Source organism: Typopeltis vanoorti, chromosome 9 (genome assembly GCF_054136105.1).
Source record: "Typopeltis vanoorti isolate ZY-2024b chromosome 9, IOZ_Tvanoo_1.0, whole genome shotgun sequence".
Classification (NCBI taxonomy): domain Eukaryota; kingdom Metazoa; phylum Arthropoda; class Arachnida; order Uropygi; family Thelyphonidae; genus Typopeltis; species Typopeltis vanoorti.
Window position 1 is genome coordinate 126,671,009 of NC_143557.1, and position 288,358 is coordinate 126,959,366.

General features: G+C 36.0%; 1 protein-coding gene across 1 annotated transcript; it reads left to right on the forward strand.

Annotated features, from left to right (window-relative positions):
- Positions 1–26,572: 26,572 nt before the first annotated feature.
- LOC150103516 (carbonic anhydrase 7-like) lies at positions 26,573–150,973 on the forward strand. Its single transcript, XM_090398239.1, has 7 exons — positions 26,573–26,646; positions 70,907–71,104; positions 93,238–93,356; positions 112,497–112,592; positions 122,405–122,519; positions 142,510–142,616; positions 150,391–150,973. Exons 1-7 carry the CDS (start codon positions 26,613–26,615, stop codon positions 150,526–150,528), a joined length of 807 nt encoding a protein of 268 aa, XP_090254365.1. The 5' UTR covers positions 26,573–26,612; the 3' UTR covers positions 150,529–150,973.
- The last annotated feature ends 137,385 nt before the right edge of the window (positions 150,974–288,358 follow it).

A 288,358-nucleotide genomic window follows, 5' to 3' on the forward strand; every position in this document is an offset into this window, starting at 1 on the left:
TGTTAGGGTCCCTGAAACATTTGAGGATGAAGAAATCATATTTAAGGAATTTTAAGCCCTGACGTTCCACTCAGGAGTGGAACGCCAGGGCTACCCTGGATGCTATACCGGCACTGCACCAGGTCTAGGATTCCCGACCCCGGATCATGTGGTGAGAGACTTACAATACTGTTGACCCTTGCAGGCAAGCCCACTAGCCGATTGAGCCTGGCTGGGCCATCCAGGAACACCCATCTTGCCGAATGAGGGGCCAAAGTAGTGCAAGACTACAAGGATCCCCCTTTCCGGATGTCCACGGGTCGCACCGCATGGCAAACACAGCGGCAGGGCATTGGATCCCAGTGATGGTGGTCTGGAAAAAGGATAGTGAAAAAGACTCAGGAGAAGTGGAGCAAAGAATATGGAAGAAAAGCAAAGAAAAAGAGAAAGAATGAAAAGAGCTAGTACCATCACTGGGAGGTCCCCTCCACCACAAACAGGTGCTCCATATGGAGGGGTGAAACCAAGGAGTAGTAGTAGTAGTTTAGAGCTCATACTGTTGTTGAATAGTTTAGAGGTCATACATGTTGTTCAATAACCAAGTATTGTTGTTCAATACTTGGTTATTGAGCAACACACTACCAAACAGAGATAAGGGGATTATCATTCCTCTTTATAAAGTTTCGATATGACTACATCTTATATGTTAAGATCTTTTTTGGTAATCTTTCTCTCTGCATTCTTGCTATATGGTCTAGCCAGTTTTTCTTATATTTAATCACCGACTCAGTTATAGAATTAATTTTAAGATTTTTAATTATTTCACTGTATTGATTTTCTCATTTTGTTTATTTTTAACCCAACTTTCATATTCATAAGTTAAAATTGATTTGAAGAATGTCTTGTATATTTCTAGTTTGGGCTTTTGGCTTTTTTTCCATATAAAGTTTAGTTAGCTGTCCACCATAACAGTTGTGGTTATTCTGTTAACTGTTTCTGTATTCAATTTTTCCCCCCTTCTTTACTAAAAAGGGTGCCTAAGTAGCTAAAATATTTTACTTGTTCTATAGGTTCTTGGAGATTTTATCATGATAATCATACACTTGTCTCTCCTTTTATTCTTTGTAATAAACCAGATTGGCACTCTTAAAATATGCTCACTAAATAATTTTTATAAAGTGTTTTATATAATGTGATTAGTAGTATTGCATAAGAGTGGGATATTAGCATTTTGACTTGATCATTTCACAAAACTCCCTAATTCATAATATGCTTCTTTCCATACATACAAATATATATGTATGTATGTTAAAGATACCAAGCAATTTTATAAGCTAGGTTTTAATCCTATTTCCCAAGTAAGCAAGCCAACAAATAAGTCAAGTTTGCACCTGAACATAGTTCAGGTATGAGTTGCCTCAGACCTGAACATAGTTCAGGTGCAAACTTGAAATAGGATTAAAACCTGGTTTATAAAATTGCTTGGTATCTTTAACATAGTATATACCCAAGGTTAAAAACTTTCTACATATATATATATATATTGGTATCTGGCCTTGAATTGCTTCAATCTCTGACCTTTAATATAACTGTTAAGGCATCTCTCTACATATCTATCAAGTTTAAATATATAAATAAGTCAGATTTACCCTATTAATTTTCAGCTGTTGACCTGGCTTTCCTTACAGTCTAAGACAGTACTTCCCAAACTTATGGATGTAAAGGCCCCCTTGCAAAAATTAAAATATTTCGTGTCTCCATCGGAAAAAAAAATCGTAATGCAGATATTATTATAATATTTATTGTATTTATATTCAATACAAAACATACACAGGGAATATTACAAAAATCAAATGCAAATATTACATTTTTAGCATCTTACATACACATTTGACATGGCACACTTAGTCTTAAAGCATTTTAAATTTGTTTTCATTATTTCACAGCCCCCTCAACAAAACTAACAGCCCCAAGGGGGCTGCGGCCCATTTGGTAAGTGCTGGTCTAAGATATACTTCAGATTTTTCAACATGCATATGAATCAAGTTGCTATCCACAAAAAGTTCTGTCATTTCTCTGGGTAAAAAAATTAAATGAAATTTACTTTGAATCTTGAAGTCATCTAAATTTTTAATGAAAAATTAGGCATAGCAATGTTTTAATAATTATATCTGTGAAAGGTGGTCATTCTATAACACATTAGTACCATGGGTATGGGAGATGTTTGATAATCTGGAAATTGCTCCAGAGACCAAACATGATACTTTTTTCTAGCTACTTCATACCACCATTAAGTAGGATCATGGTTTCACATTAACTAATGAAAATCCTCTACTTAGTTATGTCAGATTCACAAGTATTCATATCACAAGGGATTTCAAACTCAGCATATTGGACAATAGAGAGATCTACTTAGCCAACTATTTTGACCATGAATGTCACTAGAAAAATGCTGGCATCGGAAGCGTCATTTCAGAAAACTGCAACCATCTGTTAGATCTATTTGTTTTTCCATACTAAAGTTATGTTAGATTCTAGCTAGATTTCTTTTATTGAAATTTGATATTTTGCATACCAAAAATTTTTGTGAGGATGAAAAAGTTCACTGAAATTTTGATGATTGATTAAAATTTTAGGGTTCGTTTGGAACATTTATCGGGCAGAATTAGCTGAAACAAAATTATATTTATAGAGTAGTGGTTCCGAACGTTCTTGTTACCTCCCCTAGAATCCTAGTAACCTTTTAAATATATGTTCAAAAAATAAAAATAATTGTTAAAACTTTTATCAAAATGAATATATAATTATAAACTAATATACATATATTATAACTAAATGCATGTTTAGGCAAAACCTGAACCTTTTTTGCTATATTGCAAACAAAAAAATATTTTTAATAATAACTGTTATGTATATACAAAATATGACACTTCTGCTTGATGCTTCTTTATCAGGTTATTAATTGTGGTCGAGCTGTGGATAGGTCAGCATACTTTAAATTCTTCGTCTATAGAGCAATCTTTCTCTCGTCTTGCTTTTAATATTTGTTGGTGCTTAAACCCCCCCCCCCGCTCCGATATTAGGAAATTATTTGTAAACAGTCATGGTATTTTATTTGTAAACTTCGATCATTTCTTAAATGAGCAAACTCTTCATCTTGCAGATCGAAATTACGTTATGCATAGACTTTACGCAAATCCAATCATAAATATTTGGATTGAATTTTGAAAAATGATGTTCTATTTGCTCTTCTAAGGTTCCCAAGTGTAAAATCGCAAGAAGCAAGCAGTGGGTTATGCAGAGAATCATGACTGGTGGAACAGTGATGTAGTGGTATAGTGCCAGGTATATCAGTGGCATAAATTCACTTTTTTATCTTTTACACTTATTTCTTACAAATTGTTCATCAATATTCGTTATTTAGAAAAAATCTCGCGTCTCTCTGGTTGGAAACGACTGGTTGATAGTATAAGCCAAAAACGGCATGCTAAACGTCTTTTTTACACACTTGTTAGTTTTTAAATAAGTAGCGTCCCCCGGATAGAATAATGTTGTCACAAACAAGACAATTCTGACGAAAATAAATATCGACAATCGAAAATTCAGCTCTGATCAGTGTTAGTCGTTTAACAGTTGTAAGAGAGTCAGCTTGTGTATATAGTCGTTATGCTGTTTTTTTTTTTTTTTTAAAAAAAAGTGATATATCACTTGAACACAATCATAAGAGAAAGTTGCGTTAGTTCTTTGTGCTCGTTATATACCGGTTATTGCCGAAGTGATCAGGAATTATTTGTAAATATACGGATGTGCTGTTTCTATACGTTATTTCATAACATCCTCATTAAATAAACCACTTTAAATGCAAAATAGTGTAGACGTTTATTGGCCAAAATGGAATTTTTTGCTATATTAAAATATAAGGAAAAATTAATTAAAAACTTTGTTAGCAGAAAACATTAAAATTACTTGTTTTTACTTCTTATTACTTGTTTTGTAGTTTATTCTTGTAATTATCCTGATGAAGTGGAAAGAATTTTCCCGAAATTAGTGGAAAAAATAAAAAATCGTTTGCGTGTGTGTGTGGGGGGGGACAGAAAACATGTTATTCCTAGAATAAAATTGCTGTTATTATTATAATTAACCGGGCATTTCCACTGAGTTCAAGGACACATCGCTAGAGAAATCAATTGTGCTCTTAAATTTATTACCAATGTAATACTTGTTAATATACAATATATTACAAAAGTGATAAATATTGCAATATTATTACTGTAATAATGTTTATAATGCATATTATAGTATTACGAATCTTTTCTTTTTTTTTTTTTTTTTTTTCGTGTTGTTCCATGATTGGGACCATCCAGATACTTGATTGTGCACAGACTCCGAAGTGCCAAGCTTAATAATAATAATCATTGTTTAATAATATATTTTTCTTTGATTTCTCTCTTCTTTATGTATGCTTCCCATTCACGAAAAGTTGTAAACTTTCAAACATGGAATTTTGAAATATTTGGAATTTTAAGCCATTTCAGGCCTCCAGTAAACTGGGTGGTAGTCTCTCGCGATGAAATTCATCTCTCATCGACAATACAACCACAAACTCTCATTCGAACCGCAGGTTTTTTGCGGTTCGAATGAGGGTTTGTGGTTGTATTTGGTTGGAGAGTAAGTGCATTAACCACTCTGCCGAAATATCTTTACGGCAATTATTCCTGTTGGGAACTTCTTTATAATGTAATCTGCGCTACTTAAAAGCCTGTAAGTAGCGCGTATACATGATAGATACAAGCCTTAAAGACCTGTAGGTAGTGAGACCTTCGTGGAATTCGTAACCCGGACTTCCTTACATGCTTATAAAAGGGTTGATAACTTTGATGAGGTTATAGCTGAAGAAGGTTGTTTGTATTATTTCTAAAAGTTTTCATGCTTAATTCATTCCGACTTTCTTTTAAAAACTACTTTTCTCTGATTATATCTCTTTCCAGTTTTTACATTGTCTTGTAAAAACATTTCCAGTTTTTACGTTGTCGGTAGACACTTTATTGTATTTATCTGGAGTAGTGCCAGGAGTACTTCTCCAGATAAATACAATAAAGTGTCAGTTTTGTAGCCTTATTAACACACCCATAGGTGTGATCACAGATCAATGTTATTTTAGACCACTAAATACTTAGAGTGATAATATCAAACCCATAGGTTTGATATTATCACTCCCAACTATATTTGCATTATAACAAGGCATTTTCCCTTCTTTCCCCACAAGCTTTCTTCTTGTAGTAGTAATAATATCATTTCTGTCTATATTCTTCCATGTTAATTGGCTGCGGTTTCATTCTAAGTGTCTCATCATTATCAGACAGTTGAAAATAAAATAAATTATCCTCATACATTAGCTGTCTTAGTTGTTCTTTAAAACGATTTGGACTTGAAAGATCTGTACTGAAACTTTAGCTTCCATTGAGAGCACTATTAATATAATGCAGGGGCGAATTCTCCATGCTTGCTATGCTTGCTGCGCAAGCTCATTAATTGAGAAAGCAGTAATATTTATTTGTTAACAAATGCATGCATTCATAAGCATTCCATTTAGGCTTTTATTTTTGTAGACAGAAGACGTCTTAAGCTTGCGCGGTAATAATTGAGCTTTGCGTTGTGTATCGAAGGCCGATGCTTGCTCGTCTAGTCAAAGCTACCTTGGCTTGCTCGGTTGTAGGAGCTTCCAGGTCTTCGCTGCAGCGCTGTGATTTCATGCACGTGCATAGCCATTTCCGCTCCCTTCACGTCGTCTCACTCTGTTGCTTAAACACAGGTCATACGCACTCAAAGTAGCTCTAGCTGCTGAGCTTCAGCCAGCTTTTACAAGTGTGCGTGTTGTTTGGGAAAATTAAGTTACAACCAACTTTTTATGACGATGTTATTGACCAGTTCATAAAGAAGAACCGTAGGGTAGAATTTGTATTCAAGTAGCTAAATTGAAAAAAATAGAATATCATTTGTAAAATAAATGTTTTATTTGTATGATTAAAGGTACATACATTTCTAAATATATAGTTTTAAATGGTCAGTAATTCATTATTCCGCTAATCAGACTTCAATTACACCTCTCACTCTCTGAATGATAACAAGAGCAAGCGTGAATTTCAAGACCAGCATTCGCCCCTGATGCCCCTAAATCTTTAAGTGAAATCTTAAAGATTTAAGCATTTTTTTTGGGGGGGGGGAATCCCTGTTGCCATGAGTTGCAAACACTTTATCGGTTAATGCTTATTTTTGCTCAGCATAAACTGTTAAATATACCATTTTGTCCAGTTCTTCATATTTAGGCAAAAATATTTCCCTTCTATATAAATAAATGCATCCAATTATAATTTGCTGGTGTTCATATTGCAGTTTATAAGTTTTTGGTGGCATATTTAACATCATACTTTTTATTTTATTTTTAAAAATTTTTTTTTATGGGTTTCTTGTTTCCGTAATTAATTTCCATTGTTGGACATTTTGTAAAATATATCAGTTAGAAGGGCCCTTAATTAGTTATGACCATGTATATATATAGTAAGCACATTAGTCATAGTCAAATAAAAAATATATATCTGTAAGAATATAGTTTCATATTTTTGTATTCACTATTTGTACATTTTGGAGTTTGACCTTGCCATCAAAATATGTCAGAAAAGAGACTGCGCTCTGTCAGGAGGAGATAAGAAACTTGCGGTATCTCAGTGGAGCGACCTAAACAGATGCATTTGGGGAGAGATAGAAGAGGAGTATGTTGAAAACCGAATGTCCGATTTAAAAGCATTTTGTGGCTAGAAGTAAACAGCCGGAAAAGACTTCGATATCCGGTTTTCTTGATTCCTACAGGTTGTCGTCCAGATATTTGAAAAATGCTTGTATTTACGAATGGTTTTTGGAGGGGAATATGTTTGCCAATTTTCATTTTCACCTTGACGTGAAAATACATAGCATTATATGCGACGTCATCAGCTTGAACGTAAGAAGTTATTGCACAACCAGGAATTTTTATTTTGAGGTGCAAAAGCTTATAAACTTCAGTTTCTTATAAAGTTTTTCTGCACTGTTGTTTACATGTTTCTTACAAATATGTTTTAAATTCGTTCCATCTCCAGCCAGTAGGCCATGGGATCGAATCCAGTGCAGCAACTTGTGATAATATCTTTAGGTAGTACATGGATTCATGTATCACCATCATGCTTGATCGGAGGTTATAATGCTTGATAGATTTACAACAAAGGAATGAGTCAAAAAAAAAAAAAAAAATCCCAAAGGGGTTAACTTCATAAGTCCAGTAACTGACAGACGACAGATTTCTTGCAAAAGTACAGTCACTCGAATTTTTGTATGAAGTGAATTTGTAACCCACAAAGTTTATTTGATCAGTTGCCTCTGAAACCTATCCAAGTGACCTTTCTGTAAGTCTATTAAATCAGTGATTCTTAACCTTTTGGTAGTCGCGGCCCCGTGTGCATTTGTAGTAACATAGTAATAATAAACTTAAAAAAAAAATAGTGGTTTTGCTTACTGATTATAATGAAAACAAAATCAACTTTACTTAAATGTATTTTAATGAGACTTCTGTTGTTGAACAATCTCTACTAATTTGTCTATTCTTGCTTTATTTGTGTTAATGCGATTCGCATGCAGGAGTCTATTCGGAGTCGATTTCGTTGTTTTTAATATTTACCATTGTGGAAAATCCCTTTTCACACATATACTGTATGTAGAAACAAAACGCAACGCATTTTGAATGCCAATGGTAAACAGGTGCGGATATTCCCTCCGGATATGTATCCAACATTGGACCAAACTTTTCTTCTTGAAAACGGAGATCAGACTTGAATCCTTTGTCAATTCTAGTAGTGTGTCATCGTCCGTTGGCGATAAATTGGTATTTTCGCAGTTATTATATGGATCTTTAATCCACAATTTTCTACAATCAAGTTCACTATTTGGAAAATATTTGTCGAACGTTTCAGTTAATCTCTGGATATGACATATAATTCACTCATTTACGTGTAGTTTATCAAATTTAAAACTGTAGGCTGAAATCATTTGCGAATAGTTCGGAAACATTTCAGAAACATCTGAATATACTCTTTGAATCCATCTATGCAGTTTTATTTTCATTGCATCTATTTTACCTAGCATAGTAAAAATGTTAGACTGGTTTCCTTGTAAAGATAAATTTAGTTGATTTAGAATAGAGAAAATATCTGTGAAATATGAAATTTTTGCAATCCAATTTTTGTCATCGAAATAAATGGCCAGGCTGGATTTTTTATCATTTAAAAATATTTCGACTTCCGTTTTTAATTCTAATAAACGAGCAAGAATTTTCCCTCTCGACAGCCATCTAGTTTCCGTATGAAGTAGAAGAGATGTATGATCGGCACCAACTTCTTCACAAAGAGCAGAAAACAGTCTTGAATTAAGAGCATTTGCTTGTATAAAATGTATAACTTTTATAGCAACCATCATTACTTCGTGCAATTCCAGGGACATTTCTTTAGAAGCTAGTTGTTCTCTGTGTATGAAACAATGAGTGACCATTATATCAGAATTTGCAATTTGTTTTACGAGAGATAACACTAGTATGACGACCTGCACCATCTACAGATTTCAACACAGTTTTGCCACTGTAAGTCATTAGATGTGAAAAATGAATTTATTTTGTTAAATATACTTTCACTTTCTGTATCAGTTCCTAATTCTAAACAAAACAACATTTCTTCAAATATATTTTCTTTATTATGGTCAATATATCGCACATATCCCAAACAAATCTCTTGTTGGAAACGTCAGTTGGTTCATCTATTTGTAGTGAAAACCACTTTTTTTTTTTTTTTTTTTTTTTTTTTTTTTAATGAATTGCTCTTGGAAATCGTCCTGACATATATAAAACATGATTTTTAATTATTAATTTTATTCCAAACAGTTCCTCGCAAATATTAATCATCCATGGCTTCAATAAACTTTCGCCTATGGTAAACAGTTTCTTTGATTTCGCAATATTCAAAGCTGTTATAAACGCTGCATTAACTAATGATTTCTTATCAATTATTGCATTAATTTAGAGTTCGGATTTTTCAGTTCATATATAAAGAGCAAAAAAAAAAATTATTTTAAGAAATTTCAAAATTTTAAAAACTAGAAACGTTCTATAAATTTTCCGCGGCCCCCCGATTAAGAATCACAGTGTTAATCATTTTGTAGTATCTTTTACATCACCATGTCACATTTAGTAACTGTTGTCCTTCGTTAAAAGATTAAAAATGGAAATAAAAATTACCAAAAAAAAATTCACTATTTATCGTGAAGTTGTTTGTTATTCAGAATAGAATTAACATCATATTTATAATTTTCAACTCTAAGCTAAACAAATAACGAAAATCTACCGTTAGTTACGTGTGCATTTTTATTTTTGATTTCTTCATGTAGCTGTTATGTTTCTTTCCGTATGGCGTAATTTTTTTTTTTTTTAAGTTATACTGCTTGTCGCTCTTGTTTAGTATAAAGAAACGCTAGTGGCGGAAGGTAAAGGCGAACGATTACGTAAGAGATGTGGATAATTTATATCTTAGAATTTATTTGAAAATTTCTTTCCCATAAAAGAGAATAAAAGGAAGAAAATAATAAAATGCTGGTATTGCGTTTCCCATTTTTACGCTGGTGACTTCCTGTCGTGACTACATCGATAAGTAGCCAAAAGATCGTTTGCACAAGTCACTGCTTTGAACAGATAACGAAAAATCTCAAAGCTTGTTTTGATGTATTTTATCTGTTCTGAATTATAGCAGTTAGCAGTGGAACCGATTGTTCAAGTATTAATCAGAACATGTATTCATCTAGTAACTTGAATTGTTATACGTAGTTTTATGGTAGATAAAAAAAAAATCTTAATTTTTCTCTTTTAATATTATTTGTTATGATATCGCTTGCTGATGTCAAGGGAATAAAAATGATTCCAGTGTTGATAAAAAAAAGGATTGGAAATTCTTTGTCACTGTTAGATATCGCACATAAATGTAAGCGATGATTAGTCTCGCTTCGCGGAACTTGTTCGACCTTCAAGGTGGTAACCTAAATTGCCCTGAGTCAGTAGCATCTCAACTGCTTCCTCCATAGCCTGTTTGCGATTGACCCCCCCCCCCCCAAGTAATTGGACGTTTTCGCTGTACGGTAGTTATGCTATTCCTTTCCCGTTTCTGTTTATCTGTCTGTTATTTATCTCAGTTTACGTTAGCCCTGTACTTTTTTTCTTCTATTTATTAATTTGATCTCTTGCCAAAATTATATTATATCTGCGAAAATGTTAGAGGTAACTGGAGGCCTAGTTACATAATCAGTGAAATTTTCCTTGTTTACGTTATCTTAAGAATTTTTACTCTTCTTTCGTTCAAGGCTGAACTGACTTTTTTATGTATTCCGCGTGTCGTGATGACCCAGATAAAGTTGCTTTCTTTGGTGTGTATCTACAATAATATATATATATATATATATACATCAGAGGTGGCCGGTTGAAAATTTAAGTGGGGATGCTGCATATATACAAAATAAGAAAAAAAAATCATTTTTTCATAATCAGTAACCAATTTATGAATAAGTAAATTTACACATTCAAAAATTTGCTTTATTAAAAATATTATTTTAAAATAATATTTTTAATATTAATAAAATTTTTAATAATATTTTTGCGCCTAAGCATACAATTTATATGTCGGATTCTGCAAACGAATATCTGCCAGTCTAGTCAGAACTAACCAGACGAGATAATTCCGACACTGTGTTAGATCGCAGTGTATTTGTTTCGTGTAACGATAATCGAGAAAATATAATTCTTTTCATATTTTCAACGGTGACACCGTCGCAATTCAGCCTTGTATCTATAATAAATAAATACTTATGATTTACCAAAAATATTTCACCCTCACTACGAACACACACCAATAATAAAAGTTTTGTATCTCACAGAAATAACGCGCGCAAGCATACAATTTATCTGTAGCGACACTGCTCAACGAGCACTATCGGATTCACTTGTTACGTGCAGCGACAAGTGCAAACGAATATCGGTGAGTCTAGCCGCAACTGACCGAACGTTATAATTCCGACACTGCGTACCGCAGTGCATTTGTTTCGTAATCTAAAGCGTTAATCGAACAATTCCAATTATTAAGTATTCAGGCAATGTCGAATCATAAGCTGTAACCTTTAACAGGTTGTATTGCATTTATATAATGTTGTAAGCATTGTTATTATTTATAAACACAAACAAAATTTAATTTTTTTCGTTTTTTCCTTGGGGATGCTGCAGTGTCGCAGTGCTTATGTACAAGCCGCCACTGATATATGTTACAGTTAGTGATATTTCAGTAAATTATTATTATTTTTTATGTTGCTCCACATACGAAAAGTTATTTGCACACCTAGAGTACATTTTGTACCGTGGATGGACTAAGGGTTTTTTTTTCCTTTCTATTTTTATCAGTTATATATATTCAATTCAATTACATAGTCCGTCAACCATATTCTAGAGACTAAACGTGGAACTTTTTCAAGCCACTTCAAACTTCCAATAAACAGGGAAAAGTGGTATCACCCCAGGAGATGAAATTCATCTTCCATCTAAAGATATTATTGTTTGTAGGCATCCGTGGATCGCCGATTAATCACTGCCAACCAGGCTGGGGGTAATCTGCTGTGCTGATACTTGTGGAAAATGCACTCGCACACTTTAATTATCGCTCAAAGATCACAATTACGAATATCTTTGTCCTTCGTTTGAAAAGACCTAGGTACGAAGGACGCTTGGAACTATTTTTGGAGTTTTAAGCTCAAGGTAGTTTAACTGGATCATGCGGAAGGTAACAGTGTTTAATATCCGCAACACAGACAAGCCGGTCAGGAAAAACACGCGGTCAACGCAAATACACCGACCTCTTAACCTTAGTTCTATTGACCGTATTTCTAATCAAACCAAAGTATCCATCATTATGGATATGATGCGGTGACAACAGCAGCACATTTCTTAAAGGTGACACGAAGTAAACTTTTCATACAAATTTTATTTCTTACATTAATAAATAATATAGGAAATAAAATTTTAAATGGATTTTTACGAAATAGTCTTCGTGTTTATTTTGTAAGATATTTCTTGTTCAGACAACTAAAGCAGCCTATATTGTTGACATGTACTGTTTGATAGGAAAACTAGATAATCTTAAAATAGTTGAGCATTTTGTTTTCAAATGGCATCGTATATTTATTATTATTATTATCTGAAATCTTAAGGGAATCAGGGACTCATCGAGGGAGGCTAAAAATCACCCAAACCAGCTGTCATTCTTTTCCTTAAATTTATTCACACTAGATGCACTTCCTACTCCCTAAAGGCAAACTATTCCATTCACTCACTGCTCTGTGGGAGAAAAACCTAGCTCTTACCCCTTTCTTGACTGTGAACAAACTTAATCTCCATTGTTGCCCCCATGTTCTTTCTCCACCTTATATATAGCGAAAAATTTCATCAGATGATATCCTATAACACCCATTTAAAAGTTTGTAAACCTCTATCATATCATCTCTATTTCTTTTGTTAACCAGTGTCTGCAATCAACATAGTCGCAATCTGTCCTCATAATCTAAATCCCATAATCCGGATATAATCTTCGTAACACTTCTTTGCACTCTTTCCACAGCTTCTTTATCCCCTTGGAAACAGGGAGACCAAATCTGCTCACAGTAATCCAGGTATGATCTTATCAAAGCCTTATAAAGAGGCAAAGTTACTTATCTTCTTACATGTCAAGGTTCGCTTCAACATCAATTATCCTCTGAGTTGTATTTGCAACTTTTGCTATGTGACCGTTGAACTTCAAATTCCAATCCACCAGTACGCCAAGATCCCTTGCCTCCTCACTTTCTTGTAGCATAACTCCCGCTAATATAATATGCCACTGGACCCTTAATCACGCCAAAGTGCACAATTTACACTTACTAATATTAAATTGATAGCCATTTTCGTTTGCCCAAATTTCCTGTCTTTTCAAATCATTTTGTAATTGATGAATATCAGTATCATCCCTGATTGCCCTGCCTATCTTCGCATCATCGGCAAACAATTACACATCTGATGTTAGATCCTGCCTGATGTTATTAATGTATAGATTGAATAATGATGGCCCAAGGAATGAACCCTGAGGTACACCACTGGTCAACTTAAATCTGGCAGATCCACACCCACTGTATGCCACTTTTTCATATCTGTCAGCTGACTATCCCCTGATACAAGTCAGGAGTTATATGGAATTATATTCCAATTCCATATTCTACAGTTTATGCAACAGCCTTTCGTGTGGTATCCTATCAGATGCCTTAGAAAAATCCAACAATATCTTAGTTTATCCAACTCGGCCGTAACATTGTTATAAAATATGAGCAAATTGCTAAAACATGACTTTTCTTTAGTAAACCCATGCTGCTCCTTGCAAAGTATTTGTCAACATATTTGTCTATCAATTACTGTATGTGAGTTCTTACCAATTTCTCTAAAATCTTCACTACCACGCCAGAGATACTAATTGGTCAGTAGTTCGACATATCAGTTTTTGCACCACCCTTGTGCAATGGAACCATCATATATTCCTTCCATTCCTGTGGTATCATTCCTGAGCTGAGACTCAAGTTATACAAACATGTGAAAGGCCTAGCCAATTCGGCTGAACATTCCTTCACGGGTTGATATTCCATCTGTCCCTATTGACAGAATTCTTATCCAGGTTATGCAACAGTAGTAGTATCGCTGTGCACCACGTTACATATACATGGTTGAAATATCTTAGCAAAGTGAGCACTCATTAATTGTACAATCTCATTAGCTTCCGACACTCCTCATAATCTGCATTTTATTGAATTCTGCATTCCATCTGCTTTATTGAATGCAGAATACCATCTGCATTCAATACGGTTATTCTTTCACATTCATTCTTTTGCTTGCGGCATAACGATAAAATTCTTTTGATTGCCTTTAGCTTGCATGGCCCCTTTGTTTTCATACTGCGATTTAGCTTTCTCACAATACTCGTTACTTTTCTGGCCTGCTTTATATATTTCATAACTCCCCTCATTCTTATTCTCACCACATCATCTTCTTGTGGATCTCTTGTTTAATAAGGTTGCACACCCATTTCACTCTCAACCTATTTATTCTTCGAACACTAGGGATACATTCAGATAACGCCTCATTTAAGCATGCAAAGATTCCCATACATTGCTGGCATTTTTCCCATTCAGTAACTAATACCATGGGACCAAAGATAGTATTCTCCTAAGTTGATCATAATTTCCAACTTTGTAGTTCAGCATGTAACCTGTTTTAATCGGAACTTCAATACAAGCAAATACTTCCCAAGAAAGCACAGCATGATCATTGTCACTAGCTGGTGGTAAAATAGCCGTATTCTTAACAGAGACTCCTTCTGAAGCTATTAACAAATCCAACACTCTTTTAACCTCGAGATCCTTCTTTCACATGCTGCTTGAGAAAGTTGTCTCGCAACAATTCAATAAATTCCTCTTCTTTCTTTTCGTGAGATTTCTCTTCTACCAAATCGATGTTTGGAAAATTAGTCACCCATAATGTTTGATACTCATAAGGCTAAATTGGCGATGCATTTCTTCGTCCCATGCAACTGAGCCGCCAGATCTATAGCAACACCCCACCATATATTCTATTTTGTTAACCTCCACTCCACACAGATAGACTCAATTCACCGCTACACGGGCCATTGTTACCATCATTGTTTTCTTATGTTTTTACCCTAACGACTTAAGTCATCTGATATCATTAGTAGTACTCCTCCTCTGTCCGCGCGGTTAGCCTAGTGGCTGTGCGCTTCGCAACCATATGCCTGGGGAAGGAGTGTTCGATTTCCGTCTTCGACGTGAGGGTCTCAAGGATCCTCCTCAGCCATAGCCAAGTTAGCCGGTCTTGGGCGCGTGCAGTAGGGTTTCCCCTCTAGTTTAGCTGGAGTTTTTTTCATCCCGCATGTAGGCAAACTGGTCCCGTGAACACAAACGGACTACAGTTATGAATACCTCCGTTAAGGATGCAGCTGAGGAGTGGCGTGCCGGCTGCATTATTTCGCCGTGACTCCTTATTAGGAGGAGACCCAACTCGTATGAATCAGATAGAAGGGAGAGAGAGAGAGAGATAGGAGAGGAGGAGTCTATCTATCTCTTCTGTCAATTTTAAAAATAGTATACCCATTACACTTGATCCTAGTTACCATATCTGATTCTGATTCAGGTTTCACTAATGCCAATAATCTTAGGCCACATCGTGTTTAATAAAGCAACGAACTCAACCCCTTTGTTTTTATGCTCCTGGCCTCAGAAACAAAGGGGTTGCGTTCGTTGGGATCGCATCCATTTCATTTATTATGTGTATAGACATAATGAATTACCACCTAGCCTATTCTTATCATTAGATATGCAACCTATTTGGTCTTGTTATAGAATTTCTTCTTTTCCATTCCCAGACATACTTAAAAGGTCCGAACCCAAAGCATATTTTCCCACCCCTTCGCCACATTACATAACGATATTCGAAGACATATCTTTATCACGTTTGCGTACCATAGCTGACCTTTCACACACATTTTCCCCTTGATGATCTAGTTTCCCTGACTTTCTGTATTAGGTCTCATACCAGAAAAGTAATTCCTCCAGTCTCATGATGCCAAATGAATTCAAGTGCAGGCCATCCCTCTTATACAAGTCTTTTCTGCCATCAAACACACTCCACACATCTGAAAACTCGCATCCATTTCTTCTACACAGCCTGCGCGTGAAATCATTTGCTATCATCGCCCTCCTTAACTCATTACTGTCACTGTCACATCTGGGGTAACATTCCTACAATTTTTACTCTCTCTCACGTTGCTTTTTCGTTTCTTCCAACAGACCTTGCATATCTTTTCTCATACTATATTTGTCACTACTTAAATTATTAGAACCTACCAGAACTACCATCTCTGACTCCCTCGGTAAGCGCAAATTTTAAGATTGATATCACCTCTTTTTTCTTAGATTTTGACTGACTTACCTTGTTATTAATATTATGATTCCCAAGTTCAGTACTTCTTGTACTGATCCTTTTTCTTATCTTGTCTAAGTTTAGTCAAGCGTTTTTCCATTTTTCTTGTCGATTTCCTAATAATTTCTTTTAATCGAGATATTTGTAATGTCAACTTATCCTCAGATAAATTATCATCATCACTGCAGCTGTACTTTTGTTCATCAGGACAAACGTGTTCTCCTCAGTAGTAACAACTTGGGCTTTAGACACTGCCTTGTTGTGATGAGTTTTAGGTGCCATTCTTAATAGTAGAAAGTAATAATATTTCTGCAATTATGTTATAAAATGCTGTAGTACAATAATTACACTAAAATTGCAATAATGTACTAAAATATACAATTAAATCTAAGAAAACACTTAATAAATCAACAGAAATCACAGATCTTTCAGGAACTTTTTTGCAGCACGTCTTTTCACCAGATAGCCTCGACACCAAAAATATTGGAAACTTCGCAGAAAACTACCAATATATTAATAAGTTATAATACGTGCATCAATAATATCATACCAGATGTTACATTTGTGTATTTATGAATTGTACTTAGTGTAGTATGTGACCTCCCTCGATGAGTCTCTGACTCCCTGGCGGTCTCTCTTAATAATAATAATAATAATAATAATAATAATAAAAGCAATTGAATGGCTTCAAGAAGAACTTGCTCCTCTAACAGTTTACTGGATAATTCATGAGTAAAGTTCAAAGGGAAACAGTGATTAGCTTTCGTAATTCAAATACAAGACCATATAAACTTTGTTTTGGCAATTCCCCAAACTTTCAGGCTGACATGCAATCGAACTTAAGATTCAGGCAATATTTCAAGAAACAGACAGTCAAACTTAAATCAGCTGGAATAGAGAATCTGATTCCAGAGAATTGTGTCAGTGGTATGGTAAGCAAGGCCAAACTTCTCCGATTCTAAGTATTTGATGTATTCCTGATGTTCTTAGATGTCTTCGTGTATTGGTAACAGTTAATCTTAGCAGAATGTCTCGTCTGCCCCAAATAATAAAGCCGACGAGAGAGAGTAGGGGGGGGGGGCACTTGATAGACACAGGCAAGGACAGAGATGGTAGTTTATAATTGCTTAGAACCCATGCTGTTTGTTCCGATGCCTCTTTAAGATAGGATAAATTAATCCTATAAATTACGTCATATTGTAGTCTAGTTGAGCTATGATATTTATCGGTAATTTTCTAGATGGTAGCTTCGTTATATCCATTAGTACTCTACGTGATTTTTTAAATTTAATTCTTCCAACAAATCGGAATCATAAAAATAGATTGCGTGAGCTGTGTGTATAAATGTTTTGATAATACATGTCTTCTCTGATTGATGATGATGTGAAGGATGGATGCATCTGCCAGTGAAAGAAGATTTCTATAAGTGGAAAATTCAGTACTGCCTGTAGAAGTAACGTAACCTTATTTGAATTACAAAAGCTACCTTTGTTTCCCTTGGAAGTCGAATAGGGCATTCTCCTGTTAACTGAGCTGTGACCGAGACTCCAGCAACGTGACTCATGTTTACTGATTCATATAAATATTATTAACCTAGGTTCTTTTCCTTTTCTAATAAAGTCCTTATAGCATCGGATGAAACATATTGGAGTTTAGTAAAGTCTTGTTTGTGATCCATATGTGCCGTCATAAAAATATGTTCTGCATGCATGTTCGTTGTAGTTTGTATATTAATTCATTTATAAATATATAAGGGAAATAAGATAGTTAAGAATGATATGAGGATCATATCATTCTTGATATGATCCTCATATCATTCTTAACTAAAATTCCCCTGGATTATAATCATAATCCAGCGGAATTTTCAGTTGGGGAGTAGCAAGCTAATTTTAAAAGCTTCATGGACTTCTAATCTGGAATACTAGTATGCAAATAAGATGATTCAAACTATGACGCCATTGCCGAAGTTTATCTTACTAGGGATTGCACTGGTGTGCTCAAGCAAGGATAGCAAACGGACTCGATCGACTCCTTCTCTCATTAATGTTTTATTTTATTATAAAATTAAATCTATAAAATCGCATAATCTAAAAAAAAAATCAAATTGGAACAACTATTAATCAATTTAATGGTTACACTAATTAATGATGTTTAATAAATAAATGAGAACTATGATTGCCTTCGCAGTGTTTAACTGTCTTAGGAATTAAGTCAGGGATCTGTTATTTCAGTGTTACCTTGAAAACGTCTAAATTGTGATTGATAATTTGTCATGCGGTGTTGAATCTTCAGTACATCTCTGGGGGGGGGGGGGATAAATATTATAAGAGCTATTTTCACATTATGGAAGCAGATTCAAAAATACCTATTAAGTTTTTTTAACAGGTATTTCTGACTTTCATGGTTTATTAATATATATTTTAGTTCAGTATTTCAGCCCATTAAAATAATGAGCTAAAGAGAAATTAATCTCTGTCACTCCAGCGCTTACTTAACGCATTTACGATCGCGACATTTGCTGTTCGTTTAGAGATTCAGGATTTGAATCGTGTAGAACCATTCATACCATTTCAGCTGAAGTTGGGTAAGTTGATCTTTTACCGAAACCGGAATGGTTCCCCTTCCTAGAAACTCGGATTTTTCATTCCGCCAAATAGACGACACCCGGGGCCCGGATTTAAAGCTGTGTTAGCTCTAATTTATAACTTTTAAGAGACTTCCCCTCTAGTGGGTAAATTTTAGATTATTTTAGGTTATCAGATAACGAATACAGATAGGCGTTTGTAATGTGAAATCCTAGCTTATGCATAAATCCGTCTTCGAAGGTACCGGAGAATACGTGCGTTATCAAATGTTGCTTACTTTTGGCAGGAATGTAAATCTTCAGTCCAAAATACCTAGCACTTAGAATCAGTCTGTTCAAGTCAACCTGCAAGGATATACTTTATCAGGTATTTCCCTATCATCGACCTAACTATGCATCATATACATATGTTGCCTTCCACACCGTCCCCAGATTCATTAATATACAAGATGAGAATCACATAATCCAGAGCTAATTTTAAAAACTTCATGGACTTCTAATCTGGAATGCTAGCATGCAAATAAGGTGATTCAAACTATGACGTCATTCCCATTATCTTAGATTCAGCTTCTCCACACATTATTCTGATCAAATATCTGTTAGATAGCCACTCTACAATCCAAACACATCCCATTAAGTTTGTATAAAAACCACTGTGTGGAATTCTGTCAGATGCTTTGAAGTTTTATAGAAGACAGCGTGACTCATGCTGTCCTCTATAAATGAGACAAACTAAACAACTAGGTTAAGGGCATAGCTAATCCTCCAGCACATTCCTTATGCATCAAATTCTTTCAATATTTTCTATATCCTTACCTCTTCCACCTCTTTGTTTCATCTAGATCCAGCTCAGCTTTCGGAAACCTAATGGATCTTGTCAAGAATGCATACCTTACCAAAGTGAGTACTTAATAACTGCTATTTCCAGTGCATTTGACTTTCCTACCGTCCCTATTTACTAAGGTTTACTAGAGCGTAACACTCTATATCGATTCTCTTACCCATAAATTATTCTACTATAATCATTCATTTTTCTCGACGCATTTCAACACATTGGAAAGCATTTCAGATTTTCAATCTACAAGATTCAAATTTCGAGCGCACTTACAAGTCCACAGGGATGAGAAATTTGTCGGACTAACGATAGATAAATAGAGAAATGTACGTTTTTTAAAAGTGTTTCCATTAATATAATTTTATATACTTTAGACTAATTCTGCTGAAGTTCGAAGCACAGTTTAAGAAACAAACTTTCCAAATCACTTAATATCGTCTATTTACTCAATGTCTATAACTGGCAGTAGATGGCGCCATCAACAAAGCATATAAACAACATGGTTCTTAATGTCAATATACTATTTGGGATTTTAAAAAATGTAAAGAAATGTTTTAAGATATTTCTTCCTTGCCAGAAGGAGAGATCTTTTCTCACCAAGTTTGAACCCCCTACCCTCACTTAATGCCAACAATATTAGGCCACATCGTATTTAATAAAGCAACGAACTCAACCCCTTTGTTTCTGATGCCAGGAGCATCAGAAACAAAGGGGTTGAGTTCGTTTTTTTTCTTTTTTGAGAAAAAAAGAAAAAAAAAGTATTTGAATATAGCTTCTTTAGTTTGAACAATGATTTAATAAATATATGAAATAATATCACTGTCAGCCAACCATCGATAAAAATCATACACGTTTCAGATGATTTTTTATTCGCTTCATAAAATTCAGTAAAGTACTGTATTTATCTTTTTTGAACTTGAATTTCTTAAGAATCATGGTGTTTTCTTCCCCGGTGGATTAAATAATATATTATACTTGACAGGAAAGTACATTCTTGTTGCCATTCATATTTTTCCGTATCATAAACAAACAAACGTTTGCTTGCACATAAAGTAACCCCGCGACCTCTAGTAAACATGCTTTCTGGTGCACGTATTTAGGGAAACATGGAACGAAGTCTGTGCTATACCTCTGTTTGTATATGATATAGAAGTTACTTGAGTGACTGGGCAGCTGCTCATTGTTATTTGCGAGCTCTAGGCGCTAGTGCAACTTGAAAGCTACTTATATTAATGAAATTTAATAATATTGTTATTAAATATAAAACAAAACAATCAAAGTTGGATTTTAATTTAGTGTAAATTAATTCAGAATTTTACTTTATTGGCAGCAATTTTTAATGAATCAAGAACTGTTTTCAGTCAGAAAAGAACTAAAGTTTTGAGCTACTAAATATTTACACATAAAATACATTGTGTGTGTGTGTGTGTGTGTGTGTGTGTGTGTGTGTGTGTGTGTGTGTGTGTGTGTGTGTGTGTGTGTGTGTGTGTGTAATTTCTATAGAATAGAACTGAAGATGTTCTTTAGAGTATTTATAGATAGTAAAATCCAGAAATTGGCTCAAAATAAGTATTTATTAATATATTTTCAAATATTCGATAACATCAAAAATGTTACGATAGATGGCGCTAATTTAGAAACCAAATTACAAATAATCCAGTACTGTAATTTGTTTCTTTAAACGCTGGTTGAAGCGAATTGTCATAGAAACTAACTTCGTCTTCTACGTCATTTTTATTATCCGAAATGAGCATTGTGGTTCATACGTATAAAATGGGTCAAATGTGCGACTGCGTGAACCGTTTCCATAGAAATTAATCCGTGATCACGTGTAAGCACGCCAGATCAACAAATTGTTTTGAAACTGAGGCAATGTCTGGCGCTTATTTCGTTCTTATAATCTCTATGCCGTAATGCCGGATAAAGGGATTTCATACTGAAATGGAGAATCTTTGCAGACGAATTTCATCACAAAAGTAAAAAGAAACCTCGTCAATGGTAGTCAAGTGAAAAACGCTTTACTATCATTGACGAGGTTTCTGCTGAAGTGACCCGACTTATCAAAAAGATCAACAAAAAATGCTGCTGACAGGAATACGAGACTTACCCAAACGTTGGGTAGTAGTGATAAAGAACAGCAGATTATATTGCAGGCCATAAATGTATTTTGTTAAATAAATGTTTGGTTTAACGACAGGAGTGCAGCGTGCCGAACTTTTGAAGTGACTCTCGTATACTTTTAAACTGTCATAAGAATTAACAAATTTGGCGTGTAATTCTGCGATGACAGTTTTCCCCTCGCGGTAATTGGGATTTTATTATTCCACAAACAGGCAATACCCGCAGTTAGCAGACATAACACATTGGCCTCAGAGCCTTAGCTGCTCCAGTTGTAAATAAAAAAATAATAATAAGAAGAAGAAATTAATGTTTTTTTTTTTTTTAAAGTCGAATATCGAGTACAGGCTGCAAAATGAACTGCATGAGAGGGTATGATGCAATGTTAGTCGAGTCCTAACTGCAAAGATGGCTACTTTATACATAATTATGTACTTCAAACATTGTGATTTGTGCTTTATATATTATAAACTACAAAGCACGTTAAGTAAATCATCTTCAGAATGCAGTATGAAATTTACGGGCACACTTTTCTGCATTATTTGATGTTGAAGAACTTAATGGATAAATAGTGTTTGCATAAGCATAATTTAAAACTTAAGCACATATACATACACAGATGTTAGAGTTAAACGTACACACCTCCGTTTGCATATTAAAATCTAACATCTCTAATCAGTGGATGAAAATGCCACGCATATGTGGTCAATGAAGTAACTTTATCCTCATGCTTTGATGTTCGAACCTTAGACGGAGGACAAAGTAATGCTGTATTATGTTACTGCACACAACTACAAAGTGAGAAGATATGTGGCTAATATTCTGTCACAGTAAATGCTTGATATTCCGGTATCAACAATACTGTTCATGATTTTAGCACTTCATGATTATTTTAAATTGTATCAACACGAGACCATTTCTGATATCAGTTAAAATTTTTAATCAAATCATTTATTATCAAATAGGGAAAAAAAAAATAAATTGAAGCAACCTTTTGTGGATGGAATGAATTTCCAATTGAGCGCATCGCCAATGAAGGAAAGTGTAGGTATAATAACTGGCGCTTGCGTTAAGTGGTCCTTGCAATATGAGTCTTGGACTCCTTGGACGTAACAGTAATAAATTGTTGTGTGTGTGTGTGCGCGCGCGCATTTTATTTTTAGTAAGCTTAAGTTATCCGATTGCCTCAGACAAGAATGGATAGCTTTAGTCTTGAACCTTTAATCCCATAAAGACATTTTTTAAGGGCTTTTCAGTAGTTTGAATATAAAGAATTTCTCTCACCTCAGATCGTCAAGCGTTAGCTTCTACACTATCTGGAGGTCAGTCAGTTACTCCGTCAACAAAGTAGATTTCTGACCATCTCAACAACACATTTTTGGATACGCTTAATGGAAAGGTTTGGAGAAAGTCAAGAGCAATCACAGACATTTTTTTCAGAACATTTCGTGAGAGCTTTGAATATAGGCCTACTTTCCAAACTTCTATCTGGCTGCTGCCTTTTGCAGTTTACCTCACCAGTTTCTTTAATCGTTCACTGTATCATTTTGGATAGTTCCTCTTCTTGGATTTGTCCCCCAGTACAGGAATACCCATTGACAGTATACTCCGTTCATTTCTTCATCTGAAAAATCTTTGTAGCACTCCAACGAACTAAGCTTCATACTTTTCTAAAGCAATATTTTAAACGCTGATCGCCATTTCCCAGCAGGTTGAGGATTTCTTAGTGACCTTCACTGCTACCGAAATACACCATCTTATTTCCATTGCCAATGTCTTTCACAATAAGAGCAAGTCGGTCGGTCGGTCTTATGTATATGGAGATGGCAGTGTTTTTACTCCAGAAAAGGTTCAGGAGGAGAGAGGTCTCCCCCACCTGTAAAAGCATATGAACTGGACAGACTGCTTGCAATTGAAAAACATACACTCACGTATGCTTGTGCATGCTGCTACGAACTTTTACATACTCATGTGTTTGTTTCACTCTTTGAATAGTTTAACCACCAGGGTGAACTCTTTTAAAGTGCTTTTTAATAATAAAATATATAACTTTCTTTGTACTCAACAAAACTTAAGTCTCACTTTGAAAGATCGCTTATTTTTCATCGATTAAAGAAGTGGAGGCTGTTGCAACCGTTCCATGCGAGAGATGGCAAAAATTGATCTTTCGAATTGTTTAACATTTCGCATTGTTGGAGGGGAAAAATTGTTTGCTGAAAGGAGGAATTTCAAAGATCACTAAGTCGGCTTGTATACGACAACTGATTTTATTTTTCTCAAAAAATCCGTCTAAAACCTCTTTCATAGAAATGGCCGCAAATTTCTTTCGGTTAGATTTTCTTCATAAAATCATTACGATAAGATTTGTAAACGTATGGTTACGCCGAGACTGTTTTCACTGCTAAAGATGTTACCTTTCTGGCATGGTTGCCTGTAGGGCGTGCAATACAGAGGACGGAATTGTATCAGCGTGTTATGGGCGTTATTCAACTTCACGCAAAGCTAATCTCCACACACAACGAGCGAGAATAAAAGGATGCCACTCTAGGAGTGGGATTCTCTGCTTTTGCGCTCCGTGTTCTTTCGCCGCTGCTTCTGTGGCTTGATCAATAAATCGGTATTCATCTCAAGGTCACCTTCATGTGTGACCCAGTCAACTGGTGACCTAGATGAAGACGGAAGCGGAACTTTGCATTCCTCGTGTGATATGGAAAGATGAAAGATGTCCACTTTTTTATTCTTAGTCTTGCAAATTCGACTTCTTTCTCTCTCCCTGTAAGTAGTCTAATTAGTTTTTGCCATCAGTATCGGTTATCATAATGAAGTACCTTCAAACAGAATATCTCGCAATTTAATCATTAATATAATAGACACCTGACATATCGTTCTTAGAGGGTGTACCGGAGCGATATCTTGCCTTTCATTTAATTTTCGAGGTTTATAAATTTTTCTTTGGTGAGATAACAAGGCAATCCTCTCTTCTTCGGTGTGCATGTGTGCAATATTGATAAGGAGCTATAATGTTAGAGCACGCAAAAGTTCTTATAGCTATATGGGAGAGAGAGAGAGAGGATGGATCCTACGATTTTAGAAGTGATACTATTTGAATCTGTCAAATGTTTTTATCAGTTTCGCCTGTAGTAGACTAAGATAAATAAGTAATCTCTCGCTCTGGATACCGAACATGGAATTTTTGAAGCCACTTTAGGCATCCTCTAAGCAAGATGGTATCACATTAGTTGACAGTGACGTTTGTTCATAATGTTTGTAAGCACGTGACACGGATTGGTTTGCTTATTTTGTGGAGTAAAAACCCAGAATTTTTTATTGGATGGAGAGGGGAAAAAAATCAACTCAGTTCGTTCATGTAAGACTTGATTTACGTAGCTTCGCTTAAAAAAAGATTTTGGGTATTCCTTCCCTCGTATGTTGCCACCTTTTCAAACTTCCCAACACTAGTTAACCATGAACTGTTTACATGTTAACGGCTAAGATTGTCATGTATGACCCAGTCAACAAATTTACAACCAAAAAAAAAAAAAAAATGTCCTTACATTGGAATTAACATTTATTCCAGTATTTTCAGCTCTCTGCTATATTGTTATTATAACATGAGAAAAAATCAAATTATGATCGACCGCAGTTGTATAATAACAATAAAGTGTTATTATTGAATTTTCATACAGTGATCCGATTTTTGAAAAAATATTTCTGTTGAAACGATGCTATTTTTAGCGAAATTACTTAAACATGGTAACGTAAATAGTTATTTATAGGCCGAAGAAAATGTCACTCTTTTAAGTGTGCTTTATTTCTGTTCCAGATTTAATGACGTTCGTAGAATCCATAACTACTTTTTTTACCCTCAGGCCAAGATAATGATTATGTTATCTAAATTTCTAAACAGAAATTTCCTCAAAGATAAGAAGAGAACACCAAGATTGCCATAGATAACATAATGATTATTAACATGGCCTGAAGCAACAGGCATTGCAAATTTCAGTAAAGATTACAAATACCAAATTTTATCACTCCCTATTCTGCTGGAACGATATTATCTATTACACAGATAGATGAACAACGTGACTTAAGCATTCTGTGAAGTCCACTAACAGTATCTTTTATCCTATTTTTTTGCCATATTCCGAGAAGATAACTTCAATTTAATACAAATATGTAAGACCGCATTTTAGAAAATTAAACAAACACCACTCACGCTTTTTAATATTTAATGTAAAAAATGATATTCTGTAACTTATAATTTTTAGGCCTCGTTTCACGATTGGTCTTAGAGAAGGGGGAAAAGAACTTCATTTGAAATTTAAATTAATTTCTTAGGGGTTAATGCTAACTTGCCTGTCTTTCAGTACAGAAAATCGTCATAAAAAGTTTCAGCTACATACGTTTCAAAAGTCGTATGAAGCGGTTGGCAAATACTAAAATCTCCCACTGCCAGACGACTTTTTTTTTTTCGTATTTCTAGTTGGCACAGTGACAGGGAGATTTCTATTTAGTGCCAAACCTGTTGAAGTTAACAGTGCTTCGATTTAATGAGAGTCGCGAAAGCACAATAGAACTAGATATTATGGCTTCCTGTTGACCTCACTTCCTCATTCTGTGTGGCTGTGATCTGGCTGACGATATGAACACAAACACATCTTGGAAAACTTATGAAACAGGTTTCATTTCACATTTAACACGTATAGTGCTGTGTTGTGACTCGGTACGTGTATTTACAAGCAAGCAGTTCTTATTGGATATCCCATTCCAGCTTACCAGAGTTACATTATGAATGATACAAGAGGTGGGGGAAAAAGCATCAACTTTCTCCGAATATATTACGTTTGTTACGACGCATGCGCACATCATTATGGCTTTAGAGCAGCTCCTCTGAATCGGGAAATAGCGATTAGGAGTTTGCATCTTCGTCAGACCACAGCCGTATCCCCCTCGAAACAACTCCGTGGATAGCATCAATGGCAACCGACTGGGGCTATGAAGATCACAACGGTAGGCTCCCTTTGTCCTTTTTTAACCTCAGCGCGCGCGCGCGTTTCCACCGTTCACCTTTTCAGAGTTGCGCTGCCGTGCAGAGCATGGATGGTGCAGAGAAAATCGAAGTGATGCGGGAGAGAAGAGAGAATGATAAATCGAATTGGCATGTGGGCAATATTTTGTGTTAGTTTGTTTTACTGATTTCTCTCATTAAAAGCCAAATAATGTTGGTCATAATCTAATTTTTTAGCATATAAGAGGGTTTTACAAATTTGGTGCTAATTTTCCTCAAAGTAAATGATAGCGTATTATTAATATTATATTACCTGTTTTATTTCTTTTACATTTCTAGTAACAGTATAGGGAAATTTGGTATAATATTAGGAGGATATAATACGAGGAAATAGATAATAGTATCAAGTATACCTTTTTACCAAAGTATTCATTTTAAAATCGACGATTTATATTGCTTTTTTTCATTGTTTTACTTGCTATTAGCCACCTACATACTTAGCAGCTTTGTATAAATGGATTTCAAGAACTTAAAAGGTTTTCTTTATCTCGGTTTGCATCTCGCGTTTTATTAATAGAAATAGCAAGAATTTGTCCATGTTTTAAGCTTTCATCCCAGTCATAATGTATTTTAGGTTTTGTACTCATCTACATAATCAGAAAGTGTTGCCACCTTAAATGTAATCTAAGTTTCGATACAACTTGATAAACTCCAAAATAGCAAACAATGTATTAGAAACTGCTGGGACTAGATTTGACTCTAATAATCTTCGCATCAGAATGCCATTAGCACACTAATTCAAAATACGAACCCTATCCAGTGGTTTGTAAATCGACTTATATATATTAATGCTTTTAAATAGGTTCTAGACCTTCATTTGGAGGCCAGAATAAAGTCTGGATCTTAATTAAAACTTTAAATAACATGAATTCCTGGCTTTAGGACACAGTCCGTTTCACGTGATACAACAGTATTCTTATGGCCGAGGGTTTTGTCATCAGCTGTCATTTTTTTTAAAATTCTTTTCCTCTAAGGTGAGGAATTTTTTAAAACAAATTTTACATTAAATGGTGCAGTGTTTCAGAGTTTGTGCTGATATTTTTTAAAAATGTAATTTTTTTTTATTCAAAACATTTCATGTTTAACATACCTTGTACTCCATAGGAAATTATTTCAAATGCTGTTATATGAAAGTGTTCTTCTTGTTAATACATTTGAATAAGGCTGGTTAGAGAGTAAGCTGATCATGAGCGACAGAAACACTACTACACAATCGTAAATGCACAATATATCAGTGTCAACTGGCCAACAAAATTTAAAGTACAATTATAGGGGTAAAAATGCATTAGAATTTATACGAAATAAAAGTTAAATTGACAGTCCTTGACCCACCTCTCGCTTTTCTTGCTTTTTTTTTTTTTTTTCTTTCAGACTCATGTTTTTAATCCGTTTTCACCAGCAGAACAGATTTAGCTTATGCAAAGACTGAAAAACTGCTGGCAATAGTATTCATAATGCTTACTTTATGTTTCTGAGCTGTTTATCTCCAGGGAAAACAAGAAGAGATTGCCTTGAGATAAAGTTTGGAAGTACTAAGTGTAGACTTACCTCAGTGATAATAAAATTTCTTACATTGAATCTGCTTATTTCCTTGAAGCAAGTTGAAGCTCCAATAACAGCGACTGCCTTCCGCAAGAGATGTCTTTGGCGTAGTAGGCATTGCTTTTCTGACTTTTAGTTCTAAACAGTGGCGGCTCGTGGCTTGAAATCGTGGGGGTGCTGCAACTTTCGAAATATACATACACATTAAGTTCAGTGTATACGTGTTTGGATAAAATATCAAAATTATGATAAAAATTAAAAAAAAAAATTAAACATGAAAAATATTGTTTCTGATCAATAAAATTATACAGTTTGGTATAATTCAAAATTACTTAAAAATAAAATTAATAAAAAATAAAATAAAAATATTCTTGTTTTGTTTCATGAGAAAATATTGTTTATTATCAATAAAATTATACATTTGGTATAATTCAAAATTACTTAAAAATAAAATCCATTATCATAACCCCAATAATGTTCTAAAATAAAAACTATAACAAATGTTATGTCTTTAATTGTAATGTCCAAATATTTAAAGAGACGGAGTAAACACGATAAGCACTATGAACATTCTACTACTCTCGCAAACTGCATATAAACAACAGTGGAACTGCGCGACGGACAGTGCCGTATTACGCTAATAGCTCGCATCTCACTATGACGTCCATATGCTTGCGCGCGTAGCAAATACTACAAATACTGCAATATGATAAAATATGTGTGCTGCTAGCGTCCTTCACCCTCCTAAGTGCTACAAGATGGATTTTTATTATTTTTATACAAAATAAAAGAATTGTATAGGATTGTTGATGATAAAATTAAATATTACAAGCAAATATAAATAAATTAAGAAATATATTTATATATCGAGAAAAAAATGGGGGTTCTGCAGTTTCGCAGTGCCTATGCACGAGCCACCCCTGGTTCTAAACAACATGAATAAGCTATTTTTTTCTCCATTGTAAGCAAGCAGATTAGAAAATGCCTGTCTAGTTTATCTCAAAAATTCCAGGTACATACTGTCCTACTGTACAGAAAGGCATAGAAAAAGTCTCCAGTTTTTGGCTCAAGGAGCCAAAAACTGGAGAATTTTTCTATGCCTTTTCAACATAAACTGACTGTAGGGATCACACGCAGAGGCTGCAGCAATTTTTTTTACCCTAACAAAATTGGCTGATGAACATTTCCGCCGACATATATTAATGCTTGTCTCATGGCTACTCTGTCATTAATGTGTCACAGTAAATGGATATCATATTTGTGATTAGATCATAAAGATTTTTAATCAATTTGAGTATCTGTAAATGAAAAATTATCTTTAATCGCGGTGATGACCTTCAAGCAGTGTTGTTCTTCAGGTTATTAAATTCTCTGGGCCTTTACCAACTTTTGGAACAATTACAGAATATCATTTCTGCAGATGTTTTAAAAGTTGACATATATATATATATATATATATATATATATATATATATATATATATATATATATTGGGAGAAAAGAAATTTGCCAATATGTTATCTATTTATTTATTTTGGATTAATTTGCATGAAATAAATTTTATGGTCTCTATGTTGATATTTATTTATTTTCTTTGTTATCACAGTAAGAGTTAAACTGCTTCTCATTTTGTACAAAGCTTCTCAGATTTTTTTTCTCTTCAACTATTTTGACTTTAGATTGACAAATATTGGTTAATAAACATTGACATAAAAGGCTTATTTCAGGTTTTCAACTTTTGTTTTCTGAGTTTCACTCAAATGATACGCTATTCACGTGTCTGTCTTCATGTTTACGACAGATCCATCAAGTACCATCTAAACAAAAAAAAAAAAAAAAAAAAAAAAATGCCATACTAACTCTATCCTAAATAGCTTGAGTAGGGAAACAGAAATTCAAGCATACATATATCCGAAACACCATTACTTCAGCCTCGTTGACCAAGTGGCTAGCACGTCTCAGTTGGAATTCCACTGCTGGCATGGATGTTTTTGAACGTTTCTAGGCAGCAGAGCAATGAATTTCACGGTGTGAGACTAGCATCCTGCTTACCGCAAGCCTTAAGAAATGGCTTGGGAAAAAAAAAAGAAGTTCTGGGCCACTTATGAAGATTGGTTGGTTGTTTGGATTTACGGCCGAAGCATCTCAGGCTATGATTCCAGTATGTCTGTTAATTGTATATGTTCTTGTGGCCAATTTGTCTGCTTTGCGGGATGAAAAATTCGTGCAACAGAACAGCAGAGTTCGAGTACGATATTAATGTACGATAGATTCCCAACTTTTTGGCTGGGATTCACATACAAAACCCTTTCTGGGTTGCTCCGTAAGAAAATCAGTCCTGTGCTGATGGAAGATTATTTATGGTAACTTCAGCCTCAACGAAACGTATGCGCCACTAGTTTTAGCAGACTCTCGAAACTCATAGACTTGAATGACTGAAATTCGCAATGGGTGGAGGTAATTAAAAAATTGAAAAATCCATATTTTATAATCATCTCCACATATTGCGAGCTTCACTACAGATAACTGACAAGAATTTGATACCTTTCAAGAATTATCTTGAAAGGTATCAAGATAATGATACGAACCTAACACGAAGTTATAATTAAGGTGTATTATTTGCTTGCCCAAGATCTTTTCGTATATGTAGGAATACCACGGGAAAGCACGAACTTGCGTTCCACGGATCTTTCCTGTTTCTCTGTTCTGTACATCATTGTAAATGTTCCTCTAGAACTGAACACTTTTAGAAATGTTTTCAGATGAAAGCTCGCGGTGAAACCGAATATCTCTCCAACCGTACCTATCAAACGTTTCCCAGTCGCGGACCCTATTTAAATAATTTTTTTAATCGTCTCTTACAAAGCCCTGTGTGTGTGTGTGTGTGTGTGTGTGTGTGTGTGTGTGTGTGTGTTAAACTTAAAGCTCACATATTTTCTTTATGTTATATAGGTCGCAATGGTGTACAGAATGAGCCTCTCTCGTATCACATTTATAGTATTCATCAGAAGGCGTTTTTGACATCTGTTTAAATACAGAATTTTCTACTCCTCTATCTCTCGCTCGGTGTCTTCTCTCTTCCATCGAATAAAATAACCAGCATCAGAGTTAATGCTGTGATTAGGGGTTTATTTACAGGCATTTTAAACAACCGTTTTACCTTCTTCTATATCACCTGTATAAATCAGCATCAGCAACACAAATTTATATATTCACCGTATTCTCGAGGATGAAATGACATTTGACCTTTTGTTAAAAAGATCCGAGTTTGAATCTACGGGAACGACTTTTCAACTGTAGGTGGCAGATTTCTTTCCGATTTTTTTTTCTTTTTAATCCCGAAACAAACAAACCAATCAACCAGAGAACACACCGAATTAACAGAGAGCCTTAGTTGCTACATCTGTAATTTAATCAAACTTTAAATAAAAAAAAAAAAAACATGCACATTCATAATTCAAAGAGAGTTTGTAGCTTCATGTCATGGGAATGTAAATGAAACTAAATAAAATAAGCCACACTCACTTTTGAAAGTATTGAAGTAGAAGTTTGCAGTCTTTTTCCACAGCCAATGCGAGTTGGCGGTACGAAGCTAATGTTGCCTGAGATTCCAGCTGTCAGCTACAGTTTCAGGTGTGACAGTTATTCATCGTGTATTTAGTTTTTGCTTTTGTTCAAGTCACTATCACAATCTATTCTTAACTAGGGCTCTTTCAGTAACGTCACAGTTGTAAGTCCAAATACAACATAAAAATAATAGCATTTATGAAAAATGACATGAAGGTGGCTACTGGGTTGAGCAATGCGTCTACAGCTGTATACACTTCTGATGAACTGTTCAGCCCTTGGTTGCAACTGGCGACAAAAAAACTACAGTCATATTTCCCCTACTGTTAATTTACAATAATAACAATCGAACAGCTTACCAGTATTGTGCTGATGCTGTTTACACCCAGCGGGGTCCTTTGATGTATGTTGAGTCAGCAGTTTCACATTGTTTACATTACTTTCCACACACCCTTTGAAATTTATAATAGTAAAATAGATTTTAAAAATTCTCATATGAATCGCGTAGCTTCGTTATAAGTTTTAAGACTTTGCTTTTTTCCCATCCCTTAACGGTTATTGTTTTTGAACAAGTGAATGAAAACAAGAATCTTTTAACGAAAGCAAGTAGATCCTGTCTTTTCATATAAAATAACACCATTAAGAATTTTATACCATCTTTATAAGGATAATTTTCTTACATCAAGGAGGAGGAGGACATTCTCTTAGTGGAAAACAAAATGAGACTAGCTGCATGTTTTAAATTTCAATTCATTCAGTATCGCTTGCACGATAATATTCGCACATATTGAAAACGGAAATTAAGATTTAACAAAGGAACAAAAACGTCTTGATATGTGAAATTTTTGTTTGTTTTACGACCTAAGCAACTAGGTTTATCCAATCAAAATGCATTGTCGATACTGGCCGAGCTACGGAGTCTGAAGTTTTTTTTTTTTTTTAAGCAATGATAGCTCAGTAACATGGTCAGACTTTCTACTTAATGTTATCATAAGTAATTCTATTTTTTTATTGTTTTAATCCTTCAAAAACTGACTTTTAGAACACCGGTTTCGAACAAGACCATCACATCCTGGCGGGGCCGGATTTAGACTTGCTGGGGCCCTAAGCTATACAAAACTCAGAGGCCCCCTACTGTTTTAAATTACATCATTTGGTCTCAGAAAAATTTAAAATATATACGCCTTCTTAATATATGACAATATATTGTCTTTTAATTTTTATTTAAAAAATAATAAAGTATGCGTTTATAAAATCACAGAAATAATTACACCACAAATAAGGCTCATAGAACAGAAAGTTTTAAATTAAAATAGGAAAATAAAAAGTAAAAATTAAATTAATATAACAACATAATTGGTGGTATATTAAAAAATTAATCGTTTATTCAGGTGAAAATTTGACAGTAGACATCACATATTAATAAATTAATAATTCAATAAATTAATATTGAAAATATGGAGTGGATAAATTGTTATAATACAACAATATTTAATAGAAATAATTATATTATATAATCCTCTAAAAGGCTCTAAGATATAACTTAAAACATTTTCTTTCTTGATTTCCCCAAAGCAAAATCATTAATTATGTCATCAAAAGATATGCTACGTAACTTATCGCTTTCTATACATATAATGCTAAGTGCAGACAATATTTCTTGAGACACAGTTGCTCTCAGTTCATTTTTTATTCTCTTTAGCTGTGATATGTCTGACTTCATTTGAGTGATTTTTCTACGAATATTTTTTTTATCAAGTTTTATATTTTTTTGTTTTTTTATTTGAGGCTCCGGCAGATTGCGAGGGCCTAAGCTGTAGATTTTTTAGCTTATACGTAAATCCGGCACTGCTGCATCCTGGATTTGCATTCACTGTAAACTTCTGTGTATTAATTTTGTGTGAGAGATCTTACTTTTCTTCCCATCTACACATTCATCTGGGATGTGGGGAAGCAGACAACCGAACGTATTATTTTTTCCTTGTAATTTTTTTTTTCTTTCTATTTTTGGATTTGGGATAATATGTATCTCAAAAATCGCGTGTGTAAAAAAAGAAAAAAAAAAAAAAAAGTGAACCAAGTACAGAGGAAGTAAAAGGTTGGTTGAAATCTAGAATCAGCTACTTGCTGAAAGAGACAATGATCGATTCAGTTTTTTCGAAAAGAGTTTTTTTCATCTCTTGTAAAAGACAAATAGGCCAGAAACACATTCTCAATGAACGTACACTGTTTGGATGGAAAGAAGTCAACGGATACCATAGTGTGATGAACAAATAGCCATGGTGCCCATTGTTGTCGCTGGTAATGGTATTGCGTTTGTCGCTTCTTCTGTAGGATATATTTCCTATCCTACAGAAGAAGTCTGTAAATATTCTTAAGGAATATTTCCATACAATTCTCCTCCTCGTTAATTTTAGGCCCGGTTTAGTAAAATATTTCAGACACCTTAAGCCATGTTACAGACAGCTATATTCTAAATATAGTTCGAAATCGATTGACTGATGTGACCCGTAGAGATGTTTGCGAAGGAGAAGAAAGGTAAATAGAAACAAAATGATGCTCTCTCTGGGGGGAGTTTTTCGCTATTTTTAAAGTGCTCTAGTTTTATTATTATTATTAATAATTGCATTGAAAGTTTTTGATGGAGCAGGCTATGGAATAGGTGATTCTCGTACTTGCCAAATGTCGCTATAACCACATAGCATGACTCTCGATGGGGAATAAGAAAATTTAGGGGGGGGGGAACGCAGACTAAACTGCTGTGTTATTCTGCTTTAAAGCTTCATAAATTCTCCTTTTTTTTTCTTTTTTTTTGGTAAAAAAAATGAGTAATGACCAGACCAGCTTCTATCAGTAGATGAAATTTATGTGGAAATATACCATAAAGCACAGTAGTTATTCTTGTTGTGTCTTCATGCGAAACAAATATAATGTTCTTTTCACCGTCTATAGTCATTCTCCTATATACTTAAAGTAATTACTTTACCCCCCTAGGTTTCTGAGACAGTTTAAACATGAATTGGTTCTCCACCCTCACCGCCCCAGATCCTCGTATGTTTACGTTACTGTCAATTTCACTTCAGCATTTCCATCATCCCGTCTGCACAAACAGACAAAATCTTTGATGTAAAACTAGCCCCATTTCTAAAACACGCTTCAGTGTTTCCGATGTGTCTTGCGGTTCTCATGAATCACGCGAAAAAGGGCGTGCTGCCAAGTTTGTGTACTTTGATATTCGCCGTTTGGATATCAAGAAGTACGAAACTTTGTGACGTCCTTCTTCAACAGTTTAACTGTTCTTCTGAAGTTGGAGATCACTGATCCGCCCTCCTTACAAGGACATACTTGTAGGTTATGTATTATGCAAACTTTACTTGGATGAATGGTTTCCCTTATATTGGCTAACAGGAAGGCATATTAGCTTGAAATAAGGAACAATCGGAAATACTAAACTTTATTTGAGAATATTGTGCGCTATTTAAATATTCAGTGAGTGATGTTATAAGCCTACCGATAGTGAAAAGCCATCTGCCAATAAATAAATATATATTTTTAAATATAATATATTGACACATCCTATGAAACGAAGTTTAGATGGGCTTAGCAAAGATTATATGAATTTTAATTTTTTTTCTTAAATTGATTTCTGTATTTCAGTTCATTAAATTGATTACTGTACTTCAGGATTGATCAGACGTTGAAATGTTTGTCGGTATCTTCTAGGGAACTTTTTCTATGTTACATGCGACTTCATGTAATAAGTGGATTTCGATGTCTTACCTTCAAGATTTGAAACTATAGGGAGTTGTGTGTGTGCGCGCGCGCGCGTGCGGAGATATTTAATTATTAGTCACGTCATTCATTTCTCAGCTGTAGCTAAGAGGATATTTATTACAATTTATTCTGATTTCCCTGAATGCAGTTGCAATATTTATGTCATGAATGTCGCAATCCTGGTTAGAGCAAGCTTTCATTTTTATTATTATTATCCGGAAGTCTCTCACGCTATATAGTATTTCCATAATAGAACCCCACTGTAATTCCATCTGACCATGATTCATGCAAAACAAAAAGCCCTTGCAAGGCTGTTCGAAGTTTCTGTGAAAAACGCATGTCAGGAATCCCTTTTATTGTTTAAGGTACACACCAAGGAAATTGCGTAGGATTTTGACGGGTTAATTTGATGTTATAACTTCTTTTGAGATTACTATCATAACCGGTATCATAATATAATAAGATCCGTCTCGTATGTTTTATTTGAGTGAATTTAGTGGTAATAAAACGACTCAGATGCCAGGAATCAGTGCTAATATAGCACTGCTTCAGTGGACAAAAACCAACATAAAGAGTGACATTCTTCAAGGTCTACCCAGAAGTACGATACTATTACTAGTGAAGGGCGTATCTTCTATCCGATATCTACTTCATTTCTTTCTTTGCTCGTTTTCAATGGGATTTCTCGATGAATACAGCGAAACTTCCCAATGTCGGAAAAGCTAGAGGTCTGCGGAACACATTAGCCAAATGGTTACTGTTCAACCGGATTAATTAAATAATAATTCTCGAAGATGAATATGGCAGGAGGATCCAACTTTTTCACACGGATATGTATGCTTTATTAAATCATGGCTCTTCTAAACAGTTACAAAACTGTACTAGCAACTCCTTACAACTACTATAAATTTAGTCCGCACACTAAGTTGTCTCTTAGATCTCTTTATCCTTTCATTTTTTGCTTTTACGGAATTCTCAGAATTTATAAGGAGCATATTCCTTTACGTCCAGTTGTTAAAGGTATAGATCTCCGACATCTTGCTAGACTATTAAATGTTCTGACAGGTCAGTCATCGTTTTTTTTATAAAAAGAAAGCAAAATTAAAACTTTGAACACTTAGCTTTTACTATTAGCAACACCCATCTCGATGAAGTAGGACATCATAGCCAGCTTTGATGTAATCTCAGTTTATTTATTAACGTTCCGATTGAAGAACTGTTTATATTATAGAAGATAAGTTATCCAAACATCTCATGACTACTTAACCATTGCCTGACATCGGGTTACTTCAAATATAATGATTACCATGTTCAGAGCTAGTCATGAGTAGCCCTCTTTAGCTAGTTCTAGCCATTTATCTATATGGCGTTATTTGAAGAAAACGCCTTGGAAGAATGTTATCTCCTCAATCCTTAAGGTATAGAAAAGACATTTTCTTGGAGCCACCATCAACAATATCTTTCAATTTTTTGAATCCTCCATTTCTTAGATTTAAAACTGACTGAATCATCTCGAAAATAAAATCGAAAATATCTCCATATACAGAAAATATCATATGCTAATAGATACCCAATGCTTGTGTACATGATTATAAACGTCAAAAATTAGACATTATCTCAGCCCCGAGAGTGCGAACTCACTGTCTAAAGATGAAGTCGGGTTTACCAAAGAACTGCAATTCTTGCAAAACTGTCCCGACAAACATATGGTCTCTAGACTTCTTTCCAGCCAAAAAGAATATTCAACTTCCCTCTGACAATGGGGAAGCTAAAAGTTTTACTTCTCTACATTGGCTCTATTTCAGTCAAGTTAACCAGAACAAAACATTTTCACTCCTCTCATTAGAATGCAATCCTTATTTCGATCCTTCCTACAACATTCCTCCGAAATACCGTCAAGTTCATGTCTGACCGCAGAAACACTAACAGACGGAAAACTTTATTGAGTAACGCATCGAAGAACATGTCAGAGCTCATAGAATAGCAAAGATATGAGGTTACAGCAATATCAACACCTGTTATCTTAAGCCAATCCGCATGGTGTCCCAAAAGAAATGTAGTACAATCATCCCTCGACTTACGTCCGTTCGAAGATACGTCCGTGATCCCATAATGGAATAAATACTATTTTCGACTATACAGCAATCCGTCGATTAATGTGCCTAATGCGATTTTTAAAACAGGCGCATTAACCGAATATAATAACTATGGGAAAATGTATAATTCGTTCCTCAGATTTCTTTTTTTGACCCTTAAGTTTTTTTGTTTTTTTTTAATATAAGAATTAGGGTATGTCTCAGGGCTAGTTAAAGGAAAACCATGAAGCTGAAAGACAATAAAACATATTCAGAATGTAAATTTATTATTCTGCTTCTTAACAGACAAATGAGCTAACGTACTTTGGCGGGCATTCTGTTTCTTTTTTTTTTTTTTCCATACAACTAACGATATGGCCCTATTGCCTCTTCTACAAATTTTACTGATTCTCTCTTCACCAGGGTAAGTCTCTAAGCATCACTGCTTAAAAACTATTTTCAAATTGTTTCTGTGAAACCTCTTTGGGCTTGTCAGTGATTAAATTTTCTTCATATTCTTCAGGATCTTCCCGCTGTGCATCTAAATTTAGTAGGTCGGAATCACTCAACTTCTCAGAATGAGATTTAATTAACTTAAATTCATTTGAAAAGCCTCTAAAATCATTTGCACAATGTGGAAGAATGTGCCTTCAAACGGCTCGCATATTGCTAGCAGTAATTTCATTCGACTTTGCTACTTTATAACCAGTCTGAGATTTCTCTGATTTGGCTAGAAAAGTCTTGGAAGGCATTCGCTTCAAAAAAAAAAAAAAAAAAAAAAGGCTGGTTTCATCGACATTAAATATTTGTTGATCATAATAGTCCCCTTCTTACACAATTTTCTTCAAATTCTCTGGATATCTCCTTATCTGCACTTGCAGCTTCGCCTGTGATTAGAATATTATGTAGGCTATTTCTCTTTTTGAAACGCTCAAATCAACCAGCACTAACGTGGAATTCTTCTTCTTCTTTGCCATCATGGATAGCCCTTTCTTTCCAGGTTACAAAGAGAATGCTTTTTGATTTAATAAGGCCAGCGTTTAGCGGGATCCGTTTTTGGTTACAATCTTCGATCCATGTAAAAAGAAGTCTCTCTAATTCAATCATTATAATACTTTGATTTTCAGTGCATGCACGATAAACTTGAAGCAGCCTTACCTTTCTCTTTGTATTCGGCAGTTGATTCACCCATTTTTGTGTTCATTTTTTCGCCTTGTTCATTTTTCTTTATTATTTCAAATTTTTCTTCCAATCAGATTACTTTTCGAATCATTTTCACACTTCTATTTTTGCTCTCTAATTCTTTTACTCATGATTAAAGGTTAGCAAAATAATTTTAAAATAAAAAGTAAGATAAACAATCGCACGAGATATGATCAGCAAAATGCTATGTAAAGCAGACGACATAAATTTTGGCGGTTAATTTGGAACATAGCGTACATGGAAATAGTGTAGTATGCCATTAATAAATAACTTTGTAAGATGTTTCAAATCGGTAACTAAATTATTTCATCCTGGTGAGTGATTTTTTAAAATAGTTAGCCATAAAAAATGTATAGATCGAAAATTTGTAAAATCTGTAACATTTATTTTTAAGATGTATATAGGCGCACTAATCGAATTTGGGTATCGAAAAAAAAATGACGCACTAATCGGGGACGCATGATTCGAGGGATTGCTGTACTTTCAAACAAGACGCAAGCGAGCGTAAAGTATTTTAAAAGATTTTTATTTAGCAACAATGCAGTAGCAACAGCGCATTCAGCGGCAACCTCCCTCGGCGGTCGGCACGTGGCTTTAACAGTTCCTCTGTTGATTTTTTGTTTAAAAAATAGGTTATTTGTGTATTTATCGTTTCGCTATATTTTGTGCAACATGGCTCCTACACGCCCAATTAAAAAAAAAACCTAGTGAAGAATCACAGAAAAAGAGACGAGCAATTGATTTTGGAAGTTGCAAGTTATAAAGCAACATGAAGCTGGTAAACTCGTCAGTGTGATCGCACATGACTTCAGATGGTCTCATTCTACAGTAATGACCATTTTCAAAAATAAGGATAAAATCGTAGAGGCTGTGAAAGGATCTGCTTCCATTAAAACGACGATAGGGACGAAGCAATGATAAGCTCTATCGATGCTATGGAAAAGCTACTTGCATCATGGATAGAAGACCTGAACCAAAGCTCATACCCCTTAGCACTGTGACCATAACCGCTAAGACACAGTCTCTTCAACATGTTGAAGGAGAAAGCAGGATCCGATTACGACTGCCAATTCAACGCTTCTTCCGGTTGGTTCATGAGATTCAAGCAGCGTTTTGCACTGCATAATGCGAAAATGTATGGTGAATCTGCACGTTCCGATGAGAAGGTTGCCAAGGAGTTTGTGGAGAAATTGGATAAAATTATTACGGAAGAAAATTATTTGCCACAGCAAATATTTAATGTGGATGAGATCTCTTTGTTTCGGGGGAAAAAAAAAAAAAATTCCCGCGCGGACAATTCTTCCACAAAAAGCTAAAATCTATTCCTGGTTTCAAAGCTCTTAAAGACCACATTACGATTCTCTTAAGGGGTAATGTGGCTGGATATAAACTGAAACCATTTGTGATATGGCACAGTGAGCATCCACGAGCCTACAAAAACATTAGGAAGCATACTCTTCCAGTTTATTAGCGGAGATATAGGAAGCCGTGGATGACTCAAAAATTGTTTGCGGATGACTTAACTGTAATGCGAGTGAAATGTGGAAAGCTATTGTGTGAAAGAAAATGTAGAATTTAAAATTTTATTAATTCTAGATAATGCTCGGTCATCCGCCTTATATCGGTGATCTTCACCAAGTTCAAGTCATGTTTCTCCCTCCAAACATTGATCCAACCGATGGATCAGGGAGTTTGTAGTGGCTTATTATCTACGGAGAACTTTTTTCAAAGGCCATTTCTGCTACCGAAGGAAACGACCAGACTCTCATGCAATTCTGGAAAGCATTCAATAATTATCATGTTAAAAATTGTTGTAGTTTTGGGACCAAGTGGTCTCTCTCTCAACTCTCTCAATATATGAGTGGCATGTGGAGAAAGACAAAAAAAAAAAAGTTTTACGCACGATTTTGGAAGTTTTGAACAAAATGAAGACCTTTAAATTGAGTGAAGAAATAGTGGGCCTAGCAAACAGTCTGAATCTCGAAGTGAATGCTGACGACATGACGATGCGTTTGCTTGCTATAAACAAATTTATGATGAAAAGAAGAGGAATAAGCAAAGCACGTTGGACATTTTCATCAAAAAAACATAGGTTACACCAGAAGAGCCGCAGCCTTGTCGTTCACCTTGTCGTAGGCGATGAAGATGTGATGGTGGAGGAAGATTTGGGTGATTATTCTCCTGTTTTATAGCGGCAGTAACGCACAGTACAGTTTTATAATCAGGTTTAAAAATTAAAATGACAGTATACTTATTATGTTAAGTCCCTACCCCTATAACTCTGTTGATTTAGCGATGTAACGAAAACCCGACGTAAGTCGTGTGATGATTATACTTTCTGTAAAATGCATTTGCAATCTTACGCGGCTTTAAAAAAAAAAAAAAAAAAAAAAAAAAAAAAAGGAATTTACTGAGACTATTCTCGATCCTGTGTACTTGAATGTGAATCTGTCTGCTTCCAAGTCATGATGATTCATCCACTGAACACGCAAGTGAGCAATAGGTACATGTTCAGAACTATTCTGAATTTGTTGGCACCATGTTAACACTTTACTGTTTGTAACCATTTTATATATTTTTGTGTTTCTTATACACGTGAACAGTGGCGACTCGTAGCTTGAAATCGAGGGGGTGCTGCAACTTTCTAAATATACATACACACTGTAGTTCAGTGTATACGTGTTTGGATAAAATATCAAAATTATGGTAAAAATTAAAAAAAAAATTAAACATGAAAAATATTGTTTATTATCGATAAAATTATACAGTTTGATATAATTTAAAATTACTTAAAAAACCCATTCCTTTAATTGTAATTAAAGGAATGACTTTACAATTTTTGGACTACAATTAAACCCTTTAATTGTAATGTCCAAATATTTAAAGAGACGGAGTAAACACAATAAGCACTACGAACACTCTACTGCTGACGCAAACTGCATGTAAACAACAGTGGAACTGCGCGACGGACAGTGCCGCATTACGCTAATAGCTCGTATCTCACTGACGTGCATATGCTTGTGCGCGTAGCAAATACTAGCAATATGACACTGTGGTAAACACAGTGGTGTTAGCGTCCTCCGCCCTCCTAAGTGCTACAAGATGGATTTTTATTATTTTTTATATACAAAATAAGATAATTATATAGGATTGTTGATGATAAAAGGAAATATAAATAAATTAATAAATATGTATATTTGTATATCGAGAAAAATTGGGGGTGCTGCAGTTTCTCAGTGCCTATGCACGTGAAGTCGCTTGCAAATAACGACAAAACCGGTTGTGTTTATATTAAAACTATACAGATAACCCTCGTATAACGCGGTACTTATACAACACGGTTTCGATATAACACCGTCTCCAAATTGTAGTAACTCTTTATCTCTTTATATATTTTTCACGTCCGTGCGGTTAGCCTAGTGGCTATGCGCTTTGTAACCATGTGCCTGGGTTCGATTCCCGTCGACGACGAGAGGAACTTATGGATGAATCTTCCTCAGCCATAGCCAAATTAGCCGGTCTTGGGCGTGGACAGTAGGGTTCCCCCCCCCCCAGTTTATCTGGGGTTTTTTCATCCCGCAAACAAGCAAACCGGCCCTGTGAACACACACGGATACATTCATGGATATCGCCCTTAAGGGTTGCAGTGGCTAACTGGCTGCATTAATACGCCACTAACCCCTCAGTTGGAGGGGACTCAACCCTTCCTAGACGGATGAGAAGGATAGGATTGGATATTTTTCACAGTACGACTTACAAATCAAATTTTATCTTCGTTAAATTTGCGTTCTACCCGTATCGCGCATGTAGTTATAAGACGCGAATTTATATTAGGGAAAATACCCTATAGCACGCATGTACGTCAATTGTTTACCATATAAAGTGTTTATTGTTGAAATTTGCCTTCGTTTTCTCAAGCTGAGCACTTTATTTTCTGGTGAGTTATATACAATATGTGATGCTTTTTTACATAAACATTTATTTTTATAGTAATGGCCACTTAGAGGGCTTTTGCAATATGGTTGAAAATGAAATTAGTGAATTAATTAATGGGAAAACAGATTTAAATGAGAAGAAACTGGTACAATTAATAGATGACGTCGAACCAAATGGCGGAGAAAGTTCTGCCGAAGATTCTGATTGTGATGAATCTTGAAGATTTCAGTTTACAGAAATTAACAGAATGATTGAACTTGGCAAGAAAGTTAGGAAATTATTTTACGCATAATATGAGTGCTCCGGAAAATTCACGAGGCAATTGGATATTTGTTTAGATCCATATTATGAACTTAATAAAAAAAATTGCAGCATAGTGATTAGCAAGGTCTTATTACTGACTCCTTCATAACTAAACCAGCCGAAGTCAAATGTGATGACGTCATAAATAAAGAATATCTACGAAAGGTTAGTTTTGAAGACAGTGATGGCGATTAAAATATGCACTTTATTTTATTTTGCCTAAAACATTTATGCATTATGTGCAATGAAGTTTACGTATGATTTTTTGTAATTTTTATAAATTTATACTGCACTATGTATTTGTTTCATAGTTTGTTTTCTTAACTTACATGAATTACCTGAATTAAATAAAAATATTTTTTGTTGGATATGTCATTGTTGTTTATATAATTAAAAAAAAACGATTTCGGAAGATAACTTTACTTTTCTATGAGATCTGAGTTTCGCATAACGCGATTTATATAACACGGCATTTCTATGAAACCTCGTATAGTATTTTATGTTGGTTTCCTGTCGGCTTTAGTCACATGATATTTCATACACGTTTCCAGAGTTGGCTTAGGATCATAAAGTAATAATAAAACGAACAGCAGGCAATAAAACAGGGGCAAGAAAGAGATCTCTTCCTAACTTATTTACCTAAATGTCTTATTTTATTACTTTTTTTTTTAAATTATTCCCTGATCCTTATTTCACGATTGTTTTGCTTGCTTCACGTAGTTCTGTTTTTTTTTTTTTTTCTTTCTTGTATGATCATTTCAATCTGAAAAACGCCTTTAAAATGTTGAGGAGCTACTTCTGGTTTCCATATTCTCTTAATTTAGTATTTCGTAAGCCTTCATTTTAAATATTTCTTTAAGCAATTCTTCAAATATTCTGTATTGCTATGTATCAAAAAGTTCATCGTGCAGGATATTTTTTTTTTCAATTGGGTTAACATTATTTTACTTCTGTGCTATAAAACCTTTATTAAAGGTTTTCGTGGTAATTGAGAGCTTGCAAAATGACAATTTTTCGATGAGTGGTGTTAGTACTGCATGCGTAAATGGAAGAATGATAATATTCATTATTTCTTATCAGATATGTATACGTAGCATGACGTCTGTGATAGTAGAAGGAAAGACCTTGTATGCTCGATTATAGTCACCAGCTAGAGGGGGGGATCCCCCTCATGCTTTTTTTTTTTTTTTCTCCAGCAGGTGTTCGTTGGAATAAATATGGTTTTCGTACCTGAAAAAATCTGTTTTTTAACTTGCGACCCCAGCAAAATGGTCCTTAGAGCATTTATAAAGTTAATCAAAGTTAGTGCTAAAGAGTGACACCTATTCTCTCTAGGGAATAAAAAAGCTGTAGAAGATCTCGGGAACTAAGTAGATAGTGTGTCCACATTGAATCTTTAAAATCTTCGAAGGTTAAAATTGCAAACCTTTGGCATTCGTTGTGTAGGTATCGGACAACTTGAAAGATGCAAATTGCCCAAGGCACTGGTGGTTTCTTTCTTCATTAATGTTTTTGATTAGGATTTTCATTTTATTTATTTGGCTGTCAGCGATTTTGAACGATTTTGGAGACTAGACAGAATCATATGCTTCTTGCATTCTGTTCTGTTCTGAAACTCGAAGATACCTCAAACTCATAAGTTCACTATTCAGTGCTTCCCAATTATTTCTATCTTTTTTTATACCTTGGGATTGTTGCAGATATTAATATTGCAAATATTAACTTTTTTTGTTTGTTTTATTCGAATTTTCCTAAAATCATAAATTGACTCTTGTGACATTCATTTCTTTAAATCAGCAACCTGATCTGCCTCGAATCTATTCTCCAAAACTTTCTACTTGTAAATTCGAATTACGGAACCAAAGTATCCCGGATAATCAGCTTCTGTTAAACGTAAAACGAGTTCAAACTCATGTAGTGCTATTTGTGCCACCTCTTGTATATGCATAAAGGAAGCGCAATTTATTACTTTTTTTTTTTTTTTTTGCATTAAACATAAAATGCTTAAATATCATCGGGAATTTACCTGGTTTCATTTGCATCCCCATTATCATTGTCACCAGTGAAAAAGGGATTTTTCATTTTGTTCAAAAAATATTAACAGAACTTGATATTCTATATATTGTAGTGAATGGTAGTTTGCTTTTGCTTGTGCTTTGTTTGCCTTACACGAGTCTGCCAGCCAAGCGGGAACTATTCATGGCCATTTCTTTCCTGGAAAAGAATTTTTCCGTGTAAAGTAGGGGGGAAAAAAGTAATAAATAAATCACATACCTGGAAGTGCTCGTCTTTATCTCCCAATGGTTTCTTGTCCTGAAAGCAGAATGTTGCTGAATAAATATTGGCTTTCCGCTTGAGTTGGTTTCCTTTCTGCCTTAAACAAGTATAGAGATGAAGATAGTATTTGTTTCAGTATTCCTTTATTCTATATTTCTCTGCCAGGCATTCAGTATTCGTGTTTTGTAGTCAAAGGATGAATATGGGATCCGTTTTTCGCGGTATTGAAAACCTGAGAGTTCCTAAGGCAGTTGTTGTTATTAAAATGCTAAACATATCATAAATGAACCAAGAGTTAGATATATTTGATCCTCTCTGCTCCGTAGACAACACTTTTTTTTTTTTTTTTTTTGTATATCCCTGTAGAATTCGAATCGACGATCTTTTCTGTAGCAAAGAGAAAGTCGCACTCATTTTGCAGAAGTTGGATCATATGGTCATATTATTACTACTACTGCTGTTGCCCGGACGATATGTTTGACTCTCTCTCTCTCATAGACCAAATACTAACTGAGGCAAAACTGAAACTAGTAAAAATAAATATAAAAAACATCGAAGTAGTGTTTTTATTACAATTCGATCTGTAAAAAATGAGCAGCGAAGCCTTTAGTTGGAAAGACCTGGATTCAAATCCCATCCAGGACATGAAGAACCATTATAAAGGCTTTCAAATTCGGGTGAGTTCGCCGATCATACTAGGCAGCAGGGTTTTTCATCTCTCAAGACAGACACAGCAAACTGTGCAGATAGGATGAATTGCCCTGCCCTATCAGTGCATTGTTATATTTATATGACCTGATCCTAATTCATACAGGGCTGAGATATACAGGATAATATGCTTAATGGGGAGTGGGAGAAATTGGTTAATACCTGCTAATTGTTTATATGATTTTTGCGTCGTTACTTCCTATGTATTTACACACTTCGCTGCTGGTTCAGTAATTAACTTATATCAATGTTGAGTATATAAGCACTTTTTTTTTTTTTTTTTTTTTTTTTTTTTTTTTTTTTTTTTTTTTACGACAGTAAAAGTATATTTAGTATCGCGGACGTGAACAGACTGGGAAAAGTCGAGAACCCTGCTCTTGAGAGGTGGAAGATGTTATTATTATTAAACATCGCTTATGCAGCGTATATGCAAAATACTTGGTCGTGTCACCACGTGTTCTGGGCACTTATTTTAAGAATTCTTGAGGAAATTTTCGTGCCACTTAAGTTTTTAGAAATCAGTATGGTTCACACTGGAAAATGCAAATTATTTACCATCTGAAGACTGACATTTATGCTGCAGTGAGGGGATTGTATTGGAACTCATAGTCTGTTGGTAAAAGTGTAGATGCTGTCCATTCGATTAACCGAGCCGTCAAAACGTGTACTCTGCTAACGACGATACTTCTATACTTTCTAAAACTTTTGTAATTTTGTAACATATGATGATATTAAACAAAAGTTGACAGGGTTGAAATACTGCCTCACAGAACTATCCTTAAAAGCAGCTTTTCATTTCGTGTTCCAAAAAGTCTAAAGTTAAATATGTTGAATAGATTCGAATGAAGTCAAATATTTTCACCATAATTATTTTAACATTTCCACTTCTCATGACCATATACATTTTATAAAATTATCAAACTTTCTTAAATATTTTAGGAACAAGAAATTTGAATGTAAATACAAAGATGCGATAAAGATATAGAAGGCATAAACTTTAAACACGATACAAGTCAGCGAATCTTGCTTCATTTTTGGGAATTGTTCAAAGTTCATTGTTCTTCGGCACAATGTCACATTAAGAAAAAAAAAAAATGTAATCAAGAGAAACTGTCCGTCTCTAAGTGGGTAACCAGAAAATTTAAGTCAGTGCCAGTCCTACATACCTGTCTCATACATTATCTTCTTAAATAGTAATTATTTTATAGCCTGCGGTTATGCTACAACTGTAGTTTCGAACTTGTCAATCTCATCTGTTTACAATAACAGTACTAATAGCTTAGAAAATTCCGTGTAACAACAACAAAAAACAAACAAAAAAAAACTGTTATTTCATCTTCGATTCACAGTTTTAGGTAGTTTTTGGCTAAACGAAACTTGCAAAAAACTAAGTTGTTTCTCTGTCCGATACACTGGCTCGTTAGGGTTTATTGAAATTTAAAGAGTTTGTTATTCCTTTCAAAAAACCTTTTCGACTTTGGTGTCAACTGTTTTAGTATGTAGACCGAAGAAGCGGAACTTTTTATTTTTTCCAGCCTACCTTGGTTCATTAGTTTTGTTGCCTATCAAAATGACATCAAAGTATTTTTTTATAAATTTGGACATGGATGAATCACTACTTTGGTCGTGGTGTGTGTAAAGGGGGGGGGGGGGAATTTTGTCACGAAAAGCTACATAATCTGCGAGAGTAGATATTTCGAATTTTGATTTGTGCGATAAGCACAATTCCAGTTTGATTTTGTCAGATAAGAACAATATCGCAGTAGTTACTATTTTGTGGTATAATTTATATACAAGAAAAGCTATGGTAATTTCTTAGAATTTTTTTTTTATTAGAGGAAAAAAAAAACATATTTGAACAGGGCTCTACTAGTTCGAACTGAAACGTTTCGGCTTTTAGCATGTATAATCTGTAGCGGGCAGTTTTTTTAATGTCAACTTTCTTCATCCACCTACGTTGCAGTTTTTTTTTTTTTTTAATTACTTAGCTTAGACTGTTTTATACATGGTGCTTCTGTATATGCTTAACCTTATGTGGATAAACCGGAAAAAATCACGTTTTGATTCAATTTAATATGTACCAGTTCTCAATAATGCGTGTCTGCAAAACATGTCTGTGCCTAATATTACCAAGGTATGGATACGCACGTTTTCAAAGAAATTTAATATTTCTAGTCACTTGCGTGAAATCATTACACAACAGTGTATAATACTACACCCTTCTAATTTAAGCTGTATTACGTGTAATTCTCGTAAATATGGAATTTTAATGCTATAGCTTTATACTGCTAATTACTAACGATCGAATCCCCGCCCTGTTTAATTATATACATGCTTGTGTGTGTGTGTGTGTGTGTGTGGTGTGTGTGTACAGTTAAAACCGAACGTGCTTTATGTATCTTAATATGAAATTTTATTTAAAAATTATGTTAGAATAGATGATTAGAATCATGACTTTGTACATTGTCAAATTATTTAATTATACAAGCTCGTTTGCTTCTTATCCTGTCCAGATTTGCAGGTTTGAATTACCTAGTGGTACTATTTACAAATCACTATTTAGAACTATATGAAAACACTGTGGCTGTTGTCGAGTTCCTTGGGAGTGGTTATTGCTGGGCACTCTTAAAGGCCCGTTATATCGTTGGAGTTATTTAATAACGGATGATAAGCGGAACGTTCAATCAACGCTAATCAAGTTTACGTGTTTTCCCTTGGGGGAATAGCTAACTTGACATTTTCAAGCGACTGCGCTACCCCATTCATCTTGTAACAGTCATGAAAGCTGACGATTTCGTAACACATACAGACATGATTGCATCAGGAAAACTGAAGCAATTATAATACACTCTTGCGGACACCGGCTGAAAAAAGGCTGGGTTAACATTTTTCTTTAAAGTTTATTTTATTTTTTTTTTATTTTTGAAGCTGTAAGTAATTATAAGTATTCATTGTTGTATGCTGGGAATATCTGCCATTCTCCTCGTGAGAACTAACAGTTCGAAACAGCTGAGGACAATGAAACTCATTAAAAAAAAAAAAAGCACCAGTAAGAGATGTAAACGCCAAGAATTTAACTTATTTGGTAAAGATAGCAAAAGTATGAGCAGAAATTAGGCCAAGAAAAATCTTTTGATATATGGCAAGTAGAAGAAAGAATTATTATAGTAATATGATGTTACTATATGAAAATGTAGATTGGTAACTACTGCAAAGGATGCAGTTGGTGTTCAGTGAGCAGTTCATCAGGATGTTTGATTTTGATAGTTGTGATACCATGAGAAGCTTGAGTATAGGGAAATGGAAGAGGATGAGCTGATGGTGAGCATACAAAAGGTATATGAGGAATTAAGTTTGATTTGGATTTACAACTGAAACAACTAAGTCTATGAGATCAGTAAATTATGTCTGTAAATTGTGTGTTCTTTTGGTCAGTTTACCTGTTTTGCAGGATGAAAAACTCTGCCACCTCCATTTAAAACCAGCTAATTTACCTTCAGTTGAAAACCCCTGATAAAGGTTCTTCACATCCCTTGATTGGTTTTGAACCCAGTTCCTTCCAACCAGATACCAGCTGAGCTACGTAGGCTCCAGAATTAAGTAAACCTGATAGTCAGTAAGGCAATAGGACTTGATGACATATCACTGTGTCTCATGGGAATGTTCCAGGGAGTTAACGGCAATCTTGATGTACCTGTTTAACAAGAATCTTGCAAACAGGGCAAGTTCCAAAGACTTGAAAAGAGGACAGAATTGTTCCACTTTATAAAGGCAGTGATAAGGCCTAGATTTCATATTATTGTTCGATTTTTGTATGTCTGGAGTTGTGATTAAGGTGTTGAAAAGGTTGGTGAGAGCTTCAATACAGAATTGGAATGATAACAGCAGTGTTCTCTGTGATGGACAGCATGGGTTTCTTAAAAGGAAGTCATGTTTTACCAATTTACTTAAATACTACAACAAGGTGAGGAATGCATATTCAATGATATGCTTAGATTTTGCAAAAGACTTTGATAGATTGCCACATGACATGTTGATGACTGAATTGGAACAGATGTGGTTAGATACTAGATTAGTGAGTTGGTGATTGGCTTTCAGATAGGTATCAGTAAGTTGTGTATGGAAGCAGTATATTCCAAAAGAGGAAATTCATTTGTGGTGTGCCTCAAGATCTATTTTGGGACCATTGTCATTTAATCTGTATATTAATGACATTGGGATGGATTTTACTAGAGGTATGCAACTGTTTGCAGATGATCCAGAGTTGGGGGGAACAGTAAGAAATCGAGCAGATATTGTGACTCTACAAGGAGAATCTGAATTACTGTATTGTGCAAATGTGTGGAACTTCTAGTTCAGAGTGGCAATGGGTAAAGTTTTGAAATTTGTTAGACATGGATGGAATGAAAGTATAAAATTAATGAGGAAATTTTGAAGTAGATGGTGAACAGGGACCTAAAGTTTAGGCATCACATTGCTCAGGTTGTGAAATCATCATATCGAATTGTGGCAGTGATGAGAGGAGGACCTGGATATACAAAACTAAGGAGGTTATGATTCCATTTTATAAGGCTTCAATTGGATCTCATATGGATTATTGTGCACAGATTTGGTCACCTGATTTTCATGAAAATGAGGATGTATTAGAAAGGATCCAGAAAAGATTAACTATGGCAGAATGGGGGTATGAAGGCACAGAGGGAATGCAATCTGCTGAACCTTGTGAATAGGAGGGGCGGGGTATGATTGAGATGATGTGAGTTGGTAAGGGGTGTTGTGGTTAATGTGGAAGAGATTTTTCATACAATGGAAGGAGATAGGAGTAAAACAACTATAAAGAAACTATAATCAGTTTCTTTGCATGGGATGAGTGGGATGCATTGCCTGTGAGTGCTGAAACACTGACTAGATTTATGGCATGGTTTCATGAATTTGTGTGACATTTGGAGTCTTTTCATTCCATGGAGATCTGGTGCTAATTAATAATATTGGTGGAAAGAGTGTTGAAGTTCAAAGGATGTAGTGCACAGGTGATTAAAACAGCATAGAGAAATCTTACTATAGTAAGAAAAACTGACAAGTAAAAATAAGGTGGTGGTCATTCCACTCGGCAGAACTTTGATTAGACCACATATGGATCTGACATATTGAGCACAGATTTGGTTGTAAGGCTCTGAAAAATGTTTAGAGGACTTAATACGCAGTATAGTTTGACCAAAGACCCTCAGAAGGCAAATCCATTCTGATAATAAAGTAATCACTCTGTTTTGTGGGATGAGTTTGTCTATTATTATTATTACGTAACACCTCCAGGGAGTCCAAAGACTAATCGAGGGAGCGCACCCACTCCACAACTCTCCGTCTGCACCATTCCACCAAACGCAACTACTTCCATTTACACCAATGCCAACCACCACTAGTATTTTCACAGAAAAATCAGAAAAATCCATGCCCTTGGTGAGATTCAAACCTGCAGCCTTTTGGCTGGAGAGTAGATACGCTAACCTCTCGGCCAACCAGGCCAGCAACATTCTAGTTTTTAAAGTGACAACTATTTTGTTTGTATAACAGTTGGAGAACACGTGATTTCGCTTGTTGGTGATAAATCATTTATCCTTTCTCCCCTCAACACAAATTGACTCTTCTTGACACTCTGCCAGCTATGGTCCTTTCAACTGTGGGCAGACTATATCAGTTTTGTGGAATATTGGCTATAATGACAGGTTGAGGAAATGTAAATTGCATAGTTTGGTAAATAGATGCAGTAGAGCTGATATGATTGAGATATGTAAATCGTTAAGAGAAGCTTATCAGATGTACAGTCTGCGCAGTTAGCCTAGTGGCTATGCACTTCACAACCATATGCCTGGGGAAGGAGTGTCCTGGGTTCGATTCCTGTTGACAACATGAGCTTAAGGATCTTTCTCAGCCATAGCCAAGTTAGCCAGTCTTGGACATGGACAGCAGGCAAACCGGCCCCATGAACACACAGGCTACAGTCATAGGATGTAGCACCCCTTAGGACTGGTTGAGCCCTCCTAATGAGGGATCAACCAGTCCTAAGGGGTGGCTGAAGAATGGGAGAAACCCCACATGAATAAAATAAAATAAATCAGATGTATAAATTGCATAAATATTCCATGTATCTATCTAATAAGCTCCTCTTAACAATTTATATATCTTCATCATATCACCTCTCCTACACCTATTTACCAAATTCTATTCAATTACCATCATTCTTGGAAATTGTATAAAAGTGTGGTGCATGAGTGTGGCATGACTTTTTTTTTTTGCATGGAGAGTAATTGGTGAGTGGAATGCATTGGCTAATGAGGTAGTTAGTGCACAGACATTAAACAAATTTAAGATAAGGTATGACAGATGTTAGCTTGTTAGATTGCTTTGTATTGTTACCTTTCTCAATGAGTCTTAACTCTTGGAGGTGTTTGTTAATAATAATAAACACCTCCAATAATAATATGAAATTTAAAAGGAATATATCTAATTCCTTTTTTTTTTTTTGAACAAGAATGTGCTGAGAAAAGGAAATATGAAATCATGATTCTTATTGTCCTTAGAAATCACTTGTGATGATAATACACCATAATTCTAGTTATAGTATGCCCATAGATACGAGACCCTTCAACACTTCAGTGCATGTCAAAAGAAGGAGAATCCATACCGATAATAGGTTAATCAATCTGTCTTGTTGGATGAGTTGTTTATTATTACATGTCGGAAAATTAACTTCTCTTTTATGATCATTGTAGTTTTTAAAGTGGTAACCATTTTGTTTGTATAACAGTTAGAAAATTTTACGTATAAAGCATGTGATTTTGCGTGTTGGTGACCAATTCCTACATCGCCTTATTTCTTTCTCCCCTTCAACATGAATTGACTCTTCTTGGCAGCATGCCAACGACAGCTCTCGCTTCTGTGGTTGGACTATACCTCTCCAAATATAGTATGCGGTGTTTGGATAATTAATTAATGTACATAATGTGTTTTCATATGCAGTGGTGGAGCTATAGCTTTTGCCGCCCCTCCCAATACACACCAAAAATACTACAAAAAGTCAAAACGACGTATAGAGAAATAAATTAAAACACTATATTTATTTTTGAAGGAAAACTTTAATTTCAATATTCTAAAATGTTATTTTTCTTGCTTTTCTGTTAGCAAAATCGTTGATGACATTGGCCAAGTCTATTTCATAGTAATGTAGGTAATTCTTAATCAGTGTTATTTAGAAAAACTCCTCTCACAACTAGCAACAGTTAGAGCAATTGCGAGGAAAATTCGCAGTAGTGTTACAATATTTGGAAATCAGTTCTCGACAGTGATGCACACAGGGAGGAGGCCAAGGGGCCCTGCATCCCCCAAAAGAAAAAGTTAAGAAACACTAGAAAATTTTCCAAAATACTTTTCCTAATTTAAAATTCATTTTTTATTTATGTTGTGTCATGTCTTCTATTTCTATACTACTTATGAATTAGGGGTCACATAAGGTGAGAGAACCCTATAGCAGTGTTTCTCAACCTATGGTCCGCGACGATGGGACAGGTGGTCCACAGGCCTAAATTAACCAAATAAATGTATATATTTTAATTATCCAAACAAAACAAATTAAAATTGAATAAGTAAGTAAAAATTATTAAAATAAAATGAATACTTAAAATGAAAAAAAAAATAGCGGCAGAATGACGAGTAATAAAAGCGGGGTAAAGTGAAAAACAATATGGTTTTATTGCTTATATATATATATATATATATATATATATATATATATCTTAGTTTTAAGACGTTTACGAATTTTAACACTTTCGGTTGAATTTTATTGCTGCCGAGCGAACTCACACAATCTAATTAATAACAATACTTTTTAGTTAGATACTGTGTTTGCCTCTGCAACATATGGTTTTGCTTGAGTCTATATATACAGCTTAGTTTCCATATGAGGAGACATGTAATTTATTAATTAGTCTCGTTTTTATCCCAGTTGTTTCTAATTTCACTATTTGTTGAGAAATATATTACACAGACTGCTTATACCTTATTCACTGACATAACAAAAGTACTTGTTTTTCTTGCCTCTGCAATATAGTGGCTATTGGGGGAGGACGTGTTTTTAACCGTGGGATCAAGTTACTATCGCCCTGCTCTGAACGTGTCAGCTTTTTTCATTTGCGAGGTATATGCGAAACTTTTTAATTTCTTTTTTTCGAAAAGTAAAATCAGGGGTGAGAGTTATATACAGTAAGTGCGGTATTTCAATTATGGATAAGTACAGTGGTACTTTCTTTAAACGGAAAAATATCTCGGATGACAGTGATAATACAAAACGAGTTTGTAATGACAGTTTGTGTGTAGTTTCTGAAGAGAAAGAGGTCTGTAACGAATTCACAGAAACACAGAATTCCCATCAGTTGCAATGCGATAATATTAATACTCTTAACGAAAGGAAAGATTTGCTGACTTGCTGGACACTCGACCAGTGGATCGCATTCAAAGATAAATACAATTGATTAGTTTGTAGGAACATTTTTTTTTCTGTTTTGTGACTTTTCTCCCTTTACGGTAATTATGTGCATTATTGTGTTATTATTCAACAATTGTTTACAGTTTTGAATGTGTATATAAAGTCAATATCAACAGTCGTCTGATTACGAACGCGTGATGAAAGGGACAGGGAGGTTTGGAGCTTCCCCTGATAGTATTCAAAATGTAAATACATTTGGTTATTTTGTATAGGGCCCCCGAAACTTATTAGTTTAGAATTGAACCACTGGGAAAGGATTTGTGTCCACCTCAAAACTCTGAAACAGAATTTGGAAACATTTTCCGAATAACTTTTTATAAGAAATTTCTGTGATTTCAGGCTGGCAGTCATGAGAACGACCTTTCGTTATCGAAAAAAGAGCAGCTAATTGAGCTTTCAAGTGACTGGGCTTAAAATGCAATTCCGTGATCATAGTTTGGCTCGATTCTGGATCTCGCCTTCAGTGAGAAGTGAATTTTCCGAATTATTTGAAGAAGTCGAAAATCGTCATGCAGCTTTCTACAACCTATCTTTCGAGAAACGATTTTCATCGCTCCTTCAAATAAAAACAAAATACAGAATTTGTCTTAGTGTGTGTGTGTGTGTGTGTGTGTGCCGATCTTCGACTGAAATTGAACAATATTGAGCCAGATATCCAGCAACTCTGCAAGGTCGAGAAGCTCATCCATCTCATTAAAAGTAAATAGTATAATTATATCATTTTATTTATTTGTTTAATAAAAATTAAAACTTTGTTTTAATTTTTATCCACAAAATTTAATTTTTTATCTATATATCTGGCCTGGTTGGCCGACTCTCCAGCCAAAAGGCTGCGAGTTCGAATCCACCGTGGGCATGGATGTTTGTGATTGTCTGTGAAAATACTAGTGGTAGTGGTCGGCGGTAGACAGCGTTGGTGTAGATGATGATTGTAGTTGTGGTTGTTGAAGACAGTTGTAGAGTAGGTGCCCTTCCTCGATATGTCTTTAGATTACCTGGAGATGTTATGTAATAATAATATCAACAAGCTTTATATGTTCATTGTGCATCACATAGTTTGAATTTGGCACTTGGAAATGCTATATCTGTGACAAATAAGAAATTGCATTGGCATAATTGAAAAGGTACACAATTTCTTCAATACCCCTAAAAGACAGGACGTCCTTGTTGTTTATAATATTATAATATTAATATCTTTTAAGATTTATAATATCTTTATTGAGCTTGCAAAAAATATTTGCATGCACCTTACCATTGTCTAAAATAATGCAAAAATCTGACAATGACCTCTTAATTTCCCTAAATTTTGTTGATGATGTTGTGGCTCAATTAAATACCGTTCGTGAAACACCAGCTTCTTCATTTAAAGATATTTATGATGAAGCATGTATAAAAGCCAATAATTTTAATATTGACATTAAAAAGCCAAGGACTTCATCAAAACAAACATTAAGGTCCAATGTTCCAGCCGATTCTGTAGAAGAGTATTTCAGGAGAACTATTTCATTCCATTTATTGACCAAATATTGACTCAACTTCATGAACGTTTCACTCGGCACCACAACATTTTGAAATATATTTTTTTCTCTTCTACCAAATGGAAAAGATGCTCCAACAGCAAGTGCAATGGAAAATTTTCGTCAATTGTGTGAATTTTATGCCGGTGATTTGCCTTATACAAATCCATCAATTTTGAACGCCGAATTCAAGTTGTGGTATAAGAAATGTGGTATTCTGCATCAACATGCAAAAATGCCGTTAATGCAGTTTCAAAGTGTGACAAAATGATGTATTCTAACATCTATAACTTATTAAAAATATTTGCAGCGCTTCCGGTATCAACATGCGTCAGTGAAAGGTCATTTTCTAACTTACGCCTTTTAAAAACCCATTTAAGATCTACCATGACACAATCATGATTGAACGGACTGGCTTTGCTATATATATACACACAGAGAGAGATTAATGTAACCGCGAGTGAAATAATTCAAGGGCTTTGTAAAAAGAAAAGAAAACTGGGTTTTATTCTTTAAATAAACTTTTTATAATTACCTAATGAATTTTATTGAATGAATGAAATTTAACGAATTTTAGTTGAACGGATAAAAATATTTTTAATGCAAATTTAATTGTATTAAAAATATTTTTATCACAAAAAAATTCTTAGAATGATCAATATTAAAATAAATAAGGCCGGATACACCGAATAAAAATTAAAAAATATATATATATATATATTGCCGCCTCTTTGATCAGCCGACTGCTTACAATTTTGCAGTGAGCGCAGGCTAAATGCTTGCCTGCAGAATGTTGTGTCTAAAGTGAAACGGTGAACGGTTTATATGCGCAAAAACGAATTTTCGTACAAAATATTTGTTGCTAATTAACCAGTCATATGATACGTATCTCAGTAGCCTACTGAGATACGTATCATATGACGTATCAAGCGTCGTTCTGTGAAAGAAGCAGATATTAAGAAACAAATTGGGGCTGTTAATAAATTTGTTAAAATATTCTGATGCAGATTGCAACCCACTTGATACATCAGAAATCAGAGTTAAAGAACTGTGCACATCCTCCAGTTTGCATTAAAGTACTATTGTAACTATTGAACAAGATAACAAGACGCATGATTTAAGTGAAAAACAGTTAGGAGAAGATTTAGTTGTAGTTGACCACGAAACTAACACGTTGTTAATCTCTGTAAATTTAGAAGATCCAGGTGAATGGGGAAATATTGATGAAAAATTACGAGTTGTTTTAATTGAAATGGGGCCTGTTCAAAAGAAAAATATAATACATCCCATAGATACATATGGTCGTAAATTTGGCGACACGTATTATAATAGAAAAATGGAAAACAGGGAGCTCGTGCCAAGAACATGGCTCATTTATTCCAAAACTTTAAATTCTGTTTTTTGCTTTTGTTGCAAACTTTTCGCACCTACTGAATCAAGTAGTCTGTAGAAGGTTATAACGATTGGAGAAATGTAAGTACAACTTTGCATAGACATGAGACTAGTTTAACTCACATGAAAAATTTCGTAAAATGGAAGGAACTTGATAAAAATTTAAAAAGCAAACCTACCATTGATTGCTAGACTCAAAGCATGTATGAAATGGAAAAGAAACATCGGACGAGTGTTTCAGAACGCTTGATTGAAATTATAAAATTCCTTGGTAGCCAAAATTTAGCTTTTCGCGGATCATCTGATAAATTATAAGAAAGGAATAAAGGCAATTTTTTAAAATTAGTCGAACCGTTTGCGAAGTTTGATCACGTTATGGAAAATCATGTTGAAAGGGCCCTGCAACGAAACAATAGAGTACACTATTTGAGTAAACACAGTCAAAATGAAATATTGGAAACTTTAAGTAACGCAATCAGGAATACAGTTTTATTATCAATTCGAAAATCTAAATATTCCATAATTTTAGACTGCACACCTGATGCAAGTAAAACAACAAATGATCGTTATTATTCGCTTTGTTTCCTGTGACAATGGAATTGTCAAGATCAGGGAAAACTTTTTAGGTTTTGCAGATATATCAGATTCTAGAGGACGTGATTTATGTGCAACAATAATGGAACAACTGGAAAAATGAGACATTCCCATTGAAGATATGCGAGGTCAAGGGTATGACAATGGGGCAAATATGAAAGGGAAAAAATATAGGCTCCAAAATTTGCTTTTGAACAAAAATCCTCAAGCTTTTTACGTGCCATGTGCTGCTTATACTCTAAATTTAATCATTAACGATGCAGCCAAAGTGAATGCAGATACAATTAGTTTCTTTGCAATTATTCAAGAAATATACAATTTCTTTTCATTCTCTTACAAACGTTGGGCAATCCTTTTGAAGGTCGTAAAAAATTTAACATTGAAACAGCTGTCAGAAACGCGATGAGAAAGTAAAATTAATGCAATCCGCCTTCTACGATATCAGTTAGGAGAAATTTACGATGCACTTTTTGAAATTTTAATAAATAAACTCAGCATGAAGCACAAACATTATGTGCTAAAATAAAGGACTACAAATTTATTTGCTCTCTTATAACTTGGATGATTTACTTAACAGAATAAACCCTGTGAGTAAAATGCTTCAAGACAAAAATATGAACATTACACTTGCTTTAGAATCTATCGAAAACTTAAAAAAATATTCTTACAAGAGTATCGATCAGATACGAATTTTAAAGAAATTCTAAAAACGGCAAAAGAACTGAGCGAAGAGGTGGATGGAGAACAAGAATTTAAAACTTGTACGGAAGTTCGACGACGAAAGAAGACACAATTTGACTACGAGCATCATGACGAATCGCCAGAAGTTAAATTTAGAGCGAATGTATTTTATACACTTCTAGATGTTGCAATGTGTTTGTTAATAGAACGTTTTGAACAACTAAAAACATTATGATAATTTCAATTTCTTGCATGGATTACTACAAATTAATAACCAAGATTTATGAAAAAATTGTGACATTTTAGAGATTCGCTTGAAAGACGGCGACAATAAAGACGTAAATGCAATAGAACTATATGACGAGTTATGTGCTTTCCTGGATACTTTTCGGAAGGATAATTTAAATATTCAAAACTCTTTCGATATTCTTAATTTTATTGTCCAATAATTTATCTTTCCCTAACTTTTCAGTTGCTTTAAGAATACTATTAACCTTACCTGTTAGTGTAGCGAGCGTTGAACGTTCCTTTTCCAAGTTGAAATTGATTAAAACCTACTTAAGAACAAGTATGCCACAAAAAAGGCTTGTTAATTTTGCGTTAATAGCTATTGAAAATGATATATGTGCGGAATTAGACGTTAAGACCATTATTTCTAATTTTATGAATATGAAATCAAAAACCCTAAAATTTTAATTAAAAAAAATTTAAGTATATTTATGTAATTTAATTATTTTCTGTTTTTCTGTAAAGATGTTATTTTTTGAATACTTATATTAAATGTTCTAATTATTTCTGAATTCTTTTCTTATTTTCTCATCTATCTTGAGTTTCTTTTATTTTCCTAAAAGATAGTTCCACTTATAAAAATCATTAAAAAAAAATTACAAGTTACTAAGAATTTAGTAACTTTTTACATTCTAAATTTAGTAATTTAGAATGCAAAAATTTTTTAAACTTTAGTTCAAATAAATTTTAACTTTAATTAAAATTCATTTTAATTTTGTTAGTGATTCAGGTCAGTGAGAAGGCTATAATCCCTGTATCATTATATTCAACATTAAAGTGAAGTGGATTTATCAAATTGTGTTTTAACTTTTGAGAATTGTTTGAATATTTGGGTTTTTAACGATTATCTTGCCTAGCCAACACCCCTGGTTCGTTACATTTAGTGAACCAAAGTGTGGCTGTTCTGTCAAAATTTATTTAAGAAATTTCAAATAATTTAAATTTTTATTATCGTAAAAGAACCACACACGCCTGTATCGTTACATGGGCGCTTAGATAGAAATTGCATGCGGGCAGCAAAGACCCTAGCGCCGGTTCTGTTCTCTACATTCAGAAGTTATTTTAATCCTATGCTTCCCCCCAACCCCCTTCTCTTTCCCAAAGCAGTCATTGAGAAGGATACTTCCAGCATCCTTTTGTCAACTATAGAAACCAGAATTTCTGGCATAAATGATGCTTGGATTTTTTTTTTTTTTTTTTTGAAAAGGAGTATTTAAATATTATTAAAAAAATATGGTTGTAGTTAGTCCAGTAGGTGAGTTTTCTAGGTTTAAAAATATGGTATAACAATGAACTGGACAGACATCCAATGATGATTTGAAACACAAGGACATTGTGTTTCAAATCATCATTGGACTTTGTTTTCCCAATTGTTAAAAGAGAGAGAGAGATGACAGTTATTCTTATTTCTTAAACAGTTTTTAGAAAAGAGAATTCTAGTTATTTTACAGTATCTTTCCATGATTTCCTCTCTATTTCCTTTTTGTTTACATGGAAATCTGGTGGCAGTGATAATAGATTTCTGGATAAGTTAAGCTTGGTAACTGTTTTAAATGTTTGGCATTAATATGATCTTCAATTTCTTAATTAAACAAAGTGTCTTCTGGCATTGTTTAATAAAATATTAGAGACAAGGAAGATCATTTGAATTTTAAAACTCTAAAAAACCATAAAATATACAGAATATGCAAAAATATGTTTGTATATTCTTCAATAACAATTGTTAATATTTGAATGGATACTAGATTTATATCCAGGACTAACTCTGACTTGTGGCACATAAAGTGTATTCCATTTAACTTAACACAAGAAAAATAACCATGATTCTAATTTTTTTTTCTTGAATTAATCATTGATTTGTATTATTCTTTCATATGGTAATTGTGATAGTTTTTTTTATAAAATTAAAAAAAAAGTTATTAGATTGTTATTGTGAAAAGGAATACAATCTTGTCATTCTTAAAAATGATGTTGTTTAGCATCTACCAAACAATTGTATTAAGAATAAGTATTGTCATTAAAATTCTGCTGTTGTCATGCAGAACCCACAAAGTAATTTTCCTGTATAATTATTGTTATTATAATTTTCCTCATAAGAGTGAGGTTGTGTATTCACAGTGGCTTATCATGAAACGCTTCAGTCTGTGTTTCAAGTGGAACTGATTAACATACAATGTTATCACATAGATGTTCCGGTATAAACTGCTGAACCATCTGAATTACATACTGCATGAATTTCTATTTGTTGACTACAAATGGTTGAGTTTCATTCAAATGATATTAAATTGGTAGTGGTACAGGAGTTTGGGTTCCATTCGAGCAATATTATAAAATTAATCAAAGTCTCACAGTTATTACAAAAAATAAAAAAACCTCCTATTATTATGTACAACTTGTAATGTTAGTTAAACTGAGCACTACACATTTCAAAAGGGGGGGGGTCTTTTGCACATCATGTTGTGTATTTGCATTTTTATATTTAATAAATTTATTTAAAAAAAGGTGATGTTGATGAGACTAGGGATTTTGGGTGTTGATGTTTGGATTTATGGTATATAATATAGCTGTGATAACAGAAACAAAAAAAAAAAAAAAGAAATTAAAAGGAACAAAAGAGAAAGATGGTTTTACCGTGCTATATAGTGGAGTGGACTAACACATCACATCTTCTAATGGAGTGGCCATTTTAATCGCTAATAAATGGAAAAATAGAATACAGAATCCATTCTGTATTCTATTTTTAAATTATCAGATCTTTGTTATTAATTATAACAGTTAAATGAAATACAAATAGAAACTACTTTAATATAATAGGAGTATATATGCCCCTGAAGAAGATAGAAAAGTGGATTCTAAACAGTTTTATGAGGATCTACAAACACAGCTAAATAAATGTAATAAAAATGACTATATATTAATAGCTTGATCTTAATGCTGGAGTTGGTGATAATCCAATCCAAAATGTTGGAAGTTTTTCCACTTGGTTATGCTACAAATTAAAGATATCAAGAAATCATATACTTGGTTTAATCCTTTATCCAAGTGTAAGCAAACACGTTTGCACCTGAACTATTTTCAGGACTGGGGTAACTCGTATAAAGAAGCTAAGACTTCACATCACTTGCCTTAGTATCCTGTAATGCAAAGCACATATCCTTACAAGTATGTATAATGCTATGCATTATGGGAAGGGTCACTACTCACCCAGGCCTTTATTGAGGTCTTATTGATTTCGACCTTTATTGAAGTCTCTTCAGTGAGAGCCAGACCCAGATGTGATACCAAGGTTGAAGTAATGCAGAAGTTATATTTTCATATGAGTTGCCAAAAGGTTTCACACCTTATTATTAAAATATCAATGCATCCTGCACTTCTCAACTAGACGTGCTCTCTCCTTCCTGCGCATACACTTTTGCATATAAGTGCAGGTACAATAGTTGCCATGTGTGATTTTTTTTTTTTTTTTTGAGCTGCATGAAAGCTCATTCTCTTCAAATTTGGAAAAGTGAGGATTTTCAAAATGATGCTTTCTTGAATGCACATTGATATATATAATAACAATGGTCAATAACTATGAGACTTTTATACTTTCAATAATTTTAAAATAACTAATACGGAGGCTGTTCAATAAGTTATAAGACTATATTTATACAGCAAACAGATTACCTTTAATTGTCATCATTTACATGGTCTTTTTCAAAGTAACTACCGTGAGACGCGATGCATTTGTCCCAACGTTGCGTCCACTTCTTAAACACATGTGAAAGTCTGTTTTTTGAGAGTTCTTTCAAAACCACCTCTGCAGCTTTTACACATGCTTTGTTGCTTTCGAAATGGCGGCCTCTTAGTGGTTTCTTGAGCTGAGGAAACAGCCAGAAATCACACGGTGTGAGATCAGGACTGTATGGAGGGTGTGGTAGGATATCTATGTTGTTCTTCTGCAAAACGTCCACTACACCACCAGCAATATGTGGCCTTGCATTATTGTGGTGGAATAAGAAACCATTCTTCGGCAATGGATGCTTCCTTTTGACGTGCTGTACCATTGTCCGTATAATATCCGCATAGTATGAGCTGTTTACAGTATTCCCGGGTTCTACAGTGTGTTGGTAAACAATGCCTTCGTAGTCAAAAAAACATTATGGTCATAACTTTACCAACCGATTTTACAGTTTTTGCTTTCTTGGGGGTAGGCAAAGACGGATGGTTCCATTCACTGCGTTGTTGTTTCATTGTAGGGTCATCGTGATACAACCAAGCTTCATCTGCTGTAATGATGCATTTTAAGAAGTTGTCTGCTTCTTGTTCCAGTCTTTCTTTCCATTCTGTGCACACATCCACTTGATGCTGCATTTGCTCCGGTGTCAAGAGTTTGGGAATCCATGAGGCGCAAACACGTTTCAGTCCCAAATGTTCAGCCATGATTGAGTGAACACTTCTCACAGAAATATTCAGGACAACATGCAGCTGGCGTACTGTAATTCTGTGATCCTCCTTGTAATCGCCGCTATGTTGATCATTGTCTCTGTGAGACGTTGAAGGTCTTCCCTCACGTTCAAGATCTTCCACATTTTGCCTTCCTTCCTTAAAAGTTTCATGCCAGCGAAAAGCACTTGCCCTTGACATTGCTTCATCGGGGAAAGCTTTGCGTATCATGTTAAAAGTGTCCGATGCCGATTTTTGCAAATGCACACAAAATTTAATCGCATAATGCTGTTCCAAGGATGCTTCCATTTCGACGACTGGTCGCGTCTTGTAGGCGCGCCAAAACAAGCTTGCGTTTAGTCACGTGACACTGTCACACATCAGCCCGTATATGCCATCTATCAACCTCTTTTGTTAATGCAGACAGCAACATTTCTTTATTCCACAGAAATTAATATTGTGATGAGTGGTTTCGCGACAGTAAAATTAGTCTTATTACTTATTGAGCAGCCCTCGTAAAAATATAAATAAATATACTCGAAATGGCAGAGGAACAATATCTATAATTGATTATGTCATTACTAACCAGAAACTAGCTCCAGGTGTAAGAGATGTACATGTTTACAAAGGAAATGAAATTTTTTTCCAGATCATTACTTAATAGTTTCTGAAATAGAAATCAGGAGTTGTCAACGAAGACCTCTTGGACAACATGCATCGTGACATGTAAATTAGTCACATGTTTGTATAAATTGGAGCAATATGATGCTTCCAAGTCAGTGCAACTGTGCCCCAGTGAAATGGCTGTGAGAAGGGAACTAACAAAGTTTGAAAGAGCCATTGTAGAGCCAGGTAATACCATACCAAAATGGAAGTGCACACTCACCGAACGTGACCGTAGAGTGCTACGAAGGATTATGTAAAATAAAAACCACCATTCATTGCCTGACATGATGAATGCAGAGGTATGGGCTTGACTGGAACACAAATCTGTACGAAAACATTCAGGACTATGGCTCACAACATGGATTTTCATGGTAGGATTACCCCAACCAACATGCACCATCGTGTTCAGTGGTGCAAAGAGCATGCATAGTGGGATGTGAAAGCTTGGAATGCTGTGTTACAGAGCAACGAATCATGCTACACCCCTCTACAGAGCAGATGCCCAGATAAAGATATAGATGAAGAAATTAAAGAAATTTCAGAAAATCTGTGGAACAGTTAAAAGTACACTGAGTAAAAAAAAAAAGACAAAAAAGTCAACTAGAGAGCTAGATATTTATTATTATTATTATTATTAAACCTCATGGAGTCAAAAGACTCATTGCAGTAGGTCTTACTGTTACACACAGTGTATTATACCTCACCTTAAATATGTTCACTCTCTACAATCTCGGGCAGTACATTCCAATCACGCACCACTCTCCATGCAAAAAAACCTGCTTCTCACTCCCTTGCTCTCACTTTCCTTATACAGCTTCCAGGGATGACCTCTTGTTCTCTCCCTCTCTTCACCCATTCTTCCCTCCCCTACATTAATCTGGTAATAATCCCTTAACAGCCTATGTGTCTCGATCATAACACCTGTCTTCTTTTTATCTACCAATTTCTGCAAATTGCATTTTCTCAATCTGTCTTCATATGCAACTTTCCAGAGACCAGAAACCACCTTAGTCAGTTGTCTCTGGACCTTTACCAATATATCTTCATCTTTTTGAAAACCAGATGACCAAATCTGTGCATGGTAATCCATGTGAGGCCTGATCAAAGCCTTATACAAAGGAACCATAACATCCTTACTACTTACAAGTCACCCTCAATATTATGCCCATTATCCACTTTTCTCAAAATTTTAGGTCCTTGTTGACAATCACTCCCAGATCTTTCATCTCCTCTACCTCTTCCAAGATATTTCCACTAATTTTGTATTCTACATCTTTGTTATCCAAATTTCAAAACCTTGCACTGTGCAACATTGAATTTACAATCTACTCATTTACCTATTCAGCCCATGCATTCTTGTCCTCTTTCAAAGCCACAGCATCCGCTCTACTACTGATAGTTCTCCCCAACTTTGCATTACCATTCATACCTCTCCCAATATGATTTACATACAAATTAAACAGCAGTGAAACAAAAACTGACTCTTGGCATACACCACTAGTAATTTTCCTCTTCTGGTATATCGCTCCTTCAGAGACAACTCTCTGATACCTATCAGATAACCAATCTCCAGTCCAGTGCACTAATCAACTGTTTAGTCTCATTTGTTCCAATTTAATTACGAGCTTGTCATGTGGCAATTTATCAAAGGCCTTTGCAAAATCTAAATATACCACTGTGTATATATTACCCTCCAGTGCATTTGTTACCGTATTATCATAAGTAAACCATATTATCATGTTAACTGATTGCTAACACACGATCTTCCTTTAACAAAGCCATGCTGGCCACCAAAGAGTATTTTTCTGTTGTCAACCCAATTCTGAATCTTGATCCTAACTAACCTCTCTACCACTTACACCACAACTCCAGACTCACAGACTGACCTATAATTCAAAGCCTTAGTCTTATCACCTCCCTATAGAACTGGAACAATTTTGCCCTCTTTCCACTTCTTTGGAACTTGGGCCAATGCAAGACTCAGAATTAAAAAGATTGCAAAAGCTGTTGTTAACTCCCTGGAACTTGTTGAAAGTTTATTTTTCACTTGGTTAGAGTACCTTACCCCAGTCCTGAAGATACTTTCAGGTGCAAACTTTGTTTGCTCACACTTGGATAAAGGATTAAACTTAATTTATTAAACTCCCTGGAACGTTCCCTCAAAACATATGGTGAAATAGCATCAGGCTCTACAGCCTTATTAAAATCAATTTTATTCAATTCCTCATACACCTCCTGTTTACTAACAGTTCCTCCTCCTTTCCCACTCCATTCAAGTTCTGCCTGATGTCACATTCACAAGAATGATCAAGGAATATAGACAGAAATGGAAAGAACATAAATTTATGATGGAAAAATATCATCTACCAAAAGAGGCAAATAGATATAGACCAAAGAGAGAGAGAGAGACCAGCTGTAATATAAAAAGACCTGTGAAACTTGAACAGGCACATGCCTAATCCTTGAAGAGGAGAAGAAGAAACATCAGCTAAAGCTATGAGGCTAGTGGATTATGTTTGTTTTTCTGGGACTGGTTTGCCAGTTTTGTGGAATGAAAAACCTATCCTGCCTTCTCTGTGGGATTTTGGGATGATAGTATATAGGGAGTTGAAGTTCAGAAGGATATATTGCAAAAAATTGACAAAATGATGCAAAGGATTATTGCTTAATTGTTGAAAAATACATCAGTAGGTATAAAGAAGTTATCTCTTTTCATAAGGCTTTGATATGATCACATTTGGATTGCTGCACGCAGATTTGTCAGATCTCTGCACAATAGTCAAGATGGGGACCGTATCAAGGCCTTATAACCTTCTTATGATGATCTTCTTATTTTTGCATGTTAGTGTATTCTTCAATAACTATATAATACATCATCATCATCATCATCAAATTCCTGACATGTACCCTCAAGGGGTGTACAGGATATGATAGTACTACATGAAAAATTTACATCATTACTAACTTCCCATCTATAATTTTCCTTCAAATCAGTCTGTTACTTGTCAAGACTCCGACATTATCAGATCTTATATTTCTATCATCTAAGGCACTTTGTACTGTGTCAATCCACTTATATCTTGGTCTTCCTGGGTAGTTTTCCTGCCAACCTGGCAGAGAACACTTGTTTTGCTTAAGGGTCAAAGCTGTATAACAGAGGAAACCTCCACACAGCCTTTAAAGGAATGCAAAGAACTGACCAGGACTTCTGACCTAATGTCCAATCCTCACCTTCTCGTGGTGCAGCCTGTTGGGTATATACCTGGATACTGAATGAACAAGGATGGGCTGGCAATTTGGGATTTAGCCGACCAAATTGTATTCTTATTGGCTTAAATCAAAATACAAAATTATGGTAAAACTACATAATCCTATGAATTATTTTAGTCACTTTTGCAATATGACCTTTAACCTGGAGTCCACTAGCACCCACAAATCCCTAGCCTCTGTAATTTCTTGCACTTCATTTCTATCAATGTAGTACATAGTTGATAGTCTTTTTATTCCATAATGTATAACCTTGCACTCTGCTACATTAAACTGATGGTCATTCTTCTTTGCCATAATGTTAGTCTCTATAACTCGCGAAATGTATGCGAAATGTACGCTTTGTGGAGTGCGGTTGGTGTATGATGATAATAAAGGAGTGAATGTGTATAGAAAATGTAAGGAAAATGACGAATTAAAGTGTATTTCAGGTCGTGAGTGTGATATTTTTGTCAAACTTCAGAATGAAGAAAATAGTGATATGACAAGAAATGGTGAGGTTGTACCAGAGAACTGTGAGGGCATGAACATAGAAAGTGTAAATGATGGTATTAATACAGAGCAAATTAATGGTTTAACAGAAAATAAAAAAGATGCTATGAGTGAGATCATGTTGTTGAGCAGAGCGATAGAAAGAGCAAAGCAGCAGCTAGAGTGTATGAACAAAAGCCTACTTAGTGTACCAGCCAATAATAAAAAGTATGATAGGAAAAATAAGAGTATGAGTGTGAACTTAAACAAAATGAAGGAGAGAGTGCTGTATGGAGATTTGTTAGTACGAGGTGTGTTAGTAGAGGATTTGACAAAATCGTACCAACCTGGTGCGACCATCAAGGATGTAACTGAGTCTATTAGAGAGCAAAAGGAAAGGGTGAAAGAAATGTTTGTTGTGGCAAGTATGAATGATTTGAAAGGAGATAAAATGGAAATGATAGAGGATCTATATAAGAGGATCTGTATAAGATGGATGGCTTGCATTTGAATGGATTCGGTGTAAGGAGACTTGAAAAAGTGTTGTTGAATGAAGTGGATGTGCAGAATCAGGGAAACTAGATTTATTAAGGGGGGGGGAGTAGATATGCAGACCTTAGGGAGGCAGTTGAGTGTATGAATGAGTATAATATGCCTGAGTGAATAAGGACAACAAATCAGAATGGGATAGTTAGTATAAGGCATCAAGGTAGGGATGGAGCTAATGGGGGTCTGAAATTCATGTATACACTAATGCTAGGAGTATTAGGAGCAAGAAGGAAGAATTTTTGGCCATGATTGACACTTCCAGATCACAGGTTATTGGCATTAGTGAAACATGGCTGACTGTAGATGATATAGCTAGTGGGGTTGAATGTGATGGGTATAGTGTGTTCAGGAATGACAGGGAGAATAAAATGGGGGGAGGAGTATTGTTGATGAGCTGCAGCCAAGGAGAACAGAAGTTAAATTGCAGGATAGAGAAAAGAGCACATTCGAGGCCATTTGGTGTGAGATTGTGGCTAGCAGAACAAAATATGCAATTGGGTGCTGCTATAGACCAGGTGATGGAAAAGATGGTGGAGATAGTATGCACAAGCAAATAGAAGAAATGAGTGGAAGGAGGGTAATTATTATGGGAGATTTCAACTATGGTCGCATTGATTGGGGCGAGGAGAGGACACACGGGAGGAAGGAATTGGATTTTATGCAGTTATTAAGGGATAACTATCTGCGACAACATGTAATGGAAAATAGTAGGGGTCAGAGAGTGCTTGACCTAGTAATTGCATCTGAGGATTTGGCTGTAACAAATATGACCACATTGCCACCAATTGGTGAGAGTGATTATAGGATCTTGACTTGGGAGGTGGCTAAAGGTGTGGAATTTACAATTAAGACAGGGTACATGTGGAATTATCGGGCTGGTAAGTATGACAAGCTTAGGAGTTTGATTAGTTCAGTGCCATGGCATGTACAACTGCAAGGGCTAGAAGTTGATAGTGCATGGGAGGCAGTTAAGAAGTGTTTACATGAAGCAATGGCTGACTGTATACCTAGAGGCCGAATAATAAATCAAGTAGGGGTTAAATGGAGATGAATAACACCATTAAGCTTGAAAAGCTTAATGCTATGCATTAAGGGAAGGGCCCTTAATGCATAACATTATACATATCCGCAAGGAGATGTGTTTTGCATTATGGGAGATACTGAGATAGGAGTGATGTTAGCTTGGTCCACCTTGCTACGAGTTACCCGGTGTTGTACTACCTTACCCCAGTCCTGAAGATATTTTCAGGCGCAAACTTTGTTTGCTCACACTTGGATAAAGGATTAAACTAAATTTATTATAGTCTAACCAAGTGAAAAAATAAACTTTCAAGAAGTGTTCACTTGTTTGCTGATGATGCAAAGTTGGGTAGAGCAATTGTGAGTGCACAGGATGTCAAAATTTTACAGGATGATTTGGATCATTTGGAGGACTGGGCTAGGGAAAATGGATGTCAATTTAATCTGGCAGAGTGTAAGGCTATGCATTTTGGGGTGAAAAGAATAGCAGCAGTATATCACATTGGTGGAGCTGTACTCCAGGAGATTGATGAGGCCAGGGATTTGGGAGTGTTGGTGGATAGGGATTTGAAGTTTAGTGGGCACATTGCAAAAGTGGCTAAATTCAGCTTATCAAATCACTTGGCTTCTGAAAAATACTTTAACAAGCAGAGATAAACAAGTTATCGTTCCTCTGTATCGAGCCTCGATAAGACCCCATCTAGACTACTGTACCCAGATATTGGCACCAGGGTTTCTTCTTGATGGGGAGGTGGAGAGGATCCAGAGACGAGTGACCAAGATGATAGCAGGTCTGTGGAATGAACCTTATGAGAACAGGTTGAAGATTTGTGGGTTGCAAAAATTGGTCGATAGGCGGAAAAGGGATGATATGATTGAGACATTCAAATTACTGAAGGGTTTCTATAAGATTAATCCAGAAGATATTTTTGAGAATAGGACTGGTGGTGGGATGACAAGGGGCCATACATTGAAGGTGGGCAGGAATGTGGTTAGCAGGGGTGTTAGAGCTAGGTTTTTACTTGGAGAGTGGTGAATGAGTGGAATAAGCTGCCAGAGTCTGTTGTGGGTGCTACGACCGTGAATGAGTTCAAGGCGAGGTATGATAGATACTGTGTGAATGTCGAATAGTTGTTCTTGACATGATGTTAGGGCCTCCCTTGATGAGTCTGTAGACTCCTTGGAGTTGCCCGGAATAATAATAATAATAATAACTCATGGTTTCAATTACTTTATCATCACAGATGTCTATAGAATCAGAAGATTCATTGTTGGAAGTCTTTGCATTGCAATACAGTATTTAAACCTTGCTGTAAAGTGCTGATATTTTCCATGTCTCCCAACATATAATAAAAGAAATATTATACTAAACTATCTGGAGATCTAATATTAATTATTATTGTTCTAGGACCTACCTTTTGGCACCAGTACTACAGGAGAGCTTCTGGAACCCGACAGTCTCCTATTGACATCATAACATCACTGGTGGAAGAAGATCCAGATTTGCAGCAGCAGCCTTTATCATGGAATTTTGTTCCTGAAAACTGCATCTCAGTAACAAATACTGGTGCTGGTTGGAGGGTAAATGTTGATGGCAAAGGATCCCGTGAGTGATAATTAATATCTCTTTATTAATATATTTTTTACATTTATTCATGTAATAGGCTTCTTGTAATTTCATCCATTTGAAGTCAAAAAGGTTTTAAATTAAACCTCTTATTGCATAGATGTGTCAAAACATAGATGTTGAAAAATCAAATCATTAAGCTCGATATTGTATTCTGAACTTGTGAGCAGTCTGATCTACTCACGAATTTAGACCTTTCATGGACAGCTCAACATGGTTAAGCTACTCATTAAAATGTGAGACTATGATTTTATCTCATTGTCTCTTCATAACATCTTTTTATAAAAATTAAGTTATAAGTTTAGCGTTTATTCAATGTTTAATTGGGTTTTAGTACTTTTTATTTATCTCTCACGTGCATTAGTTATCAGCTGTTTTGCTCATAAGAGGAATTATAGTTCATGGCTGTATAAAATTCCTTAATGTTTAAATGAATGTTTCGTTATCTTTAATAAATCTTATTCAAGATGCAGACTTGATTAGATCAGTGAGAATAATAATTTTGAATTTAAGCATATACCATTGTATTTGATGCTTGTTGTATGTATGCACATAATAGATTGCTGAAAGATATTATTATCTCTCTATATATTAGTATCTCCATGTAGTCATGAAGACTCATCATGGGAGTCTTCAAGATGAGTGGGACAGGTGGTCCCATGACGATGGGATAGGTGGTCCGCAGACAGACTTAAATTAATTAAATAAATATTTTTTAAAATTATCTAAACAAATTAAAATTGCACTGTGTAGCTCAGTGGATGTGGCGTTTGCATACCACGGCGCTTGGCCGCACGAAGGAAGACTTGGTTTCGAGTCTAGTCGGTGACTAGAGGAAATTTTTCTAAGACTTTTTTTCGACCGGTTCCCGAGTTAGTCGATCTCTAGCACAGGCAAGCGGGTTTTTCCTCCTGGAAACTCGGGTTTTTCGTCCCGTAAACTCAAGAAAATCGACCGTAGAACCCACATTATTTCAGACATTAAATATATTGTGTTAGGGTTAGGGACCACGAGATGGCGGCACATTTGAGCCGTCTCTCTTCACTGTGTACCGTTTAATTAGTGATAGCCTTGGACCATCTATCTCTGATTGGTACCAGTGGAGAGTGAACTGCCCACTCAGTCTCCAAAAGTTAGATAGTGCTAAATGGCCTCGCTTACTCCCTGTATACGGGAATAAAATGGCGTTAGCTGATTTTTTTTTTTTTTGATTAAAATTGCATTTTGAGATTAAAAGATTACCAGCTGTGTACTGCATTGATGAAACAGTATTCCAAGAGATTGATGAGGCTAGGGACTTAGAAGTGTTGGTAGATAGGGAGATTAAGTTCAGGGGACACATTGCTAAGGTGTCCAAGATTGCACATAGGACTACTTGGTTGTTGAGGAACACACTGACATCCAGAGATAAAGAGGTTATTATTCCCCTTTATAAAGCGTTGATACTTCCACATTTGGATTACTGTGCTCAGTTCTGGTCACCTGGATTCCTTGGAGATGAGGAGGCTGTGGCGAGGGTTCAGATAAAAGTGACTAAGTTGGTGAGTGATGTAAAAAAAATTGCTCCCTACATTGATAGATTGAGAGCTTGTGGATTGCAGAGGTTGGTTGATAGGCAGAGAAGAGGGGATATGATAGAAACATTTAAATAACTGAAAGGTTTTTATAGGATTGATGCAGGGGAAATGTTTCAGCTGTGTGATAGTGATGAAAGAACAAGAGGTCATCCCTGGAAATTAAAGAAGAGTATGGTTAACAAGAGTGTCAGAACAAGGTTTTTTGCCTGAAGGGATATGACAGATATTATTGTTTTGCTAGTTGGGGTCTCCCGCGATGAGTCTATTGACTCCATGGAGATACCGTAATAATAAGTAAGTAAAAATTATTGAAATCAATTGGAGACTTAAAAAAAACAACAACAAATATCGTCAGAATGTTCAAAGGCTAAATTTGTAGTGACAGAATGATAATTATAAAAGAGGAGTGAAGTGCACAATAATATAGTTTTATTGCTTCCGCCTTCCCTTGCTGTTTGGTCAGATTTGAAGTGAACATGTGTTATCCACATTTCAACCAATGGCTTGTTTATTGATTTTTATTATTGAAGGTTTCCCTTCTTCAACCAAGTCTCAGTATATCTTGAGAAGTGCTAAGTGATACTTGGACTATGTGTGTCCTGAGTTAACCCCCAGTATTATATATTTATATATTTTTCGAAACATTTTTTAATAATGGAAAAGTGGCTTAGGACTAGGACTTTGAAAAGAAGGGCAAACGAAACAGGTGATGCTAATCCTAATTGTGATACTAGTGTTGTAACAGCGAGTAAATCTGATATTATTAAAGAAGAAGAAACAAGCAGGTCAATGAAAAAATACAGTAGGAAATATAACAGTTCATATTTGGAATTCGGGTTTACTTGGTGTGGAGATGAAAGTGAACAGAAATCTCACTGTGTTTTGTGTTATGAAGTGTTGTTGAACGAGTGCATGAAACCTGCAAAGCTCTGACGACATTTAGAAACTAAACATTGTGATGTGAAAAATTAGCCAATTGAATTTTTTCAGCAACACTTAAGGACATTAAATCATGAGAAAGATATAGTTTCGGCCATGGATTCCATTAATAGCATTAATAGATGTGGTAAAAACAATGTTTGGCAAACAAGTTACTAAAAGATGTTGATTTGATTCCTCTGTCAAATGACATGTCAGTCACAGAATGAATGATATAGCCGGTGACGTAGAATCTCAGTTAATCGAAAGACTTAAGAAGAGCCCTTATTATGCGTTACAAATAGACGAGACTACTGATGTTACAGTTAATATGCTACATAAGATATGCGCATGATAACAACATTCATGATGATATTGTGTTTTGTAGAACTTTGCCATCCCGAACCACTGGAGAAGAAATATTTCACACTCTCAATAATTACATAATACACAAAGGGATCCAGTGAGAAAAATGTATAGGCTTCTGTTCGGATGGAGCTCACACCCATACGGGCAGGTATAATGGGGTTGTTTCTATGGTCAAGAAAGTAGCTCCAGATATGAATTGGGCGGGGAAGCGTTAGCCTCCAAAGGAATGCCACCAGAATTTAAAACTGTGCAATATAATGCTGTCAAGCTAGTTAATTTTATTAAAGCTCAACCGTTAAATAACAGGTTATTTTCAGTACTCAGTGATGAAATAGGCAGTGAATATATACAACTTTTGCTTCATTCTGAAATTCGCTGACTTTCCAGGGGCAAAGTATTAACAAGTTTATTTCATTTAAGGCACGAAGTTTTGTCATTTGTAAATGAACGTCATTCTGATTTTGCATCACTCCTTTTTGACGAAGCATGGTTATCAGCACTATCCTATCTTTCAGACATTTTTTCGAAATTAAATGAACTAAAACTCTCCCTTCAGGACAATTCTTTAACTGTTTGCCTATGACAAAATAAAGGCATTCGAGAAAAAACTGGTTTTATGGATTAATTATGTAAAAGACAGACAATTTACATCTTTTCCAACATTGGAATCCTTTTTAGCGGAAAATGATATTTTTGTTGATTTTGAGTTTCTGGAAAGGGTTTGTGACCACCTCAAAACTCTGAAATGGAATTTTGAAACATATTTTCCAAATAACTTTTATAAGAAATTTTTGTAGGCTTGCGATCTATTTTTGGCTTGCTGTCACAAGAACGACCTTTCATTATCGAAAAAAAGAACAGTTAATTGAGCTTTCAAGTGACAGTGGACTTAAAATGCAATTCTGTGATCTTGGTTTGGCTCGATTTTGGATCTATCCTTCAGTGAGAATTGAATTTCCTGAATTATCTGAAAAAGCAATGAAAATCGTCATTCAGTTCTCTGTAACCTATCTTTGTGAGAAAGGATTTTCATTGCTCCTTCAAATAAAAACAAAATACAGAAATCGTCTTTGTGTGTGTGTGTGTGTGCTGGTCTTCGACTGAATTTGAACAATATTGAGCCAGATATCCAGCAACTCTGCGAGGGCCGAGAAGCTCAACCATCTCATTAAAAGTAAGTAGTAACATAATTAGATTGTATTATTTATTTGTTTAATAAAAATTAAAACTTTTCAATGATGATACACTTTTAATCGTTTACTTCCAATTTAATTAATTATGTTTCCATATGTATTAAAAACATGCTTTTAGATTTATTATGTTATAAATGGCACAGTTTTCTGAGATGTTGGTAATTCCTACTTAGGTTTTTAAAAAAATTACCAAAAGTCAAAATTGACATATAGGGAAATAAATTAAAAACACTATGTTTATTTTTGAAGTAAAACTTTAATTTCAACATTCTAAAATGTTATTTTTCTTGCTAATCTGTTCACAAAATCGTTGAAGTCTATTTCATCACTCAGTTGCTGTTTTGTAGACAGTAATCGTCCCACCTACACCTCTGTAACTTAGTGGACCGTATCATTGTTTTCAGCATTTTACTTGTCCTTGGCTTTAGAAAGGTTGAGAAATGCTGTTTTAGCAGATATAATATCTGATAACTTTGTTTAGAATCAGCCATTCAGATGCTCCATCTTTTAGATCTTTTTCTCATTACTTATTCTAAGCCTTTTAATGAAGTAATATTACTTATTCTAAGCCAGGTGATGAAGTAATATCTGCAGCTGAGTACTGGTTTGTGTATCAAGGGAAAGACTTTTTTTCTCAGAGTATTGCAAATGATGTAGCAGCGTTGTAACACACATATAAGACTTTGTGGGGAATATGTAGAATAATGTGTAATTTACATGGGTATAATTCATTCCTTCATGGCGATTATTATCACAACTTTTCAGCACATCCTGGTAGATTCCTTTTACATAGGAATACTAATTAACTGGAACCTAACTGTGGTCTAGATTTATTGCTGGCTGGCATAGATGGACCTAAACAATTTGTATAGAATCCTGCTTTTTGAACAAAATTACTAGAGTCATTTGAAGGTGTGATGGTATGATGATATTTATAGTGATCAAGAAGCTACACTCATAAACTCGGTCATGAATTTATTTTTCATTGCTCATCAGTACAGCCATCTTTGTTGTGTGATTCTGACATCTTGAATTTCCTGTTGAATCATACTGAATGGCTGAACACTAAGCTACTACATACCAACTTAGTGTCCAGCTATTCATTTCATCTCAAATCTTGTCACAAAGAAACCAAATTTGTCACATTTTAGGTATTTCATTTGTCTTTGGTGCTATTCTCATCTGATTAAAATAATTCTTTCTGTTTCACTCACACTTGAAATGCAAGTACAGTTGCTTTTTTTAGGATCCTGGCTAGTCTGGGCTCATATCATGGGGTGGGGATATGATTCTTTGCAGAACTGAAGAATTTTGAAAGTTTAGAGAGGGTTTCTGAAAAAGATCCTATCTCCTGCCTCAAAACACACACATACAAAAAATAAAGACTGTAATCAGACAAGGGGAGCTTAATGGTCAAAGCTGGAGACTTCCACATAGCCTTTAAAGGAATGCAGAGAACCAACCAATCCTCACCTTCTCGTGTTGCACCCTGTTGGGTATCTACCTTGGATACTGTACAAACGAGGATGGGCTGGCAATTTGGGATTTAGCTGACCAAATTGTATTCTTATTTGTTTAAACCAAAATACAAAATGATGGTGCAAAATGACAAAATTTCATGCCGGCCAAGGCATCACCCAGTTAAACAGGGCTCCCGTTGTTTTTGTCAGAGAACCAGGGTGAATAGCAAAAAGTCAGCTACTGGAACAAATCTGAAAACACACACCAACTCAACATCACCAAAGATCGGTACTATCAACATAAGAAGCCTGAATGGCAAAGAAATGGAGCTAGCTGAGGAATTAGATAAGTACCAGATACCTGGTGAGATCTTTCTGAGCAATAAATACAAAATGTTATATTCAGGAAATGACAATCAAGGAAAAGAAGGAGTAGCCATACTATTCGACACTAAATACGAGGCTAATCTTCTTGAATGGCAGGCAGTCTCAAGTAGAGTGATGTGGGCAAATATCAGAATGGAGAATTGGACAATGAGACTTATTTGTGCCTATGGTCCCACAGAAGGTTCTACTAAGGTAGAAGTGGAGGAATTTTTTGATGCTTTAGAAAAAGCAACTGACACAATGAAAAAGAAAAAGTTGATCCTTGTTGGGGATCTAAATAGCAGAGTAGGAAATGATTGTCAGACATACAAAAATATTTTGGGAAAATTTGGAGAAAAGAGCAAAGTGTTGTGTCGGAAAAAGTGCTGATTCACTATTGGTGAGTCATCTTGTTTGCGACCCAACACACAGTAACGATTAGATCTAAGGATAAGGACATACTTATGCCTCCAGAAGAAGAGCTAAAAGGATAGTCTACATATGTTCACTCAGAAGTATGTCTAACCATCTGAGGTTGTAGATATTAAGTAATTTTGAGAAATCTATATTTAAAGTTGATAATGTCTGTGTAAAAATTAATAAGGGAAAGTTATATCTCAGTACTGAAATGTTATTATTAGATGTATATAAGATGATCTATGTATTAGAACCATGTCAAAACAGTTCGGAGTTGCGGTGACCAATTGGCCACAGCTATGAGCATGACGTAGTCATCGAGAGAGGGCACTCACATTTTGCAATATAAGGCCCGGCGCGAGATTCAGATTGCTCTCTTGTTTTCTGTTAATGTCTCAAGTAGAGTAATGTGGGCAAATATGAGAATGGGAAAGTGGACCATGTACTTATTTGTGCCTATGGTCCCACAGAAGGTTCTACTAAGATAGAAACGGAGGAATTTTTGAGGCTTTAGAGAAAGCAACTGACCCAATGAAAAAGGAAAAGTTGGTCCTTTTTGGGGATCTAAATAGCAGAGTAGAAAATGATTGTGAGACATACAAAAATATTTTGGGAAAATTTGGAGAAAAGTGCAAAGCTAATAATAACGGCAAATACCTGTTGGATTTCTGCTCAGGACCGGACTGGTTATTACTAACACCATGTTCCAACATAAAAATGTGCACAAATTCACATGGAGAGAAGAGGCAAGGAATAAGAAAAGTCTCATTGACTATGTTATTGTTGATTGAAATGAAGTTATTGAAATGATTGTGAGACATACAAAAATATTTTGGGAAAATTTGGAGAAAAGTGCAAAGCTAATAATAATGGCAAATATTATTATTATTATGATTATTATTATTAGAATGGGCAACTCCAAGGAGTCCCTAGACTCATCAAGGGAGGCCCCAACATCATGTCTAGAACAACCATTCAGCATTCATTCACCAGTATCTATCATACACTCGCCCTGAACTCATCCACAGTCATGGCACCCACAATAGACTCTGGCAGCTTATTCCACTCATTCACCACTCTCCAAGTAAAAAACCCAGCTCCAACACCCCTGCCAACCACACTCTTGCCCAGCTTCCATGGATGGCCCCTAGTCCTTCCACCACCAGTCCCATTCTGAAAAATATCTTCTGAACCAATCTTATAGAAACCCTTCAGTAATTTGAATGTCTCAATCATATCGTCCCTTTTCTGCCTATCAGCCAATTTCTGCAACCCACAAATCTTCAACCTCCTCTCACAAGGTTCATTCCATAGACCTGCCATCATCTTGGTCACTCATCTCTGGATCCTCCACCTCCTCCCCATCAAGAAGAAACCCTGGCACCCAAATCTGGGCACAGTAGGCTAGATAGGATCTTATCAAAGCTCGATGTGTGTGTGTGTGTGTGTGTGTGTGTGTGTGTGTGTGTGTGTGTGTGTGTGTGTGTGTGTGTGTGTGTGATATATATCATAAGTGTGTACTCTTATGATATATATCATCATCATCATAATGTTAAATACGGATACAGACCTTATGTTCTGTTGCAAGTGATATATATATATATATATATATATATTTTAAATTAAGGGGATATAAAATCCACATCGTTTTAAAACCGAATAAGAAACTCAAAGATTGGAATCAGAGAGTTTCATGCCGAATATAGTAAACTATAAAGTATCGGCGACACTAGCGTGAGCTAATGCAAGTGACCCTAGTACGTAGTACAATATCGGACAACTCGTTGCAAAGGTGGGGAAAGTTCAGATCGGTATTCTTAGGTATTTTCCATAATGTAAAAACATTTCCTAGGAAATGTATGCTGTTATTACATTTTGGAGGAGGGTCACTACCCAGACCGGTTTCAGCCTTTTTTGAGGCTTCATCAGTGAGTAGCTAGACCATAATACCAAAATGTATAGCAAAAAGAACTTATATATCTGCTATACGAGTTCTTTTCACTATACACTTTGGTATTATGGTCTAGCTACTCACTGATGAAGCCTCAAAAAAGGCTGAAACCTGTCTGGGTAGTGACCCTCCTCCATAATGTAATAACAGCATACATTTCCTAGGAAATGTGTTTTTACATTATGGAAAATACCTAAGAATAGCGATCTGAACTTTCCCCACCTTTGCAACGAGTTGTCCGATATTGTACTACGTACTAGGGTCACTCGCATTAGTTCACGCTAGTGTCACCGATACTTTATAGTTTACTATATTCGGCATGAAACTCTCCGATTCCAATCTTTGAGTTTCTTATTCAGTTTTAAAACAATGTGGATTTTATATCCCCTTAATTTAAAATATTGTTTATATCGCCGAAATGAAGCTTATTAGCTCTTTATATTTAAGTATATATATATATATATATATATATATATATATATATAAAACAATCTTTATGGATAAATAAGTTCAGAATCACTGCTCGGTTTAAATCAGATTTATGGGCAAAAATAATAATAATAACAAACTGAAGCTGTATGGTTATTTAAATGGTTTAATGAAACTGCAACTCTTCAGTGTATCTATAATACAGTTATTTAAAAAAAAACAAATAAAAACATTTGTTCTGTAGTGTAGCTCTGTATCAAATATTTTCTCTATTCCCTCTGAAGTAATCAATAAAATGCAATAAAAAAAAGTTTTCATGCAACACATCACTTTTTACACTATTCCAAATATAAAAGGAAAGGCAAACCAATTATATGGTCTATATTTTGCAGTCCAACAAGTGAATGTTCAGATATTTACTTTGCCAATCATTGGACTCAAAATGGTACAATACAGTAAACCATAATAAAAAAATATTAACAAATATCTGTGAAAATATTAATAATAAAGACTACAATGCATACAAAATATACAGGACAAAAGATTAATGTTTTCTTAATTTCACATTTGTCTAAAAAGTGGTTTCTTTTATGTTGTACACATTCAAACCAGATTACCATTAAATGAAATATTAGTCTAATAAGGATTTATTCCTACATGCAACAAAATTCACAGCAGTACTCTGGTGAGAGCTCTAATAGTATGAAGGTGCTAAAATAATTAAATCTTCTATTTCAATTCCCAAATTAACTGAGAATTAAAAAAGCTTTTGAAATAAGTGTTTATATTGAACATAATCAAATGAATACTCTATTTATGAATACTTATTTTCAAAAGTGAAAGTGCAACAAAAATAGACAAACTTTCAAGTTTCAAGAATATTTAAAAAAAAAAAAAAATGCATAAACAGAAATACTGGCAATACAACTTATTTATCCTAACTATGACGGCACTAAAAAGGAAAGAAGAAAAAAAAAGAAAATATTATGCACACAGAGCTTGTTGACCAGAAATTAGATTTCATGAGTACAACACAGTACAGGTAAATACACAATTAATTCATATGACAAAATGTAATCTTGATTTGATAAACAATAAAGAAATGTTTTATCAGAATGATATATGCAGATTAAATTTTAATAAATAAGAACTATCAAATTACAGTAAACTTTACATCAAAACCATTACATCTCTTATGAAACTGCAAGTTTGCTATTGACAAGCTGTTGACTAGAAGTTTATCTAGAACTTTGGAAATAAAACAAAACACTATACCATATATCACTAAGAACAAAAAAAAAAAAAAAAGAAAGAAAGAAAGAATACATAGTAAAAAAATTTGACATCACTTTTGATTTGTTCATTAAAGTAAATGGTTCTAATATATGTAGATACCAGAACAAAAATTTTAAAAGGTAAACGATATATTTATTTTCAAAGCCAAACATGAAAATCACTTTTGTTCATTATAAATATGATTGAAGTTTGAACAAATGACTTTTTACAATTGAAGTCAATATACATAACTTGATGCACTCCCTGTTTTACACTCATTTAAATGAACACATGCATTGTATCAAGTATGGATCTTCTACAAATAGGGCATACACAGTGTGTTCTTATGAGTCTTAAGGAGCAACTTTCACATAAGCATACGTGTCGACATGGTAACAATGTTACACTTTTGGGTCGATCTTGGCACACAACACATAAATAATGGTCTCTCTCCTTTTCCAGCTGCCTTTGCAATCCTCTCATTTGTGGATTAATATCATCATCACTGCTTTCATCTGTTAATTCTAATTTTAATGTTCTTGATGGCATTTTCTTAGCATCTCTATGAGCCAGAATTATATTATTGTCCATTACCTCTCTAATATTAGCATTATTACCATCTTCATTAGCGTTTGGATTATCACTATCTTCATTAGCATTTGGATTATCACTATCTTCATTAATGGAGTTATCTGGCACATCTTCAGGCTCTCTTAAAACCAATGCTCCAACTATGACAAGATTCACTAAACCATGCAACTGTTTAAAGAGAATTCTTAATCCACTAAGTAATTTAGCTTGAATATACAGTACAGCCAGAAAAGTATACCAGACTATAGGAATGCTGTTATAGTTGCTAGAAATCCTGGGTCTGCCAAGAAAGCTACATCCTATGCTGAAAGATTAAGGCTTGGTAATTATCACAGATGCTCTGTTATTGCTGGATTATTTCACATACCTGAGTGTATTCAGATGTTATGAAAATTTTTCTCATTCCTAGACTATGAATTTACTTTTATGTATGGTTAATATATGGTACATTCACTTCTGATATCTAAATTTTTTGCATATCTATGGAAGCTTCTACTGGATTGTGGCTTCTAGCGCCACCTTGACTCTGTGCCGGCATCATGCTTATACACATACCAGTCACTGAATTAGAAACTTTTTATTTAAAACAGTGATTTCCATATAGGCATGTGACTGCCAACATTCTTCCATTCCGTGCACATAGTTTTGTGGGATATGGGTCAGGAACAACCTTCATTAAATGTTTTGGTCAGTTACTGCATGCAGGAAGTTCTGTTTGTCCATATAATCCTTCTTAGATGATAGCGATTGACAGACTGTTCTAGGACCACAGTTATGCCTCTTAGACCAGCAAAGCAGGTTATTTTTCCAGTGATTAAACACCCAGGATATCTTACCTTTTAAGAAACCAGTCAACTGCTGGTTTCTTAAAAGCTGTTTTGCTTTTAAGAAACCAGCTGTTTTCTTAAAAGTTTTTAAGAAAACAGCTGGTTTTCTTAAAAACTGTTTTCAAAATCGTAGCTCCAGCCACACACCCATGATAAGCACTTTATTGAACTCTGAAAGATCCTTTGTTTTTCCCATTGTCATCATCACTATTGAATTACTGACCAGCAGCATTCTTAAATATTTGCCTAGAACACGTGACCAAGCATTTTTCATATATGCTGCGTAAGTGACGTTTATGTACATCTTCATAAAGGTGTCTAATTCAGTAGCTGGTATGTGTACATCATGTGAAATAGAATATGGATGATTAGCTTACCATAGAGAACTTTTGATGCCAGTTAACATAGTGATTCACATTTGTGATGCCTTGAATGAAGGCACTAGATGAATGCAGTGCTAAAGAAACTGTAGCTTGATGGTCTAAATATTGCAAATAGTGTCATAGAATGATGTAAACAGCACAAAGAATATCATTATTCACTATACTCCAATAGAATGGCAGAATTTAATGAAGTTAATCTCACCAGGAAGAACTAAGCAGTGGGAATTTTCTGGCTCTGGATAAGAGTAGGAGAAGAATTGAAGTTAAACATAAAAGTCTATGATAACACTAAGTCCACTTTGAGTCTCTGTGATTACACTCTTACTGGACATTATGTCAGACTTTTATATTCAACAACAGTACCACTGCTCTCTTTGATTAGCATAATTTGGACTTGATAAAGGGAAGCTTGATGAACTTCACTAGATGAAGTTCAACTTGGGTATCATTATTATTAAGAGAGACCTCCAGAAAGCCGGGACTCATCAAGGGAGGCCACATATCACCTGTGCCAGCTGTCATACCTTTCTTGAATTCATTGAAATTAACTGCGCACACAACCTCCAAAGACAGTCCATAGTCCACCCCAATCATGCACCACTATGAGAGAAAAAATCTAGCTCTCACCCCTTCTTCACTTAATTCATTCTCAACTTCTGCAGATGCCCTTTTGTCCTCTCCCCACCCTCCATAAAGTGAAAAATTCCATGTATTGGTATTCTGTCCCTTTAAGACGTTTGTTAGTCTCACTCATATCACACCTTTTTCTTCTGTTTGCTAGTCCATAAATTTTCAGTCTGTCTTCATAATCTGTATTCCACCTCTCCTTTGCATGCTTTCCACTGTATCATCATCACTGTGGAAACCAGGAGACCAGACATGTGTTCAATAGTCCAAGTTAGGTCATATCAAGGCCTTGTAAAGAGGCAAAACAACTTCCATTCTTGCATGTCAAGGTTTATTTTGGCATTGCATTAGTATTCCCTGAGTTGTATTCCCAGTCTTTGCTATGTGAATCCTTGAACTTCAGCTTCCTCTCTAATAAATCTCCAAGATCTCTAGCCTGGTCAGTTCCTTCTAGCATTATATAATCCCACCAATATAATATGACAGTGAATAACTATTTATATCAAAGTGCATTGAACTGATAGCCATTTTCACATGCCACAATTCCAGCCTATTCAAATCATTCTGCAAGTATTGCATATCAACAAAAAGTTGCATGCCACCTGTCAAATCCTGTCAAATCCTTCCAAATGTTATTAACGTAAAGATTTAATAGCAGTAGACCAAGGACTGGTCCATAATACACCACTGATCACCTTAAATCTTGTAGACTCACATTCCCCATAACCACATTTTAGTGTCGGTTAGTCATCCTCTTACCCATGCTAATATTTTATAATACAGCCTTGTATTCTTCAATTTATGCAACACTCTTCCATGTTTTAACCTGTCAAAAGCAAAGTCCAAAGTATCAGTGTATCAAATTCCCTTGTCTTACTCACAGTAACATTGCTATAAAATATGCGCATGTTTGCTCTAATATGACCCTTCCTTTCCATGTTTTTCATTGCAAAGTATAGATTCCCTGTTAAAGCCGTTTCTGTATACAAACTCTGACTAACTTCTCAAAATCTTTGCCACTACTTCAGAGATACTGATAGATCAACAGTTGGACACATCAGTCCTTGCACCTTCGTGCAATGGAATTATCATACATTCCTTCCACTCTTGAATAATTTTTCCCATTGAGAAGTTATACAAAAGTGATAACGATTTTATATTTGTTAGTACAGTACATGTATATGTTCACATCAGTGGCGTCATGTGGCCATTTCAGTTTGGTGTGCTGTCATGGCTTATGCAACCTGCACTACCAAATTCACATCAATTTGACCATATGATTGCATTTTTATTGGTGTATGAAAGTTTTAAAGGTGTATAGCACATCAGTGCTCATCTTAATTGGTCCAATATAATTAATTGGGGGTGCATAAGGGTCAAAGCTGTATAACAGAGGAGACCTCCACATAACCTTTAAAGGAATGTGGAGAACTGACCAGGGCTTCTGACCTAATGTCCAATCCTCACCTTCTCATGGTGCACCCTTTTAGGTATCTACCTGGATACCAAACGAACGAGGATGGACTGGCAATTTGGGATTTAGCCAACCAAATTGTATTCTTATTGGCTTAAACCAATATACAAAATGATGGTACAACATGACAAAATTTCATGCTGGCTGGGGCGTTGCCCGGTTAAACAAGGCCCCCGTTGTTTTCACCAGGGAACAAGGGCGAACAGCGAAAAGTCAGCTACTGGAACAAATCTGAAAATACACCCTAACTCAATATCACCAGAGTTAAAGATCGGTACTATCAACATAAGAAGCCTGAATGGCAAAGAAATGGAGCTAGCTGAGGAATTAGATAAGTACGGATCAACATAATAGGGGTGACTGAAACAAAAAAGACAAAAACTGGTGAGATCTTTCTGAGCAATAAATACAAAATGTTATATTCAAGCAATGACAATTAAGGAAAAGAAGGAGTAGCCATAGTATTCAACACAAAATACGAGGCTAATCTTCTTGAATGGCAGGCAGTCTCAAGTAGAGTGATGTGAGCAAATATGAGAATGGGGAACTGGACAATGAGACTTATTTGTGCCTATGGTCCCACAGAAGGTTCTCCTAAGGTAGAAGTGGAGGAATTTTTTGAAGCTTTAGAGAAAGCAGCTGACACAATGAAAAATGAAAAGTTACTGGGGGATCTAAATAGCAGAGTAGGAAATGATTGTCAGGCATACAAAAATATTTTGGGAAAATTTGGAGAAAAGAGCAAAGCTAATAATAATGGCAAATACTTCTTGGATTTCTGCTCAGGACATGAACTGGTTATTACTAACACCATGTTCCAACATAAAAATGTGCACAAATTCACATGGAGAGAAGAGGCAAGGAATAAGAAAAGTCTCATCATCATCATTATCATCTTCCTTATACCCTCTTTTACCTTGCGGTGTTGAGGGTCCATTGATCATCGGACATCACTCCGTTTACAGGATAAGGTGGTCAGCCTTATGCCCCGGTGTATCCTTTGGCCTGTAGTGTTGAGTTTTCAAGGCCAGTTTGCCTGCTTTATGGGATGAAAAACCCCAGAATAAACTGGGGAAAAAACCCTGCTGTCCACGCCCAAGACTGGCTAACTTGGCTATGGCCGAGGAAGATCCTTCAGCTCCTCACGTCACCGACGGGAATCGAACCTAGGACACTCCTTCCCCAGGCATATGGTTGCGAAGCGCATAGCCACTAGGCTAACCGCGCAGACAGAAAAGTCTCATTGACTATATTATTGTTGTTAGTGATGTTTTCTCTCTGGTGCAAGACACTAGAGTGTTCAGAGGATTTGAAATTGGAAGTGATCACCATTTAGTCTTAAGCAGGATAATACTGAATTTCATATCGAAAAGAATAACATGTAAGAAAGTTTTAAAACGAATAAAAGTTGAGCAGCTCTCAGATGTGAACTGTAGACCAAAATATACAAACATAATTCAAGAAAAAAAAAAATGAAAGAGTTTGAGAACAGGAATCGAACCTTGGAGATTCAGTTGCAAGCTCTGAAGAAAACATTGATTGATTCTGCCAGAAAGGCATGTACTGAGGTTGTCGGCAAGGATAGATAAATCAGAACTCCTTGGTGGACACAGGAAGTTAAAGGGATGGTGAAGGAAAAGAAGAAAGCATATCAAAAAAAGTTCCAGGCAAATAAGTCAGCTTGTGCTCTTAGAGAATACAGAGACAAATGTAAGAAAGCTAAACACTGTGTAAAACTTGCTAAACATAAGTCATGAGAAGACTTTGGTAAGAATATAGAAAATAAATATCATGAAGGTGGCAAGATTTTCTGGAGGTTGTTGAAAAAGCTTAGGAATGGAGGAAAGAGCTCTAAAAGGAGGTAACATGAAAACGGGAGAAAAAGATATCCTTGAAGTATGGAGTGATTACTTTGAAAATTTGCTTAATGAAACAAACAGTGATGACAGCACAGTGATAAAAAAAAAAAAAAAAAAACAGTGACTAGTAGTCAGGAATACATATCCATACTTGAAGTAGAAAAAGCCGTCAAAGGCTTGAAATGTGGAAAGGCAGCAGAAATAGATGATATTCGCCAGAAATGCTGAAGTTTGGTGGTATAAAAGTCTTACAGTGGCTGCACTGCATAGTTCAGAATGCCTGGACGGAGGGACGAATTCCCAATGATTGAAGTAGAGCTCTCATAGTACCCATATATAAAAAGGGAAATAAAACTGAATGTGAGAATTACAGAGGCATATCCCTTCTGAGTGTTCCTGGTAAGATATATGCAAGTATACTTGAGAAACGGTTGAGAAGAATTGTGGAAGAAAAGTTGGTGAAGAACAAGCCGGATTCAGGTCAAATAGAGGTTGTTAGGATCAGATCTTCACTTTACGACAAATAGTGGAGAAATCATGGGAATATAACAAAGATCTGTATTTAAGTTTTGTCGATTTGGAAAAGGCATATGACAAGGTGCCAAGAGATATTCAATACGCTAAGTTATATGTGTCAATGGGGCATTATATCAAGCAATACTTAGTCTGTATTTGAGTTGTAAGTCAGCAGTAAGAATTGAAGGAACTACAGGAAGATGGTTTAATGTTAAATCTGGTTTGAGACAAGGATGTACATTATCTCCTCTGTTATTCATTATCTATATGGATCACATTATGAAGGAAAGTGGTATTAAACCTGATATCAAAATTGGAGATGTTAATGTCAGCTCTTTACTTTATGCGGTAGATGTTATACTTCTAAATAAATCCACTACAAGTCTGCAAGATTCTCTGACTAAATTGAATAACTGTTGTAATAGATATGGTATGAAAGTCAGCAATAAAAAAAAGACAAAGACAATGAAAATAGGCAGAATCATTGAATATGTCAAATGTGTTGTGAATGAAGAACATGTAGAACAAGTAAAACATTTCAGCTACTTAGGCATGATTTTTAGTGAAGATGGTAAATTAAATATGGAAATAGACAGTAGAATCAACAAAGCTGGTATGGTAGGAAGTCAATTGAATAAATTCATATGGAATAATAGAGAAATTAGTCGGAACACTAAATTAGCTGTATACAAGACAGTGTTCAAACCAGTTTTAACTTATGGAACTGAGAGCTGGGTCAGAAGTAAAACACTTGACCAAAGACTAGAGACCGCAGATATGAAAGGCCTGAGAAAGGTTAGAGGCGTGAACAGATGGCATCAATGGCAATATCTTATTAAAAACGAGGATATTAGGAAAGAACTTGACATTGTCAGCATCCAGGAATGTGTTAGCAGAGCTAATCTCAGGTGGTATGGTCATTTAAACAGAATGGGCGAGGAAAGATTAGTAAAACAAGTGTTCTCTGCCAAGTTGGCAGGAAATTGACCCAGAAGAAGACCAAGATATAGGTGGATCGATACGGTACAAAGTGTCTTAGACGATAGAAATATAAGATCTGGTAATGTTATACATAATAAATAACGGAAAAACTCACGTAGAAATATTATTTAATAGTATAATTTTCGCCTGTGTGTCACAGGCATCTTCAGTACAATAATTGGCACAAAAATGAAACACTAACTGACAATTCCAAAAAGCGCCACCTAAGTAGCTGGTGTAAGATAACTAAAAAGGTCAATAACTTTCCTAAAAAAAAAAAAAAAAAAAAAAAAAAAAAAAAATTTAATACAATAAAAAGTTAGGAAAGATTAGCTGATTTGTAAAGTACTATCTCCCATAAAGGGGATAGACGTAAGCCGTCTTTACAAATCAGCTAATCTTTCCTAACTTTTTTTTTTTTTTTTTTAGGAAAGTTATTGACCTTTTTAGTTATCTTACACCAGCTACTTAGGTGGTGCTTTTTGGAATTGTCAGTTAGTGTTTCATTTTTGTGCCAATTATTGTACTGAAGATGCCTGTGACACACAGGCGAAAATTATACTATTAAATAATATTTCTACGTGAGTTTTTCCGTTATTTATTATGTATAGTTATGTCTACTCACGGTTTACCTCTTTTAAAACTTATCTGGTAATGTTGAAGTCTTGACAAGTAACTGACTGATTTGGAGGAAAATTGTAGATACGAAGTTAGTAATGATGTAAATTTTTCGTGTAGTGCTAATCATATCCTGTACACCCCTTGAGAGTACATGGCAGGAATTTGATGATGAATGATGATGATGAATATAAATCAAACTTTTTCTTAAAATGTTGAATGCTGGCTTATAGATATAATACAAAACAAAAAGTAGTAAAAGTCCCAAATATGCATTAAGAGGAATGGCTGCGAAGAATTCCTTGCTTTTAATGAAGTTAGCCAGTAATATTGTTTTCACATTCTGTAATCCATGTTCAGTACTTTTTTTAAGAAAAGATGCTAAATTCACACTGCCAGTAACTACTCCAATAAAAAGAAAAGTTAATGTATTAGGAAGGCACTGCAGTATAAGCAATGTAGCACACCCCAAAAGAACTATAACATGCCGTAAGATCTCCAGTATCATCCATATCCAGTTTGTAAATATGTTAAACACTGAGAGAACAAGAGTATATATTCGAAAAATTAGGTGTAGCAAAATATGCAATACACTGTAAGTCCATGCAATACATCCGTATGCCAATCCAAGACAAACGTGAGTTACAGTGCAAACTCCGCTTATTAGTTCACCAACAAAGCAGCTAAAATCTTCAAATACATACCATAAAGCTATTGCTACATTACTTCCAACATCAAAAACAATGCACCATATATCACTCAAAACACCAAAAACTTCTGTCATTAGAAAATGATTTATTCCAAGTACGGCTTTAATAATGAGAGCAGACAGATAAAACAGCAAATTTGCTGTTGTGGCTAAGACACTCATTACTCCCATATTATATGTTTATACAGTTGAAGTAACATAGAAGATACACGGGTTTCCACAGTCTTTGGAAAAAATTAAACTACATCGGTGGAGATGGAGATATCAATGTATAAATTTGCATCTTCAGCAATAAACTTCTGGGAGACTTCCGATATCCTATTACAGCAAATATCATAAAAGTATTAGTCATTAACTACAATAAACTGAAAGAAGTCATCGTCTTACTTTTCACTATATTATGCAACAAAAGTTTCAAACAAAAAAAAAAATAATAATAAATAATAAAATAAACAAATCAAGTGGAATCTAAACACGATGAGTATAACGGCCGAAACACCCATTGTATACTTGTTAGATTTCTACTCAGGATATGGACTGGTTATTACTAACACCATGTTCCAACATAAAAATGTGCACAAATTGACATTGAGAGAAGAGGCAAGGAATAAGAAAAGTCTCATTGACTATGTTATTGTTGATAGTGATGTTTTCTCCCTGGTGCAGGACACTAGAGTGTACAGAGGATTTGAAATTGGAAGTGATCACTATTTAGTCTTGAGCAGGATAAAATTGAATTTCATATTGAAAAGAATAACATCTATGAAACTTTTAAAGCAAATAAAAGTTAAGCAGCTCTCAGATGTGAACTGTAGACTAAAATACACAAAGATTATTGAAGAAAAAATTAAATAGTTTGAGAAACAGGAGCTAAACATTGGAGATTCAGTGGCAAGCCTTGAAGAAAATCCTGATTGATTCAGTCAGAGAGGCATGTGGTGTGGTTGTCTGCAAGGATAGCAACATCAGAACTCCATGGTGGACACAGGAAGTTAAAGAGGCAGTGAAGGAAAAGAAGAAAGTATATCAAAAGTTCCTGGCAAATAAGGCAGCTTGTGCTCTTGGAGAATACACAGACAAATGTAAGAAAGCTAAACACTGTGTAAAACTAGCTAAACAAAAGTCATGGGTGGACTTTAGCAAGAACATAGAAAATAAATATCAAGAAGGTAGCAAAATATTCTGGAGGTTGTTGAAGAAGCTTAGAAATGGAGAAAAGAGTACTGTAAAAGAAGTTAGAGATGATAAAGGTGACATGAAAATGGGAGAAAAAGATATCCTTGAAGTATGGAGTAATTACTTCGAAAAATTGCTAAATGAAACAAGCGGTGATAGAACAGTGGTCAAAAATACTCAACAGGCATACAGTCAGGAATACATATTCATACTTGAAGTAGAAAAAGCCATCAAAGGCTTGAAATGTAGAAAATCAGCAGGGAATAGATGATATTCAACCAAAAATGCAGAAGTATGGCTGTATAAAAGTCTTATAGTGACTGCACTGCATAATTCAGAAGTCCTGGACAGAGGGATGATTTCCCAATGATTGGATTAGAGTTCTTATAGTACCCATATATAAAAAGGGAAATGAAACTGAATGTGAGAATTATAGAGGTATTTCCCTACTGAGTGTTCCTGCTAAAATTTATGCAAGAATGCTCGAGAAACGTTTCAGAAGAATTGTGGAAGAAAAGTTTGGTGGAGAACAAACTGGATTCAGGCCAAATTGAGGCTGTAAGGATCAGATCTTCACTTTACAACAAATAGTTGAGAAAGCATGGGAATATAACAAAGATCTGTATTTGAGTTTTGTCGATCTGGAAAAGGCATATGACAAGGTGCCAAGAGAGAAGCTATACAATATGCTACAGTTATATGGTGTAAATGGGGCATTATATCAAGCACTTCTTAGTTTTTATTTGAGTTGTAAATCAGCAGTTAGAATTGAAGGAGGTACAGGAAGATGGTTTAATGTTAAATCTGATGTGAGGCAAGGATGTACATTATCCCCTCTGTTATTCATTATCTATATGGATCACATTATGAAGGAAAGTGGTATTAAACATGATATCAAAATTGGAGATGTTAATGTCAGCTCTTTGCTTTATGCGGTAGATGTTATACTTCTAAATAAATCCACTACAAGTCTGCAAGATTTCCTGACTAAATTGAATAAGTGTTGTAATAGATATGGTATTAAGGTCAGCAATAAAAAGAAAAAAACGATGAAAATAGGCAGAATCATTGAAAATGTCAACTGTGTTGTGAATGGAGAACCTGTGGAACAAGTAAAACATTTCGGCTACTTAGGCATGAGTTTTAGTGAACATGGTAAATTAAATATGGAAATCAACAACAGAATCAACAAAGTTGGTATGGTAGGAAATTAATTGAATAAATTCTTATGGAATAAGAGAGAAATTAGTCAGAACACTAAATTAACTGTATACAAGACAGTGTTCAAACTTGTTTTAACTTATGGATCTGAGAGCTGGGTCAGCAGTAAAACACTTGACCAAAGACTAGCGACTGCAGATATCAGAGTCCTGAGAAAGATTAGAGGCTTGATCAGATGGCATCAATTGCAATATCATATTAAAAACTAGGATATTAGGAAAGAACTTGACATTGTCAGCATCCAGGAATGCATTAGCAGAGCTAATCTCAGGTGGTATGGTCGCCTAAACAGAATGGGAAAGGGAAGATTAGGAAAACATGCATTCTCTGCCACATTAGCAGGAAAATGACCCAGAGGACATTTTCTAACGGGCATCGTCTAAGGCACTTAGACGATATAAATATAAGATCTGATAATGTTGGAGTCTTGACAAGTAACAGACTGATTTGGAAGAAAATTGTAGATAGGAAGTTAATAATGGTAAATTTTTCATGTAGCAGTATCATATCCTGTGCACTCCTTGAGGGTACATGGCGGAAATTTGATGATGATGTAACAAAAATAATTTTTTTATAAAAAAAAAAACGTTTTTAATGAGGTATTCAGCCAGTTTTTTTTTAATAAAAATTCTTTTTATTTCACTAGTCTTTATTTTTATTTTTTTGATTAAGTATGAGCTAAACTTCTTTGATTTTATTATGAGCTAAACTTCTCAGTTTAGCTCATAGTGTAGTGTTGGATCTAATCAGTATTCCATTAATTTGAATTGACTGTGTGACTTTTTTTTCTTTCTTTTTTTTTGCCAATGTAAGAAATCTGGAAACACGAGACTTCTTGATCATGTTAACACAGTTAAATAAACGAGTGAGAAAAAACTTGCAGCAGTATAAAAACTTCATTTGAAAATTGCTTTCATATGTATTAGGAACACTAAAACATATTAATGCAGAAGGAACCTGCTTTTGAAAGGGATTAATTCTCATGTATTGTAAACTCGTTTCGGGCACCGTTCTTATTGTGTGCTAACTTCATAGAATTATAAACTCATCTAGAGTGTGAAGAGGATATTATACTAATTCTAAAATAAAGCAGTATGATTGGTTTATTGAGGGCAACTTGAATTCTCCTACTACTTAATAATTACTTTCTTATTCATCCTTTCTTATTATTTCAGAACTTGATGGAGGGCCTCTTCAGCATGATTATGAACTTGCCCAGTTCCACTGCCACTGGGGAAGAGATAATGATACTGGTTCAGAACATACAGTTGATGGAAAAAGTTTTTCTGCTGAGGTATGTACTAAGGTATAATTATAAATATGTACTGAGGTATAAATTTAATACAAGTAGTGTATCATTCATAATGGTGCTTCATAGTATAACTAACACCAGAGGAGCATAATAAATGTATTAAGTTGAAAAATCCAGAGCATGGTCTGCCAGTCCTGATTACCATAATAATCCCGCCAGTTAAAGAGAGTGACCATATGGTTTTGACTTGGAAAATGAATAGCCATGCAGGAGTATCAAAGAGATGAGAACATATGTGGAATTATAATAGTCTTAGACGTCAACTTGGAGGGAGGAATTGGAAGGCCAGGATATCACTAGTGCTTGTGAAGGAATATTTGTCAGCAGCAATGGTAAGCTGGATTCCACAAGTGAAGAAGAGGACACAATTTGGAGTAAAGTGGATGACAAACATTATTAAACAGGAACTGCATGCAAAAAAGAGGCTATGGAAGAGATATAAGGAGACAGGTGAACAGAAGATGCATGAAGAATATAAGACAGGCCAGGAGAGTGACTAGTATGGTAAGGAAGGCGAAACCAGAATATGAGAAAAGATTGGCCCTTAGATCCAAGGAAAATCCTAGGGAATTTTTTTAGCTATGTGGCCAGTAGGAGGAGAAATGACTGTGGAAGAATGACATTGTGGTATAAAAATGGGAATAGAGCACCTGATGCAGAGGACATAGTGGAATTGTTCAATGAACACTTTATTGGAGTATTTCATCCTGGAGGAGCCAATTTGAATACTAGAGGGATAGGGCAGATTTGAGGTTTAGAGGTGCAGGAGGAGAATGTGTGTTCCAAATACTGAGTACTCTGGATGTCAGTAAAGCTGTGGGAGTGGATGGTATTTCACCACGAGTTTTGTGAGAATGTGCTAGGGAACTGACAGTGCCTTTGACCTGGCTTTTCAATGAAAGTCTGGCTGCTGGAAAGGTGCCCATGGAATGGAAGGAAGGTAAGTATAGTGCCATTGCATAAGGGCAATAACAGATTGGAAGTCTAATTATAGGGCAGTTTGTGTGTCATCAGTAGTTAGTAAGATTTTGGAGAAAGTAGTGAAGGACCGTATACAGCATTGGGCAGATGAGGGTAATCTTATCTGTGAGAGTCAACATGGATTTGTGAAGGGGTGCTCTTGTTTTAGCAATATGCTAGCCTTTTATAATAAAGTTACAAGAGCCTTGTAACTTTATTATAAAATGATAAAGATGAGGGAAAGGCATATACTGCCATTTTCCTAGACTTGGCGAAGGCATTTGACAAGGTGCCACATGATACGCTGATATTCAAGTTGCAGCACGTGGGTCTGGATGTCAGATCGGTCAACTGGATTCAGGATTGGCTGTCTGATAGGTATCAGAGAGTTGTGTATGATGGAGCAATATCAAAGAGGTAGAAGGTTACAAATGGGGTTCCACAGGGCTCAGTACTGGGACCTATATTGTTTAACCTTTATATCAGTGACATTGTCCGTGGATTGCAAGGGGATATTCAGTTGTTTGCAGATGATGTGAAGCTGGGGAGGGTTATTAGTAATAGTGCAGATGTGGTAACCCTGCAAGAGGATTTGAATAAGCTAGATAAATTGACAAATGAATGGGGGTGTCAGTTTAATGCAGCAAAATGTAAGAATCTTGAGGTTTGGGACACATCGATGGGACTCTACATACTCTATGGGAGGAGTTAAACTGGAGGAATAGGGGAAACAAGAGATCTGGGGTTGATGATTGATAGAAACCTGAAATTCAGGGGACATATTGCAAAGGTAGTGAAGGTAACACAGAGGATCGCTGTGTTACCTTCACTTCACTATGTCAGTGAGAAGGACACTGACCTGCAGAGATAAAAGGGTTATCATTCTATTGTATAAGACTCTGATCAGACCACACTTAGACTATAGTTCTTAGATCTGGTCCCCATGATTTGAAGGGATAAATTAACTGTGGAAAGGGTACAAAAGCAGATAACAATGATGGTGTCATGACTGTACAGTGTTAGTTATGAGGATTGGCTGAGGGAGTGTGGACTGCAGAGTTTGGTGGATAGAAGGAGAGGTGATAGGATTGAAACTTTTAAACTGTTGAGAGGTGGTTACAGAGTTGACACTGGGGAGTTCTTTTGCTTGGTTGAACAGCAGGAAGGAATCATGACAAGGGGCCATCCCTGGAAGTTACGAAAGGAAACTGTTTCTTTGCATGGAGGGTGGTTGAACCATGGAATGCATTGCCCGATAGAGTGGTGACAGCGAGAACGGTCAATGCATTTAAGGAGTGGTATGATAGACTTTGTGTTTCCTAGGAGGGACCTCCCTCGATGAGTTTGATAGACTTGTGTTTCTTATAAAGGACCTTCCATGATGAGTCTTTTGACTCCATGGAGGCCTGAATAATAATAATTGTAGCAGATGTTATTTTTATGTTCTTCAAGGCAGAGAGTGTCTGTGTGGTTGCTGTCCAAGTTGGCAAAGTTGATAGAATACCTGCTCTCCAACCAATGAACTGAAAGTATGAATTCCATTGTGGGAATGGATATTTATGAATGTGGGAGATGCACATCTGTTCTGCCTTGAAGAACATTAAAAATACAGCATTCGCTATCATTATTATAGCAAGTGAGAAGGTTGCAGATGATTAAATGGAAGAAGACTACTGTGCTACATAGAAGTTGCCAAAATGTGAGAGACTATTTTTAGAATCAGCATTACCTATGAAACAGTCCCCAAACCTCATTAAGTATACTTTAATTTAGCAAAGAGAGACATTTTAAAATCACATCCAGCTAATTTCTCTTATTTTTTTGTGTGATCTTAGAGGGTGCTGTGATGGGGCATTACTTCGTTCTTTTAGTTACAGTTTGAATTATTTCTGCAACTACTTGAGTTACAGAAATAATTGTGTTCTGTAATATTTGTTTGTGCTCATACAGTTGGCTTGAAATTCAGCAAAATATTAGCAAATTCATATATTTATGTTTTCCTTTAGTGTTTATACTGTGAGTAATCACCAAACACTTAGCTTTTTTGTTACCTTTACAGTCAAAAAGCATCTATTATTGAAGAACTATTTTATTTTTGAGCTGGAATGAAAATGATATTTGCATACTAATGTATACATCATGGAGTTCTCTTACTGATGTAAATTGTGTTCAGAATGTTTTCCACATCTTTCTGTAAGTCTTCAAATTCCAAGCATTTCAGAAGATGCACTAGCATTTCACACTCTTTCAATATTTTGGCTATCACTTATTTTTGGATGACCACTTTTCTTTTAGTTTTCCACTGTTTTGTTTTTTTCAGATTTGCTTCTGACAGACTTCTTTAACAGACTTCTTGATTGAGCAAATGGTATTCCTTCATGTCAGTTGATGATTTTGTTTCCAAAATCTTAACCATAAATGTTCACTTTCTCAGATCATTGTCACTCAATAAATTGGTTTGTCATTTGGCCAGTTTTACTCATCATTAATTCTTTATATGTAAGCTATTAAGTATACGTAAGTATATCTATATGTTCCTCTCAAACAGACTTCTAAATTAATCTGTTATTTATCAGATCTCTATTATTGTTCGATCTTACATTTTGGTTCCTTAGATCATAGATCTTAGTCTTCTGAATCTTTTTCCTGCTATCCTGGCATTCAACATCTGTTTTGCTAACCCATTTTCTTGAGCTCTATTTAAGTGACTATGCTATCTTAACTCTACTTATGCATTCATGAATCTTAATGTCAGTTTCGTTTCTTTTAGTATTATTTCAAGGCCTCTGTGAATGCGTTAGGCTTTTCTCAGGAAATTCTTTCTTCTCCATACAACAATGACTGCTATACTCACATATTCTCAATGTCAGAGCACTCGTTACTCATGCTTGCAATGAATTTCACTTGCCCACCATACTCTGTGCAAAGAATCCACTTCTTGCTTACTACTCCATATACAGCTTTTAAAAATGACCTCTTACTCTCCCATTAGTATCCTATGCAATAACTCTTGATGTTATTGCACAGGACAAACTGTCATCTCTGTCTTTATCTGGTGTTACCAGATCCTTGTGAATATAATTTGATATACTTTGGGCTGATTGGCTGTTCTGTGGAAAGAAGAATTAATAAATGTCATTACTACATTGAATAACTGAAATCTCAGAAGTCTGGTCTGGCATAGCACAGTATCCATACTAAACACGGTATCCCTGTGGGATGAAGCTCCTTTTCTCCATAGATGGTTTTAAATACAAACACCTTATCACAATAAGTTGTGGAACCCTTTTACACTAGCCTAACCTTAATCAGAATGATTCCCCCCCACCAAAAGTGTCCTTTTTTATATATATATGTATATATTATTTTATGTAGCATGCGGCAGTTGGTAAAACAGTTGTTTATTTACCTTGCATTCTTGTTCTTTGAATTGCTTGTTGTTTCCACACACTGATGATGTGCTTCTCATTAAAGTTTATTGTTGTGGTTATTATCCACAGGTACCTTTGAAAGATTAATTCCCATGGAAGTCATAATAAAAATCAAAGACAAGTACATAATGTGTGTGTCGTATAAGAACAGAATGTAACCAGGGGCATGCCAAGGATATTTGCCGCCTGGGTGTAAACTTTTATCGGCTGCCCCTGATATGATTATACTGCATTGTATAATCCAAATTAGATATTAGATACATAAAATGCCGCCCGGGTGCAGTGCACCCCTTGCACCCTCGGGTTGACAGTGCCCTGGATGTAACTGTCCTGTCTGAAACTATAATAAGGTATGCAATTGCATATCTTTATTATAGTTTCAGCAGCTGTATACACGGTTATTTTTCATATTTGGGTAGTAAGTAATCTGGTGCATCTGAAAGCATATGACATGTTATTCAGAGCATGAAGTATACAAGAATTTTATTGTAATGAAATAAATGTGGAGTTTGTAATTGTTTACCCTATTAGTTCATTTTGTTTTCTTTGCCCTCATATTGACTTGTGAAAATTTGATAATTTTTAATGATTCCTGTTTTTTATACTTTATTTTTTCGTGTTTTTTTTATACACTATATTATGTATACATTATATTATCATATAGCATTACGTATAGCAATATGTTATATTATCACATGAGATGGAGATAAGCTATTTTACTTTTACAAATATTACCAGACAGTAATTTTTGTATCCACAGAATATATTTCATTTCCTGGAAACATGATAGCATTTACTTATTTGATTAAGCTAAAAAATTAACATAAAATAACAAAACTGATTACTATAAGGAGAAGTTGCCCACAATCATTCATAACCCTTAATTCAGAAAATTGCTAATGTCTCCTTAGAATGATTAGATTTTTCTAGATCAGCCTTATGCACCATATGACCAGTAGCCAGAATCTAACCTAATAGTTTTATATATTTCAGAACTCTTTAGTAACTTGCCTAATAAAATCATTATTCCCAAATAAAACTAAACGAAATGTATGAGGGTGGTCTGAAAAGTTCTCGGCCTTGACCATAGATGGCAACGCTATCGGCAAGGCTTTTTTTCCCCTAAGTTGGTACATCTGTCATAAGCATCCATGTGAAATTGCAAGTCATTCTATCAAGTAGTTTTTTATACAGCTATCTGAAGCAAAAGTGTTGTCTGTATCCCTTGAAATGGATAAAATTGAGTATCGTGTGGGTTATAAAATTCTTTGTAAAAGAAGATTTAATGCCAAAAGAAATTCATTTGACGTTCATAAAAGTTTATGGGCCCTCTTCTCCTTCATCTTCGACAATTAAGAAATGGGCTGTTGAGTTTAAATGTGGCCGTACCAGCCTTGAAGATGATTCACGTGAAGGATGTCCAAAAAGTGTAACAACACCAGAAATCATTGTTCAAGTACACAATATGGTATTGGATGACTGGCGAGTCAAAGTTCGTGAAATTGCTGAGACTATAGGCATTTCAAAAGAACGTGTAAGATATATTTTGCTTGAAGAATTGCACATGAAAAAGCTTTGCGCAAGATAAGATCGGTGCCGTGCTTGCTCACAGCAGATCAAACATGCACTCGCATGAAAATCTCTGTACAGTGCTTGCAGCGTTTTAACAAGAATAAAACTGATTTTGTGTGTCGATTTATTACTGTGGATGAGACTTGGATTCGCCATTACACACCAGAATCAAAACAGCAGAGAGAGAAGCTGGTTGTTCAGCACCAAAGAAGACAAAGGCAGTTCCATCAGCAGGAAAGGTCATGACATCAGTTTTTGGGATGCTAAAGGCATTTTGTTTATTAATTATCTTGAAAAGGGTAAAACAATAACTGGGGAATATTATTCCGATCTTTTAACCAGACTAGATGAAAAAATTTGTGAGAAAAGACCCGGTTTACAGAAGGAAAAAATCATCTTTCATCAGGACAATGCACCTACCCACAAAAGTGTTTTGGCAATGGTAAAATTAAGAGATCTGCACTATGAATTGTTGGTACATCCACCCTGGTCTCCAGATTTCGCTCCCTCTGACTTATCTAAATATTACTGAGATCTTACTGAGAACCACTACAGGGACGGGATAATGGCTCTGGAGCATCACTGGAATAAATGTATTAGTCTTAAGGGAGATTATGTTGAAAAATAAAAATAATTTTGAAATTATAAATTCGTTTTTTCATTGGTAGGCCGAGAACTTTTCAGACCACCCTTGTAAACTACAGTGATGAATAATGTTTTCACCATAGGTCACAACTTTTTTATTTGATTATGTATTGATAAAAAACCCCCAAAAAATGTAAAATAGGTGATATCAACTCAAGAAATGAGTTGATATCAAGTACTTTCAGGACTGGGGCAACTCGTGGTAAAGATGGTATAAGTTCTCATCACTTGCCTTGGTATCTTCCATAATGCAAAGCACATCTCCTTGCAGACATGTATAATGCTATGCATTATACATTGCCCTTCCCTTAATGCATAGCATTATACATGTCTGCAAGGAGATGTGCTTTGCATTATGGGAGATACTAAGGCAAGTGATGAGAAATTATACCACCTTTACCACGAGTTGCCCCAGTCCTGAAAGTACTTCGGGCACAAACTTTGTTTGCTAACACTTGGATAAAGGATAAAACCCAGTATATAATTAGTAGCATAGCCAAGTGAAAAAACTTCCATAAATCTGGTGCCTTGTATGATGGCACTAAAAGTGCCTTTTTAGTGCCTAGTACAAGGCACTAAAAAGTATGTAATCCATGGAGATTACATACTTTTCCTGGAGCAGACTGTGGTACAGACTATCAGCTAGTAAGAGCCAAAGTAAGACTAAGATTCCGAAACTTTCCAAGTCAGGTACATTCAGGGCTGCGCCAACCCGAGGGTGCAAGGGGTGCACCGCACTTGGGCGGTAACATTGATAGGGTGGCATTTTATGTAGCTAATATCCAATTTGAATTATACAATGCAGTATTAGGGGCAGCCGATAAAAGTTTGCACCTGGGTGGCATATACCCTTGGCATGCCCCTGGGTACATTCCACTAGACTGGATGTCAGAGTAATTCCTATTGGACTCACAAAGAAAAATTTTGGATCATCTTTTGGAGAGTAGTAAGGAGAACTCGCTGGAAATGCTTTGGAAAAGAGTCAAGGTTATAATACAGGCAGCCAAGAAGTATTTTTGACCAATTACGTGACCAAGAGACTCATGGATATTAAATGCAACATGGGATCTAATTGAAAGAAGGAGGTTGATAGAGTTCCAGATGAGGAGGCACAATCATAAAAGGATGTTTCATTTAGTTTGTGACATAGAGCACAAGTTTAAGCCCAAATTGAATTTCATCAAAGACCGGAATGGAGCACTACTAACAGAAGAACTGGAAATCAAAGACAGATGGAAAGAATACTGTGAGGAACTGTACAGCAGAGAGGATAAAGAATATTTGAAGGAGTCCTCTCACCACTCATGCATGAGATTGAATGAGCAGTTAAAACAGCTTAAGAGCAATAAGACTTTGGGGTGCACATGACAACCCAGCAGAGTTAATTAAGGCCGCAGGGGGTGGCGGGATAAGAGTGTTTTATTGATTGACTGACTAGAAGATGTTGGTTTTCATACCATTACATAAGAAAGGAGGTTATGAAGGATTGCAAGAACTATAAAACTATTTGTTTTATCTCTCATGCAAGCAGGATTTTATTAAAGATCATTCTAAATAGGATTCTTTAAGGCCAAAGTTGAGGCTGAGATTCCTGAGGAACAAGAAGGTTTTAGGAAAGGTAAGGGTACCAGAGCTCATATACTTTGTCTTAGGCAGATCACAGAAAAGTATAAAGAATTTAACTTCCTATGGTAATATGTTTCATAGGCCACTCTAAAGCTTTTTGATGTTCAGCATGTGAAACTGTGGGAAGTTATGAAAATAATGGGTTTTCCTCAACACACTATCAGGTTGATAGCTAACTTGTATAGTGATAAGAAGCCACAGTAAGAACAGGTGTTAGATTAACTGATTGGCTTGAAGTTGGGCAAGGATATCTACTTTCTCTTCACCTGTTTGCTATCTATGCTGAGGATATCATGCATGTAGCTTTGGATGAGCTTAAGACAGGAATTAAGGTAGGTAATAAATTGGTCAGTAATGTGAGGTATGCTATGCTAATGATACAGTACTCCTTGTAATGACAAGGAAGAATTAGGACAAATTCTTGACAAAGTTGATGAGATCAGCAAGAACAGAGAACTACAGCCCAATCTTAGCAAGACAAAGATTATGGTTCTCAAAGGAAATGCAGACTGGGAAGCTCCTGAGAAACAAATGTACATAAATGGAGAAAGAATTGAGGAAATCAGGAAGTTTGAGTATCCGAGAACCATTATTGTGAAGAATCACTGTTAAGAAGATGTCAGGAAGGAGATTAGGAATTGCTAAAACAACAGTCAGAGACTTGCCTAAAATCTGGAAGGATGAATCTATCTTCACAGGGACAAAGTTGAGGATTTTGGATGCAGCTGTTTTTCCAACAGCAACTTTTGGATGCGAGTCTTGGAACCTAAAGAAGTCTGATAGAAAAAGGATATGGTATACAAAAGGCTGTTGAGGATATCATATACTTAAAGGTGCACAAATGGATGGGTGCGAGAAAGGATCGGCAGAACATTAATGCTCCTTAAGAATATTGAAAGAAGAAAATTTAAATACTTTGGACGCGTTGAAAGGATTATTATTATTACGAGTATCTCCATGGAGTCAGTAGACTCATCATGAGAGACCCAAGCTATCAAAACAATATCTATCATATCTCTTTTTGAATTCATTTACAGACGAAGAACTCACAACTGAGTAGGCAATGCATTCCACTCATTCACCACCCTCCAGGCAAAAGACCTTGTTCTCACAACCTTGTTAACATCACTTTTCCTTAACTTCCAGGGATGACTTCTTGTTCTTCCATCACTATCACACAGCTGAAACATTTCCCCTGCATTAATCTTAGAAACATTTAAGTTACTAAAAGGTTTTTATATCATATCCCCTCTTCTCTGCCTATCAACCAACCTCTGCAATCCACAAGTTCTCAATCTGTCAATGTAGGAAGTATTTCTTTATATCACTCACCAACTTAGTCACTTTCCTCTGAAACCTGTCCACAACCTCCTCATCTCCATGGAATCCAGCTGACCAGACCTGAGCACAGTAATCCAAATGTGGAAGTATCAACGCTTTATAAAGGGGAATAAATAACCTCTTTATCTCTGGATGTTAGTGTGTTTCTCGTTTCTCAATAACCAAGTAATTGCTATGTGCAATCTTGGACACCTTAGCAACGTGTTCCTCTGAACTTCATCTCCCTGAAAGTATCTTCAGTACTGAAGATACTTTCAGGCACAAACTTTGTTTGCACACACTTGGATAAAGAATTAAACTAAATTTATCATTTCCTATATCATTTATGTACAAATTAAACAACAATGGCCCAAGCACAGAGCCCTGAGTCACACCACTGGTCACCTGCCTCATCCTGGACTCTGCTCCTCCATACACCACCTTCTGGTATCTCTCCTTGAGCCATTCTATCACCAGTTTAGTATCCATCCCCATCTGCTCCAATTTGTGCAACAGTATTCCATGGGGTATCCTGTCAAAAGCCTTAGCAAAATCCAGAAGTACCTCTGTGTAACCATTTCCTTTGTCCAATTCAGATATCATTCTATTATAAAAAGCTAATAAATTGCTAAAGCAGGATTGACCTGTAACAAAACCATGTTGTCCCCTATAGAGTATCATATCCTGATCCACTCATTCTTGAATTTTATCTTTAACCAACTTTTCCAGTACTCTTACCACCCACTCCCGAGATAGTGATTGGTCTGTAATTAACTGCCGCAGTTTTAGAGCCACCTTTACTCAAAGGAACTACTTTGCCTTCCTTCCACCCCCCTAAGGACCATACCAGAGTTCAGACTTAAGTTAAATAACCAAGTAAGAGGCGTTGACAAGTCCTTTGCACATTCATGCAACACCTGAGCTGATATTCCATCTAATCCCACAGCAGTGTTTGCATTTAAATTTGGCAATATACTAAGTACCTCTGATTTCTTAACTTAAATTCTCAATTAGTTATTGCTACAGGTATAGAGATATTCTCACTTGGGTGATAGACTTTTGAAAAGTGATCACTCAGTAATTCTACTATTACATCTGAATTGGTCACCTCGATACCATCAGCACCCACTAAGGTTATCATTCCGAAGTCTTTCTTCCTTTTACTTGCCACATAGCGGAAGAACTCTTTGGGATTATCCTTGATCTCTATAGCTAAGGTCTTCTCATAATCTGATTTAGCTTTCCTTGCTATGCTGGTAACCTTCCTAGCTTGAACCTTGTACTGCTCATGGGTGTACTGATTGCCTTTCTCCTTGTAAATTCTCCATAACATTTTCTTTTTTTTGCAGGTCAAGCGTGATACTACTACTACTCATCCATCTAACACCCACCTTGTTTGTCTTCCTGACCATGGGGACACAATCTGATATTGTCTTCCTCAGATACCCGCTGATTTTATCCCATGCACTGCAAACATCTTTCCCCTGCAATATGTTCTGCCATGGGACTGCTGCAAGCTCACTCCATAGCTTGTTATAATTGCCTAACCTGTAGTTCCATATATACCCCTTCTTAAAAGAGAAATAAGCAAATTTTGCAGCTTCCCAAGTCAGTACCACATGATCGCTCTCACCAATTGGAGGTAACAAGGACACCTTATTTATGCATATATCCTCTGAACCAATGACCTGGTCCAACACTCTCTCACACCACATGTCCCTTCAGTTATGTGCTGTATGAATGATGAATGAATTCCATTTCCTTTTTGCCACGTGATATTTCCTCCTTCCAATTGATATCACCATAATTAAAATCCCCCATAATAATCACTAACCTGCACTCATTGCACTAATTTGCTGATGTATGAATTCAATATCACCCCTATACACCCTGACCTATAGCAGCAACCAACTGTATATTGGGTTACAGTTTTTGCAAGCTCACCGCCTCGAATGCGGTGAGCTTGCAAATGATAGAATAGATGGATGGATTGTACTATCATTCACATGTCTATCATCTTGATATACTACGTTCTTTGTCTGCAACTCATCGGCTATCATCAAAAGTACTCCTTCCTCCGGTCTATCTTCTCTATCCTTCCTGAAAATACTGTACCCATCACATTCAATTCCAGTGACCACGTCTTCTGCTGACAGCCCAGTTTCACTAATGCCTACAACTTTTGGTGAGATTGCACTGACTAATGCCAAATATTCTTCTCTCTCAAACAGTAATAGAAGTCCTCCTCCTATGCCAGACACACCATCCATCCAGCTAAGCTCCTGTGGGAAAAAAAAAAAAAAGGGAGGAGGAGGAGTAGACTATCATTGAGCTGGGTGGATAGTGTGTCTGGAGTGACTGGTCTTCAGAGAGTTGAAGCCTCCAGAAAAGCATACAGCAGGACTACCTGGCAAGGACTGGTGTGGCACATCACCGAGCATATGAGTGATCAAATGGCATCTGTTAAACACCAATGAATAGATGGATGGATTGTGTTTGCAACTTTTAGATTGGGCAGTTGGACACTGAGACATTTGTTCTTTATAGTCCCACAGAAAGGGAGAAATTTGTGCCTGAGGTCTCACTTCTCTGCTTCTTGCTTAGTAAGAAAGAGAAGAAGTTTTTCAAGATACAGAAGAGGAAAAGCCATTTTTTTTGTTGGAAACTAAGTGGTAGAGTGGGAAATAAATCTGAACATAAAGAGAACACACAAGAAATGTCAAGTCTTGACTGTGTTAATTATTATAACAGTATTGTCAGGCAGATTCTGGATACAAGGATATTCTAATATTTTGAAATGGGAAAGCATATAATCAATGAAAATATCTTTAATGGATTTATATGTGAATGAAATATATCGATCATTTTGAACTGTTATATATGTTATATTCAATGGAATATCAATGGTAGTGCAATTTTAATAGTCACTTTGCATCAATGGAAACCTTGATGTGTATATGTCAAGGTTTCCATTAACATGTCAAGGTTAAACAGACATGTTTGCATTTTTCACTGTCAGATATTCGATAGCATTATAAATTATCAGAATTAAAGCTCTAGGTAATAGATAAAGTTAATTCTAAGTCTTCAGAAGTTTTATTTTACAGTTATTGTTTAAAAAAAATTATAGTTGAGAACAAAGTCTCACACATGATGTTAGCACATTTGCTGTCAGGTCATTATTATTATTATAACGATGTCTGCATGGAGTCAAAAGACTCATCGCCAGAGACCCTGCATTGACACACTAACTATTATTTACACAATATCTATCTTCTCCTTAAATTCATTCACAGATGAAGCATTCGCAACCACCTCTGGCAACGCATTCCATCCCTTCACAACCCTCCAAGTAAAAAATCTAGTCCTAACACCCTTGTTAACCACACTCTTACATAATCTCCAGGGATGGCCCCTCATTCTCTCCCTTCCTGCACTGGTCTTAAAAATGTCATCATGATTTAAATCCTGTAAAATCCCTTTAATAATTTATATGCTTCTATCATATCTCCTCTCCTACATCTATCAGCTAGTTTTTGGAGCTCACAGATCTCCAATCTATCCTTATAGGGAACATCCCACAGACCTGCAACAATCTTTGTAACTTGACTCTGAATCCTCTCCAATATTTCTTCATCACCAAGAAATCCAGATGACCAGATCTGTGCACAATAGTCCAAATGCGGTCTTATTAATGCGTTATAAAGTGGAACAATAACTTCCTTATCCCTGCTTGTTAGTGTGTTCTTCAACAGCCATATAATTTGATGTGATGTTTTGGCAATCCACAGTGTGCCCTTTAAACTTAAGTTCTCTGTCCACGATAACTCCCAAGTCTCTTACCTCGTCAACTTCTTGCAGTTCAGTTCTGTTAATATAGTAAACAGCATGTGATCTCATCCTCCCGAAGTTCATCACCTTACACTGCCACATTAAACTGACAGCCCTTAGTCCATACCGTCAGCCTATTTAAGTCATCCTGCAAGATATCTACATCATCTGAATTGACTATAATATGTATGATGTTTGCATACATATTATACTCAATTCAGATGCTAATTCCTAATTTTGCATCATCAGCAAAGAAGTGGATATTTCATTTCAAAGTATTCCCAATAAACAATAACAATGTATTGTTTAATTTGATGTACAAATTAAACAATACAATCACTTGCCTTCTCCTGGATTCAGCTCTTCCATAAACCACTCTTTGGTATATATCCACCAGCCATCCTCTAATCCAAATCACCAGCTTCAGATCCATACCCATTTGCTCTAATTTATGCAACAGAGATTCCGTGTGGAATCTTGTCAAATGCCTTTGCAAAGTCCAGCAGTATCACTGAGTAAGGATTTCCTTTATCCAACTCTACTGTTACTTTATTATAGAAAGTAAGCAAGTTACTGATTCAAGACCTACCTTTCATAAAACCATGTTGCCCCTTATAAAGTATAAGGTCATCCCAACAGTAATGTCGTTTTTTATGCTATACTTGTTCAAATGTGTCTCAGCTTGTCTAAACATGAATTTTTGAATCTTTTTAACTATGCTAAGCTGAGGCAGCCTCATTCTAAGGAATTCCACCTTGCAAAAACATCATACATAAGTTATTGTTTAAATAACCCTTTATTACTATGGAAGTCACTGAAGAGTACATTAGGTGCTCATGAGTTCAAAAAAAGGCAACAATGCTGCTAACACTGTAAAAAAAATGTGCAAGTAGAGTATAGCGATAATGTTTGAATGTGCAGAAGTACCGGTGATGGTTCCAAAAATTTCGACATGGGGACTTTAGATTGAAAGACTTCCCTTGTTCTGGAGAGCCCTGTCTCTCTTAATAATGATATGCTGGAAGTTGCTGTTGCAAGAAATGCCAATGCAACTGTTGAAGATTTAGCAAAAGATCTTAATTCATCGTCATCAACCATCCATCGCCATTTGCAAGAACTTGGAAAACTTGGAAGATCTGTATTTAAATTTTGTCGATTTGGAAAAGGCATATGACAAGGTGCCAAGAGAGAAGCTATTCAATACGCTACAGCTATATGGTGTCAATGGGGCATTATATCAAGCAATACTTAGTCTTTATTTGAGTTGTAAGTCAGCAGTTAGAATTGAAGGAAGTATAGGAAGATGGTTTAATGTTAAATCTGGTGTGAGACAAGGATGTACATTATCCCCTCTGTTATTCATTATCTATATGGATCACATTATGAAGGAAAGTGGTATTAAACCTGATATCAAAATTGGAGATGTTAATGTCAGCTCTTTACTTTATGCGGATGATGTTATACTTCTAAATAAATCTGCTACAAGTCTGCAAGATTCTCTGACTAAATTGAATAGCTGTTGTAATAGATATGGTATGAAGGTCAGCAATAAAAAGACAAAGACAATGAAAATAGGCGGAATCATTGAAAATGTCAACTGTGTTGTGAATGGAGAACCTGTGGAACAAGTAAAACATTTCAGCTACTTAGGCACGATTTTTACTGAAGATGGTAAATTAAATATAGAAATAGACAACAGAATCAGCAAAGCTGGTATGGTGGGAAGTCAATTGAATAAATTCATATGGAATAAGAGAGAAATTAGTCAGAACACTAAATGAGCTGTATACAAGACAGTGTTCAAACCAGTTTTAACTTATGGATCTGAGAGCTGGGTCAGAAGTAAAACACTTGACCAAAGACTAGAGACCGCAGATATGAGAGGCCGGAGAAAGATTAGAGGCATGAACAGATGGCATCAATGGCAATATCATATTAAAAATGAGGATATTAGGAAAGAACTTGACATTGTCAGCATCCAGGAATGCGTTAGCAGAGCTAATCTCAGGTGGTATGGTAACTTAAATAGAATGGGAAAGGAAAGATTAGCAAAACAAGTGTTCTCTGCCAGGTTGGCTGGAAAACGACCCAGAGGAAGACCAAGATATAGGTGGATTGATACGGTACAAAGTGCCTTAGAGGATAGAAATATAAGATCTGATAATGTTGGAGTCTTGACAAGTAACAGACTGATTTGGAGAAAAATTGTAGATAGGAAGTTAGTAATGATGTAATTTTTTCATGTGGTATCATCATATCCTGTACACCTCTTGAGGGTACATGGCAGAAATTTGATGATGATGGAAAACTTGGAATAGTGTCTAAGCTCGGCAATTGGGTTCCTCATCGAACTGATGAACAACAATTGAAGAGAGAGGTTCAATCTCAGTTTTTGAGTTGTATAGTCACTGGTGATGAAAAGTGGATACTTTATAAGCATGTTAAGTGCTGAAGGCAGTGGGTTCATTTGGGGTGGGGGCAGACTAAACCTCAGCTAAAACAAGACTCAGAAGTTTTTGTTTAGTATTTAGTGGGATATGGCTGGTATATACACTTTGAACTCTTGCCACAAAACCAAACAATCACAGCTGACGTATACTGTTGATTGATTGAATTTCAAATGGAAAGTTCTCTGGTCAATCGAAAGGGTGTCGTTTTTCATCATGATGTCCTGCCCTCATAGTGCAGAATCACCTGTACTAAGATTGGGGAATTTGGCTGGGAAAAGCTTCCACATCCTCTGTATTTTCCTGATCTTGCACCTTCAGATTATCACTTATTTCAAATTAGCAACATTTCATTAATGAAAAACAGTGTGATACATTCGAGGCACTGAAATTGATCCTATATGACTTTTTTGCCTCCAAACTTCCTGAATTCTATAGAAATGGCATTATGAAACTTTCACAACATTGGAAGAGTGTTATTGATTTAAATGGAGAATATATGTACTTGATTAAAGTAGCAAGTGATTTATCTTTTATGTCCTTTCAAAACTTAATGTTAAAAACGATATTGACTGTTGGCATTAGAAGACTTGTCTGGAATTGTAGAAACATTAGAAATGGCATTATGGAGCCATTTCTATAGAATTCAGGAGGTTTGGAGAAAAAAAAAGTCATATGCTCAATTTCAGTGCCTCTGATGTATTGTATTGTTTTTCATTAATGAAATGTTGCTAATTTGAAATCTTTATCAGTTCATGTACTACATCAGATCTTTTCTATACCAACAATCACATCCAAGCCTGAGATTTTGGGAGAAAATTTAGCTTGAATATTTGGACACAGGCATTTCTTAAGTGAAATAGTGTGAACAAAGGCAGCAATGTTTTTTGTCCTCCCAGAAATTCAGGTTTTTCATCCTGCATACAGATAAATTGGCCTTGTGGTGTGGGCAGTTGATGGTGTTTAGTGTCAAAACTGATCATTACTGTGAGTCAGGTTAAGGTTTTCTGTACTGGACATACAGAGTTCCTTATGTGTGAGGAGGTGTTGCCAGAATTCTGTGAGAGTACTTTGGCTGAGTGTTTGGTTAATTTGTAGATGAGTGAATAAGTGGCTTCTGTGGTTGGGTGCAGTGGCACATTTTGTTTGTGGATTTTTGGCAGACCTGGGAGATGTGAATTATATTATTTAAATTTATAAGTAACTTCTACAGGCTTAGAGTGTGATTTTTGAGAAGCCTGTGAATGGTTAATAGTTAGTAGTCAATGTCCAATAGACCTGTCCTTAAGTGGAATGTTTAGCTTATGAGTATAATCAGAGTGGTTTATGATTACATTTCATTAACTAGTATTTTCTTGTTATTCATTAATTCTAGTAGTTTCATAAACTCTATTGGAGAAGATGTATTTCTAGAGGTTTTGCCTATGTTAAGATGTTGGCTACAGCAAGTCTAATATTATTAGCAGCATGAATGGCAATGCTCCAAATCCCTCCCCATCTATGACTGTGACTCAGGGTACTCATGGATTCTATTTTGAGGATAGTTGAGGAATGGATTTACAGTGTTCAATGGTCATTGAGGCTGGGAAACATCATCTGTTTTAAGACATTGGCAAGCTCCCAGATCGCTCCACTCTATTTTTTGAAATTCCTTGACTGAAGATGTCTGGTGACCACTTTCAGACCACACACACACACACACACACACACACAAAAAGGCATCCCTCACTAGTTCTCCTAAAGACTAACTATAATGCCCAATTCCTATATTATTTGCCTGATGTCGACCAAATTCTTTTTACCTTAACTGGCCAGATTCCAGCTGTAGATAGGACAGCTAATGCTAAAATCTATGAATGCCCATCCACAGTACTAGTGGTGTACTATGGGTCAGTGGCACACCCAGAGGGGGAACAGGGGGTCCTTCCCCCTCTTCCCCAAAGAAAAAGGAAAAAAAACACTAGAAAATTTTCCAAAAATCTTTTCTTAATTAAAATTCTTTTTTTTTTTTTTTTTAATTTATGTTTTATGTTGTGTCATGTCTTCTATTTCTATACTACTTATGAATTAGCAATCATTGCAGATGCTCAATCATAGGTCGTATGCAGTGCGTAGTGTGTATTCTCAAATCACTACTCAACCATCCCCCAAGATTAAATCCTTAGTGCGCTATTGCTATGGGTTGACCAACCTCTTATTATGGATGAGTTCCCCACTAAAAAAAAAACAACTCGGGATTTAATACCTGATGTAAAATCTGCTATATAAAGATAAACTTTCTTCACAGAAGCAAATAGAAGGAAGTACCAAAGACTTCCTTAAAAAATTATCCTAACCCCCACCCCCATCCTAATCTGTGTATATAGAACTGTATCCTCAGTTATCCTCAAACAGCAAGTGCACTTAGTGAAGCCTACAGAGTGGTATAATTTAGGACTTTAGGTCTAAATTTGCTCTGAAAGCATATTATAACATGTTGGAGGAGAGGAGGATAAGGGTCCAATAGACATCCTCATTGTAGTTCTGAACCAAGGACAAAGAGCCTGTCCATCCAGATGACCCTCAAACTAGGTCATCTCATTAGATGCTTCTCTGTTATGCCATTATCCGTTATTTTTATTTTAATTTATAAATTATTTCTTATGTTATTTATAAACATTATTTATGTAAAATAATTAAAAATAACATTGATTCCTTGTAAAACTTGCTAAATTATTAACTTTTAGAGTCAGTTTTCATACTAAAGGAACAAATCTCATTTAAATATATTATCATTTTACATCAGTTTACAAACAGTTCACTTATGAACAGTGGGCTGGGAACCTAATTCCTTCGTAAAGTTAGCCTTCCTGTACAAATAATCAATGAATACCTATATACAGCTTTACATATATATCGGTAATGTGCAAGTCTTTAAAAAAAAACATTACATAAATTCAACAAAAATCCACAGTTAATTGTCACTGGTCTGTATTTTTGTATACTTAGCCCTGATTTTAAATATATATATGATAGAAATTGAAGTATTGCATGAAATATGCTGGTGGTATGCATAATGCCAACAAGAAGATGCTTTATAGATGATATAGTCACCTATCTAAATTCTGTTTTGTAGACTAAAAATATTTTTATGAAAGTTTCATTAAAATATTTGTGTTTTTCATTAAAATCAGTGTTGTTTTGTCCAAACTGCAGAGTATTAGGCTTATTTGAATTGCCTTTGAAATACTTGATGGTTGCCCATGCTTAAACACATTTTTTATTGTTATTATTTTATTTTATTATAATAGCTCCATTTGGTTTTTTGGAACAAATCATTGTATGGCCAGTTCAGTGAAGCTGCAGCAAATGTCTTCGGGTTAGCTGTCTTAGGAGTATTTTTGGAGGTATTATCTTTTTTTTCTTTTTTTTTTTTTTAGCATTAAATAATAATGACATAAAATGTTCTGCTGAAAATCTTGTTCTGCTGTTATAACTTTATTTCATAACATATTAAGTTCATTCACAATAGAGACTTTTAGATTATAACAATGCACATTTAGCACCCTTAATAAAATCTCTTGTAGTAAACTTACTGAAGCCATAAGGAGATAATATCATTTATATGTATTATGAAATATTTTCTCAACTTCAGATGACTCCTAAAATGTTGATAATGTATTTAATTTAATATACATTTAGAAGAACAGCCATGTTTTTAAATTGGATGACATATTTGTTTTGAATCATGTATAAATAATGAATAAATAAGTATATAATAACAACTATAAAAAAGAGGAAAATTCACGTAACAACTTATTTATTACAAAATTTTTGCCCAAGTGTCATAGGCATCTTCATTCCAGGATTAGAGAATGACAATTAAATAACAGAAAATTCTTAAAAAAAAAAAGCATCACCTTAGGGTAATGTAAAATAACTAAACCACTCAATAATTTCTTAACTTAAAAAATGTATGTATGCATGCACTTAAAACAAAAAATGTATACATACATACATACATTTTTTGTTTTAAGTCCAAGAGGCATCCAAAAGCTAAGGACGAACTACATTTTTACCTGTATATAAAAATATTTTCATGGCTCCCATCACATGTGAGCATAAATTTATTGCCAGCATACTAATAAATTATATTACACAAAAAATGCAGTATAAAGTGTGTACACATTAAATTTCAAATACCTTTTCCAGCACTTGTAGCTCAGTGCATCCATTAAGCATAATGCCTCCCCATACCATGACCCCCAGTACTTCTGTATCTATAAATTATAAATTTCCTCAAGATGTAGTTAAGGAATTAATGTGCAGTACTTACAGAAAATTATGTGAAGAAACATAATATATGTCCACCCTAAATTGGAATGCAGCTCTCATAATGTCGTACCATGCTCAGCACCAAGTGATTCGAGAATTCTTGAGGCAATCTGGCTCATTCCTCCTTCAGAGCAAGGATAAGGCCTTGTTTGTTTTCTAGAGGGGAATTTCAATCTGCAATGATTCAATTAATATCCTTGATCTCCAGAAGTATCTCCACTGCTCATGTACAATGTGGTGTGGCATTGTCATCCATAAAAATGAATTCTTTGTCTACAGCACCATGGAACAATCGAACATGACGTTGAAGAATACATTGCAGTATCATTCACCAGTCATAGCCCATTTTTCCAGCACTTGTAGCTCAGTGCATCCATTAAACATAATGCCTTCCCACACCATGACCCCAGCACCACTGTATAAATCCCTTCAAGAACATTCTCACGATGGTAAGCAGTACTACTTTCACATCAGATCAGGTGTCATCTAGAATCAGGGGAAAGACAGAAACTAGTTTCATCTGTAAAGAGTATATTAGTCTGTTACTGTCTTATACAAATTTTTATGGATACAACACCATGTAAAACATGCTCTACAATGAGCTGTAGATAAAGGGCTGCAGAATACAGGCATAAAGGCCTACTTATCTAATACGTCTTGCCACAGTTTGTTGAGATATCCATGTACCTGTGCTTGAATGAAGCCAACTTGCAAGCTGACCTGCCATGGTTTGTCAATTACATTTTGCTGTTATAACCAAATATCTGCCTTCATACTCCATGGTAGAGTGAGGACAATGTCTTTGCAAACATCTGGAACACATTCTATTGGTTTGAAATGCTGCCCAAAGCTTTGATATAGTGCTGTGTGAGATTCCAAACTCTCTGGCAATATCAGTAATTCTGTAGCCTCCTTCAATCTTCCCAATAATACTTCCCCATGTGAAATCATCTATTTGATGTCTTTGAGTCATTAGAAGACATCCAGGTTTGCAACTTTATTCCTTCACAAAAAGAGCTTCTTCTTTCAAACAAAATTTGCCTAGCTAGCTCTTTAATTTAAGTCTCGGCTCTTGTACATTTCCAAGGGAGTGGACAGAGGGCAAAAGAATTCTCTTGCATAATGGAGGTTCTAAGACTGCAGTAGTAAATTATAGATCAATCAGTATCTCAGGCATGGTGGTAAAAGTACTGGAAAAATTGGTCGAAAAGAGAATTCAAGAATGGAAGAATAAAAATATGATACTGTATGAAGGGCAACATTGCTTTGTGAAGGATCAGTCATGCCTTAGTAAATCACTAAGTTTTTATAGAGTAACAACTGAGTTGAATAAAGGAAATGGCTACATGATAATTCTGCTGGAATTTGCAATGGTATTTGACAGAATACCACATGGAACTCTGTTACACAGATTAGAATGAATGGGGATGGATATGATGCTGGTTATGTGGATAAGAGAGCAGCTGCTGGACAGATATCAAAAAGTGGTATATGAAGAGACAGAATCAAGGCAAAAACAGGTGATTATTGGTGTGCTGCAGAGTTCAATTCTGAGACCACTACTGTTTCATTTGTGCATAAATGATATCAGAAATGACCTGAAAGGAAATATTCAGTTGTTTGCTGATGATGCAAAATTAGGTAGGGTAATAGTTAATCAATGTGATGTGGAGAGGACAACTTAAATAGACTCTCAGTATGGGCAAAAGATTTTCATCCTGCGGTGTTCAGCAAGATGAAAAACCCAAATTGGGTTTTTCATCCTGGGAAAAATGTTCATATGTTGGTATGAGATCATCATATGAGATCATCTAATCACCTTCAATTGAAAAAGCCCATATAAAGATTCCTCTTATCACAACGAGAATCGAACTCGGTCTTTAAATGCACATGTAATTATATATGGTATGTGTGTCTATGTTATATACGGAGGATGTTATATCTATACATTGGTATAGGTATGTGGATTTTCTTGTATAATGACACCTGTGGAGTATCCATTACTGAAGAATAACATGTATGCCATAGTAAAATAAATTTACATATTTTTATTTAAATCATCAACATCCTCAAATTCCTAAATGTACATTCAAGGGGTGTACAGGATATGATAGTACTACATGAAAAATTTACACCATTACTAACTTCCTATCTACAATTTTCTTCCAAATCAGTCTGTTACTTGTCAAGACTCCAACATTATCAGATCTTATATTTCTATCGTCTAAGGCACTTTCGACCGTATTAATCCACCTATATCTTGTTCTTCCTCTAGGTCATTTTCCTGCCAACCTGGCAGAGAATGCTTGTTTTGCTAGCCTTTCCTCACCCATTCTGTTTAAGTGACCATATCACCTGAGATTAGCTCTGCTAACGCATTCCTAGATGCTGGCAATATCAAATTCTTTCCTAATATCCTAGTTTTTAATATGATATTGCAATTGATGCCATCTGATCAAGCCTCTAATCTTTCTCAGGACTCTGATGTCTGCAGTCACTAGTCTTTGGTCAAGTGTTTTACTGCTGACCCATCTCTCAGATCCATAAGTTAAAACTGGTTAATTGAACACTGCCTTGTATACAGTTAATTTAGTGTTCCGACTAATTTCTCTCTTATTCCATAAAAATTTATTCAATCGATTTCCTACCATACTAACTTTGTTGATTCTGTTGTCAATTTCCATATTTAATTTACTATCTTCAGTAAAAATCGTGCCTAAGTAGCTGAAATGTTTTACTTGTTCCACAGCTTCCCCGTTCACAACACAATTGACATTTTCAACAATTCTATCTATTTTCATTGTCATTGTCTTTTTAATGCTGACCTTCATACCATATCGATTACAACAGTTATTCACTTTAGTTAGGGACTCTTGCAAATTTGTAGCGGATTTATTTAGAAGTATAACATCGTCTGCATAAAGCAAAGAGCATATATTAACATCTCCAATTCTGATATCATGTTTAATACCTTTCCTTCATAATGTGATCCATATAGATAATGAATAACATAGGGGATAATGTACATCCTTGTCTCATCTCACACCAGATTTAACATTAAACCATCTTCCTGTACTTCCTTCAATTCTAACTGCCGACTTACAACTCAAATACAGACTAAGTATTGCTTGATATAATACCCCATTAACACCATATAATTGTAGCGTATTGAATAGCTTCTCTCTTGGAACCTTGTCATATGCCTTTTCCAGATCGACAACACTTAAATACAGATCTTTGTTATATTCCCATGCTTTCTCAACTATTTGTCATGTAAAGTGAAGATCTGATCCTGACAGCCTCTATTTGGCTGAATGCAGCTTGTTCTTCACCAAGCTTTTCTTAAACAATTCTTCTCAACCGTTTCTCCAGTATACTTGCATAGATCTTGCCATGAACACTCAGTAGGGAAATACCTCTGTAATTCTCAGATTCAGTTTTATTTCCCTTTTTATATATGGGTACTATGAGAGCTCTTTTCCAATCATCGGGAATTCATCCCTTTGTCCAGGCTTTCTGAACTATGCAGTAAAGCCACTGTAAGACTTTTATACCACCATATTTCAGCATTTCGGGTCGAATATCATCTACTCCTGCTGCCTTTCCACATTTCAAGCCTTTGATGGCTTTTTCTACTTCAAGTATGGATATGTATTCCTGACTGTATGCCTGTTGAATGTTTTTGACCACTGTGCTATCACTGCATGTGTCATTTACCAATTTTGAGAAGTAATGCACAAAACCGCATTAAAGGAATGCGGAGAACCTACCAGGGCTTCTGGCCTAATGTCGAATCCTCACCTTCTTGTGGTGTACCCTGTTGGGTATCTATCTGGATACCGAACGAACGAGGATGGGCTGGCAATTTGAAATTTAGCCGACCAAATTGTATTCTTATTGGCTTAAACCAATATAGAAAATGCTGGTACAACGTGACAAAATTTCACGCTGGCTGGATCGTCGCCTGGTTAAACGAGGCCCCCCCTTTGTTTATGCCAGGGAACTAGGGCAAACAGTGAAAAGCCAGCTACTGGAACAAATCTGAAAGCACACCCACCAACTCAACATCACCAGAGTTAAAGATCGGTACTATCAACATAAGAAGCCATGGCAAAGATGTGGAGCTAGCCGAGGAATTAGATAAGTATACCAGATACCTGATGAGATCTTTCTGAGCAATAAATGCAAAATGTTATATTCAGGAAATGACAATCAAGGAAAAGAAGGAGTAGCCATACTATTCGACACTAAATACAAGGCTAATCTTCTTGAATGGCAGGCAGTCTCAAGTAGAGTGATGTTGGCAAATATCAGAATGGAGAATTGGACAATGAGACTTATTTGTGCCTATGATCCCACAGAAGGTTCTACTAAGGTAGAAGTGGAGGAATTTTTTGATGCTTTAGATAAAGCAAGTGACACAATGAAAAAGGAAAAGTTGATCCTTGTTGGGGATCTAAATAGCAGAGTAGGAAATGATTGTCAGACATACAAAAATATTTTGGGAAAATTTGGAGAAAAGAGCAAAGTGTTGTGTTGGAAAAAGTGCTGATTCACTATTGGTGAGTCATCTTGTTTGCGACCCAACACACAGTAACGATTAGATCTAAGGATAAGGACATACTTATGCCTCCAGAAGAAGAGCTAAAAGGATAGTGTACCTATGTTCACTCAGAAGTATGTCTAACCATCTGAGGTTGTAGATATTAAGTAATTTTGAGAAATCTATATTTAAAGTTGATAATGTCTGTGTAAAAATTAATAAGGGAAAGTTATATCTCAGTACTGAAATGTTATTATTAGATGTATGTAAGATGATCTATGTATTAGAACCATGTCAAAACAATTCGGAGTTGCGGTGACCAATTGGCCACAGCTATGAGCATGACGTAGTCATCGAGAGAGAGTGCCATTTTGCAATATAAGGTTCGGCACGAGATTCAAATCGCTCTCTTGTTTTCTGTTCCTGCGTTCCCATCCAAGTCCTGGATAACTGTGGAAGCTTGCCGCCAACCGGGAGACCGGGTTGGCAGCAAGACACGGCACAACAGCAACCGAGAGCCCAGCAACAATCTCCCAGTTGCTGTTGTGCCGTGTCGAGTATAGCCACCAAAGGAATTAGGTCAGAATTCCAATAAAGAGCCATTACTTAGTTATGCTAACGTGTAGTCAGCGAGAGGGCAACCTTTCGAAGATAATAGAAGTAAGTCACTGATGCCATGAGAAAACGTGGTGAGAAAACATGGAAGTGTAATTGCAAGGAAGCCCTGATAACTCCGTGAAAAGACAAAGATGGTAATGTACAAGTTTTCATACTCATTTTAGAATAGGAACCGAGGAATTTAGGAGCTCCACACATTTAACTTTCATGTGATGCCTAAAGGACTGATTTTGGACTAGTCTGTCTATGTCAAATAAGCTGGTGCCACTCTAAGCTTATGCTGAGGAAGGAACCAAACCTTTGAACTGTTTATTAGGAAGAAACTTTATAATATTATGTTAAATATTAGCTTGAATATTAACTAAGTTGCGGGAGGATAAAGCTTGAACACAAATAAGAATATTATCCCATGTTAAAATACAAGACTGATTGCATCTGATATGCTCTATATAAGGATTGTATATAACTATGTGCATGTGTTTTTTTTTTTTTTATGTGAGCACTGAGTAACTCTGTGTGGAATAATCGAGTCTGAATATAATAATACAAAAAGGGTGTGGGATTGTTAGATTAAAATTAGGAGTAGAAATTTTGGATATCTTAAACTAAAGGGGGTAAGTTCAGACGCTTTAGTATTGAAGTTACTACTTAAAGTGTATATATGCAAGTGTTTAAAATAAATGTATTTCTTTAACCCAAAGTTCATGAGTCTGTTGTTTTCTGAGATTTGAATTGCCACTTATTAAACCTTCGGACCTGTATAAGTAAAGGGGGAATCCATTTTCATAAGAAAGAAAGAAAGAGGGGAGTCACGACTGCAAATCACGTGATCCCTTTGTTATTTTAGAGTTGTCTGTGTATCAGAATTTAATTGCTGGCTGGCGCAGTCGTTTTAAACAATTAAAAATATTTCGGCAACGGAATAGCTGATATCCTAAAGTGATAAATAATAGTAACTTAGAATATAAATTTACGAGGGACTGACAACATAACAAAAGCTAATAATAATCGCAAATACCCGTTGGATTTCTGCTCAGGACATGGACTGGTTATTACTAACACCATGTTCCAACATAAAAATGTGCACAAATTCACATGGAGAGAAGAGGCAAGGAATAAGAAAAGTCTCGTTGACTATGTTATTGCTGATAGTGATGTTTTCTCCCTGGTGCAGGACACCAGTGTGTACAGAGGATTTGAAATTGGAAGGCATCACTATTTAGTATTGAGCAGGATAAAATTGAATTTCGAATTGAAAAGAATAACATGTAAGAAAGTTTTAAAGCAAATAAAAGTTGAGCATCTCTCAGATGTGAACTGTAGACTAAAATACACAAAGATTATTGAAGAAAAAATGAGTTTGAGAACAGGAACCAAACCTTGGAGATTTAGTGGCAAGCCTTGAAGAAAACCCTGATTGATTCAGCTAGAGAGGCAAGTGGTGAGGTTGTTTGCAAGGATAGAATATTCTCTAAGAGCTTGTGCTATTAGAGAATACAGAGACAAATGTAAGAAAGCTAAACACTGTGTAAAACTAGCTAAACAAAAGTCATGGCAAGACTTTGACAAGAACATAGAAAATAAATATCAAGAAGGTGGTAATATATTCTGGAGGTTGTTGAAGAAGGCTTAGAAATGGAGGAAAGAGTGCTGTAGAAGGAGTTAGAGATGATAAACGTTACATGAAAACAGGAGAAAAAGTTATCCTTGAAGTATTGAGTAATTACTTCGAAAAATTGCTAAATGAAACATGCAGTGATAGCACAGTGGTAAAAAACACTCATCAGGAATACATATCCATACTTGAAGTAGAAAAAGCCATCAAAGGCTTGAAATGTGGAAAGGCAGCAGGAGTAGATGATATTCGACCAGAAATGCTGAAATATGGTGGTATAAAATTCTTACAGTTGCTGCACTGCATAGTTCAGAAGTCCTGAACAGAGGGATGAATTCCTGATGATTGGAGTAGAGCTCCAATAGTACCCATATATAAAAAGGGAAATAAAACTGAATGTGAGAATTATAGATTTATTTCCCTACTGAGTGTTCATGGCAAGATCTATGCAAGCATACTAGAGAAACGGTTGAGAAGAATTGTGGAAGAAAAGCTTGGTGAAGAACAAGCTGGATTCAGGTCAAATAGAGGCTGTCAGGATCAGATCTTCACTTTACATGACAAATAGTTGAGAAAGCATGGGAATATAACAAAGATCTGTATTTAAGTGTTGTTGATCTGGAAAAGGCATATGACAAGGTTCCAAGAGAGAAGCTATTCAATACGCTACAGTTATATGGGGTATTATATCAAGCAATACTTAGCCTGTATTTGAGTTGTAAGTCGGCAGTTAGAATTGAAGGAAGTACAGGAAGATGGTTTAATGTTAAATCTAGTGTGAGATGAGACAAGGATGTACATTATCCCCTATGTTATTTATTATCTATATGGATCACATTATGAAGGAAAGTGGTATTAAACATGATATCAGAATTGAAGATGTTAATATATGCTCTTCGCTTTATGCAGACGATGTTATACTTCTAAATAAATCCGCTACAAATTTGCAAGAGTCCTCCCTGACTAAATTGAATAACTGTTGTAATCGATATGGTATGAAGGTCAGCATTAAAAAGACCATGACAATGAAAATATGTAGAATTGTTGAAAATGTCAATTGTGTTGTGAACGGGGAAGCTGTGGAACAAGTAAAACATTTCAGCTACTTAGGCACGATTTTTACTGAAGATGGTAAATTAAATATGGAAATAGACAAAAGAATCAACAAAGTTAGTATGGTAGGAAGTCAATTGAATAAATTCATATGGAATGAGAGAGAAATTATTCGGAACACTAAATTAGCTGTATACAAGACAGTGTTCAAACCAGTTTTAACTTATGCAACTGAGAGATGGGTCAGAAGTAAAACACTTGACCAAAAACTAGAGACTGCAGATATGAGAGTCCTGAGAAAGGTTAGAGGCATGAGCAGATGGCATCAATTGCAATATCATATTAAAAACAAGGATATTAGGAAAGAACTTGACATTGTTGGCATCCAGGAATGCATTAGCATAGCTAATCTCAGGTTTCCTCGTCCATACTTAAACAGAATGGTCGAGGAAAGGCTAGCAAAACAAGTATTCTCTGCCAGGTTGGCAGGAAAATGACCCCGATGAAACCAAGATATAGGTGGATTGATACGGTGCAGTGTGCCTTAGACGATAGAAATATAAGATCTGATAATGATAATATTGGAGTATTGACGAGTAACAGACTGATTTGGAGGAAAAGTGTAGATAGGAGGCTAGTAATGATGTAAATTTTTCATGTAGTACTGTCATATCCTGTACACCCATTGAGGATACATGTTTAGAATTTGATGATGATGATCTTCTGTATCATAATTATCAGCCATTGTCGATCCACTTCTGAATGAAGGCCTTTCCAAGATTACTCCAAAACTGTCTGGCCATGGCTTCACCGTGATTTAGGTCGCCGTCATGGTGGTTTTTCCTCTCGCGGAATCCTATCCTGTACTTCATTTGTCCATCGTTGATCTTTTCTTCGAGCAATATGCCCAGCCCATTATCACTTCAGATGTTTCTCACACACACATATACAAACATTGTAGATATTGCTATTATTTTGTAACATTTATGCTCTTTATGAGGAAAATTAAAGATACCTATATTTAACTAACAATTGTTTGTTTTCCATAATTTTAGCTAGGAGAGGAAAATCCTGAAATGAATAAACTTTGTGACTTGATGAGTAGCATTCAATACAAAGAACAAACAGTTGACATTCCAGATGGTGTAGATCCATCCAACTTTCTTCCTTGTAAGTATTTAACTTTATTTACAATAAAAATTTTGAAATTGCATTAAGTGAAGAAAAATATTAATTACTTAAAAACAGACTTATCTGTTTGTTTTTCTTTTTTAAAAAAATTAATTATTAAAGACTCAGCAACATTAGGTAATCTGCAAATAAAATGTCTAATAAATCTGCTCTACTTAAGGTTGGCCAATAGTCTCACAGCCCCAAGATATATTTGTCATTTGGAAGTATTTTTAGGTCAGTTGCTTTACTGACCTAAACAGTTGGGTCGGTAGATATAAAGAAAATCTAGAAAGACAAGATGGGGAACTGAGATGCTTCTCACATGAAGTGAGAAGCATCTCAATTCTCCTAATTTTTGGTCCTGACTGGGTCTGTAAAGCTGCTTTGTAACATATTTTTAAATTTTGTGATTAGTGCTTGTTGAAATGCTTGCTAATTCTATGAGAATTAGAATATACATGACATACAAAATGTTTCAAAATTAGACAGCTCAAGTGATATTCACATTAGACATGTCATCCCACCTATGAAATGTTGGAAAGCTATAACATATAGATGTTAGATGATTTGGGAATTTTGCTCTAGAGAGCAAACATGTTTTTTCAAGCTTCAAGCATTCAATAAAGGGGGTAGTGGTGGCTTTACATTAGGCAAAAGAGATCATATACCAAGATTTTCATCAACATTCATGCTATCTGAATTTGAACACATTGACTGTTGGCTGGGGTTTCTTCATATTTATATTACATTTAATTAATCAGTGATTTTGTTATTTAGATACTTATATCATCTGTTATTTGATACTGCAATCATTTTCGTGCAGTCTTAGTATGAACCTGTAGTACTGAGCAAAATATAATATGCTGACAGATAATGTACTGGACTAAACTGAATGGAATAGACACAGCAAAATTGATTTCTGTTGTTTCTCCTATAATGCAAATATTTGTAATTCATTAATTTGTTCATATGTGATAGATAAATAGGGAAATAAAATCACTAAAATGCAATTCTCTCATATGCAATTTTTCATGACTATAGCTTTCACTGCCAAGTAACACCAAGTGAATAGATATAGTGACCTGCAGAGGAATAAACAAAATGCATGCATCCCAACTCCTTTCTTCTCCCCCCCCCCCAGTATATATACCCACTTATGCCTACAAATGTGTATTGTGCTGTTCTTTCAAGATTGTATATACTTTTCTTGATAAGTGATAAGTGTTTAATATAGCATCCCAAACATGAATAAGCATCATGGCTATAAGAATCCAAGTAATGAATTAAAAAGGGAAAGTCTCAGGCATTGAGGAGAAGCTTGAAATAATAAAATGTTTTGAAAGAAAAAGAACTTGATATTGTAAGAACAACAGGCTTAAAGGAATTCACATCACATATCAAAGACAATACTAAAAAAATAAAAGAAATTTGTTTAGTAGAAACTACTGCAATTAGTAGAAACTACTGCAAGTGCTGCGAAGTTGACTAGAATAAGGCCTAAAGAAATAATACTGTATTTATTGTAGTATTGTATTTCTTTATTTATTAGGAATTGAAGAAATTTAAAACTGTTGTAGCATTTTTTTTCCTTTTAGTACATTATAACTTACGAGACTGTACAGGTTTTCTGTGTTCTGCCCCAAACCCATTTTTCTCATAAGACCTGCTGTTTTTATTGTACAAAATTCTATAATGCAGTGATTTTTAGAAATACATATGCAACATTATAAGAGAAACAACAAATTGCAAAGCCTTGTGAATATGAAGAGATAATAAGATTGAGACATAAGCTTGTCATGGATTCTTTTCAGGTTGACATTGAGGACAGTTTTCATAGAATGGGAGAGGGGGTGTAGAACAAGAGGCCATTGCTGAAAATTGTATAAGGAGGATCTGAGTAGAGAAGTGAGGAGAAGATTCTTTGCATAGAGTGGTTGATGAGGAATGCATTCCTAGTGATAGACACATTGAATCAGTGTAAGGCATGGTTGGATGAGCATTGTGTGTGATAGTTTGTACCTCCCATGATGAGTCTCTGACTTCAGGGGGGTCATATATTAATAATAATAATAATAACTGTATACCTAACATTTCTCTAGTATTATATTATTATATTAGAGAGAGAGAGAGAGGGTCCTGGCAATTCTGAAATTATCTCAGGAAGATAGATACTTTGTTTATAGGTTTATAAACTGGTCTCTATTTTCTTTTTTGAAAATAGAGACCAGAGAAGATGCCAAGAAATTATTCTAATATTATATTAGCATTGTCAGAGCATACCATATTGGAGAAGGTAAACGATTAATGCAATAGTTTTCAAACCATATGAAAATTTTGTTTGGCATGAAGAAAATATGAATTACATCAGCCCTCATCAACTTGGTTCCCAGTTTTTAATCTGCTGTAAATTTGCTATTAAGAATCTCTTCATTTCCATTGCTATATTTCTCTTTTGGTTCTTGCCAAGCATTTGTTTGCTAAAGAGCGCATACACATTTCTGTTCTCATTATGCAAAAATAATAATAACCGTTATGGCTTTGTACACACACATACAGTATATGATATGAGGAACATCACAGACAGCAAATGTTATTCTACATTATAAATTAAATCCATATATATATAAATGAACACATGTAATTTACAGACAAAAAATATTAGTGGTGGTGATAGCATGGTATGTACATATTTGTTGAGGGTTTTTCCACTTGACTATACTATTAATTAAAGATGCCAAGAAATTATATTCTTGGTTTAATTCTTTATCCATGTGTAAACAAACAATGTTTGCACGTTAAATAACTTCACAACTAGGCAACTCATATATAGAGGCTAATGATTTCACATCACATCACATGCTTTAGTATCCCATAATGCAATGCACATATCCTGATAGACATGTATAATACTATGCACTATGGGAAGGATCACTACCAAGACCGATTTTGACCTTTATTGGGGCATAATCAGTGGGAGCCAGACCCAGAAGTGATAACAAGGTTGAAGTAAAGCCATAAAGGTCAAAACTAGTCTGGGTAGTGACCCTTCCCATAATGCATAGCATTATGCATGTTCCATAAGGATATGTTCTTTGCATTATAGAATACTAAGGCAAGTGATGTGAAGTTATTAGCCTCTATATACGAGTTTCCCAGTCTGAAGTTACTTCAGGCACAAACTTTGTTTGCTTACATTTGGACATTTGGATGGATGATAAGAGGGCGCTAGTGGGTCAAGCGCTACGAACGTGCTTTGAAGAACTCCTGATTCAGATAAGTTTTACTAGGAATAATTAAGTATATATGCGTAATTGTTTAAGTAAGAGCGGCTGTAAACGTTGTACGCTACCGATATTATTAGTGTGGGGTTTTTTTTCTTGCTTAAACTAAATACGAAAACGTTAATATTAGACCTAGTAACCTGCAGAGAAAAAAAAATGGCGGCTGCATTGTCATTCCATGATTTTAATTTGGATTTCAGTAGGTTCGTTAAGTGTGAGGTCTGTTATTTGTATTCCTTCGATTACATAAATGATTTGTGGATGTTTAGTGCGGATGGAAGAAGGGTGTGTGCAAAATGTGACCTGAACGAGGAATTGATGAATGCGAATATGAAGTTGATGACAGAAAGTGCTAGTACCGATTGTGTCGTGAGTGCACGTTTGAAAGAGGATGGCGGGAAAGACAGGCGAAAAAATGTTAAAAAATCAGGAAAAAAGAAAAAGAGCGATTTGACAACCGTAACGGATGTTAAAAGGGACGAAAGTGAGGCGGAAAGAAACGAAATTGAGAGAACGAATGAAAGTAGAAATGGCGTGGTGCAGAAATCGCAAGTAAAAAAAATCGAAAGAATGAATGATAGCGAAAAAAGAATGACTGATGGCGAAAGTTGGATGCATGTTGGAACGAAAGTACTGAACCAAAGAAAGATGAATGACAGTAAAGGTGAGAAGAATGATAGCGAAAGTTGGACGCATGTTAGTCCGAAAGTATGGAAACAAAGAAAGATATGTGAGAGTGAAAGTGAGAAGAATGACAGTGAAAGTTGGACGTATGTTGGGCCGAAAGTACGGAAACAAAGAAGGATGAATGAGAGGGAAAGTGAGAAGAGAGGGTCGAGAGTCAGAAAGTTAGAAAGATTTAATGATAGAGTGAATGTGTCGCGAGGTTCAGAAGGTGAATTGGATTGGATGAAGCAAGAAATGAAATGGATGCGGAATGAAATTAAGAGAATGCAGGTCAAAACTATTAAAATAAATCATGATGGCATGAAAGAGTTAACAAAAGATGAGCGAGTGGCGTTGTATGGCGACTCCATTATTAAAGGTGTGCTAGAGGATAAAATGCACAAGGTATGTTTTCCAGGCGGTAAAATGAGTAGAGTGATTGAGGCATTGAACATGAGGCGGGAACGAGCAAAAGAGTTAATTGTATTAATTGGTACAAATGATTTGAGAGAGAACAAAGAGCATGTCAAAATGAATGTCAGGAGACTGCTTGGAAAGATAAAGGAGAATAGTGTGACAGGAAGGGTGGTCAGTGTGTTGCCTAGGTATGATTGTGGTGAAATGAGGCGGAGAGCAAGGATTATGAATGATATTCTGGCTGAAATGTGTGAGGAGATGGGAGTACAGTTTGTTAATGTGTGGAATGAGTTTGAGGGACGAAGTGAGCTGTATGGCAGCGATGGACTGCATTTGAGTGGTTATGGTGTGAGTCGCTTGGAGAGACTGCTGCTGGAAGGTAGAGAAGTGAATAGAGAGAATGAATCAGATCGAGAGGGGAGTGATGTGGAAGAGCAGGAGAGTAAGACAGGAGAGATTGAAGGAGTGGAAATGAATGTGGAAGTGAGTGGTATGAGTATAGATAATGAGAGAATGGGTGTGCAAGAGGAGCAGGGAAACGGGGAGGCTCAGGGTGGACAGGGATACACAGCGTGAGAAAGGTGGATGCTCCAAGAGGAGGTGAGAGAATGTGTAGGCAGGAAAGTAATGGGATGATCAGGGATCAAAAGGAAACAGATGGAATTGCAAAGGGTTCTAAAATGAAGAAGCAGAAAGGGAAATGGCCCCAGTCCAGCATGGAGAGATCACATCGAGTGAGTGGTATCAGTGGAACTAGCTGTAGATCCAGAAATGAGTTGTTGTGTTTGTATACCAATGCTAGAAGTATAAGAAACAAGGCGGATGAAATGGTTGCACTAATTGCGTCTGTGCACCCAGAGATTGTCGGAATAAGTGAGACATGGTTAGATGAGGATGACATCCTGACAGGAATAGAGATGGAAAGGTATGATGTGTTTCGTGAGGATAGAAGGGGTAAAAAGGGAGGGGGAGTGCTATTGATGATAGAGAAAGAGTTATGTCCATACAAGGTAGAGATGCAAGGGGGAAATGGGGCCAGTGGTTTTGAGGTAGTATGGTGTGAGATAGAGGTGAATAGAATCAAATACTTGGTGGGATGTTGTTATAGACCTGGTAATGTGGATGGTGGTGATAGTGAAATGTATAGTCAAATAAGCCAAGCAAATAAGAAAAGGGTGATCATTATGGGTGATTTTAATTATGGCAATATAGACTGGAATGAAGAGATAGCAACTGGAAGTAAAGAAAATTAGTTTCTTGAGTTTTTGAGGGATAACTACCTCAGACAGTATGTAACAGAGGGCACAAGAGGATTAAGGGTCTTGGATTTGGTCATCTCATCGGAGGATGTAATTATCAGTGAGGTATCAAATCATCCACCAATCGGCGAAAGTGACCATGAGGTGATTACTTGGGTGGTTGCCAGCAGTGCAAGGACCCCTGTGAAAAAAGGGTATATGTGGAACTACAAGGGGGGTGATTATGAAGAGCTCAGGAGACAGCTTGCAGGTGTAGCATGGAATGAGGAGTTAGCTGGAAAAGAGATCAATGCAGCTTGGGGGATTTTCAAAAAATATTTAGTGGATGCAATGTCTAAATGTATACCACGGGTGAGAAGGTTAAATAAGTTAGGTGTGAGATGGATGAATAAAGAGATTAAGCATGCAATACAGAGAAAAAGGGCATTGTGGAGGCAGCATAAGAGAAGTGGAAGTAACCAATTTCATGAGTTCTACAAAGACCAGGCAAGGAGAGTGACTTGGTTGGTGAGAGTAGCTAAAGAGAGGTATGAACAGCAGTTAGCTAATGAAGCTAAAAAGAATCCTAGGGAGTTCTTTCGATATGTAGCCAGCAAAAGAAAGAATGATTATGGAAGGATGACATTGATTGGAGGAAATGGTATAAAGACAGCTGTTGCAGAATGTGTGGTGGAGATACTTAATGAGCAGTTCATAAAGATCTTTCAATCTTGTGAATGTGACTTCATGGAGAGATTAAGAGCAGTTGATGATGGGGAGGAGAGACTGACTGTAAGTGAGCAAGAGGTGTTTGGGGAGTTGAGTAAACTAGATGTAAATAAGGCTGTGGGACTTGATAATATATCACCGCGTATTCTGAAGGAATGTGCCAGAGAGTTGACACCTGCCTTGACATAATTTTTTAATACGAGTCTTGCACTTGGTCAAGTCCCTAAAGAGTGCAAGGAGGGCAAGATTGTGCCACTTCATAAAGGAGGTGATCGAACTCAAGCATCAAACTATAGGCCTATCTGTGTGTCAGGTGTTGTGGTTAAGTTGTTGGAGAAGCTTGTGAGAACTAGGATCCAGAGTTGGGTTGACAACAATGGTATAATCTTTGATGGACAGCATGGATTTGCTAAAGGCAGGTCGTGTTTTAGTAATCTACTTACTTATTACAATAAAGTGACTGCTTCCTTGGACAGAGGAGAAGGATACACAGTAATATACTTGGATTTCGCAAAAGCTTTTGATAGAGTGCCTCATGATAAGTTGACAGTCAAACTAGAGCAGATGGGGTTGGATATTAGATTAGTGCATTGGATTGGAGACTGGCTATCTGATAGGTATCAACAAGTTGTGTATGGGGGTGCAATATCCAGGAAAAGGAAAGTCACTAGTGGAGTGCCTCAGGGATCTGTTTTAGGGCCATTACTATTTAACTTGTATATTAATGATATTGGCGAAGATTTGGATGGAGATATTCAGTTGTTTGCAGATGATGCAAAGTTGGGACGAACCATAAAGAGTAGTGAAGATGTTGTGGCCTTGCAAGAAGACTTGAATAAATTGAGTGATTGGGCAAGCAAATGGGGATGTGAGTTCAATGTTGCAAAATGTAAGGTTTTAAAATTTGGAAAACAAAGATGGGATGCAGAATTTATGCTTGGTGAAAATATATTGTTGGAAGTAGAGGAAATAAGAGATCTGGGAGTGATAGTGGATAAGGATCTAAAATTTAGGGGTCACATCGCCAAAATTGTGAAGACAACACAAAGACTTCTGGGAATGATGAGGAGGACACTGACGTGTAGAAGTAGGGAGATTCTTGTTCCATTGTATAAGGCTTTGATTAGGCCACACATGGACTATTGTGCCCAGATTTGGTCACCTGGTTTTCAGAAGGATGAAGAGATGTTGGAAAGTGTCCAAAGGCGACTGACTAAGGTAGTTTCTGACCTCTGGAATGTCGAGTATGAGGAAAGATTGAAAAGATGTAATTTGCAGAGACTAGTGGAGAGAAGGAAGAGGGGAGATATGATAGAGACCTACAAGTTGGTAAGGGGTTGCTATAGGATCAATGGTGGAGAAGTTCTACAGCGAATAGTGGGAGATCAGGGGAGAACCAGAGGTCATCCCTGGAAACTGTATAAAGAGGGTGTGAGTAAGGGAGTGAGAGGCAGGTTTTTTTCGTGCAGAGTTGTGAATGATTGGAATGCCTTGCCTGAGAGTGTGGTGTCTGCAAGGAGTTTGAATGTGTTTAAGACCCGGTATGATGAGATGTGTGTGAGATAAAAGGACCTCCTAGATGAGTCTTTGACTCCATGAGGTCTTGTTTAATAATAATAATAATAATAATAATAATAATAAAGGATTAAACCAAGAATATAATTTCTTGGCATCTTTAATTTATAGTTATCCACATACTACCTTTTTTTAATGCATTTATTATTATTATTATGTGACACCTTGAAGGTGTCCAAGGACTCATTCAGGGAGGACACTATACAATTCTCCATCTCCACCACTTAATCTGCCAATTACACAGAATGCCACTGCCATCATCATCTACAAAGAAAGCCATCTACTGCCCACCACCATTAATATCCTTTGTCTGTAAATTGCATGTATTTTCATTTATATATGGATTCAGTTTGATTTTATGTTATTTTCGACCATAAGAACTATGGAAAAAATTGACATCAATTGGGTTTATATTGGTCGAAGTAATTTATTTGATACTAAGTAAAAAATACCGAACAAGTTTCACTAACTTAACTGTTTGGCTTCTTCAGGGTGAATAAAATAGATACAAAACAACTTAAACACTAAAACTGTTCATGAAGGAATAAACCGAATACAATTGTATTTTTACAAATACAGAAGAACACGTACATCACATGCATGGAGCGTGTATGATGTTAACTGTTGTTATGTAGGAACGTTCTGTAATTAGTAGCGAGATTTAACTCTGGCATGCTTGAAGATCTTATGAGGGTCTTCCAAATATCAGCCAGAATTAATCTTTGGTTTCTGTTGAGATTGCGTTTAGAACGGATTACTGTTATGGATCTTTTGTCCCATTCTATGGTATGGTTTGTCCTGAAGAAATGAAGTGCTAACCCCAAATTGTCTTCTCTGTTGTTGTTTACATCTCCTACATGTTCTTTTTTTCTGATTTCCAAACTTCTAGAGGTCTGACCAATATAGTTTAATCCGCATGAATAGGGGATGTTATAGACTGGCATATTTGAAAATGGCATGGCTGTCTTTCGGAGATCTTAAAAATTGGGATAGTCTTTAAAGGTTTAAAAGTCACTCGTATTTCATGTGGCTTGAGAAGTGTAGCAATCTTTTTGGAGACTGTCCCAGCATAAGGAATGACGATGGTGGATTTATAACGTATTTCTTCAGATTGTTGTGTGGGAGGGAGAAGGGGGAGGCACAAAAAGTATCTTTTCTGTGACCCCCCCCCCCTTCAATGACCATTTTCCAATTCTTAAGATCTCCAAAAGACAGTCATCCTTTTTTCAAATATGCCAGTCTACAACATTTCCTGTTCGTATGGCTTAAACTATATTGGTCAGACTTCTAGAAGTTTTCAAATCAGAAGAAAGGAGATGTAAACAATAATAGAGAAGACAAATCGGGGTTAGCTTTTCATTTCTCCAGGACAAACCAAATCATAGAATGGGCCAGAAACTCCATACACTAAAACTGTTCATGAATTCCTTCATGAACAATTTTAATGTTTAAGTTGTTTTGTATCTATTTTATTCACCCTGAAGAAGCCAAACAGCTAAGATGGCGAAACTTCTCAGTATTTAGAGGAAGATTTCCACTCCCAAATCATAAAAGAAGCCACCATAACAGTAATTCGTTTTAAACACAACCTCGGCAGAAACCACAGATTAATTCTGGCTGATAAATCTTTAAACACGATACAGTTAAATCTTATTGCTAATTACAGAACGTTCCTACATAACAACAATTGACATCATACATGTTCCATGCGTGTGATGTACGCGTTCTTCTGTATTTGTAAAAATACAATTGTATTCAGTTCATTCCTTCACGAACAGTTTTAGTGTTTAAATTGTTTTGCATCTATTTTATTCACCCTGAAGAAGCCAAACAGCTAAGATGGCGAAACTTCTCGGTATTTTTTACTTAATATCAAATAAATTACTTCGACCAATATAAACACAGTTGATGTCAATCTTTTCCATGGATTCAGTTTATAGTGTAGAATAATATTTGCTGTCTGTAATGTTCCTCAAATGTGTGCTACCTCATACACTGTACATACTGTATGTGTGTACAGTGCCATTATGGTTATTATTATTATTATTATTTTTTTTTTTTTTCATATCACTTAGAACAGAAATGGTGCATGCACTCTTTAGCAAACAAATATGCTTATAGAAGTAATGGCAATGAAGAGATTCTGTACAGTGAAGTTTAAAACAGATTAAAAAAAAATATATATATATATATGTATATTGGGAATTTTGTGGATGCACAAATAAAAACACTGAAAGTGCTTAGATCTAGAAGAAACTTATGATTTTTAAGTTTTTATATCATCCCCCCCCCCCTATTTTATATATATATATATCGCCTATAACATGACAGTGTTTTGTGTAGGTATGTGGGTACAAAGAAGAAAGGAATCTGTTAATGTTTCATAGCAAAGTTTCTAGAGCAAAAAACTATGCAGTCACTGGAATGCAAATAAATTACAGAGTAAAATTAATTATTTATAAACCAATGTTTCATTTGCTCAAAATAGCATTATCAGAGGTGCTTTACACACTCAGCGAAGATACCAAACAAAATGACTTGGATAACAAAGTCACATGCATATAGAGCAGTGGTCTTTGTGGTGATTTCTCTTATTAATGATGACAGGTAGATAGGATGTTGTGCCAAAATCTATGCAAGATCATACTGTCAGTTCCTGTTACGTTTGCCCAGGTTCTATAGAACTTGCACTAGTACAGAGAACAATCTCTCCAATTTAAACTGGGATTTGTGAAATAGCCTGTCTTTCTTCCATCTGATGAAGTGGTCTTTCTCCAAGATGAAGTAGATTCTTACAATGTTGTAAGAATAGTTTTTAGTTGTCTGCTCTGGATGTATTTTTTATTTTTATTTTTTTTCTGCCCAAGATACTCTGTCAGAAATACTAAGTTCCACATTGTCATGGATGCTGTAGCCTCCCAGGAAGGAAGGAGAGAGAGAGAGAGAGAGAGAGAGAGAGAGAGAGAGAGAGAGAGAGAGGATCCTGGCAATCTTAAATTTGTCTCAGAAAAATAGATACTTTATTTATAGGTTTATATATTGTTCTGTGTTTAAAAAAAAAAATCCCATGTGAAGATATAGCGGCTAATGATTTTACATCCATTACCTTAGTATCCCATAATGCAAAACATGTCCTTACATCAAATGTACAACAGATTAACTGGACTCCCTCCTGAAACAACTCTTTCAAGAAATGATATCATTGAAAGAGGTATAGAAAACCCCAAAGGTTATCCCAGGTAACAATATTGTAATGTCATAGTGTATGATGCTGAGATTAATTTGGTGTAAGTTGATCTGTAGGGGAAAAAAAACAGGTAAGGTTATGGACAGAGTTGCCAGAGGAGAGTTTATATCAATAGTGTTTGGAGGGAGAGATGATTAAAAAAATGTCTAAGGGTGGTAGAATGAAAAAGATTATCCGGTAGGTAGGTGAATGATTTGTGTTAGATCATTGCAGCAGTTCAGTGATCTATGAAGTTGGAGTATGGGATCCAGTTTGAATTATGAATGGTGAAGCCTCCAGGGAAGATTTCACTCTTTGAGTAATGAGGCTGTAGATAATCAAAGAAGTTAGCATAGTTGTCTGAATTAAATGAATGTGTAATCTTATTAAGCAAAGAGATTTGTAATAAAGGGATGATGTGGAAGGAATATTGTGTACTTAGGGATGATGTCTTATGAAAATTATAATCAGCAGACTAGAATAGTCACAACGGTTGTATGGAAAGCAAAGTCTGAGCATGAAAAGAAACTGGCTCACATGCTAAAGATAGCCCACAAAAATTCCATCAACTGAAGTCTATGACCCTTTCAGAAGTTTGTACATCTCAATCATATCACCCTTCTCTCTCCTGTTTGCTAGTGTCTAGAGTCTACAAATATTCAGTATTCTATAATCCTGATAAAATTTTAACATTCTCCTTTGCACTTTCTCCTCTGTATCAGAAGCACAATGGAAACCAGGAGACCAGACCTACACATAGTAGCTCAAGTGAAGTCTTATCAGGGCCTTGTAAAGAGGCAATAAAATTAGTTTAATCCTTTATCCAAGTGTGAGCAAACAAAGTTTGTGCCTGAAAGTGTCTTCAGGACTGGGGTAAGGTGGTACAACACCAGGGCAACTCATTGCAAAGGTGGAGCAAGCCACCAACACTCCTATCTCCGTATCTCCTATAATGCAAAACACATCTCCTTGCGGATATGTCTAATGTTATTCATTAAGGGAAGGGCCACTACCCAGACTAGTTTCGACCTTTATTGAGGTCTCTTCAGTAGGAGCCAGGCAGAAGCATTAGCAGGTCATCTCTACCTATAGGAGTTGCCAAATGGTGTGCCACCCTTTTTTAATAAATTACTCTGGATTTAGAGAAAGTTGAAAGTTTATTTTTCACTTGGTTAGAGTGAAAAATAAGCTTTCAACATCTTTCTCTAAATCCAGAATAATTTATTAAAAAAGGGTGGCACACCATTTGGCAACTCCTATAGGTAGAGATGACCTGCTAATGCTTCTGGCCTGGTATCTTCAATTGGGCCTGGCTCTCACTGAAGAGACCTCAATAAAGGTCAAAACTTGTCTGGGTAGTGGCCCTTCCCTTAATGCATAACATTAGACATATCCGCAAGGAGATGTGTTTTGCATTATAGTAGATGCTGAGATAGGAGTGTTGGTATCTTGCTCCACCTTTGCAACCAGTTGTCCTGGTGTTGTACCACTCTACCCCAGTCCTGAAGATACTTTCAGGCGCAAACTTTGTTTGCTCACACTTGGATAAAGGATTAAACTAATTTTATTATACTCTAACCAAGTGAAAAATAAACTTTCAACATGTAAAGAGGCAAAGTGACATCCTTATCTTTACATGTTAAATTCATTTCAACATTGCGATTATCTGTTCAGTTGTATTTGCAATCTTTGCTACGTGGACCCCAAACTTCAACTTTCTATCTACTAACACTCCAAGATTCCTAGCCTGATCAATTTCTTCTAGCATAATCCCATCAATATAATACAACATCATCAAATTCCTGACATTTATCCTCAAGTGGGTGTACAGGATATTATTACTATTATTCAACACCTCCAGGGAGTCCAAAGCCTCATCAAGGGAGGGCACCTCCTCTATAACTCTGTCAATCTTCCTACTACAACAAACCACAACTACACCAACACCATCTACCGCCCACCACCATCACTAGTATTTTCAAAGACAATCACAAACATCCATGCCGACGACAGGATTCGAACCCGCAGCCTTTTGGCTGGAGAGCTATCTACAATTTTCCTCCAAATCAATCTATTACCTGTCAAAGCTTCAATATTGTCAGATCTTATATTTCTGTCTTCTAAGGCACTTTTTATCATATCAGTTCAGTTATATCTTGGTCTTCCTCTGGGTCTTTTTCCTGCCAACCTGGCAGAGAACACCTGTTTTGTTATTCTTTCCTCTCCCTTCTGTTTAAGTGACCATACCACCTGAGATTAGCTCTGCTGACACATTCCTGGATGCTAACAATGTCAAGTTCTTTCCTAATATCCTCCTTTTTAATATGATACTGCCATTGATGCCATCTGTTCATGCCCCTAATCTTTCTCAGAACTTTCATATCTGCAGTCTCTAGTCTTTGGTCAAGTGTTTTACTTCTAAACCAGCTCTCAGATCCATATGTTGAACACTGTCTTGTATACATCTAATTTAGTGTTTTCACTAATTTCACTCTTATTCCATATAAATTTATTGTTGACATCCTACCATACCAGCTTTGTTGATCCTGTTGTCTATTTCCATATTTAATTTACCATCTTCACTAAAAATTGTGCCTAAATAGTTGAAATGTTTTACTTGTTCTATGGGTTCTCCATTCACAATGCAGTTGATATTTTCATTGTATTTGCCTTGTTATTGCTGACCCTCATACCATATCTATTACAACACTTATTCAATTTAGTTAGGGAATCTTGCAGACTTGTAGCAGATTTATTTAGAAGTATAACATAATCTGCATAAAGCAAAGAGCTGACATTATTATCTCCAATTTTGATATCAGATTTAATACCATTTTCCTTTATAATGTGATCCATATAGATAATGAATAACAGAGGGGATAGTGTACATCCTTGTAAACCATCTTCCTGTACTTTAATTCTAGCTGATGACTTACAACTCAAATGAAGACTAAGTATTATAAATTTAGTTTAATCCTTTATCCAAGTGTAAGCAAGCAGAGTTTGCGCCTGAAGTATCTTCAAGACTGAGGCAACTCGTGGTAAAGGTCGACTAAGCTCTCATCACTTGTCTTACTATCTTTACCTTTATCATGAGTTGCCGCAGTCCTGAAGATACTTAAGGAACAAACTTTGTTTGCTTACACTTGCATAAAGGATTAAACTAAATTTATTATAGTCTAACACCAAGTGGAAAAAAATTTCCACGATCTTTCTCTAATTCAGAGTAAATTAATAATAAGGTGGTACACCTTTTGGCAACTCGTATAGGGAAATATGACTTCTCCATTACTTCCACCTTAGTATCACCACCTCTAGGTCTGGCTCCCACTGATGAGACCCCAATAAAGGTCAAAACCAGTTGGAAGCTTGGCTGATGAATGGCAATGCTGTAGCCCATGAAGTTTTAATTGAGGCTTAGCTGTTGCTGTCACCCAGGTCCTGGGGGGGGGTAATGAATGGCAATGCTGTAGCCCATGAAGTTAACTGAGGCATGGCTATTGTTGTTATCCCTCAGATCACATATGAGCAAATCAGCAGGTCTCTTTGGTGGTGGGGTGAGCCTGCCACAGGATAGAGCCAATGCTGAGAGTTATTCTCAGTGGCAGGGTGAGCCTGCTACTGAGGGGAACAACACTGAATTTTTGGAGTTTGGCCTGTATTTACAACTCAAACAAAGACTAAGTATTATAAATTTAGTTTAATTCTTTAGCTAAGTGTAAGCAAACAAAGTTTGCTCTTGAAGTATCTTCAGGACTGACGGGTCGTGGGGTCAAAACCAGTCTGGGCAGTGGCCCTTCCCTTAATGCATAGCATTATACATATCTGCAAGGAGATGTGCTTTGCGTTATGGGAGATACTAAGACAAGTGATGAGAGCTTAGTCCACCTTTCCCACAAGTTGTCTCAGTCCTGAAGATACTTCAGGCGCAAACTTTGTTTGCTTACACTTGGATAAAGGATTAAACTAAATTTATTATTTATATTACCAAGTGGGCAAAAACTCCCAAAGACTAAGTATTGTTTGATATAATGCTCCACTGACACCATACAACTGTAGCATTTTGAATAGCTTCTCTCTTGGCATCTTGTCATATGCTTTTACCAGATCTACAAAACTTAAACACAGATCGCTGTTATATTCTCATGATTTCTCAAATATTTGTCGTAAAGTGAAAATCTAGACAGCCTCTATTTGGCCTGAATCCTGCTTGTTCTTCACCAAGCTTCTCTTCCACAATCCTTCTCAACCGTTTCTCAAGTAATGAGTTTTACTGGCATCTTACCAGGAACACTCAGTAGAGAAATACCTCTGTAATTCTCACATTCATTTTTATTTCCCTTTTTATATATGGGTACTATGAGGAACTCTACTCCAATCATCTGGAATTCATCTCTGTATCCAGGCCCTCTGAACTATGCAGTGCAGCCACTGTAAGACTTTTATACTACCATATTTCAGCATTTCTGGTCGAATATCATCTACTCCTGCTGCCTTTCCACATTTCAAGCCTTTGATGGCTTTTTCTACTTCAAGTATGGATATGTATTCCTGATGAGTGTTTTTTACCACTGTGCTATCATTGCTTGTTTCATTTAGCAATTTTTCGAAGTAATTACTCCATACTTCAAGGATATCTTTTTCTCCTGTTTTCATGTAACCTTTATCATCTCTAACTCCTTTTACAGCACTCTTTCCTCCATTTCTAAGCTTCTTCAACAACCTCCAGAATATTTTACCACCTTCTTGATATTTATTTTCTATGTTCTTGTCAAAGTCTTGCCATGACTTTTGTTTAGCTAGTTTTACACAGTGTTTAGCTTTCTTACATTTGTCTCTGTATTCTCTAAGAGCACAAGCTGACTTATTTGCCAGGAACTTTTGACATGCTTTCTTCTCTTTCTTCACTGCCTCTTTAACTTCCTGTGTCCACCATGGAGTTCTGATTTTTCTATCCTTGCAAACAACCTCACCACTTGCCTCTCTGGCTGAATCAATCAGGGTTTTCTTCAAGGCTTGCCACTGAATCTGCACGGTTTGGTTCCTGTTCTCAAACTCTTTCATTTTTTCTTGAATAATGGTTGTATATTTCAGTCTACAGTTTACATCTGAGAGCTGCTCAACTTTTATTCGCTTTAAAACTTTCTTGCATGTTCTTCTTACATGAGATTGAATTTTCAATATGAAATTCAATTTTATGCTGCTCAAGACTAAATGGTGATCACTTCCAATTTCAAATCCTCTGTATACTCTGGTGTCCTGCACCAGGGAGAAAATATCACTATCAACAATAACATAATCAATGAGACTTTCTTATTCCTTGCATCTTCTCTCCATGTGAATTTGTGCACAGTTTTATGTTGAAACATGATGTTCTTGCTTTTAGAAATTATGGACTTTACAACCATGTTATAAATAACTCTTTTAATATCCCGACATTTCAATCTTCATATTAAGATCATAATCTGGAGCATATACATATATACAGGACAAGCTAAGTTACATTACATACATTACATAAGGTAGAGAAACTTTGTTTCTCTACCTTACTGTATGTAATGTAACTTAGCTTGTCCTGTATATTTGTATATGCTCCAGATTATGATCTTAATATGAAGATTGAAATGTCGGGATATTAAAAGAGTTATTTATAACAAGAGTTATTTATTTATAATATTTATTTATATAAAGAGTAATTTTAGAAATTATGGTTGTAAAGTCCATAATTTCTAAAATGAAACATGGTGTTAGTAATAATCAGTCCATGTCCTGAGCAGAAATCCAACAAGTATTTGCCATTATTATTAGCTTTGCTCTTTTCTCCAAATATTTCTCAAAATATTTTTGTATACATGACAATCATTTCCTACTCTGCTATTTAGGTCCCCAACAAGGAGCAACTTTTCATTTTTCATTGTGTCGGTTGCTTTCTCTAAAGCCTCTAAAAATTTCTCCATTTCTATCTTAGCAGAACCTTCTGTGGCACCATAGGCACATATAAATCTCATTGTCCAATTCCTCATTCTGATATTTGCCCATATCACTGTGCTTGAAATTGCTGCCATTCAAGAAGACAACATTGGATATCTAATCATCACAAAGTGCATGCCTTTACGTTTACTGACATTGAACTGACATCTATTTTCTCATGCCCCACAATTTCAGCCTATTCAAATCATTCTGCAAGTAGTGCATATCAGCAGTATTCCTGATTACCATACTTATCTTTGCATTATCAGCAAATAGCTGTATGTCACTTGCTGCTTCATCTTCCCAGTATGATTAATGTACAGATTGAATAACAGTGAACCAAACACTGATCCTTGTGGTACACCACTGGTTACCTTAAATCTTACAGACTCACATCCCCCTTCACCACTTTTTGATATCTGTCAGTCAGCCGTCCTCTTATCCATGCTAATATTCTATAATCCAAACCCATATTTTCCAATTTATGACAGTCCACCATGTATTCTGTCAAAAGCCTTAGCAAAATCCAAAAGTATCTTGTTGTATTGATTCCCCTTATCTAGTTCAATGATAACATTATTATAGAATGTAAGCAAGTTGCTAAAACATGACCTTCCCTTAGTAAGCCCATGTTGTTCATTGCAAAGTAGAGATTCACTGTCAAACCATCTCTGAATGTGAGCCTTAACCAATTATTCCAAAATCTTCACTACCACCCCTGAGATACCAATTTGTCAGTAGTTAGATACATCAGTGTTTGCACCACCCTTGTGCAACAGAATTACCATACATTCTTTCCATTCCTACAGAATCTTTCCTGTTCTGACGGGCAAATTATATAGCCTAGTCAGAGGAATAGCCAGTTCAGCTGAACAGTCTTTTAGCACACGTGCTGATATCTCATTGGTTGGTTCCTATTGCTGATAGCTTTTAACCAAATGGGCACTCATTAGTTGAACAACCTCTTCTACATCTGTTACCCTCATGCCATCTGCATTTAGAAGAGTTATTCTTTCATATTCATTCTTTCTTTTACGTGCAGCATATTGATAGAATTTGCAGGTTGTCTTTAGCACATAGAGCCAGTTTCTTTTCATACTCAGACTTTGCTTTCTGTACAACAGTAGTGACTGTTCTTATATGCCTGCTGCTTATAATTTTCATAGGACATCATCCTTTTTCACATGGCATTCCTTTCACATCATCCTTTTCTTCCTCTTGCTTAATAAGATTACACATCCATTGACTCCCACCCTGTTTATTCTTCAAACTTTCAGGACACGTTCAGATATTGCATCATTTAAGTATTTTTTAAATGCCTCCCATGCATTGTCGATATTCTTCCCATCCATCAACCGATACCATCCCAAAACTCGGCATACTTCTTTGTTGGTCATAATTTGCTGCTTTGCAGTTTAGCATGTAACCTTTTCTGAATGGAACATTCATAAACTTAGTCAGTTCTCAAGTGAGTACTGCATGATCACTGTCACCAACTGGAGGCAGAATAGTTACATCTTTAACTGAATATGAACAAGATGAACAAGAACTTGATTATGAACAAGATGGTGCTTGTTCACACCTTAGCACTTATGTTTTATTGACAGTTGATTTCATACTTGTGTGTCACTCTTTTGAAAAGCTCCAAGTTCAAATTCAGCATTCAATTGAATCATTGATAGATGCACTACAAAAATATGGTTAATAACATGATATATTATTACACTAATAAAGTAGATGATACTGTACACTTACATAAGAAACATTAAAGCTACTTTTAACAGTGTCTATAGTGTAATGTTGTTATTATTTTTATTATTGTTATAATACAGGTTAGAAGACTCATCATGGGAAATCCATTATTCACACAATATCTACCATACCTTTCCTTGAACTCATTCACTGATGAAACACAACCTTTCTGGAAACTCTTACACAACTTTCACTGGTGACCTTTAGTTCTCTTCTGTCTTTCCATATACTGAAAAAAAGTCTTCGTTGTTAATCCTATAAAATCCCTTCAATAATTTAAATCCTTCTATTATGTCTCCTCTTTTTTGCCTAACAGCTCATTTTTGAAGTCCACAGACCATCAATCTATTTTCATAGGGAGCATTTCATAGACCTGCCACAATCTTTGTCCCTCACCTCTGAATCCTCTCCACAACTTCATTCCCATAGAATCCGGTAGTCTAGATCTGTGTGCATTGATCAGATCCAGAAATCTTGAAACTCGTGTCCCCTCCTCCATTACATGTTGCCTCAGGTAATTACCTCACAGCAGCTGTGTAAATTCAATTTCCTTCTCTGCCTGTGTGTTAACTACACCAGTTTCTTCTGTGAAGTTATTTTTCTATTCACATGTGCTATGGTAAATAGAGCGTTCTACTAATGGTAGATTATTTTCACAAAGCTGGTTCTCTTCTCTACCTTTGCAGAGAAGAGAAGAGAATCAGCTCCTTAGCACACTTTCACTCTCTCTACCCATCAGAATGTTTATAAAAACTTTTGTGTTTGTTATAATTTTTCAGATCTCACAATCTTGAAAATTATTTTCTATGTAGTATATAGTAATCTTGACTGTTGCATATTTATTGTATCCTGGTTTGAATTATAATACAGCCATTCTGTTTATGTGAATAATCAAATAAATGCTTAGAAATGCTCCATATTCACCACTTTTTTATTATTATAACATTAATGTCATTTTTTTCTCATGAGCACGCAATGTAATGGTGAAATGGGAGGAGCTTACTATATGGATACATAATTTAAACATTCATAGGCTCAAGCCAATTTGTAATATATATTTTAAATTATTTATGCAGTATTTATATATATTATGTACACATATAATATGTAACATGTTTTTCTTTGTTTTAAAGCCTCTCATTCTTATTGGACCTATGATGGATCTTTGACCACACCTCCTTGTAATGAAACTGTAACATGGATAGTATTCCAACAGCCAGTACAAATCTCAGAAGAACAGGTGAGATATAACAGCATGCACATAAACAAAAGAGGCTTCACTGTATTTTCTACTAACATTTATTCAGACGTAATTTAAAGTATTATTTCACTTAGAGATAATTTGGAAAAAAATCATATTAAAATAGGCTGATTAAAAAAAAAAAAAAACTCTTACAAACTTTTCTGTTTGATATATATGTACAGCATATGGCATTTGTTGTCTTTCAAGAGTTTTTGGAGGGAATTATACAAACATATATGGTCTGTACAAGAATGGTATCTGGATAGGATGCACTTTTTGATGTCAACTGATGCTTGTTTGGAAATTGCTGCATATTTACATCTGCTGTAGTAAGTGAATAAAACTCTGTCTGAAGGTATAGAACAGTATATTTGTATTAAAATTTGTTTTTTACCTTCTATCCACCAAAGTCTGGAATCTGCATGCCCTCAATCTATCTTCATGATCAACATTGTACAGTCCTGATAACATTTTTGTTATCCATCTCTGAACACTCTCCAAAGTTACTTCATCTCCTTCATATCCTGGTTACCATATCTGAGCACAGAAATCCAGATACAGTCTAATCAAAGCTTCATTTAAGGTAACCAGCACACTTTTATCTCTCTCTCACTCTCACTCTCTCTCTCTCTCTCTCTCTCTCTCTCTCTCGGTGTCAGTGTTCTCCTTAACATTGCTGCAATTCTCTGATATATCTTCACAACCTTTGCAATATATCCTTGGAACATCAAATCTCTATCCACAATGACCTCAAGATCCCTTACCTCCTCTGCTTCTTCCAGTATAACTCTACCAAGTGAGTATATCCCAAATTTTAAAACCTTACATTATGTTGCATTAAACTGACATTCCCCATTCCTTTGCTCATTCCGTTACCAGCTTATTCAAATCTTCTTGAAGAGCCAGAACATCAGCACTATTACTAATAACCCTCCCGAACTTCACATCATCTGCAAACAGCTGAATATTTACTGTCAAATCATTTCCTGCGTCATTAATTTACAAATCAAAAACAGCAGTAGCTCCTTATTTTTATTCATCACTTAATCTATGTTGCCTTCTATATCCATCTTTTCTTGAATTCTGCCTTTCACCAACTTTTCCAGTACCTTAACTTAACCAGTACCTTAACTCCTGAGCTACTGATTAGTTGTAATTTCCTACCTTCGTGTTAGAGTTTCCTTTATTTAACAGAACCATTTTATTCTCTTTTCACTCACTTGGGCAAGCCATTCAATGGAGTGAGAACAACCTGGCTGAGAGCTATATTAAGCAGCTTGATCAGAGGAAGTTCCATCTTGATATTTCATAAGATCCAAAGCACCTTCAGTTCATCTGTCTCTGTTCTCGCATTATTCTGTGTCACATTGGCAACTGCAACATTCCACCTGGATGATACACCTGAAGTTATCCTGAGTAACTGAATTACTATTTATGCTTCTTCACCTTCCTAGCATCAGTATTCATTAACGTTATCCTTGCATACCATTCCTCCTTGTACTTTGTTACATAACGAGAAAACTCTTTGGGATTTCCTTTTGCTTGCTCTGCTGATTTCCTCTCATAATCACAACCAACCATCTTGTGCAGTATGTAATAGAGAACACACAGGAATCGCATCCTCCAATATGATCAGCCATGTGAAGACTTCTGTTTATAATTACAAGAACTTAAGAAAAAGCTTAGAGCTATAGCATGGAATAAGGAGTTAAGTGAAAAGGATATAAATACTGTGTTTTGTACTGGTCAGGAGATATTATATTCCAATGATGAAAAGGCTAAATAACGTATGGATGAAGAGATTAAGTATGCAGTTTGGAAGATGAGTGATGATAATAATCAGATGCATGAAGATTACAAAGAGCAAGCCAGGAATGTGATTCAGTGAAAATGGCAGAAGTGCAGTGCAGGCAAAAACTGGCAAATCAGGCCAAGGAAATCATAGAGTTTTTCAGTATGTGATGAGTACTAGAAAGAATGATTATAGGAGGATGATGTTAATGAATAAAAATAGTGGATTAGTGAATGCTGTGGGTGCTATAGTTGGGACATTCATTGAGCATTTCATCTTCATAATTGTAACATCGCGAAGAGCTTGAGTGTAGAGTATACGGTGGGGGGGGGGGGGCAGTTAGTGTTGAATGAGTAAGAGGCATGTATAAGTATATTTCCTCATATACCTCCTGCTCACACACAATTAAGCATTTTCTCATATCCTCTAGACTTGAGTTTTTCATGATTTCACCCCGATAAGGATGAAACACCCTTATAAATATATCATGATATTAGATGGATTTAACTGGTGATATGCAGCTGTTTGTAGATAATGCAAAACTAGGGAAAGCAGTACAGAGTCAAGCAGATGTTATGGCCTTAAAGGGATCTTGAACAGATTGTAGCAATGGGCAGATAAGTGGAGCTTCCAGTTCAACATCGCAAAGTGTAAGTTTTTGAAATTTGGTGGACAACGGAATGCAAAGTATAGACTTGGTGGACAAGGACCTGAAATTCAGGGGCCACATTACACAAGTTGTGAAGTTCTCACATCAGATAATGGTAGTGATGCAGATGAGCCTGACATGCAGAAATAAAGAGGCTATGATTCCATGTATAAGGCCTCGTATGGATTATTGTGCACAGATTTGGTCACCGGGTTTTTATGGTGACGAGGATATGTTAGAAAGGTTCCAGAGAAGATTCACAAAGGTAGTCAGTGTCTTTGGAAGGTTGAGTATGAAGACATGAAAGAATGCAAATTGCAAAGCCTTGTGAATAGGAGGAGGGGCGGGATATGATTGTGACATATAAGTTAGTCCAGGATTATTATCACATTGACATGGAAGAAATTTTTCATAGAATGGGGGAAAGGCAGAACAAGAGGACATCCCTAGCAACTCTAAGAGGATGTGAGCAGAGGTGAAAGAAGGTTCTTTGCATGTGTTGAATGCATTGCCTTCAGTGTGTTGTGAATGTAGATACATTGAATCAGTTTAAGGCGTGGTTAGATGAGCTTTGTGTACCTCCCACGACGAGTCTCTGACTCCATGGAAGTCAGATGTTAATAATAGTAATAATAACATTAGAGGAATTTTTTTCTTTGAAGAAGATGGTGAGGAAAGGGGTCATATTTCTAAAATTGTGAAGGCAGTATAATTTTAGACATCAGATTGTCAGAGATGAGAAGGATCTTGACTTGAGGAAGCAAAGAAGTTATGGTTTATTTGTATAAGGCCTTGATCAGGCCATATGTGGATTATGCATTTTTGGTGATATGGATTTCATCAAGATTGAAGATATTGAAGAGTAGGTCCTGGAGATGATTGACTATGGTTGTTTCCATTCTCTGGCATGTTGAGTATGAAAACAGATTGAGGAAATTCCATTTAGAGCCTTGTGAATTGGAAGATGGGGGTGGAGGGATAGAATATGATTGAGATATACAAGGTGGCAAGAAGTCCAATTTATGTTTGTCATATCCCACCAATCAGATTAATCATATTAAACAACAGCTATGACTGCTAATATTTTGTTTTCTCTTATTCAATAAGTAAATGTGTAGTTGTAAAAAATGTCATCTTTACACTATTCTAGAAGTGTGATATCAGAATAGGATACTACTGACAAGAAGATTGTCTCTGAACTAAGTAAATGTGTGACAGCCATAAGCTGAATTCTTATATATAGAGATCATATTTGAATTGCCCTGTCAAGCAGTTGAAAGAATGAGAAAGAGAGAGAGATTCTAAAGATCATGTCTGATTAGAAATATCAAAATGTGAAGAGGAAGCTTACCTGAGAATCTAACAGCAAAAAAACATGTAAAAAAACACAAACTCATGATTTTCCCAGCTTTTCATTAGGCTGTATGAATTAGCAAAACAGTAGCTTGATGCACTTAAGACTGGCTTAGAATAAGAGATGATCAAATTATAGCCTCTGAACTGATGGACTTATTTAAAAGAAAATAAACATTCTTTGGGGATATACAGAAAAATAGTGATATATTTGTAGATTTGGGAATTTTTCAGCAAACAAAAAAAAAATGAAACATCAGATTTTTACAAACCATTCAGTGAATCAATATTTATGATAAGCATCTCTGAGGTAATTTTTTATACATTTTTATTTTTTATCTGGTCTCCTTTTTACCAAAAATGCAAATAACATTGCCAAACTGAAATTACACTTGCCAGCAAATTATATTATTACTAAATTGTTTAGGGAAATAACAACGTAGACTAGGATATACATTAAAATAACTTTTTAATACAAATCCAATATTTCGGCAACGTCACATTGCCATTTTCAACAGGAACTCGTGAGCAAGACACGTGCACGCAGGCACAGCAAACAGTAAATGAGGACGAAGTAGGAAGCTATTCTTTCTCCTAAAGTCCTACTGGTGCCCCCTAGCAGACAATGTTGGTATTCTTGGGCAATTGGGCTGAGGTCTTCTGATGTAGGTTTCCCAAATTTGAGGCAGTCTCATGCAGCCAAATTTGTTGAGGTTTGGATTGTTTCTTATAGCTGAGGCTGATTTCATGAAAAGCCTTTCATACTTGTATTTACTACGGTGAATGATCGTGGCTTTCTTCTACCGTATTCTATGGTGGGTATCCAGAACATGGTCTGCAAGACCAGAGTGGCTGTATTGGTGGAACCAGATGTAGTCCTTGCATTCTGTAATTCTGATATTGGCTGTCCTGCCTGTTTGGCCAAAGAAGAGCCTTTTACGAAGAGAACTGGTACTTCAATTTAACACAGGAATTACCCGATTATCCCGGCAGCGTTTTAGATTACATGCTCATTAAAGAAATTAAATCTCTACTGGAATTAAAGAAAAACAAGGAAATAACAATCACCAAAGCGGATAAAGGGAACGCCACAGTATTGCTTAACCAAAACGATTATACAGGTAAGCTGAAAGCTCTATTGTTAGATCAGGCTACTTACCTCTCTATCGAGTACAATCCCACCAACTCACAAATTAGAAAACTCCACAGGCTCCTTAAGAAGGTCACTTCTTGGCCTGTGGAAGTCACTAACAAATTAAAACCATTTAACTCCATATCCCCCCCCCTCCCCCCGTATTTATGGACTCCCAAAAATACATAAGGAAAATGTGCCATTACGTCCTATAGTGGATGGCATTGATTCCCCACATACAAATTAGCTAAACATTTGGCTAAAGTTCTCACACACTATACTGGCAACACACCTTCATACATAAAAAACTCAGCCCATTTCAAAGCCAGCATAGAAAAACCTTACACTCAAACACACTGATGTAATGGTCACCTTTGATGTCTCCTCCTTATTCACAAATGTCCCACTCAAAGAATCCTTAGAGCTAATCCAAGCTAAATTTCGTCCTGATATCACAGCCCTATTTCAGTTCACAATGAACTCAGGCTATTTTGTTTGGCAAGGAAAATTCTATAAACAAATAGAGGGGACAGCTATGGGTTCTCCACTCTCCCCACCCTTGGCCAACTTTTATATGGAGACTTTTGAAGAGAAAGCCTTAAACTCTGCCCCACAAAAACTAACCATTTGGCTTCGATATGTAGATGATGTGTTCGCTATTTGGCCACATGACTCCGATGCACTCCTCTCCTTCCTAACACACTTAAACAACCAACACCCCCAGAATCAAATTCACCCTGGAAGAAGAAAAAAACAACTGCCTTCCTTTCTTAGACACACCTAGTCACCCGCCAGCCTGATGGAACCTTGGTTTTCTCAGTCTATAGAAAACCCACCCATACAGGTAGATACATTCACCAACAATCCCACCACCTCTCCTCACAACAATATGGTGTCATTAAGACACTACACAACATGGCTAAACTTATATGTTCAAATGACAATGCCCTAACCACAGAACTAAACCACATTCTCAACACTTTCTCAGCCAATGGCTACCTTCCCAAAACAATCCAAAAAATATTGAAACCAATAAACCACAACACCATACCCTATATCAGAGGCACTTCGGAAAAAATTAAAAAAAATCTTAAAAAAACATGGCTTAACTTCTTGTTAGAGACCATATAAGAAATTGGCATCCCTTATCCACTCCACAAAAGACCCCCCTCCACTAGACCTACCTGGTGTATACCAGGTCCAGCTGTCCTACTTTAGCCAAACAGGCAGACAGCCAACATCAAAATTACAGAACACAAGGACTATATCCGGTTCCAGCCACTCTGGTCTTACAGACCATGAGTGGCTGGAATACAGCCACTGGTCTTGCAGACCATGCTCTGGATACCCGCCATAGAATACGGTGGAAGAAAGCCACGATCATTCACCATAGTAAATACAAGTACGAAAGGCTTTTCATGGAATCACCCTCAACCCTAAGAAACAATCCAAACCTCAACAAATTTGGCTGCATGAGACTGCCTCAAATTTGGAAAACCTACATCAGAAGACCTCATCCCAATCGCCCAAGAATACCAACATTGCCAGCTAGGGGGCACCAGTAGGACTTTAGGAGAAAGAATAGCTTCCTGCTTCATCCTCATTTCCTGTTTGCTGTGCCTGCGTGCACGTGTCTTGCTCACGAGTTCCTGTTGAAAATGGCAATGTGACGTTGCCGAAATATTGGATTTGTATTAAAAAGTTATTTTAATGTATATCCTAGTCTACGTTGTTATTTCCCTAAACTATTTAGTAATAATGCATAATCAACGTCTAATCTTTTCCACTAGAATAGCAAATTATATTGTCAAGTAAATATAAAGTAAATTATATTGTATAAGTAAAGGCTTCAAATTGTTGAAGCCTTGACTCAATTGTAAGCAAAACAGAGTCTCACAATGAAGTATCTTCACTAGGCTAGTATATAAAGGGCTGTTGGCTTCACGTGAATTGCCTCTGTATCCCATAATGCAAAACAGTTCCTTTTGGACATGGATATTGCTGTTCTCACTACCCAGACCAGTTTTGACCTTTGAGGTCTTATCAGTGTCAACCAGACCCAGAAAGATAACAGGACTGAAGTGATGCAGAAGTCATATTATTCAGAAATCAAAAGTCATATACTACCTGTATGTGGATTATATGACTTCTGCATGAAGTCCCACTGACGAGACTTCAATAAAGGTCAAAACTGATTTGGATAGTGACTCCCTTCATAATGCAAAGCAATATGCATGTCCAAAATGAAGTGTGATTTGCATTATGGGATACTAAGGGAATTGCTGTGAAGTCAACAGCCTCTTTACACAAGTAGCCTAGTAACAAAGATACTTCATGTGCAAACTTTGTTTGCTTACACTTGGATAAAGGATTAATCCGGAATATAATTTCTTGACAAGCATAATTTACGTTGTAACCACGCGAAAAAACTTTCTCATGGTTATAAACCTCACCAGACTGCCACTAAATGTACATCTGATGTAAAAGGACACAAAGGATTCAAGCTGAGTGGAATACAAAGAAAGGCAGTGATATTCTATGGAATGACAAAGTGCATACTAATGAAAACTTCATGCAGCATTTCAGTCACTAGCTTATTCAACTGAAATAGCTAGATACCAGCTGAAGTTTAATTTTTATGCATATTCTTTATGTATGGATGTATTATGTATATAAGAAATTAAGAAATTGATCATACCTTTGCTTGCAGTTTTACTAGATTTGTGGTAATGTGCATTTCTTCCTTAAAACATTACATACAAACTTATATTGTGGGAATTTTTTTCCCCTTCAGAATTTATGCATTCATTAATGAACTTCTTGCCATTTATTATTTTTTTCGCAGTTGCAGAGTTTCCGATCATTGTACTTTTATAAGTCAGAAGATAATTGTCCATCTGGAAATTTCCAAGGAAAAATATTGGAGAATTATCGTCCTCCTCAACCTCTAAATGACCGAAAAATTCGAGGATGCTCTGAATAAGTTTAGAGTAATACAGTTCATAATACAGTTGCCTTTACCAGTTGATGTAGCAGAATGACCCACCTAATCAAAATCTTAAACACACTATACACTTAAGTTTAGTAAGGTTTTAGGATGTAATAAACAGGAACATATCACATGCTAGACTGCCAAAGAGAAATATCACTAACTGGATAGGCAGAGAGCTTTGTCTAGAACATTATAAAGTATGTGCCATTTTAGTATTTTATGATGATAATGAAATGAGCTTTATAGAAATAAAATAATAAATATGATAACTGTTGTAGTATATAATGAAAGATATGAATAGAAAGTACTATTTTTAAATATAGTTCAGATTATTTTGTATTGACCTGCAATTATATGTATTCTTGTTAATTGAGTTTCATAGTTTATATTTGTTCTCTTATATAAGTATTATTTGATTATTTACTTTCTTTATAGCATTTGTATTTATTGGGTTTTGGAGAATCTAGAAATAACTTGCATCAGATTATTGGGATGTAGGAGAGGTCATTTATTTTGTAACCATTATTGTTAATAATGGTTACAAAGTGAATGTTAAAAATATTGTTAATAATTTAACAAATTAACCAATAATTTGTTAAATTATTGGTTAATTATTGGCTTCTTATTTTATAATATAACATTTCAAGTGTAGAGTTACGAATTAACTTAAAATATTCAAACAATATCCAATTGACTCTCACTGTAGCAGACTTGTAGAGACTTCAGGGCTGCTGTGAATTTCTTTTGAAATAGTATAGTGTCTGTGAGACTGGTTGGAACTTGATGATGATTTATTATAGTGAGTGGATTTGTTGTAATGATGTTTACTATAGTGAATCAACCACACATTCATTATAGGATTAAAATTTGATGCATAAAGCTTGTGAAATTTTTGAGTTTTATTAATCTTCTAATGCTTTCTTAATGAAAGAAGAAATATATCTATATGAAGAAGTTAAATTATATTCTCTCTCTCTCTCTCTCTCTCTCTCTCTCTCTCTCTCTCTCTCTCTCTCTCTCTCTCTGTCTGTGTGTGTGTGTGTGTGTGTGTGTGTGTGTGTGTGTGTGTGTGTGTGTGTGTGTGTGTGTGTGTGTGTGTGTGTGTGTGTGTGTGTGTGTTTGCTTGCTTGCTTGCTGCAATGCTCCTTTTTTCCCCTTGCAGTGGAAAAACTACATAATTATACAGATCTTCAACAGATTCCTTTTCCATTAATCTTAAATGGTATTATTTCTGATTATGTACTTTCAGAGAGTTTTTCTGAGTATTTATTTTTCTCCTACTCTATTTTTCCTCCAACAGGTTTACCTTATTGTTGTTTCTGTTTGGAAATAGTGTGTGAATTTTATTTATCATTCTATCCATTTTGAAAATAGATAATGAAGATATATTCTGATTGTAGCAGTATTTAAAAAAAGAAATAATAATAATAATGAATTTGAAAAACCCTACATTATTTATTTTTTATGTGAATTCTCACCAGCAAAAAAGTTGTAAATCTGTAGCACATTACATTAGTACTGTGTGTGTGTGTGTGTGTGTGTGTGTGTGTGTGTGTGTGTGTGTGTGTGTGTGTGTGTGTGTGTGTGGACTAAGGGTTAGCTAGTCAGGAAACCCTGTTCTAGAGACCAAACTTGGAACTTTTTCAAGACACTTCAGATTTCTAGTAAGTGGCTCACATTAGAGAATAATTTAATAAGATAACTGAACTGGGTTTTATTGTTTGGAATTCGATACAACTAGTAACTGACTAGTTTTGCCATATTAACTAGTAGCTTCATCTGGGTTTTGATGAACATACAAATATAAACTTAAAACAACAAGCTTTGATTATGAATCAATACATAACTGAAAAAATACCACATGCATAGGAACTGTTACACAATATAAATACATGGAGCATGTCAAATGAAAGGTACATAAACTAGAACAGCTTAAATGCAAGAAAGCCAAACTAAAAAAAATGTATAATTTCGAAGTTTTTAATTTTCAAAGAACGCTTCCATTCTAGAACTAAAACGTCATCTAAAGAATACAATATAAAAAGTTTGCCCTAAACAGGTTGATTCATTATGCCTTGATTTACACTACATTATATCTAATAGCATAGATGTTTATCTATGGTCCCGCCTATACAATATGATAAACGATATGTGCAATAGAACTTACCTAAACACCACAAACAGACATTTAAAAAAATGTAACACCTTATACAAGAAGGGTTTTAATTTGAGAGATACCCTTCTTGATAATAAGGTAGTTTTCAACTTTTTGGATCACAATTTAACACCTGCAGAGGTGAGCATCTTAAAAAAAGGTTTCAATTTTGCAGTCACACCAGAACACATACCTAAAATATATATGTGTAACATCGAAAAGGCCCTTTACTTTTTATCTGTACCTTTTTATCTCCTTCTAAAAAGAACATTAGCTCCTTGGGGGGGGGGGGGGGAGATCACTGTCTAACTTAAAGAAGGCTGACGAAGGCATTTCTACCATTATCTTGAATACAAGGATTACATGTCAAAAATTTCTAACATGTGGCAAAAATTACTTTCTGACACATCTACTTACTGTCAATTAGATTCTGATCCCACTTGGATGAACCATGTAGAAACCAACAACCTTCTACGTAACATGACTACATGGCCCACGAATCTTAAGAAAAATCTAAAATGTTTATATGGATTGCTGAATCCATATAAGGCCGAAAGTACACAAGACCGATATTCCTCTTTGACCGATTGTGGATGGGATCAACTCAACAACTTATTTGTTATCAGAACATCTTGCATATCTACTAAAGGTGCACATTACACACAGACACATATATCAGAAATACACAACACTCTGTTGAAAAGCTGAGAGAAATCCCCATCTCAAGAACAGACATTCTAGCTAGTTTAGATGTTGTGTCATTATTTACAAATGTCTTGGTATTTATTTATATATTAAGATATTACAAACATCTTATTATGTACAAATCCTAAACTGTCAGTTTGGTGGAGATATGTTGATGACACATTCATAATATGGAAACACAGTGTAACAGAGTTATATGATTTTCTAGCATCCATAAAATCAAGTTCACCTTAGAACTTGAGGATGAAGGAAAATTACCTTTTCTGGACATTTTAATTATGAAACAAGTGGACAAATATGCACCGTAAGCCAAAGTCTGTTACCTACATTTCTCCTCTTTACACCATATTTCACAGAAATTTAGCATTATACATATGCTGAAGAACAGGGTGATCTTTGTTATAAGAGATGAAAGAATATTAACAGAAGAATTAGATTTTATTCTCCAAATATTAACCAGCAGTGGATAGCCTAAAAAAAATAACAAAAAGAATACTACTCTCTAATCCCTCTCCAAAGCAAATTCAGGACATTCATTACAGGACTTCAATTTCCATTCCTTTTTGTTGGCATACTTTCAAAAAAATTGCCAATCTACTAAGGTCTCACAACATTAGAGTAGCCTTCAAACCAATTAAGACAGTATGGAATATGTTACGCTGACCTAAAGACTACAACACTTTCAACAAATACCCTGGAGTTTACAACATACCATGTTCTTGTGGCCTTAATTACATAGGACAAACTTCAAGAAGTCTACAAATAAGATAAAAGGAACACAATGGAGATGTCAACAACAATAGAGAGGACAGTTCAGGATTGGCATTCCATTTTTCCAACACTCACCTCAACATCGAATGGGATAGAAGTTTTATGCCTTACATAAATGATGACCACAGCTCTCACAACATAAATGAAGCTACAATGTTAATCTGCTCGCAAGGTAACCTGAACAGAAACCAAGTATAGTTCAGCAGGTGCTCCCTATAGTTAATTTCATGGCTAACTATAGGCAGCACCTGCTGAACAATCTCAGTTAGTCAAATCTTGAAGGATTACTTTGACATGTGGGATTGTATGTCATAATGTAGATTTAGGATTATACCTAAATCTACATTATACCTATACAACCTAACCTACTCTGAAGCTGTCACAATCCAGGTCAACCCATCAGTGATAACTGTGTTCAGCCTTTCTGCTTTGACTGACCATATGCCAGCATCCACACTCCAAGTATTTATATTGTGTAACGGTGCCTATGCATTTGGTATTTTTTCAATTATGTATTTATTCGTAATCAAAGCTTGTTGTTTTAAGTTTATATTTGTATGTTCATCAAAACCCAGATGAAGCCATTAGTTAATGTGGTGAAACTAGTCGTTTACTAGTTGTATCAAATTCCGACCAATAAAACCCAGTTCAGTTATCTTATTAAATTAATTTTGTGGTCGAAAATAACATACTGATCATAATAGAGAATAATGTTTATGTGCCACCAAAAAATGTAGAGTACTCTAAATATTTTGTTACTAATTTATTATTTTAAAAAATATATTATACAAGAAGATATAAGGTCATGTTCTCCTTAGCATGTTAAGCTCAATAGTTTGTCACAGCCAAATAACTTGACTCCACATGGAAGGGAACTCTGCTACCTCCACAGAGACCATCTAACTCACCTTCATCTGAAAAATCCTTATAAAGGTTATTTGCATCTTAGATTGGATTTGAACCCAGATCTACCCAGCAACAAAGGGCATTGTCATTACCAGTGGATACTAAGTGGATTTAATTTTTGTGTAATAAAAACCTAGAATCAAGGGTAATGATTGAAAAAAAGGTGATCAAATCTCAGTTAGTCAAATCATGAAGGATTACTTTCACATGTGGGATTGTATGTCATAATGTAGATTTAGGGTTATACCTATACAACCTAACCTGCTCTGAGACTGTCACAATCCAGGTCAACCCATCAGTGATAAATGTGTGTTCAGCCTTTCTGCTCTTTGATCACTAGAAGGTAATGTAATACCTAGAAGCCATCTTTAATATGATTACAGCATCACTAATGCTCCATCCTTTTTCTTTCTTTTCTTCCACCAATTCACTTTTCCTTCTCCTTCCTGTATATACTGATTACGCTTTTTTTTATCACCACGAACTTTTCTGTTATTGATTTCTTTCTACAAACTGCTATGCGTTTGTAGAAAGAATTAGTTCTTGCGCCTTATTTCAGGATAAGCCCTTTTGCATTCTCAAGTACAAATAGAAGCTCCTTATTATTAATGCTTTCATTTTCTGTAGATCTTATTTTTTATGGAATGGGGAGAATAACAATGTTTGTGAGGAGAAGGGAAGTAATAATTTGTGACAGAGCTGGTAGTTTGGGGGGGGGGGGAAGAACAGTCTGAAAATTTCTAAAATTGCACTATATAATTTATGAAGAAACCTTTACTTCTAATTACAGTTTATAACTGTGATTTTTATGAATTTTTTTTACTGTTATTCTTACTTTTTTTTAATGCAAATCCTGCCCATGTAAGATTGAAAACCTGTAGTGAATGAGTATCATTCTCTTGGGACGCTAATTAGATAAACCCCACTCTAGAGACCAAACATGGACCTTTTCAAGTCATTTCTGGCTTTTTTATAATCAGGCTGGTGCTTATTTCTTGCACACTAAGCAATGAAATCTATCACCTAAAATCCTTACATTTTTGAACCATATTATCCTTATTTTTTCAGAAAATAAGCATACACAGTCATGTTATCTGATCAAAATGATGCCTGATATGAAGTCAAAAATTTAACTGCTCATTTTCACATCAAGTGTTAGTATCTGTAAGTTTAGTTTTTGCATGTTAGACACCTTATCTCTCAATCATTGTTGAGCGTGATAACAAATAAACTGATAAACTGCATTTTCAACACTACCTGTTGAAAATTCAGTTTAGCTGACATCATTCTCATTTTTCTTAAAAAAATAGATAAATAACCATACAGTTTAGTGTACTCATTACCCATTCCATGTATGTTGCATTCCACTTGTCTGTCTCTCCATACAAAGAATCCATTCCTTACAATTATATATTTGGTTTAATCCTTTATCCAAGTGTAAGCAAACAAAATTTGTGCCTGAAGTATAATAAGGTGTGACACCTTTTAGTAACTGATATAGGTAAATATGACTTCTCCATTACTTCCACCTTAGTATCACCACCTCTGGGTCTGGCTCCCACTGATGAGACCTCAATAAAGTCGAAACCAGTCTGGGTAGTGCCCTTCCCTTAATGCATAGCATTATACATGTCTGCAAAGAGATGTGCTTTGCATTATGGGAGATATTAAGGCAAGTGATGAGAACTTATACCATCTTTACCACAAGTTGCCCTAGTCCTGAAAATAATTCAAGTGCAAACTTTGTTTGCTTACACTTGGATAAAGGATTAAACCAAATATGTAATTGGTGGCATAGCCAAGTGAAAAAACTTCCATCACTCCATTCCTTACATTCTTTATTACCACATATGTGACACAAAGCATGTAAATTATTACACACACAGATATAGGGATAATGGTCCAAACCTTTGGACTGTTATGTAGGCTTCCTGATAAAATGCTGTGCTAATGTGTTTTATATATTTTTGTAATTTTCCAAATATTTTCAACCGTTATTTACAAAGACTTTCAGTTTTTTTTTTTTTTTTTTTTTTTTTACCAGTTGTTCTGTCCTTGAGCAAGATACAGTTATTGACTATTATCCATTCTAATTTAACCTTTAACTCATAATTAAGTGCACACACAAGAATCATTTCATTCATTGTGTTGATATTTATACCTCAATTTTTTTTTTTTAATCACACTCAGAAAATTAACAATAAAGCATTAATTTTTAACAAGCAGGATTTTAGTGATATGAGATTAGTCATTTTAATATTCATAAAATATATAAAATGCAGACTGTTTAAAAAAATGGTTAGCAATAATTCAAACAAAAACAGCTTCTGTGAAAATTTGAGAAACTGTTATTGAAGGTGCTTAGAAATTAAAAAAAAATTTTTTAAGCTGTTTATGAAGAATGTAAATGTCGAAATTAAAATAGCTTACCTTCTAGCAGTTTATCACCCTGCCCTGTTTTTCCTACATGTTTTGTAATTTTTTTAATTGTATTTCTTTACTGATTTAAACCATTGGTCTCAAGGTTTGTAAAACTGAAGCCATTTAAATGCAAACAATGTGCCTAAATCACCATTTAAGGGTGCTTATCTTGAACTTTGTAAATAATATTAATTTATATATCTTCATCAAAATGACAAATGTAATCTGTTCCAGGCTCCTTTTTGAAGGAGCCTGGAATCAATATAGCTAAGTTGAAATAACATTCATATGCATTCTCCTTTAATTTTTTCAGGTGTGCATATTTATGTAGAACAATGAATTTTGCCTCGTGCACCTTATCAAGTAATGCACAGATGTGTGCAATGAGTCAAAATAACAAACTACGTGTTTTATATTTTTTTAAAAGTTGTAATATGCACTGATAGAAAAGGAAATATTAAAACGGATAGTTAATAAGATGTATTTCTTGTGGTGTATTTTTATGTAAAAAGTTTGTTTGAACAAATTTAAGTAATACTACTGAAACGTGCATAATATTTGATAGACTGTTGCATAGAAACCTAGATCTCAATTAATTTTTTTCCAGTAGACTGTTCAGCTTTAGTAGACTTTCTTTTCTCATTTTTGTTATAGTATTCATAAAATGGATAATATTGCACACATATAGCAAACTTTAATGAAAAAGATGAGTGATGAAATTTTCACCACCCATTAATATGCATATGTATATTATAAATGTGAAAAAGATGTAAATATATGTTTCAGCACAAAATATATTATAATTGTAGTTAAAAATAACATTCAAGAATTTTTTTTAATTATTATTTTTTACTTTGTTTTTAATTTGAAAAGATTTCATTTGGGTAGTGGTTGTCCTAGTTACAACATGAGTGACTGACTTCAAAAATTATGTAACTGATTTTTTTTAGAAAGACTGTGGGTTTATTTATTGTTGTTATATGTTTTGTTTTGAATATACATATATTTTTATGAAAGATTAAAGCAACTACAAGTAATAAAAAATATTTTCCTATATGCACTTTACTCAGGTTTTTGATCTCTTTTAACAAACATTCTGAAAACTGGGCTTGCTTTACTATGTTGATTCTGTTGGGTTTGTCCAGTTAGTAAAGTGAAACAGGTACATGTTAATATGTAAGAAAATTTGTATATCTCATTTTAAGTAGTCTTGATGATCCAAGGTTTGTTAGGATCAAGAGAATTTTAAATAATTTACTTTTATTATTTCATATTTATTATATGTCTGGATTTATTGAAATAGAAAAATGCAACTCTGATATTAACAAGGCATTATATGTTATGTGTGTCACTAATTTCAAAGAAATGTGTCTATGAAAGATGCAACAGACAGCTGTTTCCAATAATGTGATAACAATTACTGTATGCAGCACAAAATCACTTCATTCATATTCTAATAACACTGCCAAAATATTCTGAAATTAGACTGCATTAATTTCTTGCAATTATTTGCAAGACAATTCCATTAGAAATTTCATAACACTCATTTCTACTAATACATATAACTAAATATCAAATACCACTGATGTGCTATAGGTTTTGCAATCTTTTATGTATGAGATTAATATTAAAAAATAAATAAATAGCATCTCTAAAATTTCATATATATATGCACTACTTTACACAGACCTCATGGCTTGGATTTCTTGAACATTCAAAAATGGAGAGAAAACTTGCAAACCTTCAGTCTATTCCTTATGTGGATATTGAAGGTTTATAGGTTATAAAATTGGTTGCTAGGCAGAAAGGAGGAAATATACATGACCGAAGAGTGAGAGAACAAGAGGGAGGAACTGCTGGAAGTTGAGTAAAAAAGTTGTTTAGCAAGGTAGCAAGGATATGAGGGCTGGATTTTTTTTTTTTTTTTTGGAGAGTAGCACATGATTGGAATTGATTAGTGGAAGTAGTTGTGAGTGCATTATTAGCAAACGAGTTTAAGAAAAAAATGATATGCATTGTATGAATAATAGTTAGTGTGGGCCTCCCATGATAAGTCTCAGGACTCCATACAGATGCCCAGATAATATTATTTCTTATAACAGTTAAGTCCTTTCCCCACTTGACTAACATGATGAAACCTTTGGTTATTAGATGAATTATTGTATTCTAATTATTATCCAAAACCTGGGAGTACCTGGAAACCAGGAGCCTTTGCATGCCAAGAAGTTTTGAATTGCAGGCTTTATTAATATTGTTTTTATGAATATTAATAGCATATTATTATCATTTGTGTAATAAAAGTTTGTAGTATCTTTATTATACAAAGGACTTTCAGACACTTAGATTGCATGCACCTTGGACATATTTGTTATTTGTTATGCAGTCCAATGTGAAAACTTAAAATTGAGGTTTGAATTCAAACAACTTTATTCATGGACATAAGATAATTTGTGTGTATTGGAAAGATACAGTGAACCAAAATGTTCACTGATAATAAAAAATGTATCCCTTAGGCATCTGTAGGGTGGTGATTGTGCCATCAGCTGTATGCATTTCCATAGTCTAGCTTTGATTTTTGGTATACATCTGCTTCTTGTTTCACCTCATCCACTTCTTACATTTGTCATGAGGTCTGCAGTTAATTTGGTACAAGTATCATAGACTAGTTAAAGTATGATAAAGGTTTGGAAAATACATAAAAATTGATTATATTTTTATACCACAAGAAAACATTTTAAAAAATTTATAGTATCTTGTTATGAAAATGGAACCTTGGATAATCAAGACCTTAGTGCATTTTTAACAGTTTATGATTAATTTTATATATATATAGATAGATAGATAGATATAGATATAGATATTTTTGTTTGCTTGTTTATAGTCTCTCTGCTTTAATTGGATTAGATAAGGCAAGGTGCTGACTGTAATACAACGGTGTATGGAGTGCAATGATGCAAGTATCATACTGAGTTTAGATTTCTTTGAATTATGCTATTTTTGCAGCTTGAAAATTATGTAATTCCACTGTGCTATTTCCTAAGAAATTACTGTAAGTCTTCCTGATACCAAGCCTGGAAGCCTAATGTGTAGATGATCACATCTTTGTAGTTAACTGTTTACATTACAACACAAGTGCTTTCTAGTTGTTGAAATGTTATAAAGTTTTAAGCACTGCTCAAGTTATACTGTATCTGTTGTATACACACTACAGTAGTAAGTTGGAGATATCTAGTTTATAGCTATGATATTATTCTGTAGTTTTATTTTGATGTTAGAATTGTATTATTTTCCTAATTGTTACTGCAGGAAACTAACAATGAAATGTGTTGTAGATAGAATGTGGCACAACATTCACATTTTCCTTGAGGGAAACATCAACGAATAAATAAAGTATTTAGTCAAACTTGTTTATTTTCTTATTTTCCAGTATCCAGTTTTCAATTAATTATGGTATTTGTACCTAGTCTAGCCATAATTAATTTTATGACTTGAACAGCTCATAAACCTTTAATCTATCAGTAAATCATTTACAGCCTTTCAGCACAAACTACATATATAACATGCATGCACTCAATGCTCAAAATGCCCTCCCCTTTTGCCTTCAAGCACCCCAAAGTGTGTGTGTGTGTGTGTGTGTGTGTGTGTGTGTGTGTGTGTGTGTGTGTGTGTGAGGCAACATGTTGATGGCAGTGCACACAATATCCAATGGAAATGCTTCTGCTGCTCATCCAAAATCTACCTTCAGGCCAGCAATGTTGGTGTGTCATTTCTTGCAGGCTACTCTGTCAAGCTCCAACCATAATTTGAAGCCCAACGGGATTCATATCAGGACATTCAGATGGCCAATCACATGGTGATGTGTGATCTGGCACATTTGCCTTCAACTACTGTTGTGTGGTCCTTGCCTTGTGTTCAGGGGATCAGTCCTGTTGGAAGTTCCATTGCCTACTGTGAAACAAGGTGTTGTGTAGGGGCTGTACCACAAGTTCCAGCATGGTGTCTTGATACAGTTTGGCAGAGGTTTTGATCCCTTTCTTGCAAAAATGTAACTTGGATATCCCCTGATACATCATTCCCTCCCCAGCAGCAAACCATCACTGATGCAGGATGATGACCTGTCTGAATCATGGGTGCTATATTATGTACTGTGTGACCATCAGGGTCACATACCTAATTGTTTTGGTGGTTAAACAACTGTTCAATGGTGAAAATCTTTTATCTCTGTGTCTGTGGTCCACCCCAGAGAAGTGCTTTTGATTCTATCACTCTATGCTGCATAAGTTGTGATGTGGAAAGTGTCCAGTAGAACAATGATAGGCTCTCACCTCGGCCATCAGTTAGTACAAGTGATATCGTTCTCTGGTGGTCAGATACATCTTCCGTATTGTTATCATTGTTAATAGTCCAATACACAAACATCCCAATAATCCTGAGTGAGTTAAACATGTTGAAAATAACAAGTGGCTGCATTCCAACCTTGTGAAGTGCTATTACAGCTACATGATTCTAATAATCTTCCCGTTGCATGTTAACCCATATAGCTAGACAACTCTCTCTTCTCTACTATATAATAACTATGCAGATGTTGTCTGCGCACAGCGCCACTAATGGAACTGGACTTTCACAATTCTGTGGGCAGCATGGGGATGTGCAGAAGTTGTAACAGTATTGCTGGCAGGACTGTACTCGAGATTCTCAGTTTAAATGACAAAAGATTGTTACTGCACTAATATCTACATCACAAAGTTGATAATTAAATGTCAAAAATAAGAAACTGATATGGATTTGGGAATAGAGGTAGAAGTTGAAAGAATGCCATTCTTCTTTGAATAAAATATATAAGTAAGTACAATTGAAAGTAATGCTTCATATTTTATTTGTTTTGAAACAATTTCCTGGAACTTCATTCAGCAATTTTAAAAATTATTTCTCGACACACTTGCCTTTCTAGTGAAGATATGTAATTCCCTAGTGTTGTAATAGTTTCATGAGTCTCAAGATAAAACTGACAGAAATGCATCTTTACTGCTATCTTGACATCTGACACTAGGTGATTGCTTCTCAGATATATTGTCTGTTTCAAGTGTAAAAAGGAGTTAAAGGGAGCCAAAGATGACAAATCTCCAGTCATCCAAATGGTTTTTTTGACATGAATCGAAATTTTTGAAAAAAACCTGTTTCACATCAGCACACTCTTCAAATCTGTGCCTTCAGTTTTTTTGTAGGGAATATGACTTCAGTCATCTAGCAGAGGATGTGGTTATACTGCTTTGTTCGTGTTGCACTCAACTCCTACCCTAGATAAAAATATTTCACAGGAATTGAAAGGAGATCAATTGAATGATTGATCTCCTTTCAACTATTAACCATGATCAAACTTGCTTAACTTTTTGCATGAACCATTAGTAGCACGGGCTCTACCAATCGACCAACCTTTGCTGGCATATTGCAAGAACAATAGTTTGCAAATATCCATTTTAAGTTTCTTGATAAGCGTTTGGAGAACCTATCATAAATACTTCTTTTAATAATCATTATTAGCAATTATCGTTTGTGTTTGCTTGAGGGAAATGACAATTTTATTTTCTTTTTGATCAGTCCATGTGGCTGAACTGGTGAGCCGCAATGTTGCTGTTCATGCCTGCTGTTCGTGTTCGGGCTGGCACATACAAGGTTTGCAACAGAGATATAGTTGCTGATACTTAGATGTCAACAGTGACATCTAAGTGCAGTCATGAATTCATAAGCAGAATATACTGCTTTGGCCAACAGTTGAAGATATTGACAGTCCAGTTATCATTTAACCAAGAAACTAGCATCCACACTCAAGCAGTTGGTTGGTCATTCCCTCTCCTACATATATCACCCACTGGATACCTTTATGGAAATATACGTAAACGTTGTGTAATATATATGCAAAAATAGTTGGTCACATGCTTAGCGTGTTTTCAAAATCGTAGCACCATCTACGATTTTGAAAACAGCAGCTGACTGGTTTCTCAAAAGGACATCCTAGGTGTTTAATCAGTGGAAAAATAATACACATTGCTTATCTAAGAGACGTAATTGTGGTCCAGACAATATGAGGAACGAGATCTCCGTCGTTTGAGAAGGCTTGTACGGACACACAACTTCCTGCACAGCAATTGGCCGAAGTATTTAATTTCCGACTCTTATCTCGCTCAACTATGCGCAGGTAATTGAAGAGGATTGGGAATGGCAGTCGGATGCCAGGTTATTTTGCGCTCTAGGCAAAGTTTACAAGTGCGTCCCTTATTTTATAAACTGAAATGTTTCTAATTGACATTAAACAAAATAAAATTGTCTTTCAGGTTAAATTAATAGGGCTTTTTTATTTTCTTTTTAAATTAATTTGAAAATTCTCTGCTGTAATTCATTTACAAAAAAAAAGTTATAAAATACCGAAATTTAATATTTTAAAATGTTAACGTTTTAAAATATTTATCTTAACTGAATTTTAAATAGCGGTAGGTTCAAATCATTTAGGTAAGGAACAAAAAAGAACCAAGAGTTAAATAGTAAAATAGTGTGATGTGTGAGGGATAAGGAAAAAGAATCGATCTAAATCGTATATCACTATTTACTTTTGATATTTTAGTAAAGTATGAATAAAGCATAGCTTGAAGTTTTGCGCCCCTTCATGGATTGCGCCTTAAGTGGTTGCCTAAATGGTAGCGTCGGCCCTGGTCGCATGCCTATAAGAAAACCACTGCTTTCTGCAAAGAACCGGATAGTTCGCCTACACTGGTGTCAGGAACACCGTGACTCCGAGGGGCTCAAAAGTTCTGATAAAAACTTAGAACAAAAATGGCTGGTTTGTGCAACAAGAGAAAGACTTTTTCTCAGATGACTGCAAATGATGCAGCACTGTAACAAATGTATAACACTTCATGGGGAATATATAGAAAGTTACATGCTTCCACCTCAATTCGTTCATAGTGATTTTCAGTAGACACTGGAAGACGAAAAAAAAGTGATGGTCCGACGAGTCATGTCGAATAAGATGACTTGTTCTGTACCAGCGGCAGGCAGAGAGTTTGGCGGAAGTCCCATGAAGCAAACGAACCCAGCTTACCTTGTAAACGGAACTCAAGGTTCATGTGTGGGGCATGTTCTGTTGGTATGGAACAGAGCCACCTGATATTGCTGGAAGGTCCAGATGTTCTCCAAGGACACCTGGTCCATCACATGCTGGGTAAAAAGTCAGCATATCTGAACTTGTTGCCGATCAAGTCCATCCTTCAATGTTGACTTTTTTATCCAGTAGGTGACGGTTGTTTCTTAGATGACAATGCTACTGTCCATCGTGCAAGTCAACAGTGATTCACTGAGCATGACAGCGACATCCATCTTCCCTGGCCACTACAAAACCCAAATTTGAACCCCATTAAGAATATACTGGACTTGTAAGAAAAAACAGATCTAAGGGCAAAATCCTCTTCTGTCAAATCTGAGCCAGTTAAAGGACTGTCTGGTATGTTGTATACGTAGATGCAATCCAATACCTTGTGGAATCCATGCCAAACCGCATATGTACTCTCGGAGTAAAGGAGTTCCAACACGGTATTAAATAAGTTTTTAATTCAGTGCCAGTATGTGTATATAAAAACACACACAAGGCTATGTAAACAAAATTAAAAACATCACACCTAATAAAAGTAATTTATTAGTTTTGATCACAAATGTCCCAATCAATGACAAATTTTCCTTTTACAGGACATTCCCTCCCGATATGACTTGCTTTTTGCCCATGTGTTCTGGTTATTTTGTATGACAAATGCTTTTATCAGCAAAAAGAAGACACAGTCATGTACTCGCCGTTATTTTCCCCTCCCGCCACAATTTCTAACTTATGTGGAAGCATTTGAGCAACGTGATCTGGGATTACTTAACTTTAAAACCCAAGGCGCACGGCCGCCAGACTTTAGACATATTCATCAGCCACCTGGACAGAAAACATACGTATACAATTCACAATTGAAATAAAAAGTTAGAAGACACTTCCATTTCTAGATACACTTGTCCAGGGCCGCCCCTAGGAATTTTGTCTCCCCATGCAGTAGCATATTTTGCCGCCCCTTCTCCCTTATTTTTCGTATAGTTTATTCGAACTTTGTCGCCCCCCAAAAAACGTTTTTCCCCGTGCAAATGCACGTATTGCACTGTCGGTAGAGCCGGCCCTGCACTTGTCACCAGTTTTTCCGTCTCTGTTTGCCATGCGCCTACATGGCAAACATAGTGGCCAATATATACACACAAACTCTTGCCGCTAGCGAAAAAGTAGGTGTCATTAATACACTAAAATAAAGGGCTTTAAAGATTTGCTCCAATAAGCAAGCACTTAAGAATGGATTAAAAATTATCAGCAATACCTCCCCAAAAAGAAGGGCTACAGCAAAAAATATCAACAAAATTCTTCACAAGACTGCGCCTAATTATAATTGACTCCATTATGATAAAACTAGCCATTCTATCCATACCTCAAATGGGTATCAGATATAATAATCAGAATACTACACAAATAACAGCCTTTAATGCTGTATTTGTGTAGTATTAATACATCCACTCTATATGCATGTATATAAAAAGATAAGCCTAAATCTGAAACGTTTTTTGTCTCTTCATTTTGAGCCCTGTTAAGCTGATAAGCCGAAATTCGCAACGTTTCGCGTCCAACAATGTGTTTGCCTTCATGAGACAATTTGTTGGACGTTTCAAAACAATGGAGAACCAGCTTACCATCCCGGAACTCGGGGTTTGGGAGCCATGGGGGAAGAGTCCCCTAGTATACATATAAAAGTATATCGTATTCAATGAGCCTCTAACTTGCCTCACATAGGTGAAACTAGGCGCTTAATTCCTATCCGAAAATAGGAACATAATTGCGAAAATTGCGAACCCAGATAAAACGATCAGGTAAATGCATTTATGAAATATTGCAAGTTGTAATGGCGACGCTCAAACAGCACAACGACGATACCTAGTGGCCATCTGGAAACTTTTAGATTTTATTTTGTATCAGAAATTAAGCAAATTATAAAAACAGTATTCGTACGGAGGGCATTTGATGGTGAAAAGAAATATCGCATTTATGATAATATACATTATGGATAAAAATATTCCTTTATTTCCTCAAAATAGAATGATAACGAATAATTTAGTAAATCTCCAGTAAGAATTTATGCTAATTTGATTTATTTACCATGATAAACTAAAATGCAAATTGAATTTTTCGTTAGAATCTATGAGTGCACCTGGAGTAACTTAGCGTATGTTTTTGAAAGTTTTTCTTTTTTAAATCTTAAGTCTTGGTTTCTTCTTCCGTAATTCCAGTCATTCACTTATGATTAATTCCAAAAAAATCAAAAATTATTCATTCCAAACAAATTCACTTGAGTTTTGATATCGTCAGAGCTTCAGAAAATTCGTTGAGCGATTTTTCGAAAATATTTTCGAAACAAATGGCCCGTCAGCAACAAAGACGTTGATGGGCCATTTGTGAATGGACAAACACCGAAACAGTTTCGAATGCAGTTAAGATTTCTTTTTTTGTTACAAGAAATTCTGCGTTCATTTTAAACAAGACTAAAGAGTAGTCTGTCTTAAATTCCTTTACTCTCCTCGCAACTCAGGTTTTATCTTAGATACCTTCCCTTCCAATCATTTGCTACTGGATGTTTCTTCTTGCAAATATTTCCATGGTCACTTTTCATTAGAATCGACATCCGACCTCTCAATCTATTGAGACGTGTAGACTTAGTTCAAATCTAAGTGCACAGAACAATTCTCCACACCCTTACATTCACTGTCCTCTCTGTACGACCCCACGAGGATTCAAATCTCTCCTTCATAAGTTTCTTCTTATTCACAAAGCACATTTTCACACACACTTCTATTGGCAAACCGATGCGAATGACCTGAAAAGTATTTTTTAAGTTATTGTAATATTTTTCCTTATCGTAATTTTTTAAAAAAATGTAATGGATTGGAAGAACCTTGAAGTCAAAGACTAGACTACGCTCTTTATTCACGACTGCAATTCTCCACGACAGATAACTTTGGGTGACCAGGAAATAAATAATGCCCATTCTTTAAGATCACGTCAAAGGCGTTTTCCTTCGATAATCAGTGCGCTAAACAGCAGACCTGCTCCTGTGACTGGTGACACCTGTGACTGTAAGCAGGTTAACCCTGGCCTGCATAGCTCCACTGTTACGGGAGGAATTGGAAAAAAGGAATTGGCTTGAAAGAGAAAAGCATACGTCTTTCACACGACAAAAACACGATAATCTTCCCCTCCCGTTAGTTTGTTCGCTCTCTTCAATGTACAGATTCTCTATTCAGCAGTTTGGAGAACATTTTGTAACTCAAAAAATAATCAGAACTATTCTCCCTAGTGCCGCAGTTGTCAAGGACAATCTAAATGGGTCATAGTGTTCCCCGTTGATAAAGATCGAAATATTATTGCAAGGCCATCAACTAGCTTGCTTTCCGGGATTATTTTTAAATGAGCGTGGATATTTATTTTCCTTGTTCACCAAAGCGGTAACGGTATCATTTTATTTTTCTCATATTTAACAAAACAATAATGGTTCTTTTTCTATAACTACATTCGAGGTCATTTCGGTGGCAATAAAGTTTCATTTTTAGATTCGCCTTTTAATTTATATATATAATTTATATATATATATATATATATATATATATATATATATATATATATATATATATATATATATATATATATATATATATATATATATATATATATATATAAAGGTTTTTCTCCTTTATTTTTAAGTCAAAGAATTAACAAGTTGTCTTCGTAAGATTTAACAAACCACCGAATCCTTTTCTCAAATGAATTTTGTTTTCCACAAAAAACCTCATTATTTGTATTATTATTTAACCTAGTTCAAATGAGGACTGACAATAGATTGATAGTTCGCAAAGGAGATTGGAATAGACGTGAATGAATGAATGAAAGGGACTTGTCCTTCATCCTTTATGACTTCTACAAGTGATATCTTCAACATATGATTTCGATGCCAGTTCATTGTTCTTGAGTCGGAAAAGATGATGAAGTTTGGGAGTGTAAAGATGAAAATGCGCTTACTTTATTGGAAGAATTGTACTCCAAGAAAATTTGTGATTAAATAGTGGACAACCAGTCGAAAGTTTATTACATATAGTGCAAAGGTTGAAAAAGAATACACAGACTGTGTCAGCGATGGATAACATTGAAAAGAATGGAAAGTGATGGTCCAATTTATACAAGGTATTGACTAGGATGTTTATGCACCATGACGAATAGATTTGGTTGCTTGGAATTCGATGGGAGGAAGAAAAATTCCTAATGTTTACCGAATTTGGGGAATAGAAAGAATAACTAATAAGTGGCCGAATCAAAAATGAAATACATGATAACGTTGGTAGGGATTAGGCTTTTTCCCACACTGATTGCGGAGGATTTATTTGAAGCAAGAACACAAAGCCATTCCTGTAAGATGTATTAAGGTATGGTGAACAACGGTGTTAGAAGTAAATGAATTTTGCCCAAATAATGGCATACGCGTGTTGTATGAATGCAGTAGTGGGAACAACTGCACATGTAGTAAACACGGATAAAACAATATTTTTCACGAGTCTTCCACATGAGCCTGGATGCAATAATGTACTGTATATTTTTTTAAATTCAATATCATTTTTAATATCACACATAGTTTTAATATCTACACAGTGGCGCACTCAGGATTTAATCTTGGAGGGGGTAGAGCGCTCAGAATTTAACCTTTTTTTTTGGGGGGGGGCGAGTTGAGTAGACGTTTTGCGAATACACACTACACATCGCATACGACCTATAACTGAGCATCTGCAGTGATCGCTGATTCATAAGTAGCACACAACATAAATAAAAAAAATGAATTTTAATTAGGAAAAGATTTTTGGAAATTTTTCTAGTGTTTTTTCCTTTTCTTTGGGGGGTGCCCGGGCCCCTTCCCCTCCCCTCTGGGTGCACCACTGTATCTACATGTCGCATCATTTAACGATTTCGACCAGTTATTTGTCAACTGTTTTACCTACTTCATCTCATATAAATAAAAAGTAAGCCAAGTACTATACTAAGAAAACAGGAAGTCAAATTTAGAAGTATATATATATATATATATATATATATATATATATATATATATATATATATATATATATATATATATATATATATATAGAAAGACAATAAATTTTTATCATCAAATTATTATTTTATAAGAACAATTGGATGGTATGAATTCTTCCAGTATTGATCAACATAATTTTCATGATTATATCACCAGTCTTTGAATAAATGCCCCAGGAGATCCCTAAAGCATTCAATGAGGTACAGCGCAATGACGTCTTAAAGAAGTTTCCTTCGAATTGTCTGTCTTCTGATTTCTGCAGATTGGGTTTGTCAACTTTTCTGTCTGGTTGCACACTGTGATGTTGGATGAATCACCATCTTCAAGTTTTGTAGCTACTCCAGGTGTTCCAAAAGGTGTCGTTCTCTTATCTACTCTATTCCTTCTATATATCATCGGCCTTCTCTGAGTGTAAATTTAATCCACAGTTTAACTGATGACAATACTCTCTTTCTCCTTTGACGAACCTTGCTTTACACAAATCAAAAAACTTCCTGAATATCACAATCCTAAATGCTGATCTCCAAGCCATTCTTCAATGCCATTGCGATAACCTTGTTAATTCTAGTAAAACTTAATCTTCTTCTTATTTACCAAAAAAAAAAAAAAAAAACCTTTTCTTCCGGTATTTATTTTTACAACACCAAAATTTCTAAATAATATACGCTTCTCTTCTTGGGATAATTCTAACCTTCCAGTCTTTCCTGTCATAAATATATTACAAATATCGCGTACTCAGTATCCAAACAATTAGTTATTTTTAACCAGGAGTTATACTGAATACAGTTCTCTGATTTCGCTGTATCTTTAAGATTTCCCTAAATACAGAACAACGTAATTACATATATTAGTGACTCATATATGTCCAGTTAATTCCAATTTCTTTCTCACACGTTTTCTTCTTATGTTTTTTACAAATATGTCATATTAACTATGTCATAGTAACTATTAAAACTCAACGATTCAACTAAAAAATAAAAAAATAAAAACTTCCAGGAAATACATAAAAATTTCCTGAAGAGCAAAATCTGCTGATATTAAAAACCACTTTTACATTTCATGTCAACTTTCTATGTATCCATGGTGATGATAATGTGCGCTAAGTTGGAATTTTTTTTTTTTTTTTTCATTTTGAAAGTGACTGATTCATTTAGAAACAATAAAAAAAATTGTGCATTTGTTCTATTTTTTTATTATTATTTTATTTAGCTTTTTAGATTTTAGCTAAGACAACTTCCAACTCTTGAAGTTCCTCCTACAAAATTAAACAGAAAGGTAGCGTTAGATGGCGCCACTATATCATCTAAATGCAATTGCAATTCTGTACTATATATATGTAGGTATGCACATTACATATTGTCGTCTTCTTCCTCAACTTTTCCTAACGGTTTTAAGGTGTTATTATTTTGATCGTGATTTATATTAATTGCACGAATTATAACATATGCAAAAAATTAAAGTGAACTAATATCTTTTAGTTATTAATAATAGTAATAAAAAGTAATGCTATTTCTTGAAAAAACTCGTTTTTTTAAAAACAACAACAACAACAATAACAAAATTCTGTTTATTACCAAAAGGTACTTATTGAACCTTGTGGAAATTGCTTTTGTATCCATAGCACTAGATTACGCGAAGAAACACTGTTCTTCGTGTAATCTAGTGTAAGTTATTCTAATCGCTGCCTAACTTTGTTCAATTTGCTCCAAGTTAGGCGATCTGCAGCAGGAGAAGGATTTTTATCCTCCCCTCAGCAGGCACGTAGAATTTTTAACTTTGCATCTCAAAAATCAACCGAAGTACTCGCATTATTATAAATAATAATATGAGTGTTTCCGTTTAAGACCACTAGATGGCAGCAGCAGCTGTCTCTCTTCAGCAAAATTATTTCTTTATAGTTTTACTTTATAATATTAGGCTCACTATCAGTAAAGCCTAGAGGGATAGACATCGTCTAGTAACCTGTCTTTAAAAAAATAATAATAAATAAAAAAACTAAAGGAGCTCCGCCTATTCCTTTGGAGATAAAAGTAAAAGGTGTCATTTGAATTTTATTTTTATTTTTTTCAAAGGAAGCATCAAATGATATCTGAAATTGGGAAATGAGAGAGATACAGGAAGTGTACACTTCAACAAACGAACAACCTTTAGGATCTATGAAATATGGAACTGAAATTCAAAAGCTAAGATTCAGTATTTACTAATGTAGACTGTAGTGAATGGTTGTCACTTTCTTAATACTAGTTGTCGTGTTTATTGAAATAATCGTACATTCTTCAAAGATGTGGATCACATCTTTGAAGAATGCCCCGCAAACCACAGCGGGGCATTTGCTGTGACAAAATTCTTGTAAATACTTCTGGAAATTGAAATGCAGTAGCTTTGTTTATATGCGACTTCAGAATCGTATAATATGACATTTATTTAGAATAATCAGGTGTTGTAAACCGAATAATCTTTGCAATAATATACATGAGAGAGAATTTAAATTCCAATGTATCCATCGTAGAAAAAGCGTTTTGGTTTGCTACTTTCAAATTTACTTTTCTCTCTTCGAGTAAATTCTCAATACGAAAATCAATCAAAAGATTCGGTCATAGGTCTTAGTTAACGATTTATGTCTAGACCACTGTAATAAGATTCACCTTACACTAATTACAGAGGACTAAAGTGTCATGTGAATTGTGTCATGGTCCGTACTTTTTTTGTTTTTAGTTTATTTTATCTTCGTTTGCATTATATACTTTTCACTGGAGTGGTGCAGCCTCCGTACAGTTTATTCAACAAACTAATATCCAAAAATTGATCATTAATGATATCGTAATGGACCTATTCTGATACTTTCACAACTATCCTCTTTACTTAAGTATGTTAATGAAGTATATACTCATAAGTCAAAACATTATGATCACCTACCTATCTTTTAACGTGTTAGATACTGGCGGCTCGTAGCTTGAAATCGTGGGGGGGGGGGGTGCTGCAACTTTCGAAATATACATACGCATTGTAAGTACAGTGTATACGTGTTTGGATAAAATATCAAAATTATGGTCAAAATTAAAAAAAAATTAAACATGAAAAAATATTGTTTATTATCGATAAAATTTACAGTTTGGTATAATTCAAAATTACTTAAAAATAAAATCCATTATCATAACCCCAATAATGTTCTGAAATATAGACTGTAGTGTTATGCCTAACAAATGTTATGTCTTTAATTGTAATGTCCAAATATTTAAAGAGACGGAGTAAACACGATAAGCACTACGTACACACTACCTGGAGCAAACTGCATATAAACAACAGTGGAACTGCGGGACGGGCAGTGCCGCATTACGCGACTATGACGTGCATATGCCTGCGCGTGTAGCAATATGACACTGTAGCAAACACAGTGCTGTAGCGCCCTTCGCCCTCCTAAGTGCTACAAGATGGATTTTTATTATTTTTTATACAAAATAAGAGAATTGTATAGGATTGTTGATGATAAAATTAAATATTACAAGCAAATATAAATAAATTAATAAATATATTTATATATTGAGAAAAATTGGGGCTTTCTTTTCTTACATGGTTACGTATTATTCGCCAGCTATCTTTACCGTTCTCTCGTTTCTGAAAATCATTCTGACGTCTTTGACTTTTTATCTTTGATGATTCATAAAAGAAGAGCTCATTTTCCGACGTATACTGTAATAATAAACTCTCATCCGACGAAACGCATTGATTATCCTATTACTTGAATGGATTCGCCTTCTTCTGACATGCGCAGAAGTATCTTTGTCTTGTTATTGCTGACCACCATACCATACCTATTACAAGAGTTATTTAATTTAGTCAGGGACTCTTGCAAACTTGTAGCGGACTTAAGAAGTATAACATCGTCCGCATAAAGCAAAGAGTTGACATTAACATCTCCAATTTTGATATCAGGTTTAATGCTGCTTTCCTTCATAATGTGATCCATATAGATAATGAATAACAGAGGGGGATAATGTACACCCTTGTCTCACACCAGATTTAACATTAAACCATCTTCCTGTACTTCCTTACACACTATCTGATCAAAAGTATCCACACACCTACTCGAAACTGTAATCAGACTTTCCCTGTGACACACTTTCCATTAATGGACATTAAAACAGGGTGGGTCCACCCTTTGCTTCTATGACAGCTCTAACTCTGCCGGCGAGACTTTCTACCAGGTGTCGGAACGTCTCTGGAGGAATGGTAGTCAATTCTTCCTGATGAGCTGTAGCCAGAGCAGTTCGTGATGTGGGTCGTTGGGATCTGGAACAAAGTCGACCTTCTAATTCATCCCAAAGGTGTTCTATGGGATTCAGGTCAAGGCTCTGGGTCCTCCAGTCCATTTCTGGAACGTTATTGTCCACAAACCATTCCCTCACAGACCTTGCGCAACTGGTCAAAATGTCCTAGTAACTTTCCGCATTTAGATTTCCGTGTAATGTTATGAGAGGGCCAAATCAATTTCATGAAAAACATCCCCACACTGTAACACCACCTCCTCCAAATTTCACTGTTAGCACCACACACGCTTGCAGAAATCTTTCTCCAGGCATTCACCGCACTCAGACCCTCCCATCGGACTGCCACATGGAAAAGCGTGATTCATCACCCCAAATCACACCTTTCCAGTTGTCCACTGTCCAGTGGCATCGTTCTTTACATCACGGCAGGCAATGTAAAGCTTAGCGTTCACAGGAGAAATGTTTGGTTCATGGGCAGCTGTTCGACCATGGAACCCCCATTCCTCTTAACTCTCGACGCACAGTCATGGTGCTGGCTGGACAGTTAGTAGCACTGCGGAACTCCGGGTGATTGTTTCACTCAATGTTTGGCGATTACCAGGAACCACCTTCTTCAATGCTCGACGGTCCCCGTCTGTCATTAAACGCGGCTTTCCCGACGGTGGTTTTGTTGTGCCTTCACCTCACCAACTGTTGACTTGGACAACTTGAGGAGGATTGAAATGTCTCTGACAGATTTCTTACTGATGTGGCAACCAATAACTAGTCCACCTTCGAAGTCACTGAGCTCCCTTGACCTACCCATTCTGTTCGTACGCCTTATCACTGACAACACCCAGCTCCGTGCCTCCTTTTATACCGGTTAGTGAGGTCGTAGTGATCTCTAGACGTCAGATTACAAATTACAGAGAGGTGTCCAGATACTTTTGATTAGATAGTGTAGATACCTTATTTTGGTCATCTCCAATAATTTCCATACTTGTTTATTTTGAAAAAAAAGGCCGAATTAATATAACGATTATAATGGATTATAATCATTATAATATATAATCACCACGATTACAGGAAACACTTGGGATCTCTCTTTCTTTCTTTCTTAGATCTGGCTGACTTTCCATGCCACTGGAGTTAGTCACAGAGTTCGTTGAGATAAAATTCCCCTGAAGTAGATTTAAATTTGATCCTTCCTTCCTGGAAGCACGTGAAGCTTTACCTCATCGACCGAGTCGTAATTGCTGAGGTTGCTTGCCCGGTCCCGTATTCAAGTTTAACCAACATTTCTTTTCTTTGAATAAAATATTTTTTTTTTTGTTGTTTTTGTTGTTGAATACTGTTTTATCTTTTTTTCGTATTTTGAATGTCCTTTTGCCTTTCCTTTTAATAATATCTCTGATGATGTCTTTGTTACCATAGCGAAATACTGGTAAATTAATTCTCATTGTTGTCATTACAACTATATCTATTTGTGTACGTTGATTTTTTTTATAGCGTATGATGATATAAAGGCCTTGAGGCCCCTTTTACGGGGAAGTACAGCACCATGTCAACTCCCCCCTAATTTTATACTGGCTCAGAGCCGGCACAGCTGATGAATCAGGCCTATAGTTGGGCTTAGGTATTCCTGACTGTAATCCGTGTGTGTTTTCACGGGGTTGGTTTGCCTGCTTGCGGGATGAAAAACCCAAGATAAACTGGGGAGAAAAGCCCTGCAGTCCACGCCCAAGACCGGCTAACTTGGCTATGGCTGAGGAAGATCCTTCGGCTCCTCACTCATAGCCACTCGGCTAACCGCGCGGACGCGTATATTGATTATTATTTGCTTTATAAATATATCCGACAATACCTTAGCATTGTTAATAAAATATTAAGATTCATTTCCGAAGAGTCGTTTTAGAAGTTAATGAGAGCACTAGTAACAATATGTTCAAGCCGACCAAGATTCAAAACAATATATATATATATTGCAATGGGTGTTCTTTAAAAGGCCATCGTCCGAATCTGCAAACTTATCAGTGCCCCAAAAGAAGTCACCGTCTCAAGTAGCTGACAAGTAATTAATGCCCAAAAGGGGAACTGGAAAACTCCACCTGAAAAAACAAGACGAACCTCATCCCAGCACAACCAGATGTAAGTCCGCTACCTTTGCTCTCAAAGGGTCTTCTCCAAAAACAATGATGATCAAAGGTGGATCCACTCAGTGACAGATTCACCCTTCCACCGAGCAGAACTTGGAGTCCTCGTTCTGCTGGGTCCTGGAGAAATCCCAGTCGGGAGCGATGAGTTTGATGATGATCCTCTGGGATTGCTCGCTGTGGAACCGCAGCTGAGTCACGAATTCAATGATCCTTCCAGTCAATCATTGATTGCGTGAACTGAGGGAAAGCCCAAGTTTTTGGAGAAAGCCCATACTTGAACAGTAATAAAGGTCGAAACTGGTCTGAGTAGCGGCTCTTCCCATAATGCTTGTACACGTCTAAATGGGTCTGTGCTTGTGTTATTGAGTACTAATGCATTTGATGCGAAGTCATTAGCGTCTATATACAAGTAGCTCAATCATGAAGATACTTCACGTGCAAATATTTGGTTTAATCATTTATCCAAGATTATAATTTTTATAATTTTTATCCAAGATTATAATTTTTGGTATCTTTCGAATCTCTCTAAAACAGCTGTGACCCCGGCGCGAGTGATCAATGTATGCCAAGTTAACATATCACTTTTGAATTTTGTTTTACCTTTCATTTTTACTGTCCCTGATTATGCTTGTGTAACAAGAATGAATATTAATGACATAACATGTTTATGAATATCCAACAAACTTAATAAAAATTTATTCGAAAATAAAAATGTTTTTTCAAAAAAGTAAAAGATACGAAGCAGCGAACGTGTTGGCGATCTTAAACGATGTCATCGCAAATTGACGCAAGACGCAAGACGTTGCTAGCTATAAGGGTGAAGCAGAATGCTTTTTATAATCCCCGCTATCTGATAAGGATTGCTGTGTGAGGTAAAGTTTATGAACTAAGTGCTCTGCTTGGGTGGGTGCGATTTAAAGATCTTCATTTGGAAATAGGATGGCCTTGGGTCTCCTATATTTAGAGAAGTCTGTTTCATCATAATTGGCTGCTTGTTGCACTAATTCATTTGGATGTGAAGAGGATGCCGAGAAGAACTTTACTGCTGAAGACTGCAGGAAAGAGTAGATGTAGGGGATATTTGTATCCCGGTGGAGTTGGACATTTCTGATATACCATGGTGCGTTTAAGATCATGCGGAGACATTTGTTTTGCACTCTCTCTCTCTCTCTGTAGTTTGAGGATATTTGTACTTGAGGTGTGGCTCCTGGCTGGGGGTACATAAGTAATAATGGGTCGATTAATCATCTGATAAAGGTGCAGTTTTATTTTGGTATCCAGCTTATTATTCCTATTGATGAGAGGGTAAAGCTGTGCAATGATTTTTGATGGGTTTGTACATGAGGCTTTCATATGTGGACTGAAGTTTGGTTTTCTGTCCAGCAGTACACCCAGATATTTGGCTTCCGTTTTCCAGGGAATCTTGATATTAAATAGGGAGATGTCATCTTTGGGAGATATTGAGTTTTTAGTGAAGAACATGGCGATACTCTTCTGAGGGTTTACTTGCAATCTTCATTCCGAGAACCAGATTGTGCGGAATGTCCGCCATGTAAATCGTGAAAAGTATCGGTGCCAGTAGGGACCCTTGAGGCACACCTACCAAGATTCGTCGCTGGGTAGATAATATATCATTTAGTTTGATTTGCATTCGTCTGCCACTAAGAAATGACTTTATAATTTGGACTAGATCTAATGGAATGCCAGCTAAAATCAACTTGTATAGTAGTCCAAAGTGCCATAATTTGTAGAACGCCTTTTCCAAGTCAAGAAAAACTGCTCCAGTGTATTGGTGCCAATTGTATCTTATGGTAATGAATTCGATTAGTCTATGAATTTGTTGGGTAGTACTGTGAAACTGGCGAAAACCAAACTGTTCTAAAGGAAGGATGTTTAATTTTTTTACTGAAAGTTGAATTCTGGAAAGGATAGCTTTTTCTGCTATTTTGCCCAAATTATAAATCAGACTTATGGGACGATAACTTTGAGGCTGCTGAGGATCCTTGCCAGGCTTGTATATTGGAACTACGTCTGCCAACTTCCATGCAGAGGGAAAGTACTTAAACCAACATTGCATTTATTATTGTTCTAAGAGTACGATGGCCTCTCGGGGTAGCAGTTTAATAACTTTGTTGGAGATGCCGTCAGGCCGTGGAGCGTTTTTGTTCTTTAAGTTCTTTATAATATCATAAATATCAGCTGGAGAAGTAGGAGAGTTGGCTGGTAGAGGTATCAGGCCGTTTTAACACGTGTCTGACGTGGCGGTGAATTTTATAAATATGATTGAAGTTTAGGTTATCGTATGAAGGGCGACACTGTTTTTCTAAATTTTTAGCTATAGTTTCGGCTTTTTTTGCATTTATGTAAACAATGTTCAGGTCAGATTTGAGAGGAGGAAGATATTTGTTTTTGTTTTTGATGTTTCTCAGGAATTTCCAGACGGTTTGATCACCAGGTGATATGGAGGCTAATTTGTCTTCCCATAGTTTGTTTCTGTGGGCTTTAATTGCATCTCTCACTGCACTGTTCATTTTGTTGAGATATTTTTTGTCTTGGGGTGCTCTGGTGTTGTGGTATCTTTTTCTTGCTTTATTGTTTTCCTTGATTAAGTTCATTATGTCATCTGGTAGTCGTTTAGGCCTAAAAGCAATTAAATTTGAGGTGATAGATGCTATGGCTGTATTAATTTGATCAGTAAGTTTATTGACTGCAGAATCAATTTCTTCCTTAGAATTAATATGAGGGACGGGATCAATGTAGTTTGGAAGCATTTTGGATAGTTTTTCCCAGGGAATGAAGGTCTGAGGCGAAGGGGGAAGTCACCTCTGATAACCCAGTTGGAGCAGAATAGGATTGTGGTCTGATGATAATTCATTCAACGATTCCAGGGTGTACTGCAGGTTGACATTCTGAAGGGCAGCTATATCCAAGACGTCGGATGAGCCAGTAGGACTGTGGTGAGTTGGCACTGAGGGGGCAGCCACAGCTACTCAATGTGAGCTTGTGTAGTTAAAGAGGATGCGGCCATTCCTATTTATAGATCTGCTCCAGGCGTGATGTTTTGCGTTTAAATCTCCAGCGATAATAACCGGTAGTTTAACTCCGAGGATAGCATCCAGATCTGTGGTCAGCAATGTTTTTGATGATGGGTTATAAGCAGCATAGATTTTCATGTTTCCGACAGAATTTGTGATGACATTGATACCTGTGACTTCGAGATTAGTGGTTGTAGGAATGGCTACAGCATGATGGTTGATGTGATTTTTGATGAGGATGGCTGTACCACTACCTCTGTAATCCAGCCTATCATTCCTGTAAAGTTGATATCCTTTAAATTTAGGATTGTCAGCAGGTCTCAGGTGAGTTTCATTAATTAATAATATATCCGGATTATATCTGTCATTGAATTCTTGTACTTCTAGTATTTTATTTTTAAGGCCGTTGGCATTCCATGCAATAACCATTATTAGAGAATCTGGGGTGAATTTTTTCCTATGCATTGGAGAGTGCAGATAAAATGGACTGTGTTTGCTGCAAGAAACTTTTTGTAGTGCTTAGTGATGGATTTGTGTTACTGAAATCCTGTAACATATTTACAAGAGAAAAGGTGATGATGGCTGTTATATTTGAATGTGGATTTGGCATATTCTGATCATGGACTGCTTTTTTGGGGCGGGCCACGTCAGCATATGTTCTTGTTTGGTGTTGAAGATTTATTTTCTTGGGGAGACTCAGTTGATGGTGGGTGAACGCCTGTCATCTTGTTCAAACTAATAGGAGCCTGATGAACTTGCGCTTCTGGGGCTCTCGTTTCTGATAATGAGGTAGATTGACTGATTAACTCAGTTTGCCTATTTTTTGGGTGGCAAATGCACCCTCTGTAATTTGCTTGGTGGGGGCCACCACAATTAGCGCACTTAGTCGGGGTGAGTTTTGGCTTTGAGCAGGTATGTGTGGGGTGGGTGTCACCACATTTTAAACATCTGTATTGAGCTTTGCACAACTTCTGGGAATGACCAAAGTTTTGGCATCTATGGCACTGCCCAGAAGATGCTCTCTTTCTCAATGGTTCTGGGGTGATTTTAAGCCCACAGATTGATTTTAGATTGTATATGTCTTTGTAAATATTATTAATCTCTACTAAGACTAGAGGCATAGGTGTCTTATTTGATCTGAACATTCTAGTGACCTTTATGGGAGGTAGATGTAAGTACAGGTCAGTAACTATTTCATCAGTGTCAATATCCTCGGAGACTCCACGTAGGACCACTTTCGGATTTTTTTCGGAGGCAAGTAAAAACGTGTGATATTGTGTTCCTCTTACGTCCAGCTCCTTTGTAAGATTTCTATAATCAGCCAGCGTGGCGGGCTGAATTTTTATGCCCTCATCTACATTTTAGCCGATCTATAACTTATTTCTAAGTTAGCCATGGTGGTTCGTAGTGTTGTCTATCTCTGCTTTTCCCTTAGGATAATCGGTGGCACCTTTTCATTGGAGGAGGCAGAGGGATCTGAAATGGGAGCGTCCTCATCCATACTAACATCATTTGTTGGCTCATCAGCGAGAGTTTTTCACTTCTTACGAGCGTGGATCTCTCCTTGATCAGAAGGATTAGAGGCAGAGACAACTAGATTGAGTTTTTCCTCCATTTGAAGAGAGTCTTCATTTCCCTTATCACCCACCTCGGGTGAAGAATATAAGTTTAAGTAACCGGGCTAATCTCGTTCAAATTTTTTGAGAAGCTTTTTAACAAAAGTGAGTGCTGCCCCTTATCGAGTGACTCGATAATGATTCGGGATCGATCATGCTAGTAGGCCATTTCAGCTTGAACTTCTTTTGGAGTTTATTAACGAGTATAAGAGCCGGCTCTTTGTCGTGCAAATCAGTGACGACGTCTAGGTCAGGCACGCTCATATCGATTTAATTGCGCGTGAGCGCTAGTAGAAATCCCGCAGGTCTGGAGACATGCCAGCAGAAATTTTGTGAAAATTTGTGATGGCTCCTGTGTGTTGATTCCAATTAAATCTTGTGGTGATGTATTCTACCAGTCTATGGATCTGATGGGTGGTGCTGTGATTTTGACGGAAGCCAAATTGTTCTTGTGGAATGATATTTAGTTGGTTGACATGATCTTGGAGTCTGATGAGGATGATTTTCTCAGCTATTTTCCCTAAATTGGATAGCAGGCTGATGGGACGGTAATTTTCAGGTAGGTGTGGGTCTTTGCCTGGTTTGTGAATTGGGATGATGTCAGCTACTTTCCATGACTGGGAGAAGTGATGCCATTTGAGGATAGAGTTTATGATGTTTGTCAAAGGTGCTATGGCTTTGCATGGTAGTGCCTTGATGACTTGGTCAGTGAGGCCGTCAGGGCCTGGGGCTCTTTCGATCTTGAGATGGTTGATGATGCCGATTATTTCGGTAGGTGAGGTAGGCATTATTGGACTTGGATTGACATCGGGACGATTTACTGTGAACCTGAATTTACGATGGATTTTGTATATGTGGCTGATGTTTAGGTTATCATATACAGGACTGCATTGTTTCTCTAGGTTTCTTGCTATGGCTTCGGCATTGCCAGCATCTGTGTATGCAAGGTGCTGTTCTGCTTGCAGGGGGGGGGGAGAGGAGGGATTTGCGCTTGTTCCTGAGGTTGTTTAGGAATTTCCATATGGAATGATCTGCTGTGGAGATGGAGGTGAGCTTGTTGTCCCATTGTTGATTCCTGTGGTTCTGGAGAGCTTCTTGAACAGATTTGTTTAATCTGTTGAGGGCTGTTTTGTGCTGGGGAGCACGAGTGTTGTGATATCTTTTTCTTTGTCTGTTTTGTTCCCTTATTAAGTCCATGATTTCTTCCGGGAGACGATTTTGTTTGTGGGTAATCGTGGATACTGTGGCTGCTGTTATGGCTTTATTGATTTGATTGGTGAGGTCCTTTATTGCCGTGTCTATTTCTTCCTTGGCTTTTATATGGGGAACCGGACCAATGTGTTCTGGTAGCACTTTCCTAAGTTTCTCCCAGACAATGGAGGTTTGGGGGTGGGGTCTGCTGTTCCAGGAGGGATGTTTGGAGTTTAAGTCCCCAGCGACGATGATGGATTCATTTGTGCTTAGTACAGCATCCAAGTCAGAGAATAGCAGGGTCTTAGCAGGGGAGTTGTAGGCGGCGTAGATTTTAAGTCTTCCAGTTGAGTTTGTGTGGATTTTGACACCGGTGAGTTCTAGGTTGGAGGTTGGGGGGGGAGGGCTCAGTATTCCATTGTGCCTGATGCAGTTCCTGATAAATATGGCTGTACCACCACCTCTGTAGTCCAGTCGGTGATATCTATATAGTGTGTAGCCTCTCAGTTTTGGATTATCCGCAGGTCTTAGATGAGTTTTATTAATTAGGATGATATCAGGGTTATATCTGTGAGAGAATTCTTGAAGCTCCAGTGAAGCTCTTGTTTTTAAGGCCATTGGTGTTCCAAGCAGCGATCTGTAGTGAGTCTGGGAGTAATCTAGTTTTATTCATTAACAAGCATTGATAATATGGTTTGAGTTTCTGTTAGAAATCTTTTTGTGGAGTTTGATGAAGGGTTGGACTTACTGAAGCCTTGAAGCATGTTTGCCAATGAGGCTGTGATGATGGTTGTCATGTTTGGAAGAATTTGGTCCTGCTGGATATCTTTGGATGAGCGGGCTACTTCGGCGTATGTCCTGCTTCGACGGTGGCTTTCCAGACTGTTGGTATTTTCCATTTGTGAGAGCTGGTATTTTGTTGTCTTTTGTTGGGTGTCAGGCAACTGGGGAGCCGTCAACTCTGGTGCCTGTGGGCAGGGTTGAGAGATCTGTTGCCTTTTGTTGTCTGTTTTATTCTTAGGTAGTGATTGCAGCCTCTAGAGTTTGCTGGGTGTGGCCCCCGCAGTTCGCGCATTTGGCTGGTGAGGTCCTGGGTTTTGAACAGGTTGCTGTGGGGTGGTTTTGCCCACATTTGAGGCATTTTTAGTCTGCTCTGCAGAGTCCGTACTTCTGACATCTGTAGCACTTGCCCGACGAGGCTCTTTTTCTTAGTGGTTCTGTTGTGTTTTTCAGGCCACAGATCGTTGTTATGTTGTATATGTTCTTGTGTGTTTGGGTTATCTCAACAAGTACTAGGGGCATTGCACTCTTGTCAGCCCTTGACAGGTGGGAGATCATGGAGGCAGAGGTCTTCAGTAAATTCATCTGGGCAGATGTTTTCTGTTACTCCCCTGAGTACAACTTTTAGGTTTTTCTCCGACTTCAGTGAGTAAGTATGATATTTAATATTTGACTCATCCATGGTTTTTGTGAGGAGTCTGTAGTCGCCTACTGTGGCAGACTGGATTTTAACTCCGTCGTCTACGTTTTTTGCCCATGAATAGGCAATTTGGTGGTTTTGCATAATAGGCCTAAGGGCCGTCCAACGTTCTTTTTCCCGTAGAACAATTGGAGGAACTTTTTCGTTGTTGGGTGTGGGGAGGTCAGTATTGGGGTTATCTTCTTCCATCCCCTCGTTTATCTGAGTCTCCGCTGTTTTACGTTTTTTCCGAGCATGGGTTTCTGTATCATGTTTCGGAGTGGGAGCAGAGATTATCAGGTTCGTCTTCCCTTCTTCCCCTGATGTTGAGTTGTCCCCTTCTGTGGAGTCGTCAGTCGCTGAATATAGGTTTAGAAACCCTTACCACTCTACCTCAAATTTCTTCAACAGTTTTTTGAGTAGGTCGAGCGCAGCTTCTTATCCAACGATTGGATAAAGTCATCGGGACTTAAATTGTTCATGTTTGAAAAATTCAAATATATGCTTACCTGAGCTGGATCTTAAGACTTCCGTATATCGTATAAACACAAAATACATTACACTAAAGGACTATCGTGAGACCGCAATCAACACTCAAAACACACTCGAATGACAATGAACAGCGCGACTTGGAAATATAGACTTTACGGCGAATTCTCATGAGAAACGAAGTCATGTTCCCACGGTAGTTCTAAGACCAGATATCACCACTGAATAACATTTAACTTACGGTACGAATGCACATCCTATAAAATCTTAACCGAACTCTAACCAAGTATCAATGATAATCCAGTACCTCAAGTAATATAAAATCTTAACCGAACCCTAACCAAGCATCAATGATAATCCAGTACCTCAAGTAATAAAAATTCTTAAAAGAACTGGGCGATGGACTGGGTCCTTGACTCTTTATCCCGTCATCTGAATGAAGAAAATCTGTGTGAATGGGATGTTATTGAGCTAAAAAAACTCTAGTCATGGCTGGGTAACGGCAATAGCTCAAGTAATAAGTCCTTATCCTTATAAGGACTGGCTTAAAGGGGCGAAGCAAGAATGCTTTTCATCTTCCCCGTTATCTGTAGAGTACAGTGTAGGGATAAGGTTTTATTGAGCTATTAAAGCTCTGATCATGGCAGGAGGGTAACAGCAATAGTCGAGCCTCAGTGAGAACTTTATTGGCTACAGCATTGCCATCCATTACCCCCCAAGGGTATTGGATTGAATGAATCAATCACCGACTATGTAAGTAAAGGTGAAATCTCAAAAATACGGACGATCTCTAGGCCACTCTATAGTGGGCGAAAGACCGTCCTAATCTCAGCGTTGGTTCCACTCAGTGACGGGCTCCCCGACCACTGAGCAGAACCGCTCATATTCCGAGGAAAATATTTCACCGGCAAGTACCCCTCAGCCGGAGAACACTTTCCCCGGAGACTCAATTGCTCCCTTAGGGCAAAACCTAAGAGAGCGAACTCATTAAAGCCGAACCTCAGTTAAACTTCATTGGTTCAGCATTGCCATCCGTTACCCTATATGGGCATCTCATATAAAATCAATCACCGACTAGGTAAGTAAAGGTGAAATCTCAAAAATACGGACGATCTCTATCTCTAGGTCACTCCATAGTGGGCGAAAGACCGTCCTAATCTCAGCGTTGGTTCCACTCAGTGACGGGCTCCCCGACCACTGAGCAGAACCGCTCAAATTCCGAGGAAAATAATTCACCGACAAAGCCCCTCAGCGGGCAGTGCCGGAGAACACCTTCCCCGGAGACTCAAAGTGCTCCCTTAAGGCAAAAACCTTAAGAGAGCGAACTCAAAAACTCATCGCCCAAGGGGGTAACAGCAACAGCCGAACCTCAGTTAAACTTCATTGGTACAGCATTGCATTGTTGCCCTCCGTTATCCCCAAGGGCATTAATGAACCAATCGACTATGTAAGTAAAGGTTCAATCTCAAAAATATCGGACGATCTCTAGGCCACTCATTCGTGGGCGAAAGACCGTCCAAATCTCAGCGTTGGTTCTACTCAGTGAAACTCGATTACCGAGCAGAACCGCTCAAATTCCGAGGAAAATAATTCATTCACCGATTCATTCACCGACAAAGCCCCTCAGCGGGCCGTGCCGGAGAACACCTTCCCCGGAGACTCAAAGTGCTCCCTTAAGGCAAAAACCTTAAGAGAGCGAACTCAAAAACTCATCGCCCAAGGGGGTAACAGCAACAGCCGAACCTCAGTTAAACTTCATTGGTACAGCATTGCATTGTTGCCCTCCGTTATCCCCAAGGGCATTAATGAACCAATCGACTATGTAAGTAAAGGTTCAATCTCAAAAATATCGGACGATCTCTAGGCCACTCATTCGTGGGCGAAAGACCGTCCAAATCTCAGCGTTGGTTCTACTCAGTGAAACTCGATTACCGAGCAGAACCGCTCAAATTCCGAGGAAAATAATTCATTCACCGATTCATTCACCGACAAAGCCCCTCAGCGGGCCGTGCCGGAGAACACCTTCCCCGGAGACTCAAAGTGCTCCCTTAAGGCAAAAACCTTAAGAGAGCGAACTCAAAAACTCATCGCCCAAGGGGGTAACAGCAACAGCCGAACCTCAGTTAAACTTCATTGGTACAGCATTGCATTGTTGCCCTCCGTTATCCCCAAGGGCATTAATGAACCAATCGACTATGTAAGTAAAGGTTCAATCTCAAAAATATCGGACGATCTCTAGGCCACTCATTCGTGGGCGAAAGACCGTCCAAATCTCAGCGTTGGTTCTACTCAGTGAAACTCGATTACCGAGCAGAACCGCTCAAATTCCGAGGAAAATAATTCATTCACCGATTCATTCACCGACAAAGCCCCTCAGCGGGCCGTGCCGGAGAACACCTTCCCCGGAGACTCAAAGTGCTCCCTTAAGGCAAAAACCTTAAGAGAGCGAACTCAAAAACTCATCGCCCAAGTGGGTAACAGCAACAGCCGAACCTCAGTTAAACTTCATTGGTACAGCTTTGCGTTGCTATCCATCACCCCCAAGGGCATTAATGAACCAATCGACCGCATCTCACGGTCGATTGATTGAATTCAGCTCTCGTTGTCATTCTTAAAGTTCTTAAAAGAACTGGCCGATGGACTGAGTCCTTGACTCTTTATCCCGTCATCTGAATGAAGTAAATCTGTGTGGATGGAGTGTTATTGAGCTAAAAAGCTCTAGTCATGGCTGGGTAACGGCAATAGCCGAGCCTCAGTTAAAACTTCATTGGCTATAGCATTGCCATTTGTCACCCTGGAAGTCCTAAAAAGGACTTTTCCGGGAATCAGGTGTTCATTCCCGCTCAAACCCATATTCTCTCGTTGTCATGATGCAATATAAATTTTATATAGTCAACAATGTAGAAAATCAAAAAGGTGTATTAATGTTTTCTCAAATAATTTAGAAAATTCAAAAAAATTATTATTATTTTTATAATTTATTATAATAATATTAAATAAAGTATCTATGTATAAAGATGTTATTTATGTAAGATATAAAAAAATAAATAAACACAAATATACAAAAAATCCTTATTAACTTTCATGATCTTTCCCCAAGGGCTCTTTTCTTCCGGTTAAATAAAACAATTAGATAAACACCTATTCTTTATTTAGATGACGCTAAAGACTTCTTTAGCGACATCTAGTTTACTGATAGATAAGAAACAGATTTATGAAAATAAAATCAACCCCAAGATGCGAAACATACATTTAATGAAACTATTTCAAGTTTTTGATCTTCTCCTATTGCAATAGCGAAATAATTTTTTTTCCCCCTTTTTGACTGCTGCAAAAACGAAACTGTAGAAAAAATAAATTTTTAGTTGCATAAAATTGAAAAGACAGGTTTCAGTGGAATTAAATAATTAAAAACAAATTTAGTCAGGCTATATAAATGCAGTATAAACAAAGCAGAACACTTCAGTTTTTGACAAATATTTATATGATCTCCTTCATATTCACTCGTGTCAGTAAAGTAAATTACTCATTGGTAAAAATTACGGGAGTAAAAATATTTATTCGCTTTTGTGAATATACAAAAACTGTGTACTGATTGTGTGTACATCTACATCAACAACTATCTTTGTTTTTCATTCTTCATCAGTTTGTTCCAATGTATCTTCTTCTTCTATCACAACTGAAAAATTAAGAAGACATAAAATCACATTCATCCAATGTTTTGTTTTAAATTTTGTATATATATATATATATATATATATATATATATATATATATTTCTAAGCTTTTTTCGACTTAGAAAAATTTCTATATCTATATATAGAAATTTTTCTAAGCTTTTTTCGACCGGTTCCCGAGTTAGTCGATCTCTGGCACGGGCAAACAGGTTTTTCCTCCCGGAGACTGTTTTTCGTCCTGTAAACTCAATAAAATCGACCGTAGAACCCACATTATTTTCAGACATTAAATATATTGTGTTAGGGTTAAGGACCACGAGATGGCGGCACATTTGAGCCGTCTCTCTTCACTGAGTACCGCTTAATTAGTGATAGCCTTGGGCCATCTATCTCTGATTGGTACCAGTGGAGATTGAACTGCCCACTCAGTCTCCAAAAGTTAGATAGGGCTAAATGGCCTCGCCTACTCCCCCTATACGGGAATAAAAAGGCGTTAGCTGATTTTTTTTTTTTTATATAATATTTTTATAGTTTTACGTTATTAATAATATAAACTATGATAAAATGTGATGAGAGTAATGAACTTTTGGGCTACATCAGAAGACGCGCTGCTTCTTCCCTAGCCGGTTCCCTTCCATAGGAAAGACCTAGGTTCGAACCCATGTATGACGCCATGTTTATAAAGAGATTTTATCTTATAGTAAGATGATATTTTTCTTTAAAGAAACTTACATTCTTCATCCAGAAAACAGAGAAACCGACTAGGGAAGACAAGCATTAATAATCATGGCAGACTGCTGTAATAAGATTAACTGGCTTTCTTAAAATCAATTGGTGTTATACGAAGCATAGCACACAATCTAGCATTTTAAGGAAATCCTTAAAAAAGTTTAGAAAATAATACTTTAAAAAATCACCAGATGAGTTTATCCAATCGGAAAAAAAACTTGTTCCACGATAGCATCCTTTATAGTAATTATAGTTATTGCGATATTATAAGGAAAATTGAACCAAGTGGAAATTGATTGTCACTTGGATAGTCCTATGGAGTACATTTCAGGGGAGGGGGGGGGGGCTGATTTTTGCAAGGATTTCACATATTGAATTAAATAACCTCTATCTAAATACAGTACTGGACTAACTTAGAGAGAACAAATAAAATATATGCGAGAGAAAGAGAGAGAGAGAGAGAGAGAGAGAGAGAGAGAGAGAGAGAGAGAGAGAGAGAGAGAGAGAGAGAGAGAGAGGAGAGAGACTGAAAAATTTTAAAAAAAATTAAAATGGAACTTTCAGAAGTAAGATAGGCAAAAAGTTTTACCTTTGTTTTTATCGTCAATGCACTAAGACTCCTTTTCCTAATCCAAGTCCCGCACCATAGCCAAGTCCATCAAGACCTACTCCATAGCCGAATCCACCGATTCCAATTCCTCCCAGAACACCATAGGTGGCAGCACGTTGATTATCGTAGTTGTAGGTCACAGCAGCGTCATGTCCGATTGCTCCCAAACCAACTCCTCCGACACCGATGACTCCATTGGCTACAGCGACAGGAGCGGCAACTACAGCAACAGGCGCAGCGGCCACGTTGATTGTCGTAGCTATAAGTGACAGCAGCATCATGTCCGATCATTCCCATTCCGTAGCCAATTCCTAGAACTCTATTTCCAAGTCCTTCAACAATACCACCGCCCAGTCCATAGCCACAGAAGCAACGAAAATTGCAGCTCTCTGATTGTCGTAGCTGTATGTGACTGCAGAGTCTCCGTTGACAACTGGGGCAGCTACCCCACCACTGCATGCAACAAAGGTGCAGCAGATGAAAGCCAAGAGGAGAAGAAGATGGGGGGGGGAGAAAAAGAGTAGCTGTAAATAGGAAATAAAAAAAATCTTCTATGTAATAAGCTCGTATATTGGTTAATCCATGTATAAGTATTATCTCTTATGCTATGATGAGGCTCTGAAACAATATTCTCTACATCGATAAAGGTTTTCATTCATAATTTCAATATATCAGAGGGGAGAGATGTTCGTATTACTTTTGGGCAGCTTAATAATACTATTAAAATTATTTCTATATAAGTATAATGTGTTAACGTAACTTAGTATTAAATATATCTTTATTTCTATATTTAATGCTTATTCTTCTTGATATTTTAAAATAATATCATAAACCTTTAAGTATTCCATTGATATGGAATACTAAAAGTAATACTTTAAGTTAAGTACTTTTAGGGTTTGGAAGGTTGGGATCAATCGACCGTGAGATGCGGTGATCGATTCATTCAATCCAATACCCTTGGAGGGTAATGGATGGCAATGCTGTAGCCAATGAAGTTCTAACTGAGGCTCGGCTATTGCTGTTACCCTCCTGCCATGATCAGAGCTTTAATAGCTCAATAACACCTTATCCCTACACTGTCCTCTACAGATAACGGGGAAGATGAAAAGCATTCTTGCTTCGCCCCTTTAAGCCAGTCCTTATAAGGACTATGAGGAAGTACTTTTAGTATTCGATTGATATGGAATACTAAATATACTAAATATTATTATTTAGTATTCCATATTATTTTAAGTGAAGTACTTTAAGAGTTCGGAGAAGAGAATTGTGAGTGCGGTGATTAATACCCTTGGAGGGTGATGGATGGCAATTCTGTAGCCAATGAAGTTCTAACTGAGGCTTGGCTATTGCTGTTACCCTCCTGCCATGATCAGAGCTTTAAATAGCTCAATAACACCTTATCCCTACACTGTCCTCTACAGATAACGGGGAAGATGAAAAGCATTCTTGCTTCGTCCGTTTAAGCCAGTCCTTATAAGGACTAGAAGTACTTTAAAGTAATCAATGGAATACTTTAAGTATTCCTTATCAAAGAAAAGGTTTATGTTATAATTAATAATTTGAAAATGTCTGAGCCCTGGGAGGGTGATGGATGGCAATGCTGTAGCCAATGAGGTTCTAACTGAGGCTTGGCTGTTGCTGTTATTCCCTGGAACGCAGAGATTCGAGAGTTTGAGTTCGCTCTCCTAAGGTTTTTGCCGTAAGGGAGCAATTTGAGTCTCCGGGGAAAGTGTTTTCCGGCGAGGGGAACCAACGCTGAGTTGGACGGTCTTTCGGCCACAATGGAGTGGTCTAGGGATCGTCCTAATTTTTAGAGAGTTGGCTTTACTAAAACATCGCCAATGAAGTTCTAACTGAGGCTCATCTATTGCAGTTACCCTCCTTCCATGATCAGAGCGTATCCGCTCTCCAACCAAGGCTGCGGGTTCGAATCCCTCCGTGGGCATGGATGTCTGTGAAAATAGTAGTGGTCGGCGGTAGATGGTGCTGGTGTAGATGATGAAGGTAGTTGCGGTTAGTGGAGTGATGGAGACGGAGAGCTGTAGAGCAGGTGCCCTCCCTCTATGAGTCTTGGGACTCCTTAGAGGTATCGTATAATAATAATGATAAACAGTTGGAAAGAAGTTTTAGCAAATTAAAACTTATCAAAACATATTTTGCGATCGACAATGTGGAGCGAGATATTAAATGCTTTAGCCTTGTTATCTATTGAAAATGCTGTTGCTGAAAATAGACATTAGGGAAAGAATAAAACCTTTCCAAGATTTAAAACCAAGAAAACAAAATCTAAATTATAATTGATTAAATTAAAATGAGAGTGTAAAATCAATAATTTTTGTTTGTAATCATTTTTATGTTTCTTTTTTATGTAGTATATCGGAGTGAATGAAAATGATAAGTAGAAATAATGAAATTATGAAATTATTAATATTTTGAAAAAATACTTATACTTACAATTAGAAATTCAAGAGATTCATTCTTCTTATGAATCTCTTGCTTCGAACACTAGGGATACACTTCTGACATTTACGCACTTTTTCAAAGATTCCCATGCATTGCTGACATTTTTCCCATTCCGTAACTGATACCATGGAAACCAAACATAGTATTCTCCTAAGTTATCGTTAATGTTAATTTGCGTGTCATTTTTATGTACTTTTTTTCACGTTGCTCGTCGGAAACACCAACAATTTCGAGAGTTGAATTTATTGCCTTTGATTCAAGGCAGCCATTGTTTCATTATTTATTTTTTATTTTTTTTTATTTTTATTTTTTAGTTCCTTACGCAGCTCTAAATTTGCGTTTTCTAGATCAGTGTTTCTAAGTTTGAGTTTCTTGACTTCTTGTGTAAGGCCAGTAACGGTAGACAAAAGATAAATCCATAATACAAATATTGTTCGTATTACTATCTGGGAAGCATGAGTCATCACCCTTGGGAGAAATTGCTGCCCGTTTTCATTATTGTACTGCTAACATGATTAACTATTGAAGATCTTCAACTAAAACGGTTAATCCCCAAGATTTGTTGCAATCCCCCACAGGATAATATTCCTTAAACATCCTAAATAGTATAAGTCAACATCTGATTCTAATACATATTTCTGTTAGTATTAAAATATCTGTTTTATAATCTACATTTTTTAAAGTGTTCATTTTTCTACTTCGCTGTCATTAATATTACAAGATGACTTTTGTTTTTAAATAAGTCAATGTTCGTTCCTTTTTTTTTAAAAAAAAAAAACAAGACATTTTAAAAAACGAAGACATTTTAAAGGAACTAAAAACAAAATCAATAGAAGAAAAACTAGATAGTTATAAACAAAAATGGATTGAACATGTAAACCGAATGGCCAACACGCGACATCCTAAACAAATACTAAAATATCAGTAAAAAAAAAAGGATATTGGGAGTGGAAGAGACCAATATAGTCTATACCCGTAATTAGAGTGATGATGATGATGATAATACAATGTTTACAAGGAACTATTTCATATTAATTGTATCCCATTTTTCTTTTAAATTTGAATTAAAATTTAATTAGAATAAAATAATTTTTTTTTTTTTTTTTTTACAAAATCAGTAAAATTAAAACTACAGAAAATATCTAAAATAAGTTCTGAGAAGTTGTCGAACGTCTTGAGGGAAAAAAATATGAAACATCATATTCAGTATTTAAAAAAAAAGTCACGCATTTGAGAAGACGTTACATGCTACGAGGAACTTGTTTTATATCCATCATTTTTTACTTCAGTATAAATTTCCATTTCAAATCAGTTCAAGTCAAAAAATAACACTCCTTTTTTGTATCATTTATTTTTTATTAGACTGAGAATTTACATAATCCAGATACTTTCATATATTCATGGACGTAATGAAAGTATTTGGAAACTGACAGTGGAATGTTATAAGAAAAACCACCGTTTACCATTTAGAATTCAAGGAGAATTCAGAAGACGTCGCCAATTCCAGTTTTAAACTCTCATGAAAGTGACATGGGTTAGAAGAAGGAATGCCACTTTCAACTCAGCTAAATTCATGGAGCCTCCTGATACAGGAAAAAAAAAATAATAAAAAAACCCATCATCCCCATCGGTCCGTGTTACTATTAGTATGTCATGGTAGTACTAATGAGTAATTGAAAACAGTGGCATTCTTTCAAAAGAATGAAAGAATGCCACACTCGATCGATGCGATGAACAAAGAGACTCCAATTTTCGAGGATTTTCGGAGAAGACAGCATCCTTGTAGATTCCAATGTTGAACGACATATAAGGAAAATAAAGAAAAGATATGCCGTTCTTTACTGGTCGTCTGTCAAAGATGAGCCTTAAAGACAATCCACCCATCGTGGATCTTCAGCTGCCAATCTCTTAGAGTATCTGAGAGAGATGACAACCAAGATTGGAACACTTGGCCTGCTTGGACGAATCCATTAGGGTTATTTTTTTATGCATTTTGTTTGGCCATGGGTAACCATCGATTCTCCGAAATCAAAATCCATGTAGATTCCAATATTGAATGACGTATAAAGTAAGAAAGAGATGCCATTCTTTACTGGTCGTCTGTCAAGGATGTTCCAACCATCGTGGATTAACTGCCAATCTCTTAGAATTGACTGAGAGAAATGACAACCAACATCGAAACTCTAAGGCTCGTTGTACGAATCCATCTAAACTGCATCCTTACAGATTACAGTTAATACTGGTCGTCTGTAAAGGATGACAGGATTTGAACGCAAATCATCTAACATAACTGAATCTCGTTCTTTTATTCTGTAGTTTTATTGTTGACGTATTAATGAGATCATAATTAAATTCATGAGTTTTGTCTTCGATGTATTCACCGGTGTCCAGAAAACAATATAATTGTAAGCTTAATTATTTGGTCACTGTGGGTTTATTGTTGTATATGTGGAAATTATTCATTATTGAAACAAATACTGTAGTATTTGGATACACATCACTGTCTGCATAATACTGTAACTGTACTGTAACTTACTGCAATTTTTAATCTCTATAAAAACCATAAATACATAATCCTAGCCATGACAACACATTCATAATATTTCAATTATAATTATTGCAGATAGATGGATACAAAAACATAAGTTACGTCGGAGGTACGAAAATTTTACACACACGCACACACACACACAAATAGCGTATTAGGTCTCATTTGGCCAACATATCAGCTTGAAAGCGTAGCATCGATCACAGAAGATGTCTGGAAGTAACCCGATGTCTCTGAGGTCAGCGACAGAGCAAGGCATTGGCGTCCACTAGCGGATGCTGTGTTCCACTTTCCGCAAATATTCAAAGAAGGAGAATTAGATAGCCAGTAGAGCATACGGAGATTACAATGCAAGGTTTGTCATACGGAGCTTTAGCTTGTTGGAAGAATGTAGATCCATTGGTCAACATTGTCACCCAGTAGCTGTACGTGGTTCGAAACGATCCCGATGCAGTTTGCTCTTGTAATACTCGGAATTCGCATGCGGGAATTCTTGTTCTATTAAATATTCGCCTTCGGAGACATTGTTAAAAATATATTCTCCATAAAAAACATTTTGTTAGGTTCATTTGGTCGAGCAGTTTATTGAACAGAGATTTTGATCCTTTACAAACGATCCAAAGGGCCGTTAAATTGTCAAAATCTGATTTCCTGATGTTGCTTCTAATTTTTTTCATGTCAAAGTTCAGTCATGAACAGCTCTGATAATATTATTTTAATACCAAATAGACGTGTATTTTATTAAAATTTATTAAATATACATACCCACTGTACTTACAGTGGGTATGTATATTTCGAAAGTTGGAGCACCCCCACGATTTCAAGCCACGAGCCGCTACTGTTCAAAAGTATGGATCCTGATAAAATAAAATAAAAAAAACTTACATAATGACCACAATAATACACTAACCTCATTTCGATTTTAAATCTGAAATGTTATTTTCTATACTTTTGCCACTCCAAATAATCTTAGTTGACACGAAACAATGAAACACTTAAAAAAAAAATAAATAAATAATTCTTAACGCAAATTTTTATTACATTTCAAATTCGTTTTGTCCTTTTTGGGCAAATGCAAATAGCATGAACGAAGCGGATACTGAATTGATCTGATAAAAGATTTAAACCATTTCAAATTCCGAATTTCATTAAAATTCGTCCATCAGAGCTCAGGAAAACTTGGAACTATTTCTTGAACATCAACAAATGAAAGAAAACAAAGCGAAGTTGGGAGATCGAATTAAATAAAATTGCATAAGTTTAATTCATTGATCCATATCTGATTTTATTTAAAATATTTAACTCAAACATTTTAATCATTGCAAGATAAAAAACAAAAAAATATTCTAACGTTTATCCTGGAAACAATGTTGGTGTTTACATTTCGAATAAAAATCATAAAAGTCAACCTTTTTTTAAACAAATAGCTTTAATATTAATTAAAAAAAATAAATATAATATAATTCTTTATAAAATGTAATATACTGTGTAAGTAAACTCTTTATATTTAAGTTAACTTAGCGAAATCTAATTTTTTTTTTAAATAAATTCAAAAACCCTTTTATTATTGACATACTATTATATTAATTATCAAGAATGCGAGATAGACAATTTCGAAGGGGTGGGATGGATTGATTCATTCAATCAAATACCCTTGGAGTGTGGATGACAATGCTGTAGCCAATAACGTTCCAGCTGAGGCTCGGCTATTGTTGTTACCTCCTGCCATGATCAGAGCTTTAATAATAGCTCAATAACACCTTATCCCTACACTGTCCTCTACAGATAACGGGGAAGATAAAAGCATTATTGCTTCGCCCCTTTAAGCCAGTCCTTATAAGGACTATAAGGACTATAAGACAATTTCGAGCCCAGCCATGATTAGAGCTTTTTAGCTCAATAATACTCCATCCACACAGATTTACTTCATTGAGATGACTGGATAAAGAGTCAAGGACTCAGTCCATCGCCCAGTTCTTATAAGAACTAAGACAATTTCGAGGAATGAATCAATCGACCGTGAGATGCGGTGATTGATTCATTCAATCCAATACCCTTGGAGGATAATGGATGGCAATGCTGTAGCTAATGAAGTTCTAACTGAGGCTCGGCTATTGCTGTTACCCTCCTGCCATGATCAGAGCTTTAATAATAGCTCAATAACCTTATCCCTACACGGTCCGCTACAGATAACGGGGAATATGAAAAGCATTCTTGCTTCGCCCCTTTAAGCCAGTCCTTATAAGGACCAAAAAAAAAGGCAATTTCGAGGGCAATGCTGTAGCCAATGAAGTTCTAACTGAGGCTCGGCTAATGCTGTTACCCTCCTGCCATGATCAGAGCTTTAATTGCGCAATAACACCTTATCCCTACACTGTCCTCTACAGATAACGGGGAAGATGAAAAGCATTCTTGCTTCGCCCCTTTAAGCCAGTCCTTATAAGGACTATATAAGGCAATTTCGAAATCGACCGTGAGATGCGGTGATTGATTCATTCAATCCAATACTCTTGGAGGGTAATGGATGGCAATGCCGTAGCCAGTGAAGTTCTAACTGAGGCTCGGCTATTGCTGTTACCCTCTTGCCATGATCAGACCTTTAATTGCTCAATAACACCTTATCCCTACACTGTCCTCTACAGATAACGGGGAATATGAAAAGCATTCTTGCTTCGCCCCTTTAAGCCAGTCCTTATAAGGCAATTTCGAGTACAGAAGTAAGATGGCGGCTCGCGTGTTAGTGTTTCGTGTCGTGTATTTTTGATGGTGAATTGTGAATTTGATTGATATGTTTTTAGAGATTTATGCTTATTCGTTAATAATATCAGTTAATTACTTGCTACCATGCACTTTATTTTCTATACTGGTTTATCCAGGTAAGTCTATTGAATTTACAAGTACGATACGCTAGGCCTACTGCCGCTAGTATCGCCATTGTTGTATTTTATATCGCCACATCTTATTGCTGGTAGACACCTTAGTGTGTCTACGGGATTTGCTAGTGGACCCTCAAAAGTCCACAGGATTATCTTTACCAGCTCGGAACACTTGAGCAATCTCTACTCTTTCTCCATCCGTGACGTATTTCTGAATATTATCATGGCAAAACTTCTAAATGAGGCCAAATTCGAGGAAGTTTACTTTGAATTCCTCAGACTGGGAAACCTGCTGAGTGATAATTGGCCAGGAAAAGTCATGCTCTTTGACACATTTCCTCCCACAGCAGTCACAGAGGATAATATGGTTGACATGAGTGAAGAGCCCATAACTCAGACGCAATCAGATTTAGCACACTCCCCGAGTATGGAAGATGCTACATCCAAAGACAGCAGTCATCATACCTTGGAAACTGATACAGAGTTCCAATTGGTGAAAAAGAAGAAGAAAATCTCCACCAATGTGGAAGAACCCAAAACATCAGGGATAGAAGCACACAATGGTCCTAAAGAAAAGATACCACCAGTCATATTAAGGGATAAAGAAAAATGGATCCCTATCTCATCAGCCCTAAGAGAGTAAAACATCTCATTCTCATGGGCTAAAAACACAGATGAGGGAGTTAAAATACAACCCTCTACAGTCTCGGATTACAGACAGATGACCAGATTTATGGACAAAGCTAGCGTCCCATACCACACCTTCACTTTACCTAGTGAAAAGAACCTGAAAGTTGTTCTACGTGGGATAGCTGAAGGTATCACTCCTGAAGATGTGTCCACTGATCTCTCCAGACAGGGCCTGTCCACAGTTAAAGTGAGCAGAATGCTCAGAGCAGATAAAAGGCCAATGCCTTTGATGCTGGTGGAAATAAATAACACACAAAAGCAGATCTATGAACTGACTGTAGTATGTGGTCTCAAAATTACAACTAAGCCTCTAAGGAAAAGAGCATCTGCAGGTCAGTGTCATAGATGACAAAGATTTTGACATGCCCAAAAATTATGTAAGGCAGCCTACAGGTGCTTGAAGTGCGGCGAGGGACACCAGACCATGTCTTGCACCAAACCTCGCACAACTCCAGCATGCTGTGCAAACTGCAGAGGACCTCATCCCGCCAACTACAAGGGATGCCTTTCCAATCCAAAAAACCGAGGACCAACCAAAGTCAATCTTGTTCCGCCACGTAACAATGTTTCAAGCATCCAAACAAATGGTCTTCCAGTCCGAAACACCTTGCCTTCTTCCTCACAAGAAGGAACAACCATGACCAAAACATATGCTGAGGCTGCAAGAACTAAGTCTCCTACATCGGATGTTATGTTGGAGCTAGAAGGCTCCAACATAACATCCGTTTTAACAGCCTCACTTGCCACTATTCTGCAAGAATTCAGCAAGACATGCCGCTCAAAATCTTCCAGAAAGAGATTCCTGCAAAGCACTCAAAACATTATAACAGCCATCTGTCATGAATAATAAATTCAAACCAAAAGCTCTTAAGATAATATCATGGAATGCAAATGGATTGATCAACAAGATTTTGGAACTACAAGAACTTTCAACTCGTCTCAGTGCAGATATCATCTTGATTGGTGAAACACACCTAAGACCTCTAATAACCCAAAAATCCGTGGATACGCTATGTACAGAAACGACAGAATTGGCACAAGAGGTGGAGGCACAGCCATATATATAAAGAGTTATTTGAATCATAACACAATAGACAAGCCCAAAACAGTAAACCTGGAGGTGACTAGTGTGGAGGTACATACCTTCAATGCTGGAAGTCTCAAGATCTATGCTGCATATAACCCTCCAAGCATTCCTCTGCTGACAACAGATCTAGACTCCGTACTTGGTCCAAATGACTCCATAATAATAGCAGGAGACTTCAACTCAAAACACACATCTTGGTACAGTTCATCTACTAACACCAAAGTTCACACACTTTTCAACTATGCAATGCTCAACTCTGTTGTAGGCGCCGGCCCTACTGAGCCCACCCATTTCAGCCCTTCGGGTGGCTCGGATATGCTGGACATTGTCATTTTTAAAAATTTAAGATACCAATTCAAATTGGAATCAGTCAACGAATTATCTTCTGACCACAGTCCCATAGTGCTCAATCTAGGTTCATCAGATCAATTCTCTCCTCTGCACACATTCATACCATGGGACAAGTTAGCCAAGGTTATTCCCGATCATATTGGTCCGGTACCCAATATCAGTAAAAAGGAAGAGATTGACACAGCAATAAATAACTTAACCATACAAATTCAGAAAGCAATTGAATCAGTCAGACAATCAACTGTCTTCAACCCAACAAACAGTATCCCTGAAGAAATCATGGACCTAATCAGAGCAAAAAATAGAGCCAGGAAGAGATACCACAATACCAGAGCCCCACAAGATAAAAAAGTATTGAACAATCTAAACAGGCAGGTCCGAGAAGTTCTTCAAAAACACAGAAACCATCAATGGGAAACCAAATTGGCTAACATCAATACTGAAGATCATTCTGTATGGAAATTCTTAAGAGCAATCCGCACCAAAAAGCAACTCATACCCCCTATCCAAATCAAGAAAGGGACAGTTCACAAAGATGAAGAGAAAGCCGAAGCACTAGTAAATAACCTAGAATCTCAGTGCAACCCATCGTATACTAATTTAAATATCAATCTTATGTACAAGATTCATCGTCATGTTAGGTCAACCTTAAGACAGAACATTGTTAACTCAGAACATATCACTCCTACAAATCCAACAGAAATGATAAATATCCCATCTAAACAATAGAAAAGCTCCAGGACCGGATGGCATAACTAACAGAATAGTAAAACTACTTCCAAGAAAGGTCACAGTCCATCACGTCAGCATTACAAATGCGATCTTTAGATTCCAGCATTTCCCTTCTGCATGGAAAACAGCCACAATCATACCACTGAAGAAGCCAGGAAAAAATGCTCACCTTCCTGAAAGCTACAGACCCATAAGCCTATTATCCAGCCTCGGAAAGGTAACAGAGAAAGTGATCCTCTCAAGATTCCAAGCAGAAACAGATAAGTTAGGAATTTTGCCTAATGAACAGTTCGGCTTCCGTAGGGCCCATAGTACAGCCCAACAAGTGCACCGGCTGGCAGAAATCATTACTGAAGGTTTCAACTGGAAACTCAATACAGCTGCCATCTTCATCGACGCAGAGAAGGCGTTTGATAAAGTATGGCATGAAGGTCTTCTCTACAAACTGATAAAATTTAATTTCCCAGTCAGACTAATAAAGATAATACATTCTTATCTGAAAGACAGATACATGCAGGTCAGGGTAGGCGAAACGATTTCGACTAGACGCAGGATCTCGGCAGGCGTACCTCAAGGATCTCTTCTGGCACCTCTACTGTTTTCAATCTATGTAGCAGACATCCCGCTGAACCCAAGAACAACATTCACTGCATTATATGCCGATGATACTGCACTGATGTCAAGATCACTGAGCCCAAAACTGGCAACTAAAAGACTACAAAATAGCATACACACTTTAGAAAAGTGGATGGCAGACTGGCGGATCCAAGTTAACCCGCAGAAAAGCTCAGCCATACTGTTTACTAGAAAGAAAATCCATACCATGGAGGATATTTATTTATTGGGAGTAAAGATTCCATGGCAGGCTGAAGTTAAATATCTTGGAGTGATTCTGGATAGTAAACTCCTATTCAGCAAACATATTAGTTACATTACCTCAAAGACATCCAAAGTCTTAGCACAGCTCTACCCTATGATCAACAGACAAAGTAAACTGGACATGCAAACAAAATTAACAATTTACAAGATGGTAATTAGACCGGTTATCACTTACGCATCCCCAGCTTGGAGCCACACCGCAAATTCTAACATTCTAAAACTTCAGAGATTACAGAATAAGTGCCTGAGGATGATTCTGGATGCCCCCTGGTTCATAAGAAACACCCAGATCCATAGAGAAGTTAATATCCCTTATATCTCTTCCTTTCTCATAAATCTAGCTGAGAAGTTCTTTACCAAGACAAGTAACCATCCAAACCCGTTAATCAAGGAAGCCTCGGAATATAATGAAGAAGAAATCTACAAATTTAAAAGACTAAAATCTATTTTAAGTTCAGCTGAACGCAACTAACTTCACTGCCCTCAATGGGCGAGCATATAGCTCACAAACACTCCATTCAAAGTTCTTCTATTACAAGACAAAGGGGAATATGGAAAACAATTTTGCTTCATCCATCTAGCCAGAAATGTTAATGTTAATGTTATTGGCAATTTCCTAATTGGTGTGTTTCATATCAATTCTAATGTATTATTAAACTCTATTACAATATGCTTTGCTAATATTAGCATCATTATTATTATATTATATTATATTGTATATTATTATATAGTATTATATTGTTATATTATATTTTCAATGGGAAAATTGTGTGTCAGAGAGAAGAAATCAAATTTTATTTTAATGATCAAATATTTTATATTACAATGGTTGATAATACAGGTAACCCTCGTATAATGCGGTACATACATACAATGCAGTTTCGATATAACACTGTCTACAAATTGTAAGTAACCTTTTATCTTTTCACATATTTTTCACCGCGCGACTTAAAAATCAATTTTTATCTTCGTTAAATTTGTGTCTGTATCCTGCATGTAATTATAAGTAGCGAATTTATATTAGGGGAAATACCCTTTAGCAAATTTAGCACGTACCTCAATTGTTTACCGTATAAAATGTTTATTGTTGAAAACTGTCTTCGTTTTTCTGCCAGGAAAGGCGCATTAAAAATCATAACTGTGTTAATCTCTAGCTGAGCACTTTATTTTCTGACGAGTTACATAATTAATATGTAATGCTATTTTTATGTAAAAAAATTATTTTTCTAGTAATGGCCACTAAAACTGTAACGAAAGGAGAAAACCAACATTGAAAAGAAAATCCATTTCTCTCTAAGAGAAAATTAAAATTTTCCTATGAAATGTCTCAACAAGTTCATCGTACCTGTTTATTGACGGGCCAACAAAGAGGCATGGGTTACAGCTAGCATGTTTGAAAGTTGGGAATCAAGGATTTTGTAACCGATGTAGAAATTCACACACACAAAAAAAGGATATCGACTTCAGAATTCTAATAATTTTAGATAACGAACCAGGCCACCTAACAAATTTAAGACATCCGAATATTAAAATAACTTTTTTTGCCTCCTAATACTACTTCACTTATTCAACTACTCGACCAAGGAATAGTATCAACATTAAAGTCATTTATATTCGACGAACATTCCAATTAATTTTGGAAAAAATGGAATCTAATCCAAACATGACACTGCCTCAAGCGTGGAAAGAGTTTTCAATATTGAATTGTGTAAAAATTATTTCTCTGTCCATTAAGGAATTACAACCCTCTACGCGGAATGCTTGCTGGAAAAAAAAATATGGCCTGACGCAGTTCTGGAGCAAAATTTTCGATCTCCAGTGAATGCCGAGCTGAGTCGTATAATAAACGTCGCACACATTTTTTGTGGAGATGGCTTTTGCGATAGGGTTGAAAACGAAATTATTTGATGGGGTTGAAAACGAGTGAATTATTCGATGGAGAAACAGATTTAAATGAGGAGGAACTGGTACAATTAATAGATAACGTCCAACCAAATGGCGGGGAAAATTCTGCTAAAGATTCTGATTGTGATGAATCCCTTAAAGAATTCAGTTAAAGAAATTAGCAGGATTGGACTTGGCAAGAAAGCTAAGAAGTTATTTTACGGATAATGATCGATCAATGGTGCGTTCGGAAAATTCAAGAGACAATTGGATATTTGTTTAGTTCCATATTATGAACTTCATAAAAAACTTCAGCATACTTGTAAGGTCTTATTACTGACTTCTTGATGTTATACTGGTTGGTAGGATTAGGCTAGAAGAAACTGATGAGGCTAGGGATCTTGGAGTGTTAATAGATAGGAAGTTGAAGTTTATGGGCCATGTGGCATAAATTGCAAATGCAACTCAAAAGATAATTGCAATGTTCAAATGAACGTTTACATCTAAAGATAAGGATTACATTTTGCCTCTTTACAAGGCCTTGATAAGATCTCACTTGGACTATTGTTCACAAGTCTGGTCTCCTGGTTTCTGTTGTGATTCTGATATACTGGAGAGAGTACAAAGGAGTTGTTTTATTTTGCCTAAAACATTTATGCATTATGTGCAATGAAGTTTACTTACAATTTGTAATTTTTATAAGCTTATACTATGTATATCTTTCATAGTTTATGTTTTCTTAACTTACATGAATTACCTGAATTAAATAAAAAAAAAATTGTTCAATATGTCATTGTTATTTATATAATTAAAAAAAAAAAAACGATTTCGGAACATAACCCTACTTTTTCTATGTAATCTGAGACTCGCATAACGCGATTTATACAAGGCGTCATTTCTATGGACCTTAACATTCGCGTTATACGACGGTTACCTATATTTTAACGAAACGTGAAAACTGTTAATAATAAATATCTACATATCAAAGAAAATGTCTTCTTTAAACAAATAAGAATCAATACACAATATTTTCAACACTCATTTGTTCCATTGTTGAATTTTTGACACACGCGGCGCCAACATCGCTTCACTGAAACAGCATCTTCGCTAGAACTAATGAAGATATGGCAACGCGCATGCGTTCTTTGGGAAGCGCACACTCTAGCGGTTAAAATGATAAAATAATTTGCCCAATATTCTATTTAGAGTACACTCTATGATGATATTGTTGTTAGAAGAAACGAAATATTATATAAAATATTATAAATCTTTTTTATGTGATAAATCGTATTTATTTTATAAATATTTAGCTTATGATGTTGAATAAATAACTGTATCTTTTTATAGTAATAATTTAATATTATAAACAGTTCCATTTTACATTTTTATTAATAGTATCTTTATCTGCTAAATGGAATCTGTTCATGATGTGTACTTTTCCAAAGTTTGCTATTTTTAATTTTTCCAACTTATTACGAGTCCATTGCTTCACAGTTCAGTAAGCATTCCACCTTTTTCTATGAAGCACTAGTGGCAAGTTGTAATGAGGGATTAAAATACTCTTAGTCCAAATTTATTATAGCGTTAATGATTTGCATCTAAGCTTAGTTTCCTGCATATTGACACACACACACACACACGCACACAAGAGAGAGAGAGAAAGAGAGAGAGAGAGAGGCGTCTATATACTAATTATATATCCTCCATGTATACTGAGAGTATGCAGTGACCTTAAAATGATGTAATACTGACATCAATAGACAGCGACACCTAGTTTGACAGATGAGAAACAGGTTTATGAAAATAAAATCAGTCCACAAGGTATAAAATAGACAATTAGCAAAATAATTCGAACAGGAGTAAAAAACATTTATTCCTTTTTTATGAACATACAAAAATGGAGTGTAGAACTGTATATACATCAACATCTGCAGTTATCTGTCTCCTTTTTTTTTATTCTTCTTCACTTTGTTCCAACACGTCTTCTCTTGTCATTCCTGAAAAATAAGATAAAAAAAAAAAATCATATATTATGAACATGTTTAAATCTTGTATGATTTTCATTTAAAAATGAATATAATAATTTTAAACAGATTGACGTTCTTGATGTTATAAATTATTATAAAATGCAATGCTAGCATCGTCATCTTGGCTTTACAATTGGAAAGCAAGAAAGACCTGCATTTGAATCGTTTTAATTCGAATCTGAATTAAGTAGACCTAGAGAGAGAGAGAGATTAAAAAGATTTTTACCTTAGTTTTATCATCGATGCAGTAAAACACCTTTTCCTAATCCAAGTCCGACACCGTAACCAAGTCCGCCAAGACCTACTCCATAGCCGAGTCCACCAAGTCCAATCATTCCATGGCCGAGACCAACCCCATAGTAGCCGAGTCCACCGAGTCCAATTCCTCCCAGACCACTATAGGTGGCAGCACGTTGATTGTCGTAGTTGTAGGTCACAGCAGCGTCGTGTCCGATTGCTCCCAAACCAACTCCTCCGACACCGACGACTCCATTGGCAACAGGAGCAGCAGCTACAGCGACTGGAGCGGCAACTACAGCAACAGGAGCAGCGGCACGCTGATTGTCGTAGCTATAAATGACAGCAGCATCATGTACGACCACTCCCATTCCGTAGCCAAGTCTTGCATTTCCTAGAACTCTGTTTCCAAGTCCTCCGACAATACCACCGCCCAGTCCATAGCCAACAGCAGCAACGGGAAATGCAGCTCTCTGATTGTCGTAGCTGTATGTGACTGCAGAGTCTCCGGTGGCAACAACTGAAGCAGCTACCATCCCACTGCATGCAACAAAAGTGCAGCAGGCAAAACCCAAGACGAGAAGAAGCTAGGGGGAAAAAAAGAAGGAAAATTAGCTGTTAATAGTAATTTTAAAAAATCTTGTTTGAAGTACTCCAGCGTATTGGATAATTCATATATTAATAGCTTCTCACGCCTCTTTCAAGCTTTCTTTTAATAGTTTGAAAGAGGAGCGATATTTCTGTCTACAATTATAACGTTTTTAAGGTAATTTAGAGTTCGCTTAAATTCAATATAATTTAATAATTAAACTAATCAAATCCTTTAAATAGTTTTATAATTTTTTATTTTAATATTCTAAAAAAAATATTTTTAATGTTTATAAAAGAATGGCATAAATCTTAATATATATTCTATATCATTATAATATTATAATCAAATAACGACACAAACTATTTTGATATAAACGTAAATGCATACAAACGCATGCAATATACTAAATTATTATTTTTTTATCATGATATCTTCTGGGACTCGGAGCATCTTTATGAAGACTTGTCACGGAAGGTGGGTTAACCAGCCTCAGACAGGGGTTAGAGGATTTTTGGCCAGGAAATTAAGATAAGGTTAACCATCTTGTTCCAAGATTAACTGATTACATAAGCTAAAGACATTTGTATTGTGTAACTGCATATACCTGAGATTATTATTATTATATTATAGGAAATTATTAAATGTCGAATATTATTATATGCAACAGAATATCGAGGAATTTATTTATTTTATAGTATAGAAAATTATGATGGAACATTAAATTTACTAAACAAATATTACTCTTCGGCTATTATTTTATTTAGCAATTTTTTTATCTTATAATCTTATATAATATACATAATATTTTATTTAGAAATTTCTTAATCTTATATATCATAAATCATAAATCTTATTTATCTGACAATTGACATTAATGGCTTTAGGGGTGAAGCAAGATGCTTTTCATATTCCCCGTTATCTGTAGAAGACAGTGTAGGTATAAGGTGTTATTGAGCTATTTAAGCTCTGATCATGGCAGGAGGGTAACAGCAACAGCCGAGCCTCAGTTAGAACTTCATTGGCTACAGCATTGCCATCCATTACCCTCCAAGGGTTTCCAACCATCCCTATTTACAACTATCCATATATTTTTATTTATATATTTATATGTATATATATCGTACTTTCCGGTGTATAAGACGCTCCTATGTATAAGATTACTCGGATAAGATATTATGAAACTTGAATAGGGACTTCCCGTTCTTAGCCAATGACGCGCTAGAAGTCACGTGAAGGTCACGCATCAATTTGATTGCACCATTAACCGCCTACAAAGATCTTGGAACATAAAAGGGAGTGCGTATGACTTTGAAAAGAGGAAACAATCTTTACCTTCATTATATTAGACGCACCCCATTTTTAAGATGAATTTTTAAGGTAAAAAAGTGCGTCTTATACACTGGAAAATACGGTATATATATATATATATATATATATATATATATATATATTAGTGATCAGAGCTTAAATCTACTTTTACCATGAGTTGCCTTGGTCTTGCAACACTTGTTATATATATATATATATATATAAAACAAGTGTTGAAGTCTAGCTGACCCTGCAGATAGGGCAAGACCAAGGCAACTTATGGTAAAAGTAGAATTAAGCTCTGATCACTAATCTTAATATTTACCCATAATGCAAAGCACATCTCCTGGAGGAGATGTATGATGCTTAGCCTGGCTCCCACTGATGAGACCTCAATAAAGGTCGAAACCGGTCTGGGTAGTGGCCCCTTGCCTTTAATACAAAGCATCATACATCTCCTCCAGGAGATGTGCTTTGCATTATGGGTAAATATTAAGATTAGTGATCAGAGCTTAAATCTACTTTTACCATGAGTTGCCTTGGTCTTGCAACACTTGCAAGCGCAAACTTGACTTGTTTGTCTGTTTGCTTACTTAGGAAATGGAGTAAAAACCAGGTTTAAAAATAGCTTGGTATCTTTAACATATATATATATATATATTTATATATTTATATATAAATATATTTATATATATATATTTTTTGTGAGTTCAACGTATCTCATCATTGGCCTGTGGAGTAAGATAGGCTGAGATTCAGCAGATAGTAGGACAGGAAATAAAGATAGAGTGCATAGTGGTAGAGTAGGTAAAAGAGGCCTCAGCTGGCCTGTTTTAGCTGTTGACCCCCCAGGGGTGCTTCTAAAACGGTCGTTGATTTTTCACTTTTAAAAAGGAAAAATCCTGAAAAGGAAAAAAGAAAGGAGAGATTAATCAAATTTAACAAGTGTAAATAAATCTAAAGACTATGTGGAAGACAATTCCAGAGAGGAATGAGTTTGAATGCGGTCCTCCTCAGTGAGAAGGTGTTTTTTCCTGATTTTCCAGATGTGATGCTTGATCACGTTTAGTAGGAAAATCAGGTGTTTCCTTTTTTTTTTTTTTGGTTATCGGGGGCGGGAACTGTAGCAGGACTACTTCAGCACTGGGATCTCAAGCACCTCGGCCAGCCTATGCCAAACACGTTGTACTGGTGGGCAGTGATAGAAGAGGTGCCCCACAGTTTCTACCGCGCCACAGACCGCAGAAGGGAGTACACGGTCGCGAGCTGTAAGCGGATTTGTCAAGTTTCACCGGGAGTCTGCCGTAGGCAATTCTCCAAGCTAAGTCCCGGTGAAAGGGTTGTCCCCAGCTGTTTCTTATGTTCGTAAAGAGCACCTCTTCGTTCGTGCCCAGATCTGGCTTTTCCCAGCGAAATATATAGAAGATTTTCCAGTACAGCTTGCTTGGGCTAAGCCGAAGTACTCGGACTCCATCCGTTGCCAGTTTTTTAAACAGCTTGCTGATTGTATAATACCACTCCGGCACCGTCTCCGCACATGGTCTGGCGTGGCCAGTGGTCCAAAGTACGGTAGGAAATATCCTATGAAGTATCTAATGAGGTTGCCAGAAGGGTGATTCGATGCGAAAGATTTCCGTATGGTTGCTGTGTTCATCAAGTGGCAGTATTTAAGGATTGGCAAGGCGAACCACCCCTTGTGTGGGGGGAAGCCCTGCGTACCTCGTGTTTTCTGATGTTCCAGAAGAAGTTTGTGATGTGTCTGTAGATGGCGTTGTCTTGTGTGTTTGTGATGTTTGTTAGGTTGATAGTGTGCAGCAGCATTGGTTTCAGGATTGTCTTAATGACCGTCGCTCAGTTAACTCTGGTGTTTGTAGCACCACCGGGGTTGCGAGGAAGGGAATACCTAGAATTGTTCAGGGACCGGGTGTGGGTTTCAAACCATACGGAAGACTGGCAAGGTCAAAATTTCCATAAATTTTGATTTTTGTTTTTTTCTGGGTTGGTGTGAAGACCACTGAGCACGCTAAGCCGTCGCAGTATGCCGAAGAAGACATGAATGGAATAGGAATCCCGAAGGGTTCCGATTCCATTATATATATATATATATATATATATATATATATATATATATATATATATATATATATATATACATTCATGTATATGTATATAATATATATATATATATATGTATGTATGTATGTATATATATATGTGTATGTATGTATGTATATATATATATATATATATATATATATATATATATATATATATATATATATATATATATATATATATATATATATATATATATAATTGACAATTGACATTTATGTCTTTAAGGGTGAAGCAAAATGCTTTTCATATTCCCGGCTATCTGTTGTGGTTACAGTGAGGGTAAAATTTACGAGCAGTTTGCTCGCCCTGAATGGGCATGGAGATTATACATCGTTATAGGAGGCTAATATAGCTTTCGGTCGTCTATATTTGAATATGTCTGTTGCCTCGTATGCTGCAGCTTGTTGAACCAAATCGTTGGGATGTGTGGACGTCTTTAGGAAAAACTTGGATGCTAAGGATTGCAGAAAAGAGAGAATATAGGGAATGTTTGTGTCTCTGTGGAGTTGATTGTTTCTAACATACCATGGGGAGTTCAGAATCATTCTGAAGCACTTGTTCTGCACTCGCTGTATTTTGATAATGTTAGCATTAGAGGTGTGGCTCCAGGCCGGAGAGGCGTAGGTGATTATAGGATGAATCGTCATCTGGTATAGTTGCAATTTGATTCTATTTCTATTAATTAGCGGATAGATCTGAGCTATGGCTTTAGATGCCTTTGCGCACGCAGACTTGATGTGTTGGTTGAAAGATAGCTTTTTGTCGAGAATCACACCCAGGTAATTTGCTTCTGTCTGCCAGGGAATTTTAGTATTGAATAGTAACACATCTCCTGCAGGATACATTGGTCTTCTTGAGAAGAGAACAGCTGAGCTTTTCTGGGGGTTGACTTTCAATCTCCACTTAGAGAATCAGCCCTCCTACTTTAGAATGTTTTCTTGAAGCTTTCTGGTAATGAGATGAGGTCTGAGAGAGAGATCTGGTTAGTCCTTATAAGGATAAGGACTGGCTTAAAGGGGCGAAGCAAGAATGCTTTTCATCTTCCCCGTTATCTGTAGAGGACAGTGTATGGATAAGGTGTTATTGAGCTATTAAATTAAAGCACTGATCATGGCAGGAGGGTAATAGCAATAGCCGAGCCTCAGTTAGAACTTAATTGGCTACAGCATTGCCATCCATTACCCTCCAAGGGTATTGGATTGAATCAATCAATCATCGACTATGTAAGTAAAGGTGACATCTCAAAAATACGGACGATCTCTAGGCCACTCCATAGTGGGCGAAAGATCGTCCTAATCTCAGCGTTGGTTCCACTCAGTGACGGGCACCCCGACCACTGAGCAGAACCGCTCAAATTCCGAGGAAAATAATTCACCGACAAAGCCCCTCAGCGGGCCGTGCCGGAGAACACCTTCCCGGAGACTCAAAGTGCTCCCTTAAGGCAGAAACCTTAAGAGAGCGAACTCAAAAGCTCATCGCCCAAAGGGGTAACAGCAACAGCCGAACCTCAGTTAAACTTCATTGGTACAGCATTGCATTGTTGCCATCCATTACCCCCAAGCGCATTAATGAATCAATCACCGCATCTCACGGTCGATTGATTCAGGTTTCAGATCTGGTTAGTCCTTATAAGGACTGGCTTAAAGGGGCGAAGCAACAATGCTTTTCATCTTCCCCGTTATCTGTAGAGGACAGTGTAGGGATAAGGTGTTATTGAGCTATTAATGTTAAAGCCCTGATCATGGCAGGAGGGTAACAGCAATAGCCGAGCCTCAGTTAGAACTTCATTGGCTATGGCATTGCCATCTATTACCCTCCAAGGGTATGAGTAATCACCGCATCTCACGGTCGATTTCTCCTCAGATCTGGTTAGTCCTTATAAGGACTGGCTTAAAGGGGCGAAGCAATAATGCTTTTCATCTTCCCCGTTATCTGAAAAGGACAGTGTAGGGATAAGGTGTTATTGAGCTATTAAAGCTCTGATCATGGCAGGAGGGTAACAGCAATAGCCGAGCCTCAGTTAGAACTTCATTGGCTACAGCGTTGCCATCCGTTTCCCTCCAAGGGTATTGGATTGAATGAATCAATCACCGATTATGTAAGTAAAGGTGAAATCTCAAAAATACGGACGATCTCTAGGCCACTCCATAGTGGGCGAAAGACCGTCCTAATCTCAGCGTTGGTTCCACTCAGTGACAGGCTCCCCGACCACTGAGCAGAACCGCTCAAATTCCGAGGAAAATAATTCACCGACCAAGCCCCTCAGCGGGCCGTGCCGGAGAACACCTTCCCCGGAGACTCAAATTGCTCCCTTAAGGCAAAAACCTTAAGAGAGCGAACTCAAAAACTCATCGCCCAAGGGGGTAACAGCAACAGCCGAACCTCAGTTAAACTTCATTGGTACAGCATTGCATTGTTGCCATCCGTTACCCCCAAGGGCATTAATGAACCAATCGACCGCATCTCACAGTCGATTGATTCCTTCCACTTCGATCTGGTTAGTATTAGTCCTTATAAGGACTGGCTTAAAGGGGCGAAGCAAGAATGCTTTTCATAATCCCCGTTATCTGTAGCGGACAGTGTAGGGATAAGGTTATTGAGCTATTATTAAAGCTCTGATCATGGCAGGAGGGTAACAGCAATAGCCCAGCCTCAGTTAGAGCTTCATTAGCTACAGCATTGCTATCCATTACCCTCCAAGAGTATTGGATTTTGGATTGAATGAATCAATCACCGCATCTCACGTTCGATTGATTCAACTCCTCTGGTTAGTATTGCCGTATTCTTAAAGTTCTTAAAAGAACTGGGCGATGGACTGAGTCCTTGACTCTTTATCCCGTCATCTGAATGAAGATAATCTGTGTGGATGGAGTGTTATCGAGCTAAAAAAGCTCTAAGTCATGGCTGGGTAACGGCAATAGCCGAGCCTCAGTTAAAACTTCATTGGCTACAGCATTGCCCACCTACAGTATTGCCGTATCGTCCACATGTACAGTCCTTATAAGGACTGGCTTAAAGGGGCGAAGCAAGAATGCTTTTCATCTTCCCCGTTATCTGTAGAGGACAGTGTAGGAATAAGGTGTTATTAAGCTATTAAAGCTCTGATCATGGCAGGAGGGTAACAGCAATAGCCGAGCCTCAGTTAGAACTTCATTGGCTACAGCGTTGCCATCCGTTTCCCTCCAAGGGTATTGGATTGAATGAATCAATCACCGATTATGTAAGTAAAGGTGAAATCTCAAAAATACGGACGATCTCTAGGCCACTCCATAGTGGGCGAAAGACCGTCCTAATCTCAGCGTTGGTTCCACTCAGTGACAGGCTCCCCGACCACTGAGCAGAACCGCTCAAATTCCGAGGAAAATAATTCACCGACCAAGCCCCTCAGCGGGCCGTGCCGGAGAACACCTTCCCCGGAGACTCAAATTGCTCCCTTAAGGCAAAAACCTTAAGAGAGCGAACTCAAAAACTCATCGCCCAAGGGGGTAACAGCAACAGCCGAACCTCAGTTAAACTTCATTGGTACAGCATTGCATTGTTGCCATCCGTTACCCCCAAGGGCATTAATGAACCGATCGACCGCATCTCACAGTCGATTGATTCCTTCCACTTCGATCTGGTTAGTATTAGTCCTTATAAGGACTGGCTTAAAGGGGCGAAGCAAGAATGCTTTTCATAATCCCCGTTATCTGTAGCGGACAGTGTAGGGATAAGGTTATTGAGCTATTATTAAAGCTCTGATCATGGCAGGAGGGTAACAGCAATAGCCCAGCCTCAGTTAGAGCTTCATTAGCTACAGCATTGCTATCCATTACCCTCCAAGAGTATTGGATTTTGGATTGAATGAATCAATCACCGCATCTCACGTTCGATTGATTCAACTCCTCTGGTTAGTATTGCCGTATTCTTAAAGTTCTTAAAAGAACTGGGCGATGGACTGAGTCCTTGACTCTTTATCCCGTCATCTGAATGAAGATAATCTGTGTGGATGGAGTGTTATCGAGCTAAAAAAGCTCTAAGTCATGGCTGGGTAACGGCAATAGCCGAGCCTCAGTTGAAACTTCATTGGCTACAGCATTGCCCACCTACAGTATTGCCGTATCGTCCACATATATATATACAGTATATATATATATATATATATATATATATTATGTACGATTAATTTGAGTGTATCGATATTACAATTATGTATATTAAAATAATATGTTAATTATTGAGATTAATCTGAGAACAGAAATTAATTAGAATGAAATACGTTCGAGTACTTATGTAGATATTTATTAAAACATTTGAATTTTCGAAAGTATTAAAATATTTAGTTATTATCTTTCATTCTCATAAAGGTAAAAGATACAAGAAAATATGGCTTACCGTTGACTTCATGATGTTGGTTGTTAAGTGGTTGACTATCTTGATACAAGTCAGACGACGGATGTTTAACTGAAGGGTTCCTTTCCTATCTTTAAATAGTCGCATACTCTTGCTTTCCTTCATCATTATTTCGACTTGTAGCAGTTCTCCTTGTCACCGTACCAGACGACATTACTGAATCTATATCGATGCCCTTGGAGGACATGCCCATTAACGTCTATAGATTCTCTAAAAGGTAACAGAATTCGCTAGTTGATGAATATTATCATCGATAATTAACAAACAAGAAAGTTAGAATCCCGATAAGATACGAGGTCACATGCGTTGTTAGTATTGCATATGGACTTAAATTTCGATTAGTCTGTCTAAACGAGATTTTATTTTAGAGATTTCGTCCTGTTTAAAAATAACATATTTTATATGGATTAAGTTGAATAATGATTTCTTTCGTCACTTTAGAAATAAATAGTTTGTAATCATTAAACATAGGAATTTTTAAATTATTTTAACTAATCTTAACGAAAATTATATTTTATTGTTATTTTTAATTAAAATATTTAAAAAAAGTTTAAATAATATCTCATATTCTAAAATTATAGAATAAACCATTAAATTTCTAATATCAATTTATTATAATAAATAATTGCTGTCCTATTTGTTATTATTATTTTTAATGAAATAATGATTTGTTTACAATTTTTTACGATATTTATTTACAAATAAAATTACAAATAGAATTAAACGACAATAAAATATTGTCGTTTAATTCTATGGTGTTTCTGAATGGAATTGTGAAGTATGTCGAAGTCAAGTAAGGGAAAAAGGAAATCATGATGTTTAATGGTAAGTCTTCGTTTTGTGACTAAGGAATCTCTTTTTGCTGGTAGATCATCGATTTGATCTACGGAATTTCACATTTAGGTTCTAGGACCAGCCTTTTAAACTTTAAGTTTTGATAATTGATAGACAGAGACATGGAAAAACTGATAGACGAGACAAAATTTGAGGACGTTTATCGGGAATGAATCCACTTGAGTGAGGTGATTAGTAGTAGGTGACCGGGAAAAGTAAAACTCTATGACACCTTTCCCCCTCCCCCACACACAATTTTCACAGATGACAGTCTGGAAAACGTGAAGGCAGTACACAGCGAATCTCGGGTCAGTCAATAGATACTGAGGATGCGGAAATATCCCAATGCAAATTCCAAACCGTTAAAACTAAAAAAAAAGGAAAATTTCCGTTACTAGGGAATCACCAAAAACAGCAGAAATGGAGACTGATATTAATACAAACTCTAAAGATAGAATATCCCCAATCTTCCTAAGGGATAAAAATCATTGGACATCAGTTGTTACTTCACTCCAAACTCTAGAAATATCGTTTACGAAAGCCACTAATACAGAAGAAGGAATTCGCATCCAGCCAAAAAAAAAAAAAAAAAAAACTTCTACCGATTACAGACAACTAAATTTCTGGATAATAACAACCTTCCCTACCACAAGTTTGCACTCAATAGTGAGAAGAACCTTAAAGGTGTACTCAGAGGGGTAACAGAGTCCATTACAACAGATGAAGTACAAGATCTCCAAAACAAAGGCTTCAGTCCTACAAAAGTCAGCCGAATGCGTAGAGCTGATAAAACTCCATCTCCTCTAATATTAGTAGAGATCAGTAAAGACCAGAAACACATCTACGATCTTCAAACTATTTGTGATTTAGTCATAAAGACCGAATCGCTAAAACATAAGCAAACAACGACGCAATGTCATCGCTGTGAAAAGTTTGGCCGCTCACAACGCTGCTGCAAAGCAGATTACCGATATGTTCAATGTGGTGGCAAACACGAACCAATGAATGCCAAAAACCCGCACACAACCAGCAAAGTGTGCAAATAGCGGAGGCCCACACCACGCAAACTATAGGGGCTGAATAGCATTTCCTCAAAACCAAAAGACTCAACTCCAAATCAACAAATCTATACAAGAACGCACATCCTCCCATCAAACTCCAGTCTCCTCAACGGACGGAAGGATGTATGCTGAAGTAACAAGACCAACCTACCTAAAAGACCCAAAACCAAAACAGTAACAGCAAAACCAAGAAATCTATCCTATAGAATAACAAGCCACATAGGAGAAATGCTTGCTGAACTTTGGCAAACCAACCCAACTCAAGAAGCCAAGGATATCATCTTAAGACACACTCAATCACTGCTTGTTGAAATCCTTAATGAATAAGACTACCTAAATCATTACAGATTGTCAGCTGGAATGCAAATGGACTATCCAACAAAATGCAGGAATTACAGGAGTTTGCAACAGAAACCCAAGCAAATAATATCATCCTTATAAATGAATCACACCTTCGTTCAAGTGACAAAGTCAGAATCCAAAATTATAACACTTACCATACAGACAGATCCTATGCGAGGAGGCACCGCCATCTTTGTCAGAAGAAACATAAATAGCCGAACCCCAAACAGAACACATGGAAACCACAGAAATAGAAATACATATGGAAAACACAAGCAGTATCAGGATATTCCCGGCCTACAACTCCCCCCCCCCCAAATAAAAAAATCCTAGATTCAGATCTGGATGAAATACTAAATGCAGGTAAAGCAGTAATCGTAGATGGCGACTTTAATGCCAAACATTCCACATGGAAAAGCAGAAACTCAATTATCAACGCCAGACCACTAAATTCATATACCACTACAAGAAACATGATAGTAATAGGACCCACAGAACCCACACACTACCGAGCAACCGGCCGTCCAGATGTACTTGATATAGCAATACTAAAAAACATTGCCCATAGCTATCAAATACAGGCAGTTAACGACTTAAGTTCTGATCACAACCCCATCATTTTGCAACTAGGAACCATACAAGAGTTAACGGAAAATACCTCCACCTTTATAAACTGAAAACAACTTCTCTCAGTATTCCAGGAAAACCTTGGCATAGTACCACATATAACAGCCACTGAAGATAAAGAAAAAGCAGTAAAAACCTTTGAAAAGCAATTACTAACAGCATTATCACAACCAAATGCGCACCACCAAATAAACTCCCAGAGGACTTAACCTGTTTTTCTTCTCGGATAAGACGTTTTATGTCCTCTGGGAGTTTATATCGAAACTGGTTTGTTGCTCTGTTAACTGGATCCCGGAGATAAGCAGGCAGTTAACAAAGCAACAAACCAGTTTCGGTAGGCCCTCAAGGATCACCGTAACCAACTTTGGAATAACAAAATACACCAATTAAACACAGAGGATCAGTCATTGTGAGAATGATGAGATCGCTTCGTTCGAAGCGTTACACACTTCCTCCAATCCAAGGTGAATATAGATTCGCCTGCAGTTATGAGGAAAAGGCAGAAGCATTTGCAGACAGCTTAGAAAGACAATGCAGCCCCAGTTATACCAATATAGATATAAACTTCATAAGAAAAATCCACACACGTGCGTAAAATTAGTCAAAGCGCCTCATTCCAATCCAACAATGGATCCCTCAGATAAGCAGGTTCAAACCCGTCTCGCCAACAGAAATAAATGAGATCATAAGAAAACTAAACAACAAAAAGGCTCCAGGCCCGGATAGTATAACGAACAAAACACTCAAACTACTCCCCCGAGAAGGGATTATGCATCTGGTAGCCATCACGAATGCCATCCTTCGACTAAATTATTTTCCAGGGCGATGGAAGCTTGCAGATGTCTTCCTAATTCCTAAAGCTGGGAAAAATACACAATTCCCTCAGAATTATAGACCGATCAACCTTCTTCTATGTGTAGGCAAGATAGTCGAACGTTCTATACTCACACGGATTCAAGAGGCAACGGATAACAACCACGTCATACAAGACCTGGAGCCATTTTATTGTTTAGTTTTCTAAACAACAAATTTATAGAGTCCCAAACAGGCATTTGACAGAGTGTGGCACAATGGTCTGATTTTTAAACTCCACGTAGTTGGAATCCCATCTGAATAACAGAAAATTTAAAATAAAACTCAATGGAATCAGATCCACAGAGAGGAGAATCACGGCTGGAGTCTCTTAAGACTCTCTGCTGTCCCCCCTACTCTTCTCCATATACATAGCAGATCTTCCCAAATTGTCCCCATCCATCACCGCTCTCTATGTCAATGAGACAGTTATCATAGCCAGATCCCTCCGTGCACATCTATCCTCAAATATGCTGCAGAGAGCAGTCCACGAATTGGAGAATTGGTACAAAAAATGGCGTATTACAATCAACCCAGGAAAAAGCTCTGCAGGAAAAAGTTCGGTTCTGCATTTCACCAGACGTAAAGCATAACCAAACACAAGCATACAAATGTTTGGAAAAGTCATCCCTTGGTACAACTCTACCAAGTATCTAAGAGTTCATCTGGATTAGCGCCTAAATTTCAAGACACACACATAAATGGTGTCTCCACCAAAGCAAGTCAGACAATTGCAGAGCTATATCCGCTTTTGAATAGGAACAGCTTCCTAAACATAAAGAACAAAATTATCCTCTACAAATCAGTGATAAGACCTCAGATAACTTACGCCTCACCAACTTGGGAACACACACATCTAAACAGAACATCCTCAGATTACAAACGATCCAGAACAAATGCCTAAGAATGGCATTTAATGTCCCTTGGTTCATCAGAGACCAACAATTAGACCAAGAAGCCAAGCTTCCAGATATCAAGATATATATAACAGGCATTGCAGAAAAATTCTTCACAATCACAGATAATCACCCAAATCCACTAATTCGACAGGCAGGGTGGGGATGAAGGGATGAAGAGTCAAGGAATCGGTCCATCTCCCAAAGAAGTTCCAAGTATTTGTTATGTTTCCCATGTGGTGCCAGGATAAGAATAGCTCCACTGTAGCCCATGCATGTTGTGCGAGGCGACTAAAATGTAGCCAATGAAGTCGTAACTGAGGCTCTGTTATTGCGGTTGCCCACTGCCATGAAGAGAACTTTATATAGCTCAATAACACCTTATCCCTACACTGTCCTCTACAGATAACGGGGAAGATGAAAAGCATTCTTGCCTCGCCCATCTAGCCAAAAATAAAAAATAAAAAATATTTGTTACGTATAGCTTTTTATTAATAGAGGAGACTCCAGGGTAATGGATGGCAGTACTGTAGCCCAGGGATCTTCAACCTTTCAGACAGTGTGGGCTGCATTAAAATTTTCAATGAAGCCCTCAGGCCACTAAGCTATACTGCAGTATTTAGAATTGTAGGATGCTTTCCAGATTCAAAGGAACGCTGTGCATTTGATACTTTACTATAAATTCTTATAAAAATAAACTAACTCAGCTTTAAGAGCGTAAATAGGAGTCGGGTTCATAATAAGTAAATACAATCAATACTTGAAAAAATATAATTTAATGAAAAAACATTCATTTTTTACAATGTCAATGGGCAAGTTGGCAATGTTTTTCCTTGACTAGCTTGTCGATGTTGGTATGAATGTTGGAAGTCGCTATGCGCAGAGTATTCTCGAGATGTTGGTCCGTAATCTGAGTTCTTGTCTTGGACTTCACATGCTTCATTCTGGAGAAGAACTGCTCACATGAGTATGTGCTTCCTAACAAAGCGCACATCTTCAAAGCATTCCGGTGAAGAAAAGGGAATGCGTCCTCAGAAATGTAGTCTTTTAAAATGTAAGCAAGGGCACATTGAATATTTTTTCTCTCAAAGAAGAGTTGCTTTGGAGTTCAAGCAGCTACTTATGTTATGTATTTGGAGTTCAAGCACTGCCGAAATGCCTGAACCTGGCATTTCGGCAGTTCTGACACTGAATGGCATTGAAAATAAATCTAAAGAAGACTGTTGGTTACGAAAATCACTAAATATCTCTTCGAACTCACTTCGCAACACGGCTCATTTTGTAGCCAATTCATCAAGAGACAAAGAGTGTGCACCAATTGATCTTTGGATTCTATCTGCTTATTCAGGTCATTCATATGCAACGAGATGTCGGTCACAAAGGCAAAGTCATCCACTTCGCATTGTTAAATTCTGCAATCGAATTCCCCTTGGTTTGCATAAACTGCTGTATTTCGCTCCTTAAGTCAAAGACTCTTTTAAGAACCTTCCCTCTGCTCAACTAATGCACATCACTATAATAAGCCACATCGCCGTGATACGCTTCGCACTCTTGGGTCAAAAACTCTTGGAATTGACGATGATTCAATCCTCTTGCCCTAATAATGTTGACCACAGTCACAATAACTTTCATGACATTCTCAAATCCAATAGTTTTCGCGCACAAATTATTCTGTTGGATTAAACAGTGGCAATGAACGAAATTGTTTCCTTCAAGGACATCAGTACCTTCCATCGTTCCTTTCATGGGTACGAGCGCTATCAGTTGTTCTGTCACTTTGAATTGTTGATCAATGCCACGGACAAAGATAGCCAGTTGTGCTGTATTCTTCACATCTGTGCTCTCATCTAAAGCAAGTGAATATGACGTAAATTCGGACGATCGTTATTTTAAAGGTCCTTCAATGTCATTGGCAAATTCTTCGACACGTCGTGCTACAGTTATCCCAGAAAACTCGGTTTTTTAAACACTTCCTTATTGTTTGGGCATAGAATATCCCCAGCAGCATGAGACACTCTTTCACAAACTCAAGAAGGCTTTTGATTTTTTAGAAAATCTTTCAGCTATTACATAACTTACTTCGACGCACGCTTCGCTCTCTTCCCTCTACCTTTTAAACATACCCTGCTGGCATTTTAAATCAATATGGAGACTGTTCACTTTGTCCACACGAAGCCGCTCTTGAAGGTGATCGAAATTGGTCACATGTTTTGTCTCATAGTGTCGATTTATATTGTATTCTTTTGATACTGACTCACGACAAATTAAACACACACTGGTTTATCGTCGATCGGCACTAAAAAATACAAATTAGTGTACTTTTCATTAAAAGTGATGAGACAAGGATCACTTGATTTACGCTTTTTACTCGTAGACGCCATAGTGATGGTAGATGAATCCAAAAAATGATCCAAAATGGCCGTGTAACGGTTATTATCCACTGAATATGTCTCACACTAATGAAAAAAGTCTGGCAATATAAACCACAATAGGCTATGGCTGACACAACGAACCTACGTGCGCTACGCGATACACGTATACGAGATACACGAATATCACACTGTTCACGACTGACTGACTGTGGATGAGATCGTCTTGTATTTATATGAAAATAACGAAGTATCGAGAACCTTTACTGCTTCAGCCATCTACCTGCGACATTATTACTAGTACTTAAGTACCGCTTGGCGCTGGTTGTAGAAGCATGCCTGTTTAATATTTATTTTTATAGGATTTTATGTAAAGTATCAAATGCACAACATTCCTTTGAATCTGGAAAGCATCTTATAATTCTAAATACCGCAGTATAGCTTAGTGGCCCGTGGGCTTCATTGAAATTATTTTTTATTTAATCGCGTTTTAATGTTAAGTAGTTATTTTTTCAAAATGGCTGGCGGGCCACGGAGCCTTGTGCCATGCGTTGAAGATACCTGCTGTAGCCATTGAAGCTTTAACTGAGACTCAGCTATTGCCGTTACCCAGCCATGACCAGAGCTTTTAGCTCAATAACACCCTATCCATACATTTTCTTCAATTAGATGAAGGGATAAAGAGTTAAGGACTCAGAGATGGACTGAGATCAAGGACTGGGACTCAGAGATTTGGGAGATGGACTGAGATCAAGGACTGGGACTCAGAGATTTGGGAGATGGACTGAGATCAAGGACTGGGACTCAGAGATTTGGGAGATGGACTGATCCATCTAAAAAAAAAAATGTTACGTATCCTTTTGCCATCTCCTTTATTGTAGATTTGGCTGTCATGGATCGCGGATTACAACGGTGTCAGTCAAGCATCGAAATGAGAAATGTAAATTTTCAAACTTTAAATTAATTTGAAAACCAAATTTGAAATAGTTTGTTTTATTTATATATTTATAAGATGGATTTATAAGCATTTAGTGGCATTAAATGTTCTATACCGTCCTGTTTCTGTATGGTTTGAGCCAATATAGAACAATTTGATCTGAGAAATTCCAAGCCGACATTAGAATAACTAACTAATATTTTTAATTGGATACTTATTTGAGTCATATCGTGATGGGAAAGATAAACAGTTTTCAGAATCGTTATGGACATAATAAATAACCTATTCATATATTTATAAAAACAGAAAAAAACAACACATCTTGAAAAACCTAAATCTAAAAAATAAGTCGGAAGCTAATTTTCCGGACTTGGATAAATCTCTTTTAAAAATTTAATAAAAACTACATCTGTAATTTTCTTCTTTATTAGTAGCTAAAGCTAAATTATGACGTTTCTTTGGTTATTAAAATTATAATATTTATCACGTGTCTGAACCTCTGTGAATTCAAGAACTGTGGTATGGATAGGAAGCAACTACTTCATTTTTATTTCCAGGCCTTAATCTCTACGTTGTTCTAGAATAGTTCAACTTGGCAGTACAGTTTCTCGAGGATTCATGTTAGAATTCTCAAATCATCTGAATCGTCCTTAAGATCTCTCTTTGAAAGGAATAGATTACATACATTTTAAAAAAAATTAGTTTTATTCCTTCATAGGAAATAATGTAACTTTTTCAGTCTCCAAAATTTTTATAGGGTTAAAACGGCCTCTCCTAGACCCTGTAAGGGAATCAAAAGCGTCAGCGTTGTTTTTCTAACTTTTGGAGACTAAGGGGAGGTTCAATCTCCACTGGTAGCCAATCAGAGATAGCTGGCTAAAATCTGTCACTAATTGTATGTCATTCGGTGAAGAGAGGCGAATGACAAGTGCCGCCATCTCGTAGTCCCTAATCCTAACACCGTGTTTACTGTCTAAAAATCGGTTGGTTTTTTTTTCAGTTTAAGGGACGAAAAAAGCCGAATTTCCGAGAGAAAAAAAAAATCCAATTTGCCTGTTCTAGAGATAGACTAACTCGGGAACTGTTAAAAATAATGCTTAGTGAAAGTTCCTCTAGTCAGCGACTAGAATAGAACTTACGACGTTCTTTCTTTCTTCAGACGACCTAGCGCAGTGGACTACACAGGATCCTATTCATCTATTTGTTAATGTTTTTTAAGAAATAGTATGAACAAAAACTTTCGCACTACGGTTATAAAATAAGAGGGAGAGCGGTTGTATGGCATCTAGAATGCTGTCGTCCATCAATAGATAGATAGAGAAAGAGAGAGAGAGAGAGAGATGTGCAATAGTTTAGCTTACAACAAAATACCATTTGGACAAGAACAGCAAAGTGGTTTCAGGGAGATAATTCCTGAAATAATACTTTTACTAGAAAATTTATCACTGAATTGATCTGGAATATTATCTTTCGATAAAATCTAATATTTGGAAAAGTGGAGATGCATATCTCGCAGTTTCCCCCTCTGATGATAACGAGACCTCATGTTTAGAACAAAGGTTTCATTCTAGTAAAAAATGCGTAAGAGAAATGAGGCCAATTATTATATCTATTAATTGATAGTTTTTAATTATTATATCTACTAATCGTTCTATTTACATTTTAAAAATATAACTGTAAATTTTTGAAACACCCTTTGTATTTAATGATACTAAATTTGAATTTATTCTACTTAATCAAATACTTTATTTTTATAAATTTTAACACGATTTTCACAAATCTACCAAAAAATATCCAACATTTAACAATAAAGTAATATGATTGTCTTGATAATTATTTGTAATAAAAATTATTTTTAAAGTACATTAATCCTTTGTCACGAATTTTTCACTCATGTATGAATTCCAACAATTGGATTAAGAAAGCATTTTTTTTTTTGAAAAACATGACACAATAAAGTTTCTGTTTTGAATTTTATCGAGCACTTTGGTTTGGTTTAATGTTTCACTGACAAGGCAGCCACTAGCAAAATTAATTTTTGAAGAGTGGCGATTTTAATACTTGAATAAAAATATTCTATATAATAATTTTTTTTGTAAATTGTAATAAGAAAATAATTTTAAGAAACTATTTTTTTTAATTTTAATTATTTCCAATTTTAATTAGAATATATGAAGGCACCATTTCTGTTTTTGTATATGAAAATTTAAAGAATTCTACTTACGACATTGTATGTTTGTAATTTGTGATGGTCAAGTCACGTGAATGGGTTAATTTAATTGCTAATAGTTAAACGGTATTGTTCCCATAATAATAGGTCTTTAGGCGCCATCCCTAAAACATTGAAAAAACAACTAGAAGCACTCGAGTTAGATGGATTAAAAATTGGGCAGCTGCAAAAGGCCGCTTTTTTCGGTACAGCATTCATTCATTTTCAGAAGGTATTTCCACAACTCATAGGCCTTTGGGTAGGGCTCGAATTAGTGGAATTTAACCAGCCTTTTACTTAAGACTGAGGAGAAGCAAATCAAGCTTCCTCAATGAAGCCAACGAGGGAACACTTTTGAATGCGCAGAATCCGACGTTTCAACGTTGAAATATATATACACTAATTTTTCCGTGTTGTTTACAGTTATTTCCTCCATGTGTTTTTACTGGTTATTTCTTTTTTAATGTGCACCTGACGAAGGCTGAAACTAGTTGTGTAGTACTAATAAAAACTGTTTTCATTTCTCTCGGTTCTAATCATTCAATCTTTTTGTAAAATATATAATGTAATATATATAATATGATATAAAATATAATATAATATAATATAATATAATATAATATAATATAATATAATATAATATAATATAATATAATATTTTAATTATAATATAATCTGTAGGTAAATAATATAATATACGCTGAATAAATGGAAATGTGTAAATTAGAATAGAATATTACTCCTAATTGTGAAATTCTATATTTTTTGTATTTTTCTCAATTTTTTTTTAAATTTTATTTTCATAATTATGTTATTTCATTTGTTATTTCATTCTGTGCATCAACCGAAGAATTTTTTCTAAAAAATGGCTGATTGTTCAAGCGGAATAATTTAAGTAATTTATACAGTTCAACTGATCAGTTTGTAAAAAGAATGGTTACAAGCATTATAAAATATTGTAACAGTACGAAAGTTTTAGGGGGGGGGGAGAAAAAAAAGTATTATTTTTGAAAAATTCTTCCTTCGATAAAAATTTTTTTTATTATTATTATTATTCGGACAATGTTACACTGACAAATCAGCCTCCATCAAAATTAATTTTGGAAGAATGTCGATTTTTCTACTTGAATAAAAATATTTTACATAATAATTTTTTTGTAAATTGTTAATAATACATTTATTTCAAGAAGCCAATTTTTAAATTTTAGTTGTTTTTGATTTTATTTAGAATATATTAATACACCATTTCTATTTTTATATATAAAAATGTAAAGAAATATTTTTTATGACGATGACTAATAAATATTTATTGGAATATTTATTTCCGTTAAATCTTTTTTCACATAAATATTTATTGGAATATTTATATTATTATTATTAGAATAATTTGATCTGGAATGGAATATTATCTTTCGAAAAAATCTGTATGTAGAATAAATATGTATTAGTAACATTTATTAGCAATAAACATGTATTTATTATCAATATATAATTATTAGCAATCTTGGCGCTGAGTGTTGTGTTTAATTTACCATTTCCTCCAATAGTAGAAATTCACTGGAGCAGATGGGGTAAAACTAATCTTCTGTGATGGAAGTAAAAGTGTTGGTTATTAAAGTGTCCAAAGAGGAAGGTTGTGGTCAGATAGTGAATTTAACACAGTTGTACATGAAGTATATTTTATTTAAATATTGTAATTTTTCACTCTCTAAGTGTGGCCAGACTACAAATGATGTATAAATCCCTTGTAATAGATAGTCATAACTGTACATTATTTCCGTTGAATCCTTTTTCACATATATATGCGTCCGCCAATCGAATAGTACGCAACGCGACGTAACATATAATATTTGAATATTGTTTAACTGTTTTTTTTAATATACTTTATGACGGTGACCTTGTAACAAGAGAGAGAAATTATCAAAGATATTAAACCTCTTCGTTTAACATGTATTCATTTCCTAATATCTCTTTCTGGTTATAATTTTAAAACGATTGTATTTTGTTTGTCTGTTTTTAATTTCAAAACATATAGGTTTCTATGTTCAGTTAAATACAAACCGTAATCAATTAAATACGTTTTGAAATTTAAAAAAAAAAAAAAAACTTGAAAATAGATTTCAAGACTATCTCTCTCTCAAATTAAATTTAAATCAAATTATTTTTTTTACTTTAATTTTTATTATTTTTTATTTTTTTAATGAATTGCAATAACCAGAACACTTTTTCTTTAAGGAAAAAATATCCTATCCACCTTTTTCGGAGAAGACCAGAAATTGTGGAAAACCTGATGATTATAAAAAACTGAAATGGTAAATTTTCTATGAAATCGGATAATTAAAACCATCTTTATATAGACGATATGAATGCGGTATACACACAAACTTCAGCTGTCAAGAACTGTCTATATCAGAGGTCGATAACGCAGTGAATTTTTAGTGCGCCCTCAGAGAAATTATTGTAAACTGCTTTGGATCTCGCAGCGATAATTTTGCAGCGTAGATCGCAGTATATCTGAGAGATACATTTATTACTAGTATGTGCTAAAATGCAAGAAAACATAAAGAAAAAACACTGCAAATATAATACATGACGGTATAAATTAAGTAAATATTGAATCCAACATTATTTCATAGCCGAATATAGAAACTACAAGAGTTTCGTGCCGAATATATAGAAACTAAACGTTTCGGCGGATGCAAACATAAGTAGTGCCTTATGGGCAACTCGTAGTAAAGGTGGGGCAAGATCCACAGCACTTTCGTTAGTATTTTTCATAAATGTAAAGCACATCTTGCAGAGGTCAGCAACCTTTTTAATATGAAGGGTGCAATATAAAATGTGAAAATTACGGAGGGCTCATGACACAGGCATTTTTTCTCTCATTTCAGACTTAGAAATTCTATGATTAGCTGTTTTTTAAGAAAAATGAGATTTCAAATTTTAACCTTATTTTATTTACCTCGCTTTTATAACATATTTTTGTCATATATGAATGTTTATAAAATACGTACCATAAAAAAAAATAAAAAATAAATGCAAAAAGAATATTCATGTTAACAATTAGCATGTATCTGTCAGATCGGATGCGAGTGCCTTGCTTTATCAATCATAAAGGCAAATGTATTTGTTTATTATGCAATAATAGTGTGGCTATTTCTAAAAAAATATAGAAAGACAATTCAAACCATTCATGCCAATTATAATTTTAAGTTTAATTATTTAAATCAGGAGGAGTCGGCAACGCAGCGACCGCGAGCGTCATGGCGCCTGCAGTATTGCGCCCTTCATATTAAAAAGGTTACCGACCACTGGTCTATACGATAACAAGTATATTTCTCATTTGCAGTCAATAATTTTAATGTTACTCAATATTTGTTTATACTTAACACCAGTTTTATATGTTGCATCTTATTTCAGTGACTCTGTTGTTTAAAATTTGTGGGTTTATGCGTGCTACTTAATTTCAATTCTTTTGCTTCTCAGAAGTGATTGTTGTTATTATTGGATAAACAATTCTTAATACAGCTTTTATATTCAAAGATTTTCCAAGTGAATTTGAAAATTCCTTCCCAAAAATATAACGATCCTTGTGTACTTGTCTTTGAAAGAAAGCGCATTAGTCATAAAATTAAAACAATTTATTAAATTAATATATCCCAAGGCTAGTTCAACGGAAAGTGATCAGTAGTATGTGAAAGGGGGTAGGTACAATTCACTTCAAAAACAGCTCGTTTTCTTTATTCCTCGTGAGATCATCCCGTATGACCACCTTGAGATCGTCTCGCCTTCTTAACTAAAAATATAAAAATGAAACGATCAATCAGATAAGTTATTCAACACCTATCAGATTATAAACTATGCTTAATATATATTTTAAGATTTTGTGCATAATATGTTGAAACTTACTTCATATGCGAAACTAGTGGATTAGAACGGCCTTCCCTGCTTCGAGCCCAACTCCTCTAAACAAGTCCAGCTCCATATCCGAGTTTAATTCCGTAGGGAGCAGTTCGTTGGTTATCATAACTGTAAGTCACAGCAGCATCATGACCGACTACCCCTAATCCAACCCCTTTTACTCCCATGATTCCTGCGCCAAGTCCTCTAACAAGACCGTTGTCCATTGCTCCATAGCCAAGTACTCCCATGAGAGCAGCATGTTGGTTGTCGTAACTATAGGTCACAGCAGCATCATGTCCTATTACACCCATACCAACTCCTCTAATGCCCATGACTCCAGCACCAAGTCCAACTCCATTGCTCATTCCTCCATAACCAATGACACCAATGGGAGCTGCACGCTGGTTGTCATAGCTGTAAGTAACTGCAGAGTCTCCGGTGACAATAGCTGGAGCGGCAACAATAGAATGTCCTGTGACGTAGATACAGGCAGTTAAAACTACCAGGAGAAGAAGCTAAAAAAAAAAAAAATATGAGATTAAGGTTAAGTACCAAGGTTATATTAGACTTTACAATAATGTTCTTAATTTCTAATCTATTTAATTGTGATACTAGTCTTAGACTGCCCTAAACCATTTTAGAGCAATCTAATATTTGTTCATAGTATAACATTCAATCATACTTTTTGCAATACTCTAAATAAGACGTACTACTCATAGTGGACTTCATGATGCTAAGAAAATTCGACGTAAGCGGATGTCAACTTGATCGGTTAATTGACTATTCGTAGACGCCTGTCTTGGCGTTTATCTATCTCTGGCTTTCCTTCGTCTATCGTTTTGGTACCAAGTAGTTCTCCTTGATTGGAAACGAACATTACCGATTCTGTCGTAGAATCACTGAAGGACGCATTTGTACAGGAATAGCTTCTAATAAAATAAATAAATATATATATATATATATATATTTATATATATATATATTTATATTCCAATTTCCTTGTATTCCAATTTCCTTGGTGTCGACGATATTCCAATTTCCTTGGTGTCGACGATATCGGATTTATCTGATAAACAGCTCTTTCGAATATGAATACTACTTGAGTTAATTAAAATAGAAATAGAAACGTCTCATTCGTTTTCATACACATGAATGGTGCTTCTTTAAAATCGAGACAGTCTACTCTTCGTTATTCAACAATGGTGACGATAATATGATATTAATAAAATATATCAAAAAGAAAAAGGTGTATTATCACTAGATCCCAATAATAACAATTTATAAAAATTTTGAATGTATTAATTATTAATTTAGAAATTTTATTTGAATTAAAAATATATTTTATCTATTTTTTAGCTGAAAAAGCTCAAGTTTTAGATTCAACTCAGTATTAGTAGAAAATAGGTGATTCCAATAATCATACTTATAAAGAATGCAAGCAAAGTAATATGTTATTTCAATGTTGAGATATTGAGGATCAATGAAAACCTCATTTTTATTGGTAATATAATTAATTCAGGGATTTTGTTCTGCACAAGACATTGATAATTTGTGTTTTTGTATTTTAATTAATATGTATTTTAGTTAAGTTATTGACTATAGTTTACTAATTATTCGCCCACTTTCTACCGACCTGGTTGGTAGATAGCTTATTCACTTCCAACCAACATGCAACAGGTCCGAGGACACTCTTGGAACTGAGTCTGGCCTCTCCCCAGGTGGAAACCGTGTCCACAAATCCTTCACTTCCGCTGCTTATTCGTACAAATTTAAATATTCCAGTTCTGCTAGCATGAAAGAAACATAAAAAGCATAATGTCACTGAGTTGAAAAAAAATCTCATACAAAAATCAATAAATAAATTGTTTTAAAAAAATGTAAAAAAAAAAAAAATACATGTAAAAAGAAAATATCTCTCCATCGACTTTACCATTATCCGGAGTCTCAATAGTAACATCGTGCATCAGTTACACATCTAAATCTGATTTGTTATTCATTATTGAGCGTCAACTGGCATCTTCTACGAATACAGCTTACCTAAACCTCTCTCATATCATGCATGATTCCTTCTGCAAGAACATGAACTTTTGTCAGATCTAATATCTCACATCAAAGATTATGAGAAATGGAATCTCTTTTGCATGATCTACTTTGTCTCAAGATTTCCTTGCCACGCATTGTTGCCTTCATTTGAAGATGAACTGACAGTAATAACTTAAGACAAATCTTTAACTTTCTGACAGAATACCAGATAATCCTCATCATTCTCGCAACTCTCTATACCTTTTCTTAACCACCTCTTCCTCCTAATCCAACGTTAATTTTCGTTTTCCTTTGGGCAACTGTAACCATCATAACCATGTCCACGTTTCTAATTCCATAAGTTTTCTCCTCCTCTAACCTAATCTCTGCCTTACTCTCGTATGTAATTGCAACGTCACCAATTGGTATTTCTATGCCTCTTTTCGATGATGATTATTGTTTTCATTTATCTGATCCAAGAATTTCCTTAGATCAAATAAATAAAATCATCATTCTTGTTGGAATGAGCGAATGCGTTTATTCCCCAGTCCATTCAAAACTCCCGATTCCTGTTCAAGCCCTGAATATCTAACACAGATTTGTCTAGGGCTTCTTTGGTAGTCGAAGACAAATATTTGTACTGAAGTTTCAGCATAAATATTCAGCGTGCATTCAGTGGATGAAGTTTAAAACTCCAGCTTCTTGCTCAGTTTACAGAACGTAACTTACAACTGCAAACATTTCATCAATAAATTCAAAAAGACTACGTATTGTCCCGTACTCTTTGACAGTCAGTCATTACTTTTTCTAGCGACAGTGGTTGGACACAGTTTCTATCCTTATAAATTTCCACTCTCTTTCTCTCTCATCTTGATGGTACAGTAGTAACATCTCCTAATAACTTGTGTTCAAGAATTAACCATCATCTTGCATCGTCTGTACACGTTTTCGCACATCTGGCTCTTTGTTCAACAGCATAAGAGCAAGCTTTTTTTGAACCCATTCCTAAAAAAAGTATGACAAAAGTCGACCATCAATTCATCGACCTATTCCTCTGACTTCAATACTCTAAAAATAATGGAAAAGGTCATTAACAGCCAAATATATTACTTGAAAACCCACTTGTTAATTAGGGATCCCCAGCATGGATTCCTTCATGTTCGTCCACTAGCAAATCTCCTCGCTAACCATTTCGACTTTTCTACACTGCTCACGGAAAAGTTAGGAGACAATCACATGGTTTTTCTTGCTATTTTCAAGGCATCTGATTGCCTGTGCTTTCACATATATAAGTAACATTTCCACATAGGCTACGCCGTCGTCATTATGTTTCTCTTTTCACAGTAAATCTGAAACTTCCTTGGATGTCGCTGTTTTTAATACAAATATGAAGGTCATTTTAGATTTTTTCATAATGAAAAAAAAATCACGATGGTCATTCACATTGATATATTTGCTTTTGACTTTCTTTTGCTGTCAAATTCAATATTTTAATGGCGTAGTCCCACTGATTCCTTAATACACTTAGTTACGAGGTGTCCTTTGGATGTAAAGACTCAAGTTCGAATATTCCTTGCCATTCTAAATCCGACTGAGGATCACCTGATAAATTCCAATGCTACCAAAAAGGCAATCCTATCTCATTTCCCCTCAGAAGAAAGACTGTCCTTCACTCTCTCCCCACTTTTGACAATATCCTGCTCACTAGCTAGGATCAGTTTTCTCTTCTTGAGTTGAGTTGACATCCAACCTGTCCTTGCTCAAGCACATCAAGTCCAAAACCGCTTCTTCCTCTAAGAAGCTTAGTATTCTTTTCGTTCTAAATATTTCTCTCCTGCTCAACCCCTGACACTTTATAAAACTAAAATCCTACTACTACTACGTTCACTGGGCATCTACAGATGCCGTATGGTCACTCCGATGCTCGGTGATGTGCCGCACCAGGCCTCGTCATGTAGTCCTGTTGTTTGCTTTTCTGGCGGCCTCAACTCTCTGAAGATCAGTTACTCCACACACACACACCATCCATCCATCTTATTGATGGCCTATCCATTCCTCTTTTTCCAGGAACTTTACCTTCTATTTACTGTTCTGAGAAGTCCCCCTTCCATCCTTTCAATGTGTCCAAAATATTTTAACTTTCTTCTGTCAATATCCTTAAGGAACCCTAAAGGTCTACTAATCTTTTCTAACACCTATTCATTTGTACGCCTTTAAGTATATGATAATCTCATCAACCTTCTGTAACACCACATCTCAAAAGCCAATATCCGTTTCTTATCTGACTTCTTTAGGTTCCAAGTCTTGCATCCATAAGTCGCTGTTGGAAAAACAACTGCATCCAAAATCCTCAACTTTCTTCCCATGGAGATAGATCTATTCTTCTAGATTTTAGACAAGTCTCTGACTGTTGTTTTAGCCTTAGTTTTAGTTTTAACTGTTGTTTCAATTCTTCACATTAATAATGGATCCCAGGTCCTCAAACTTGCTGACTTCCTCAATTCTTTCTCCATTAAGGTACACATGTTTCTCAAGAGCTTCTCTGTTTATATTTCCTTTGAGAACCATAATCTTTGTCTTGCTAGGATTGAGTTGAAGTGCTCTGTTATTACTGATCTCGTTAACTTTGTCAAGAATTAGTCCTAGTTCTTCCTTGTCATTACAAAGGAGTACTGTATGATCAGCATACCTCAGATTACTGATCAATCTACCTCCTATCCTAATAGCTAAAATCCGCCGAACTTAAAATACTGTCCCCATATTTGGGATGGTGTACCTAGAACCTCCCTTACAATATTTCAATGTATTCGGAGGAGAGGGATCCGCTTAATTGACTGGTTGATTTCATATAGAAGTTCTGTTGCTGTACTATATCTTTTCTATAGGTATTCTCATGGGCGCTGCTCCAACGAACTATCCCCCACCATCCGTCCACTTTCTTCTAATTACTGACGAACATCAGCATCTGCTAGTTCTCACCCATATACAGTTCAACTCCAAAGTCATCGAACCAGTTTCTCATCGTAGTTTTTCCCACTGATTATAAGAGTCAGGTCTTCAAAAAACACAAGTTCCTTTCTTCTTTTAACCACTTGCCTTCCCACATAAACGGATTGTCATATTATACGTTTTGGGACCCCCCCCCGTATGTGGGACATAAAAATCCTTACTAAGAAGAGAAGGATGGGTTTAAACGTTACTTAAAGATAATAATTGCTCTCAATGTACGTCCTCGCAATTTTACGTTTTCTAAATTTGTTTTTCATTGTTTGGTGATTTACGAGGTTTGACAAAAAAAAAAAAAAAGAAGAAGAAGAAGTTACTCTTGTAATTATGACATTACATAATACTCACCAGGAGGAAAGTGTATTAAAAGCGAAAAAATCAATACTCATTGACATTTTTTTTTTTGTGTATTGGGAGTTACTCTTCCAGAAAAAAGATATTATTAATAAAAAAAGAAAAAAAAAGAAAACGGAATCAATCCATTGAATTTTCTGACATTATCCCAACTTTTAAGCAAATTCGTTCGTTCAAGTTCGTTGTGTGCCCACTCTTCACTTTTATAAAACAAGATCCCTTAACCATACAAATAAAAACGACAAACAAATTTTACTTTCTATGTTTTATATTTAATAAAATTCTATAAAATTATTAATTCTATAAAATAGATTTTAAAATTAGAAATAATAAATGATTTAATTCAAAAAATAATTTTAAATATCTAAAAATCTAAATATATCTTTACATTTTTTATATCAGCATATTGTATTTCATATGAAAAACACACCAAAATTAGGGAGGATGGGATGAATAATCGACCGTGAGGTGCGGTGATTAATGATAATGATTAATACCCTTGGAGGGTGATGGATGGAAGTGCTGTAGCCAATGAAGTTCTAACTGAGGCTCGACTATTGCTGTTACTCTCCTGCCATGATCAGAGCTTTAATAGCTCAATAACACCTTATCCCTACACTGTCCTCTACAGATAACGGGAAAGATGAAAAGCATTCTTGCTTCGCCCCTTTAAGCCAGTCCTTATAAGGACCAAACAGGAGTAGGGATCGACCGTGAGATGCGGTGATTAATACCTTTGGAGGATAATGAATGGCAGTGCTGTAGCCAATGAAGTTCTAACTGAGACTCGGTAAGAACTTCATGCTGTTATTCTCTTGCCATGATCAGAGCTTTAATAGCTCTGATAACATCTTATCCCTACACTGTCCTCTACAGATAACGGGGAAGATGAAAAGCATTCTTGCTTCGCCCCTTTAAGCTAGTCCTTATAAGGACCAAAAACTAGACATTATGTCGCAGTAAAATACTTATTCCATGCTCTAGACTGGACTATTCAGATTAGTTGACTAGAAGTTATTCTTCTTAATTTATTATCCAAGTGTAAGTTTGAACACACCTTTTTGACTACTTTTATTTATATTTATATATATGGAAAATATGATTTCTGCATCAAATTCAACCTTGGTATCTTCCTTGGTTTGGTTAGGTTGAAGCGACCTTAATAAAGGTCGAAACTGATCTGAGTAGTAACCCTTTCCTTAATACATAGAAATATACATATCTGAAAGAAAGTGTGCTTTGCTTTATGGGACACTAAGGCAATCGATACGAAGTCAGCAGCATTTATACACAAGTGGCCTATACAAGCAAACAGTTCACGCACTTTGTTTTCTTGTACTTGGATAAAGGATTATGAAAGAATATAATTTGTTGTCAAGTTTAATTTACTTTGTAACCAAGTGAAAAATAGATTCCCTTACTTTTAGCTCATGAGCATACAGTCAACTTCCCTCCCATCTGATTACAATATATCGGTGTTCTGAAACAGAAGGTGATGCTATTGATTTATCCAGATTTCTAGGAAATTCTTCGACAGACCAGTTCGGATTGTCTGATTTTCCCTTTCAGTCGTTTCTGACCGTAGGTGACTTTGTAGGCATTGCCCACAAAGATTCCTGGTGAGATTTTTACAGGGTGGCCCACCGTCCCCCCCCCCCCCCAATTTTATCCAGACTCGGGACCAACATATGGCTGGGACGTATTTCTGACTGTAATCCGTGTGTGTGTGTGTGTGTGTGTGTTCACGGGGCCGGTTTGTCTGTTCTGGGGACAAAAAAACCGAGTTTCCGGGTGAAAAACACCATTGCCTCGTGTGAGATCGACTAACTCTCCTTTAGTCGAAAGGGACCTGATAAAGCTTCCTCACGTCTTGGACGTGAATCGAACCCAGGTCTTTCCGCACAAAAGGCTTCGTCTATACTGACTGAGCTACGGAGGCTAATAGACTAATTAGATTAATTAACCATTAATTTATCAGAATAAATTCTTGCAAATGCAGTTTATTTGCACGATTTTTTATTATGTTTATGGGATTTCGAAATGGACGATGCAGACAAGCACACAGAAAAGGACATGAATGTTGGATGGTTGGCTTGATCGAAAAATGGACGAGTATCCGTGGGAAAGATGAGTTGCTTACAATGAAAGTGTTCTATGTTTGGAATTCCTTTTCCACAAGATACATTGGTGATCATTAACTTTACTTAGCTAGTCAGTAGGAGATGATTACAGAAAACAACTAGCATTGTGGCATACGCAGACCGCTTGGCTCTTTGTTAAAAATAAAGGACAGCATGGTCTTTATTTTTGATAATTTATACACTTAAATTGAAATGCTTTAGAAATATTTTACGTAATGTAAAAGTAATTTATTATTTTTTTTTTTTTTCAGTTTGTGAAAGGAGACTGAGATGCTCTGAATCGTATGTCTTCCTCGGCATAAGACCATCTTTAAATATTTGATTCTGAAGAGGAACTTTAATCTCAACATACTCTTTGCCATTAAGTCATCTAAACAAGTAAGAACATAATTATGTGGATATACGAGTGTTGCCCGGAAAGTTCTCGGTTTCGACCATAGATGGCAACACTATCAGCAAGTTTTTTTTCTCGGTTGGTACATCTGCCGTAAGCATCCCTATGAAATTGCAAATCATTCTATCGAGTAGTTTCTTTTATACAGCTGTCTGAAGCAAAAGTGTTGTGTGTATCCCTTGAAATGAATAAAATTGAGTATCGTGGGGGTTATAAAATTCTTTGTAAAAGAAGGTTTAACGCCAAAAAAAATTCATGCGAAGTTCACAAAAATTTATGCGCACTCTCCTTCCTTTTCGACAATTGAAAAATGGGCTGCCGAGTTTAAATGTGGCCGTACCAGCCTTGAAGATGATCCACGTGAAGGACGTCCAAAAAAGTGTAACAATACCAGAAATCATTGATCGAGTGTACAATATGATATTGGATGACCGGCGAGTCAAAGTGCTTGAAATTGCTGAGACTATAGGCATTTCAAAAGAACGTGTAGGATATATTTTGCATGAAGAATTGCAAATGGAAAAACGTTGCGCAAGACGGATGCCGCGCTTGCTCACAGCAGATCAAAAACGCACTCGCATGAAAATCTCTGAACAGTGCTTGGAGCATTTTAACAAGAATAAAACTGATTTTCTGCATCTATTTATTACTATGGATGAGACCTGGATTCACCATTACACACCAGAATCCAAAGAGCAGTCAAAACAGTGGATAGAAGCCAGTTGTTCAGCGCCAAAGAAGACAGAGTCGGTTCGATCAGCAAGAAAGGTCATGGCATCGGTGTTTTGGGATGCTAAATGCATTTTGTTTATTAATTATCTTGAAAAGGGTAAAACAATAACCGGGGAATGTTATTCCGATCTTTTAACCAGACTAGACGAAAAAAATCGTGAGAAAAGACCCGGATTGCAGAAGAAAAAACCATCTTTCATCTGGACAATCCACTTGTCACCAAAGGTGTTTTGGCAATGGGAAAATTAAGGGATCTGCACTATGAAATGTTGAAGCATCCACCCTATTCCCCTGATTTGACTACCGCTTACTTCTTTCTCTTCCCAAAACTAAAACTCTTCTCGAGGGTCAGCGTGTTTCTTAAAATCAAGAGGTGATTGCAGCTGTAGAGAGGTTTTTGCAGATCCTGGTGAGAACCACTACACGGATGGGATAATTGGGGCTGGAATAAATGTATGTCTCAAGGAAGATTTTTTTTTTTTTTTTTTGAAAGAGAGACCAATTTACGAATTAATAAATTTTCAGATTGAAATGTTGAAAGTGTAAAAACTTTCAACACACCTCATAAATTTAAAAGCAATCATTGATAGGACGAGTCCTTATAAGGACTGGCTTAAAGGGGCGAAGCAAGAATGCTTTTCATCTTCCCCGTTATCTGTAGAGGACAGTGTAGGGATAAGGTGTTATTGAGCTATTAAAGCTCTGATCATGGCAGGAGGGTAACAGCAATAGCCGAGCCTCAGTTAGAACTTCATTAGCTACAGCATTGCCATCCATTACCCTCCAAGGGTATTCATACTCCAATTTCAAGACCTTATAGGTCTTGAAGTTAATTATAACGAAATTATGAAACATTTTTAAAGGTGTATTCTTTCTTAATTTTCTTTTAATTAGAAACATTTTAAAATATTAGAATATATTACATTTTAAATATAATAAAGTTTAAAGTTAAATAAAGTTTTATTAACGTCTATGTTGTTTATTTTTAAAAATGCAGATTTTAAATTTCCCCTATTGGATTCTACATATCGTCACTGGTCTGCGCCATTTGCTTAAGAACCGTTCTTTGCCTAAGACATCTTTCTTGTGCCAAAAAAATGTGGTAAGTTGCTGAAGAACAGTTCTTAATTCTAAGAATGTCATATAACCTTTGCCAAGTGCGCTGGTGGACAACAGTAGGGGAGATACGCTATCATTTCGATTCCGAGACAATCGCAGCATGGTGAATTATTTAAGTGGCAGTTGATACTCCCGCCCCCCACCAAAAAAAAAAAAAAAGCACGGTGTCCTTAAACATTTATTTATTTAATTATGCTTATGGCTACATGAAACTAGCAAGTGAAAAGTACAATCGCAATTCCCAGAAAGAAATGATGAAAATCTTAACATATAAAAGTTCATTACATAAAAGGCACAACCTGCTTTCTAAGTCTTTCTTTTTAGAAATTGATCGGAGTTTCGATCAGTTTCTATCATGACTGCTAAATACCGTGTAACATAATACCAGTCTGTTGCCATCTCCACATACAGATCAACATGGTCAGTGATCCCCAAACATAGCAGGAAATATCCAAGGACGTATTTAATGAAAATGACTAATGTATGATTTGGAGTCGATGCTTTCGCCTTGGTTCGAGTCGTGTTATAGTGAAATAATAATATTATAATACTGGAAGTGCAAACACTCCCCAACCCTGTTTCGTAGATGAAAATCTTTGCCCATCTTGTATTTCCTGTGACTCCAAAGAAAATTCGTTAACAGCCTATGTATCGTTTTTTTTTTTTTTTTTTGTTTGTGTGTTTGTTTGTTTTACGTCCATTACGCTGGTAATATTTATAGGTGTGGTAAACATGGATGGAACGATTATTTTAATTGCTGTTCTTTTCCGAAAAATGAAAACTAACGGTTAAAATATATTAATTTATCGAAAACAGGAATTCAGTAATATCTGTACATGAAGTACCGGTTTCTCAAGGTGTTAAAGGATCCTTCAACCGTGTCAAACCATACAGAAACAGAACATCAAACTGTACAATGTGTACACATGTACCAAATAGAAAACCCAACTGTACAACTTGAGTTTTACTGAGCAAACGAAAAGAGCTCACTTCGCTTGCTTTCCATGGAAATACCATCACATCTTTCAAAACTTGAAAAATAAACAAAATACAACAGTTCTTAAAAGAACTGGGCGATGGACTGAGTCCTTGACTCTTTATCCCGTCATCTGAATGAAGAAAATCTGTGTGGATGGGGTATTGAGCTAAAAGCTCTAGTAATGGCTGGATAATGGCAATAGCCGAGCCTCAGTTAAAACTTCATTGGCTACAGCCATTTGTTACCCTGGAAATCCTAAAAAGGACTTTAGGTTGTCCCTCCACGAAATATTCTATATATTCTATTTTTTTAAACAATTATTGCTATTTGTTACCCTGGAAGTCCTAAGAAGGACTTTAGTTTGTCCCTCCACGAAATATTCTATATTTTTTAAACAATTATTGCTATTTATTATTTATTACCCTGGAAGTCCTAAAAAGGACTTTAGGTTGTCCCTCCACGAAATCCACGAAAGAAATCCACGAAAGAAATCCAGGAATTAAACGCTAATCATTCTCAATTAATTATAACGATATTATGAAAAAATTTTAATGGTGTATTCTATATTTTTTAAAAAATTAGAAACATTTTAAAATATTATAATATTTATTACATTTTAAATATAATAAAAGTTATATTATTATTTACATAATAACTTGTATGAAACATTTTTAAACACAGATTGCGTTGCTAAAAATTAAATACGTGTCAGGCATGATGACATCTATCTCCATAGCTGAGACGATATGAATACCTACGGTTTCTTACAACAGATTCGAGGTAAACTCCTGTACCAGCGCAGCGGAAACCACTTTCATTGCTAGCAAAGGCTGGTTTCATGATGTAATATTCACTCCGAAATGTAAAGATTACAGGCACGTCTGCTACAGCTGATTACGAGGAACCTAAGCTCTACCGTTCTCAACAAAAGAAGCTCATCGAGGAGAAGGAAGATAGATCCGAAAAGGTTTTATATGCCAATGAGATGGTATTATTCTAGAAGAAGTCAGCACACCTATATAGCCATTGAACAGAAGAAGGCAGAACCGGAAGTCTTCACAACCAACTCCACGTCTTCTTCTACCTCTGAGACCCTTAGTTTTGAGGAGTACTGAATCCTGTGGTGAATACCACATTTTGTTTTACGCATGTTTGATTAATAAACTATAATGTATACGCTGTTTGCAATTAAAGGATCACTGATACATTATATTAAAATAAGTTCAAATAATTAATGCAAAGAGAAAATACTGTAATTTGGTCATGAGTGTGGTTATTCTATAATTATATACACTCTCTGTCCAAAACGAAACCGAACTTTTGATAGAAAATAAAACGCAGGCCAATTATAATTATTCCAATCATTTATTTCAATCAATATACTCTCCCTCAGCTTCGATACACAGTTTGGCACGGTGAATTAATTCGTTAAATGAGTTTTTTATATCGGATTCTTGGATACTGTTGAGGGTCATGGTTATTGTTGCTTGAACGTTTTCAAAGGAGTCACAGGGTACTAAATCAAATGAATACAGCGAGTTTGACTCCTTACAAGCAGTTTTAATGAGGCCCTTGCAGTGTTCAAATAGATACATTTTTTGGTCGTCGGTCAACTTGTGGGGAATAAATCGCGAATTCAATTTATGAAGGCCCAAACTCTCGGTCACAATGTTGTTCACAGTTGAGTTTAGAATCCCCAATTCATCTCCAACCAATCTCACGGACGATTTCGTGTTTTCTTTGATGAAATCACGCACTTTTTGGATGTTAACTTCGCTCAGTCCAGTTTTTGAACGGCCCAGCATCCTCAAGCGTCTCACGACCACTTTGAAATCGCTTAAACCACTCGTAAACTTGAGTACGGGATAAGCATTCATCGCCGTATGCTTTTTGAAGCATTTTATGCGTTTCGGTAAAACGTTTACCAAGTTTAACACAAAAGTCAATCGCAGCTCTCTGTTTGAAACTCATTTTCCGACCGTTCGTCAAAACGCACTATCACTCTTGGCACTATAACTCGGCTTCTAATGAAACAAATGTCATAAACAGTTAACACAACACTAATGAAGGTTGCCCCTTTCGACAACAAAAAGATGCTCTAGTTTCTTCTATTTTCGAAGAGTTCGGTTTCTTCTTGGACAGAGGGTGTACAGGAGATTTAGAATCACCTGAGAATATTTTTATTTATTATTGCAATTTTTATTCTATATAGTGGACTTGAGTCCTCTGTGACTTGAGTACATAGATATCTCTATAAATAGAAAACAACTTTGTTGATTGGTCTATAGGGGGCGATGGATGTTATATCATTCTTCAACTGCGTCGCATCGCTGTCATTGTTTGTCATCGCCTATCACATATTTGTGCGATACAAGAATCGAAGTTCCAACCTGATTAATAATTTATTTGGTAATTTAAAATAAGAACGGCCATTGCTAAAGATGCCTTCTGGAAAAATAAAGATCTGCTCAGAAGTTCTGTGAGTATCGAGACAAAGAAAAGAATAATAAGAACATTGGTGTGGCCAATTTTCACATATGGAAGTGAGACCTGGATATTCAAGAAGAGAGTAAGGCAACAGACGATGGCCTTTGAAATGTGGTTTGAAATTACAGGAAATGATCCGTGAGAAAGATGAGATTGGCAGGACAAGCACTAAGAGGTTCAGCAGGACAGAGGATACTAACAGTTTTAGAAGGAAAAATTATGGGAAAAGGATCAAGAGGCAAAAAACGAAGGACATGAATTGAAGATATAAGATCATGGACAGGATCACATGCCCATGAAGAAACAAAAAGGAAGGTCACCAACAGAGAGAACTGGAACGACATGGTACTGCACCTTCTCACTGAGGAAGCTACATGAAGAAGAAGAATAGCCACTACGGAATGCAAGTTTACTACCTGTCACTAAATTACTTGTCGAGTTCTTTGTTTCTTTTCTGTTGAGTATTAGCGCATTGAAGTTCTTGTATATATTCATATATTTTATGTACAAAATTATCGAATATATAAAAGATGAAATATTTTATTTTATCTATTTTGTAAAATATGAACATTACAATATACGGTATGATTAAATTTTAAAGGTAACCCTTGTCTGGAGAATAACAACAACAACAAATAAATAAAAATTACCAAAATACCTACATTGTTAGTTAAATATATATATATATATATATATATATATATATATATATATATATTTGAAAAAAAATAGATTTAATGACTCCAAGACCGAGATAACATATAAAGATTTTAATGATAAATACTACTAGTTTCGGCATATAGCAGCCTTCTTCAGGTATTTATAAAGGATAGGAATACTAATAAACATTGAATTATTCAAACTGGAAATTACAGGTACAAATTGCCTCACATAATCGATACATAAAAACGTTGTATTTTTCAAGTTGTTCCAACTGGCGTGCCATTGTTTGTTGCAATTGTGCGTGCAAGTTCACGTGAACGCCAATATTGAATAACTGCAGCATGGCTATCTGGGATGTTATAACTTAAATTATTATTTAAGTGGACCGGGTTCAGTAGGATTTCCCTTGATTCTACGATTTTCCTTTCAAACTCATCTTCACAGCGAAAAATATTTTCTGATCTATTCCAGCATACAGAGTGACTTTGTTGGTCATCATTAGGATTATTTGAAAAAAGAACATGACTGGATAACGCAGTTGCATGAGATCTTTTGTATGAGATGTCTCTCTTATGCTCTTCTATGCGTTGTTCAATAGATTTGTTAGTTTGACCGAAGTATGGGATATTGCAATCACACCACAATTTATATACTCCAGGGTACTTAAGGTTGTGATGAGTAGGTTTTGGATGGCTGATTAGAGAGCGGATTTTTGGAAGTGTGGTGAAGAAGGTCCTGATATTATATTTTTTAAGGACTTTAGCTATTTTCTTAGAGACTGTGCTAATGTATGGAATGGAGATGCTACCTTTAAAATTAATAGTCTCTGTTGTGCAGTGCTTAGGAGGGTTCAGAAGAAGTTTCTTAATTGTTTTTTCAGAGTATCCATTTTGTTTAAAAATAAGAGTGAGGTGATTCATTTCTTTTTGTAGTTCATCTTGTTCATTTAAGAGAGAACGTGCTCTGTGTCCTAAGGTAGATATAATTCCAAGTTTTTGTGGTGGAAAATGATGAGAAAGATTATGCAGATATCTATTGGTATGCGTAGGTTTTCTGTACATAGAGATTTTTAATCTTTCAGAGCATCGTGTAAGCATAACTTCCAAAAAAGGTAAAGAGTTATTATTTTCTATATCAGCAGTAAATTTTATATTATTTTTTCAAATAATCCTAATGATGACCAACAAAGTCACTCTGTATGCTGGAATAGATCAGAAAATATTTTTCGCTGTGAAGATGAGTTTGAAAGGAAAATCGTAGAATCAAGGGAAATCCTACTGAACCCGGTCCACTTAAATAATAATTTAAGTTATAACATCCCAGATAGCCATGCTGCAGTTATTCAATATTGGCGTTCACGTGAACTTGCACGCACAATTGCAACAAACAATGGCACGCCAGTTGGAACAACTTGAAAAATACAACGTTTTTATGTATCGATTATGTGAGGCAATTTGTACCTGTCATTTCCAGTTTGTTTAAATAATTCAATGTTTATTAGTATTCCTTTCCTTTATAAATACCTGAAGAAGGCTGCTATATGCCGAAACTAGTAGTATTTATCATTAAAATCTTTATATGTTATCTCGGTCTTGGAGTCATTAAATCTATTTTTTTCAAATGTATAACAACCGAGTAAAAGCTGATCGCCACACACACACACACACATATATATATATATATATATATATATATATATATATGTGTGTGTGTGTGTTTTACGCACACACACATATATATATTACTCATTATATATATATATATATATATATATATATATATATATAATGAGTAAGTGCTTAATATTCTATTCATAAGAAATTTTAAGACAGAGAGAAAGAGAGAGAGAGACTTTTTTTTTTTTTTTTTTTTTTTTTTTTTTACAGCTTAAAGGTTAAATTTAAATGTCTGTTAAGAATTACAAGAGACCATAGTTTCTATCTCTAGATTTCATACTTAGTTGAATTAGAATTATTTCGGAGTGGAGAGGGGGTGGGGGGATTTCTAAGCCTTTTCAACCGAAATTAATTCTTCCATTCTGAAATGAACAAACAGCTGCAGGCTCTTATAAAGGCGGCAAGTTATCCCGGAGTACTGACACAGTTGATAGACAATATTACACTAACGGCTCACTATAATAAATAAATAAATAAACAAACAAACAAATAAAAGTCGTATCCTCTGACTAGACTGGCTCACTCAATGTCGGTTTTCAACTGACTAAACTGTTCGTGAGTCGGCGATTCATATATATAGGTCAGCAGACAGTTCCAGCATGTTTTGGTTTCCGTGAATACATTGGTACTTCCTAGAATAGTTCAAGGTTCATTTAATAATTTATAAAATTAATTTTACAATTTTTTTTTTTCATTTACCAACTTTTGTATTTCCCCATCAGCCTCGGGGTGCCAATATCCTACACTTTGGAAACTCCTGTCAAATGAAATAATTAATTGAATATATACAGTTCAAGTTAGAACATCTTTTTTTGACGACCCTGTATTACTATATTTGTTCTAATTCAATCTTTCGATATAATTAGCATAAAATAAATAACACTATTAAACTGTCTACTGCTTGGAAGTGTTCTTTTGGTAATTAGCGTAAAATCAAGAACACTGTTGCCTTTTTTGATTAATTTAAATACAATCAATAGCATGGTACCGCCAACTAAAAACATCCCGGTTGCATCAGAGTTCAAGCGATATTTATTCTTTTAATTCCCCCTTATTTTGTTGTTCTGTCAAACTTTGTTACTTTGCACCAGTAAGTGTATTACTCCTGATTTTCTTCAAGGGTAATTTTCAACATATTGGTAATGTTCGGAGGATAGCAAAAAAATGTAGGTTAACCATAAAATGCAAATTTAAAGGGACAAACGGAAATGATTTTACTATATAAAGACTGGCAGAAACACAACGCCACACAAGAAGTAGTTGAGACCTACAAGTTTCAGTAATAACCAACAGCTGACATCATGACATTTACGGTAAGTTAATATATTTGTATTTTAGATTATATTCTGAACTTCTATTTTTATAACTGACAATAATAAGCATATTCTTGTTGATTGCGCGTAACTCTCGTTTTGGTCTTTCTGTACAATATGATGACAGCGCAGCCTAACATATTCAAGTAACTGTTTCTAAAATGTAAATTTTATCAAGTGAGTTTATTCTAGTAGTTCAAATTGAACAGAAAGTGTTCCCTTTCTTAAGTTTTCATAAATAATACTTTAGGGTTTGAACTATTTTACTTTGCTAGATTAATACACTTTAATAACATTACAATGAGTGTATATTATTTTATGTTATGTTAAATCCTTGATTTTTATCTTTCGCAAGCATTATTTCAACTGTATCAATATCAATATTTTGAAGTATTTTGACTTTTTATTGAAAATTTATATGTTATAAGTAATGGTTTGAGGCAGCAATGGCTTAAAATTTAACTAAGATAAAAAAAATGAATAAAAAATGTTCTTAAATCTCTCTTTATATAAAGTATTATTAATTAATATTTCATTAATAATAGGTAATTTTTTAAATTTCCCTTAGTAACAATATCTTATATATTTTTTTAGTTATACAAAATTTAACATTCTCAAATTTTGAATAATTTTATTTCTTAAATTGATTATTTCTGAAAGAATAGAATTAATTAGTTTCTTTTTTTTCTTTCAGCTTCTCCTCTTATTCTATATTGGTTGCACTTATGTCACAGCAAGTGGTGTGATTGTTCCAGTCATTGCCAAAAGTGTTCCCGTTAGTGTAGCAGTTGTTCCGGTTGTTGCTTCTATTGGTGCCGGAGCACTAGGTGGTGGAGCAGGAATTGGAGGATATGGTGGCGGCTTCAAGGGAGTAGGTAGAGGAATCGGATTAGGAGGAGGAATTGGTTTAGGTGGAGGAATTGGATTAGGAGGAATGAGAGTCATTGGACATGATGCCGCTGTGATCTATAACTACGACAACCAACGTGCTGCTTCCATGGGAGCAGGGGCAATGGGCAATGGAGCTGGTATTGGAGGATTTGGAAAAGGAGGCATGGGAGTAGGAGGTGCTGGATTTGGAGGAGGAATTGGATTAGGTGGAGGAGTTGGATTAGGAGGAATGGGTATCATTGGACATGGTGCTGCTCCCATGGGTATTGGGGCAATGGGCAGTGGAGGACTTGGTGGAGGAATCACTGGAGGACATGGATTAGTTGGAATGGCTGTAATTGGACATGATGCTGCTGTTACTTACAGCTATGACAATCAACGTGCTTCTCATATGGGTGCAGGAGCAATGGGCGGAGTTGGTATTGGAGGACTTGGAAAAGGAGCCGTAGGAATAGGAGGAGGTGTTGGATTCGGTGGAGGAGCTGGATTAGGAGGAGTTGGTTTAGGAGGAATGCGCTTCATTGGTCATGGAGGAGCAATGGGCATTGGAGGACTTGGAAGAGGAGCTACAGGAGGATTTGGTGGAGGAGCTACAGGAGGATTTGGTGGAGGAGCAGCAGGTGGACACGGAGGCCTTGGGCTGGTAGTAATCGGACACGATTCAGCTGTCACCTACAGCTATGACAACCAACGTGCAGCTCCTATGGGTGGACATGGTGGAATGGGATATGGTGGAATGGGTAACGGAGGTGTTGGAAATGGAGCCATAAATGCTGGAGGATTCCACGGTGGAATAGGAGGAGGTGGACTTGGTGTTGGTCTTGGAATGGGCAAAGGTGGTTTTATGCATTGAGCTTTAATCTGTTAACGTAAGTATCTAAAGCTACACAGTATTTTAAACGATAATGACCTATTTAGTCAACTAATATTAGCTCATCGGAATGTTCGTAGACTCATTCATTCTTATACTAAATATTAAGTCATATTTTTGATGAATAGGCGACTATTTACTGAATTTTATTTAAAATTTCGTCCTATCGCCTTATCCTATTTTGTAGTATCTTGTAAATAGGATAAGGCGATAGGACGAAATTTTAAATAAAATTCAGTTTATTTAAATAAAAGACTCAGAGAATGTTGTTAAAAATTATTTTATTTTATAGTTCTTGTGATACGCTTGTAGTTTCGTGGCTAGAAAATTCGTATAGCTCGTATGAGGATAGGATTAATCATTATGTTAATACTTCTTTGATTGAGAGATTACCGTCCACATTAGTGTCTTCACGAAAAGACTAGAGAATGGACAGAAGAGAATTCAACAGAACTCAAGTTTACTCGAACTTGTAATCGATTCAAGTTCAATCTGACTTGTTATCAAAATAATCAGTCTACGAATATTTTGGTGTACTTCATATCTCGATGGAGTATTTTATTTTATTTATTTTATTTTATTATATTTATTATTATATTTATTTTATTATATTATTATATTTATTTTATTTTATATATATATAAAATTGATTATATTTTCATGCTTATTGTAATATATTTTAGCTGATTAATTTAAATTTATGTTCATGATTATTAATACTGAGATTAGCAATAACGCACGCTCTGAGGGAATTCAAGTGAAACTTACCTTTATTATGATTTTGTATCTTCAGGATGAATGAAAGTACTAAAGAAATGGTCTAGTTCCAAATGTCCTTTCAGAAAAGAAAAAGAGGAAAAAATATCTCGCTTTCCATGTGATATTCAAATATATGTAAAGGTCACGTTACAGTCACTTGCATCGAAGATTAATAAAATAATTTTTAACAACATTCTCTGAGTCTTTTTATACTCATTCAAATATAAAAGAGTAATCCACTACATTTAATTCCATACTCACTTTGTATTTAGGATCTCAACTAAGATTACTTTGTGATAGTTTTATTGCATTTGTAGTTTGATAAAATTTCATACTATTTTTCTTGTATCATAATGATTTTCAAGTCCTCTCTGTTTCCATTCCTCAGATACCCCCCCCATACACACACACACTCACACCTGAAAATGAATCATACCATGCTGTTAAGTAGAGCCTGTTGTATTATTAGATAATGTCTTTGGGCAAGAATGTAACATAAAGTTGCATTACATGCGCGGGTGCATTGTAATGGTGATATGGTATTCTTGCGATCTTCAAATATTAGTTACTTTTCTACCATTTTGGTGGAAAATTAACTAATATTATTTGGATTTGAATTTGAATCTTCATTTTTAATAGCTATGAGATATTCTGGACACTCATTGTGCTTCTATTTTCAGCCAGGCTACCAAACGCACTGTCCAATTGGGATTACTTTGGTGGGATCCCTAATGTAAGATACTTAGGTATCGGTAATTTTATCAAAATTTAAATGTCTTACTACTGAGCCCGTTAAGACACTATTGGTACAATCGGCTGCTTCTGTTGGGTTTCAACTGACTTGGAAAAAAAAAAGATGAATACACATTCATCACTGAAGCATTGCTGGAATAAATGTATTAGTCTTAAGGAAGATTATGTTGAAAAATAAAAATAATTTTGAAAATATAAATTCGTTTTTTCATTGTTAAGCCGAGAACTTTTCAGACCATCCTCGTATGATATTAAATTTTTTATTATTTTATAGAGTTTTATTGTGTATATTTAACAGTACTAGCGTTTAAAGTAGTTATCATATGTATCATATATATATATATATATATATATATATATACACACAACGACTTTTTTTTTTTTTTTTTTGGCTAAATGAGCGAAGCAAGAATGCTTTTCATATTCCCGGTTATTTCCAGAAGAAAATGTATGGATGATGGGGTAATAATATAGAGCAGAGGTGAATGCAGGTCTTGAAATTCATGCTTGCTCTTATTATTATTTAGGGAGTGAGAGGTGTGATTGAAGTCAGATTAGCAAAATAATGAATTACTGACCATTTAAAACTATATATTTAGAAATTTATGTACGTTTAATCATACAAATACAACATTTATTTTCAAATGATATTCTATATTTTTCAATTTAGCTACTTGAATACAAATTCTACCCTACGGTTCTTCTTTATGAACTGGTTCAATAACATCGTCATAAAAAGTTGGTTGTAACTTAATTTTCCCAAGCAACACGCACACTTGTACAGGCTGGCTGAAGCTCATTGGATAGAGCTACGTTGACTGCATATGGCCTGTGTTTAAGCAACAGAGTGAGATGACGTGAAATGGCTATGCGCATGCATGAAATCACAGTGCTGCTGCAAGGACGTGGAAGCTCCTACAACCGAGCAAGCCAAGGTTGTGTTGGAACGTCCTAACTGACTGACTGTTCCATTTATGTTGATTTGCTAATCTTATCCATACTCCTTTAAATTCCGTTATTCTTCATTAGTTGTTGATTGATGTTCATCTGAATGTAGAGAAATTTGTATTATACTGCGCCACCTAATATTCAGAATAGTCTAATTAATATAGAGGAATCAACAATCAACTATATTTATGTTATCACCTTATGTTCCGCCGAGGTTATCAATAGCATTTAAGGTTTCCGCAAAGGACCGATAAATTTTATGAGTGGTGCAATGAAAGAAAATCAAGCAATCACTTAATTTAACTCAACAAAAGAAAACATTTAATGTGGAATAGCACAACATATACATTCAAGCATAACTATCTGCTAAAGAATATCCAATTGAACAATTACAAAAGTTTACATTCAGGTATTAGTAATCTCCTTATTCGGTTTGTTGACAAAGACTAATGTTGACATTTCTCAATTCTTAAGTCATTAATATTTCTTTTAGATAGTTTTCTCTACCCAATTGATGAACCAAATCATAAATATTTTAACTTACTCTAAAGTATTCAGGATAATTATAATCCATTAACTTTCGAATATTCATTTTTCAGTTCTTTATGCTCACTTAATCAAGTTGAGAAAAGTTCCTAAAATTTTAACTTTCTTAATGTCACAATAACTAATCCAATGATAGGTTACACTATATTCTTTCTCAGTCAGCAAACACCCATTAGAACAACATAACACTTATTATTTCGAAGGAAAAGTACTTCAGTACATCTAACATCCGACCATTAATTGATATAATACCACAGCTGGGGATATAATATATCCGACGGAGTTAACTGTTATGGTTTCACTGGCTATTGAAAGGACAGCTCTAACCAGGTTACTGCTATCACACAACGAATTTGTATAGGCACATTGGAAATTCTTGTTTATCCTTCTTTGTGACAACACAAATCAAAAGAAATCTTCCACTACAATAACTGAATTATAGACACAGAAATACACAAGTCATGATATACTTGGTTTAAGTTATCCATTTATTCCTAATATTCGTCTATGTGTTGACTTCAGTTCTGCACTATTCTTCCACTAACCAATTGGAATTTATCGTAGCTTCAGAACTCAATAGAAATAATTCGAAATGCCTAATTAATTACCTGACCTTTCCCAGTCAATTTATGGCGCATATCCACTGCCCTTCAGCTATTCCCTACCGATCTCTATGCTGTGCCTAAGGCTTCTCCATTTTCTACTCCTTCCTGTTTTTCATTCTACGTTACTTCTTTTTCCCGCCCAAAATCTGGTTTTAACCAGTTCAGCTTGTATCAACTGACTTTTCTCTGTATGCACAGTAGCTCACGTTCTCCGCACGAGCCAACTAAAAATAAACTCAGTTTCGGTCAATAGCCAATCAAATCTCATCAGTAGAATTCTATAAAATTACTTTTACATACAGAAATAACAAAAAAAAATTATATCACAGTTCACATACGGTACATTTAAATTTACATACACACAGTTTCTTATAACAAACTTTGCTGAATAAACTAAATAAAATGAATGGCATTTTTATATAATCCTTTTATTACTATTACATACTTCCTATGATTATCTAATTAATTAATAAATAAAACTCAAAGCAACTATAGCAATAACATAGTACAAGGAAGAAACTAACAACAAATAATATTTACAAGTCTTGCTTATGACAATGTAGATTATGTTAAATATGAATGAAGTATTATAATATATTAAATATCTTCATTCACAATTTACCAGTAGCTTTGACTAGACGAACAAGCATCGGCCTTCGATACACAACGCAAAACTCAATTATTGCCGCGCAAGCTTAAAGCGTCTTCTGTCTATAAAAATAAAAGCCTACATGGAATGCTTATAAATGCATGCATTTATTAACATATAAATATTACTTCTTTCTCAAGTAATGAGCTTGCGCAGCAAGCATGGAGAATTCGTTACTGATAGGCTCTGATCATTGCAGGAGGGTAACAGCCGAGCCTCAGTTAAAACTTCATTGGCTACAACATTGCCATCTATAACCCTCCATGGGTGCCCATTTTGGTCGACAGGCATCAGCTGCAGCTGAGCAATTTTCTTATCCCGGCCATCACACGGGTTCATACAATCATACGATAAGTTCTTAAAAGAACTGGGCGATGGACTGAGTCCTTGACTCTTCATCCCGTCATCTGAATGAAGAAAATCTGTGTGGTTGGGGTGTTATCGAGCTAAAAGCTGTAGTAATGGCTGGGTAACGGCAATAGCCGAGTCTAAGTTAAAACTTCATTGGCTACAGCATTGCCATTTGTTAACCTGGAAGTCCTAAAGGGGACTTTAGGTTGTCATCACCGAAAACGTCTGGCCGATCTGGTTTTTTTTTTTTGTCCTTATAAGGACTGGCTTTGGACAGTGTAGGGATAAGGTGTTATTGAGCTATTAAAGCTCTGATCATGGCAGGAGGGTAACAGCAATAGCCAAGCCTCAGTTAGAACTTCATGAGCTACAGCATTGCCATCCATTACCCTCCAAGGGTATCAATCACCGCATCTCAAGGTCGATTATGCTTCCCTCACCCTTCTCAATTATCCCCGTTATCTGTAGAGGACAGTGTAAGGATAAGGTCTTATTGAGCTATATAAAGCTGTGATCATGGCATAAGAATAACAGCAATAGCCGAGCCTCAGTTAGAACTTCATTGGCTACAGCATTGCCATCCATTACCCTCCAAGGGTATTAATCACCGTATCTCACGGTCGATTAACTATATTATATATTCTTTTTTTTTGTCCTTATAGTCCTTATAAGGACTGGCTTAAAGGGGCGAAGCAAGAATGCTTTTCATCTTCCCCGTTATCTGTAGAGGACAGTGAAGGGATAAGGTGTTATTGAGCTATTAAAGCTCTGATCGTGGCAGGAGGGTAACAGCCTTCGTAAAAACAAATTGTTATAACGGAGTAATACTATTCTTCGTTTGGTGTAATGCACATAGTTTCTTATTTTATTTTATTTATTTTATATTAATAAGTTACTTTACCTTTGATGAGATTTATTTTTAATGACACGTTATTTTTATAGGTTTTTTATTTTATTATAAATATGAAATATATTTTATTCACGATGTTTAAAAAAATTAAAATTAAATATTATTATAATCATTTAGTACATGACTAATATTTTGATAAGATCTAATCACAAAACAAAAATATCACATAGAACAAAAATGATTATATTCTTATATTCTCGTATGTTCTTTCTTATAGTTATCTTCTAGTTATATCAGTTGCTAACAATTCAATTTTATTTAGAAGTTATACATTCATTTCATTGGTGGCAATTAACGACAGTCACCTGGTCGCAATTCATATGTGTTGCCTTGACAACTCAATACGTATGGTATGTAATTCTTGTACGAAGGTGAACCTTTTGAAATATAGTGTCGTTGTTTTAGAGAAAAAGAACCAATTTCAAAAATAAAGTGTCATTTTATACTCTGAAAATGTAAACCTTGAATACCCTCTTTAAAACACCAGTCAGCAAGCAGAAAAGTTGTGCACTGTTTGCGAATTATATATATCTGTACCAAATGGCAAAAAGGCGTCTTTCGAGTATAAAAGACCTGAGTTCGATTTTGCTCGTGACGAGAGAAATCATTACATGGGCTCCTCCAAATGAGAGCGAGTTAGATGGCCGATCTCATACTTGGGCTTCAGTTATTTTCTTTTTCTCAAAAGTTCCGGTTTTTCTATCGACGAAACAGGAAAATCGGATAGAGAACGCACGCACTAAACAAACAAAAATAGCATGTAGTGGGAGGTAAATGGTGTACTGCATACAAGGTTGTGCGATATAGAGGGCAGTCGTGTAGTATTGTAAGTTCACGGACTGTATGATTAAATAATAATAATAATAATAATAATCTGTATACACGAAGGTTGTTTCAATATGTTGCAGCATAAAATAAGACAATTTAATTTCCTATAAGCAGTTTGAATGGCAGTAAAAAAAAAGTTTTTTTTTTCTTTTTATTTATGTATTGTGCATTCCCGTTGTGTTTCTCACAACGAAGGGTTGTATACATATACTAAATTAGTACCGGGCGGAATTTTTTTTTTCCCCTACATACCTCTTGTAGCTCAGTGGAAGTGGTATGTGTCGTTCACGGTGCTAGACCGCCCAAAGGAAGAGCGATGCAAGTTCTGTTGTAGTCGCCGACTAGAGGAACTTTCATTAAGCTTTTTTTTTTCGACCAGTCCCTGAGTTAATCAATCTGTGGCACGGGAAAGCGGGTTTTCTCGCCCGTAAACTCAAGAAAATCAACCATAAAACCCACGTTATTTCAGACATTAAACACATATTGTGTTAGGATTAGGAACTACAACATGGCGGCACTTGTTAGCCGCATTTCATCACCAGTGCCGTGTATAATTAGTGATAGTCTTGGGCTAGCTATCTCTGATTGGCTACCGATGGAAATTAAACTTCCCCTTACTCTCCAAATGTTATATAGGGCTAAAACAGATTGCCCTATAGGGCAATTAAAGAAGTTAACTGATTTATATGGGACATCTTTCCAAGCCGTTTAAGCTTCCAATAAGTACGAACATCCGCCAGTACAGTCGCTGACCTTTCGGGAGGTTATCGTGTCTAGTTGGTCCACAGTACCTCAGGATGTTTCCGTGGTATAGGGTCAATGTCACAGCAGGTGCAAGCGACTATCAAGTGAAAGGAGACTCAACACACTTTCTAGTAGCATACTGGGTTTAATGCTGAAAGATATACTTTTTTAAATTTAATTTTAATTTAATTAAGATTTAATTTTTCTTAAATAATTTGAAAAATTTTTATAAGAATTTTTTGTTCACATGCAATTTTAACGCAGTACTGTGGTCAGACTGATTCTACTGAAATTTGCAATTTAAAATCCAAGGGAAAAAATCTGTCGAGTTCTTTTACCCTTTGATCCAATCAGTTAATTTTCGGGGATACGAAGAAGCAAAACACTCGCAATAATTCCGTTCGTCGTGGAATATCCAGCAAAGAGTGGGATTATTTTCATTGAGGACTATTCAGGTTCGCGAGTAATATTTGTAACGTACTTTCAATTTTGAACCTGTGCAGCTCAGTGGATGTGGCGTTTGCACACCATGGCGCTTGACCGCACGAAGGAAGGCTTCTTGGTTTCGAATCTAGTCGGTGACTAGAAGAAATTTTTCTAAGCCTTTTTTCGACTGGTTCCCGAGTTAGTCAATCTCTGACACGGGAAAGCGGGTTTTTCTCCCGGAAACTCGGGTTTTTCGTCCCGTAAACTCAAGAAAATCGATCGTAGAATCCACATTATTTCAGACATTAAATACAAGTGTTAGGGTTAGGGACCACGAGATGGGCGGCACTTGTTGAACAGTCACTCTTCACTGCCTACCACTTAATTAGTGATAGCCTTGGGCCAGCTATCTCTGATTGGTTACCAGTGGAGGTTGAACTGCCCAGTCAGTTTCCAAAATTTAGATAGGGCTAGACGACCTTGCCTACTCCCTATATACGGGAATAAAAAGGCGTTAGCTGATTTTTTTTTTTTTACTTTCAATTTTGGTTTCAATCAGACCTTGTAAAATATGTCACAATAAAAATTATACGTGAAGAGTACATAATCCAAAAACGAGGTAGATTGAAGATAAAGAAAATACATTCGGTTTTTTGTACGCTTTGTCGGATTTTTTTAATGAGTTACTACTGATCTTCGAAGAGCATTAGTGGATTATCTCAGTAGTCCTCAAATTTTTTGAGACTGTGACACACTTCACAACGAAAATTTCTATGTTTTTAATGCAGAACTCTCGTATAATTAAACGTAAATATATAATATTTTATGGTTTACACTAACTAGACTATATTCAAATTCTATTGCTATATATATTTTTATCCTAGGGGTTTCCGAAAAGTAAGATAGTGCATTTATTTTTTCTCGAAGATGTTTAATAATGGAAAGCTGAAATTATAAACCAAGAAATAAGTGAACGTGCACTTCTTCTCCGCAATATCTCCAAATTTATAAATTCCCCAATCCCCACGATACATCGGTTTATCTATACCGGTAATTAAGAAGTCCATGCCATATGAAGTAACCAATATCGCACAGCCTGATGAACTTCCTCATCCATAGTGAAATGCCTTCGGGAAAAGTGTTTCTTGAGAAAACTGAACAAATGGAAGTCTGAAGGCGCTAAGTGAGGACTGTAAGGGGATGACGCTGAATTTCCCAATGATTACAGCGCAACCACTCACGAGTCGTGTATGGAGTAGTCGAATGTTGGCTTTCAGTTTGTCCAACGTTGCACAGTAAAGTTCTGCATTGATTGTTGCTCCCTTCGGCAATGCCTTGACAATCCCAGAACACCGTGGCAATGACTTTTCGGGTAGTGGGAACAGTTTTAACTTTTTTTTTAACGCACTGGAGATTGTGGATGTTTTCGGGTGTTGGGGTCTTGTTTTGCTCTCCTCTCGGGGTAAAAGCTATGAACTCACGTTTCGTCTCAGGCGAGCGAGAAAATCCTCGCCTTTGTTGCAACAGATTCCCCAGACACATCCCCACTCATGTTGCTTTGTGCTCCTCTGACAATTGTCAGCGCATCTTTTCGAAAGCCAAGGACATTGTGAAAAATTTCATAAACAGTAAGCTCACTCAGGTTCACCACTAGTTCGATTTCAAGCAGTTTCACTCGCTGGTTTTAAAGAAAGAAGTCCTTAATCCACAAAATGCTGTGTTCTGTCTTGCTCAATGAAGGAATGCCTGCCCGATATCGATCTTAAATGTCACCACGACCAGCATTAAATTCATTGCACCAAAAAAGACATCTGCTTTCTTGCCATACAGAGCATACCTTTCAGCCATTCATATAGATGAACCCTTTGGTCGGAAAGACCTAGGTTCGATTCTCGTCCATGACGTGAGGAACCTTTATTTGTTCTCTTTCGACTAAAGGTGAATTAGCAGGTCTCATGAAACTTGTTTTTTTTTTCGACCCTTGGAACAGGCAAACCTGTCCAGTGAACACACACTGATCTAGTCATAAAATACATATATATACTTAGGTGGCTCAATCCTGGGGAGAAACCTCATACGAATAAATAATAAACATAAATAAATAAACAGGTCTATCTATCCATTGGGTTTTATCTCGTTCCCTTTCATCATTATTTTAAAAAAATCCTTACCTTACTTTTCGATAATAGAAATATTTTCAATGTTTAGTCCTTATAAGGACTGGCTTAAACGGGAGAAGCAAAAATGCTTTTCATCTTCCCCGTTATCTGTAGAGGACAGTGTAGGGATAAGCTGTTATTGAGCTATTTAAAGCTCTGATCATGGCAGGAGGGTAACAGCAATAGCCGAGCCTCAGTTAGAACTTCATTGGCTACAGCATTGCCATCCATTACCCTCCAAGGGTATTAATCGCCGATGTTTAAGTAAAGGTGAACTCAAAAAAATTCGGACGATCTCTAGGCCACTCCATTGTGGGCGAAAGACCGTCCCTATCTCAGCGTTGGTTGCACTCAGTGAAGGACTCCCCCACCACCGAGCCGAACCGCTCTTATTCCGAAGAAAAGCATCCACCGACAAAGCCCCTCACCGGGCCGTGCCGGAAAACACTTTCCCCGGAGACTCAAATTGCTCCCTTAAGGCAAAAATCTTAAGAGAGTGAACTCAAACTCTCGAATCTCTGCGCCCAAGGGGGTAAGAGCAACAGCCGAACCTCAGTCAAACTTCATTGGTACAGCATTGCCATCCATTGCCCTCCAAGGGCATTAATCATTAAATTAATGGTTAATTAATGCTGTGATTAATGATTAGTTAATCACCACATCTCACGGTCGATCAGGGTCCAGATCTCCTTCAATGCTTATTCCTTATAGTCCTTATAAGGACTGGCTTAAAGGGGCGAAGCAAGAATGCTTTTCATCTTCCCCGTTATCTGTAGAGGAAAGTGTAGGTATAAGGTGTTATTGAGCTATTAAAGCTCTGATCATTGCAGGTGGGTAACAGCAATAGTAGCCAAGCCTCAGTTTGAAGTTCATTGGCTACAGCATTGTCATCCATTATCTTATCCTCGTAGGGTGGTATGTCCACAACAAAGTATATCTCGCTTCACCTCCCTTCAATATTCTGAACACTTTCATAGGCATTTTATTTAAATATTTTAAAACTGTTCCAATAATCCTATCATTGATTTTGGTTATATGCCAAAATATGATATTTTGAATTAGAAATATAATTATGTAATTTATTTACAAAATAATTTAAGATGATTATACTGTTTTCTTTTTTGTTAAGCGAAGTAAGATGTGTTTATTTGTCAAGCTGTTCGAAATGGTGATAACATTTCTCCCTGACTTAATAAAACTTAAAAATTAGTGTATTCGAATTATCACTAACTCCCTAATTATTAAATTAGTAATGTAATAAGTTCTAAAAAAATGAGGAGCTCTTAAATATTAAAACTTATTTAATCTTTCAGTTGAATATGTACAATATATGTTTATAACACGCTCTTTTTTTTTTTTTTTTTTTTTTTTTTTTTTTTTTGAAAAAAATAATTATTAATGTCAACCCATCATTTCAGTGTTACTAAAATGTCATCGGAAGGAGGTGGAGGACTATCGGAAGGCCATTATCCAGGATTATGATTATTATCGATCTTGGACAGACGTGTTTCTCAGCGCTCTAGTTATTACATAAAGTTTTGATTTAATACTAATGATTAGAGATCGAGACTCTCGATAAGGCGTTCGTGCTCGATGAGCAGATCAGGTAAGACTTTTTAGTTTCTGTTTCGTTTTCGTAAGCCTAGCCATGCACAAATCTTTCGACGATCTCAATTTTCAGGAACTTTTGACGCTATTCAGGGATTTAGGCAACTTACTACATAAAAAATGGCCAGATAAAATCGGAGCACACCAGATCCTTGAAGTGGAGACAAAGGATACCCATCCCTCTGAACGTCCTCACCCTTCACATGACAACGCCAGCGAGCCAGCAATAACAACTGAAGACATGTCTCTTTCAAACTCCAGTGGCTTTCAGGAGGTCAGACGGAAGAAGAGAAAGAAAAAATCCCATGCAGCAGATCCTGAAATAATACCTCAGACGGTGGAACCTTCAGCTGCAATGGACACATCAGCACTAGCTGATGAAAGAACAGAGACAGCTACATTGACACAGCCCAAAGAGAAGATTCCACCAGTAATCTTGAGAGCTAAAGAAAACTGGTCGTCACTTGCAGAGATGATGAAGAACAATAACATCAAGTTCTCATCCGCTAAAAACACCGATGATGGAATCCGCATACAGCCTCAAGGAGCAACGGACTACCGCCAGCTCACCAGACTTATGGATGAACAGAATGTCCCATATCACACATATCATCTGAAAAGTGAAAAAAACCTTAAGGTAGTCATCAGAGATCTGGCAGAAACCATAACAGCTGATGAAATAGCTACTGACCTCAGATCACAAGGTCTTGAACCAATTAAGATCTCGCACATGTACCGCACAGACAAGCGCCCCATGCCTCTGGTCTTAGTGGAGATCAGTAAAGATCAGAGAGAAATTTACGACCTTACTATAGTGTGCAACTTAGTCATCAAGACCGAACCACTCAGAAGAAAGGCATCCGCCGGTCAGTGCCACCGCTGCCAAAAATTTGGGCATGCATAAAAGTAATGTAAAGCAGATTACAAGTGCGTAAAGTGTGGTGACAGCCATCCCTCGCACACTTGCACAAAATCATCGTCTACACCTGCTAAATGTGCGAATTGTGGCGGCCCCCATCCATCCAATTATAAAGGCTGCTCAATTCACCCTTCTAACCTACGGAAGACAAGAGCGGCGTTGGCTCCGCCCACTCAGATTCAAGCCACGAAACCTTCACCGGAAGTTACAGTGCGGAGTGTTCCCGCCGATAAAACATACGCTTCTGCGGTCTCTCCGCGGATTTTACCCGTAGCCTCGACAGCTTACAGCGAAAACTCTACACTAATTCTTGCTGACTCACTAGGGGAGATGCTAACGGCCTTTAGCAACATGAACTCCAGCCAAGCCGACACCAACAAATTCCTCAGGAATACCAAAGTCATCTTCTCCGTGATCAACAAGTGGCATGCTCTCCTGCATATTGTTTGCTGATATCCCAGATATTTCCACATTGCTTCGTAACACTACCGCTACTTTTTCACCTAAGCAGCTTTTCATTCCAAGCAACTAATTCAGGAGTTTTCTAAGCTCCTGAAAGCTGCACTGCCTTTCGGCTCAGGCGCTTCCACATTGCCCTAAACAGGGTGAGCCAAGTGCTCGCTAACCTATAATATAAGTCTATTTCATAGCGATGAAGGGATCAGAATCCATGGGATTGATATCCATCAAGCCACAAAAGTTATCAGTTTTACTAAAATGTCTTAATAATACTAATTTTATATATTATTAATATAAAATGTCCTAAAGATCATACATCACAGGATCATTTCTGTAGTGTGAGCTCAGGTTTCCCTTCATAGATCGTATTAATCATTCGTACTTCACAGAATCATTTCTGTAATGTGATTAGCTCATACTTCACTGGATCATTTCTGTAGTGCAAGATCATACTTCACAGTCCAGTGTGGATCCAATCTACGCGACCATAGATGAATGCTGCTGTTTCCAGATCGTGGTTGGTAAGATCTTTGTCTTTTACTCTTTTTCTTTTGCTTCGTGCCTTTAGTAGTCTTCCGCCTCTAGCTTGCCTAGTAAGATATTTCTGCTAAAGGAGAACACTTGGGGACTCTACAGGGTGTTCGGGATAAATTTGACATATTTATAATTAATTATATTTTCCGTAAGTTACATGTATTAACACACACTTCTCTTCATTTAAAAGTTTGGACCCTTCTTCATTCATATACAAGATGTCAGAAAGGATGGATAGCTGGAACCCACCTGAATCATGGAAGAGAATAACTTGTATCATGATGATTCGTGCCCGCCATCAAAATAAGGATATTACGACTGCTGCCCAATGCTCCCTGAATACAGTAAAAACAATCAGGCATGAACTAGAGACTTGCAATGGTGACTACGAGGATGTAGCAAGAAGAAAGATCCCTAGCAGACGATCTGATTGCGTTCGTACAGCAGAATTCCTCGCAAATCTGCAGGAACAGGTGTTGAAGAACCCTGGCATTGGAATTCGGGCTTTGTTCGTGGAGTTGCTAACTGTAGTCAAGCCCTGGATAACAAGGGTAGCCAATGGTAGGCCGTATGTATGGCAGCAGGATTCGGCCCCTTGCCACACCTCTGGGAAAAGTCAAAAATGGTTGTCTGAAAATTTCTACGACTTCACCAGTCCAAATGTTTGGCCTCCAAACTCCCCAGACCTTAACCCCATGGATTATTTTGTATGGGGCGCAGTTGAAAAAGACACTAATCGCACTTCCAGTAATACAAAAGCCCAGTTAATGGATAAAATTAAAACAGTTTTTGCGGCCCTTCCCAGGGAGACTGTAGCATCAGCTTGTTCGAGGTTCCGAAGCAGAATTGAAGCTGTGATCGATGTTAATGGTGGTTATTTTGAGTAAATCTTGTTGATAGTATTGTAATTAACTCTGCCTGTAATGTTTTTTGTCAATTCATTAAATTTAATAGATACAAAGAAGATTTTCTTTTTCCTTACGAAACTGTCAAATTTATCCCGAACACCCTGTATATCCTTTTTCTAGTAGACTTTTAGTCTATTTTTTTTTTTTTTTTTGCTGGTAGGACTTCTTCCTACGGGATTTTCTCTACCTAATCTACCACCACGATCACAGTCTCCTACGCTTTTTTCATCCTTTGACTTAATCCTAGGACTAGCTATGACCTCTCTACTTCCTAGTGTTAGAACGCTTGGGTTCGATACCGAACCCACTCTGCATAAGAGGAATATCTGTCAAGCACTATGCGAGGCAGTAGGCTCCTCAAACATCTATGGATTTACCGCGTACGGGCCCGGAAAGTACCAGGTAATCGTCAAAAACAACGAAACAAGGGACAAACTCCTGGAAGGTTTCAAATGTGGGGAGATTGAAATCAACCCCTTCTTAGTGGGAAGCCTGTCGAGAAGAGTGAAGGTTGGCAGATTCCCCTTTGAATACATCGAAAAAAGTGATGATGTCATTCACAAGGTGTTCTCTAAATGGGGAACCGTCAAGAACATAAAACTGGGAACCGATCCCGACAAACTGGAATGGAAATCAGGAGAAGTCACCTTCACAATAGAGATCAAGACGCCCGTTCCGAACTTTGTCACTATTGGCTCAGCTAGAGTTATGGTTAGCTACCCAGGTGTGAAGAAGCAATGTTTTAGGTGTGGTTCCTATGAGCACCTGGGAGCAGAATACGGTAAGGCAAAATGTAGTAATTGCGATGATTCTGGGCATTCCCTACAACAATGCAATAACCCTTGCAAAAAATGCCACCAGGCAGACCACAGGTTCAACACCTGTACTTAGAGATCATTAGCAGAACGTGCGGGGGGTTCGATACAACCGCTCCTCACCCCCCCTATCCCAGACAATACGGAAACACCCATAGAATGTACCTCCGCTTTTCCTCCTCTACCCACAACAGGGTCCAAATCTAAAGGGGGGGGACAGGAGAATTTCAAACAGACCATACTGGTGCCAAGAAACAAGCCCAAAAGCCAAAGAAAAGCAGAAAACAAGAACCCCCCCCCATAAACAGAGACGCAGCCGAAGACACACAGATAGAGGAAATGGAAACCTTTACTGTCAAACGCCAGAGGGAGCATGCGGAAGAGGAGCAGGCTACATGCAAAAGACTGCCCATTGGGGGAAATCCAATCACCCCCCCCCACAACTGACACAAGAACAAACCCCCGTCCATTTCCCAGAATAATAAAAGGGGGAGCTGCCATTCTCCAACTCGTTCAAACAGACCAAGAAGGTCATGAAAGGTTTGTCACCGCTATAGAAAGGGGTGGCGCGCCACGTTTCTTTACTCACTACCAGGAGGGTGCATCTAAACTCTGTGTTAATCTGGAATGGGGAAACTTCGTCGTGCCTGACATTCTTAGCAAACAACAGGACTCCTTCAGGAACACCATCGTAGCCAGTAATCTGGGCTTACACGAAAGTTACATAACATCACTACACCAAGCAGTAATTGAAATAGCAAACAGGGAGGTACTAACCCTCAACCGTACCTTCTAAAACCCAACTATTAACATGAACAACAAATTTCGCGTCTCAACATTAACGGTCTGCGCTCCGTCTCCGCACAACGCGCTGTTTGGAGCCTACTCTTACTGCATGAGGTTCATGTATTCCTTCTTCAGGAGACGCATTTCTATCAGAACTGGGACATAGAAAACTTCTCCAGAAGCTTCCGCGTACAGAGCTTCTGGTGTTTCGGAGAGCGCTGTGCGATGTGGGGGGGGGGGATCCTTGTTCGTCAGCCTATTCTAGGAGGATTTTTCAATGTGCAGAAAGACGCTGCAGGACGTCTAGTCTCTATAGACTGGAAGTTAGAGTCATCCGCTTCCTTAATGTATATGCCCCCAACAACGTCCACCAGCGAAGCGGGTTCTTCACGTCCCTAGAACCCTATTTACACGGGGTTCAGTATATCATCGCCAGGGGGGGGGGGACTGGAACTGCATCGCTGACGTAAGATTTGACAAAGTTGGTGGCAGCAACAACTCCAGTACCGGTGGCTGTAGGGAACTGCAACTGTGCTGTGATAATGTCGACCTCATCGTCATCTGGAGGGAACATAATCCAGACACAGTGGGTACAACATGGGCGGGAGGACGCGACTCGACCGCCTTTATATCTCCAGGAACCTGGGGCCACGAGTTGTTTCGGTCAGGCATATAGCGGTTGGTAGCTCGATAACAGACCACAAAATGGTTCTGATGAACATCGAACTACCCGAGGTCGTAGAAACATCGAGAGGACCTTGGAAAATGCCTCCAAGTTTCCCCAAAATGTATAGCAAGGATTTGCAGCTGCAATGCGAAAAAAGGAAGAAGACCAACTGGGACTGGAACGCGTGGACCCAGTTCAAAACCGAGGCAAAAGAGCTCTTCCAAAACATCTCCAGAGAAAGAGCTCACGCGAAAGGAAAAAAAATGAGAGAGCTGTATCGAGAGCTAGGATGGTACCGGGCTAATCAGAGAAACGGTATTCCCAGCGATTCGCTTATTAAAGCCGTGGAAATCGAACTCGAGGCACTTCGACGGAAAAAAGTCGCCGAGCTCGATTTTCGCACCAGACTGTTTCTGCGACAGGCGGAAACACCTTCGGCCGCCTTTTACAACTGGCAGCGCATAGCAGCACAAGACGAGAAAACGGTTCGGCAAATCCACGCTAACGGGCAAACACTCACGACCACGGGAGACATCCTCCAGCAATTTTCTCAGCATTACACGAGAACCTATTCCGACGAAGCTGAGGAGACAGGCGACTTCGGAATGTGGAACATTGACAACATGCCTGAACACCTTAGAGCTCTTCAAATGAGACCGATCACGTCGGAAGAGGTTACTCGAGCCTACAAACAGCTTAAGCTCCGGAAAACCCCTGGCCTGGATGGGCTAGGCGTTGAGCTCTATCGCTCAGCCTGGAACTTCATCTTGCCTATCCTGGTCTCATTATTCAAGGGATTCCTATTCACTGGTGACGTGCCTGCTGACTTCGTTAGTGGGTACACAATTTTCTTCCCCAAGAAAGGGAGAGACCTGAATAGCATGGGTGGCTGGAGGCCCATTTCCTTGACCAACACAGACTACAAATTATTCGCAAGAGTGATTTGTAACCGTCTGAAGTTGGGCATTGGGAATGTGCTAACCAGCACTCAAGTATACGGAGTTCCGGGCAGATCAAAGCTCAACCTCTTCTTGATAAGGGTCCTTATTCGCCTTGTGACGAACAAGGAACTCCCATTGCACTCGTATCAGTAGACTTAGATAAAGCGTTTGATAGTGCAAAGCACAACTTCCTGCACCATATCCTAGAGAAAGTCGGATTGGCGGCCTGCGTAAGGGAAGCAATCAAAAGCATGTACGGTAAACAACAACGCACATTGCGATTAATGGGTTTCATTTAGAACCCATTCCCATACGCAGAGGGTTTCGGCAAAGCTGCCTCCTTAGCCCCCTTCTTTTCTCTTTAGTACTAGAGCCTCTTCTAAAAAAATTGATGAGACGCGCGCAGTAAGAGGAATACCGCTGCCCTTAGGCTCCAAACAGAGCAAAACTGTCGTATATACCGATGACATTGTCGGAACCCTTTGGGATTTCGACTCTATTTACATCCTCTTCGGCATACTGCCAGAGTTCAGCATGCTCAGTGGTCTTCACACTAATCCCGAAAAAACAAAAATCTAAATTTATGGGAAATTCGGCCCTGCCAGTCTTCCGCATGGTCTGAAACCCATAACCGGCCCATTAACAATACTAGGAATTCCCTTCCTAGCGACCCCAGTGTTGCAAACACAACACTTAATAGAAATATGTCGCGAAAAACTCAAACCCTTCAGTACCAACTACTTATCATTCGAAGGCAGAGCAACAGTTATCAAAACAGTCCTAAAACCGATTTTACTGCACATCATTAACCTTACAAACATCACAGGCACACAAGACAACGCCATTCACAAACACATCATTAATTTTTTCTGGAACAACAGGAAACACGAAGTGCGAAGGGCCTTTCTCCATCCCCCCCCCCACACACAATGGGGATTCGCCCTGCCAATCCTCAAATACTGCCACCTAACCAACACTGCTCAGACCATACGGAAAGCACTGGCATCAAATCACCCTTCCGGCAATCTGATTAAATACTTCTTAGGATTTTTCCTACCCTACTTCGGGACCACTGGCCACGCCGGACCATGTGCGGACACGGTGCCAGAGTGGTACTACACAATATGCAAACTTTTCAAAAAAATGGCAACGGATGGAGTTCGAGTACTTCAGCTCAGCCCAAACAAGCTGTACTGGAAAATATTTGACAACTTTGACTGGGAAAAGCCCGATCTGGGCACAAACGAAGAGGTGCTGTTCACCTACATAAAAAACAGCTGGGGACAACCATTTCACCGGGACTTAGCCTGGAGAATCGCCTACGGCAGACCCCCGGTGAAATTGGTAAAATCAGCCTACAGCTCGCGACAGTGCAACCCCTTCTGCAACGTCTGCGGCGCGGTAGAAACCGTAGGGCACTTCTTTCGCTGCCCGCCAGTACAGCGTGTTTGGCACAGACTGGCTGACGTGCTTCGATCCCAGCGCTCACATTCGCCGAAGTAGTCCTGCTACAGTTTCCTCCCTCAGTAACCAAAAACAAGAAATACCTGATTTTCCTAATAAATGTGATTAAACATCACATTTGAAAAATCAGGAAAAAATACCTTCTTAACGAGGGGGATCGCATCTCCGTGTTAAGAACTGTCTCTCAGCCTACCTCTGCCGCTTCCTAGAGCAGGAAAGGTACTTGCAGGGTGAAGAGCGATTCCTGGGGAGATGGTGCGACCCACCAACCATCTGCCAGATCATACAGGGGGGGGGGGATCCGGTTGTGTCTGCACCTATAACACCTTCAAGTTGTAGGTATTGACGCTAGCTCGATCTTCCTTCCTGATCTGCGTTTAACCCACAGGTATGTCTAGTCCTTTCACAGTTGAAAGTTTTTCTGTCCCCAGGTTGGGGTTGACCTGAACAAACCCGCACTGCGAAGGCCAACATCGAGGTGGTCCCAAGCCCTTTTCAGGGCGGGGTCTTCCGGGCCAGGTCATCTCCCTTCTTTTCCTGGTTATACTGTTCTGGGTTTGCTCGGCAAACTCATTCCTCTATAGAATTGTCTTCCACATATTCTTTAGATATATTTACACTTGTTAAATTTGCTTAGTCTCTCCTTTTTTTTCCTTTTCAAAAGTGAAAAATCAACGACCGTTTTAGAAGCACCCCTGGGGGGTCAACAGCTAAAACAGGTCAGCTGAAGCCTCATTCATCTACTCTACTACTATGCACTCTATCTTTATTTCCTCTCCTACTATCTGCTGAATCTCAGCCTATCTTACTCCACAGGCCAATGATGAGATACGTTGAACTCGCAATATATATATATATATATATACAGGGTGTTCGGGATAAATTTGACAGTTTCGTAAGGAAAAAGAAAATCTTCTTTGTATCTATTAAATTTAATGAATTGACAAAAAAACATTACAGGCAGAGTTAATTACAATACTATCAACAAGATTTACTCAAAATAACCACCATTAGCATCGATCACAGCTTCAATTCTGCTTCGGAACCTCGAACAAGCTGATGCTACAGTCTCCCTGGGAAGGGCCGCAAAAACTGTTTTAATTTTATCCATTAACTGGGCTTTTGTATTACTGGAAGTGCGATTGGTGTCTTTTTCAACTGCGCCCCATACAAAATAATCCATGGGGTTAAGGTCTGGGGAGTTTGGAGGCCAAACATTTGGACTGGTGAAGTCGTAGAAATTTTCAGACAACCATTTTTGACTTTTCCCAGAGGTGTGGCAAGGGGCCGAATCCTGCTGCCATACATACGGCCTACCATTGGCTACCCTTGTTATCCAGGGCTTGACTACAGTTAGCAACTCCACGAACAAAGCCCGAATTCCAATGCCAGGGTTCTTCAACACCTGTTCCTGCAGATTTGCGAGGAATTCTGCTGTACGAACGCAATCAGATCGTCTGCTAGGGATCTTTCTTCTTGCTACATCCTCGTAGTCACCATTGCAAGTCTCTAGTTCATGCCTGATTGTTTTTACTGTATTCAGGGAGCATTGGGCAGCAGTCGTAATATCCTTATTTTGATGGCGGGCACGAATCATCATGATACAAGTTATTCTCTTCCATGATTCAGGTGGGTTCCAGCTATCCATCCTTTCTGACATCTTGTATATGAATGAAGAAGGGTCCAAACTTTTAAATGAAGAGAAGTGTGTGAATATATATATATATATATATATATATATATATATATATATATATATATATATATATATATATATATATATATATATATATATATATTATTAATATATTACTAAAATGTCACTAATATAACGACTCATCTTGTCTTGAACATTTCAAATATTATTAATATATTACTAAATAGCAAAATGACTTATAAACAAACAAACAAAAACAGGAAAGATTGCAAGTTTTACATCGCAGAAAAATATATACCTGTGTGTTTTGAAGAGTTTTATAGCAACGAAAAATTCATTGGATAGCTAATTTCTATTATAATATGTTTTTCTCGAATTTTTGCCACTAATTCAACCTTACGACAAGAACTCTTTGGTCTCCGATCCTTGATGCAATAAAATGGGAACAACTATAGTATCATCTAACGATTCATAGACAATTACACGCCATCTCTCCTTCTTGTACTACTGCTGCTTCCATTGCTAGTGCCATTGAGAGAAGGATTTCAATGTCTTATATATCTGGTATCTCCGAACATTTAACTAAAAAACAAAATAAAAAAAAAGAGATATCAGTTTGCAGTTACATTTAAACCGTACAATAAAATTATCATAAAAAACTTGACCGGGTGTGTATGAGAGTGTAAAACCTCTAGTGTCTACAAAGAGAAGAACATAAACACTAAAGGTATATCCAATATGGTGAATCGTAAAAATCGGATCTAGTTCAACATAGTTATTGACACTGAAAACAAATTCAGTTGGAATAACATACCACATCCATAGAAACCATCTTAACTCTTTTATAAGATGGCCTGTTTAAGCAAAAGTCTGACGCTATAGTTACACCCTCTGTCCAAAAAGAATCCGAACTTTTTGAAGACAGAAGACACTACTGGCGCCAGCTGTTGTTGAAAGCGGAAACCTTCATTAGTGTTGTGTCAACTGTTTATAACATTTGTTTTATTAGAAGCCGAGTTATAATGCCAAGAGTGACAGTGTGTTTTGACGAACAGTCGGAAAATTAGTTTCAAACAGAGAGCTGCGATTAACTTTTGTGTTAAACTTGGTAAACGTTTTACCGAAACGCATCAAATGCTTCGAAAAGCATACGATGATGAATGCTTATCCCGTACTCAAGGTTTACCAGTGGTTTAAGCGATTTCAGTGGTTGTGAGACGCTTGAGGACGACGTAAAGCTGGGCCGTCCAAAAACTGAACTGAGCAAAGTTAACATCCAAAAAGTGCGTGATTTCATCAAATAAAACCCCAAATCGTCCGTGAGATTGATTGAAGATGAATTGGAGGATTCCGAAATCAACTGTACACAACATTTTGACGAGAGTTTGGGCCTTTGAAAATTGAATTCGCGATTTGCTCCCCACAAGTTGACCGACGACTAAAAAATGTATCGAATTGAACACTGCATGACCTCATTAAAACCGCTCGTAAGGACTCAAACTTCATTGAAACGATCGTTACTGGTGACGAAACGTGGTGTTTTGAGTATGAGCCCGAAACAAAGTGCCGGAGTGCTGAGTGGAGACTACCAGAAGAGGGACATCCAAAAAAAATGTCGCTTTGAGAAGTCGAAAGAAGATAATGCTGATTTGTTTCTATGATTCCAAGGGCATTATCCACAAAGAATTCGTTCTGCCTGGACAAACGGTGAATGGGGAGTTTTATCTCGAAGTGTTGAAGCAATTGGTAGCGAGAATTCGTTGCGTACGGCATGAATATCGTGACGACTGACCGTTCGTCAAAACACACTGTCACTCTTGGCACTATAACTCGACTTGAAATAAATGTCACAAACAGTTGATACAACACTAATGAAGGTTGGTTCACTAATTTCTTATAATTTCGAAAAGTTCGGTTTCTTTTTGGACAGAGGGTATATATCACTCGAACTGGAATCAGAACGATGGATTAAAGGTGTGGATTTTGATCTTAAATGACAATAATTAGTTCGCTTGAAAATAAAAAAAAAAAACATTCAACCTGTGAACCACATCCTAAGGCCTTTATCAGTTAACAGATGGTAATTATTTCAATATATGACTCCAATCCACTAAAGGTTGTAACCCTAAGGATTTTTTCTATTTTTTATTCATGTTTTACCTGGCCTGGAAACCTTACTCTAGATACCAAGCAAGGAACAAAGCCACTTCAGGCTTTGTTCCTTGCTTGTATCTGCGGCCATGGTGGGATTCAGACATGCAGTTTGTTGGTTGGAGAGCAAATACGTTGACCATTCGACCATCGTAAGTTTTTTTTTTTTCTTTTCTTTACTGTTGATGGCATGAGTTAATTCACTCCAAAATATTGTATGTTTCGAATTTAACAATAAATAAATAGGTTTATATGCACACCTGTTACTTATAACATGTGCGAACCATAAGTATTTTAAAAACATTATCAAATACATCGATGATATTATAAAAAGTTTTAGAAAAATATATTTTTCACGAATTTAATCAGGTTAAACATATAAGTTCGAACAAATGGATAAGTGAAATGTGAATTCAGTTAATCTGTTGAAAAAGATTGGCCGAATTCGAGTTTGTGCAAATTGTAAAAAAAAAAAAAATTAGGTGATTCTAATTATTTTAGTTTTAGTAATACAACGATATAAATGAATGACAAGAAATCCAGACACTAATTTGAACGGTTTATTTTGTGTGTATGTTTAATGTACAGAAATAAGTCATTTGGGTTGCGACTTCCATTCGCTCTTCAATGTCCTTGATGAATACTTCGGGAATCATCGGAACTTTTGAAACAACGTTTGCCTAATACAAAAAGAGAAACGAAAATAATGATTAACAATCTGAAATTTGTTGCTTTAGATGGAAAAAATGACTCAGTAAATTTCTGATATGATCAGAATTAAATTTTCTACCTCTTAGTATTTATATCCAAGTCCATAACCTCCATATCCTCCCCAGCCACCGTGTCCGAGTCCACCATATCCCCAGCCACCATAGCCAAGTCCACCATATCCCCAGCCACCATAGCCAAGTCCACCGTGTCCCCAGCCACCGTAGCCAAGACCTCCATATCCCCAACCACCATAGCCAAGGCCTCCCCAGCCAGCAGCTCTCTGATTGTCGGCACTGTAGACTACTGCAGCGTCACCTCCAACAACAGCGCCACCAATGGCGCTGGCGAGAGCTGCGCAGGCAGCAAAGAATACGACAACGATCTGCAAAAACAAAATAAGTAATTAAAATGAAATAAGATAAAAATAGAAATATAATTTATCAAAACTCAGGTATATTTACTGTACCAAATAATCTTGCATGATTAAATTAACATTTTAATCTACATGTGAAAATTCTCTTTGATTGTTCACTAGAAAAAAGAATAACGGATCTAATCACCCCATTCTAATTCTAATCAAAAATTAACACGACTAATTCATGTAATGAAATATTCGAACGGCTAATTTTATATGCTTGTAATAAATCTCATATATATTTCCTTTTATTTTTATATATTATAAAAAACTAATTTATTTTTTTAAATTTCTTTAAACACTTTTAAATATGAACTAAATTAATTTCACACCTTTTAAAAATAAATATAATATCTATTGAAGTATCACAGTACACGTCTGCTTTCCTTTAAGATTATGGAACTAGATTGAGAGGATTGATTCATTCAATCCAATATCCTTGGAGGGTAATGGATGGCAATGCTGTAGCCAATGAAGTTCTTACTGAGGCTCGGCTATATTGCTGTTACCATCCTGCCATGATCAGAGCTTTAATAGCTCAATAACACCTTATCCTTACACTGTCCTCTACAGATAACGAGGAAGATGAAAAGCATTCTTGCTTCGCCCCTTTAAGCCAGTCCTTATAAGGATAAGGCTTTCCTTTAAGGACAGAACATGAATCAATCGACCGTGAGATGCGGTAATTGATTCATTCAATCCAATACCCTTGGAGGGTAATGGATGGCAATGTTGTAGCCAATGAAGTTCTAACTGAGGCTCGGCTATTGCTGTTACCATCCTGCCATGATCAGAGCTTTAATAGCTCAATAACACCTTATCCCTACACTGCCCTCTACAGATAACGGGGAAGATGAAAAGCATTCTTGCTTCGCCCCTTTAAGACAGTCCTTATAAGGACTATAAGGCTTTCCTTTAAGAAAGACTTTTTCTTCATCTTTCGCTCTCGTTTTAAGGCCGGTGATGAAAGATACGAACTTCCATTATTATATCTGGTTGTGTATTTCTTTGTAACAACAATAATAAACGAGTGGATACTGAAACATGAATTTACGCGTTCTATTCTCGTTAAAATAAAATTTCATTTAGAATTTATCAGCACTTGCTACCTCAATTACCGTTGATGACTAATGGTAGAAAAGATCGGATGTTTAATTATTTCTAAGTCATTTATGGTTGAAAGGATTCCTCCTACTTCTTTAGGTGGAAAATCTTCAGTTTATTTATTTATGTATATATTACAAATCAGTTATTCATTTATTATTTGATTTCTTTTTTGATATTATCCAAACACTCTTGCTCTAGAGACTAAACAGAAACTTTTAAGCCTCTAATAAAAGCGGAAGCCGTACTGTTGAAATTCATCACCCGTCCCCGAAAACAGCCAGAAGCATCCAGATCGGTTGGATTTGAACCCTCAGTCTGTTGAGCGAAGGTATATTAACTACAAGCCCAAATCAGCTATATTATATATGGATTTTGATCAAAAATCATGAGCAAAAGACGAGCGTTGCATTTTCGTTATTTGAGATTAGATATTTACAATTAATCGAATTTAATACATCTATTTCTCTATGTACACGATATAATTTTATAAAATTAGAAAAGGATTTTTATATTTATAAATAAAATAGATAACTTAAAATTATTTAATATAAATAATATAATTACTTTAAATTAAAATTCAACACTTAATTTTGAATAAAATTCTTCCAACACCTTTTAGAGATAGGCATGTTGAACTACTTACCATTGTATTCATTTTTGCAAGTAACGGAACAGTAGCTAAAATGCTTATGATCCAATACAAAGTTCAATCCCTTTTATATATTTCTCGTGTAAGTCCCACCTCACTTATTTTTATTGCGCTAAAATATTTAATAAGTTGTTATACTATACTATCACCACCTTTCACAAGGTTAACTGCCCGTGTTATATCTGATTCTTTAAGGGTGTGGTAGAATGAGAGAAGGTCACTTGGAAAACAGGCTATTAAGAGACAGGTGTTCAGTCTTTTAGAAAAACATTCGAGCATGTCAGTTAAAAGGAAAGTTATGTGAAGGTCGTTCATAGAGTTTACCGACTCTCTCTCGCTCTTGGCACACGAATATCCGGTCCGATATTTTGAGTGGGTAAGGAGTTCAGGTTTTTTGTTTGTTTGTTTCGAAACAGTAAGCTCAAATAACTTATAATTATTTTGTTCATTATGGTGTTCGGTAAAAGAATGTCCTTTCAGCTTGTTAAAAAAAAACAAAAAAAAAAAACATTTGAAGTGCCTATTTTTTTTTTTTTTTTGATTGCCTGTTTTCAAAACATTATACATAAAATAATAAAATTACGAGTCCTATGAAAATTATGCACAAATATTCAAAAATAGATTTTACGGCAGAATATTATAATAATAGTAGCGAGTGACAATTAATTTGGAATTATTTATAATGAATCCAAATTTACTATAAAAATCTGTACACGTAGTTTTTTGTTTCTTTACTTTTGTCTTTATCTCTTAACATTCACTGCATTTCTTAAATGACTACACACCCTCGTTTTTCTGATATTTTTAAAGAAAATATGCCAGAACAAAGCTTTTTTTTTTAATTCTTTAAATCCACAAAACAATCACTTTATGCGACAAATTAAAACTAAGACAGTGTATTTGTTTAGGAAATGACACATTAGGATCTGATTTATATTCTAATCCAGTTCTTAAGGTTGCATTTTTTTTTTTTTTTTTTGCATTAAAGTATTGTGAGATTATGACTTTCTTAGAAATATTAAAAAAAAAATCTAGATTTATTTTTCAGCCTTGACTCAGATTTTTAATTGATTTATTATTTAATATGCCTAAATTTATTTTTATCTAAAATAATATTTTATTCATTTTTTAAATTTAAATTCAAAATTTTTGAATGATTCAAAATATCTCACTAAAATTCTTCCAACACCATTTAAGAATTATAATGAAGAACAACATCAAATCGTTTTGAAATAATGACATCGTGTGATGACCGGGATTTTCCAGGACGATGAGAAAAAAAAGTCCTTTTCAGAACTTCCAGGGTAACAAATGGCAATGCTGTAGCCAATGAAGTTTTAACTGAGGCTCGGCTATTGCCGTTACCCAGCCATGACTAGAGCTTTTTAGCTCAACAACACTCCATCCACACAGATTTACTTCATTCAGATGACGGGATAAAGAGTCAAGAACTCAGTCCATCGCCCAGTTCTTTTAAGAACTTAAGACCGGGATTTTCAGGGGATAAAATCCCCCTTGCAAATGAAATTAGAGTTTTTAACCTCCGGATTCATCAACATTACCCACTGACCATACTATAATAACTTTTCAGTAGTTAAGATTGGAATCACGAGATTGGCACTATTTGTTTAGGTATTTTTGTGTCATTCTCTGTCTAGATAAATTGGCTGACACCAATCGATTTAGACTTAAAATTAAAACATGTTTAAGTCTAAGAAATTGTAACCGTTTAGGAAATAAAAAAGGAATCAGATAATTTATTTTATATTTATTTATAAAATAAATTAATCCTCTAACGCCTATTATTCCCCTATAGGGAGTAGGCTAGGTCGCTTTATGCTTATTTAACTTTTGGAGACAGAGGGCACTTCAATCTCTAGCGGTAGCCAACATGATATAGTTGGCCCAAGACTATCATTAATTACACTGCATCCGGTAAAGCGACAGCTGACAAATACTGCCTTCTCGTGATCCCTAATCTTAACAGTATATTTGTTGTTAGAAATAGTGTAGGTTATACGGTTGATTTTCTTGAAATTATTGGACGAAAAACCAGATTTTCAGGGCAAAAAAACTTGCTTCATCATGCAGAGATCGACTAACTCGGAAACCAGTCGAAGCAAGGCTTAGAAAAAGTTTCTCTAATCGGCGACTAGATTCGAATCCACATTATTTCTCGGGCGGCTTAGTACTGTGAAATTTCTAACGTCACTGAGCTACATAGTCTCGCGGTTCTGAGGTTTGTTTCTCATTGTTGCAAAATAATTATATAGACTCTTTTATATTCATCATTCCCTTCTATACGAAGTAAATATTAAAAGACAATAATATTTTTATAATTAGATAATATATAATATATTTAGTATAAAAATAGATCGCCTTTATTTTTCCATCTACAACGTGAAAGCTGAATTGTCATTGAAAACTGAGACATGATTCTTAATTCATTTATTATTCAATATGCCTAAATCTATTTTTATCTAACCTTATGTTTTATTCATTTTTTAAATTTAAATTCAAATTTTTGAATGATTCAAAATATTTCACTAAAATCTTTCCAACACCATTTAGGGATTATAATGAAGAACAACATGAAATCGTTTCGAAATAATATCAGTGTATGAGGGGGGATCAATCGACCGTGAGATGCGGTGATTGATTCATTCAATCCAATACCCTTGGAGGGTAATGGATGGCAATGTTGTAGCCAATGAAGTTCTAACTGAGGCTCGGTTATTGCTGTTACCCTCCTGCCATGATCAGAGCTTTAATAGCTCAATAACACCTTATTCCTACACTGTCCTCTACAGATAACGGGGAAGATGAAAAGCATTCTTGCTTCGCCCCTTTAAGCCAGTCCTTATAAGGACTATCAGTGTATGACCTTGTGTGGTGGCCGGAATAAGAATAGCCCCACTTTAGCGACTAAAATGGGTACTCAGGGAGGGTAATGAATGGCAATGCTGTAGCCAATGAAGTTTTAACTGAGGCTTGGCTATTGCTGTTACCCGCAGAGCCTATAGTTCTATATTACTCTTTCCATACATTGTCTTTACAGATCACGGGGAATGTGAAAAGCATTTTTGCTTCACCCATCTAGCCAAAAAAAAAAAAAAAATTTTTTTTTTTTTTTTTTTTTTTGTTCACTGTTTGTTGGATGTCACTAGAGTTTTCATAATACAAAATATTAAAAAAATAATAGTTTATAATTTATCATACATATTTTTTAATATTTTGTATTATAATTTAGAGGAATTTATGTCTTTTTTTAAAGATTTTAACTTATTATAAAAGGTAACATTTCATATATATATAAACATTATCGAAGTTAAGCTCATGAAGATCGTCATGGCTTAGTTAAGGTATATATTTAAAAAATAAAAGTTTATAATCTATTATACATATTTTTTTAATATTTTGTATTATAATTTTATAATTAAGTTTTTAACTTAATTATAATTATAATTAAGTTAAAAGATAACATAATTAAGTTAAAAAGGTAACATTTCACACACACACACACACACACACACACACATATATATATATATATAAACATTATCGAAGTTAAGGTCATAAATATTGTGGGTTGGTTTAGGTATAATTGTGAAAAATCTATATTTTCATTTGTGGAAACCAACATACACTATTTTCAAAAAGGCATCTGCGTATATTCACTGATCGATGGATAACTTTCATGTATGCCGGGTGGACGTTTTGATGCAGGTGTAATTATGGAAAATCCATACTTCGGTTTGTGTACATTCAATTGGGTAGACCAGCATTTCTCAACCTCTCTAAGCCCAAAGACTAGTAAAATGCCTAAAACAATTCTACAGATTACTAAGTTATGTAATGTTTTTTAAAAACCTATGTGTGGATTACCAACATTTGGGAAAAACTGTGCCATTATAACATAATAAATCTAAAAGCATGTTTTGAATACATATGGAAACATACTTAATTAAATTGGAAGTAAACCATTAAAAGTGTACCTCATTGAATAAAGTTTTAATTTTCATTAAACAAATAACTAATACAGTATAATTATATTACTACTTACTTTTAATGAGAAGAGTAGTAGTCCGGTCACTTCTGACCAGATCAAGATCAAGATAAGATAAGGAATCGTGACGTGATTGGTTGTTGAGATGATGACGTCATTGTGGGCGTGACGTCATGAGATTGGAATGTTAGGAATTTCCCTGGGGGCATATGTGTCAGTGACATCAGTTCTTGTGTTTTGGTTGGCGTATGGAATTATGGGTGATGGTAGAGATAAGGATTTGTGTTGTGATTGGTGGGACACTTTTGACCAGATCAAGATCACAAGATAAGGATAAGATAAGGAATCGTGACGTGGGTGTGTTGTTATCAGATGAAGATAAGTGACGTCATTTGTTAGTTGTAAATAAGTGACATTGTTGTTTTGAATGGAAAGGGAGATATATTAGTGTATAAGAAATCGTGTCGTGATTGGTGGACACTTTTGACCAGATCAAGATCAAGATAAGGAATCGTGATGTGAATGTTTGTTGTTATGAGATGTAGATAAGTCTATGAAACCTGTAAATAAGTGACGTTATTGTTTTGAATGGAAAAGGGAAATATATTAGTGGATAAGGAATCGTGTCGGATTGGTGGAACACTTCTGACAAGATCAAGATAAGATAAGGAATTGTGACGTGAATGTTTGTTGTTATAGAGTTTAGAATTTCGCTGGGGCCCTCGTCTGTCAGGGACATCATGTGGTGTTTTGATTTGGCTATGGAATTGTGGGCGAGGTTTTTGAGATAAGATATCTTGGAATTTTCCCAGGGTGACACACATCCGTCATTATCGTCATGTTTGGTTGTCTATAGATGGCTGTACTAATTTTCCAATACATTTGGGATATTTCTTTCCTGTTAAAGGGTGTGAATTCTCAGAGTAGAGTAGAGTCGTAATGGCAGCAGTGTTTCGAGGGTTTTCTGAATAATTTAATTATATGGTAATGCCATTCAAACATACATTTTTTGTTTCTTCTATAGATCGCTGTACTAATTTTCCAATACATTTGGGGTATTTCTTTCCTGTTAAAGGTGGGAATTCTTAGAGAAAGTCGTGATGGCGGCACTGTTTCGATCTTTTCTGAATAATTTAATTATATACTGGTGTCCCTTAAACATACCCTTTTTTTTCTTCTATGGATGGCTGTACTAATTTTCCAATACATTTAGGGGTATTTCTTTCCTGTTAAAGGTGGGAATTCTCAGAGTAGAGTAGTCTAGTGGTGGCTGTGTTTCGAGGTTTTCTGAATAATTTAATTGTATGCTGGTGTCTCTACGGTATTTTAAAATAAATTAATTAAATTAAACGGACAGTTAAATGGATTACAAAACCTATTGTATGTATTCTAGAAATTCTAATGATAATTTAAAATTACTTACAGCTTTCCAGAATGGCTCTTCTAAATACGATTATTCCAAAAAAAATTCCAAAATAGTTGAATTTTATATCCACGCCACAACACAAACACAAAAACCACAAAGAATGAAATTTCTGTAAATACTGTAACCCGAAATAGTTGAGTACTTCGTCTTTTAGATTTATGCCCGTAGATGCTATGTTATCATCATGAGCAATATCCCCCAGAAAATGGTTACTACAAATCGTGGTTTTCTTAAAAGGGGCCTTTCATGAAGATGACATGAGTCACATCCATAAATTGCGGTATTGTTCAAAAGGTACAATTTTCCCAAGTTTGGATGTTTCTGAAATATTTACATATTCCTAAGTGATTAGCTATTAGAATTCACATGATTGTGATGACACATGTCCTAAAATTATTCATTCTTCATTCCTGTGGGAAATTATTGCTGTAGTAAATTAATGCTTACATTTATTTTTTTAAAACAATATTGACTATTAATTTTACCTGCGATTCCTTGTGCTCTTAACCTATTTCTGTAACTGAAATTTATTTATTTTATTTATTTTTTCTTTAGCATTAGTAATTTTAAGTAACGGATATGCAACAAACAAGGTTATGAACTCGCTGTTGCATTTTCTTTTAGAAATTTCTTTTGCCACCACAACAAATAAATAGTTATTTCTTATTATTTCAAATGAATATTAGCCCTGTAATATATACTTTGTTAATTTCTATGTTACCTTTTATTTGACTGTAACATTATTAACCAATGGGTCTGTAAAATAGCCAAATTCTCACAGTATTGTAACTTTTCAGGTGAAATCGTCTCCACTAAAATTCTGGCTATTAATTTAATACCCGATTATTCCTTTTGGTTCCAAGAGTTGACAGTTTCATGAAATATTTGAGGGGTTGCATGAACAAATAAGACTTTTGATTCACTGAGTCAAAATAAAGGCTCTGGTTACTTTGTGGCATGAAATTTCACGAGGAAAAAAAACGTTATGGTCTTACTTAAATTTTGTATAACACATCAATGACACCCAATTTGTTCATTTAAATTTACACATTTTATTTGAATGAAATATTATTTACAAATTGTATTTACTGAATTTAACATACAGAAATAAATAAATTGAAAAATACATCCAAGGTTCTTTCCAATGTTTGTAGAGTTGCCATCATGTGGTTTTTGACAATGTGACTCTCATCTGAAAGTTAATTTTTCATTTGGTGATCGTTGGAAATTTATTACTATAGTAAAATTAAGGGTTGCATATTTATTTTTTTTGAAACCAATACATATACTTGTGAGAATTATTAAAAGCACAGAATCTTTCATTATGTTTATAAAAGCATTTAAAAGTACACGTTATGTTTTCACGTTTTGGACATCCAATTTCATTTAAATCAAGAACAGGCCTCCCTATTAACCTCGTTAATGTTTTTGATTTTTGTCTTCCTTTGGCGAGTAATATTTGATATATTGCATGTTGATTCTATCATCCAATTTCGTAGTTTATCTAGAGATAATGAACCAATTTCCCACTACAGCAGATGGTTATATTTTATTAGCCAAGAATTCTGTTTTTTAACTCTGTCAGGTAATTCTTTACAACTACAAGGCGATTTTGTCACTGCATATCTTACATTAATTCCATCAGAAATACAAATTTCTTTAGGAAATAAATTTGAACTCTTATTCAAAAGAAATTGGCAATCAATTATCCCAATGATAACTGAAAATTCGTATTTTTCACCCACTGTCGATTTTTCATAATCGTTTTCCTTCATTCTTCTTCTTCTTCTTAGATTACTTCATATGGTACCACAAATAAATAGTTATTTATTATTATTTCACTGATTATTAGCTCTGATCGTATATTTTATGTTAACTTTTTGTTACAAAATTTCGAAACAATTAGAACTTTTCACAAAGAAACTTTCAAAGAATTTGTGGCTCACCCATTATGTTTACATTACCAAACACAAAACACTACAACACAAAACAGCAGCTGCAGTGGATGAACGATTACCTTAAGTCCAAAGTCACTTGACTCTATGGTATTTTCTTATAGTACTGTTTACACTTACTATATGCCCTACCCTGACCGTTCCTTCAAAAATGAACCTTTTGCACAGATGACTCAACGACATATTTTCGCATGCTGCTGGATATACTGTTGGTGTGTTTTTATCTTACTTTGTGTGGGGAAAGGTAAAATTTGTATATGTGTTATCTGGAGAGTACATACATTTTTTCTATACCAAACTTTAAGAGTTAAAATCATGTTTTGGGTTAAGTATCTGCTCTCCCTCTGTAAAACAACCAAATTCTAACAGTTCGGATTTTCGATTATGTGAACGAATTGTTTTCAGATAACTCAAATAATGTCACTAGGTAGCATTAGACAATTTCTAAAATAATTAATACATGGATATCAGTTTTCAACACTTTTTTCCCATTCCTGGCATTAATTTCACAGTTGTGATTTTTTTAATAATTAAGCAGAATTGCATTAAGAAATAAAGTTTGTGGATTTAAATATCAAGTTCTAATCAGAATAACTGAGTAAAAAATTCACTGTGGAAAAACACAATAACAAAAGTACATATCTTTGTTCATTTATGTTTACAAATACATATTTTATTATGCTGAAATACTATTTACAAGTATATTCTGAGAAAAATTCGAAACGTAATGACCTAAAAATATTTCACAATATTTAGTTTATACTCTTAACATTTTCCAAAGAGTTCAATGAATAAAATTTTTGTTACTCACTGTTTCTTGGTTACATTACATCAAAATAGCTGGTCACACAAAAGAGTTTTTAAATCTGATACCATGGTAACCACACTTCCATACATTTAATATTGTGTCAGTCTGTAAATGACACCATGCCTCCCCTAAACATTCTGTGTATTCTCTTGTCATCAAATATACCCAAACAGTTTTACTAAAATGTTCGTAAATGTCCCAAAATAAAGAATCTTTATCGAATTGGATAAAATCTTAAAAGTATAATTTTATCATTGATGAATTTAAATGATTAGCAATAAATTTCCCCATGATACAGACAGATGGTAATTCAGTTTCCAAAAATAGTAAATGATTATCAATGTCGTACATTTTTGGTGAAAATCTCTCAGCTTCTTCACAACTAATAGAAAAAACTTTACTTCAATCAGCTGCTGTATCATCAAGTATTAGTTCCCCATCTTGGCATTTCAGAATATAACACTCGCCGAGGTCCATTTTGTAGTCAACTCTTCTTTGCAAGTAGCCGAGGATATCAGACCACTTCCTGTGTAATTTTCCCCAAGTGGTCGTGTGAAGAGTTTTATCTCATTATATTTTCCTGAAGAAAGAAAATTTCAATGACTTTTGTGGCTCACCCATTAATTCTTTACTTTCCTGGATACCAATCACCACAACACAATACGATAGCTGCATGGGCTGAACAAATTGCCGTAACTGCAAAGACACTTGACTCGTTTGTTTTTCCTTATAGTACTGTTTACCTGACCCTTAACCTTGATCGTTCCTTCCGAAATGAAACTTTTGTGCAGATGATTCACGGGCATGCTGTTGGATATGATTTTGATTTGAGATTATCTTACTTTGAGACATCATAGGGCAAATCTTATCTCTGTGGCTCGAAGGGTATTCTATATTATTTGTCCTTATTATGTTAAGTATTTTATCCTCAAAAGTGTTTTTGATGTTAGACCATGTGAGTATTTCTCTCACTCATATGTCTGAAATTGTTGGGATGGGGAAAAAATAGCATTAGGTGGTGGAAGTGAAAAGGTCGTCAAGAGGGTGACAGAGGCCTTCCCTGCAATGCCCCCACCACCTAACCGCATCACCCCTTATTCTCCTCCCTCTCTTCCAGAAGATGTCTGCTCAGCCTAGTGAGATCAGCAAGCTCATTTTTTGCAGATATCTTTTAGTGATGTCAACTCCAACTGATACTGATAACTTTGGAGGGCAAAAAAATAGCATTAGGTGGTGGAAGTGAAAGAGTAGTCAAGAGGGTGAGAGAGGTCTTCCCTGCAATACTCCCATCACTCCCTCTCCTCCAGAAGATGTTTGCTCAGCCTCGTGGAGATGAGCGATCTCATCATTTGCGGATATCTTTTAGTGATGTCACCTCCAACTGATATTGATAACTTTTTTAGGGAAAAATAAATAAAAACGCGTTTTTTATTTTTTTAATTAATTAAAAACATTTAATTAATTTCATTCCCATCTTTTTTAGACTTTAAAATGAAGCGCGCACCTTTAGAACACTTACTATTTTTCCTAAAATTTCTGGGAAAGTGAGGTTCACTATCTCCTCTGTCATCAAATTCTACTTCAGCTAAACAAGTGTTAGCTAGAAAGAAATTCTCTTAATCCATGTGAGCATTCCAGATCCATTTATCGAAATATTTCAATTTTTCAGTGTAAAATATTAATTCGTTTCGTTCCAGATCGTTTAAAATTTCAAATCAGTTTTGTACCTTTATAGGTCTTATTATTTTTCTATCAAAAAAAAATTTCTGGAACTCAGGTCTCGCTTCTTTTCTGATATTTACTTCTACTTACGAAGCGATTAACTAGCAATCACCTGGTAAACAGTAAACTGGTGACACTTCATTAAAATATGAAAAAGTTAACAAAACGTTGAAGTTATTCTCAATGACATTATCGTATTAGAATTATTTTCCTTCAATACCTTACACCCTTTCTTTACCACACACACAGTGTTACACGTAACAGATTTTCAAAGTTTTCATATTTTTAATCTGAATTCAAATCATTCTCAATGACTACTCTTCGGGACTTGAAAAGATCTTCGAATACACGGAATATTGACTGTTGTAATTAACTTCAGCAGTTTCATTTTTCTTGTTCCTTGTCTGTGTTTAGAGTTTTCGGTACTTCAAATCATTCAGTAAAAATGGACTGGAACATTCTTCATTCCATCTATCTCTGCTCTTTGGAACAATTTTTCCCATCTTGATTTCCAAAATGAATGCATCACTCGATTTTTCTTCACCACTTGACTACAAGGCACTTTTATATGTTTTGAGAGCTCACGAATGCGGGGAATCAATATTTAAAACAATTAATAATGACAGATATCCCTTAAGAACAAGAAAATAGAGTCAGGATATCTGCAGAGTCTAATTTTTGCAAAAAAAAAAAATTAATGTAACATTCGTAGGGATTCTCAGCCTTTATGCAATTTTATTGTTCATAAACAAACTTGATTAAAAAAAAATGGACAAACAAACAACAAAAAAAAGATATTGGGCTAATTTAAATAACACAAACGCAAGTATTCGTTTCGACGATTTATTATTTTCTTTTAATTAATTTACAAACAATTGGTTGAGCGGGTCTATTCCTGGTATGACGTCTTCGGGGAAACTGAATGGGTTTCAGAACTTTTATACATTACCCTGAAGAGAATGCAAAGGTTATTTGAAAGGGAAAGAGAAACGGAATTAGTAATAAGAAGCCAGTTTGTAATTATCACATTTATTAACAAACAAACAAAAATACATTCTCGATTTAATTGACAATTATACATCTTTCTAAATGAACTTACTTGCGATGTGTCTTAGTATTTATATCCAAGTCCATAACCTCCATATCCTCCCCAGCCACCGTGTCCAAGTCCACCATATCCCCAGCCACCGTAGCCAAGGCCTCCCCAGCCAGCAGCTCTCTGATTGTCGGCACTGTAGACTACTGCAGCGTCACCTCCAACAACAGCGCCAAGTCCACCGTAGCCACCGTGTCCAAGTCCACCATATCCCCAGCCACCATAGCCAAGTCCACCGTAGCCAAGACCTCCATATCCCCAACCACCATAGCCAAGGCCTCCCCAGCCAGCAGCTCTCTGATTGTCGGCACTGTAGACTACTGCAGCGTCACCTCCAACAACAGCGCCACCAATGGCGCTGGCGAGAGCTGCGCAGGCAGCAAAGAATACGACAACGATCTGCAAAAACAAAATAAATAATGAAAATGAAATAAAGATAAAAATAGAAATATAATTTATCAAAACTCAGGTATATTTACTGTACCAAATAATCTTGCATGATTAAATTAACATTTTAATCTACATGTGAAAATTCTCTTCGATTGTTCACTAGAAAAAAGAATAACGGATCTAATCACGCCATTCTAATCAAAAATTAACACGACTAATTCATGTAATGAAATATTCGAACGGCTAATTTTATATGCTTGTAATAAATTTCATATATATTTTCTTTTATTTTTATATATTATAAAAAAAAAATAATTTATTTTTTTAAATTTCTTTAAACAATTTTAAATATGAACTAAATTAATTTCACACCTTTTAAAAATAAGTATAATATCTATTGAAGTATCACAATACAGGTTTTTTTTTATTTCCCCTCTTCTCCACACAGATAAAGGGGAAAATAAAAAGCATTTTATGCTTCACCCAGCAAGCCAGTAACTTTGTTGTTGTTTTTTCCCATCAAGAAAGACTCGATCTGTTTTTTGCTCTATTTCCTCGCGCATACCGGTGATGAAAGATATGAATTCCCATTATTACATTATTATAGCTTGTTGTGTATTTTGTTGTAATAATAAAGTTGCAGCTGTTGTGTTGTGGTTGCAGCTGCTTCTCTCAGCGACATTTCTTGAGAAGAAATCTCATCTATGGAAAGTAACTTTTCTTTACAAATTAAGAGCTGATTACGGGTATAAAGCTGCTTGACGGTACCATTTTTGTTTGCTAAATTATAAAAGTCGGAGTCTTCTATTCCAACAACAACGCCAACACATTTCGGACATCTGTACGACCACGGTCGACTTAATTTAGGGCCTTGTATTCGTATGGTATCGCCAATTTGAGCAAGAGGAAATTTTCTTTTTGAGGTTCGTAACATTTTCGTTGCTTGCAGTAGAAGATTCTCTTTCGCGGCCGCTCTTTGTATAGAAATAAAATCGTGTTGTTCAGTCCGGGCTTGATATGAAGACGTGGTAGGTTGCAGCTCCTCTTCAATATTTTCCTTTGAACCTAACCTAACCTAAACGTTGCACGCACCAGCAAACCTTGCATAAGACTGACAAACAGCACAGTGTTCGAGAGTCTAACAAATAGATGGCGTTTTTGTTGGTTTTCTCTGGCTGTGTCTTATTCGTTTCGACGCCCACCAGAGCTTATCTGTGCTTGTCGACATATACCAGCGATGGTTCGAATGTATAATAATATAACCAAATATTCGATCTTTCACCGACGTATTTGGTATGTGTCGACATTCACCGGATATTGACATTCTCTAATTTCGGTCTTTCACAGTAACACACACACACACACACACACACACACACACACACACACACACACACACACACACACACACACACACACACACACACACACACATATATATATGATGATATACTCGTAGTTTCGATATTGTATAGCTATATATCATTTAAGATATGAGTTTTTTTTTTATTTAATAACTGTATGCCCTTTATTAAAAATCCAGTAACGTCTTTTATTCTGCAAAGGTGCTTGTCCGGTTACCCTCAGGAAAGCAGCCAATATCAACCCTTAACCGTCACAGATATCTGGTCCAAAGATATCAGTGAGTTCAATAACTATTCAGAGAAGAGAGTGCTATAGTAAACTGCCGCTATCTCGTGGGCTCTCATCGTAACACGATATTGTCGAAAATAGTGTGAATTCTGGGGTTTTGGAATTAAAATCCGTTTCCTGATAGAAAAACCATATTTAATGGTTCCAGAAACCAGTCTATCTTTGGCAGCTTATAGCTATTGATTCAACCGACATTTCCATTGACTACATAGGCCTTTTATGGATTTAAGAGATGGAAAAATTCGCCAAAAAAAAAAAAAAAACATCCAACAAATATAAATTCAGCTTTATAGTTTCGGTTAGAATAATGCGAATTATACATGAAAATCTAATAACATGCTATTGTTTCTATCCTTATAAGCATGACAAAATTTACAATACTTTTATAAGACTCAAAATTAAGAAAAGTACTCACCATGGAGTTCATTCCTACGGTAGTATGGTAACACTGTTTGCAGTGATTGTGAGAATGAGAGGAGACCAAGTCCTTTTATACTACTGTAGCTTGTTTTTTTTCTTGATATTCTTAACATTTTTTTTTGTTTTTCTATGCTACTTCTGATCAAGGGTAACAAGCTGTGCTCTACTAGATTTTCTCGGGTGTGGCGGTATTCCTAGGCCATTTCCAAAGCATGTGATTTTACGCTGTGTTGGATCATTCATTAAAATATTTAATTATTCAGAAATAATTAAAAGAGAGAAATTTCAATGTTGGTGATTCAGGTTTTTGTTTAGTCAATCATGGGAAATGTCATACGACATTCAACTTTTAGAAACCGGCACGCTATCAGGTGATCAAATTATTTGCATATTGTACTTGTTTTTCAATGTTATTTGCTGCAGCTGTCTCTTTTACAAGTCATTCAAATTCTCAACACGAATGTATTATAAAAGAAAGCATCGAATATTTTACAATTAGTAAAATTTAAAATTATAGTTTAATTTATATATACTTATATATATATATATGATTATTTAAGTATTACTTGAAATTTTAAACGTTTATATAAAATATACCGAAACACCTTTTATAAATTAGCATAATAACTTAATTTATTGAATGAAGGCCTTAGTTCATTAAATTATATTATATTACATTCTAGCGATTCTTTATCACCAGAACATTACATACTAATTAATCTCTGGTAAAGAAGGCATGATGATGATTGGCCAGTTTTTCAGAATGCTAAAATAAAATAGATGTCACGGTGAAATAAGGATTTTTCTTTTAATTGAGAACCCATTTAGAACGAAAACTTTTATAACGGAATGTCGTTTAAAATCTCTTATACTGTAATGCAAAGCTAGAACCTGTCGTCTTATTTCCTTGGCTTGAAACTTATGCTCTTTTAATCTACCTCAAATAATATTCTGCATAATATACCTTTTTATTGATATCTCTAAATGTTGGCCGACCTTCCCCATAGAATTTTCTGGAGACCGGATCTGTGATTTTATCGTCGCTTATATATATATATATATATATATATATATATATATATATATATATATATATATATATATATATATATAAACAAAAATTAACAATAATAATATAGAAAATAAATTTTAGTATCAGAAAATATGCAGCAGGTTCAAATATGCTAATTATATAAACTACTAGGACAGAAGTCAGCAGACACCCCTTCCCTCACATGGGCAAGGTGCACCGTGCAAATATTATTTGTCTGTAGTCCATATAAATTGGAGGAATATGTTTTTCCGAAGTCCTTTTCAACTGTGTCCGAGTATAATAGCTGCAAGAACGAAACTGACGGAGTTTAAAAAGGCATTGTGATAAGATGCCGTGTTGCAGGCCTATCTGTTTAACAAAATTGTTGACAAATTAGGCCATCCTGGGTCAACAATCATTGACACCATACTGAGATGGAAGCGCAGCGAGTTAACTGGAAGTGCTATCAATAGTGTACGACCCATCACACTCAACGTGACCATAGGGTCACGTTGAGTGTGGTGGGTCGTACACTGTTGATATACACAGTCGTACACAGTTTATATATATATTACTGTATAATATATATAAACTGCCATTCATCTGCCAACACATTGAATGTAGGGTTCCGAGCATCGACTGGAACACTAATTTGCACAAAAACGATCAGAACAACGGCTCGCAACATGGGTTTCCATGGCAGAACGGCAATATGCAAGCATCACAATGGTGATGCTTGCATATTGCAAAGTGGTGCAAAGCGTGTGTTCAGTGAGACATGGAAGCTCGAATATTTGTGTTATGGAGCACAGATTATGCTACACCCTCTACTGAATAGATAGACGAGTGTGGGTGTGGTGGATGCCCAGTGATCGTTTTTCCTGGTTTGGCTTCGAACCTCTGTTTATGGTGCCATGGACATTGAATCCTGAGAAGTATTTGAACATTCTGGAAAATGCAATGCTTCCCACTTTATGGCGTTTCTACGGAACTGACCATTGTGTCTCTTTCAGCAAGGCTACTGATCTAACTGCCTGGGTTTGTGGACATGATTGTCAGTACAATTGACTGTCCTCCACAGAGCCCTGATCTCCACTCTACTGAATATGTGTTGAATGAACTGAAGTGGCGGTTAGGTCAAGGGACGTCCACCCCAAAACAATCCAGGACTTCATTACAGTCAAGTGTGATGGACATGACTGTCACCACACTTAAATGACCCCCACCCCCACAGAGCCCTAATCTTAATCCTATTGAACATATGTATGATGGATTGGAGCGTGGAGTAAAGTCACGAGAATTTCTCCCCACAATAGTCCAGGATTTATTTCATTACATGCCTACAGGAAGAATGGCCCAAAATTCCTGGTCGCCATCTTACACTCGTGGATATGTCCCTTAGGATTGCTACAGTCATTGCAGCGAAAGGAGGTCCTACATCCTATTAAGGTCGTCGTCATGCGTGTTTGTTCCTCACACTATGGTGTCCGTTGACTTTTTCCAATCAGTGTACGACTAATCTGAGGCATTATTAATCCATAATAAGCAATGAAATCATCTGTTTTAAAGAACTAAATTATTATTAAGATTACTTATAATTATTTCTCAGCAGTGTTTACAGTTATTTTTGTTTTATAGTTACAGCTGAAGCAATTAAGGACATATGGATTTACGATTAATAAATCCATATATCCTTAATTTATTTAGGTTATAAAATAAACAAATCTCCTAAGCGTTTTATTCCCCAAAAGGAGTAGACGAGGCCGTTTACCCGTGACCAACTTTTGAAAACTGGGGGGGGGGGGGTGGCAGCCAATACCCAGCAAGTTATATGTATCGATAATAATAATATGATAAAGAGCTGTTTCTCTACCTTATAAAGATACTTTTAAAGATATTTTTAACTGAAGATGACGTAGTCACTTTCAACGTCCTTGGAGGAAAATAACTCTGACAAAGGTTGGAGTGGTTTTTCTTCAGGGAAGTCAAAGTTTTCATTGCTCATAACAAGCAAACAAGCCATTAGCACACGCAATTTACGTGCAATGCACTGGTTTTATATCTTTAATTGCAGCTGTAGCTATAAACAGCGTGATGAGAAATAACTAGTTTCCACTTGCATTCTACTCTCAGCAAGCACTGATAAAAGATGTACTTTAAAAACGGTATTTGAAAAATGAATCATTTTAAATGAGAGCTGATCTGAGTAGCAATCAGTGCTGTTTTTTTATTTATTTAATTATTATTTTTTTTATTATTACGAAACGAGAAAGTCTGTAGTGTTCATCTCCAGTTAATGCTGGAAATGAGTATTCAAGGATTATAATAGACTGAGTGTTAGATACTTAAAGACAAGTGATCATTGGATGTTGAAGAGAATTAGGCATCAAAATTATTTAAGGTTGATGTTGAAGCAACGCAGGCTCAGTACTAAGCATATTATATATATTTGAAAAGATTACTGTGAAAACATAACTTTAAATTTTAAAATTGTGTGCGACAGTAGTGATAATTTGTTATTTAAATATTGTTATGATAGCTGTGATCGGTAGGCGGTGTTTTGTGTGTAATTAAATTTCTGTGTTTATTATATTTCTTTGCGTTTCTTTGTAAG

Bases quoted from the DNA above. Each gene is read 5' to 3' on its own strand.
- LOC150103516 (XM_090398239.1), top strand. From the start codon at position 26,613: ATGGCAACCGACTGGGGCTATGAAGATCACAACG. The intron at 26,647-70,906 runs GTAGGCTCCCTT...TTATTGTTCTAG, and splicing joins GGGCTATGAAGATCACAACG to GACCTACCTTTTGGCACCAG. The intron at 93,357-112,496 runs GTATGTACTAAG...TTATTATAATAG, and splicing joins GAAAAAGTTTTTCTGCTGAG to CTCCATTTGGTTTTTTGGAA.